Here is a 288,358-nt window from a genome sequence, read left to right on the forward strand (position 1 = left end):
CTTCTGGTATAGACATGCCTTTCTGAAGTCATTAAAAAACATCAATGATGAATGTGTCTTCCTTAGATTCAACAGAGTTATGAACGTTTCAGTGATTGGTTATGTCCTATGAAGTGAAGAAGTTAACCTTATGAATTTCCTCTTACTACAAAGACTACTGGGAAGATTAATGTTTTCTAATGCTCCGAGTGTTGGAGATTTAAGGCACTGTATTAGTTTTACTGCTCAGTCGACAGCTCAGGTGCAATATGTTCCGGTGAGTCACCAATCAACTGGCTTAAAAGGCTGTTTCATCTATAAAGTCACTATAATCATACATTGCATCACTAGCATAAAATTTAATTATTAGCTGTAAATCTCTGAGATCCTAAGATGATAGTTGCTTTGTAAATTCAGTGTTACACCACAATAGCACTAAAAGAGACTCCAAGATGCTCACCACAAATACACATTACCAAAATTTGTGAATTTACACTTGTGTAAACGTTTTATTTACAAAAGTATGACTTTAGATTTTAGGTTTTTCTCTTTGTGTCAGTCAGGATTAGGTTCAACTGAGTATAAGAGAAATCCAATGTAATGGTGGATTAAACAAGTTGAAGATTTATTTTTCTCTTAAGTAAGATAAGTCCAGAGGTAGGCAGTCATGAGTAGGCACTGCATCTTCCTGATGTTATCGGGGACATGGACTCCTTCCATTTTTCCTCTCCATCATCATGGCTTTGGCCATTAAGGCCACATCTTGGTCTTAGTTTGGTTGCTGCAATTCCCACCATCAAGTTTAGCAAGAAGGAGAAAGGGGCAAGGGAAAAAGAATCAATCAGCTTCCAGGCTAAGTCTGCTCCTTTTTTTTAGAGTTTTCCAGAAAGGTACTTTCCAAATCCCCATTTACATCTTACTGGCTATCCCTCTCCAAAATAAGGCTGATAAATTTAGTTGCACAGAAGGGTACTTTGCCACGCCTATGCTATGGGGAGGGCTTTGCTACCAAGGAGTAGGAAGATAGATAGCAGGTTGACAAGTGGTAGTCTCTGCCACACTTTTTTTTTAAAAAACTCTTTTTTATGTCTTTCTAAGATGTTATAATCATCGATTTTTTATTCACAATTAAAATTTGAGGCAATTTTCAGAGATCTATTACATGTCATTTTAAGTAACCGTTAAAGTATCATTCACTAATAACTATTTGTTGAATTTTCTTTGTGTCTGACACTTTGATAAGTGAAGAGATGCAAGAATGAACACATCTCACCCTAGAAGTCAGTATACATCGATTCAGTAAAAGGATAATGATTATTAATTTAAATGATGCCTATTTCAAATGGGTTATCCTTGATAATATTGTATTACTATTAGGTAATCAACTACATGTACTATATTAACATAAAAATATGCTTTCCCTTATCAGGTGAATAATTTCATAGTGTTGAGATGCCTGATATAGACTTAAAGACAAATTTTAGATATCAATATGCAAAGCTTTCTCCTTAGAGAAAAATTATAGATTTGGTCCAATAATAAAATTTCAAGTGAGTATATTAATATAGCCCTTGCTAATAGAATAATTAAAAATATAACCAAATCCATGTTTTCCAGGATGCTTGATTGGAAAGAGCAAAGAGATAGCACTAGAGGGAAAGCAGACAAATTAAACAATAAAGAAAAACTATAAATATTTATAGTTTTATAAATATATAAATATAGTTTATAGTTTATATGTAAATAAATAAATATAGTTTATAGTATTTTTCAGGTAAAAAAAATCAGCCAGAAAAATAAAAAATTTAAAAAAAAAATCAGCCAGGAGAATATCATCTTGCAGAAGACTGGAGCCTTGAACTTCTTGGCAATTCATTTTTTAAAAGTTTCTAGGTATGTTTTTAAGAAACTCTGAAGATTATAGTAACAGGTTGTTATCATGGTGGTATAAATGACAACTCTTATTTTATTGCCTTTAACACACTAGTGACCTGTATTTTATTTCAGGCATAGGATGAAGTTGAAACCAGCCAGCTCCAATTTCAACTGGCTGCAGATTTCTTCAACTGGCTCCAAATTTCCTTATCTTAAGTATTTGGAGTATTTAAGTATCACTGGTCTAAGTTAAGGAGACTTACATGAAAAAGGAAAAAAAGTCTATGGGAATAATTATTTCATTTAGCAAAAATAAAGCTAAAAATTTTTTCATTCCTTTAAAAATCAATTTGACTGGAGGTATCTTCTTTCTTGCTTGCTTGCTTTCTTGCTTTCTTTCTTTTTTTTAAAAGTAGGTGTTGGACATGGAGCCCAAATCAGGGCTTGGACCCATGACCCTTAATCAAGACCTGAGTGAGATCAAGAGTCAGCCATTTAACCAACTGGGCCACTCAGGTGACCCATTTTTAAATGACTATAAGCCATGGGAATATACAACATATACTTTTTCTCATGAGGTTGGTCCCTATCACCCTCTTCAAAGTAGTTCTCCTACCCAGTGGCTATTAGGGATGGAACCCAATTCTCTATTTTGAAAATTAGGATGAGAGTTTAGAAAAATGGATTTCAAGCTGAGGCACATAAGCTTCCTATCCCCATTCAAGATGTATCCTTTAATTTTACTTTTTCTGGTATCCCACATACCTAAGCAGTATCTACTACCTAACAGAGATAAATATGTATAAATGAATCAGTGAGTGAAAGGTTAAAGTTTAAAATGATTTTTGCCCATATCCTTCCACCATCTCCCTCTCAAGAACTTCCCTTGAAAGGAGGTTCTTTTACTTCCCGAGGACCATACAATGAAGAAAAGTGGTAAACAGGGTATGACTTAGAAATGTTTGATAAAATGGCACATGTCTTTTTTGTATTCTTAGAACTTAGTTGGCATTCTTAGGACTTTGCTAAGGTGTCTTGAAGGAGGAACTCAGGGATTATTTTTTCAGGACCAGTAGATATGTATGGACCACCTGTTGGGTGCTGGGCACTGAGGGTGGGAGCAAGGGATGCAGTGAAAACAGGACACATTAAGTTCCCTGCCCTAGGTTCAGTTTCTACATCATCAAGGGTATTCCCTGCAAGAATGAATCCTTTTAAGTTTGGTCTAGCCAGATGTTTCTGTACTCCCCATCCCTCCTTTTTTCCCCTTTCACCTACCATTTTTTATATTGAGATATAATCATGATATCAACAAACTATACATTTTTTAGTGTACAACTTGATAAATCTTATATATGCCTACAACCAGGATACAATCACCACAGTCAAGATAATGGACATGTCCATAACCCTCCCCCAAAGCTTCCTTAGTAACCCAACTATCCCCCCCTTGCCTAGTCCCCTGTACCCAGGCAATAACAATCTACAGTGCTGCTACTTAAGTTAGTTTGTATTATCTACAATTTTATATAAATGGAATCCTCTAGTATATCTGGATTCTTTCATGCAGCAGAATTATTTTGAGATTAACCCATGTTGCATAAATCAATAGTTTATCTTTTTAAATTGCAGGATAGTATTCTATCACATGGATATATAACAATTTTTTAAAAATTTATTCAGCTGTTGTGGAACATTTAGGTTGTTTCCCATTTTTGGCTATTACATATAAAGCTGCTGTCTTTTGGAAACTAGTTCCTCAAAAAGCTAAACATAATTACCATATAACCCAACATTCCACTCCTAGGTATTTGCCCAAGAGAGATATAAACCTGTGTCCACACAGACTCTTGTGCATGATTGTTCACAGAAGCATTATTCATAATAGCCAACAAAATGGGAACAACCTAAATATGCATCCCCTGATGAACGGATAAATAAAATGTGATATATTCATAACAATGAAATCCTATTAAGCAATAAAAAGGAATGAATGACTGATACACACTACAACTTTGAAAGCATTATGCTAAAAGAAGCCAGACACATTAGGCTATATATTGTAGGATTCCATTTATATGAAATGTCCAAAATAGACAAATTCACAGAGACAGAAAATAGAGTAGTAGTTGCCAAGGACAATTATTCCAGCACTGTTTGTTTAAAAGACTAAATTGCCTTTGCATCTTGGACAAAAGTCAGTTGACCATTGTGAGTCTGTTTATTCTTTTCCTTTCATCTGTTTGTCTGTCTAGATTACTATTACCATTCTGCCTTCCTACCAGCAATTTATTAGAATTCTAGTTGTTCCACATCCTTACAGCACTTGGTATTGTCAGTTTTTTCTTTTAATTAACTATTATAGTAAGTGTGTAGTGGTATCTCATGTTTTTAATTTGCAGTAAAATTGGGTGCAGTAAAATTCTTTTTCTTTTTTTTTTTAAGATTTTATTTATTTATTTGACAGAGAGAAATCACAAGTAGATGGAGAGGCAGGCAGAGAGAGAGAGAGGGAAGCAGGCTCTCTGCTGAACAGAGAGCCCGAAGTGGGACTCGATCCCAGGACTCTGAGATCATGACCTGAGCTGAAGGCAGCGGCTTAACCCACTGAGCCACCCAGGCGCCCTAAAATTCTTTTTCAAACTGATTCTCCCATCATTAAAAAAAAAAATTAATTTTCCCTTGTTTCCTAAAAAATAACTACCTCAGGTGTGTACCATAGCCTTCTTGTTGTGTTTTTGTGCATTTTTAAGTAAGAGGCAAGCTTGTAATTGCCATAAGTTTGCCTCAGAATATTAGAAGGCATTGGCTTGAGTTCAGGACAAAACTTTGGAGTCACCTTGACTTTCTCTTTCTCTCACACCCAACATCTGATGTCATTAAATCTTAACAGCTTTACCACTAAAACATCTAGAATTCAGTTTCTCACCACCACTCCACCGTCTTCTCTAATTCCATCTTTTCTAATAACTTCCTAACTGGTGTCACTCCTTTTACCCCAGCCCAACCTACCTCAAATTGCAATACACCTGCCAGAGTGATCCTTTGCACAGTAAAGTTTGATCTCCTCACTCTTCTGCTCAAAACATGTCAGAGCCTTGCCAATTCATTAAAAGTCACAGCCAAAATTCTTGTTATGGCCTAGGAGACCATGATCTGGCTGGCTACGGCTATTTTCATTTGTTCTTTCCTCTTCTCTTACTTATATCCAGCCGATAGGCCTGCTTGTCCCTACCTTGCTGTTCTTATGAATTAAATACTTTATTGGGGGTTTCTTACTTCATACTTTACCTATTTTCTTCAGTTCATAATATAAATTGAACAGTTTCCTTCCATCACTGTACCTAAAAAGGCATGAACACAAACTTATACACAAACCACCGTTTCTCTCATTTTCTTTTTTTCCTTTCTCCTCCCGGTTCTGCTTTTACCTTTTTCGTAGTGCTAGTTAACAGGTGACATACAGGAATTCTTTAGTAATAGCTAGTACATTCAGTGCTCACCGTGTTTTAAGCGTTGTATATATTTTACTTAATCCTCATAACGGCACCGAGGTAAGCATTTTATTATTCTTATTTTTCCAAGAAGCTGATACACGGGATGTTAAGAAGTTTCCCCAAATCACACTCCATCAAATGGTACAGCCGGGATTCCATCCCTAGGAGTTCTATTCTGGAGGCCAAGCTGTCAAACGCCATCCAGGACTGCCTTTCTTAATTACTTCGAGATGCTTGTGTCCTGCGCACCCGCTGGAACGTAAGCCGCAAGCGGGAGCTTCTTTTGCAAACTAAGTTATCCCCCGCGCAGAGAACACTGCCTGCCAGCAGGTCCCTCAATAAACGCTGAAAAGTGGGATAAATTTTTAACCCGAAAAAAATTGTCAGGCCCAGCAAATAACTTCGTACTGCCAAGTTCCAAGGCTCTGTGGCTGGGGTGAGCAACAACAGAGGTGCCGTGCGGTGCAGCCCGAGAGCAGGCTGGCAGAGGGGCTGTGGCTGCAAAAGAACAACTATTTGAGCACAGCTTTCGTTGGCCGAACTAGCTTAAGATATCATTAAGGAGGTGAAGTAAGGCGTGAACTCACGCGAAGGATAAATACACGACACCATGCTAAAGGCTAGAAGCAAATTGCGATACCAGGGCCGTCTCCCGGCTGAGCGCGTCCGAGAGACCCGCCCAAGTGCGCGCGCTCCCTGTCCAGTACGCGGTGGGATTGGCTCTCTGGCCCTGCCTATCTCGGTGTCCCCGCCCCGCAGGGTAACCCGGAAGCGGTTGTGAGGCCACCCCGCGGACTACAGCTCTCTTTCCGGTTGGCGTGGTTTTGTGAGCGGGGCGACTGCCGTACCCGGGCCTGCAACATGAGCGTCCCGGCGTTCATCGACATCAGTGAGGAAGATCAGGTGTGCTCCCAGGCAGCGAGTGCCTCCAGGACGGGGTTGGGGGATACTCAGGGGTATGAAGGGTTGAGCCAGGGCCAGACGGGCGGCACGCCGCCCCGCGGAGCCCGCTCCGGGGCTCAGAGCCGCCGCTCACTTCCCACACAAGACAGTAGGGAGGGAGGCCGGCCGTGAGACGAGGCGCGGCGCTAATTTCTGGCTTGGAGTTGGGGTAGCCCGCCGACCGTTGTTTCCGACGCGTGGACCGAGGTTTTAAGGCCAGCTTCCTGGTTGGCGTCGGGACTCTTCCAGTCTGTGTCACTTCTGACGACACTACTTTTTGACTGGGAATGGTGCCTGCTTCCGTCTCCCAGACGCAGCCACATCCGGAGTGGGAGGTGGCGAGTCTTTAGACGGCGTCGGCAGTCTAGGAAAAAATTATTTTATACTAGAGCTGGTTTTATTTTGTGATCACAGAGGCAAAGGTGACCCTATTTTAAACGGAGTCCATACTTCATATTTTTACTTGTACGAGAGTGAGAGTTCTGCAGTCTGAAAGTAGAACGTCAGTTTGTAGAACGTCAGTTTCACCCTCAGCTTTGAGGCATACGTGTGGTGAACCATCGTAATATTTTAAAATTTTTTATTTCGGGCTTGGTGTTTGGTATGCATGGCGGATACTTCTAATTTTTCCCATAACAAAAGTTTAAAAAGTTGATGGAAGTTAAACCCGAAATTATTTTCTCTAAGTTTATTTTGTACAACTGAAAACTATATTCTGTGAAGGTGTTTTATATTTTTTGCTACCCCACTAACATGGAAATTTGGTTTCTATAGAGTTGAAAACACCATTGCTATTCTAAGGTGACTCTTAGAATTACAGGTGTTGATTTTTACTCCCCATGGTAGAAGTGCAGATCCTCAGTCCTGAAGTACTAAGAAGGGGAAACGAAAGGAAGGCGATGGGGGGCCCTAGGGGAGAAGATAAGGCTAGGGAAGGAGTTGAGCACATTGGAAAGGAAAATGGGGGGGGGGGAGCATATATGATTATTAATGAAATCATGTTACTAACAAATTGACTATTGGATTACCCCAAAAAAGTATTTGATTTTAACATAGGAAAGAATTTGTAGATGGAGGTAGTTCTTGTTGATGGTCTTATTTTAGTTTTAAAGATAAGTTAGTTTCATTTCTAGTTAGGTTATGCTACTTCTGTAATTCATCAGTTTGATTTCAGCCATTCCTTCCAGGTAGATACGTGATTGCCTCAGAATTTCAACTTTGGTCAGATTCTGTGTTTGAGTAGACTAGGAAATGGGAGTTCAGAATTTTTTCTTTTCCTTTACTTGTCCTACTCTACAACTACTTGCAGCCAGTGAGGATGATAGATAAAAACAATAAAATGCTCTTTGATATGGTGATGGTGGTTTCACGAAATCTAGTTTATAATACCAACTCATAGGTGAAGTTACTGTGTTATCTGAAAGGATAGGGCCATCAGATATACAAATTTAACATATCTGTTGTGGGTAGCCAAACATGTTTGTGGGTCTAGAAAATGTGATACCTGTGCATTTACTAATGGTATCCTTTCATCTCCCCGCTTAAGTTTTCATTTTATTATCTTAAATACCATCTGCATTGATGTTTGGCTGCCATAAATACCAACCCCTCAAAAGGGTGCCTTCCTGAATATTATATACAGGTCCCAGGGTGCATTCTGATTCAGATTTGTAGTTTGCATTCTAAAAAAAATAGTTATAAAGTAGATCCAATTTGAAAAGTATTATATTCAACACAGTCAAAGGCATCATTTTTTATCTTTGCGTTTCCCAGAATGCTTGTCTCATATAGGTTCTCAAACATTTTATTAACAAATGATTACCTTCGTGAACGGCAAATGTCTCTAACTTTTTAAATTGGCTATATTATGTATAGTTGAGAATAATAAAATTTCATTTCTTTAAAACAGGTTGAATTTACCAGGTCAGATTAATTCTCCTCCACACGCAACCCCCTCATAAGCACTTTAGATATATATTAGAAGTTTTTGTGTGTACTGGAAGTTCAGCGGCAGTAGGTGGTAGGAGAGAAATTCTGAAGGTGATCCACGTGGGTCATACTGGGTTTGTGTAGCCACTTGGTTTTGTAGAGGAAAACCTGTGGCTCCTGTAGTATGTGAGGGGGACTGAGGAAGGAGAGAGGCACTTCAGCATAGTAATTTGAAGTCATTAAGTATAGTATTTACTTCTTATTTTTCCAAAAAAAAGAATGGTTTGGTATCTTGAATTTTGGCATTGTCAGTTTTAGAAGTGTATAGCAATCTTATTTGATTCAACAGGCTGCTGAGCTTCGAGCTTATCTGAAATCTAAAGGAGCTGAAATTTCAGAAGAGAACTCAGAAGGTGGACTTCATGTAGATTTAGCTCAAATTATTGAGGCCTGTGATGTGTGTCTGAAGGAAGATGATAAAGGTTTGTTTTTAATTTTTTTGTAATGTTTCTTATTAATCAGAAAGGATCTACTTTGAAATTTTCCTGTAAAGTATATTTGTCTTGGACTTGTTAAGCCCTGTTGTCTTTTAATCTTTGCACATACTTTCAGGTTATTCTAATCTGTTATACCTGTGAAGTAAGCCTATTTTGAGAAAACATCTTTTTTAAGAGCTAATGTTTTTTGAGTGTTAAGTGCATACACTCAATACTGGTAATTTCAGAATGAACTGAAGAAAAGTGAAGCTCTTCTTTCCTTTTCATGATTTACATTAATACCAAATGGGATATAATTTCCAGTAATCTAAAAGACAGTTAATTATTTGGCTGATGCCCTATTTATTGACATAAAATGGGAAATTTTGAAAATTGGGGGTCCTTAGTTAAGGTTTGAGATTAAATTTGGTTTGTAGTTAATAACTTACAGTCAGAAAGCAATGGCCCAGCCAGGAAGTTGAACACTTTCATTTCTTAGTAATTTCCTATTTATATATAAATGTTTTCTTCACTTGGGAAAGCATTTTAGCTTGACCGAAGGAGTAACTTCCAGACAACTGAATATCTTGCCAGTAAAAATTGTAACCATATATATAGACATGTATATCAGTCTTCTGTTTTACAGGTTGGAAACCAAATCTTAGATAATAATTTCCTTTTTCTTTAATAAAATGTACAGTGTTTTCTGGATGTTAGCTGTATAACAGAATTAGTTTCATTGAATTCATGTATAATATATTTTTAGCCTAATGCCTACCATTGAAGGAAAAGTTTCCTCTGGTGAAACTGTTTTGTAGTAGATAGATTACATCTTCCTAAAGTATCTTAACTTTAATGGTCTTTGATGTATTAAAGCACTGGAAATATATATTTAGTTAGACACATTAAGTATGATAGTATCACTCTTGTGTTATCCATACATGTGTAGATGTTGAAAGTGTGATGAACAGCGTGGTATCTCTCCTATTGATCCTGGAACCGGACAAGCAAGAAGCTCTGATTGAAAGCCTGTGTGAAAAGCTGGTCAAATTTCGGGAAGGTGAACGCCCATCTCTGAGACTGCAGTTGTAAGTTAAGAACTGAAAGAGGCTCGGTTTTTCAAGAAGCTCTTTTTATGTCGCTGTCACTTAATGGTTAAAAGCAAGAATTACAGAAGTTGACTGTCACCTGTGGCTCTGACTGGTTGTGTTACCTTGGATAGGTCATTTAACCTTTCTGCACTCCCATTTGCCTCCTTGTAATGTGAAGTTATTAATGGTGTCTCAGGTTTGTTGTGAGAGCAGATAATCTCAACTTAATCATCATAGTTACGCATCTGAAACACTTTTACTATTTTTTTTGTTAACCAGGCTAAGCAACCTTTTCCATGGGATGGATAAGAATACTCCTGTAAGATATACAGTATATTGCAGCCTCATTAAAGTGGCAGCATCTTGTGGGGCCATCCAGTATATTCCAACTGAGCTGGATCAAGTGAGTTACTGTGTGGAATACTTGTTCTGCTTATAAAAAGTGCAGAATGTATTATAATTAAAATAGCAAATATATATGTTCTAAATGTTACCTTTTAAATGATGAAACTATGTTCAGCTATGCCACTAAATTCCCTCCTTTTGTCAATCCTGTAGGTTAGAAAATGGATTTCTGATTGGAACCTCACCACTGAAAAAAAACACACCCTTTTAAGGCTCCTTTATGAGGCACTTGTGGATTGTAAGAAAAGGTATTCAGAATTAACGTACTAACTTAAAACTTCACAGGCAATATAAGTAGTTGAGGCTGTTTTTAAAAACAAGTGAGCTAAGTGATTTTGCTCTATTTTGTTCTTCACAGAGCTGCTGTAAATGTATTTCTGTAAATTTCACCTACTGAGTTAAACATTACTACAAAGTTTAAAATAGTTTTCCCCATCTTTAAATGTTTTTAAAAGCAAGATTTGCTTTTGTTCAAAAAATGGTACAACTGTTCATCTGAAAGCTCTATGTAACTTTAGATTAAGTTATTTAATGATGCTTTGATGTCTTAGTATGAGATAGTGCTACCACTTTTGTTTGGTGATAGTGAGGAACTATTAGTCAAAGTTTCCACAATCAGCCTTTTATATAAACAGTGCCCCCAAGATCAAATTTTGCAATAGACTTTACTAAATGAGTACCTATTGAGCTTCTGCAAGGTCTTGGGTTTCTAAGGTTTGTAATTCACCCTAGCAAACTTCTAGCAAACCTAAAATACTTACTCTGTATACCCAATTTTAGGATGCTTACCAAATGGTAGGTTTGGCTCAGTTTTCAGAACTTGTGTTAAATGATAATCTTACCTTTTTGACCTAGCTTTTCAATTTTTCTTTTCACATAATGGTTAAATACTTTTAAAAAAAGAAAAGGTAAACAGTCTTCCTTTAGTTTTATTGTTGCACAATTTTTATACTGGCTTATAGTACTGGGTATTTAATGTATTAGGGTCAACAAGGTTAATATGTTTCTAGTAAGTAATGTAAACTTTTTGCAACTATTTACATTTAACAATGTAAGAGAAAATTTTTGTTATTAAAATTGGAACGTTTTATCAGAAAAGAGAAGTAAGGGATATGCACTAATAGCCTATTTCATTCTGATCAGTGGCTACCACCTATTATAAATCAGCAGACTTATGACAGCATTCTAGCCAGTAGTCAGTAAAGTGTTAAGAGTAAATAGTTTATAACAAAGACCATTTCAAATGGAGAGAGCATTAAAAGCTGTTAGAGAAAGAATCCTTATTTTCATTCATACTTCAGAAGGGCAGGCTGTGCATCTAGACTACTGGATTTCAAGTCTTGGCTCTCTTGCTTTGTTGTATGATGAAATAACTTAACCATCTCTGTAACTGTTTTCAGTTTCAGAGTGGAAATAATAGTAATACTTCTCTCATAGGGCTGCTGAAAAGATAATAATGTTCATCTACTTTTTTTTTTTTTTTTTTTTTAAGATTTTATTTATTCACTTGACAGAGATCACAAGTAGGCAGAGAGGCAGGCAGAGAGAGGAGGAAGCAGGCTCTCCGCTGAGCAGAGAGCCCGATGCAGGGCTCGGTCCCAGGACCCTGGGATCATGACCTGAGCCGAAGGCATAGGCTTAACCCACTGAGCCACCCAGGCGCCCCTATTCATCTACTTTTTAACAGTGGTTTCATTATTGGGACAGCACTCAGTAAAAGATATTCTTACAATCCTTTTCATTTTTCAAGCTCACCTTTAAAAAATTAGTCTTTTTTCTGATAGAGCAATTTAAAATGATGAGTGTTATGGTTTCCGTCTGAATGTCTAGTGCTTATCAGAGATGAGGAGTACTTACTGGATGCTCTCTGTAATTGCTGTTTAGTGGTCTAGTATGTAGAAGGGAAGTGACTTATTCTAAGGAGTTCCAAATCTAATTTTCAGAGAAATTGAAATAGAATATCAGTACCCATTTAAGCTCTACTAGACATGTCCTAATGTTAACATACTAGAAAACACCTGAAGTATTTGGTACAGATGATCACTTTTTCCTTCTTGAAACACATTCTTCGGTTGGTTTTTGGGGCCTCCACCCCTCCCTGTCATTGAAGTGTAGTTGACATACAGTACATTAATTTCAGGTGTACAACATAGTGATTCTACATTTATCTACAAGGGGCTCCTCTCTCTCTCTCTCTCTCTCTAAAGGTTTATTTGAGAGAGCAAGAGCATGCATGAATCACAGTGGGGGGTGGGCAGAGGGAGCGAATCTTCAAGCAGACTCTGCTGAGTGCGGAGCCTCATGCCAGGCTCCATCTTAAGACTGGTGATCATGACCTGAGCTGAAATCAAGAATCAGACGCTTAACTGAGCACCACTCTGGTGCTCATCAGTTCTTCTCTTCATTCACAGCTTATTTGTGGGTTCCTTCTCTCAACATTAGGATAACTTATTCCTGGGATGACTTCTGCTCAGTTACATTTATTCCGTATGCACGTTGTTTGTATTTTTTTTTTTGCTATGATTTTGGGTGAGGCTGAGTACCAAATGCAAGATCGTTTTTTGTATCGCTAAGTTGTTAAAGTTCAGTACAAGATACTTCACATCCCTGTCCTCATCTACTAAAATGTCAGTGGTGCTTCCCAGTCATTCAAACAGCTGCAGCAGCTCCTATGCACTTAAAAATGCTCTGGAGGGCACCTGGTTGAGAGCCACTGCTGCCTGAGTGCTGTCATTCAGTCACATGCCTTTAAGTACTATTTACATGCTAGTGGTTTTCACGTGTTTATCTCCTGTATTTCTATTCTGAACTCTACAAATACCTAGCTATTCCTGTTGAACATCTCTGTTTACTCAGAAGACATTGCCTACAACAACTGCAAAAATGAACCTTTTTTCTTTCTAAATCTGGGCTTTTTTTTTTTTTTACTTTCTCCAACTCAGGAAATGCCATTTCTTTGCTTCTAGTTACTCAAAACCCAAAATTGGGGTTCCTTTGTGGTTCCTGTTTTTGTCTTACACTTCATATCTAATCCAATATCAAATCCTGTCAGCTCTGATAAATCTAAAGTCAGTCAAGTTTCTCACTACTTCGGATGCTACCTTGTGGTCTAAGCTACCATTATTTCTTATTTAGATTTTTGAAGTAGCCTCTTAAATGGTCCGTGTTTGGGACAGCCAGTTCTTTTTTTTTTTTTTTTTTTTTTTAAAGATTTTATTTATTTGACAGAGAGAAATCACAAGTACACTGAGAGGCAGGCAGAGAGAGAGAGAGAGAAGGAAGCAGGCTCCCTGCTGAGCAGAGAGCCCGATGCGGGACTCGATCCCAGGACCCTGAGATCATGACCTGAGCCGAAGGCAGCGGCTTAACCCACTGAGCCACCCAGGCGCCCCCAGGGACAGCCAGTTCTTAATATAGCTGCCAGAAAATTCTGTTTAACATGGAAGATCAGGCTATGTTTTTCTTCTATTCAGAACCCTCCAGTGGCTTCTTCGGGAGGCCAAACAAGCTTTAGAATCTTAGTACTGGCCCTTCTGCGTGGAACACACTTCTCCCAGGTAGCCATGTGGCACCCTTCAGCTTCTTCAGATCTATTCTCTTGTTATTTCATCAGAAAGTACTTCTCTGCCCAGCTGTGTATATAACAATATCTCCCCTACACCCTTGCATTGGTTTTGTTTCTCTCATCCCTATTTCATCATTTCCTCCTTGGACTTCTTACTAACAGACTTAATATATTTTAATGTTTATTATCTGTCCCCATTAGAATGTAAGTTCATGAGGGCAGGGACTTTATTACTCAAACAGTGTCTGAGTAGGCACTGTGGTAGGCACTCCATATTTGTTAAATGAATGACTGTTTATGAAATATGTTGCAAAAGCAGTGGCTACAAAAGCAGAGATGTACAAAAGCACATGAAGTGGTAGTTTATGGAACTAGAGTGATTAACTCTAGTTAATGATTAATCTCTAACTAGAGATTAAAAAATGTGAAAACACCTTGAAGGTATAAGATCCCTGGGTTTTTTTTTCCCCCATTTCTGATGTTACAGAATTAGTTTCCAGTATTCAAGTGTTGGTTCCTTCATTTCTAAGAATAGGTGCAATCCTGTGATCACTCCACAGTTCCTGTTTTCCTCCACCTCTTAGCACCGTGTGACTATAGAAACTTCTTTTGACTTATATGATACCTTTCCTTGTTTTTCTCCAACCTCTGTGGCAGTTCGTTCTCAGACAACCTTTGTAAATTATTCTCTGTGTTCCGTTAAATACTACTATTACTCAAGATTTTGTCCTAGGACCCTTTTTTCACTCTCCGCCTGGGGTCATCTCATCTATTCCCATGGCTTTTGTCATCTACTGAATGGACATCCATGTCTTTTTTTTTTTTTTTTTTTTTTTTAGTTTTATTTATTTGACACAGAACACACGCACACACACAAGCAGATAGAGCAACAGGCAGAGGGAGAAGCAGGCTCCCCACTGAGCAGAGAGCCTGATGCAGGGCTCCATCCCAGGACCCCGGGATCATGACCTAAGCCAAAGGCAGCCGAATAACTGAGCCACCCAGGCACCCTGACATCCATGTCTTGAACACAGGCTTCTCTTCTGTGCATTGGAGCTTTGTGTTCAGCCGCTTTCTACCTTTTTCTGCATGTTTCCACTCAGGTATGGCACATAGCTGCCTCAAACTCAGTGTGACCAAAATGAATTGGTCATTTTCTCTCTCTCAGTCTCTTTGTTCCTAAGTGAGACATCTTGAAGTGTAATCAATTTTTCTCCAGTCTGCAATCATAATGATTTTGTGAAATACAAGTTTCAGCAAATTTTTCTTGAGGATATAATGCAAAATTTATAGCATGTAAGACCTGACACAGACTCTCAGGTTACCTACTGAGGTAGCTTGGGCTTGGAGAATGTGATAATAATCATGCCATTTTTGTGTGATATGTTGACGGACTACAAAAACTGCTTTGTTTAATGGATAGTCCCTCCCTCTGTTTCCTCCCAGCACACAAACCTTTCCTCTTGGTTATCACACCCAGGATGTCGTGAACTTGTGTCCGCTGTAAGAGCACCCTGCTCTTTCCCAGTCTAGACCAGGGGCTGGCACCTTTTTGTATGGTCCTCGAGCTAAAAGTGGTTTTCACTGTTTTAAATGGTTAAGAAAGAAAATCAAAGGGAGCATGACATATGAACATTATATGAAATTCAAATTTCAGTGTCCATAAAATTTTATTGAAACAGTCATACTTAACTCTTTTATGTATTGTCTATGGCTACTTTTGCCAAGACTAGAGTAGTTGCAGCAGAGACCACTGTGGCCTACAAACCTAAAGTACTTCCTGGCTGACTCTTCACAGAAAGTTTGCCTGCCCTTGGTCTAGATGACCTACACTCAACTTCATTTCTCTGCCTAAAGCACTACTGTCATGGTGAGGTTAAATGCCTCTCTCCTACAGCGCCTTCTGCTTTTATCATGGCATAAAACAGCCTCAGAGGTTGGTGAGGTTGTACATTCAGTGAAGGCTAGGAACCTTAATCTGTCAACTGTTGTGCATGCCCAGGGTATTTGGTGCATTATGGGCCCTGGATGAATAAATGCTGCCCAACCTAAGAAAGGTAGAAGAGGATGGCTATTTTATTCAAATAAACAAGTTGCTGTCACGTTGCTGATTTAAATTTTAAGATTGGTTTTTGCCCAATACACGTAAAATGTAATTTTTTTTCCTGCTTCTGAATTACAATTCTGAGATGCACTTTGCCCTTTTAGTAAGAATGCTTGTATCTATGGGTCCCCTCCTTCATTATTTTACTTATGTTGGTGGTTAATGAGTGCAAATCATGTAACATTTTTTTTGAGCCTTGATTGTATGTCAAACACTGTGCACTTTAAATGAAATTTTTTATCTTGTATTTGTGAATTCAGGTCTCTAGCTTATAAGATACATTAGGTTGAAATATATTGTGGTTGCTAAAACTGGAAAATGAAATGCACCTGTGTTTGTAGAGGATCTCAAGATAATTAACAATGAGTAAAACAGGTTTTCATTAAAATTTCTTCAGATTCTTACAGTTCTGTCACTATATATAAGATGCTGGTTACCACTTAACCACTTCTGTATTTACATTTGTATTTTTTTTTAAAGATCTATTTTATTTTATTTTTAAAGCTTTTATTTATTTATTTGTCCGAGAGAGCACAAGCAGGGAGACCAGCAGGCAGAGCAGGCAGAGGGAGAAGCAGGTTTCCCGCTGAGCTGAGTGAGAGCCCAATGCGGGACTCGATGCCTGCACCCTGGGATCATGACCTGAGCCTGAAGGCAAACACTAAACAGACTGAGCCACCCAGGCATCCCAAGATTTATTTATTTTAGAGCAAAAGTAGGGGGAACAGGGAGAGAGAATCTCGGGCTGACTCCTCATTGAGCATGGAGCCTGTCATGGGTCTTGATTCTACGACCCCAAGATCACCACCTGAACTAAAACCAAGAGTCAGACACTGCGCCACTGAGGCACCCCTACATGTGTGTATTTTAATAAACCTTAGTTTGTAGAAGTTTTTAAAATACCATTTAATTTTTTAAAATAAATTATATAGCTCCTACTATAGCCAGTTCTTAATATAGCTGCCAGAAAGTTCTATTTAATGTGGAAGATCAGATTATGTTTTCCTTCTGTTTTGCCCAAGTTGAATTGAATATAATATAACTGTCCAATGATTCTTCAGTTTAAAGGAAGAAATAAAGGGTAAAGATAAACATTTTCTGAGACCTCAAATTGAATGAATACATTTTGTGCTTTTTACTACAACTGAAATTGATCATCTGCATAATTTTAAGGATAATTTAATTGGAAGAATATTTTTAGTAGAGTTACTTAAATACATGGCGTGGGCTCAACTTTGGCCATGCTATTCTAATAATTTCTAGAACACAAAACTTTTTTCCCACCTAAGTCCTCTGTACTTGGTCTTCCCTTTGCCCAGAAGTTACCCAGCCTTCACCTCCAACACTTTTTATGGCCAATTATTTTATTTTACATCCTTTAAATTTTCATCTTATATGTCATTCCTTTAAAGAGAGGCTTTCCCTGTGTACTCCCTATCTCTGCTTGTGTTACTCTTTTATATCACTATTTGTTTCTTTCATGGCATGCACTTATGGTGGGATTTTTTTTTATCACTTTATTTTTTCATCATAATAAGTACTCTAATCCCCATTCCCTGTTTCACCCATCCCAACCCCCCACCTCCCTCTGATAACCATCAGTTTATTCTTGGGTTGAGAGAATGTTTCTTGGTTTGTCTCCCCCCACCCCCCACCTTTGCTTTCTTTCTTAAATTCTGCATATGAGTGAGATCATATGGTATTTGTCTTTCTGTGACTGACTGACTTATTTAGTATTCTTTAGTTCTATCCATGTTGCAAATGCCAAGTGTTTTTTTTTTTTTATGGCTAAATAATATTCTCCTGTGTTTGTATATATATACACACACACGTATATTTATCTTTATCCATTCATTTATTCATGGACACTTGGGCTGCTTCCACAGTTTGGCTTTGTAAATAATGCTGCTGTAAACACAGGAGCACGTGCATCCCTTTGAATACAAACAGGCTGTGCCAGTTTGCATTCCCACCAGCAGTGCATAGGGCTTCGCCAACACTTGTTTCCTGTGTTTGATTAGCCATTCTGACAGGTGTGAGGTAACATCTCATTGCAATTTTGATTTTCATTTCTCTGATGATGAATAACATTGAGCATCTTTTCATGTGTCTGTTGGACATCACCCATTTTTTAATTGGATTATTTGTTCTTTGTGTGTTTGAGTTGTATTAGTTCTTCATATATTTTGGATCCTAACCCTTTATCAGATATATCATTTGCAAATATCTTCTCCCACTCTGTAGGTTGCCTTTAGTTTTGTTAATTTTTTCCTTTGCTCTGCAGAAACTTTTTATTTATGATGTAGTTCCAGTAGTTCATTTTTGCTTTTGTTTCCCTTGCTTTGGGAGACAGAGCTTAAAATACATTGCTACATCTGATGTCAGAGAAATTAATGCCTGTGGTCCCTTCTAGGATTTTTATGGTTTCAGGTCTTACATTTGGATCTTTAATCCATTTTGATTTTATTTTTGTGTAAAGTCCAGTTTCATTCTTTTACTTGTAGCTGTCCATTTTTTCTAGCACCATTTTTTTTTACCCATTGGATATTCTTTTCTCCTTTGTCAAAGATTAATCAACCATGTAATTGTGGGTTTATTTCTGGGTTTTCTCTTCTATTCCATTGATCTATGTGTCTGTTAAGTACCATACTATTTTAACCATCTCTTCATGTTGTAATATGAAATCTGGAATTGTGAAACTTCTGGCTTTTTCTTTTTCAAGATTGCTTTGGCTGTTTTGTGTGTGTGTGTGTGTGTGTAGTTCCATTCAAATTTTAGAATTGTTCTAGTTCTGTGAAAAATGCTGTTAGTATTTTGATAGGAATTGCATTAAATGTGTTTTAATAGGAATTGCATTAAATGTGTCAATTCTTCTGGGGTAGTGTAGACACTTTAACAGTGTTCTTCCAACCCATGAGCATGTAAATGTCTTTTCATTTCTTTGTGTTATCTTGAATTTCTTTTATCGGTATTTTATCATTTTCAGAGTAGAGGTCTTTCACCTCTTCGGGTAAATTTATTCCTAGTCATTTTGTCATTTTTTTGTGTGATTGTAAATGAGATTGTTTTCTTAATTTCTCTTTCTGTTGCATCACTCTTAGTATATAGGAATACAGCACATTTTTGTACATTAATTTTGTATCCTGTGAATTTACTAATTTCATTATCAGTTCTAGTAGTTTTTTGGTAGAGTCTTTTGGGTTTTCTGTATATAGTATCTTGTCATCTGCAAATAATGAAAGTTTTGCTTCTTTACCAGTTTGGATGCCTTTTATTTTTTTATGTTGTCTAATTGCTGTGTCTAGGAGTTCAGTATTGTGTTGAATAAAAGTGGTGAGAGTGGACATCCTTATCTTCTTCCTGGCCTCAGGGGAAAAGCTCTCAGTTTTTCGCCATTGAGTATTTTGTTGGCTGTGGGTTATTTGTATAAGGCCTTGTTTATGTTCAAGTATGTTCCCTCCAGATCTGCTTTGCAGAGGGTTTTATCACAAATGGATATTATAGGGGCACCTAGGTGGCTCAGTTGGTTAAGCGTCTGCCTTTGGCGCAGGTCATAATCCCAGGGTTCTGGGATCGAGACTCACATTGGTCCCCTTACTCAGCAGGGAGCCTGCATCTCCCTCTGCCTGCTGCTCTCTCTGCTTGTGCTCAAATTCTTTCTCTTTCTGACAAATAAATAAAATCTTAAAAAAGAAAAATTAATAGGAAATTAACTTTTAAAAAAATGGATGTTGTACTTTGCCATCTGCTTTTTCTTCATCTATTCAAATGATCGTATGGTCCTTATCCTTTCTGTTATTGGTGTGATATATCACACTGATTGCTTTGTGAATATTGAACCACTCTTGCATCTGTGGAATAAATTCCATTTGATCACGAAATATGATTTTCTTAATGTATTGTTGGATTTGGTTTGCTAATATTTTGTTGCAGATTTTTGCATCTATGTTCATGAGAGATATTGGCCTCATGACGTCTTTATGTGGTTTTGGTATCAGGCCTTACAGAATGAATTTGGAAGTTTTCCTTTTCTATTTTTTGGAGTAGCTTGACAAAAATTGGTATTAACTCTTCTTTAAATGTTCTGTAGAATTTGCCTGCAAAGCCATCTGATCTTGGACTTTGTTTTTTTGAGAGTTTCTAAATTACTGGTACAAGTTCATTGCTGGTAATTGGTCTGTTCAAACTACATATTTCTTCCTGCTTTAGTTTTGGTAGGTTATAGGTTTCTAGGAATTTACCTATTTCTTCTGACTTGTCCAGTTTGTCTGTATGTAGGTTTTCATAATACTCTGTTAAAATTGTTTATTTCTTTGGTGTTGGTTGTTACTTTTCTTCTTAGTGATTTTGAGACACCTCTCTTTTTTTCTTAATGTATTTTGCTAAAGATTTATCAATCTTATTGATCTTTTTCAGAGAATGAGCTCCTGGTTTCATTAATTTGTTCTGTTGGCTTTTTTTAGTTTTTATATTATTTATTTCAGTTCTGATCTTTATTATTTCCTTCCTTTTGCTGGATTTGGGTATTAAATTCTTTTTCCAGGTCCTTTAGGTATAAGGTTAGGTGGTTCATTTGCAATTTTCTTGCTTCTTGAGAGTTGGTCTGTATTGCTATAAACTTCCCTCTTATTGCACTTTTGCTGCATCCCATAGATTTTGGACCGTTGTGTTTTCATTTTCACTTGTTTCCATGTAATTTTTGATTTCCTCTTTGATTTCTTGGTTGACCGAGTCATTGCTTAGGAGCATGATATTTAACCTCCATGTACTAAGCTTTTCTTAGATTTCTTTTTCTTATTGTTGATTTCTGGTTTCATAGCATTGTGGTCAGAAAAAAAATGTATGGTATGACTTTGGGTTTTGTTTTTTGGTTTTTGTTTTTTTTTAATTTGTTGAGACCTGTTTTGTGGCCTAATATGTGATCTATTCTGGAGAATGTTTTTTGTGTACTTGAAAAGAATGTATTCTGTTTTAGGTTGGAATGTTCTGAATATAGCTGTTAAATCCTTGTGGTCCAGTGTGTCATTCAAAGCCACTGTTTCTTTATCAATTTTCTGTTTGATCTGTCCATTGATGTAAGTGGGGTGTTGAATTCCCCACTATTATTATACTACTATTGATTTTTTTTTATGTTATTAACTGTTTTATATTTGGGTACTCCCATATTGGGTGCATAAATATTTACAGTTGTTAAATCCTCTTGTTGGATTGTCCCATTTATGATTATATAGTATTCCTCTTTGTCTCTTGTTACAGTTTGTGTTTTTAGGTCTATTTTGTCCAATATACGTATTGCTACCTAAGCTTCTTTTGACATCCCTTTGCACATTAAGTGCATTTTCTGGTCTGAAATGAGTCTTTTGTAGGCAGCATATAGTTGGTTCTTGTTTTTTAATCCACTCAATCACCCTCTTTCTTTTGATTGTTTAGTCTTTTCAATAGTCAGAGTAATTATTTATGTATATTTATTGCCAATTTGTTACTTTGTGATTGTTTCTGTAGATTTTCTCTGATCCTTGCTTTCTTTCCCGGTTTGTTGGCTTCTAGTGATATACTTGGATTCCTTTCTCTTTCTTCTTTGCATATCTGTTACTGGTTTTTCATTTCTAGCTACCATCATGCCATTTATTTGTTAGCTGTTACTTTTCCTTAGTTGTTGGTCTTTCCTACTAGAAGGAAAATTTGTGTGATTTTTCCCATAGAGCAGGACCATGTCTCTTGGTAACCATTGTATGTATCATCAACATGTAATGATATTCTGAAATTTCTAAAGCAACATTTCTTTTTAGTGATGCTGCTTCAAAGGTCATGGTGGAATTGCTAGGAAGTTACACAGAGGACAATGCTTCCCAGGCTCGAGTTGATGCCCACAGGTAATATTGAACATGTTGTCTTTCTGATGGGGGCTACCTGCAGCTTGGAGGTTGAGCTCCAGCAGAACTTATGTTTGCATCTCCCAGCCCAGTGATCTCGAGCCATTTGATACTGTGTGCTCTCGGGTGATTCCAGTGTAGTTACTAAAATCCAGGGCTTGGTATTGGAATAACCATAGATTGTATGTGGAATAGCCACATCATACTTTCTATTTGAGGTATTGCTGGTTTGGGTGTGATGACCCCAGCCTGAGTAGTAGAACCTAATTTCGGGTTGATTTTATCTTAATGTTAAAGTGTGTAGATGAGGAAAGGTTGGTAGCATGCTAATAGTTAGCCCATTGCTAATGAGAATAAGGGCTTCAAACAATCCTAGGTCTATTTAGTAGCAATAATAATGGAATCAGTTTTTAAATCTGAGAAACAGAAATAACTTGTCTATAGGGTATGGCTTTACAGGGACCTAGGTGTTGCTAGAAAGTGTAGTTTGTGGGAAAGATATTTAACTCTGAGGTAAGACTGTTTGCATTCAAATACTCCACCACTTAATTAGTACTTTCTGGGCAAGTTCTTTTTGGCGCCTGTTTCATCACTGATAAGAGGCATGATAACTAGTATGTCAGGGTGTGTGAGGTTAAGTGAGGTAATGCACAGAAAGCACTCTGTCTTGCACCTGGGAGGGTGCTGCTGCTGTTTTACTATTTCACTATTTTGGTCATGCTTTCTCTCCGCCTATGTTTTTGCTTACAACCACTTTATTATTATATTTTGTTAAAATAGATATAGCTGTTTTTTTGGCCTGTTTTAATCTCAATTCTGTAGCTTTTTTTTTATGCTGTGTATATTAACTCTTAGATATTTTACTGAATTAAATATATTTTGCAATCTCTAAAAGTTGGTGAAAAGTTTCTGAATCTCAGGACTCTAAGCTTGTATTTTTGTTTTTTAATAAAGGTGTATTGTACGAGCATTGAAAGATCCAAATGCATTTCTTTTTGACCATCTTCTCACTTTAAAACCAGTCAAATTTTTGGAGGGCGAGCTTATTCATGATGTAAGTACTTTATCTTCAATGTGAAAAATGTTCTTTTTCCTTAATGTAACATATTGAAGCAGAACTCTTTGTATTAATGAACATGACTGTTAGATCTAGAAAGAGATCTAACATTTTGCTTGATTTTTTTTTAATATCAAGAACAGAATGAAATTTAGGACCAGCCTTTTTTTCCAGTCACTGAATGTACCTGTTCTTTTTCCCTTTGCTTCATCTCCATACTTGCCTGACTATTACGGACATAAATAATAGGAATTTTTTTTTATATGCAGTGTCAGGTAGCCCGTTAGAAGATAAATCTGTTATTTAAGAACACATGAACACACTTCTCAAGTATAAGTATAAATACATTTTGGATTAGTTTCCATCTGCATTGTGCTGTTCCCACCGTCTTTCAGGGTAGCTTACTTAGAGTTCACTGTATTTACTGATTCTTCATCTAAATGAGTCTTAATGAAAGCAAATGGTTTGGATGGTAATTTGATCAAACATTGCTATTTCTACACTAAAAGAAGCATTGAGAGTTCTATTGCTGAGAATTAATGTCTTAAAAATACGTTGAGTATAAATCTTGATTCTGTATTGAATAATTTATCTTTATTTTTCTATCTATAGCTTTTAACCATTTTTGTGAGTGCTAAACTGGCATCATATGTCAAGTTCTATCAGAATAATAAAGACTTCATTGATTCACTTGGTAAGTTTTGGAGTTTATTCTTTGTGGGGGTATAAAGAAAGATGGGAACATGTTCTTCAAGAACTCTCATGTACTATAAAATCCAGCAAATAGGACTTTGGCCTTTTGTTTAGATTATCCTAACCAGTGAAATATGATAAAACAAGAACAAACAGTGAACAGTTTAAAAGATTATTCAGAATGAATTGGAAATCAGAAACAAGAAGGAGGTAGCATTTGTAGCATTTGTGGTGGAAAGAGCATGAAACTAGGAGTTAGAAAACCTAAGCCTTTTTTTTTTTCTCTCTATAAGAAGGTTGTTGGACTTTGGGCCCTCCTATGAGGTCTACTAGACCATGTTTCTTTGAGGTCAAGTTCTAGCAAGAAGCAGGTGTTGGAGCAGATTCAGATAGAAGTAGTACCACTGATACATGTGTTTTTAAATTGTGGAATGGAGGATGGAGCAGAAAAGCAACTTAAAGGATCACCATTACCTTGATCACGGTGGTGACTTTTAGAAGTACTTACTTTAACAGCTGACAAAATTTGATGACTTACAGCTACTTTATTATTTAAAATAGAATTATTTGTTTATAAAAGACCCTTATTCTTTATATTTTTGGTAATGTTTAAAAAAGAAGCCATAGTTACATAATTGAAACAAGTGGGTTTTTTTCCCCTTTAACATATTTTATTCTTAGTACACACTTCCTCCTTGATATTAACAAATTCTAGAAGTATATGTATTGTTAAGCAAATCTAAGTGAAGCTGTGGGTAGAATTAGAAATCGAATTACATGATGGGAGAAACTTTCTTTACTACAGTTTGTTTCATCTTTGAATTTTTTTCTAGAGAATCAGAGCTCTGCATTTGCCAAACTGAATTTAATCTCATCCTCATTGAGCAAATTCCATATATATTCAGTATTTAATTTCCTTCAGCATGTTTTTAACATACTGAAATTACAAAAGAGAAAAATTAGAAAATCTGTAGTTGAACAGATTTAAATTGATCTAAAATCACCAGGTTTTTTTGGAGACTAAAGTCAACTATGAAACTGAGGTACTTTGTTTTTCTGCTAGGCAATAATCAAAACATCTTAGTGGTTTGTTATAATTTCCATGTTAATACTGAATTGTTAGTCTCATGGTTTGAGATATAGGTGAAGGAACTCATTTATAATCTATTTTGATTATACTTATTATCCTCAATTTGGCAATCATTAATTCCTATCATATGTATATTTTGTGCAGCCATTGGAATTGGGGAAGATTAAATTATTCTGAACATAATAAGGCATTTGAAATATACCAAGATAAAGTAGATGCAAGTGTGTTTGTGTAGAATGCTTTGCCAGGTGCACTAGACCCAGAAAACCACATTCTGTCCCAGTTAATTTGTTTTGTGGCATGAAGCTATGTGATGGAATGTTAATGTCAGCAACCTCTTTATTTACGCACCAAGGAAAAAGGAGTAGTAATTAACACTTTGACACTCCCCCATTGATGTGTAATTGACTGTTTCAAAGGAGCACTGGTTCATAAGCTATTGCATGCATTAAAATTACGTTTTCTATATTGCAGCATTTTAAGACGGGTCAGTGACAATGCAGAAATTGCTCAATGATGCACATTTTTTTATTACTGCATTAAGGTTTTGACATATTAGTAATGAATAAATGTTTCCATAAAATTAGATTTTTTTTATAACTTTAAAATTGAAATATGACACGGAACACTGTGACTTCCTCTTTGAAGGTAATGTTCTAGTTTCATGAAACAAAGCACAGCTTTCTACAAGTCTTGAACTCATACTTCACTGGCTTAATAGTATTGATTTTGAGAACAAGTTCTAACATGCAGGTTTCCACATGTAAGATAGATAATGGTTTTACATAATCACTCTAGAAATAATCTTCATTTCTCTGATAAATTCTTAAATTTATGGTAAGCTTATAACTACACAAAGAGTAGCAGTAAAATAGTATTTCAATTATATCTCAGAAACTTGAGGAGTGAGTATCATTTTATCGTACTAAAAGAGATGCCCAGAGAACTGGCAATGTTAGGGAATTTTCTTATATTTAAAAATATTGGGAAAAATCTTTAGTAGTTCTCTGTGATAGGAAAAACATAACGTTTCTAATTTATGGTGCCAACTGAGAGTCCAGTCCCTGTTTTGCCTTCTAGTTTTCTTGAACATGTATGCAAATAAGCTATCTTTTATTAGAAAATTGTAAAGATGCTTTTGGCAAAACATCTTATTAAATGTGTTTATATTTGATTTTACATGTATTGTTAACATTTATTACAATTGAAAGTCTGGTTACAAATGTCTAGATTCTACAGGTGGCATCACTTTATGAAAACACTTTGTTTTATTAACACTGACAACTTGGGCCAACAGTAAGCATTATCCTGTGTCAACTGAATTGCCCTAACATGTCTACATGTAATCTGGTGTTATACAGTTGCTACCTTCTTGCTTCAGAAAGTTAATCAGCATCTAATTTGCATTTGTTAATTAGGGTTAATGTGCACTAATTGATTTTTTGATGCTTGTAGATTTCCATTAAACCCAGTTAGCAATACTTACCTTAGATACCTCATTCATTTGAGTTATGATGATCATGTTTTTGTTGAATCTGTGCCAAATAGAAAGCCTGCATCATAATTACAGCTAATTAACAGATGATTATGCCCTGTATTAATGGGCTTCCCTTGTCTTCTGCTAATATGTGTTATAAATTTCAAGTTTATTTATGGAGTGCTTAGAACTTTTTGAACAATAGAAACTTGAGGCTCTTAATTATTAGAGGGTACATGATCAATCATTTGCTCAGTTTACATAATTTGAAATTTTAGAGAAAAGGAATATATAATTTTAGATTAATTTTAGAAACTTGTTTTTATAAGTTAGCATCAAGTCAAGTATATATGATACTGTGTTATAATTCAGTTTCCACTAGGAATTGGCAATAATTAGATATTTAGGATTTATAAATATTTGTGTGTATTACTAGTCATTTATAAGCAAATGTATTTTTTAGGCCTAGTACTGACACTTTGACTAATTAAGTCATTTAATCTCTTGGCTCTTCAGCTTTCTTATTTTTTAAAATGAAAGCATCAGGACTGGGTAATTTATTAGGTTTCCTTTTGGGTCTAATAGTTGTTTGTGATCTCAATAATTGTTAACAGCATGCTTCACTAGAAGTTATAAGGCAAAATTGGAATTATTTATGCAGTTTTATACTTCAGGTATCACTCTTTATGGTTCTATTTAATTTTATCTAGTAATCAGTGTAGCCTATAATTGCTAAGTGATAAACACACTTTTGACTTAACTGTTAAATCCAGAGTGACCTGGGAAATGGAATGTTTTCATAACTGAATGTATATAAAAATATTTTAAGGCTTCGTGTGTACTAGTAATACTAACAGAACAAAAAGATAAGGAATCCTGTGTTTAAATGGAGAGCAAATAGTAAAAATAAGCTTAAATAATTAAATAAGAAAATTTTTAAAAGATTTTATTTATTTATTTGACAGAGAGAGACAGCTAGAGAGGGAACACGAGCAGGGGGAGTGGGTGAGCGAGAAGCAGGCTACCTGCTGAGCAGGGAGCCCTACGCAGGGCTCCATCCCAGGGATCATGACCCAAGCTGAAGGCAGATGCTTCACGACTGAGCCACCGAGGCACCCCTAAAAATATTCTTATGAAATAAACTTTGTACATTTTATCTCCTATAATGTGTAACTATAAAAAATAAAATGTGCAGAAGTTCTAGGACTTAAGCAAAATACCATTTTATAGCCCATTCTTAACTTTAAACCTGTGACCTTTGGCATTATAGCTGTAAAGAAATGTAGATCTAGAAAAATAATTGTAATACTCCATAATTAACTGTAGAGTGAGTTTATGGTTTGTAAATATAAGCAGCTTTGTCAGAATTACTCTGTAAATGCTCAGTGACTTTTGACACAGGAGTTGTAATTGTGCAGATCTTTAACTAGTCTGGATGTTCATCAGACTTTACCACTGTGTTATTCAGGTCTATTACATGAACAAAATATGGCAAAAATGAGACTGCTTACTTTTATGGGAATGGCAGTGGAAAATAAAGAAATTTCTTTTGACACAATGCAGCAAGAACTTCAGATTGGAGCCGATGATGTTGAAGCATTTGTTATTGATGGTAAGACAATTAGACTGTTTTCATTTTTTTCCTAGAATTTCTCTCTCTTACACCTTGTGAAATATAAGATTTTATATCTTGGGATCCCTGGCTCACTCAGACCTTACGACTCCTGATCTCAGGGTCATGAGTTCAAGCCCCCATGTTCAGCATGGAGCCTGCTTAAGAAAACAAAAAAAGATTTTGTATTTTGAAGTTGAGTTGTATTCTGACAAAGCTGGGTTCTTTTGTAGCAGATATGTATGTATAGACTTGTAGAGTATATTTTTAGTAGAATGAAGATTCAGTGGAAATACAAATTGCTCTGTGGTTTTTTGGTATTCTGTCCCTTGAAATCATACAAAGTAAAAGCCTTTAGACTGTATACCATAGTGGTTAAGAGCCGAGATTTTAGTATTAGACCTGGGTTTGAGGGCCAGGTCTTCCTTTGTGAAACAGTAGTGTAGGGAGTTAATATGTAGTTGGGAGGATTAAATGAATTAATGCAAGTAAAGCACTTTATTTAGCCCAGTGCCTGGCACATAGTAAATGATCTGTAAATATTAATCATAATCCATTTTTTATCATTGGCTAGAAACAGGACCTTTACCAACAATTACATTATAAAACGATTTAATTGTTACTCAGATTTTTCTCCTGGGCTTCTAAGTTTGGAAAGTTGGGAGAATTATCCAGTCAAGATTAATGTACAGAACTACTGACATGGTTTCTTTTTAATGCTGTAAGTCTCAAACTGTCCTATAAAGGAAATTGTTTTCTCCCATATGGAATTGTAGGGGAGAACACTTAGAATACTTAATAAAAACTGTGATATTTAGTATAGATTCACCCAGCAAGCAGAGGACAAATGTGTGACCTTCCTCTTGGTTCCATCACACTGTTGTGTTTGTGACTAGATTCAGAGGGCTGTTTTATAAAATGATGTTTGAAAATTGTCAAGTTTATTGTGGTTTAATTTTATATCTCAGCTGTTTTTCTTGGGGATTTTCCATATAACATATCATGTAAAATATCTTTTTTCAGCAGTAAGAACTAAAATGGTCTACTGCAAAATTGATCAGACCCAGAGGAAAGTAGTTGTCAGGTAAGACACACTTTAAGACTTTGCAGCATTTTGTAGCACAGTTTAGTTTGTTCTGATTATTTCACTAAAATGTTTAGAGAACTAAGGTGGTGTTCTTAATCCATTGACTGTAGTTAAATAGTTGCTATTTATCATAATTTTATTAAAGTTCAGACTGAATGTGATTAGCTTATTTAATGAAAGAGTCCTATTTTCCAGCACATTTCATTTAATGGCTTAGCATTGGCTAGAATACTAATGACTTTTGTGTCTGGTTTATGTAGTTCAGGAAAGTAGAAGGTTTAGGATCAATTTGATAAAGATTTTTTTTAAATAATTTAGAATGATAAGAGAAGAATTAGAAGCTTAGGTCTTTCATGTGTATTTAACCTTGTTTTTAACTAGATACAAGTGTGTAGTATTGTAAAAGAATGCCAGAAGGATTAAAAAGTTGACGAATAACTTTGTTTTTAATTTTTCAATTTTTAGTCATAGTACACATCGGACATTTGGAAAACAGCAGTGGCAACAACTGTATGACACACTAAATGCCTGGAAACAAAACTTGAACAAAGTGAAAAACAGCCTTTTGAGTCTTTCTGATACATGAATTTTTATGCTATATATAAAATTTTGTTGTTTTTGGAAAAAATCTAAATCCTAGTAAAACAAACTGAAATTTGACTACAGTCTGGACATTTATGTCTTTTTAAGTTTAAAAGAAATGTAAAAAGTCACAAGTTTCAGAGGATACAAAGTAATCAGTTGCAAAGGGTCACTATCTATCTTGTATATGACTTAAGTTGTGCTCTGCAAGGAAGGGGGTTAAAGGTGCAAGAGTTTGATGAAAGGATATATGGAGGAAAACAAATTTAACTTAGGAGAATTGGATGCCGGCAGCCATCTTATCTATCTTAAATGAAACATTTGTAAAAACATAACTTCATCACATCAAAAAAAATTGGAAAACTGAGTATAAATGTAAAGCTTTAGGTGCAGCAATTTGTTCTAGTCAAAGCCATATTATTGATACTTCAGTTAAATAGTTCACCACTGAAAGCATTTATGAACATTCTTTTAATCTGTCATTTTTTCCAACATCTCTTCTGCTTTTCTTTTCTTAGGTTGGTTGTCACCTTCTAAGCTTAGGAAGTTTTCGATTTCGTTAATTTGATTTGTTACCAGGCTCTGCCAGTCATCTTCACCAGCAGATAGTGCTGCCGCATCAGTAAGATCTTTAATCTTGGTTGCCTGAAAATGGCTTTGGAGCAGAACTGATTTCAGGGGCTTAGTTTCCACCTAGGAAAGACCAGACTTGTTTTGCTTACCATTGAAATTACTCGTTTTTTTAAAGTCCTTAATAAGAGTTAAAAGAAAATCCTTAAAGCTCTACAATTATTAGTATGTGAAAAAGTCACCATTTTTCTTAACTAATTTTCAACAACTGCCTTAATTTGGCATGAAAAAAACAATAAAATGTGAATCTGGAGGCTTATGCCTATGTAGTAGCTCTCTAAGTTCCCTAATAAAGTCCAGGGATACCATGAACATTTTCTGAAAAGTCTTAAGCTTACGTTGAAAGAAAAGATATTTAAAACAATTGCAGATCAAAATCTGTTTTGATTTCTCTTCCCTTCCCAAATGTGTCTGTTTTGTGTCTTCTAATCAAAACCAGGAGAAAATTAAAAATGCTAATGGAGGAGGCACCTGGGTGGCTCAGCTGGTTAAGTGTCTGCCTTCTGCTCGGGTCATGATTCTGGGATCCTGGGATTGGACTCTCTGCTCAGCAGGGAATCTGACTGTCTCTCTCCCTCTTTTGTTCCCCCAGCTTGTGCTCTCTTATTGTCAAATAAATAGAATCTTAAAAAAAGAAATGCTAACAGGTAGACTGCCATGTAGAAACTGCCTTTTACTTTGATTCCTCTCCTCCTTCAGAGCACCATTGTTGGACAAAATGGAAAGAGCAGTGAGGTATTTGGAAGTTGGCATGTTTCCAAAGCACTGCATTGGGTAATATTTACTTTTTAACACAGTATTATAAAAGTTTATCATTTTAAGATTTTTTTTCTGATAGTAATTATACTTTTTCCCCTATTATCTAAACTTCCAATAAAGAAATGAAAATCACTAGTCATCTGTCCGGAGAGACCAGTCAACATTTTGGTACGGCTTGCTTCTAGTCTTTTTTTCTAAGCATATTTGATCATTCTATAGAATTTTGTATCTTGGTTTTTCCTTTTGTGGGCTGTTTCCTAGGTCTTAAAGACTTCTCATAAACCACTGTCAGTGACTGCACAAAATTTCTTGGAAAAAAAAAACGGTCAGTGGTCTTCTGATTCCAGACAAAATCTGGTGGTAAAAGTCTATTATGTATTTTAGAAATAAAGAACAGAGTAAGAATTACATTCAAATTACCTAAAATCTCAACTATCATTAAACATTTTGATGTAAATATTCTGGTCTCTTCTGTGTGTATATATATATATATACTTGCAAAATCTGGATCATAATTATATCATTTTCTGTTCTGTGTTTAAAACATTCAATAGCATTTTCCTCTTAAAAGTCTAAGAATATGGCTTCATTATATTCCATGTTCCATAATGTAGTATGTTGAAGTTGCTTGGAAATGCTTACTATTGTAAATTAGGCTATAATGAATATAATTTGTTTACAGATCTTTGAGTATTATCTTACTTTAGAATCTCCCCATTAGACTGGAAACAGGGCATATGCATAACGTTAAAAGTGAGATTATATAGTGATAATTTTTCAGTGAGCTTAGTTTACATTTAACCTCAGTTCCCTAAGGGTTGCTAGTTTTGGATGGATCTATTTGGCTCGTGAGAATTCTACAGTCAGCCACAGTCCCCTTGAATTCTTAGCCTCTGATCTTTGTGGTGATGCTGTGTTCATAGCTGACTGCCTGTGTCTTTATGAAATAACAGATGAAAAACCAAACTATCAGCACAGGACTTCACAGAGACCATGGACAAGTCGTTTAAGCTTTGTGGCCTCACTCTTAGCACTGTTTAGTGGCAAAATGCTATTGTAGTGTAGCTGATAATGGATATAAATGTGTATTTCTGATAATATCTGGCATGTAAGTACCCACCTTATGCATTTAGCTCACAGGGCCAGAATGAATGTAAGTCATCCATGCAGTATGGAGAATGGATCTAGAGAAATACATCAAATCTAAATTGAGGTTGCCGATTTTGATGTAAACTGACTGATGGTCTGTATGATTTAATGGGGGTCTCTCACAATGCTTGATGCATTTTGGTGCATTTGATATCAAGTTCAGATTACTAATTTTCCAGAATCCTTGACTTTTTATCTTGATGGAGAAAAAAAAGATATTAACACATACCTGCTCTCGTTTCTTTCCCCTTAACTGCCTACTCGTGGGAGGGGCAAGAGCAGGTATGACTGGAGAAACAAGATGTTGATGAAAGTTTACACTTAACAAAACTTGTCATATTGGGCTTAATTGAGGTTTTGCAGCCTACAACAGTAATTCTCGTTGCAGACATGTCGCCACATACCGCTTTGCTCCTTCCTTTCCATCACTTCCTTTTAAAAATCACTTCATTACCTCTGTACCTCCTCTTTCTGCCTTAAAAGATCTACTCTTGGCCTAAAATTTCTCCTAGTCAGATTATCCGTCTTCTTTGCATTTTAAAATTTAAATGAACTTAATTTTAAAAGGAAAATAAAATACACTGTTAAAAGCTGTTATTTGTTAAGGCTGTGCTATTGCTGTAATTTTTGTTTTATAGGTGCTAAGGGAAAGTTACTTAATGTGTACCTCTAAAATTGAAAAAAATATACAATGACTTCAAAATCAGCCACTGTGCAGTTGGTTTTTTTCTGTAAGTAATCTTTCCTAAACTTTTTAGGTATAACCTAAAAAGGTTTTTAGCAGTTAACACCTATAATTGCCTATTTTTAAGATTTTGAACAGTATAGCCTTTCTCATGCTCAAGTTTTGCACTCTAAGATAAAAAATAGCTTATAAATTTTGCCAAAAAACTGATCATCTGTGCTTAGTTGCTTTTCATATGACAAATGGACTTGTGGAGCCATGTAATCTCTACAAATACTTTGCTTAAAATATATATAAATCCATACTTACAATATCACATACATTAAGGGTATTTGATCCCTTTGCATACTATGTTCTAATGGAAATAATTTAAATTTTTCTTTGCAATAGTTTTACCAAAACGATGTAATTACTTAGCACGATAAAGAACAATGGAACTTAATTGACTGCATTATTTTGAGACATCGTTTATTAAGATAAAATTTTAAATGCTCAAATGCCCCTACTCCTAAATTTAGGTGACTAAAAAAAAAGAAGGACAGACATAATACACTACCTCACACTGTCCTTCCCCAAACAGGCTGGGTTATATCTATTTGATTTATACACTGTGACTTTTTCCTGCTGTTTTCCATCAACCTTAATTGTGAAAAATGGTGCCATGTTGCCCTCTTGATATTATTTTGGAGATCAGTTAGGTCTTAAAGCATCCAGATGCATACAGTTCTACACATATCTGTAGAATTAGCTCACTAAGGTCTGCTCGGCAATATTTTTAATTGACTTACGTGTTCTGTGGGAAAAGAAGAATCGTAAAAAGTCTTTGCAGTTGCATTCCTCTCTTCACTGGGCTCTCCCTTGGGATCTGGATGGATACTCGAGTTATTCAAAGTGTCAGCAACTCTGTTAATGCTGGTAGTATCTGGTTGACAAAGAGGAAATGGCAACAACTGAATTTTATTCTCCAGGCACTCATTTTAGGACTGAACTTGTTTTTCTCTGATCCTATCTATGCTTTTGTACTTAAAAAGCAACTGTTTTGTTTTTACTTTGAATATTCTATAGTTTTCACTGACTTTGCTCTTAATATACATTAGGCATTTCATTTCAGAAAACAAAATTTTATTGCTACTTTCTAAAACCTGCTGGTTTCACGCTAAAATGAGTGAAATGGTGTAAATATCTTCTAAGACAAAATAACCCCATAAAATGTTACCCTCATTCCCCTGGTTACTTGCATTGTCACAGATGTAAACATATTAAGATTGATGGAGAAAAGTCTGAATCAACGAAAAGTCAGATTTATAAAATATATTTAAAGAAACTGGCCACAGTAAGAAGCCCAACAAACAGGCTGATTAGTAGGGGTCACTGGAATTTAATAAGTAGATAAAAATGATTTAGAGAAACATGTCCGCTTTGAAGGTTAAAAGATACTTATATCTGGGTGCCTGGGTGGCTCAGTGGGTTAAGCTGCTGCCTTCGGCTCAGGTCATGATCTCAGGGTCCTGGGATCAAGTCCCGCATCAGGCTCTCTGCTCAGCAGGGAGCCTGCTTCCTCCTCTCTCTCTCTCTGCCTGCCTCTCTGCCTACTTGTGATGTTCCTCTGTCAAATAAATTAAAAAAAAAAAAAAAAAAAGATACTTATATCTTTTATGAGTGGATATTTTACAAGTTGAATTTCTACAGAATTTTCAATCTCCCCTTCCATTCTTATTTATATCATTGAGTTTTAACGTAGAAGAAAAGCCTTATGAGAAAACAGTCAACATGAGACCAGTGCCTTAACAGCACTTGCCTAACTGCAGCATTCAACAGATTCAAAATTAATGTAATCTGAAGTTAATACATTTTATTCTATTAGGAAAGTTACAGTGTGTAAGATGAAGTTTTATAGTATTTTGGTGGTTTCCGTTTTTCCCTGCATTACCTCTCTATGCTAGTAAACCTGATATGCTAATTTTAATTCCCAATTTTTCTCTTCAGAGTTCCTTAATTGCCTCTTTTTAAAAGTATCTGGTAGCTCTGAAAGCTTCCCTTGTAATCTGCATTTCTTTAATGGGTCTAAAATCATACTGTTCAATGGCCAAGTTCCCTTAAAAATCTAAGAATATCTTTAAATATCTTAACAATCAGTAACTCACTACGAGATTGCTATTAACAAAGTAAACTTTTTTCATGATAATCTTAAACTGCTGTTCGTTGTTAAAGTTAATCTGTATAGCATTTATACATGATATGTAGTATATTTCTATTTTTAAATATTTTTGGTAGGAAAAATTTCAAATACACAAAAGCAGAATATGAACTTAGACCATCACCCTGCGTGAACACCATCAGTGTTAAGTCCTATGTATTTCATCCATTTACCTCCCCCTATTTTTTATTCTAGAATATTTTTATAAAGCAAAACTTAGACACTTAATTTATGTGGTGGTTAGAATACACTATTCTCTGAAATGTTGAATATTTGAATGTTTTAATGTTGGTACATAACTAAGGGATTCTGTTTAAAGTGTTTGAGTTACAAATATCAGTGATACGAAATGTATTAATGTTACACCTCAACAGTGTTTGTAAAATGAAAGCTGGATTCTGGTGCTAGTGAAGGGAAGCTAGAAGTAGAAAAGTCAAGGAAAGAGGGAGAAAATTGGGAGAAGAAAATGAGGGAAGTTTTTTCAGTACAGAATGAAAAGGAATAAACATGCCCACTGGCAAGAGCCTTATCAACAACTGAGATTCTAACTAGATAGTTGTTACTAATTTAAAATTAATGACCTGGACCTGTGATTATTTCTGCTATTTCTAGTTCCTTGGTGAAAATTTTTTTTAATTTCCAGTATGCATTTGCACCTTAGTACATGTTAATATCAGTGGCTCAGATTTAGGTGAAAAAAAATCCACTCATATTTAAATAAAACCTTTCCTACTTTTACTTATATAACATGTATAGAGTATCTTAGGTTTAGGTAAAAAAAAAATATGTAAGTGGTTTCATTTTAAACATAAACAGCCCCTTTATCAGGAATAAGGAGTAGAAATTCAAATTTAAAGAAAACATAAACATTGTTTTCTTACCTGGTCCAGTATCCTTCCTGATTCCATCATCGTTTTTGCAAAGTGTCATTGAAACCGGATTTTTGTTTGCTGATGGGCCTATTGGTCTCTCCTTCAACAAAGGAATGCTAGAAGTTGGAGTGCTCAGTGTTTGACTTTCAGTTTGATTTACTTTTGACCAAGGACTGGGGTCTAAGAAATTCACATATACTGGAATTTTCTCAGTTTTTTTATCTGAAGTTGAAAGATCAAAGGCTGACCTTCCACTTCTGTTTACTAAATCTCCAGATGGCTTTATGTGAAATGAACATGATTCTTCCAGCTGTCCTTCACTGTAAATTTTTCCTGAAACGATGTCATTTAATGACTCTGTTTTCTCTGTATTATTTAACAATGAATGCTGTCTTTCATTGACATTCACAAAAAGGAAGAGGTCATTTTTTGTGGCGTTAGTTATCTGAGTCTCGTCAATCTGACTCTCTTTATTAGAAAACTGTATTTCTGTGGAAGTTTGCATAGGAACAGCAATTTTCATGTCTTCAGCTTGTGAAGTATGTATATTCTCATTTTTAGCCTGAAGATGGGAAGTGGTTGCACTGTTTTCTAAGTATCCCAGACAGTTCTTTAGCTGGCTAGTGTGCATCTCATTCAGATTTTCCTGCATAGTTCTTTCACCAGGGCTTGAGTTGGGTTTCACCAACATAGGCATAATATTAACATTTTTATCTGAATTCTTAAGTACTTTCAAATTCTCACTGAAAGCAGCCGATGAAATGGGCTTGTTAGTTGCTGTGTCAGAGGGAATAGTCGGTTCAGGTCTCTCTAAAGTATCATTACAGATCTGCTGGAAAACTGAAGTTTGTTTAAATGGCAATACACTGCACTCACTTTCCTTATTTAACAGTTGCATTTGGTTTATTTTACATTGTTGATCATCTAACATAACATTAGTTGATTCCTGTAAACTGTATTTCTGACACTGAACAGCATTCTTTTCTACATTGAGAGATGAATCCAGATATGCTTTGGTTTGGTCACTACTTGTAATTTCCTTCTCTGTGGCATTTTCTTGAATCCCTGGAAGCAATCTGAACCGTTCAAATGGTTCATTTTCAGGAACCTCTTTCTTTTGATTTGTATGCTGAGCCACCCCACTTAGGATATTGTTAGATGATCTGTTATTATCAACCTCCAGATGGGCATCTGCATTGTGAAGATCAAATCCTTCAGTTCCTTCTAGGAGTATCTTTTCTGTTTCTGTTGATCTGTCTGCCACTAAAAAAGAATTTTTTGGTGATTTAAATTCTGTACATCCATTGTCTTTTCCTGAACCCACTTTATCTTTTATTTCTGCGGTAACTGCTTTTCTAAAGTCAGTAATATTCAAGGTTTGTGCTTGACTAATTAGTTCTTTTTCTGTGCCGAGGTTTTTGCTTAGGGAGATTTCACTCTGATTTTCATCCTGAGATACAGTAGGATCAGTTTCATTCTTGGAGCTTTCTTCAAAAAGCTGTAAATCTGTCATGAAGAGAACACAGTAAATTTTTATATTATACCCTAAAACCTGCTTTTATAAGACATAATGTATTACCTATTTATATAAAAACATTTAGCCTTAAATATTTCATTGACTATTACACAAACATTACGATACCAATTTTACCAAATATTGAATTCCCTTGTTCATAATAACATTTAGCATGCTAAATATTTGGCTCTTCTCATATGAAATTTTGATTTCACAAAGTATTTTTGGTTTAAAAAGAGGGAAGTTCAGGGTATTAGGAAATGGTTTTGTTTTCTAGTTTCTTATACTTCCTTTTGAGCATACAGTACAATGCCGTGTAAACACATAGCCAAGTAAATAAAAATGAATTTATCCTAACAAGTTAGACTCTAATTTCTATTATTACTGTCAAAGAAATATTTAACCAAGGAACCTGAAGATCTAATTGACTTTATTAAATGATTCATTGAATCAGACAGCATCCTTTCTAGCAAAGAAAAAAGAGCCCCATTGAACTACAGAGAAAAAGGTTTTTAAAGGTAGAGAATTAATAGACAAAGGAAATTATTAGCAAAGAATACATTGTTTTAGGCAAGGCCGCCCTCCTATGGGGAAAGAAAGAGGTCTGTCAATGGATTTTTTACTGCTGACCAGAAGATTCCAGGTTGACTCCTTAAAGGTTACATTCCTGAGGATTGAAGCTGCAGTTTGGTTGGTATTAAGTTTTGGTTTGCTGACATGGGTTCTTAACATGAGTAACTCCATTTTGGGCCTGTGGTTTTCTTTTTACCATTCCTGAGGATCCAGAATTGCTAGCTGTTTCTTCAAGACTGACAATTACCACTTCTTATTCTTTACTTTCTAAGTATTTTAAAGTTTGGAGATACTTTTGTGCAAATGTATAGAATACCTAAGAAATATGTTTTATTCATCTAGGTTTTAACCATAGATTTCAAATTTTCCATATAGTTAACCTAGAATACGAAATTCAGGACTTGAAGGGCTTTAGTCCATTCATTTTCTCTACAACATCTCCACCAAGTGGTTGTTCAGCCTAGGTTTGAACACCTTCATAAAATAAGTCTGTGGTCTTTATAAGCAGTTCTTTTTCAAGATGGACAAGTTTAGTAAATTATTTCAGTGGTTACAGAAAGGCATTTGAACTAAGAAAAGTGCTCTAGGTCTGATACTCAGAAGGTTATTCATATCCCAGAGAACACTCCACAAAGCAGTGAATGCGGAAAACTGAACGCAAAAAGCTATGGAGTAAGTGATAAGGAAAGGCAGAAATAGAATTTTCCCCAAAAATACTGACTATAAAAAAGAGCTCAAAAGAAGCCATCTTAAGACCATACACAAATGAAAAAGAGTTTCTTCAACTACAATATGGGATCCTCAAAGCAAAGACTTTAATTGGTACTCCCCTGAATTCCACAGGTGGCCTTGCACAGCACTTTGACAGATCCTTTATTTGTGGGAGAAAGGGGGAGCTCAGTATTTAAAATTAGAAAGTAGCAGTATGCTGGTTACCTTCTACAATGACTTCTATAAACGGACCCTCTTTCTTCTCTTTTTCTCTGTAGTCTGTATCTGAACAAAAACTCAAAGTATCTTTCTTTCTTTCTTGCCCAGAATTGTATTTCTGTATGATGTTTTCTGATTTTTCCATTGACATTTCACTGTTTTTAGTATTTCCTTCTGGAATATTCTAATGGAAAATGAAAAAAAATACCTTTAAAAACATTGTTAAATAGTATAAGACTTCTGAACAAATTCTTCTGATAAAAGTACAATCTGTGTTTCAAGTCAGCCATTCAGTAATTTTGTAATAAGTTCTCTTAAACCTCATTTTGTATCATTTATCATATTTAAACAAAACTGAGACCCTTTGAAGTTTTCAGTATGCATTCTACATTATTATATAACCTCACACATTATTTATAATAAAATAACCACTCATTAAAAGCAGAGTAGTCATGGTTAGCAAACTGTTTTGAGTATTTGGTATTTTTATGTATCTTGAAAGTAGTGGATCAGTTCAACATCCTTTTATTCCCCCTATATTCAGCACATAGCCATTGAAACACTGCACTAAGCTTTCAGATGCAATAAAGAACAGCCTACAGACCCTAGTCTCAAGAAACAATCCAGGAGGAAGATAGGAAGAGAATAATCTAGATGAGGATAGGAGGCACTCCAGGGAAAGCAAAAGACATACACAGATGCTAAACACAAGCAAGATTATAGTCTTCATCAACTGCTCGGGATTTCTTTCAGCTAGAGCTTAGATTGCTGGGAGAATGGAGAGATGGGAGGCTTGAGGTAAGCTATGCCCAGGTCAATAAGGGCCAAATACAGCATGCTAAGGGTTTCCAGGAAGACCATGAGAAATCACTGAAGGGTTTTAGACAAGGTAATAAACACGATCCATTCTGGCTGCAGCATCAAGAATAGATTAATGCTTTTTAAACTTAATTGATTAAAAACTGCTATGAGAAGTAAAGGTTCTACAACACAGCACACCAAATACCTACTCAGTGAGATTATATTCTGTTTTCTGTGCTACTTTATTTCATTTTTTAAAGAACGCTGGTCACAGACCACTAAACTAATTTACATGAACCACTAATAGGCTGCACCTAGAAGTCTGAAAAATACTGAATTAAAGGGAGACAACATGAGGCAGAGAGAAGGATCAGAAGAGTGTCCTAGTGCCATAGTCCAGGGGATATCAGTAGAGATGAAGAACTGAATAGATACATGAATTATTTATGAGCTAATCAACAGGGCTTGATGAATGATGGGATATAAAACAGAGTCAAGATTGATTCACAGAGTTTAGGTATGTAGAGGTGACTGGTGGATGTTATTTACTCAACTAGAAAACAGGAGTAGTAGCAGGTGTGGATGAAAATGTCATGGGTTGTTTGAACCTGCTGAGTGTGAAAAGTTAGTAAGATAATAAGGTAGAGATGTCTAATGAACATCTAGATTTATGAATCTGGAGCTTATGAGAAAATTTACCTGGAAATGTAGATTTGAAAATCATTGGTAGAGAGATGGCCACTGAAGATGTACAAGTTGATGAGACTAAGTAATGAGAGTATATTTTGAAGGAAAAAAAGGGGTAAAGCATAAAATGCTAATGAAAACCACAAAAGAGGCAGAAGAAGAGAAGCTTGCAAAAGATAAATCTGTAAAGGAGAATGACAAAACAGTATGGTAGTTACCAGGAGCTTTGTAGTCTTGGATAAATATGGGTTCAAATCTGGTTTCAGTACTTACTAAGTATGAAATCTTAGAAGAATATAGTAGTTAACCATTGCTGTGTAACAAGTTACCCAAACTCAGAGGTTTAAACCAGCAAACATTTATTATGCCATAGTTTGAATGAATCAGGAAATCATGAATGATTTGGCTTTGTGACTCAGGGTCTCATGAGGTTCTACACAAGCTGTTGTTACTGGAAGACTTAACGGGCTGGAGGGCCTGCCCCTAAGAAGGCTCACTCAATGGCTGGCGGTTGGTGCTGGCTGTTCGGTGGGATGCCTAAGTTCTCTTCTATGGGGCCTTTCTTCCTCCAGGAACCTGACTCTACAAGGAGAGAGATGGACACAGGATCAAAAATGGTTTTTTGTGTACCTTATAAAATGAAAGAAACCTTAGCATGTTTAATTGTACATGGAAAAATATAAACTAGTAACTCACAAAAGAAATATAACTGACAAACATAAGAAAATATGTTTGGGGCACATGGTTGGCTCAGTTGGTAAGCATCTGCCTTTGGCTTGGGTCATGATCCCAGGGTTCTGGAATCGAGCCCTGCATGGGGCTCCCTGCTCAGTGGGGAGCCGGCTTCTCCCTCTGCCTGCTCTACCTGCTGCTCCCCTGCTTTGTTCCCATTCTTGTTTTATCTCTCTGTCCAAAAAAGTGAATAAAATCTTTTAAAAAATACATGTTTAATAAAAATGCAAATTAAAACTGATTAAGGTATGAATTCAGAGAGTTTGGATATGCAGGTGTTTTTATATGTGGTTGGTGGGAGTATAAACAATCTGGGAGTGCCTGGGTGGCTCAGTGGGTTAAAGCCTCTGCCTTTGGCTCAGGTCATGATCCCAGGGTCCTGGGATCAAGCTAGGCAGGGAGCCTGCTTCCCTTCCTCTCTCTCTGCCTGCCTCTCTGCCTACTTGTGATCTGTCTGTTAAATTAAAAAAAAAACACACCACAAAACTCTTTCTGGAAGGCAGTCTCACAATATGTGTCAAAATTATAAGAAGCAAGCTCTTTGATCCAGCAATACTATTTTTGGAAATTTATCCTAAAGAAATCATCACAAAAGTACACAAAGATATTTGTATAAGAATGTTCTACAGTAGAGGAGTAGAGAGATTAATTATGGCACATCTCATTCATACAATTGGAACTGTGATACATGTCAACTGCTACTGACTTAGAAAGCCACTATTTAAAGTTAAAAAGGCAGTTTCTTGAAAGGTTTAATATAGACTCAGCAAATCCACACTAGGTGTATACCTCCCCAAAAATGAAAACAGAGACTCACACAGATGGCTGAATGCCAGTATTCAGCAGCGTTATTCACAGTAGCCAAAAGGTGAAGACCCAAGTGTCATTAGCAAATAAATAGATAAACAAAAGCTGGTATTATCCATTCACTGGAATATTATTCTGCTGTAAAAAGGAATAAAGTTCTAATATAGGCTGTAACATGGGTAAACTCTGAAAACCTCATGCTAAATGAAATAAACCAGATAAAAAGGACAAATATTACACAATTCCACTATTATAAAATATATAGAATAGGCAAATTCATAGAGTCAGAAAGTAAATTAGAGGTTACCAGAAGCTGGGGAGAGGGGAGGTTGGGGAGTCACTGGTTAATAGTTAGACAGTTTCAATTTGGAATGATGACAAATTCTTGGAAATATTGGCAAAGACTACACAATACTGTACTTAATTAATTGTAATTAATGCAATTGAATTGTAATTTTAAATGTCAACAGAAAGGACAGAGAGATGATGGATTTAGCAAAAAAAAAAATTTAACTATTACAGATGTTCAAAGATTTAAAGAACAACATGAATATAATAAAAATATATCCCCCAAAAGAATCAAATGGAAATTCTAGAGATGATATATACACTATCTGAAATAAAAACTCACTGTATAGGCTTAACCAAGATTAAACATATTAGAACAAAAGATAATTGGACTTCAGGGCACAGAACAATAGAAAATCCCAATGGGAGAAGACAGAGAAAAAAGACTGAAAACAATGTGCAGCACCTGAACGTGGGGGACACGATCAAGCAGTTTAATGTATGTGTAGTTGAAGTCCCATAAGAGGAGAAGGGGACGGAAAAAAATCTTTGAAGAGGTAATGATCGGAAATTCACCAAATTTGATGAAAACTCATTCCACAGATTCACAAATTATTCAATAAATCCCAAGCAAAATATACACAAAGAAAACCAAAGCAAGGCAGGATATGATAAAGAGGGATGTGAACTTAACAACTGCAGACTTGCCAGAAGCAATGCAAGCAACAATGCAACAGCGTCTTCAAATGAATGAAAGAGAAAACTGTCCATCTAGAATTTTAGATCCACTGAAAATACCCTTTACAAATTAAGGAGAAATAAACACTTTTCCAGACAAATAAAAGCTGAGAGGATTCCTCACCACATGTGCACACACATGCACGCACTTACACAAACCCACAAATATTAAGGGAAGCTCTTCAAGCTGAAGTACTAGGATACCAGCTAGAAACCTGGATCTACACTAATGAATAAAGAGTGCCTGAAATGGTAAATATGATTGAAGGTAAAAGACTTATTTTCTCTAATTCTTCATTTTCTTAACCAGGTTTAAAAAAAGGTTAAAATTTTAAAGTAAATAACACTACATGGTGGAGTTGATAACATGTAAAAGTAAAGTGTATTATAAAAATAACACAAAAGGGGTGCCTGGGTGGCTCAGTGGGTTAAAGCCTCTGCCTTTGGCTCGGGTCATGATCCCAGGGTCCTGGGATCGAGTCCCATGTCGGGCTCTCTGCTCGGCAGGGAGCCTGCTTCCCCCCTCATTCTCTGCCTGCCTCTCTGCCTACTTGTGATTTCTGTCTGTCAAATAAATAAAGTCTTTAAAAAAAAAAAAACCAGAAAGGAGAAAATGAGAATATAGTATTGTGAGAATTTGGCATAATCTTATTTGAAAGCAGACAAAAATCAATTACTTCAGAAAAAACTTGGCAAACTATGGCCAGTGTGCCAAATATGGCCTACTGTTTTGGCAAATATACTTTTATTGGTACACAACCATACCCATTTATGAACTACACAGATCAGAATAGTTTAAGTAGTACATTTTATGTTATGTATATTTTACCAGAATAAAAAAACACAAGGAACAGTTCTTAAAGAGAAAAGACTTCCTCATGTTATTATTCAACATAAAGGAATTATGAATATTCCCTTTAGAAAAAGTCACAGGATTAAAAAGGATACATAATGCAAGCACTAATCATTAGTGCTTCTCCCACTAATTGGGAGAAGCACTACTCTTCTCCCACTAACAAGTACACACACACACACAAAAAAATCAGTAGGGATAGAAAAGACTTGAATAACATTATCAACCAGCCTGATCTAACTGACAGTTATAAAACATTCAACCAACCAATAACAATACACATTCTTTCAAGAGCACATGAAATATTCACCAAAAGAGAGGCACTTAGGTGGTTCAGTCCACTAAGCATTTGCCTTCAGCTCAGGTCATGATCTCAGGGTCCTGCGATCAAGTCCTGTGTCTCTCTTAGGCTCCCTGCTTAGCAGAGAGTCTGCTTCTCACTCTACCTCTGCCCCTCCCCCCGTTCTGTGTGCATGCTCTCTCTCAAATAAAATCTTTTAAAAAAGAAGAATGAAAAAAAAGAAATATTCACCAAGATAGATAATAGACTTGGCTAAAAAGCAAGTCTTTTTAAAGAAACTCTATTTTTTTTTCAAAGATTTTATTTATTTATTTGACAGACAGAGATCACAAGTAGGCAGAGAGGCAGGCAGAGAGAGAAGAGGAAACAGGCTCCCTGCCGAGCAGAGAGCCCGATGCGGGGCTCGATCCCAGGACCCTGGGATCATGACCCGAGCTGAAGGCAGAGGCTTTAACCCACTGAGCACCCAAGCACCCCTAAAGAAACTCTTAATCTCACAAACAAATTGAGGGGTGGTGGGCGGTATGGGTAGGGATAGGGTGGCTGGGTTATGGACATTGGGGAGGGTATGTGCTATGGTGAGTGCCATGTATTGTGTAAGTCTGATGATTCACAGACCTGTACCCCTGGAGCAAATAATACATCGTATGTTAATTTTTATAAAGGATATTTATATTTAAAAGGATATATGTAGATTTAAAAGGATAAAAGCCTTACAGAAAATGTTCTCTGACCACAACTAAATTATAGTTGAAATCACTAAAAGAAAGATATTTGGAAAATTTTCAAAAACTTGGAAATTAAACCACAGTTGTAAGTCCTACCCATGTGGTTTATGCCCATACCCATGGATCAAGGAAGACCTCACAAAAGGAATTTTTAAATATGAATAAGGGTGAAAACACTGCATGTCAGAATTTGTGGGATGAAGCTATAACAATTCTTAGAGGAAAACTTATAGCTTTATATGCTTATATTAGAAAAGAAGAAAGGCCAATAATCAATTGTCTAAGTTTCCATGTTAAGCAGCTAGAAAAAAAACGTATCAAAACCAAAGTAAGTAGGATGAAGGAAATAATAAAGTTAACAGCAAAAGCCAATGAAATAGAAAATGAACTAACATGAGAAGGAAATCAATGAAGTCAAAACCTGGTTCTCTGAGAAGACCAATAACGTTGAAAATCTAGCTAAATTGATGAGAGAGAGAAGGAAAAGGAGGAGGAGGAGGAGTGAGAAGAAGAGAGGCAGGATACCACAAATGAAAGAGAAGGCATTAATAAGGAGGAATGTAATAATAAAGGAATATCATGAGCAACTCTTTGACAACAAATTTGACAACTCAGATGAAAAGGACGAGTTCCCTGAGGGACAAAAATTACCAAACCACTGTGGTGTAAGTGTTCCAGACAGCCCCCTGGTTCCGTGATTTGCACTAACAGTTGTACTAATGACTAAGATCTCAAATCAGCACAGGAAAAAGGCATATCAGGGTAGAGTCTGGAGCAAAGCAGGTACAAACTTTCAGGAGCCCCATTCCAGTGAAATCATACAGGACATGCTTATCCTGCAACAGTGAACTGTGACAACAAATGTGAATTTTCATCCACGAGGTAAGCTCATTGGAGATTCTGTGCTCAAGGTTTTTTTGGTGCTTGTCATGCAGGCACCAGCTGCCTCGTGTGTGCCAGAACTCCGGACTCCCAATAAGAAAACACAAGTTCAGAGTAAAGCACAATGTTTAACTAACACTTTAGGCACAGTGAGCCACTCCTGGCAGTTAGGAAATGGTGAGGAACCTTCTCCAGAACCAAGTTTCCAGGTACCAGTCACGGGCCAACTTTGTATGCAGGCCTTTCTGAGGACAGCATTCACAGACCTCTCTGTTAACTATTTCTTCTGCACACAAACACGGGAAGAAATAGAGTGAACTGCCCTATCAATAATACTGAACTTGTTATTAAAAATCTTCCCACGAAGAAAAAGCAGATAGCTTTACAGCAAATTCTATCTAATATTTAATAAAGAAATACTAACAACTCTAAACAATACTCTTCTGGGAGCGGGGAACACACTCTAACTCATCTTATGAAGTCAGTATTACTCTGATATGAAAACCAGATCAAAAGAACACAAAGAAAAAACAAATGAAACCTACAGATCAGTATTCCTAATCAATGCAAAATCCTTAACATAGCATTAACAAATTACATCCAGCCATCTATTAAAAAGATAATATTTCAAGATGCAGTGTTGTTTTAAATTTGTAAATGAATTAATTAATTGGCTAATAACATATTAATGGAATAAAGAAAAAATGATTATTTCATCAAATACAGAAAAACCATTTCACAAAATTTAATAGCCATTCATGATTAAAAATTCAGCAAACTAGGAACAGAAGGAAACTTAATCTGATAAAAAACATATACAAACAACGTATAACTAACATCCTATGAAATGGTTAAAGACTAAAAATTCTCCCTCTGAGATGGAGGAACAAGACAAGCAAGTCTACCGTCAAACCTTTCATTCAACACTGTACTGGAGAGTCTTAGCTACTGTGATAAATTGAGAAAAAAGTAAAATTCATACAAAGCAAAAGGAAATAAAACTTCCTGAAATTCGCAGATGACATACACAAAAAACCCCAATAATTAGAAGGAAAAAAACCCTACCATTACAATAAATTTTAAAAGGAAATAGGATATAATGTCAATGTATAAAAATCAAATTTTACTCCATGTACTAGCAAGAAACAATTAGAAAAATTAACTTTTAAAATACTATTTATAATAAGATTCTAAAATATGAAATATTTAGGGATAAATTTCACAAAACACTTTAAAGACTTACACAATGAAAATAACAAAACATTTCTCAGAAAGACATTAAAGAATGTCTAAATAAATGTAAAGATATACCACATTCACAAATTGGAGGACTCAGTACTGTTGAGATGTCAGTTCTTCACAAATTAATCTAAAGATTCAACACAATCTGAAATCCCACAGTCTTAGGTGTTTTTTTTTTTTTTTTTTTTAAGAAACTGACAAACTGATTCTAAAAATTATCTGGAAATGCAAAGGACGTAGAATAGCCAAAACATCTTGAAAAAGAAAAAGAAAATCAAGGACTTGCACTACCACATTTTAAGACCTCTTACAAAGCTACAGTAATAAACAAGTGTTGTGTATTGACTTAATGATAAACATATAATCAATGGAACATAATAAAGAATTCAGAAATATATCCACACATATATTAGATCAACTAATTTTCAAAGAATGTACCAAAGTACAATGAGATAAAAAAAAGTCTTTTCAAGAAATGTGTGTATAAGGAACTGAAAATCCATGTCCAAAAAATGACCCTCAATCCTTCTATCATACTGTACACAAAAATAAACTGAAAATGTATCACAAACTACATACTTATACTCATTTTTTTTTTAAGTTGGGACCCTGAAAATAGAAAGCAGAGAGAAAATCATCAGTAATGGTCCTAATTTCTTTTAAGTTTCATACCCCCCAAACACTTGAATTTTACCTGAAGCTTCTTGTCTTCCTCAAACTTCTTCTGATCACATAATTCATTGTAACGTTCTTGTAACTTAGTATGAGTTTCTTTAAGTGATGATAACTCATTTTTTATTTCATTAATTTCTCCATTAAGTTCTTCAACCTAATACAAAATTTAACCAAAATGAATAGTTATATAAATGTGTATGGGGATGCCTCAGTGGCTCAGTCAGTTGAGCATCAGACTCTTGGTTTCAGCTCAGGTTGTGTCTCAGGGTCCTGAGATGGAGCCCTGGGGTAGGCTCTGCTCTCAGCAGGGAGTCCACTTGAGATTCTCTCCCTCTGTCCCCCTGACCACCCTGCTCGCAAACATTCTCATGAATGAATGAATGAATGAATAAATAAATAAATAAATAAATAAATCTGTTTTGTATGATGACATTTTATTAACACAAATTTTTGGAAATAGCAAAAAAATTAAAATGATCCCAAAGTAATTACTAATATTGAGAGCTACCATTCATTGAATTGTGCTGAGTACTTAAATACAATTTCATACTCATAAAAATCCCCAATTTACAGGTGAGAAATATGAGGCTCCCAGATGTTTAAGTAATTTGCCAAGATCAGGTGGATATAGTCAGGCAGGATCCAAATCCAAAGCTAAATATAGGGGTTGTATTCTTAATTACTACATTTAACAATCTCTTCTTACAAATGAAAAATTATTTTTTTTAAAATTCTCTAAAAGTTACACCTTCATTACTTTCTTCAAAGTTTTATTTTCTTGTTGCAAATCAGACATACAGATTTTATCTCAACTGAGTGACCAGTACTAAGCACTAAGTAGTGCAAAAATAACTGACACTTGAGCCTGATATTTACATCCAGACACAGGGCTTTCACTGGCTGTTTAAAATCTCTTTCATGGGAACCTCAAATATAAGACAAAGTAATTGCCACTAAGTCCCTGTGGAGGCTAGCAGACAAGAACTCCCCTATTACTTCCTGTCATCTCATCTATTCTTAACCTTTTGTTTTTTTAAAGATTTTATTTATTTATTTGACAGAGATCACAAGTAGGTAGAGAGGCAGGCTGAAAGATAGGGGGAAGCAGGCTCCCCGCTGAGCAGAGCCCGATGCAGGGCTCAATCCCAGGACCCTGGGATCATGACCTGAGCCGAAGGCAGAGGCTTTCACCCACTGAGCCACCCAGGCACCCCTATTCTTAACCTTTTAAAGATCTATCTGTGCAAGGTGCTTTTTTTTCCAAGGCTCAACTTTCCATGAGTTTTTTTTTATCCCATCCTTTCCTATTCCCCTCAAAGCTTAGTTCTGGCACTAATCTCTTCCCTGTTGCTTATTCACAATTCTTCCCACCATACCAGCATGTTCTCTTCCGCCTTACAAACAGAACTAGAACAAAACCAAGCCTTAACAAAAGGAACAAATATGCTCTTCTTACAGTCTTAACTCATTTCTCTCCTCGACCCAATTACTCTCAATCTCTCTTTTTAAGATATTTTATTTACTTGAGAGAAAGAAAGAATGAGAGAGTAAGCATGGGGGGGAAGTGTCAGAGGGAGAACAGACTCCCCTATGAGCAGGGAGCAGCCCATCATGGGACTTGATCCTGAGACTCCAGGATCATGACCTGAGCCAAAGGCAGTTGCTTAACCAAATGAGCCACCCAGATACCCGTCTCTCTCCCTTTAAAAGAAAAAAGATCTACTTCTTTTAGAGAGAGGAGAGAATGTGCATGGGTTGGGAGAGGGGCAGGAGGACAGAATCTTCAAGAAGAATCCCTGCTGAGTGTGTTGTATGATGTGGGGCCCGATCTCACGACTCTGAGATCATGAACTGAGAGGAAGCCAAGAGCTGGACACTTAATGAATTGAGCCACTTCTTTAATATAAAAGTCGACACTTGGCTACTTCCAAATTCTAACTTCCCAACCCTCCTTAACAACCTGACTCCGGCCCTCACTATTCTACAGATCTCCACCCCCCACACACAGATACCACCTGCAAATTAGCCAAAAAGGCTTTTTCCCAAGTTTCATACCAGTTAACAGCTCTGCAGCACGACTGTGTTGACTGCTTGTTCTTGGAACAGCCTCTTTTCTTTGTTTTCATGGCATTACTCTTCCTATATCCTCCTACCTTTCTCCCTGTTCTTACCAGGTTCCCTCCCACCCTGTCCCAACACACACACACCCTACTGTTTCTTCTTGAACCTTCTTCTCTAGTCCTCTACTCCTTCAGTAGATGATTATAATATACCTTGAAATTTTATCTTTATGCTAATAAACCTTAAATCTGTATCTCATCTCTCAACTTCCCTCCTAAGATAAGATTCACATTTCCAAATGCATGGTACGCATTTCAGGCTAGATGTCCTGCAGACACTATACACTTACCAGCTTCCAAATTAAAGTCATTCTTTTCATCTACCAAATCTGCTTCTCCTTTTACATTTCTTATGTGAATTAATGACATTATCATTCTACTTGTTACACTAATCTCAGAGTCATGTTTGACTACTTTCCCCTTCTAATATTTATTATATATAAAATACCACTATCCTGCCAATTCTACTTTTAAATGTTTTTTGCATCTATTCCTCTTCTCTGTTCTCACTACCGTTACCCTAATTCACACCCTCATGGAGTCAAGGTTGCATTCTTTACAGTATTCTTGCTGCTCCTTCTCCACAAAGCTGTCCTCCATACTGCTGCAAGAGTGATTTTTCTAGGGGCGCCTGGGTGGCTCAGTGGGTTAAAGCCTCTGACTTCAGCTCAGGTCATGATCTCGGGGTCCTGGGATCGAGCCCCACATCTGGCTCTCTGCTCAGTGGGGAGACTGCTTCCCCGCCCCCGCACCCCGCCTACCTCTGCCTACTTGTGATCTCTGTCTGTAAAATAAATAAATAAAGTTAAAGTCTTAAAAAAAAGAGAGAGAGAGTTATTTAGTTTTAACTCAGATCTGACTATGTCACTTCTCTGCTTTAATATTCTCAGTGACTTTCCATTACTTATAAAGTAAAATTCAAATTCCTTAATTAGGAGCCTCTTGGAAAATGATCTCAACCTGTTTTCCAATGTCACATTCCACATATCCTATGCTTTATTCAAATCAGACTGCCCATCACTCTTGAAAATACAGTTTCATGCCTCCAGGATTTTTCCTTTCTTTACCAAATGGAATGCCAACAAGATGGAAAGAGAAGTGTAGGAAATGGGCACACATTGTTGGTGAAACCTTATTTACATGTTCGAGGCCAAACTAGGACCATTTTTTCTCTAAAATTTTCTCCAACATAGCTAAATAGATATGATTTATTTTGTTCTTTCATGGTAATTTGTTAATACTATCAAAACTACTCCATGCTATTGTGGTCAATTTCATAGTTATCTGTCCATTTGAATGTGAGCTCTTTATTGAGCTTTGTATCTTGGGCATCTCTGAAAATCCAGTACCTAGAATAGTGCCTAATAAACAGTAGATGCTCAACAAATGATATAAATTGAGTTCCTTTTGTGACCTGTGCTTTCCTCTAAATAATTTCTGAATATCCTCATTTATTGTCTTTTTGTCTCTATATATCCATTAGCTATATTCCTAGTCAAATGAAAACAGATACACATTACACTGTTCTTTGTAATATTTCGATGAATTTTAACTATACTGTCTAAAGATATTCACAAAATTTTATTTGTATAATATCTCTTTCACTGTTTTCTGAGAAAATAGCAGTCTGTATGATTCCATCTTATTTTTATCTGTATCTTTTTAAGTTTTTAAAAACCCATCTTGATCCAATCTTAGTAGCAATACCTTCACTATTCTTCACTCAAGAATGGTGAAAAACTTACATAGCGATAGAAACACAATTAAAGAGCAGATCTAACCTCCCATTCAAGAAAACTCATAAATAGAAAAAAGAAAAGAAAAAATTATTTATTTGAGAGAAAGCATGTGCATGAGAGGGCGAGCATGAGCAGTGGGGGGAGGAAGGAGGGGAGAGCGAGAAGCAGACTCCCCTTTGAGCAGGAAGCCTGATGCGGGGCTCAATCCCAGTACCCCGGGATCATGACCTGAGCTGAAGGCAGACACTTGACTGACTGAGCCACCCAGGCGCCCTCAGCTTTTTCTTAACTATGTTCTGTTTAGTACTAAAGCATATAGAAGTGAAATGATTGTAGAAGCTCAAAAATCCTATTTCACACAAATTTATAGAAATTTGTATGATACAACTTTATAGACTGAGGCCTCACCAGTGAAACTGAAAGGTTATTTTTCTTAATTCAGTGCATTTTTCCTTGTGGGAGGGGCATGATTATGGTTTCAGGGAAAATGAATGTTTAATTTCTGAGTGCAACTAATCTCTCTTTTTTTGGCATGGTTCACATGTTTCAGTATATCCTCTTTTCATTTTACAGTTCTCCGTATCCTGACAGTACCATTTCCATGATTTTTAAACATCAGGAATGAGAAGGAAGTGTTAGGATGCAATGTGAATTTGCTGAAGTTAGAATGAATATTACTACGCTTGTTGCTTAATAGTGAACTATAGAGAGTAAGCATTTTTCAGTATTCTGATACAGCTAACTATGAAATGCTTTTTGAGATATGGATAAATCTTATTAAATTCATCAGTGAAGACTTGATCTGTCCAAAATACAAATTAAGGGAACATGTTAGCTTGGGAATGAAGTGAAAACTCAAGAGTTACTTGTGTAATAATTTACATCAAAATTATCTACAAGAAAATGCTTATCAAACTGGTATTTAGATACGTATTAGTATAAAATATATTATATTATTAAGTATTACAAAAATATAGCATAATTAGTATAAAGGTCCAGAATATAATCTTTCTATCCCAAAATACAGTTTTCATAAACTCATAGTGACCTTCTACTGTGTTCATTCTTTTTAAAGATTCAAAAAGAAATAAAAATACATATTAAAATAGAATAATCAGTTTTGGGGCCTACCAATTTTTAAAGTGAAACTTTATATTTTACAACTTTAATTTATACCATCCATTTCATACTTTTATTATCTACTTTACTAAAATGAAAATTTAGTGTAAAATAAATGGATGTGGTTTAAGGAAACAGCTATGTTTATAACATATCAGCTCTTCATGATAAAATGTTAATACTACAGAATTCCACTACCGTACACATGTTCTAAACATGGCTTTAATACATCTCAACAAAACTGCTGAGGAAAGCTAAACAGATCAGCTAATAGTACCTATATAATTATTTTAATCATTTTCTAAAGTACTATGCAGTTGTTTTATGAAAAGGCAAATTAATTTTTCTTTGTCACATATGGGAAGTCATTCAAATTATATATATCAATATTTATATTAATATAAATATACACACATATATATGTGTGATTTTTCATGCATGAAAGCATTATAGGCAATTTTATTAAATTTAGCTTTTCAACAGCATTTACTTTTTGGAAATACAATTGCAAGAAGAATGTGTGTCTGACTCTATTCCTTTATTATTTTTGCAATATTTTCTTAGCATTTAATAGTTATTTTAAATGTCTATAACTACTTAAAATATTTTAATATTTTACTATTTTATAAACCTACATGCTTTTTCCAAGTTCCCAGTGCTTTCTCGTGCTCATTTTGAAGATTAAGGAACTTTTCTTCATTTTCTTTTACCTTCTCCCTTTGCAGCTCATTATCTCTTTCAAGGGTCTGCAATAAAATTAATTATCCAAAAAATAATCAATACCACATTAATGAATTTTGATGTGTTTTATGTTGCTTGGACCTTTGCTTCTAACATGCTGAAAGTGCCATACAGATCAGTGATAATGTGCTATCTCAACAATAATTTTCATAAATTAACAGAAAGGTGCTTATAGTTTAGTTAACAGGAAATAGGGGGAGGTTATGAAAAAGAAATGGCTATAAAAGGGTATAAAAACATTGCCATTATTCAGTTTCACTGCATAAGTTTTAATGTACTGAAAAAGTAATATAAAGTACAGCACTGAAAAATATGAAATGTAGCATAATCCAGCCGAACTCTACTACAAAATTTTAACTACCACAAAACATTTTTTCTGTATCTATTTATTTTAGAAATTAACTGGCTAGAAAACCCTTAACTATAATTTTAATTTTTTAAATTTCAAATTAACACTTTTTTTAGTACAGGTTTAGTATTCACCATATTAAATTATTACTTCATAAATTAACATAATATAATCACAACTATACAACCCTCTCCCCCCAAAAAACCTTTAAGAGTAAAAATACTATTTTCTAAGACAAGGGTTTTAAAACTCTTAAATTACTGTCACCAATATTATTAGGTTTCTTCAGTGTCTGCTGATAATCCAAGTAAATTTCCATAAAAAGATAAATAGTTAAGAACTCTACCCACATGTCTAATACATCTGGAATTTTTAAAGTTCATTTGTTTATCATTATTAAAGTTATTTACATTCAGAGTATACATTTCAAGCCACACAAAGGACAGAGAAACCAAGGTAACAGTTCTCCTCCCCCAGAGGTAAGCACTCTAGCAGATTCTTGCATAGCCTTCCAGAAATTGTTTCTATCTTTTTTAATGCAGATGAGACCATACCATATATATCGTGTTCTTCTGCAATCTGTTTTTTCTTAAAAAAAAAAAAAAAAAAGTATTTCTTGCTTACTCTCCATACCATTAAGTACAGATCTATCTCATTTTAAAGGCCTCATAGTATTCCATCTATTTAAAGAGTTTTCTATTATATCTAGAATACCAATACACAATGACATAATTATGAAAAATTATGGAAAAATCTAATAAAAAGCATTTTACAGTTTTAACATTAAAATTCTCCTCCAGCACATAAAGAACATTATTGTGCTTTGATAGCCTTCAGTGAATACCTATTTTGACTGCCTTTACTTCAAGATAATGTAACTCTTTATAGAAGTCATGTGTTTTTAATTTATAGGCAAATAATAGAGCAGTTTCTAAATATTTACAATGTGTTTATTTAATAGTGGCTTACTATTTTAATATTCTAACTAATATAGTATCTATTTATACTGATAACACCATAATTTGGAAGAGACATAAATCAAAGTTTAGAGATGTGAGAAAATATACTACAGCACCTAGGTAGTAATAATAAATGACCAAGAGCTGTATATTCTTAAAACAGTGTATCAGATATCAGTTGTTTCCTATCCGGACCCATAGCCTCATCTAAAAGAAACTGCCTATATCAGGATACTCTGTTTCCACATTTTGGAGATTTTCCAACCTTCCATTACAATTTGGACCTATTGATCTTTCAGTCTGCTACACTGATGGAGTGACCTCTGAGGATTTCCTTCTCTCTTCTGGGGTTGGTTCTTGGTTCCTAGATCCTATTGTTTCCTCTTACCTGGTTTATTCCCTTGTCTTGGTAAAGTAAACCTTCCTTTACTTCTTGATAAAGGAGGCACGGGTGGCACATTTTGTGAGGTCCTGCATGCCTGAAAATACCTTTTTTCTACCAACACATAATGATTCATGTAGCCAAATACAGTACAATTCTGCTTTAGAAATCAATTTCTCAGGGGCGCCTGGGTGCCTTGGTCCGTTGAGCTTTCAAATCTTGGTTTCGGCTCAGGTCATGATGTCAGGGTCATGAGACTGAGCCCCACGTGAGGCTCCACACTCAGCAGGGAGTAACCTTGTGTCTCTCCCTCTCCCTCTGGTCCCCCCCCTTCTCTGTTTCTCAAATAAATAAACAAAATATTTTTTTTTTAAAATCAATTTCTCTCCAAGCACTGAAGGCATGGTTCTATTATCTTCTGTCTTCCAGCACTACCCGCGAGAAGCCGGAAGTCATCATGCTGCCATTCTTCTTCTTAATCCTTTGTGTGTGACCTAATTCTTTTGTCCACAGTTTTAGAATCTTCTCTTTTAGTATAAAATTTCATAATGATATACATTGGTGTTGAGCAAAACAAACTCAAATTCTTCAGTTCTAGGTTACATTCCCATTACTTCTTTGGTCATCTCCTCTCCATTTTCCCTGTTCTCTCTGAAATTCACCAGATGTCTTGGAGCAAATCCCTAATATTCATTCCCTTCTGTTTTCCATCTTCTTGTCTTTTGGTTCTACCTTCCAGAATATTATCTCAATATTACCCTCCAATTTTTCATTGTACTTTTTATGTCTGCTGAAATATTTATTTTAAAGGTTCTCTTTTATTCTTGAGTGTTTCTTTTTCTAAAGACTCCTAATTCTTGTTTTTGTGGATTAATAAATATATTTCTCTTAATGGAGTGTGTTCTCTTAGATTCTCTAATTTTTTTTTCATTATCCTGTTAGTTTTGTCTGATTTTCCTGGTAGAGACTTTGTTCAAGAGCCCAGTGATCCTTAACTACATGTTCATGTTAAAAATAAGTATTAAAAAGCTGGCTAAAAGTTTTGTCAAATGATGGGCTTTGCTGTAGGTTGATCTCGTTGAGCAGTTTCACTGGGTGCACTTAACTGGAACAGCCTGAGCAAGTCAGTTCCCGAAGAAAGGAATCTTCGTTCTCCTGTCTGGAAGCAGTAAGGCTGGCTGTCCTCTAAATCGGGAAACAGAGCGGGAGGTCTCAGATGTCAGTACTTAGACTTCCACCCTGTTTTCAATATAATTCTGTCAGTAACATATATTGGTAAACTGGCTCCAAACTTTCTTTTTATAGACTTTGCCAATTTGAAACATTCCAGCCACGGGCAATTTCAATCACAACCAGCTCACAGAATGACAACAGCTCTAACAAATAGCTCCCCTGGTATAAGCCGTCTCCATGACACTACTGAATTTCCCCACCTCAGCTGTCCCTCAACTCTCCAACATAAATCTCCAATCTCCTGCCAAGTAGAAGACAGGCAGTGCCGTGTACGCAAGATAGGGAAGAGACTTTGAGGGAAGCTAGCTTCTCGCTTCTTCCACAGGTCTTCTAGCTCCTGGCTTCAGTCGCACATTAGCTTCTGAGGCACACCGCGCTTGCAGTTCCTGAGCATTCCCGCACCTCTGGCCTGGGTTTCTACTTTCATTTGCTAAGTGAGCTGCTTATTTTCCATTTGGTTCCCACTTAAAACTTAATTTTTTTAAAAAAGATTTTATTTATTTATCAGAGTGAGCACAGGCAGACAGAGTGGCAGGCAAAGGCAGATGGAGAGGCAGGCTCCCGCTGAGCAAGGAGCCCGATATGGGACTCGATCCCAGGACGCTGGGATCATGACCTGAGCCGAAGACAGTGCCTTAATCAACTGAGCCACCCAGGAGTACCTAAAACTTAATTTTTATTATTTCTTCTCTTTACTTGTCCCTGTGGATTTATTAATGTCATTTTATTGCAATTTCAGAAGGAAACAGAAGATAAGGTGTGGGTTCAATTCAATATGTTTAACCAGAAGCCCAGATCTGGCAACATCTGAACTTTGGAAGAGTCTGAATGGATTCATTTTTAATCATTCATTAATTTAATAAAACATAATGAGCTCCGACTATGTGCCAGATACTCTTTTAGGCTCTTAATGCTACATGCATGAAACTATTAATATTCTCAAGGAATTTAGACTCTCATAGAAAATTATTTGTATCTGCATGAAGAAACCCAAAAACCATCCTGAAAAAGTGGATATTGCAGCAAGTCAAAATAAAATCCTCTATTAATGTTTTAATATACCAAAAACTAAGTAATTTACCCTGGTTAATACTATGACTATCGGAGCAAACTAAGTAAATTATTCTTGTTAACACTATGACTACAGCAGCAGAACTACATTTACATTTAGACTAAACTATAATTAAATCATAGTAGAAAATACTCTCTGTCTTGGGAATTCAGGTTTCTATTCTTCAAACTGTACTGTCAAAAAAATAAGACAGATGACAGCATGATTGCAGAGCACTGAAAAAAAGTAGGCCATTATGAAGAGTAATGATCCCTTTTAATATAGGTGGAATTAGAATGCTCCTCAAGAAAAACACTTGAGATATCTATTCGGCATAATCCTCAGCAACAGTTCAACATTAATATTTGTTATACTATATATCAGTGTTTCTCCAACACCAGTCTGTAAACCAGTACTGACTCATAACAAAATGTCATTAGTTAACGGCAAACAAAGTCTATACAAGTCACCAAAGGTCTTTTCTTGTAAAGGACTGTATCTATTCTGAGATTATATCCTTAACATGTGGGGTTAGAATATTCTTTTTTATAAAATAAAAATGATGACAGATGGTGTTGCTCATTTTTAATGTCCTTACTTACCAAAATAAAAAGCTGATAGTTCTATCCTGTTCTTGACATTACTTTGCCTAAAATTTCCATTCGAAATTTAGTTTCTCTATGTACTATCGAGGCTCAAATAATAATGGTGCTAGTTAAAGAGGCATCTGGATTATCTAAGATATTGGCACTTAGAGGTAAAAACTCTGGAACCATAGCTATATTCCCTGTTAACTCAAAGAACACATGACTGTGTCTACTGCACGCTCTGCAGAATTCAACAACACATAAACATGGCATTTAGAGCTCATGAAGGGTAATTTAAAAAGTGGTTTTCGAGTAAGTGATCTAACAAAAGTGGCAGGTCTCACAGATCTAGGAAGAATACATTAACAATGCAGTGTTGAAGAAACAGTGCTAGAGTATAATCAGCTCAAAAATTTAGTTTTGGGTTTGCCACTAATTAGGAAACCTTGAACTCTATCGCTTACACTTTTTGGATCTCTAGTTCACCATGAAATGAAATTATGGGATTGGCTGATCACTAATATTTTGTCCAGCCTAAAAAAATCTGTTTCAACTCCTTTAAATGGACAATATAACAATCCTGATAACTGCTGCTCATAAAGAATTTGGGTAAATTTTATTCTGTGTTTCTTGGGAGAAGATTCAAAATACTAAAAGTTCCAGTCATCTATCTATAGGGTGGGTAAAAAAAGATGGGGAGATACTTGCTTATAACTGTACTTTCAGAGAATTTTTTTTTACTAGTCTTACTGGAGGAACTGAAGAGTTTAAGAGGAAGGAAGAGTCTGACGCCAGCATACTTCTTCCCTCTCTTAGGTCTAAGTTTTACAGTACTGGGGGCAGGAAAGAGAAATGAAGAAGGCAAAGCTCTCTGTACATGATTAGTCAAAGAACATCAATGGTGAGGAGACAAATCTTGCATTGTTTAGGTTAAGTGTGGTTCCATTCAATGATGAAGTCAGTACAATTTGTGGGGCCCAACGCAAAATGAAAAAGGCAGTGAAAACACACTATATTAAAGGCACCAAAGTACAAAACCTCTTCCTTCCTTCAGGGTCTTTCTTTCTCTCCCTGTCAACTTATCATGGTACTTTTAATTTTCTATTTAACCTCATGGATCCCTGGACAGGGGGAAACTCACAGGGCAAATGCAGATCCTCACAGATGCTTAAGAACCTCACCACACAGCTTAGCTCAAGCAAAATCCACCAGCTACAGGGTTCTACCTCCTGCAGGCTACTAGACCCATACACTGTGCCCTAGCTGGAGGTGGGCAAGTCAATCCTTCTGTCCCATGATAAATGGGTAACCCCCAACCAACCGCAACTGCCAGGCAGGGATATACCTCAGTATCTGGACTGAGGGACTCACTCCCTGACAAGTCATCTACCTAATGTGCCAACACACTGCCAACCAGAGACACCAGATGCTGCAAGGCACATACAATGGACCCAGACCCTCACTGTTATATTTAGGCCTCCACCAAAGGTAAGGAACAACAGTAGAACACAGACCTTTCCCCACCAATGTGACCACAACAGTGGTGGGGCAGAAGCAGACAGGATGAGGACAGGCAGGGCCCAAGATAATAAAGCATGGAAGAGACAGCAGTCAAAAACTGGTCCAAAAGTCAGCAGGAAACAGGAGAAAGCTTAGGCTCCAAGCCCCTAATGCATGCTCCGTTTTCCCATCAGACGTAATTGAAAAACATAAATTCAAATATAAAAATTAATAAAAATTTTAAGAGAGTGAGCCTAGAAGGTTAAACCTGAAACACAAAACCCTTCTGAGTATGGGTCTCTATGCAGCTGCATCAATTACACACCCAGGAAGTTGGCCTTGGCCTCCGCTGACAGTGGTCTTTACATGGGAGGCCACTGTAGGTTTTTGTTTTGTTTTGTTTTTGTTTTTTTTTTATTTTTTCAGTGTTCCAAGATTCATTGTTTAGGCACCACACCCAGTGTTCCATGCAATATGTGCCCTCAGGCTCACACATCCTCCCATTCCCCTCCCCTCCAAAACCCTCAGTTTGTTTCTCAGAGTCCAGAGTCTCTCATGCTTTGTCTTCCCCTCCAACTTCCCCCAATTCACTTTTCCTTTCCTTCTCCTAATGTCCTCCATGCTATTCCTTATGCTTCACAAGTAAGTGAAACCGTAAGAAATGTTCAGCTTCACCTTCATTACCAAGAATCCCTTCAAAGGAGCACAAATATCTTCCACCAGTCACCCCAGTGAAGCACATTCCCAGCTCCTTCTCTTACATTGGACATCCCATCTTGGCCAGTGGCACACAGGACAATTTCTGTCCTTCCACTAAGTTCCATGTTCCTTCATGGGGAGCCACCAAAGTTCTCTCTACTACATCTTTCCTGGGCCATATAGTATCAGAACAAGCATACTACATTTCAAGCCCCATTGGTACATGTCACTCCAAAAACTTTTGTCCTTAAAATCTCTGGACCATATCTGTGCATTTGTCTATATGTTCTTGCTGGAATTCCAAACTTTAAGAAACATATGCCAAGTTCTTCCACATGAACTTATCAGATTTTACTCTAGCAACACTAGAATGGACCTACAGCATCTCAAGCATCCATCTACAAAAAAAGATGGCACTTTCCCCTTTTTGTACTCCAGTCTTTACATGATTTTCACGTAGACTCCTTCATGTAGTTTATGAAGGAAAATGTACTCCCAACATCCTTCCCAACCAGGGATGTAATAGAAAAGCCTCTCTTTTGAACTCTCACTCCCAAGACATCAGTGATGATAACGTCCTTCCTCCTTCAATCATTTTTTTGGGTCTGCCCTCAGTTACTGGAAGTTCACTAACTGCTCTCTTCTATTCTCAGTTTTGGTTTTGGGCACAATTCTAAGACAAAGTAAAAGAATCCCATCCAGAGATACGTTCGTTAGGTTACTCCTTTCTGCCTGTGGACGCCGCCGAGTAAGCATCGTTAAAGTCTCCCCTCCCACCGCCGTCATGTCTAAGTCAGAGTCTCCCAAAGAGCCTGAACAGCTGCGGAAGCTCTTCATCGGAGGTCTGAGCTTTGAAACAACCGATGAGAGTCTGAGGAGCCATTTTGAGCAATGGGGAACACTTACGGACTGTGTGGTAATGAGAGATCCGAACACCAAGCGCTCCAGAGGCTTTGGGTTTGTCACCTATGCCACTGTGGAGGAGGTGGATGCAGCCATGAATGCAAGGCCACACAAGGTGGATGGAAGAGTTGTGGAACCAAAGAGGGCTGTCTCAAGAGAAGATTCTCAAAGACCTGGTGCCCACTTAACTGTGAAAAAGATTTTTGTTGGTGGCATTAAAGAAGACACTGAAGAACATCATCTAAGAGATTATTTCGAACAGTATGGGAAAATCGAAGTGATTGAGATCATGACTGACCGAGGCAGTGGCAAAAAGAGGGGTTTTGCTTTTGTAACATTTGATGACCATGATTCTGTAGACAAGATTGTCATTCAAAAATACCATACTGTGAATGGCCACAACTGTGAAGTAAGGAAAGCGCTCTCTAAGCAAGAGATGGCTAGTGCTTCATCCAGCCAAAGAGGTCGAAGTGGTTCTGGAAACTTTGGTGGTGGTCGTGGAGGTGGTTTTGGTGGGAATGACAACTTTGGTCGCGGAGGAAACTTCAGTGGTCGAGGTGGCTTTGGTGGCAGTTGAGGTGGTGGTGGATATGGTGGCAGTGGGGATGGCTATAACGGATTTGGTAATGATGGAAGCAACTTTGGAGGTGGTGGAAGCTATAATGATTTTGGCAATTACAACAATCAATCCTCAAATTTTGGACCCATGAAAGGAGGCAATTTTGGAGGCAGAAGCTCTGGCCCTTATGGTGGTGGAGGCCAATACTTCGCCAAACCACGAAACCAAGGTGGCTATGGTGGTTCCAGCAGCAGCAGCAGCTATGGCAGTGGCAGAAGGTTTTAATTACTGCCAGGAAACAAAGCTTAGCAGGAGAGGAGAGCCAGAGAAGTGACAGGGAAGCTACAGGTTACAACAGATTTGTGATGGTGGTGGCAGGGCCTAGCTGCTACAAAGAAGACATGTTTTAGACAATACTCATGTGTATGGGCAAAAAAACTCGAGGACTGTATTTGTGACTAATTGTATAACAGGTTATTTTAGTTTCTGTTCTGTGGAAAGTGTAAAGCATTCCAACAAAGGGTTTTAATGTAGATTTTTTTTTTTTTTTTGCACCCATGCTGTTGATTGCTAAATGTAATAGTCTGATCATGACGCTGAATAAATGTGTCTTTTTAAAAAAAAAAAAAAAAAAAGAATCCCATCCAATCTGTTACATAATAAAGTCAGATACTTGATAAAAATTAAACATTTAAATAGTAACTTAAATGTTAAAAAAAAAAAAGTTCATTACTCAAGACATTGATACCAAGTTGATGATATATCTTACCCCTAAAATTCAAAATGATCTTGGATAAAGTTGGACAGATAAATTTAACTAGACAGGTAAAGCTCCTTAAATGGAAATATGTTTTCTATATCTCTATATACAACCTGATTCTTTTCTTTTAACATCTTCAAATTTGCTTCCAGTTCAGTACTAACTTGAGTTTTATGCTGAAGTAACTGTTGCATATGTTGGAAAGAAATGATGATATCCTTTAAAAAATTATAAATAAGGTATATCAGTTGGAAGAATTTTAAGACTGTATGTATGTTTCTAAATTCACTCTTAAACTACATTTTCTAATTTCTTAACTTACCTTTATAGTTTAATGTCAACAGCATAATAAATAAGAGTGAAAGAAACTAGTAGCACATTTTATTAAATATATAAAATTATACTAAATATATAAAATAATTACATTATATGATTGTTATATCCAAGAGTTTTTCAAATAACTAATAGTTTTTTGAAATGGATCATGAATTATGAGACACTACTGGAAAATGTGAAGCATTTAAAACCAAATCTTTTGTTGGCTTGTCTTAAAAACAGTAAATCTATCATTACTGAAACGTCGTATTGCTAATGAGCTAGGATGTCACAGTATATATTCAGAATAAAATGGAGGAAAAACAGAAAAACAGAGGGGACAAAAAAAGAAACAGGAGAACTTTTCTTTCACAGACGTTTTTTAAATAGAGGAATTATAAATATCAAATAGATTCAAAGAGTATAACATCCTATAAATGCATGCTCTAAGCATACATACATTTCAATAATTATCTGCTAGGGTACCAATGGTCTAAATTATCAAGGAAAAAACTGATTTATTACTCTTTTCATTTATCAAATATTTTCATATAATATTTTTCCAAATGTATTAAGACATAATTAACAGGGGTGCCTGGGTGACTCAATGGGTTAAGCCTCTGCTTTCGCCTCAGGTCATGTTCTCAGGGGCCTGGAATCAAGGGCTCTCTGCTCAACGGGGAGTCTGCTTCCCCCTCTCTCTGCCTACTTGAGATTTCTGTCAAATGGATAGAAAAAATATTAAAAAAAAAAAGACTTAACTGACAAATAACATTCTGTAAACTCAAGTTGTACAACATGATTTGATAGATACATATAGTGCTAAATGATTACCCTAATAAGATTAATTAACGTCTCTATCACTTCACATAATTACCTTTTTTGTGTGTGGTGAGAACATTTATGATCTACTTTCTCTTTTTTTTTAATGATCTACTCTCTTAACATTCAAATATATAACACAATTTTGTTAACTAAAACCATCATGCTGTACATTAAACCCCCAGAACTTATTCATCTCATACCTGAAGTTTGTACCCTTGGACAAACCTCTCCTCATTCCTTGGCTTTATATTTTAATGGAGCATATGTAAGACCTGGTTAAAAAGGTACATGTGCATCCATTAAATAGGCTCTGAGTGCTTACTATGTGCCAGGAAATTGACCTAAACATGATTCCATTTGTTATTTAACTTATTTCCCATATTATATCCGGTTTTAAAAAATATTTACTGACTCCCAAAATATCTTATGATTGCTTGCCTTTTTTGCTTCTTGAATATGTGTGATCTCTTCATTAATCTTCTTATTTAATTCCAACTCCTTTAAAAAATGAGTAATTTTCAAGTTATGATATAAAATTCAGCAAATTCTACATTTAATTCAGTGATCCATACGTTTAGGAGAGTCATGACCCCTTCTTACCCCAGAGTACCATTTGTTTGCTGGTGAAGTAGTGGGCTCCTAGTGAAATAAAGGGGGTAGGAGATGCCCAACATAGGCTGCTGTGTAAATTTATAAATATTCATGTAAAAAAAATTACAAAATTCTCATCTTCTAAAGCTTTTCTGGAGATGCCACTGTACCATAGATTACCTCACTTTATATGAGAGTGGAAATACAATGGTTTACAGACAAATTTTATTGTCTTAAATTCTTGTTTATAATGGCAAAAATTGCCTAATAATGAAAAATAATTCACAGTATCTTTTTTTTTTACTATGTATGTTAACTTTACCAAGAAGGAATATTTTAATATTATAAGCCTGAAATTCTCATTTTACAAAAACACTATACAAACATGAATATATCTGATTAAATACCATGTTGAATCTCTCCTGAAGTTCTTGAAATTTCTGTTCTTTAATTGTTAAGTGGATGTTTTCTTCTCCCATCTTATGTTGACATGTGACCTTGGACTTTATCAAGTCTGACGTAACTTTTTTTAGTTCCTTAACATAAGAAATATAAAAAGTTCAGTATAAACATTTTATCAAAATGAGATATTTTTTGACAATTTTAAAGTCCATTTAAAATGTATCATTATAATTTACTGTACTTCACATATCAAGATAATACTACTGATCCATAAAGTTCTATTTCCCCTAGTTACCTTACAAGATAATTAGCCAAGATGGGAATGCTATAAAGAGAGAATGCATGATTTTTTTTCCTAAAAAGAGCATTCTAACCAAAATAACTAACCTACCAGAAGTAGGGTATTTTTATTTATTATTTATTCAAAAAAAATCTACAGAGATAAAAAATAAAAGATTATCGATTTCCAAGTTCCCTAGCACCTAATAAGAAAAATTTATGTGAGAAATAATCATAATCTAATGTGATGAGGGCTATATTACAGAAATGTATAGAAGCATAAAAAGGAAAAAGATTGGGGTGCCTGGGTGGCTCAGTGGGTTGGGGCCTCTGCCTTGAGTCTTTAAGTCTTTAAATCTAATTGAGCCTTTAAAGATAAACTTGCAAAGAGGACAAAAAAGTAGCCATTCCAGACAAAAAGACTATGCATGCACAAACGTACAGAAACATGAAACAGTATGGCACTTTTCAGGGAAACAGAATAGGTTACGGCTGGAGCTAATATGTAATGGATGAGGGAGCGGAGTAGAGTACTTATGGTTATGGCTAGAAATCTGACAGGATTCAAGTATTTGAAAGGGCTTTATAGGCCAAGATAAAAAGAGCTTTAATTTTATCCTATAGGCAATAAGGAATAATTGAAGGATTTTGAGTAGGAGAAAGACATAAGATTTGTAATTCAGAAAAATAACTCTAGCATCATTACAGATTATTAGAATTGAAGAAGGTACAAAAGAAGTCTTCATTTGTGAAGTTACACGTCCATTGAGCTTAATAGCTATCATCCAAATACATTAAAATTCTGAAATACCAACTTCCGAATTGGTGTGTAATTTATTATTCTGCTGTTCTGTGGATACTGACTATATTAAATATTCAAGAACCCAATTTTCACATTTTTAACTACATAGTATCTGACCTCCCTTTAAATTTTGGAGGAATTCTACATTATGAGTCCACTGTCCACTAGACGAGCCAGAAATGCCAGATAGTAGATTTTTAAGCATGAGGCTAGATTCTGCTAATCAGATGTACCCATCCTGGATACTGGATCAGGAAGCAATATCACAAAGAACAAGAGCTGCTACAAATCCTTCTGCTATAGGCTTTAGGGACAATGGTAGTAACATCACATTTCCATGGACAACAATGGTACCACTAAAGCAGAAGCAGCATCCATGATAGTCAACAGTGACAGTACAACCTACAATGTATAATGGTCTGTGTGGAAGTTGGTTTATGGTGTGTGGTCTTGGATATTCCAAAGCTTCCCTTGTTTCTGACCATTTTCTAAGTCTGAGATGACCAACATCTAAATTCCTTGGCTGACAAAAATCATCTTAGAGTTAAGAATCCTGACGAATATACTTTAGTTTTTAAAAGACTATATATAAGAACTGAATAAATAATAACAATAAACAGCTCTTTTGTAGAAAAAAAGTTTAATTCATTAGGGTGGTGAGATTATAAGAAACTGTTATTGTCTTCATTGTACTGATTAGAATTTTCTCTTTTTTTTCTAAAGTAAACACATATTTCTTAAAGTATCAGTGTACAGGACATACATATATATAGTGTAGTATGTAACAGTATATAAAACAATGGAAATAAGGGCACTCACTCAGTTATTAGTTAGAAGAGAGATGATGGCAAATGACTGTGTCCTAAAGAACTCCAACATGCATGGATTCCAGAAGAAGCTACTATGGAAGGCTGAGAAGTACAGTCAACTGAGGTAGGTGGAAAATCAAGAGTGTAATGTTCAGGAAGCTGAAAAGCGAGCAGTGGAAAATAGGGCTGCCAATATGTCCAGAGTTGTACATGTTATAGCTTCAGATGCTACATGAAAACTCACCCATAACTCAATACCTAGTTCACAATCCAGGAGAAAGGATTAATGGTTTTAGTTCACATGTCCCTTTCAGGTATGTGCATTGCATAAACAACTGCTAAAGTAACCAGGCATGGGTCAGGAGAGAGGACTTGACTCTTAGAAAAGCAGGCAGACAAATTAGTGGCCAATACAAAGAGAACAATCAGCAAGTACTGAATAATGAAAGAAGTCTGAACAAAAGAGGTATGTGTTGAAGACGAAGTAGTATACCAGATATCCTCCATTTGTCTGTCCTGACTCACTCTCCACCCTTTCTTCACACTGCTTTGCCCCCTGTGTGTTGATATCTGTGGATAGAGCAAACAATTCTTGCCCTCTGACTCCTGGCTGGCTTCAATCTCTGGAAGGCACCAGCAAATCAGTATGCTGGGAAGACAGAGAGATTGAGGTATTTCCTTGTTTCCTCCCCACATGACCACAAAATGACAATAGCTCTCTACCTTTACCAAAGGTTACACCTCTTTCCAGATTCCCACTATCTGCTTCTGTCCCTTGCCCCCTCAGGTTTATGTGGTATAATCATTCCCCCATTGCTTCTATCCCTGTGGTGCTTCAGACCTCCTCCTGGTTTCCCTGAACTCTGCCCATAGCTTTGTAGACAGCTGCTTCATCAAATTTTTCATTTTTACCCGTTCCAAGGTGCCATCTATTTCCTGACTCAATCCTGTTCAATACAAATAAACTGAAAGAAGGGATTTTAAGTGTGGGGAGGGGCTATGGAGGAGAGCAAAGGCAAAAAGGAAGGAATAATGAAGAATTATGACAATTGCAACAAAAATTTTCCATTATATAGAACAGAAGATGTTTAAGAAGTAGTAGGAAATGATGTTGAAGATATAGAATGGGGCCAGACCACAGAAGTTATGAAAAGTCAATTAAAGAAGTATGGGACAGGGGCACCTGGGTGGCTCAGTGAGTGGGTTAAAGCTTCTGCCTTCAGCTCAGGTCATGGTGCCAGGTCCTGGGATCGAGCCCCGCATCAGGCTCTCTGATCAGTGGGGAGCCTGCTTCCCTCTCTCTCTGCCTTCCTCTGCCTACTTGTGATTTCTGTCTGTCAAACAAATAAACAAAATCTTTAAAAAAAAAAAAAAAAAGAACACTGGCTAAGGCACTATTTTATCAATCCAGGCATGAGATGATAAATGTCTATATTTTAAGAAATGAAAAATGGCAAATATGAGATATTCTAAAGGAAAATATAATTGAACAGACAAAGAGAATGAAGGAAGAAGATTATTCCAGAGTGCCTAAGTGAAGCTAAAAGAAATGAAAAGAAACACTATGAAATGTGAAAAAGAAAGCATGCAATGGAAAGGAAATCGGAAGTCTGCTTCACTGAAGAAATAGATGAAAATATATTAAGACAACAAGAAACAGTGATGAACAATGTTCTGCGACTTTTAAGAAAGCCAAAAAAGCACAAATCATTATGCCTGAGCTATAGGTTGTTATATTTTAAAAATATATTAAATTATATTAATTATATTAAATTACATATTTTTAAAAGTCCTTCATTCATATTTTTTCGAATTACAGAAGGTTACATGAGATGAATTCCCTCAAAGGAAGTTTCAGTGTTCCAACAATGGTTCATCTTCACAGTCAGCAAGAGGATTTCCTTTGAAAGGAGAGCTGCATGGATTTGGGGGGATGTGGAGGGAGAAAGGAGGGAGATGGAGAATGAAGAATCAATCCAGTATGTGGCCTGCTGACCCTGAAATTACAGTACGTCATAAAAGGAGATGACCTTCAGGCAGCTGAAAATATAGAACTGAGATAGAGGGAAATGTAAGGCTGCAAATATAAAGTCATCTGCATGAAGTGAATGACTGAATCGCAGATATGAGAGCTCACTGAAAGAGACCACAGGATAGAACTTTGGAGGAATGAAAGAATAAAGGTAATCAGGGAGCCGAAGGAATCTGTACCAAAAGACCCTTAAAAAGCAAGCTATCGTACAGATGTTCTAAAATGAACACATTTTGTACTTTAAACATCTTTTTTTTTTTTTTTTTTTTGTTTACAAAACACAATATTATTCTGTAACTAAAAACACCAAGTATCAGTAACAGGATGCTGCGATTACAAGTATCAGAGACCATACAAATAATGACATTTATTCTTCCACATAACAGGGAGTCCAAAGTTGGGTAGGTTCTCCACTTTTTTTTTTTAATTTTATTTATTTATTTGACAGACAGATCACAAGTAGGCAAAGAGGCGGTAGGGGTGGGGCAGGGAGCAGTCTCCCTGCCAAGCAGAGAGCCCAATGCAGGTTGTCTTAACCCAAGCCAAAGGTAGAGGCTTAACTCACTGAGCCACCCAGGTGTCCCTGGTTCTCCACTTTTATTCAACATAGTACTAGAAGACCTAGCTCCAGCAATCAGACTACAAAAAGAAATAAAATGCATCCAAATCGGTAAGGAAGAAATAAAACTTTTACTATTTGCAGATGACATAATACTATAGATAGAAACCTGAAAGACATTACCAAAAAACCACTAGAACTGATAAATAAATTCAGAAGGTCACAGGATACTAAATCAATTTAAGAAATCTGTTGCATTCCTATACACTAATAATGAAGCATCAGAAAGTGAACCTAAGAAAAGCAATCCCATTTATTGTTATGCCAAAAAAAAAAAAAAAATCCAGGAACAAACTTAAACAAAGAGGTGAAAGACCTGTACTCTGAAAACTATAAAACACTGATGAAAGTAACTGAAGAAGAAAAAAGAAATGGAAAAACATCCCATGCTCATGGATTGGGAGAAAAAATATTGTTAAATTGTCTATACTATCCAAAGCAATCTACACATTTAATGCAATCCCTTTCAATATGCCAGCAGCAGTTTTCACAGAACTAGAACCAACAATTCTAAAATCTGCATGGAACCACAAAAGACCCTGAATCTCTGAAGAGCCAAAGCAACTTGGAAAAAGAAAAGCAAATTGTTGGAGACATCACAATTCTGGACTTCAAGTTATATTACAAAGCTGTAATAATGAAAACAGTATGGTACTGGCACATAAATACACACAGATCAGTGGAGCAGAATGAAAAAAAAAAAAACAAACAAGAAATAAACCCACAACTATAAGGTCAATTAATCTTAACAAAGCAGGAGAGAATATCCAACTGTTGACAGTCTCTTCAACAAATGGTGTTGGGAAAACCGGACCACTTTCTTACACCATACACAAAAAGACTCAAAATGGATAAAAATCCTAGAAGACTAAACCACAGGCAATAATGTCTCTGACATGAGCTGTGGCAATACTTTTCTAGGTGTGTCCCCCAAGGCAAAGGAAATAAAAGCAAAAATAAACTATTGGGACTACATAAAAATAAAAAGCTTCTGCACAGCAAAGGAAACAATCAACAAAACTAAAAAGACAGCGTATGGAATAGAAGATGTTTGAAAATGACAAATCCAATAAAGGGTTAGTATCCAAAACATATAAAGAACTTATAAAACTCAACACCTCCAAAACAAATAATCCAATTAAAAAATGGACAGAAGACATGAAAGACATTTCTCCAAAGATGACATACAGATGGCCAACAGACACATGAAAAGATGCTCCACATGATTCATTATCAGGGAAAGGCCGATTAAAACTATACTGAGATATCACCTCACACCTGTTAGAATGGCTAAAATCAAAAACACAAGAAACAACAAATGTTGGGGAGGATGTGGACAAAAGAGAGCACTCGTGCTGTTGATGAGAATGCAAACTGTATGGTACAGCCACTGTGGAAAACGGTATGGAGTTTCCTCAAAAATTAAAAAGAAGTGTATGGGGGCGCCTGGGTGGCTCAGTGGGTTAAGCCGCTGCCTTCGGCTCAGGTCATGATCTCAGGGTCCTGGGATCGAGTCCCACATCGGGCTTTCTGCTCAGCAGGGAGCCTGCTTCCTTCTCTCTCTCTCTCTGCCTGCCTCTCAGTGTACTTGTAATTTCTCTCTGTCAAATAAATAAATAAAATCTTAAAAAAAAAAAATAAATAAATAAATAAATAAATAAAAAGAAGTGTATGATCCAGCAATCACACTATTGGGTATTTACCCCCAAAATAGAAAAACACGAATTCAAAGGGATATATGCCCCTTGTGTTTATAGCAGCAGTATTTACAATAGCTAAACTATGAAAGCAGCCCATGTTCATCAATAGATGGATAAAGAAGATGTGAGATATATATATAAATGCATATATATACACACATATACATATGTGTATGTATATAAAATCTCAAATATTCCACATACTATGGAATATTATTCAGCTATAAAAAATAATTAAATCTTGCCACTTGCAATGACATGGATGGAGCTAGAGAATACAATGCTAAGTAAAATGAGCCACAGAAAGACAAATACCACATGATCTCACTCCTATGTGGAATTTAAGAAACAAACAAGCAAAGACAAAAAAAAAAAAAAAGAGAGAGAGAGAGAGAGAGATAGCAAGGGAGATACAGAAAGAGAGACAAACCAAGGTACTGATGGTTACCAGAAGAGAGTTTGGTGAGGGGGATGGGTGAAATAGGTGAAAGAGATTAAGAGTACACTTATCATGATGAGCACTGAGTAATGTATAGAATTGTTGAATCACTACATTGTATACCTGAGACGAATATAAGACTGTATATTAACATACTGGAATTAAGAACTTAAAAAAATTAAAATAAAAAAAACTAAAAATTTGGGGAGGTTCTTGTTTTGGTTGATTCAGGCACTCAATTAGGATTCAGGAAATTTAATAAAGACTACATATTATCAAAGACTAGGGTATTTTAATTTGTCCACTTTCCATTCTTGGAACCGTCCTCTTTTTTCCAATGTTGGGACTACAACAAGGGGCCAATTTAGATACTACATAGCAATAGTTGCTTCCTGGGACTCCTTCTGAAGAGTAAGAAAATGTTTCTTTGAACCACTTTTTATTGGCCAGAACCAGATCACAGGCTCATTTCTGAACCAAACACTGGTATGAAAAATGGAGATTGTATTAACTGCCTTAGAGACAGAATGATCATATAAGGTGGACTGAATATTGGCAGAATTATCACAATGTCTACTGCAAGAAAAATTTCAGCTAACATTGTAAAATACACAGGTTGTTTAGAATATTACTGGTTATAAATATTATACAGTATAATAGAAGATAAATGAATATTTTTCACAAGATGATTGACATTGGGTAATTCACCTCCCTTCCTTTTTTTAAAAAAAAGATTTTATTAGTTAGTTAGTTAATTAATTTGAGAGCAAGCTAGCGAGGAGGAGCAGACAGAGAGAGAAAAAGAAGCTAAAGCAGACTCTGCACTGAGTGCAGAGCCCAACCCAGGGCTCGATCCTACGATTGAGAGATCAGACCTGAGCTGAAACCAAGAGTCACTTAAACAACTGAGCCACCCAGGCACCCCTCACCTACTCTCTTTAGGTTTCAGTTCCCTTTACAAAAACAGGAGAGGTTGGATCCAGTTAGTGGTTTTTAAATTGTGCTCTGAGAGTCCTGGATGGTCTGCGGACACCATTAATAGCTGCTAATAGAGGAGCAAGAGCCCTTAAGTATATATAGCTCCAGTGTTCCTCCAAGCTTCCTTTTAAGCAAAAGCAGCTCTACCTTATTTGTTTTAATATGGAGATTCCGCATCTTGAACTGAGGGTTCTGCAGCTCAAAGACAAAAACAAGATTAGATGATCCCTATGATTTTAAGAAATTTAAAGATGATCTGAAGAAGATAGTTTGGAGAGAACCGGATATTGTAGAAATAGAAAACAGTTCAAGCATGAAAGGAGAAAGGGCGATTGATGAGTCAGAAGGAGTTTCAGACTTTCCTATCTGATAAAGGAATTTAAAGGTAAATGAGTCTGTGTTTCAATTGTCTTAAAAGACTATACATATAAACTACTTACAGTCTGCGGTGCAGAAAAACTGAATCTAACAAAGCTGCCTTAATCCTAATCTTAACCTAATTTTACTTGCAAGTAACAATAATCCCTACGGCATGTTTGACTTTCTGAAGTGTTTTCCATGCATTTATTGTCTTATGTTTATTACACATATATAAAACAAGAAAGGTAGGGGTCATTCTACTCATATTAAAAACAAGAATACAAAAGGGGGGAAGGAGAAAAGCAATGCCTGTACAGGTCTGGGTCAAGCACCTCTTTGAGATGACTACAGTTGGAAGGTTTAGTTTGAAAGAGAAAGGTAAAGTGATGAATTAAGACAAATAGAATAAGTGAGAAATATTATTCAGGGAATTATATGTAGGCAGAAGAGACTAAAGGACTGCGTAGAGTAGTGGGGACTGAAAGACTAGAGGCAGAGAGAACAGATTTGAGAGCACCATGATACAGACAGAAAAGGATGTTCTGGCTGGAGAAAGAGGACAATGAAAGAGCCCAAAGGACATAGTGTTTAATGATAAAGTTTCAAGGCAGGGACACACTAGTTTATAGATCTTTAGAGTCAAAACATAGAAGGAGCTGCTATTTCAGGAGTATGAATAGTAAACAATTTCCCTTTTTAATAAATATATGGTTTCTAATGGGGAATAAGAGAAGAAATGTACATGGACAAATTGTTTATGCTGCTATCACTATTAGGAAGGTTAAAATTGTGGGTTCTGGAGTCAAAATATGTCTAGGCTCCAGTCCTGGCTTTATTTTCCTTGTTATGTAACTTTAGGTAACTTATTTAACTTCCTTGTGTCTCAAGTTCCTCATCTGTAAAGTAGAAATTTAATTTTTTAAAAACTAACAAATCTTGTGCTATGTAATACTCCATGCAACAAGTATTTGTTGAGTATCTACTACATGTCAGGCACTATTGCCTGTTATTACCTCTAAGTGAATCCAAGGGAGTTCTAGGATTATTTTTTCTACTTTCAAAATAAAGTCTTAATAATGGTATAGTTAAATATTCTTTTATTTATTTAAGGAATTAAGATTCACTTTTTCATATCTAAAAATAAGAATTTTCCTGTAGACTATGAGCTCCTCAAGGAAAGGTACCATGTTTTATACTCATCCCATAGCAGCCTAATACATTCAATGAATTTAAAAGGAACTGAACATTATAATGACTATAAGAAGAAAATTGATAAACATGATTATGAAAAAAACTGTGACTTTACCTAATATAAGATTTGATGAACACTAAGGTTGATTTATTCAGGATAAAAAAAAAAGGCAATAAAAATATTTGGTAAGAGCAGTTGATGTGAGCCAGACAGAGTATTATTAATGACACAACAGTTCATAGTCAGTTTGTAAGACTAAATAGAAAGTGGTATGTTTAAGTATAATGCTGAGGGTTTAATCACTGATTGAACCAGTTGGCTTCACTCCATTCAATGTAACAACCACAGCCCTACAGATCACCATGTATATAGACAGATGCTCATGGTTTAAATGTGAACAGACCAGTACAATAATGGAAAAATAAAGTTAGTAGATGGTGAGTCACTAGCATTATATTAACTTTAAAAGAACAGCATATTTTTTGGCTAGAAAATAACCGTGACTGTTGTAATAGATAGCCCTAAATTTGTGAATTTAAAATAGGTTAATTCTAGGGGTGCCTAGGTGGCTCAGTGGGTTAGCCTCTGCCTTCGGCTCGGGTCGTGATCTCAGGGTCCTGGGATCAAGCCCCACATCGGGCTCTCTGCTCGGCAGGGAGCCTGCTTCCCCCTCTCTCTCTCTCTCTCTGCCTACTTGTGATCTCTGTCTGTCAAATAAATAAATAAATAAATCTTTAAAATAGGTTAATTTTTCATTATAAGTACAGATCCAAGAATATGCTAGAAAACAACAAGTACAGAAATAAGACCGTATAATAAAACATTACACTAGACTAGAGGGTCTTTGACTTAACAAACTTATTGAACAAAAGAACATATTGACCTTGTTATTTTCACCCTGGATAAACATTTGAAAACATGAGATGGTAGTCAAATTGACTACGGACTCTGAAGGATATTAAAAAAAACAACTGGTAATTTCAGCAATTAATTTAATTTCTTAAAAATTTAAGAGGTTAATTCAAAGGAAAATTGTTTGTTATAGGACCTCAAAGTTTTAATCTCAACTCAGATTTATGGGATGTTTGGCTAATTTTTTATATTGCTACCCAGTATTTAGTCACAAATCATCCAAGTATTAAAAATGATCTTTTGTGCTCAACTGACTCTACTTTTTTAAAAAGCCACCAATAATATTGGACTTAATGTACATCTTTCTTTACACAATGGTGTTTCAAAAAACTTGCTTTCAAGTTGCTTTTTTTGTGTACTAAATTGGTAGTTTTAAAATTTGTAACTTTGAACTTTTATTTTTTTATATTAGGTTTTCCTAAAGCAAGATACACCTGTAAAAAATAAATAAACATTCAAACAACTTAGAAATTATTAGATGCCCTTTATACTAGTTTTATACTAGTAATCTATTCTAGATGCAATCCTAAAATACAAAGTTCTACAGATAAAAGTACAATTAAACAGAAGTATATGCTGCTAAAACATATTTCTATCAAGTGGCTTTTAATTCTCTGAATTAATAAAAGAGGATTCATTTTTCCTTTTTTTTTTTAGATTTTATTTTTTTATTTGACAGAGAGAGACACAGCAAGAGAGGGAACACAAGCAGGGGGAGTGGGAGAGGGAGAAGCAGGCTTCCTGTCGAGGAGAGATCCCAGTGATCATGACCTGAGCCAAAGGCAGATGCTTAATGGCTGAGCCACCCAGGCGTCCCGAGGATTCATTTTTCTAAAAGTTATTTTTTCTGTCAAGGTTACAAAGTTCAACAAACTTCAATGGCTTTCTATTCTTTTCAACAACTGAAAACATGGAGCTTTTTAATCAGCTAGGTTTTCTAGGAGATACTCTAAAAGGCATCAATTTCTATTACAAAAATTGTTATGAAACAATAAGGAAGTGGGAAAGGGGAGGATAAGCGTGAAAACTCAGTATATAGCTGACAAAAGTAAAAACTAATCATTTCTTATGTCTTTCTTTTTCTCTTATATATTAATTAATCTTAAGAGCATAATAAACTAAAATCAGAGACCTCCATGAAATGATTATCCACTGAAAATATGCTTTTGATTTTATAGCCCTTATTGCTTTTAAATATCCTGAACTTTTAGTACATTGTCTGTTTTCTAACCATTTTATTCAAAGCTGTTAGTGCAGCAAGTAAACAGCACATGCTTTGATCTCATTAAATTACAACTTATAGTTCCTAGAGTCATAAATATTATGCTCTTTTTTCCTTTACCCCTCCTTTTCTGGTACAGGGTAGTCTGTTAAATGTCACTATCTCCTTGAGTGCTCTGACGTTTACTCAGACAAACAGCAGAGGTTATGAATGCTGCTCACAGATAGTATCAGGAATTCTTCATGATTGCCATAATGGTGAACCCAACATTCAGAACTGTAATATCTAGTTTAATCTAACAACTAAGTTTGGTCTGTTTAACTTTGCACACACACACAAAAAATCCATCTTATCACAAGCCAATAGCTTAAGTGTTCTGATTAAAATCATAAAACAGAATAAGAGAAAAATAAAAATTATCTTTGGGAAAATTAAGGATTAAAAGTTTTAAATGAGTGATATAATCAATGTTACTAGAATTAATTAGCTTCTAAAAGTGACAATAAAGAATGAAAACGTTTTCTTAGAGCTGAAAATTAAGACTACATACAAAATACAATACACTTATACCTAGAATGTCTGAAATATTAAAAATAGCTGTTAAAATATATTTTTAAATTTTCACTCTTTTAGCCACTCAGACTTGGAAATTTCAAGGTAATAAAATTCTCTCACTTTAAAAAAAAAAAAAAAAATTCTCTCACTTTACCCTTTTATACACTCTCTCTTCTAAGAACTGTTTGGTAACATAGTCACTAACTGTAATGCTCTGGAGAGAGGCCACCACTGTATAACATAACAGTACATTTAGTTAGCCCTGGCAGGGAAAGGGGTAACTGTGCTCCTGAGCAACACTATTCTACTTGTGTAAAGAAAAAGACATTCTTTTTACTCCAAACTACTAATGGTGACTCTCCATGATTTACATGAGACTCATCTCCATCTACAGGTCAGTCTTAAACTAACATTAGAAATATGGTATTATAATGAAACATTTGCTTTTATTTAATGAAAAAAAAAACACATAACTTAGTACAGAAACTTAGAAGGTATAATCCTCTTATAATAATGCAAAAGCAAACTAAATAAAAGCATATGAAAATTTTAATATAACCACTAAATTAATAGGATTAATCCATTAAATCATGGATTAAAAAAATTCCAAAAAATGAAAAAATAAATGAATCAAAGAGACATCACTGAAAATGTGCTTAGTCACAACTCTTCAGTCTCAGTATTTAGTTATTAGTACTTGCATTTGAAGTTTAGTTTAATAAAAATGAATGGTCCTATTAACAACATTCTGATTTGAAACTATAAATTTTTAAATTACAGGTTTTCTTCTTATATTAAAAAAAACCATCTTTAATATTCCAGGATGTGACTGAAAATAATGTTTTCTACATAAAAACTATCTGGTTTGCTAGACAAAATTAAGACTTTTAAGGGATAGGAACATATGCTTATTACCCCCTTCTGTTATACTGAGCTACTCCTATTCTCTTCCTTTCTGACTGTCAAAAAAAACCAACTTATTTGTAGTTATAAGATCAAAGAACTAGATAGAATAGTGTTACAAATATTAATGGCCTTTGGACTCTGGTTTAACATTTAGAAGACACTTCAATCTTTATCCTAAGTAATCCTGCTTTCCTTGAAACAATGCTAAAACAGAGTGTAGTAAAATTTTCTGATTTCTTGAATTATACATAAAAGTATGTTATTTATCTCACAGCACAAAACACTTCTGTTCAAAACTTAAATCTGTTACTCTAGATTCTTAATAAAATTTTAATTTCATAAAATTATAGTTAAATATAAAAATAGGGGAATTTATTTCCAGTTAACAAGTAAGGAGCTTAAACTTTGTCTTGACAGCACTTTATCCTGACAACAAGTAAAAGCTGAACAAACTGAAAATCAACAACTCCTCTTAGATCTGTCAGAGCAATGAGGTCATAAGGCAAATAGCTACCTCAACAATTGGAGAGACAGACTGGCAAATTAACAGAGCAAAAACCCACAAACAGAAACATCTGCAGGAAATAGTGCCAGCGTAGGAAAGCCTGGAACTGTGACTGACTGACTGCCAGAGGCTCAGTATAGACAACTCTGACAGTTAAAAAAACACAAAAACAAAAACAAAAACAAAACAGAGGACTGAGACACAGTAGGAACCCCCTCCCTGACACATACACAGAGTTTTGTGAATTTCATTTCCAAGACCTCTCACAGTATCAGAAAAAACTTCCCTCCTACTTCCAGGGGAAAGAGAGGAAAAAGCAACCATTTTGAAATATGTCAGGGCATTCTGTTCTTCTTAACAAGGACTGACCTCAGAAGAAATTATTGGACCTGACCCTAAACTACCCCAGGAAAGGATAATATCCAAATCTAGCCCCCTCCAACTATGCTGTACTACCCAAGAGAAAGAAAAAACTGAGGAATACTGTGAAGTTCACAGTCCAGTTACACAGGCTCACCAAAAGAATGAGACCTAATCATAGGACACTTCACAACCACCCCCCCCCCCCGACAACAACCTTAACTTATCATTACATTACTAAAGGCTATTTATTGCAAATTCTTTCACATGTATATCATGTCCATCTTTCAAAAAAAAATTACAAAGCATACTAAAAGTCAAGAAACACAGTTTGAAAAGACTGAACAAGCATCAAAACCCATGTCAGATATGGCAGAAATATTAGAATTATCAAATGTGGAATTTAAAAAAATATGCTAAATGCTTTAATGTAAAAAGTAGACAAAACATAGGAGAACAAATGGATAATGTAAGTAGAGAGACAGAAATTCTAAATAGAAAAGCAAAAAGAAATGCTTTAGCTCAAAAACACTGCAATGAAAATGAAGAATGCCTCTGATGGACTCAATAGTAATATGGACAAGATTGAGGAATATCAATGAACTTAATATGATGGCAAAATTCAAAAACTCAAAACCGAGAAAGAAAACTAAGGAAATCAAAAGAGAATATCCACCAACTGTGGGACAGCTACAAAAAATTAACATATGCATAATGGAAATACCAGAAGGAAAAGGAAGAGAACAAGGAAAAGAAGCAATATTTGAAGCAGTAATGACTGAGAATGTTCCTAAAGTAATGTCAGACACCAAACCACAGATCCAGGAAGCTCAGAGAACACCAAGAAGAATAAGTCACCAAAAAATTTATACCTAGGCATATCATATTCAAAATTCAGAAAATCAATACTTAAAAAAAAAAAAATACTGAAGAAGCCAGAGGAGAAAAAACCACCTTACCTACAGAAGAACAAAGGATTACAATCTGACTTCTCATACACCATACAAGCAATGAGAGTTATGTAAAATATTTAAAGTGTTGAGAGAAAAAACCACTAACCTAAAATTCTGTATCCTCTGAAATTATCCTTCAAAAGTGAAGGAGAGGGTTGCCTGGGTGGCTCAGTGGGTTAAAGCCTCTGCCTTCGGCTTGGGTTATGGTCCCAGGGTCCTGGGATCGAGACCTGAATCGGGCTCTCTGCTCAGTGGGAAGCCTGCTTTCCCCTTTCTCTGTCTGCCTCTCTGCCTACTTGTGATCTCTGTCAAATAAATAAAATCTTTAAAAAAAAAAAAAAAAAGTGAAGGAGAGGGATGCCTGGATGGCTCAGTTAATTAAGCATCTGTTTTTGGCTCAGGTCATGATCCCAAGCCCTGGGATTGAGTCCCACATCAGGCTCCTTTCTCAGTGGGAAGCCTGCTTCTCCTTCTGCCTGCCACTCTCCCAGCTGTGCTCGCTCACTCGCTCTCTCTCTCTGACAAATAAAAAATAAATAAAATTTTTTTTAATCTTTTTTTTAAAAGTGAAGGAGAAATAAAAACTTTTTAAGACAAATATTGAGCAAATTTGTTGCCCATGGGCCTGCCTTATAAGAAATGTTAAAAAAAAATTTTTTTTCAGAGAAAAGGAAAACAATATAGGTCAGAAACTCTGATGTACCTAATAAAAGGAAGAGAATCGGAGAAGGAATAAGTGATAGTAAATAAAATATTTCTGATTCGAAATTGATAAAATAACCATTTGTTCAAAATAACAACAGCAACAATATTGTTGATTATGTATGCTTAGGCATTAGTAAAATGAATGACAGCAATGATATAAGTGACAAGAGAGGAGAATCTGGACTGTTTTGTTGTTATAAGGTACATGCACTACCCATGAAATGATATGTTATTTGAAAGCAAACTTGGGTTACTGAAGATACATTGTGAATTCCAGGACTAGCACTAAAAAAGTTTTTTTAAAAGTACATTTGAAATGCTAAGAAAGAAGAGAAAATGGAATCATAAAATGTACAATTAAGACCACAAATAGCAAAAAAAGAGTGGAAGACAAAAAAGAGGTACAAAGGCAACAAACAGAAAACAACAAAAAATTATGGTACATATTAATCCCAATTATATCAATAATCACCTCAAACATCAGGAGTTTAAAATACAACAACCAAAAGGCAGATTATCAGAGTGGATCCAAAAACAAGACCCAATTATATGTTGTCTACAAAAAGCTCACTTTAAATATAAAAACACATATTGATTAAAAGTAAAGGGATGGAAAAGAATATACTGTTCTAACACTAATCAAAATAAAGTAGGATCATTATATTTATTTTAACCAGAGTAGATTTCAGAGAAAGAAAAGCTAATGAGGACAAAGAGGGGCATACATAATGATAAAGAAGTGAATATTCCAAGAAGACATAACAATGTCTTAATGTGTACATGCCTAAAGAGTACCAAAATAGAAGAGGCAAAAACTAACAACTGCAAAAAGAAATAGAGAATTAACTATTACATTTGGAGACTTTAATATCCCTCCATCAGAAATGGACAGATCCAGCAGGCAGAAAACCAGAAGGATCAAAGTTGAACTTCGTATCACCAACTAAATTGATATAATTGAAGTGTATAGACTACTTAATCCAAAAACAGATTAGAAATTCTTCTCAAGCTCACATGGAACATTCAGCAAGATAGACCACATTCTGGACCATAAAACACAACTTAACAAATTTAAAAGAATAAAAATGACACAATTTCTGTTCTCAAACCATAATAAAATTAAAATAGAAATCAATAAAAGGTAGCCTGAAGAAACCAAAATACTCCAAGATTAAACAGCACACTTCTACATAACACATGCGTCAAATTAGAAATCTCAGGAACATTTTTTAAATATTTTGAGCTAAATGAAAATACACCTTTTCAAAATCTGTGGGATGCAGTAAAAGCAATGTTTACAGGGGAATGTGTAACATTGAATGCAGATATTAGAAAAGAAAAAAGGTCAAAATATAGAAACAACCCAAGAGTCATATGACAGCTGAATGGACAAGGACAATATGGTGTATATATATATACACAATAGAATATCAGTCAGGTCTCAATGGAGAAAAACTGAGAGCTCTTCTGCTACGATCAGGAACACACCAGGAACACACCAATGCTGTTCAACATAGTACTAGAAGTCCTAGCCTCAGCAATCACACAACAAAAAGAATTAAAGGCATCCGAATCAGGAAAGAAGAAGTCAAACTATCACTCTTTGCACATGATATGATACTTTGTGTGGAAAACCCAAAAGATTCCACTCTAAATCTGCTAGAACTTGTATAGGAATTCAGTAAAGTGTCAGGATATAAAATCAATGTACAGAAATCAGTTGCATTTCTTTACACCAACAACAGGACAGAAAGAGAAATTAAGGAGTCAATCCCACTTAAAATTGCACCCAAAACCATAAGATACCTACAAACAAACCTAACCAAAGAGGCAAAGAATCTATACTCAGAAAACTATAAAGTACTCATGAAGGAAATTGAGGAAGACACAAAGAATGGAAAAATGTTCCATGCTCATGGATTGGAAGAACAAATATTGTGAAAATGTCTATGCTACCTAAAGCAATCTACACTTTTAATGCTATCCCTATCAAAATACCATCCATTTTTTTCAAAGAAATGGAACAAATAATCCTAAAATTTATATGGAACCAGAAAAGACCTCGAATAGCCAGAGGAATATTGAAAAAACAAACAAACAAACAAACAAACAAAGTTGGTGGCATCACAATTCCAGACTACAAGCTCTATTACAAAGCTGTCATCATCAAGACAGTATGATACCGGCACAAAACAGACACATTGGTCAATGGAACAGAATAGAGAGCCCAGAAATAGACCCTCAACTCTATGGTCAACTAATCTTCAACAAATCAGGGAAGAATGTCCAATTGAAAAAAGACAGCCTCTTCAACAAATGGTGTTGGGAAAATTGGACAGCCACATGCACAAGAATGAAACTGGGCCATTTCTTTACACCACACACGAAAATAGACTCAAAATGGACAAAGGACCTCAATGTGAGAAAGGAATCCATCAAAATCCTTGAGAACACAGGCAGTAACCTCTTCGACCTCAGCCACAGCAACATCTTCCTAGGAACATCACCAAAGGCAAGGGAAGCAAGGGCAAAAATGAACTATTGGGACTTCATCAAGATCAAAAGCTTTTGCACAGCAAAGGAAACAGTTAAAAAACCAAAAGACAACTGACAGAATGGGAGAAGATATTTGCAAATGACATATCAGATAAAGGGCTAGGATCCAAAATCTATAAAGAACTTAGCAAACTCAACACCCAAAGAACAAATAATCCAATCAAGAAATGGGCAGAGGACATGAACAAACATTTCTGCAAAGAAGACATCCAAATGGCCAACAGACACATGAAAAAGTGCTCCACATCACTCATCAGCAGGGAAATACAAATCAAAACCACAATGAGATAGCACCTCACACCAGTCAGAATGGCTAAAATTAACAAGTCAGGAAATGACAGATGCTGGCAAGGATGCGGAGAAAGGGGAACCCTCCTACACTGTTGGTGGGAATGCAAGCTGGTGCAACCACTCTGGAAAACAGCATGGAGGTTCCTCAAAATGTTGAAAATAGAACTACCTTATGACCCAGCAATTGCACTACTCGGTATTTACCCAAAAAATACAAACATAGTGATCCGAAGGGGCACATGCACCTGAATGTTTATAGCAGCAATGCCTACAATAACCAAACTATGGAAAGAACCTAGATGTCCATCAACAGATGAATGGATAAAGATGTGGCATATATACATAATGGAATACTATGCAGCCATCAAAAGAAATGAAATCTTGCCATTTGCAACAACGTGGATGGAACTAGAGGATATCATGCTTAGCGAAGTAAGTCGATCAGAGAAAGACAACTATCATATGATCTCCCTGATATGAGGAAGTGGAGATGCAACATGGGGGGTTAAGGGGGTAGGAGAAGAATAAATGAAACAAGATGGGATTGGGAGGGAGACAAACTATAAGTAACTCTTAATCTCACAAAACAAACTGAGGGTTGCTGGGAGGAGGGGGATCGGGATGGGGGGGTAGGGTTTTGGACATTGGGGAGGGTATATGCTATGGTGAGTGCTGTGAAGTGTGTAAACTTGGCAATTCACAGACCTGTACCCCTGGGGATTAAAATGTATGTTTATAAAAAATAAAAAATTAAAAAAAAAACACCTAGACTCTTCAGGGGGAAAAAAAGTGATAAGTCTCTAGCCAGGCTAAGGGGGGGGGGAGAAGAAGGGACACAAATTACTAATATCAGAAATGAAAAAGTAGATATAACCATAGATCCTATGGACATTAAATAGAAAATTTCAAAAATGTTATGAAAAATTCTATGTCCACAAATTTGATAGCCTAGATAAAATGGACCAATTCCTTGACATAACATGCCAAATGCACACAAGAAGAAACAGACAATCTAAATAGACCTATATCCATTAAAGAAATTGAATCAATAACTAATAACCTAACAATCGAAAGCACCATACCCAAATGGGTTCACCGGTGAATTCTATGAAATATTAAAAGAAGAAATTATACAAATTCTGTATAAACTCCTAAAGAAGATGGATGCAGATGGAATACTTTGAGTTCATTCTATAAGACTAGCATTATCCTAATAACAAAACAAGACAAAAACATTACAAAAAAACTACAGGCCAGTATTTCTCATGAGTGTAGATACAAAAAACTTTAACAAAGTAAGAGCAAATTGAATCTAACAATGTACAAAAATAATTATACACCATGATCAAGTGGGATTTATCCCACTTATGCAAAGCCGTTCAACATTCAAAAATTAATTAATGTAATTCATTGTACCAAGGGGCAAAAGAAAAAAAATCACACAATCTTATCAAAAGATGCAGAAAAAGCATTTGACAAAATCCAACACCTATTTATGATAAAAATTCTTAGCAAACTAGAAAAAGGGGAATTTCCTCAACTTGAAAAAGAGCATCTAAAAAGAAAACCTTCAGCTAACATCAAACTTAACAGTGAAAAACTTAACACTTTTCCACTAAAATTAAGAACAAGCCAAGGATGTTCCCTCTCACCAAACTTTTTAACACCACACTGGAAGGCTCAGCTAATGCAACAAGACATATAGATTTGACGAGGAAGGAATAAAACTGTCTTTGTTAACAGATGACATGATTGACTATGCAGAAAATCTAAAAAAAAAAAAATCAACAAAGACCTCCTGGAACTAATAAGGGATTATAACAAGGTTGTAGAATATAACATTAATACACAAAAGTCAATCCCTTTCTATACTGGAAAAAACCTACAGTTCTTCCCCTTATATAAGGAAAAATCCAGCTCTTCCTCCTGTGTTTTTTTCCTCTATGTCTCCTTTACACAGAACACTTCTGACACTTATGGTCACCAAATATGTGGAGGTTTTCACCCACCAAGCAATTCTTTGCAACATCAGCTGTGTCCCCACAATTTAACTCACTCTGACACTATCTTCCTTGAAGGCAGGATCAAATCCCAAAGGTTAAGGGTTCAGTCCCATAAGACTGCTTCCATCCCACTTCAGATGCCAAATGCAAGTCCAGGTGTTTCTGACTGATCAGCTATAAATGGAGGTTCCCATGATCCCCCCTCTTGGGTTCCATTAATTCACTAGAATAGCTCACAGAACTCTGGGAAACACTTAAGTTTGCCAGTTTTTTTTAACAGATATGATAAAGGATATAGATCAACAGCCAGAGGAAGATATACAAAAGGCAATATCTGAGAGGGTCCTGAGCACAGGGAATTCTGTCCTGGTGGAGTTGAGTTGTATCACCCTCCCTCTGAAATGATACTACTGGGATTTTATGGAGACTTCCTCAAGTAGGCATGATCAATTCTTAACTCCATTTCCAGCCCCTTTCCCCTTTATGGACTAGAGGTAAGTAGGGGAGAAGCAGGGGTAAAATGTTAAGCTTCTAATCATGACTTGCTCTTTCTGATGACCAACCCCCAACCAGGTTATTCAGCATCCCACCCAGAGTCACATTATTAAAACAAAAGATACTCCTAGTGCTCTTACCATTTAGGAATTTATAAGGGTTTTAGGAGCCCAGTCACACAGGGTCAGGGTGAAAGACCAGATATTAGAACAAGAGATAGTCTTAGTTCTTTTATCACTTGGGAAATTACAAGTGATAGAAAATGGGGGCAGATATTTTCTATGATCTCCTGCTCTTAATTTGTTATAATTTTTAAGAAAAAATTAAATGCTTAGGTAAAAAAATCAAACAAACTATTTAAGACCTATATAATAATTATAAAACTCTAATGAAATATATTAAAGAACTAAACAAATGGAGAGATATTCAATGTTCATGAATTAGAAGAGCCAATATTTTCAACATGTCAGTTCTTGCCCAATTCAGTCTACAGATTCATTACAATCCCAATCAAAATCTCTGCAAGTTATTTTGTGGGTATCAGCAAACTAATTCTATGGAAAGGCAAAAGGCCCAGAATACCCAACTTAATACTGAAGGAGAAGAACAAAGTTGGAGGACTGACACTACCCAACTTTAGCACTTGCTATAAAAAAAAGGGTAATCAAGTCAATGTGGTACTGGCAAAAGAATGAATAATTAGATCAACAGAACAGAAATGAGAGCCAAGAAAGAGACCCACATAAATACAGTCAAATGATAGTTGACAAACTATCAGCAAAACTAACCTTTTCAACAAATGGTCATGGGACAATTGGACATTCACAGGCAAAATAAATAAATAAATAAAAGTGTGGGAGGGGATCTAGACTGAGATCTTAGACTCATCATAAAAATTAACTCAAATGGATCACAGACCTAAATGTAAAATATAAAATAATAAAACTCCTAGAAGATAATACAGGAAAAAATCTAGCTGACTCTATGTAAGGCAATGACTTTTTAAGTACAATGTGGAAGTTACAATCCACACACAAAAAAATCTGATAAGCTGCACTTCATTAAAATTAAAAACTTCTGCTCTGGGGCACCTGGGTGGCTCAGTGGATTGATTCCTCTGCCTTCGGCTCGGGTCGTGATCCCAGGGTCTTGGGATTGAGCCCTACATCGGGCTCTCTGCTCAGCAGGGAGCCTGCTTCCTCCTCTCTCTCTCTCTGCCTGCCTCTCTGCCTACTTGTGATCTCTCTCTGTCAAATAAATAAATAAAATCTTTTAAAAAAACCCAATTAAAAAATGGATAAGAGATCTGGACACCTCACCAAAGAAGATATACAGAGTGCAAGTAAACATATGAAAGGATGTTCAACATAATATGTCATTAAGAAATTACAAATCAAAACTGTTAAAAGAGAGATACCATACACACTACTGCGAATGTGTGAAATCCAAAACACTGACAAGCCCAAATGCTGGGGAGGATATTGAGCAACAAGAACTCTCATTCATAGCTGGTAGGAATGCCAAATGAAATAGCCACTTTGGAAGAGAGTTTAGCAGTTTCTACAAAATGAAACATACTCTTACTATATAATCCAAACAATCATGCTCTTTGGTATTTACCCAAAAAAGCTGAAAACTTATGTGCACACAAAAACTTGCATAATAGCTTTATTCACGACTGCCAAAACGTGCAAGCAATCATCCATTCTGTCCTTCGGTAGAATGGATAGTTTGTGGTACATCCAGGCAATGGAATATCACTCGGTACTTTAAAAAAAAAAAAAAAAAAAGCAAGCTACCAAGCCATGACAAGACATTAGATAAAACTTAATGCATAGTACTGAAAAAAGCCAATTTGAAAAGGCTATATTCTATATGATTCCAACTCTGTAACCTTTTGGAAAAGTCTCCAAAACTGTAGAAATAGTAGCAGAGTAGTGGTTTCCAAGGGTTGGGGGGAAAGGACAGATGAAAAGGCAGAGCACAGAGGATTTTGAGAGCAATAGAACTATTTTGTATGATACTATAATGGTGGATACATGTCACTAAACATTTGCCCAAACTCAGATAAAGTACATAACCAAGAGTGAATCCTAATGTAAACAATGGAATTTGAATGACTGATGTGTCAGAGTAGGTTCATCAATAGTAACAAATGCATCACTCTGGTATAGGATGTTGATAAAGTGGGAAAGACTTCTTCTTCCTCTCCTACCACTCTCAACTTGTATCAGTGAAGATATTTTTAGTTGCAAATTATGGAAAATTAAACTGGCCCAAACCAAACTAACACAGATAATAATGGGGATTTACTGACTCGCATACTGAAAAGTGTAGAGGTGGGGGAACGGTAGGGTTGGAGGATCCAGGGATTCAAAAATGTCATCAAAGAACAGGTTTCTTTACTTCACACCAATCTGGCATCCACATTGTCAGGTTTCTCCTGTTTGGTTTCTCATGTAGAGAAATGATTGACAACCAGAGGTGGGATGAAATTCTTCCTAGTTTATAACCACTAAGGCCATTAGTCTACTTCTGAGCCAATGACTGACATGAGAAATAAAATGTTTATGGCCTTCTGCCAATTTAGATCTCAATGTCCAATGTACTCCTTCACTCATGATGCTCTAGTCATACCAGACTTTCTCCAGTCCCCCACATATACCCAACTCTTCCCTATACTTAATCTTAGCCAGAAGTCTGAGAAGTGATTTCTAAAATTCTTTCCTGCCTCAAGACTTTTGTGCATGCTCTTCTCCTTGCCAGAGTATTACCTACTCTGTGTGATACCCCTTCTGGGTTCCAATAACTTACCTTCTTCTTGTTTTTTGGGTCCAGTATGGGGACACCTCTATAGCCTGAAACATTATTCTCTTCCCTCCCTATCCCTTTAACAGTAATAACCCAACGTAATAAATTCACCTATTATGATGTCATCACATTCTTTACTTTTTATTCATATGATTTTAACAGTTGTAAATTATTTGGTTTGTGGCATTATGTATTTTGTGCCTAATTCCTCCATTGGACTATAAACTTCAAAAAAGCAGGAAAATGTTTTATTTTCTTCAGACCTCTATCCTTAGGGCCACGAAGTACCTGGCATATACAGTCCATTCAAGTACTGAATGAATGAATGAATAAATGGTGTTGAGACTGACATACAGTAAAGATTAGCCATTCATGTCACCATAAGGCATACCACTGGTGACAAAGAGTATTTTGAATGAGTTAGGACAAATTCATTCATTGCATTTATTGGAATCATATAATTTATTGGAATCATAAACTCACAATCATTAATCTGTATTTAAAACATTTTTCTTTATACCAAAAAATATACCCAAGTTTTTCCAATACTATTTCATAAAACTAATTAGACTATAATTTTACCTAATACTATAAAACTGTATCAACCATACCTTCTTCAAACTGTCTATTTCAGATTCTTGTTTTTTATTTAAAGCTGAAAGTCTTTTGTTTTGCTGTATTGCTTCCTGTACTGCAACATGAAAAACATTTAGAAAAGTATTATATTCAACATCCATTTTTAAGAAAGTATCACCAAGATGGACAGGGAAAATAACCTTAGTGCACTGTATATAATTATTATTGAATTTAAAATATAAAATGTCACTGAGTATTACCAGTAGCTGGTAAGTTCAATTTATTTATTATAAATAAACCCATTACTTATTCCCTTTTAAATATACAAGTTTAAATAAGATAGTACCTACCATTTTGTTCTAACTTTTCATGATTCTCTTTCACCAATACAAATTGACCTGTTATGGTGCCATAATATTTCTCAATTTCATTCAGTTGCTTCTGATGATCTTCTTTAGCCAGAAGATGTAACTGGACTTTTTGTTCCTATTTTGAAGTTATTTAAAATGTTATAAATATATAACACATATAAAACATATACACACATATATATTTAAACATACATAAAAATTGTTTTTAATAACTTTTGTTACAAAATAGGGCATGAAAAAGTGCTGAGTACACCATAGGGAGGAAATTGTTGAGATATTTCTAAACCTATGTAAAACTAAAGCCTTTTTTGTATTACAACAAAGTAGTCATTTAAATTTATAATGCTCTTGTTTATCATTTCTTTTTCAAAAACCAACTACTTTCAGGGATGCTGGGTGGCATCAGTTAAGTCAGTTAAGCATCTGCCTTTGGCTCAGGTCAGGATGAGTCCGCGTGGTGGGGGGAGCCCACTTCTCCCTCTGCCTGCCTCTCCCCCTGCTTGTACACTCTCTCTCTTTACCTCTCTCTCTGGCAAGTAAATAAATAAAATCTTTTTTAAAAATCAACTAGTTTCATTTATAGAAGAGTTAATTAGTCCATGCCAGCACTAAGCAAAATTATGGGAATATTAAAGCAGTACTCTTAATAATTTAGGAAAGGAATTCTTTTCTCTAAATTTGGGGGCACAATTATGAATGCATTATTGAAACTCTAGTAATTTTTCTTTTTTTTTAAGATTTTTAAAAATTATTTGATGGAGAGAGAGACAACGAGAGGGAACACAAGCAGGGGCAGTGGGAGAGGGAGAAGCTGGCTTCCCGCTGAGCAAGGAGCTTGATGCAGGGTTCAATGAACATGACCTGAGCTAAAGGCAGATGCTTAACAACTGAGCCACCCAGGCACCCCAAAACTCAAGTAATTTTTCTGATTTTAATAAGCACAGCACCTTTTTGTTGCATTAAAAAATTGAATTATGAGAATAATACCTATCAGAGATTGAGAGGCAATACAGTATAGTAGAAAGTCTACTTAGGTTGAGAAACGTAATTGGTGAAAATTAGACCCAACATATATTTTAATATGGGCCTTCACTACTTTTGGCTAAAGCAGCTTGTTTTGTCATACTTAGAAATAGGACTTTAAATTTTAAAAAATATTGTTAATAAAATCAATTTTTTATTTTTTTATTTTTTCAAATTTTGTTAGTCACCATACAGTACATTGTTAGTTTCGGATGTAGTATTCCACGATTCACTGTTTGCATAACACCAAGTGCTCATGCAACAGATGCCCTACTTAATACCCATCACTAGGCTAACCCATTTCCCCATGCTTCACCTGCCATGCTCCTCCTCTTTAAAACCCTCAGTTTGTTTCTCAGAGTCCATAGTCTCTTCGTTTGTCCCCCTCTGATTCCCCCTTCATTTTTCCCTTCCTTCTCCTAATGTTCTCCATGCTATTCCTTATGTTCACAAATAAGTGAAACCATATGATAATTGTCTTTCTCTGCTTCACTTATTTCACTTAGCATAATCTCCTCCAGTCCCATTCATGTTGATGCAAAAGTTGGGTATTCATCCTTTCTGATGGCTGAGTAATATTCCATTGTATATATGGACCACATTTTCTTTATCCATTCATCTGTTGAAGGGCATCTCGGCTCTTTCCACAGTTTGGCTATTGTGGACATTGCTGTTATGAATACTGGGGTGCATATGGTCCTTCTTTTCACTACTTCTGTATTTTTGGGATAAATACCTAGTAGTGCAATTGCTGGGTCATAGGGTAGCTCTCTTTTTAATTTTTTGAGGAATTTCCACACTGTTTTCCAAAGTGGCTGTACTGACTTGCATTCCCACCAACAGTGTGAGAGGGTTTCCTTCACAACCTCTCCAACATTTGTTGTTTCTTGCCTTGTCAATTTTTGTCATTCTACTGATATAAGGTGTTATCTCAATGTGGTTTTGATATGAATCTCCCTGATGGCTAATGATGATGAACATTTTTTCATGTCTGTTAGCCATTTGTATGCCTTCTTTTGAGAAGTATCTGTTCATGCCTTCTGTCCATTTCTTCACTGGATTATTTGGTTTTTGGGTTTTGAGATTGAGAAGTTCTTACAGATCTTGGATACCAGCCCTTTTTCCATAGTGTCATTTGCGAATATCTTCTCCCATTCCATGGGTTGCCTCTTTGTTTTATTGACTATCTCCTTTGCTTTGTAGAAGCTTTTTATCTTAATGAAGTCCCAAAAGTTCACTTTCACTTTTGTTTCCCTTGCCTTTGGAAACATGTCTTGAAAGAAGTTTCTGTGGCCAATGTCAAAGAGGTTACTGCCTATGTTCTCCTCTAGGATTGTGATGGATTCCTGTCTCACACTGAGGTCTTTCATCCATATGGAGTTTATCTTTGTGTATGGTGTAAGAGAATGGTAGAGTTTCATTCTTCTGTATATATTTTCTGTCCAATTTTCCCAGCACCATTTTTGGAAGAGACTATCTTTCTTCCATTGAGTATTTTTTCCTGCTTTCTCAAAGATTACTTGACTATAAAGTTGATGATCCATATCTGGTCTCTCTCTTCTGTTCCATTGTGTTTTGGGGGTCAGTACTGTGCTATCTTGGTGATCACGGCTTTGTAATATAGCTTGGAATCAAACAACGTGATGCCCCCAGATCTGTTTTTCTTTTTCAATATTTCCTTGGTGATTTGGGGTCTTTTCTGGTTCCATACAAATTTCAGGATGGTTTGTTCTAGCACTTTGAAAAGCATTCCTCAATTTCATAAAATTCATCTATGAAAAACCCACAGCAGATAATTCTCAATGGGGAAAAGCTGAGAGGCTTTCCCTTATGATCAGGAATACAGCAAGGATGCCCACTCTCACCACTATTTTTCAGCATAGTACAAGAAGTCCTAGCAACACCAATCGGACAACAAAAAGAAATAAAAGGTATTCAAACAGACAAAGAAGTCGAACTTTCTTTCTTTGCAGATGACATGATACTTTATGTGGAAAACCCAAAAGCCCCACCCCCAAATTACTAGAACTCATACAGCAATTTAGTAATATGGCAGGATACAAAATCAATGCACAGAAACCAGTTGCTTTCTTAAACACTAACAATGTAACAGTACAAAGAGAAATTAGAGAATTGATTCCATTTACAATAGCACCAAAAATCATAAGATAGGGTCACCTGAGTGGCTCAGTCATTGGGCATCTGCCTTCAGCTCAAGTCGTGATCCCAGGATCCTGGGATTGAGCCCCTCATCGGGGCTCCCTGCTGAGCAGGGAGTCTTTTTCTCCCTCTCCCACTTCCCCTGCCTGTGTTCCCTCTCTTCCTGTGTCTCTCTTTGTCAAATAAATAAAATTTCTTTAAAGATTTTTATTTATTTATTTGATAGACAGAGATCACAAGTAGGCAGAAGGCAGGCAGAGAGAGAGGGGGGAAGCAGGCTCCCCACTGAGCAGAGAGCCCTATGTGGGGCTCGATCCCAGGATCCTGAGATCATGACCTGAGCCGAAGGCAGAGGCCTAAACCACTGAGCCACCCAGGCGCCCCAAATAAATAAATTTTTAAAAATCTTTTTTAAAAAATCATAAGGGCGCCTGGGTGGCTCAGTGGGTTAAGCCGCTGCCTTCGGCTCAGGTCATGATCTCACGGTCCTGGGATCGAGTCCTGCGTCGGGCTCTTTGCTCAGCGGGGAGCCTGCTTCCTCCTCTCTCTCTCTCTGCCTGCCTCTCTGCCTGCTTATGATTTCTCTCTGTCAAATAAATAAATAAAATCTTTAAAAAAAAATTAAAAAATCATAAGATTCTTTGGAATAAACCTAACTGAAGAGGTAAAGGACCTATACTCTAGGAACTACAGAACACTCATGAAAAGAAATTGAAGACACAAAAAGATGGAAGAACATTCTATACTCATGGATCGGAAAAGAAACATTGTTAAAATGTCTGCATTGCCCAGTGCAATCTATATTTTCAATGCTATCTGGATCAAAATACCAATGGCATTTTTTAATAACATTTTTTTAAAGGTTTTGATCTTGACATCACATTGGTAGAATCACTGATTGGTTTCAAAACCTTTCATTCATTTTTGCCACATGCTTCAGTACCAGTGATGAGCACTCAGTAATTGTTTCCTGAATGAACTGTTGTCCTGTGGAGTGGCAGCAGCGTAAATTTATTAGATTTACCTGGCCTGTATCTGTTTCCCTTATCCAATATTATCACAATTTCAAATATTTATTTGAAGTAGTTCTTCCTCATTACAATCTAGTAGAATTGAAATTCACACGCTTTATTCTCCCTTAGTCAAGTGAAGGGTGTATTACTCAAAATAAATCAACTGATTTCTACCTTTTTGGAATTTGAAACTTGAGCAAAATGACTATAAAACTAAATAAGTTCAGTAGTGGTCCTATCCAGAGTGATGAGACTTAAAAAAAAAAAAAAAAAAAAAAAAAGATTTGTTTATTTGACAGAGAAAGGGAACATAAGTAGGGGGAGTGGGAGAGGGAAAAGCAGGCTTCCTGTGGAGCAGGGAGCCTGACATAAGGCTCCATCCCAGGACACAGGATCATCACCTAAGCCAAAGGCAGACGCTTAATGACTGAGCCACTCAGGCACCCCGACATTCTTAACTTTTTCAAAGATACTTTTTAATGATTTTAAGCAAACTGAAAATATCGTTAGTAATGATCATAATGGATGAATTCAAAGTTTCTCATATACTTCTATGGGCTTTTCAAATTCACTACTTAGTCATTTGAATTAATCATGTAACAGTTATAAACACAAACAAGCTGACAAGTGTACTTACAATGAAGATCTTCTATCTGTCTGGGTAGTCACTATTTTCCATAACAATGAAAAATAAAGAACCATATTCCATTCCTCTAAAATGCCACTTAATTCTTTAATCTAGAGGATTATACCTAGAATTAGACCTAGATTATACCTAGAGGATTATACCTATACCCAGAAGTGTAGAAACCTAACACAATTTCACAAAAATTAGTCTAAAGGCATTACTTCAATCCAAGGATTTTTAAGTTTTTATTTTTATTCCAATTAGCTAACATACAGTCTAATATTAGTTTCAGATGTACAATAATATAGTGATTCAACAATTCCACACATCATCTGATGCTCATCATGACAAGTACACTCCTTAATCCTCATCACCTATCTCACTCATCCCCCCACCCATCTTCCCTCTGGTAACCAACACTTCTCCATATTTAAAAGTCTGTTCCTTGGTTTGTCTCTTTTTAAACTTTACTCATTTGTTTTCTTAAATTCCACATATGTGTGAGATGATACAGTATTTGTCTTTCTCTGGTTGACTTATCTTTGTTTAACATTATACCTTCTAGTTCCATCTATGTCATTGCAAATGACAAGGTTTCATTCTTTTTATGGCTGAATAATTTTCCATAGTATCTGGAATATCTGATATATATCTCACATCTTCTTTATCCATTCATCTATCAATGGACATGGGCTGCTTCCATTAATCCATTCTGAGTCTCTTTTTGTGTATGGTGTAAGAAAGTGGTCCAGTTTTCTCAATACCATTTGTTGAAGAGACTGTCAACAGTTGGATATTCTCTCCTGCTTTGTTGAAGATTAATTGACCATATAGTTGTGGGTTTATTTCTTGGTTTTTTATTCTTTTCCACTGATCTATGTGTCTATTTATGTGCCGGTACCATACTGTTTTCATTACTACAGCTTTGTAATATAACTTGAAGTCCAGAATTGTGTTGCCTCCAGCAATTTGCTTTTCCTTTTACAAAGTTGCTTTGGCTGTTCAGGGATTCAGGGTCTTTCGTGGTTCCATGCAGATTTTAGAATTGTTGGTTCTAGTTCTGTGAAAACTGCTGTTGGCATATGGATAGGGATTGCATTAAATGTGTAGATTGCTTGGGGTAGCACAAACATTTTAACAATATTTGTTCTTCCAATCCATGAGCAGGGGTATGTCTTTCTATTTCTTTGTGTCCCCTTCAATTTCATTCATCAGTGTTTCATAGTTTTCAGAGTATAAGTCTTTCACCTTTTTGGTTAGGTTTATTCCTAGGCATCTCATTACTTTTCATGCAACTGTAAATGGGATTGCTTTCTTAATTTCTCTTTCTGCTGCTTCATTATTGGTGCACAGAACTTCAACCAATTCTGTACATTCATTTTTGTATCTTGTAACTTTACTGAATTAGTTTATCAGTTCTAGTACTCCTTGGTTGAATCTTTCAGGTTTTCATTACATAGTATCATATCATCTACAAATAATTAAAATAAGAAGTAAAGGAAGAAGTAATTCTTCCTTACCACTTTGGATGCCTTTTATTTCATTTTGTTATCTAATTGCTGTGGCTAGTACTTCCAGTAATACTTTGAAGAAAAGTGGTGAGAGTGGATCTCCTAGTTACTGACATTAGGGGAAAAGCTCTGTTTTTCCCCATTGAGGATGATGTTAGCTGTGGGTTTTTCATAGAACTCCTTTACTGTATGTTGAGGTATGTTCCCTTTAAGCCTACTTTGTTAAGAGGCCTTTTTTTTTTTTTTTTTAAATCATGAGTGGTTATTGTACTTTGTCAAATGCTTTTTCTGCATCTACTGAAATGACCATATGGTCCTTACTCTTCTCTTATTGATGTGATGAATCATGTTGTTCATTGATTTGTAAATACTGAACCATCCTTGCATCCCTGGAATAAATCCCACTTGATCATACTGAATGATTTTTCTTTTTTTATTTTTAATGTATTGTTGATTTTGGTTCGCTAGTAACTTATTAAGGACATTTTGCATCTAGATTCATCAGGGATACTAGCTAGTCATTCTCTTTTTTAGTGGTGTCTTTATCCGGTTTTGGTATCAGGATAATCCTGGCCTCACAGAATGAATTTGAAAGTTTTCCTTCTTTTCTTCTTTCTTGTAATAGTGTGAGAAGAATAGGCGTTAACTCTTCTTTAAATGTTTCATAGAATTTGCCTGTGAAGCCAGTTGGTGCTGGACTTTAGCTTTGGGGGAGTTTTTTCATTACTTATTCAGTTTCTTTGCTGGTGATCAGTCTATTCAAATTTTCTATTTCTTCCTGCTTTAGTTTTAGTAGGTTATATGTTTCTAGGAATTTATCCATGTTTTCTATTTTGTACAATTTGTTGGCATATAGTTCTTCCTAATATTCTAATTGTATTTCTGTGGTATTGGTTTTATTTCTCTTCTGTCAATTGTGATTTTATTTGAGTCCTTTTGTCTTTTTTTTTTCTTGATAAGTCTAGATAGAGGTGTATCAACTTTATTGATTTTTTTTTCACAGAATCAGTTCCTGGTTTCATTGACCTATCCTATCATGTGGTTTTTGTTTTGTTTTGTTTTGTTTTTTTAGATTCTAGATCATTTATTTCTACTCTCATCTTTATTTTTTTCCTTCACTCTGCTGGTTTTAGGTTTTGTTGTTGTTCTTTTTCTAGCTCCTTTAGGTTTAAGGTCAGGTTGTTAGAGATTTTTCTTAATAGTCCTACATTGCTAAATACTTCCCTGTTAGAACTGCTTTTGCTGCACTCAAAGCTTTTAGACTGTTGTGTTTTCCTTTTCATTTGTCCCCACATACTTTATTTCTTCTTTTATTTCCTGGTTGGCCCATTCATTATTTAGTACCATGGTATTTAACATCCATATATTTGTGGTCTTCAGATTTTTTCTTGTGGTTGACTTCTAGTTTCATAGCATTGTGGTCAAGGAATTTTTCAATTTTTCAGCTTAAATCAATTTTTAATGTGACCTTTATGAGAATATTGTCCACTACACATTAATATAAGCTTCCTTAACCTTTCAGTTAAAAAATTGAAAAAATAATGATACTGTTATGCTGAAAATAAATAAATGAAAAAAAATTTAAGAATGATAAATATAATAGGCTGTCAATGCCTGTAAAGATGAATAATACTGATAACTAAAACCGCAGCAAAGATTAAAGTGATTTAATTGGTTTTCTCTACATACATAGAGCTCTATACAAATTAAAATATATTGTGATATACTCTATTTCAACATCCTTTGCTTAAAGTCAAAGTTAATTCAATTAAGTTGAAGTTATTTGTTTGCATGACATAATCTGATTTTCAAATACATAAACCTAGTCAATGGCCATGATATTATAAAGACTTTCAAATTACATAGGCACTCATAGCTCATTAGCCCATACAGGCTCATATGGGACTGTTTGTATATGAATCTACTTGGCTGCTCTGATTTAGTTCTCATAAAGAGATGAAGAGGCTAGTTGTCAAGTTTGCTGCTAATTGCATGTCAGCAAATAGCTTAAATTCTTTGGGAAGCAATGAGAAAAACAGATTGGTATCACTTGTCTGAGAAACCCAAGAACATTTTAAATAATAATATAAGTAACTTTATGGCATTGGGGGTTTTTTTTAAGATTTTATTTATTTATTTGACAGACAGAAATCACAAGTAGGCAGAGAGGCAGGCAGAGAGAGAGGAGAAAGCAGGCTCCCTGCTGAGCAGAGAGCCCAATGCGGGGCTCGATCCCAGTACCCTAGGATCATGACCTGAGCCGAAGGCAGAGGCTTTAACTCACTGAGCCACCCAGGCGCCCACTTTATGGCATTGTTATTAAAACTTTAACATTACATATTATATCATAGTAAAGATAATTTTATTAAGAAGACTAAAAAATAGCTAAGTACCTACTGTTTTTGTTCTTTTTACCTCTATGAATTGATTCAAGCTATTTTCTTTTTTTTCTTTTTTCTTTTTTTTTTAAGATTTTATTTATTTGACAGGGAGATTGATCACAGGCAGGCAGAGAGGCAGGTAGAGAGAGAAGCTCTCTGCCGAGCAGAGAGCCTGATGTGGGGCTCAATCTCAGGACCCTAAGATCATGACCTGAGCTGAAGGCAGAGGCTTGACCCACTGAGCCACCCAGGTGCCCTGCTATTTTCTTCTTTTACACATTTTACTATTACATGCAAAGACTCTGTCCACAGATAATATCAGGATTCACTGCTTTCCAAATGCAAACTTAAATTTTAACAAACATGGGCACCTGGTGGCTTAGTGGATTAAAGCCTCTGCCTTGGGCTCAGGTCATGATCCCAGGGTCCAGGGATTGAGCCCCACATCATGATCTCAGGGTCCTGGGATCAAGCCATGCATCAGGCTCTCTGCTCAGTAGGGAGCCTGCTTCCTCTTCTCTCTCTGCCTGCCTCTCTGCCTACTTGTGATCGCTGTCTGTCAAATAAATAAATAAAATCTTTAAAAAAAATTTTTTTTAACAATCTATGAAAAACAAGATTAGAGGAAAAGACAGTATAGAGGAAAAGACAGCATAATTAAGATTAAACTCTTCATGTATATTTGTCTGCATATGTGTGGTCTAAAAGATTATTTTAAAGCTTCGAAACATTTAAAATAGGAATAACTTAAAAATAATATTTACACACAACTTTTTACAACTACGTTTACTAATAAAAGGCACAGCTGCTCATTTCCCCCTTATTTCCTATGGATACCAATTTGAAAGCCTTCAGGAATAAAATGAATTTCCCTTAAAATAATTCATTAAATTTTAGTGAAAAAGATAAAAACTCAAAAAGAAATTTCATACATTCGTCAAATCTATTTTGCAAATTACCTTTAAATTTCTTCAATATAACCCCAAAATATATCAATGGGGCTATAAAACTCACTTTTTAAGAAACCTATGGCATCTTTCTTAGGGTATTTTCACCTTTTTTAGTCACAAAGATAAGGTACATAATACTTAAACTAACTTAAAGTTACACCAGTATTCTTGTGTGTACAGATACAAATTATATTTAATAATTATGAAGACTGTTCTCATACATGTCTTTATTCTAAAAAAATTCAATGAAAGAGAAAAATGTAATTTTAAATTATATGAAACCTTCAGTATTCCAACTTTAATTTAATAAAGAAAAATAAATCCCTCTTTTAAGTCTTTTCTTTAGAGGAAAGTGATATATAAAAAAAATAAAATACAACTAAGAGATGGTTGGATATGTTTTTACTTCATTTAGTCAGTCTTATCAGCTACTCATTACAAAACATAGTCACCTACTATGGTAACGATAAGAACACAACAGGAAAGATTTTCATCAATCACCAAATCACAATTAATAGTTAATTATTTGTGTTCAAAAGAAAGTTAGAGTACTCTCAGAGATAGGTGAATCTTTTAATTCATACTGTGTTAATTTACCTATGTACATATTACCAACTCTACACAAAAATCAGCTTACTGAATTCCCAAAAGAAAGAAATTTACTAGTATTTAAGGGTTCACCTATAGGAGATCATGAACTTCTTTACAATTTCTTAATACTGTTTTTGAAAAATTGGGGGGGGCGCTTAACTTTATCAGTTGCTTCCCAAAATCCTGCCTTGATGTAAGTAACCATTTTTTTTCCTATTTTGCCTATAGAGTTAAGTTACATAAAAGAAAAATGATTTGAATAAAATAACATTAAATTACTGAATACAGTACTTTGAATAAAGGTCATCTGAATTATATAAGAATAATGTAAAAAGAATAATGTAAGAATGTTTAGAAAAAAGATTACTTTTAAATCTTAATTATCTAAAATACATTTAATATTCTGTCAGAATGGGCATAAAATCTTAATTATACATATCAATATATAAAATTATTTAATGCAAAAGTTAATGCTCTGAATTGTTAGAGAAAAATATCGTCACTATAACCCAAATATCATTTTAGAAAGTTCTTAAGAGGTGGTCATTCACATTAACAAAATACTCAGAAGTGACTAAAAACTTTTTCCATTTTTTCTAAGACTATAAGTATCTGTTTCATGAAATTTTAAAGTAGAATAAAATAAAGCACATTTTATGTTGCCTTTGATCTTTAACTTGTAGCCTTATCTCCCAGGTCAGAGGGCACATTATTCAATTTCACTATATTTTGTGTAAAACCACTGTAGCGTTGAAGATGACTCTCAGTACAAATGTCACGGTACTTAAAGCTAAACCAGAATCTAGTTTTTCAGCTTCTTAATTAAAATCATAGTTTAAAATAGTCTGGCAATATTATCTTTATTCTTTCCAGTTGAATAGTGACAGAATTTTCACATCTTTTATTCAATCAAGCTTAGCGATCTTTTAAAGGCTCTTTTATTTTCTAAAACATCAAAAACAATTTCACGAAGCAAAACAGTTACTTTATTTTTCGGTATTTAATAAAAAGTGATCTCTCCTTTCTTACTTCCTATACCTACAATATATAAACTTCACTCAAAAATTACTTTTACTTCTCTTACAGTCTGCTCCAAAGAAGGAAGATTGAAATAGTCTAAGTCCACCCAAAAAGCCCTCAGAAGATTTAAGTGGATATGGGAGAATTTTGCTCAATCAAAAATACAGGGAAATAAATCCTTCTGAATCAAATAGGGACAGGAAGAGAGAAGATCAAAATAAATATTCCATAAAATACTATGCTGTAAAAATTTAAATATTAAATTTTAATATACCATAGAAGAGGAAGGCGCAAGAAACACTTGTTGAATGATAAAGAATGAGTACCCTATCCCAAGTGTCATATTCAAATGTCACTTCATTTTATTTTCATTTTTTAGGTAATCACTAATAACTGCATGCTTGCATAAATACCTAGAAAAGATAATAAAATAATAGGTTTTGTTGTTATTTCCTTATTCTTTGATATTAAAATAAGATATCAATAATCTGGGAACTAGGTTAAATTTATTTTATAATATGTAAAAACTATATAATCTAGGAATAAATTTGTGAAGTAAATTCATTTAAGCTATATTTAACATTTTAACATTGTAATTCAGTCCTTTAAAGGGAATATTAATACCCAGTTTCAATTTTTTTTTCAAGATTTTATTTATTTATTTGACAGAGGGAGATCATAAGTAGGCAGAGAGGCAGGCAGAGAGAGAGAGAGAAGCAGGTTCCCCGCTGAGCAGAGAGCCCGATGTGGGGCTCTATCCCAGGACCCTGATATCATGACCTGAGCAGAAAGCAGAGGCTTAACCAACTGAGCCACCCAGGCGTCCCTCAACTTTTTAAAATATAAATGCCACATTTATATTGACAAAGATACTACACACATTACATTATGTGCTAATCTGGAGAGTGAGTGTGTATTTTGTGATCACCTTACCATTTCACTGACTTTCTTCTGTAATGAATATTTAGAAACCTTGAAAAAAAGAAAGAGAGAGAGAAAATTCATTATAATTCTGCACTTATTTGTTACAAATTCCTCCTGATATTAAAATTATATGCTATACAATGTGGTATTTATTTCCTACACACTATTTTTTCCTTGGGACATTTTTTTCAGGATGTTATTTACCATAACTTTTTTCTATATAACAAAACAATATATTCATTAATTATTCAAGATATATTAATGGAGCACCTATTACTATGTACCAATCACTTTCCTTAGGACTCGGATACAGCACTGAACTAAGCAAATCCCTGCCCGCTAGTGGCTTTCTGTCTAGTGGAGGCAGTATAATTACTCATTTCAGCAGAATAAGTTCCAAGAAGTAGAATTCCTCTTAATTGTTCCTTTTCCTAGACTTTTAACAATTCTTACACAGTCCCTTAGAGTGGCTGACCAACTTAAACTCTACAAGCTGTGGATGAGTGTTCACTGTTTATGTTTGCTAAATTTTAAGCACGAATAGTTACTTTACATTTCCTATGCAATCAATCTAGCACACTGCCTTGAATAAACTGATAATTTTATTTCATTTTTGTGAAAGAGGTCTTTTGTGATTTATTTCTTCAACAAATAATGAATACATACTATAAGTAAAGCACTAACATACACATTGAGGGTATAGTACTGAGCCAAAAAAAAAAAAAAAAAAAAATCCTGTCCAGATTAAATTCTGGGGATTGTAGAAAACAAGCAACATAAATAAGTTAAGATAGATGAAATATTAAATATTAGTAAGTACTAAAGAAAAATAAATCAAGGAAGGAGATTACATAAGATGCCCAAGAAAATCCTTTCTGAGATGGCATCTTTTGAGTCAAAATTCTACAGGAGTGAGGAAAAGAATTTTAGCTACTGGAAAGGCCCCTAGGTAAGAGAACATCTGAATAACAAGAAAGAGTAACTGGAGCTTCTTGCAGACCTGTGCCTCCCTTTGTTCTGTGGGCTATCCTCACAGCATGACCCCCAAACACCAGTCTTTGATCCTGCCTCAAACAAAGAAACTGAGATTTCCTCCTGCCCCCAAGCCAGAGGAGACATCACCCCTCTCCACTTGCCAAAGGGAGACACAGAACAGCAAGAAGCTTCAAGAAGCACCTGAACATACTGAAGAAGTACAAGATGAAACAGATTTGCTGAACAAGCCAGTGAGGAAATTCTGAGTAGAACAGAAATATAAGAAACTCCAAGCATTTTTTCAAAGGCACTGAAATTGATTGCCAAAATGCCAAATTTGGGGGTAACAACATCTGTCAATGATCCACAAGTGTCTGTACTGCTTGGGGAGGAAGAGGCATTGCATTATTTGACAAGAGTTGAAGTGACATAATTCAAAGATATAAAATCAGGTTACAGAATAGATTTTTATTTTGATGAAAACCCTTACTTTGAAAATAAAATTCTCTCCAAAGACTTTCATCTACACGAGCATGGTGATCCATCTTCAAATTCCACTGAAATCCGGAAAGGATCTGATGAAATGTTCAAGTCAAACACAGAATAAAGCCAGCAGAAAGACACAGCATGAGGAACCAGAGAGCTTCTTCACCTGATCTACTGACCATTCTGAAGCAGGTGCACATGAATTTGGAGACATCATTAAAGATGATACTTGGCCAGATCCATTATAGTACTACTGGGTTCCTGATATGGATAATGAAGAAGGGGAAGGAGGAGAAAGAAGGATTGGAAGATATTGATGAAGAAAGTGAAAAAGATGAAGATGATGATGGGGGGAGGGAGAAGAAGAGGTTAAAGGAGAAGACTAATGAAACTATGATGGAGTCCAACCTTCTTTTCTGAATTTTCTCAGTCCCTGGGAGCAAACTATAGTATCCCCAACCCAGCTCCTTTGTGCTTATTTGCCCTGTTTTTTGAAGCCTCTTTCCTCTCCCTTTATAAAATGGTTCTCAGCTTATTGGGGGAAGGGGAGATATCTTGAGCAGAATACACTGGGAAAAGAATCTCTCCCCCTTTCTGTTCCAAATTCATTTTTATTCCTTCCTGTCACAACAAAAATTTTACGGAATCAACATCCCTTTGCTCTGTGGGAAAAAAGAAAAATCTTCTACTCGTTTAGGTCTGTTGGAACCTGGAGGGGGCTAGGCCCCTGTGTAGCAGTGCATAGAATTCTAGCTTTTTGTCCTCCTTTCTTTGTATATTGGACTCAGAGATTACATTGTGTCTGTACATGAACGTTAGCACTTATCAACATGTATCTGTCTATTTTGTTTAAAAAAGAAAAAAAAACTTTAAAAAATGGGGTAATGGAACATCAGCAAAAGGGAGGTTTGAGATGTTTAGGTAGGTTAAGAGGGCATTTTGTCAACATGTCTTCTCCTTTGGAATGTTTAATTGTGATGTTTAACGACATCCTGCAGTTTAAGTTGACACTTTGAAAATAAAATTGAAATAAGTCAAGCAGAGAAAGACAATTATCATATTTGTGGAACATAAGGAATAGCATGGAGGACAATAGAAGAAAGGGAAAAGTGAAGGGGAGAGTTAACAGAGGGAAAGATAATTATGAGAGACTATGGATTCTGAGAAACAAACTCAGGGTTTTAGAGGGGATGGGGTGAGGGAATGGGTTAGCCCAGTGATGAGTAGTAAGGAGGGCACATATTGCATGGAGCACAGGGTATAAATGAATTATGGAATACTATATCAAAAACTAATGATGTACTGTATGGGGACTAACATAATAAAAAAAATAGGCTAAAAGATAAGATAAAATTATCTCCTAATGATGACTTGAGTCCTACCACTTGATGGGAGAATCAGCAGAACCTGTAGGATTTTATTTGGGATTGACATTATCTACTATAATTTTGTTCCTGTTTATTTTTAAATTTCTTTTTGTTTCACTGGAAAGAAAAGATGAAGCTCAGTTTTAACTGTTAAAAGTGTACAAGTTGCTCTGTTACAATAAAATTAAATGTGTACACACACATAAAAGAACAACAGGAAAGCCAATGCGGCTGGAAGGGAACAAGCAAGGGGAAGAACAGCAATAGAGGAATTTAGAGAAAAGAGGAGGCAAGTGGGGCAAATCATTGTCGGTCTTATAATGCATGATGATACAGAGTTAGGTTTTTACACTCACTGAAACAGGAAGACTTTGAAAAGTTCCAAGTACAAGTATAACGTAGCCTGACGTGCCTTTTTTTTTTTTTTTAAGATTTTATTCATTTATTTGACGGAGAGAGATCACAAGTAGGCAGAGAGGCAGGCAGAGAGAGAGAGAGAGAGAAGCAGGTTCCCCGCTGAGCAGAGAGACCGATGTGGGACTCGATCCCAGGACCCTGAGATCATGACCTGAGCCGAAGGCTGTGGCCTAACCCACTGAGCCACCCAGGTGCCCCCTGACGTGCTTTTTTAAAAGGTCACTCTGTTAACACTAACAAAGAACACAGGTGGAAGCAGGAAAACCACTTAATAAGCTACTGTCCTAATCCAGATGAAAGAGGACGATGATTTTAATAATGAATGTAGTGAGATGTTGTCTGATTCTGGATATTGTTTGAGAAGAATGCTGAAAAAAAGTGCAAAATGAAAAAAGGAAGCCATAACTAATGAGGCAAGAATAAACAAAGAAGTTTTCAGGAGGCGGATATTTTTTAAAGCAAAAAAATCGTGTTCCTGGTTTTGAATATATCGAATTTCATGTAAATCCAGGCAGGATTTGGGGCTGGAGATACATATTTGCAAGTCCTTTGCACATAGATCCCATCTGAAAGACATGAGATGGTATGAGATCAGAGTATTTTTCAAAGCATACAGACAAAAGAAAAGTAAAAGAGCAGATGTCATCTAGAAAAATAAGAGGAAAACAAACTTCAGAACACTTTCACTCTAATCCTGAATTTATTATCTGCTCCTATAATATTTAATTTTATGTGGCAACTTGACTGGAACAAAAGATGCCCCGATTAAACATTATTTCTTGGTGTGTCTGCGAGAGTGTTTCTGGATGACATCAGCATTTGAGGCAGTGGAATGAGTAAAGTAGAATGTGCATTGGCTCTGTTTCACTGCAGAACCTTCACTAACATAGCTACCATTTGCCACAGGTAAAACTAATACATCTAAAGCAAATTTACCAAAATTCTCTCAAGTCACTGTTTGCTCTCCAAACATTAACACCTCTGCATTTAATTATTTCTGAATCATGATTCACAGCTACATTTTATCAGCATCTCTAGAACATTTCTCAACTTAAAAAGCTACCACGTAGTGACATTCCTATGAAACATAAGTAGAATTTCAAAGTAATACAACTAGACTGACATGAAATCTTTTTATGGAGGCTATTAAACATAATGATTTTTTTAATTCTAAAATTACACAGAAGTAGATTATAGTATAAAACATCTCTCTGACACAGGAAAAAAAAACTATACTGGCACTAATTAATTTATTAAGTATAGAAGACTATTTCAAAGAAAAAGTATAAATATCTTCCTATTATAGTATCCCTTACTTTGTGAAATATTTTTAAAAAACAGACTAAGAAATGCATTTCTTTACAGCAAGCCTTATTTTCCCATTAATTTTCTATTAACTGGTTTTATGTTATTTGGGAATAAAGTCCACCAAACTATGTTTAAAAATATTTAATCTTTTCCCCTTCCTGAACTATTTAGTCCTAACTCCACAGGCCAGAGTAGGCTAAGATAGGTGTCCATGGGGAAGGGTGGAAAGGGTCAGGGTGGCAGCATTCCAGAACAGGGTATCAGGCCTGAATGAGGAAAAGAGGATCCCAATGAGAAGGAGGGAAATCGACTGTGGGAGTGAGAAGCTGAGAAAGGTACTTTTGAAGATTAATATGGTATTAATATGGCATTAATATTATTTAATATATAATATATTATTTAATATAATATTAACAATATTCAATATTATATTAAATAATATTATTTAATATTAATTAATATGGTATTAAACCTGAGGGGCTAGAAAACTCTTGATCTCGGGGTCTTAAGTTTGAGCCCCATATTGGGAGTAAAGATTACTAAAGAAAAGAAAAAGAAAACCTAAAGGACTCCACCAAAAACCACTAAAACTGATAAATGGATTCAATAAAGTTGCAGGATACAAAATCAATGTGCAAAGATCTGTTGCATTCCTATACACCCATAATGAAGTAGCAGAAAGAGAAACTAGAAAACAAACCCACTTAAAATTGCACAAAAAATAAGACACCAAGGAACAAACCTAACCCAAAAAATGAAAGACTTATACTCTGAAAACTATAAAACACTGATGAGGGATGCCTGGGTGGCTCAGTCGGTTAAGCGTCTGCCTTCAGCTCAGGTCATGATCCTAGGGTCCTGGGATTGAGTTCCGTATCCGGCTCCTTTCTCAGCAGAGATCCTGCTTCTCTCTCTGCTTCTGACTGCCTTTCTGCCTACTTGTGATCTCTCTCTCTCTCTGACAAATAAATAAATAAATCTTAAAAACAAAAACAAAACAAAAAAAAACCTGATGAATGGAATTGAAGGTGACACAAAGAAATAGAAAGACCTGCCCTGCACACGGATTGGAAGAACAAATATTGTTAAAATGTTTGTGTTACCCCAAACAATCTACACATTTCATGTAATCCCTATCCATATGCCAACAGCAGTTTTCACAGAACTAGAACCAACAATTCTAAAATCTGCATGGAACCACGAAAGACCCTGAATCCCTGAACAGCCAAAACAACTTTGTAAAAGGAAAAGCAAATTGCTGGAGGCAACAGAATTCTGGACTTCAAGTTATATTACAAAGCTGTAGTAATGAAAACAGTATGGTACTGGCACATAAATAGACACATAGATCAGTGGAACAGAATAAAAAACCAAGAAATAAACCCACAACTATATGGTCAATTAATCTTCAACAAAGCAGGAGAGAATATCCAACTGTTGACAGTCTCTTCAACAAATGGTATTGAGAAAACTGGACCACTTTCTTACACCATACACAAAAAGAGACTCAGAATGGATTAAAGACATAATGTGAGACCTGAGATCATAAAAACCCTAGACTAGACCACAGGCAGTAATGTCTCTGACATGAGCTGTGGCAGTATTTTTCTGGATATGTCCCCCAAGGCAAGGGAAATAAAAGGAAAAATAAACTATTGAAACTACATCAAAATAAAAGTCTTCTGCACAGCAAAGGAAACAATCAACAAAACTTAAAGGCAGTTTATGGAATAGGAGAAGATATTTGCAAATGACATAGGCAATAAAGGGTTAGTATCCAAAACATATAAAGAACTTATAAAACTCAACACCCCCAAAATGAATAATCCAATTTTTAAAAAGGCAGAAGACATGAAAGACATTTCTCCAAAGATGACATATAGATGGCCAACAGATACATGAAAAGATGTTCCACATCACTCATTGTGGGGAAAAGGCCAGTCAAAACTACACTGAAGATATCACCTCACACTTGTTAGAATGTCTGAAATCAAAAACACAAGAAACAACAAATGTTGGGGAAGTTGTGGACAAAAGAGAGCACTCATGCACTGTTGATGAGAATGCAAACTGGTACAGCCACTGTGGAAAACAGTATGGAGTTTCCTCAAAAATTAAAAAGAACTGTATGATCCAGCAATCACACTACTGGGCATTTACCCCCAAAATACAAAAACACTAATTCAGAAGGATACATGCATCCCTATGTTTATAGCAGCATTATTTACAATAACCAAACTATGGAAGCAGCCCATGCCCATCAACAGATGAACGGATAAAGAAGATGTGAGATAGATAGATAGATCTATAGATAGACAAATAGATATACAGATCTCAAATATTCCACATACTATGGAATATTATTCTGCTATAAAAAAAAAAGAAATCTTGCCATTTGCAATGACACAGTTGGAACTAGAGTGTATAATGCTAAGCAAAATAAATCAGTCAGGGAAAGACAAATACTATATCATCTCACTTAATATGTGAAATTTAAGAAACAAAATAAATGAGCAAAATTTAAAAAGAGAAAGAGAGAGGTAGGCAAACCATGAAACAGACTCTTAACTATAGAGAATAAACATATGGTTACCAGATGGGAGGTGGATGGGGAGCTGGGTGAAGCAGGTGATAGTGATTATGGAGAGCATCTGTCATAAAGAGCACTGAGCGATGTATGGAATTGCTGAATCACACTGTACACCTGAAACTAATATAACACTGTTAACTATACTGTAATTAAAAAAAAAAAAATTAAAAAGAAGTGGAGTAAGGTGAGGAGGCAACCCTGAAAAAGGGCAACCAAATTCATGGTGTCAGAGTCCAAGCAGGGAAAAGAGGGCATCCATGTTAGGAAGGAAGTCATGGCAAATTGATAAACTGGTTGTATACAGGGTAGTTTATCATAGAAGTAAATATATTAAGGATAAAGAATGTCACATTTCTCACTGTAAAAGGAAAGAAATGTATAAACACAGAAAGGAAATAAACTAAAATTAATAGCCTCACGGTTTCATATTAAAATTGGAGGTAGGGGTGCATGGATGGCTCAGACACTGGGTGTCTGCCTTTGGCTTGGGTCATGATCCCAGGGTCCTGGGATTGAGCCCTGCATCAGGCTCCTGCTCCATTGTCAAATAAATAAACAGTCTTTAAAAAATAAAAATTGGAAGTAATGTGATTTCATGGTTTTTTATATACATTTCATGGTTTTTTATATATAGGTTGTTAGAAATAAACATTATAAATTATAAACATAAATCTAAATTATATTTCTGTGTATGTAAATACATACATAGATCTCTGTCCACCAAGAAAGTCTGAGAGCAGTGATGTATCAATAGCAATGAGTATAACAGTGCCCAGATCTTTGCTTCTATATACTATTTTCCACTAAAAGGAACCAGGGCAACATGGTGAAATGATTCATTCCAGTGCAAGGACAGGTAAATTACAAAATGATCCTGGAATATTTTGCTATCCTCTAAAAGCAGGAAAATGCTGAAAGAATGAAGACATATCCAAAGGACTCCGTAATCAGCTTTATGGACTCTCACTAGCCAAATCAAGGATAATTTGAGCACCAAAATAAGTGATAGTCACAGATTTTAATCCATTAAAAAAACTATGAATCTATACTGATAAAAACAAATAAATGAATATAGGAAAAGTTTGGTGAGAAACAGAATATTTACATAATTTCAAAGTATTTCCTTACAAAATACTCTGATTACAAGGGGAAAGAGTACCTTTTTAATGGAGAAATTTTTTTAAAGAACAACAACAACAAAAAAAATGTAGAGATGAAGAATGTGGTGAATGCACTGAAAAAATGGAAGAGAGAGCCTTAAGGCCACACTGAATTGAATAGAAGAACCAGTGAACTCAAAGACAGATCATTTGAAATTATTCAATCAGAGAAGAAAAACAAGTGAAAGAGGGTGAAGAAAGCCTAAAAAATTTATAAAACAGCATCAAAGGAATCAATATAAGCATCATGAGAGTCCCAAAGGAGAAAAATAAAAGAGACAGAAGAAAGCTTACTCAAAGAAATAATGGCTGAAAACTTCCCAAATCTTGGGAGGGAAATGGACATCCAGATTCATAAGACTCAGAGGACCACAAACAGAATGAACCAAAAGAAGAATACACCAAGACACATTATAATCAAGTTGTCAAATCAAGGGGGAAAAAAGAGACTTCTGACAGTAGCAAGAGAAATCCAATTCACCAAATTTAAAGAAACTCCAATAAGATTATCTGTGGACTTCTCAGCAGAAAGCTGCATGCCAGAAGAGAGTGGGACAATATATTCCAAGTATCAAAAGAAAAATCTGCCAATCAAGAATATCATACCTAACAAAATTATCATTTAAAAAATGAAAGAGAAAGTCTTTCCCAAACAAACAAAAACTAACAGAATCAGTTACCACTTGACTTTTCTTATAAAAAATAATTAAGGTTCAATTCTTCAAATTGAAACAAAAACATTCCAAACAGCAATGAAAAAAGCATATGAAAATAGAATACTCATTTATAAAGTATATACACAAATATACACAAAGAGAAATTCAAGACTGAATCGGTAGTATATAAATTCCTTTTAACCCTTATATAAAAACTAGGAAATAAAAATGTATTAATGAATATACAATATAAAAAGATGCAAACACTGTCCATAAGAACACAAAGTTGAGGGGGCAAACTATAGTGCTTTTGTATGCAATTAAAGCTGCTGTCAACTTTAAACTATTATAACTACAAGATATTTTATTCAAGACTTCAGATAACCGTAAAGATAAAAACCCATAATACATATACAAAAGCTAAAGAGAAAAAAATCAAGAAAATCACTACAAAAACATCAAATAACAAAGGCAGACAAGCGATGCACAAAATTACCACAGAACAGAAGACAATTTACAAAATGACAACAGTAATTCCACACCTACCAATAATTACTTTACGTATAAATGTATTTAACATTCCAACCAAAAGACATAGTGACAGGATTAAGAAAAAAAAAAATATGAAGTGATATACAGCTGTTCCTGGTTATCTGTGGTTTCACTTTCCATGGTTTCAATTACCCATGGTCAAATGCAATTCAGAAGCAAATGATTCTCCTTCTGATGTATCTAACACCACATCATTCACCTCACTTCATCTCATCACATACATTTTATCATCTCACACCATCACAAGAAGAAGGGTGAGTTTTATTTTTAAAAAAATATTTATTTGAGAGAGAAAGAGAACAGGGGGAGAGGGAGGGAGAGAATCTTTAAGCAGACTCCCTTCTGAATGCAGAGCCTCCATCTCAAGACCCTGAGATTATGACCTGAGCCAAAATCAAAAAGTCGGATGCTTAGCTGACTAAGCCACCCAGGTAACCTGAAGGTTGAGTTTAGTATAATAAAATATTTGAAGAAAGAGAGAAAAAAAAGAAAAAGATCACATTCATATAACATTTATTACAATATATTGTTTATAATTGTTTTATTTTATTATTAGTTATTATTGTTAATCTCTTACTGTACTCAAATTACTTTACCATAGGTACTTATGTATAGGGAAAAAACAGTGTATTTAGGGTTCAGTATGATCCATGGTTTCAGGCATCCACTGGGGATCTTGAAACATACTCCCCATTGATAAAGGGGGACTATTATATTATCTACAAGATACTCACTTTATATTTAAGGACACAAATAGGCTGAAAGTACAGAGATGAAAGAGATATACCAGATAGTAACTAAAAATAAAGCACAAGTGACTATACTTATATGAGACAAAATAGACTTCAGGTCAAAAATCTGCCTGTGGAGACCAAAAAAAAAAAAAAAAAAAAAAAGATCATGATATAATGCAAAGGAGTCAGTTCAACAGGAAGCTATAACAGCTGTATAAGCACCCAACATCAGAGCACCTAAATATATAAAGCAAATATCAAGAGATCTGAAGAGAGAAATTGGCAGAAATACAGTAACAGTAAGAGACATTAATGCCTCACTTAATAATAATGTACAAAACATCCAGACAGAAAATCTATCAAGCAACAGCTGACTTAAACCTCACTATGGATCAAATGGACCTAACAGATAAACACAGAACTCTTCACCCTACATCAGAAGAATACACATGAAACATTCTCCAGGATGGATAATGTTAGGTCACAAAATAAGTCTTAACAAATTTAAAAAGATCAAAATCATTCCAAGTATCTTTTCTGCCTACAGTGTAATAAACAAGGATCAATAACAATAAGAAAATAGGAAAATTCACAAGTATTTGGAAATTAAACACCACTCTTGAACAATCACTGTGTCCAAAAAGAGGGAATTTTTAAAGTATCTCTAGACACATAAAAACAATAACACAAGGTAACACAACTTCTGGGATTCAGCAAAAGCAGTATTGATGGGTAATTTTATAAGGATTAATGCCTACATTTTAAAAAGACATATTGCAAATAAACAATCTAATCTTACATCTCAAAGAAGTAGGAAAAAAGAGAAAAAGCTAACACAAAAATCAGCAAAAGGAAATAATAAAGATAGAACAGAAATAAATTAAATGATAAACAGAAAAACAATAGGAAAAAAAATCGATAAAACTAAGAGTTATGTTTTGAAAGAATAAATGAAATCTACTAACCCTTAACTAGACTACCAAAGAGAAAGAAGATTCCAATCAGTAATGTCAGAAATGGAAGGAGACATTACAGTGGATGCCTCAGAAATAAAAACTACACACCAAAAAATTGGTTAACCTGGTAGAAATGGATAAATTCTTAGAAACATATAACCTGCCAAATGGAAGAAAGATGAAATGATGGTGAACATCTTTTCATGTGTCTGTCTACTGGGTATTTACCCCAAAGATACAGATGTAGTGAAAAGAGGGGCCATCTGTACCCCAATGTTCATAGCAGCAGTGGCCACAGTCACCAAACTGTGGAAAGAGCCAAGATGCCCTTCAACAGATGAATGGATAAGGAAGATATGGTCCATATATACAATGAAGTATTATACCTCCATCAGAAAGGATGAATACCCAACTTTTGTGTCAACATGGACAGGGCTGGAGGAGATTATACTGAGTGAAATAAGTCAAGCAGAGAGAGTCAATTATCATATGGTTTCACATATTTGTGGCGCATAAGGCAGAACACAGGGGACATTGGGAGATGGAGAGGAGAAGTGAGTTGGGGGAAATCAGAGGGGGAGATAAACCACGAGAGACTGGACTCTGAGAAACAAACTGCGGGTTTTGGAGGGGACGGTGGTAGGGGGCTGGATGAGCCTGGTGGTGGGTATTAAGGAGGGCACATATTGCATAGAGCACTGAGGGTGGTTCATGAACAGTGAATCTTGGAACACTGAAAAAATAAAATAAAATAAAACTTAAATAAATGAATAAACAAACAAATAAAATAAAATAAGAGAAAAAATCCTAATTTGAAATTCAAGCCTTTCAGGAAAAAATTACAAAGTTACATGATATATGAATGCTTGTCAACTTTGTTTTGCTAACGTACATGTTTAGTGGACAGTTTTTACTAATACAATGCTAAAATGCCAAATTACTTTTTTAAGCAATACTAAGTTACTTTACCTGTAATGCTTTTAGTGTTTCCTTCAATCCTTCTATTTCTTTTTCTTTTATTTCTGTAGCAAGTTGGTATTTTCCCTTCAAGTAAAAAAAAACTATACTTCAGTACTTTCCAATGTAAATGATAGTATAATAGGGAAAATACAAAAGCTCAAAAACCAAAACCTCTACTTTAAAACTAACACTTCACAGCTTTAAACATGGATCTGCACAACTTACATTCCTGATGACTTCAAAATATAAACTTACGATAAGGCCTTTATAAGATGACACATACCATGAAATGAAAATTATAACAAATCATTTTATCACGATAATATTATAACAAAGATTTATGGAGGCTTCAGTGCATGATAGTATTTACAGAGGCTTTACTGCACAATAATCATTTTATCAACAGAGCATTCCTGAGAGTTTATGGACACTATATAATTATCTAATTACCTAATTCACATAGCTAGAATAAATATATTCTAATAAGTTACAAGTATATTTGTCTTATAAAGATATGAAAGAATTATTTAAAAGGGCTTTGTAAATAGTACATTCATTAATACAATAAAAACATGTATTAACTATTAAATAATTAGAGAAAATATTTACTACTAGGTGAATTTCTAGTTCAGAGTTGTATCTTCTTTCCAACTCGTCTGCATCCAGATGCAAATCATTCAATGTTTATTTAAACAGGTAGTTATACTAAAAAAGCACTAAAAATATACTCAATAGAAATTTTACAGTAGAATAGAAAAAACATTAATTTGGGGGCTGAAGAGATCTGGGATCTAGTCCCAAATTTGCCATTTTAGAATGAGAGCTTCAGCTTCAGCAAGTCATTTTTAATCTTGTTAGGTTTCAGTATTACCCACTGTAAAATGACAGGGGTAACATGATTTCCTTGGCTCTTTTTAATTTCTAAGATTTTAAGCAATTAACAGGCTCCATTAATCTAGTGCTAATCCTCCTTTTCATTGCGAACAATTGGTAATTAAATGCACTTAACTAATCTTTAGCTTATTAAAAAATTAATAAATACCTTTTCTTCTTCCAAGGCACACATCTTCATTTGCAACTAATAAACAATTTTAAAAATTAAAATACAGGTCAGTAAACTGTTAGCAGTGATTTACACTGGTCAGTGACCCTATAAAAATATTTTACATGTCTGTACTACTTGAACTTAATACAATGTGAATGTGCTACCTTTATATTGAGAAAATAAAATAACAAAAGGTATGAAAGGGGGCAAAAAAGCTAGTCACCAAAAGAAATGAATAATTTAATCACATGATTAGGGATACCAATCATGCTTAAAAATTTAGTCTTTCCTCCCACAAGTTTTTTTTCTTAAATGTTTCAATAGTTTGCCAACTACTCTTTAATAACACATAACATTTTCTGAAGGCACACTTTTATGCAATTAGTAGCATTTGTATTAGCATTGACAGTATTTTCTAAAATCTTTTTAAAAGATGCATGTAGCTGACTCATAAATAAACAGTGATATTTTAAGACAGTAACTAGGGTCAACATGCCCAAGAAACTAATAATATAGTCTAAGAAACACAAGGATACTGGGTAAAATTGTCAAGAAGTCAAATTTTTCTTTGGAACTTCTCACCACATCCCTAATTCACATTCAACAATCAGGAAAAGGAGAAGAGCTGGGAGAGGAGGGGAGGAAAGGAAACAAACCAAGGTGGGGGAGTAGAGAAGAGCCCAAGAGCACTTTCTCCATTACCCTTTAGATACCCAGATATTCTTGTTTTGCCCAAAGTCCCTTGTGAACAAGAGAGACATGGACTTGCCCTCTCCTAGACAATACTATGTGGTATATTTGGCTTCTGCTTCCTTAGTGTTCAATTAAAATTCCCATAATTTTGAGGTCTGAGGCTAATCTCATATTAAAAGGAAGAAAGTTTATCATCTGCTTAAGTAAATCCACACTATATTGTGAACTACAAATAACCTCAACCAACTAGTGATTTAACTTATAGAGGTGCATTTCTTTTTATGCATTTCTCTCTCTCCTTTTTTTTTTAAGATTTTACTTATCTATTTGACACAGAAAGAGAGATCACAAGTAGGCAGAGGGGCAAGCAGAGAGAGAGGGGAAGCAGGCTCTCCGCTGAGCAGAGTCCAATGCAGGACTCGATCCCAGGACCTGAGCCTAAGGCAGAGGCTTAACCCACTGAGCCACCCAGGGGCCCTATGCATTTCTCTTTCTTTTTTTTTTTTTTTTTTTTTATTTATTTATTTATTTTTTTTTTTAAGATTTTATTTATTTATTTGACAGAGAGAAATCACAAGTAGATGGAGAGGCAGGCAGAGAGAGAGAGAGGGAAGCAGGCTCTCCGCTGAGCAGAGAGCCCGATGCGGGACTCGATCCCAGGACTCTGAGATCATGACCTGAGCCGAAGGCAGCGGCTTAACCCACTGAGCCACCCAGGCGCCCCTGCATTTCTCTTTCTAAATATACACACTTGTATGGAGAAAAAGACAAAAAAGAGGGAAAGAAAAGAAAAAAAGAGGGTGATGCTGGAATGACTATAAGGAAAAAATTTCTTGAGAATATTTTTCATGAGCCAATTTCTTACACTTACAGTTTCTAATGAGGGACTGAAGAGAAATTTGAGGGACTAAAGAACTCAAAATAACTGAGAGAGTTGTTATTCATTTTTTAAATCCTATATACGTGTGTGTGTGCGTGTGTGTGTGTGTGTGTGTGCTTTCTCTGCTCTTAGCTGCTGACAGAATTCATGAAGGCCTCAGCACATGACAGTCACATTTCCTCATCCTTCACATCTCCCTCCTTTCATCTCCACTTTTCATCAGTGTTCTATTTCTGGCTTGGGTAAAGGAGGAAAGCAGAAAAGGCAGGATCCTAGGATACTCTAATCAAAGAGAGAAAGGGGAGAAGGAAGAGAAAGAACAAGAAGGCACACATCAATAACCTAATTTATTTAGAACAGATGGAAATACATCTTCAAGAAAACAGTTTTCCCAATTTCTCCCCTTAACTCACTCATTCTACTACATGTTATTTGTGATTCAAAATAACTTTATCTCCTGCTTCCATTAACACTCTTTTTGTCTTCAGTGAGTATGCCTAATATTCAAATGGGGGGGGGTGGATAAATATTTGAACCCGTGGTGTTTATCTATCTTTATAAAATTACCTGCTTTTTAAAAGCTGCCATTGCTTCTTTGTGTTGCTTTGCTAATGTTTCCTTTTGATTCTGAAGAGTTTCCTATTTTTAAAATTATGAAAATTTAATTAAAACAAATTTGAGCACCTTTCAGTTTTAACTTTTAATTAGGTTCATAATTTAAATAAAAGTCAAACATTTATTGCATGCATTATTGAATGCTCTTGAAATGCAACTTTAAACCAATTCTATGATTTTTTTTCCCCACCTATCATGGATCAGCATACAATAATTATTCTTTCAGTTTCTTCTTCATGATAAAACACATGTCTTTAAAATTTTAAACTCTAAACATGGTTCAGGGTGCCTAGGTGGCTCAGTCCTTTGTTCAACTATTTTTTTTTTAAGATTTATTAATTAATTTATTTGACAGAGAGAGAGAGAGAGACAGCAAGAGAGGGAGTACAAGCAGGGGGAGTGGGAATGGGAGAAGGAGGCTTCCCGTTGAGGAGGGAGCCTGATGTGGGGCTCGAAATCAGGACTCTGGAATCATGACCTGAGCCAAATGCAGATGCTTAACAACTGAACCACCCAGGCACCCTGTGTCCAACTCTTGATAGCGGGCTCAGGTCATGATCTCAGAGTCATGGGATCAAACCCCACTCAGGGCTCACCCATGCTAAGTCTGCTTGAAATTCTCTCTCTGCCTCTCCCCTCACCCTGCTTGCACACACTCTCACTCTCTCAAATAAATAAATTTTTAATCACACACACACATACACACACACACACTCTGACCGTGGCTGAGTCCAAAGCTTTCTTCAAGAAAATATTTCATCAAAAGTTATCAAAATTAATAGTCTTAGTATATAAGACGCCTACAGTCTTTTAGTTTCCAAAGAAACCCATTTTATTATCTAAGCACAAATGTTCAGAGGATACAATTCTTTAAATTCATCAAATTTTTTTATAAAATCAAAACCACCATAAGGCATTTTTTAAAATCCACATATATGATTCCATTTTTTTTTCTTCTCTTCTCCCCTTCTTTAATAGAAGCTGTGTGTTCTGTTCTTCAGATTCAAGATGACTTCAAACTTTTTTTTCCTATGTTTAGTGAATAATTTTCACAATTAAACAGAAATTAGATCTAAAAGTGGGAACCACTTTGAATGTTTGTTATTTGATTCCAGGTTTCTAAATATATGTTGATTTACCAACTTAAAAATTTTATCTGACTTCTATTATGATAGTTGGAGTTTGGCTTTCTTGTATAACCTAACATCTGCTCTCTCTATTCTTCCAAAAGAGTTACATAAAAACTGTGACTTAAAACAATCTTCAGTATTTATACTATCATGACTATGCAATGTTTATTCACTGCTCACCCATATAATATACTGTAATTACATTTCTACCTAACAGAGCTTCTTATTTTTCCTGAAGTTAGCAATTATTTTAAAATATTTTAATTCTTGGGGTGCCTGGCTGGCTCAGTCTGAACAGCATGGGATTCTTGGACTCCAGAGTGTGAGTTTAAGCCCTGTGCTGGGCATAAAGAATATTAAAAATACAAAATAAACTTTAAAAGAATTTTAATTCTTATAACTTATTTTATTTTATTTTTTTTTAAAGATTTTATTTATTTATTTGACAGACAGAGATCACAAGTAGGCAGAGAGGCAGGCAGAGAGAGAGAGAAAGGGAAGCAGGCTCCCTGTGGAGCAGAGAGCCCGATGTGGGGCTCGATCCCAGGACGCTGAGATCATGACCTGAGCCGAAGGCAGCGGCTTAACCCACTGAGCCACCCAGGCGCCCCTAATTCTTATAACTTATTTTAAAAAGTAGTAATACCAATTCCCAGATCTGAACCAATGGTTCATAATCTCAAATAAAAAAAAAATGAATAGAAAAAGCAAAGTGAAAAGATCCCAGGAATGACAGGAAATCGCAAAATGCACAGGAAGGCAGACAGGTTTAGAAAGGCTGTAGATGTTGGATAAAATCTTTCAGAACCTATTGTCCAGTTTTCTGTGAAAATAAATTAGACTCTAATCCATTCCTGTAAGCAAGGAAAGAATTTATTGAAGACCTCAGGGATAGGTTCTCTGAGGAGTACATTCTCAAGTAAATGTGACCTCTAGCTTCCTCCTTACTTTTTGTGACCAGCCTTAAACCTAGAAATAGGAGATTTAATATGCAACAAAAACTGGAATGGGAAATAGCCCCATTACGAGATCTCAAATCCAGATGTTCAAAAAGCCTTTGAACAAAAGCAGAATAAACTGGAGGCCTTACAGATAAAACAACTTAATGTAATGCTCCCACTCTAGTCATCAAGCACTAAAGTAGTGAGCCTCTTGGTAGAGACACTTGTAGATATTTATTATTTAAAAAGGGTGGGGGCACAGGGGAAACACTTTTCTGAACTAGATAAGAAAAATGAAGGGGAAAAAAATCAAGTGGGCAAATCAATGATACTGCTGAAGGCAAATCATGCCCCCAAGTTCTCATTTTATCCTCAAACTTGCAAAGAGAAATTTCTCTAAATATTAAAAGAAACTTTGCAAATACTTTACTTATACCATAAATCCTGCCATCATCACATAACCTTTTCCTCAGAGTCACTGAGCTACTCAGATAGTGAATATCTCTAATAATCCAGAGATACTCCCCACTGTTTCAGCCTCCAACTGTTATCCTTGGATCCTCAAGTGAGACATATTATTTTCCCCTTTTTGACACTGCACCCATTAGCATAAGAGAAAGGAATCTACTATGTAAACAGAACTGCAAAATTAAATTCTTCCCTGATTTTGTTTAGATCCCTGAGGATTTTTCTATTGTAATCAGATCACAGCTAATTTAGTTACTGACTTACTGGTACCTTTGCATATGACCAAATTAAGATCTCTTTGAAGTAGCATTCTTTGTTGGCAAAATGTCTTACTGATATTAGCAGCAAACCTCTACCTAACTTCATATAATATCTCTTAAAACCAGAAGTTAAGAACTAGAGCCAATAGTCTAAAAGCCTAATAGAGAAAGGCTCAATCACATTTTATACCAGTCTTCAAACACTGTTGTTTCCCAGTCAAGAAACCCAATGGGTAAAGATAAAGATCTGTTCAAGAAAAATAAATAAAATAACCATGGCCCCAATTCTTTGTAGTACTGTGCCCAAATACTGTTTCATCTTTATGTATTTTATCACTGTAAATATACGTTCTGTTTCCCATAATGTCCCTTTAGATCAAGAAGGTATGACCCGTTTTGTCCTGGGAAAGTCAACAATTTACTTGGATAGCTCTATGCCTCAGGGGTTTACTGAGGAACCTTAAGGAACTTGAATTTCTCTGTAACTGCACTCTTATAGAATACATGGGCAAGTTTTATTGTTCTAAAGATGAGGAGATTCACTGATTCCATTTAACTACTTACTCTGCTTTAGCTCAAAAGGACATAAAAATTCCCAAAAAAGTTTGGAATTTTGCCAAAATAAAAAAATGCCATCTTTATCATTCACTAATTTATATTGTGATTTGGATCTATTTCTAGACTCTATTGTGTAAGCTACACCAAGCTACCTTAATTACTACAGTTCATAAGAATATATTTCAAAACTAGCATAATGGGGCACCTGGGTGGCTCAGTGGGTTAAAGCCTCTGCCTTTGGCTCAAGTCATGATCCCAGGGTCCTGGGGTCAAGCCCCGCATTGGGCTCTCTGCTCAGCAGGAGCCTGCTTCTACCTCTCTCTCTGGCTGCCTCACTGCCTACTTGTGTTCTCTCTCTGTCAAATAAATAAATAAAATCATTAAATAAAAATTTAAAAAAAATAAAAACTAGCATAGCTATTTTGTTCTGTTCTTTTTCAAAAATTTCCCAGACACTCTTGTACATTTATTTCCACATAAACCTTAGAACAGCTTAGGTACAGCAAAACACATTCCTGGTATTGGATTGTATTAAACACACTGATTAATTTAAGGATATGGATAACTTTATACTGTTGACTTCATACTTTGAAATTTGCTTGGAGTTCCAGTTTGTACTTGGTGTTTATCTGCTTTTTCTTTCTGCAGAGAAGTTTGAGACCTGTGCCTCATAAAATCCAACTCTAGTTTACTCCTTTTGTACCTGTCTGGTCTCAAAATTCCCATCATTTCTAGTTTGAGCTATCCTCTGTCACTTGAATTCTGATTCTGATATGTCACCTCCAACATCCTATTTCAATACTACCAAATAGTTAAAAGAAGGGGTGCCATCATAACTAAGATTTCAATTTTTAGCTATTAAAATTATTTGGTAGAAAGACAGAAGCACATCAAAAACGCTTCTATATAAATAAGGCCAGAAAGAGAATCGGATCTGATGATACTCGTGGTTTTTTTTTGTTTGTTTGTTTTTAGCAGTCTCCACATGCAGCATGGGGCTTGAACCATGACTCCGGGACCAAGAGTCACAGGCTCTACTGACAAAGCCAACCAGGTGTCCCTCTGATACTGGGTTGTTGTTGTTGTCACTGTTTTTAAATATTTGGTTACAGTATGTAATAAGAGCCTGGGAAAATAAAGAGGTTTCACTTCTTGGAAAATATTTTGACTCCTTTATAATACACAATGTGTTTCCCAAACATTAAATAGATCATAGTCGTTTTCAGCATTATTATCAGAAATCTTGGGGAAAAATTTCATTCTTAGTGTTCTGGAGGCCCAAATGTTATTAAAACAATTTTAGTCAGAATTCTCTTGAGACTTTGTTTAAAATGATGCATAATCCCTAAACATGTTTAGGAAATTTTAAAATTCAAACTGCAATTAAGGATTAGAATACCTCTTTAAATAGATGTTAAAAAGACTAATCTGAAATAAAAATTAAAAATACTCGCTTTGGGGTTACCTGGGTGGTTCCATTCATTAAGCATCCAACTCTTGATTTAGGCGTAGGTCCTGATCTCAGGATGAGGAGACTGAGCCCCACATCAGCTCCACGCTCAGAGGAGTCTGCTTGAGTTTCTCTCCCCTCTACTCCTCCCCCACCACTCACGTGCACTCCAGTGTGTGCTCACTCTCTCTAGGGTAAATCTTAAAAAAAAAAACACTCACTTTTTGCCATTTAAGTTCTTGTGTCTCCATGATAATTTTCCCAATCTGCTCTTCATATTGAGTTTCTGCTTCCTAAATAAAAAAGAAAAATGCTAGAAAAATTAGGACTTTAAAACTTTACATTTCTTCTCTTTCTAGAGAGATAAAAAGAGCATCCTCTCATGCTTACAACAAGAAAAAATCTGGAAAAATTGCAAACTAAATAGACAAACCCATCAGAGAACTGAGGTCCCAGATCATTCAATTAATCCAAACTCTGGATAATTCTCTCCTGCAGGGAAAAGAGAAACTCAGCTGAAAGTTCTTAATAAATTGCTAAAGGCAGAACACGGACTAGAGTAAGAATGTGAATTCCCAGGAGCCCCAGAAACAAGGAGGTTTTATACTTTTTACCAGTTGTTTTCCTCCAGGAAGTCCACCAAGTGCTTACTGGGAATGACGGGAAGAATCCAACAACCTGAGAAGCTCTCCCCTGTAGTACTGGCTGGGGAAGAGGAGAGCACCACAACCTATTTTCCCTATTTTCCCTACAGACGAAGAATCTTCATCTGTAAGGGAAAGGGCAACAAAAATGATCCTTAAGAACACTAGCGGAAACTTTCCACAGCTGAGAAAGGGACCATGATACCTAGACAGAACAGTCTTCCTCATCTCCCTTAAGGAACAAGAACCTAATCTACAGGGGGAGGGGCAATAAAAACTACAGCATGAGAGCTCCTGTGGAAAGCCACTACAGCTGGAAGCAGGCTAGGAAAATAAAATAACAGCTCAATGGGGTCGGGGGTGGCACAGAACAACAGCAGGAATACAGTAGGCCCAGCATTAAAAACAAAAGAAGGAACAGAACTTTTGTGAGGACCTCAGCCTTAGACAGAGTTTCGCCTAAGAATTGAAGCTTAATAAAGTCAGAGAATACCCGAATTCCCCCACCCCACAGCCACGACCAGACAAACAAGCATCAAATAAAAAGAACAGGAAGATCACCTGCAAAGACTGCAAAGGCACAAAGGGAAGACCCAAAGTCAAGAAACAAGGCCCAAAGCCAAGCAGGAAGGAGTTATTTACAAAAATCCTTTGATTTTGTTTAAAATCATATAACACTCCTAAAAGAGCCGACACCATAAATACAAGGTATCACTAGAAAAATCTGAAACTTCTGTTAAAAAATTCAACAGACTAAGAAACAAACTGAGGGTTCTGGAGGGGAGGCGGGTTGGGGAGGTGGGGTGAGCCTGGCGCTGGGTATTAAGGAGATCATGTATGTATGGAGCACTGGGTGTGGTGCATAAACAGTGAATCCTGGAACACTGAAAAAATTAAATTAAATTAAAAAAAATTCAACAGGAAGACTTGAAAAGTACCTATATATAGTGTTGAAGGTATTCCCCAACAAACATAGAGAGAGTCCCTCTGTAAAACCTGGGAATTGCTTTTTTTTTCTTTTGGCTCCTGGTATTTAAGGAAATCTCTGCCAAACAAAGCCCTAGCTGATCATTAAATTAAGAGCACAATGACTTCGGTGGCCACACATGACAGAAACAGCAGACTTCACAAAATTTTTTCAGAAAAATTACTAAACAATGACAACAAACAACCCTGGGGAGGGAGAATATCTGATTTCCAGAGTTGCCACATATTCAAAATGTCCATATCCAGTTCTCAACAAAAAATACCAAGCATACAAAGAAACAAAGTGTGATCCATACACAGCACCCCCGCGCGCCCCCCGCCACCGGGCAAAAAAAAAAGTTAAAAAGAACTGGAGCAAGTGCAGACAAGGCACTTACTAGACAAAGACTTTACATGGACAATTTAAATACACTCTAAGAGCTAAAAGAAACAATGTACAAAGATACTGCAACCATTAAAAAGTTAATAAGGGAATGCTACAATTTTATCCTTATAAATTTGACAACTTACAAAAATGGACTAATTCTTCAAAACCCCAAACTACCAAACCTCATCCAAGGTGATACGGACAATCCAAATAGCCCTATTACCACTAGTTAAAAAGCTCCCCAAAAAATAAATGTCCAGGCCCCATGGTTTCACCTTTAGATAATTCTACCAAACATATAAAGAATTAACACCATTTTACACAGTCTTTTCCAGAAAGAGGAAGGAACACATCATAACTCATAAGGCCTGTGTACTATGACACCAAAACTAGACAAAGACAGTACCAAAAGAAAAAAAAAGAAAACTAAGACCAATACCTCTCACAAGTTTTGATGGAAAAATCTTCAACAACATATCAGCTAATGGAATCCAGCAATGTATAAAATGTTATACACCATCACCAAGTAGAATTTATTCTAGATATATAAGGCTGATTTAACAACAATATTAAGTTGATATATCTCACCATATGAATATGCTAAAGAAAAATCACATGACCATCATAATTAACAGGGAAAAGACAACTGACAAAACCCAACACTCCTTTATAATAAAAACTCTCAGCCAGTTTGGAGAGAGAATTACCTCAATTTCATAAAATGTCCTCATTTTATAGTGAAAAACACTATACTTAACATCATATTTAATGGTAAAAGACTGGATGGATGGAAAGGCAAAGAAAGGAAAAAAGGAACGAGAAGAGAAAGAGAGGAGAAAAAAAAAAAGGAGGAAGGAAACAAATCACACAGAAATAAACTGTCTCTATTTGTACAGGACATGGTTGTATACATGGAAAACCCCAAAGAATCTATAAAAAATCTACCAGAACTAATAACTGAGTTCAACAAAGTCTCAGGATACATCATCAACACCCAAACTATCCTGGTTCTATACAGTAACAATAAAAATGCAGAAAAAAAATTAAAAACACAATATAATTTATAATCACCCCAGAGAAAATGAAATATATAGATGTACACTTAATCTGTATGCTGACAGACACAACAAAATGGATGAATTTAAAACATCACGCTGAGTGAAAGAAGCCTTACCTAAAAGAGTACATATGTATGATTCCATTTATATGAAATGTCAGAAAAAACAATACTAATTGACCGTGGAAAAAAATCAAAAGAGGGTTGCCTCCTGGGGAGGAAGTAAGGGTAGAACTGGCCTAGGTAGACAGAAACACTTTATATCTTGATAAGGGTTATATTTCACAGATGTATGCATCTTATCAAATCCCAAAACGGCTGGATTGAAAATGTGCAAGATACTGCTTTCTTTACATGGGCCTGGTTAAACGAGTTCTGTGATCTTACTGTGATTTAGATATTCTAAGCACTTTTATGTATTAATTCAATCATAGGTATAATTTTTCAAGGTAAGTACTCTTATTATCATCATCTTATAAATGCTAGGTTAGCAAGAGAACAGGTAACTCACCAAAATGCACACAGCAGAGCAGAGCTAGTATTTGAATCTAGATGATCTGTCTCCAGAGCCTCTTAAACATGCCATTTTATCACCTTTAAGATTCTGGGTGCCATAGGACAGTATGGATTGTTATGATACACTCCTTTCCTTCAAGAACCTCAGAATTTAATCTTCATATCCCACAGAAGATAGACATTTAAAATCAAATTACCTAGTTTAAATATACAAATACATTCTGATATTCTGTAGAACATTTCAAAATAACAACTAGAAATATTTGTTGTATAGAAAAACAAAAGCATTAAGAATTGCTATGAATGTTCTTAGAATATTTTTCTATTTCAGAAATCTTTATAATAGACTAAGTTGAGTAATATGAAAACAGTAGCTTTAATACCAATTAGGAAAGAGGTTCTTTAAAATATGAACTTTTAGGCTATTCCATGCATATTAATGATATTTATCTTGAATACTTTGTAGCTAATCAAACTAAGAAATTATCTGAAAGAATGATTAGTATTTTATTAGACCACGTAAGAAACTGAATTGCGCAATTTCGTAGGAGGTAGATTATGAGTTTGAAAAGGAGAACAGAAGTATCCAGTTACAGTTTTGGCTGCTTGGACATGTGCCTGCTGTATGTACTATGTCCCTGAATCTGTTCAGGGTCAAGAATTGAAGAGGCCTGACCAATACACAGCACATCTTGTAAAACTACAGCCTGAAGCAAGTATTTTTTTAAAAAGCATGACACTTTCTAAAGGTTATAAAGAGTAAATAAACCATCAAATTACTCTTCTTTTATTGTTTTATAAAAACACTTAAATCCTTGTAGTCCTAAGGCAGATAATAAAAAATAAACACTTCTAAGATTCTATATTCTTAGATACTTTATTGAAGTTACAGATGGGATTTTCTTACCAAATTTAATAGATTTTTCTCATTGACAGTAAGGATTTTTATTAATAACTTTTAAAAGCTGCTTAAAGAACTAATGAAAGATAAAAATGAAAAGTTCCAATAAAAAGATAATAATGTAGGAAAATTAAAATCTTAATATAGTAAAAGTATATTATACTGTCACCTTTCAGCATTGTAGATCACACCCATTTTATCAGTTTTCCATGATATAGAGATATATATTCTATAAATCATTATAATTATAAAGGGGTATGATTCTACTCATAGCATAACCAATTTTATGGGGCACTGAAATGCTGCTTAATGCTATTTACCACATATTATACCATTAACTATACCCAGTTTTCCTTCACAATTTCCTTAGCAAATCATTGCTATTTTGGAATACCCAAATTTCCTCTGGCTTTAATTTATTGCTAATTTGAAATTCTAAGATTTCCTTCTGTTCATATATTTAATAAATCTAATGCATCCTTTCTCTGAACTCCCATACTACTTTCTCCATAATTCTATTATCACACATAATATATACTATATGAGAATATAGTAATTCATTTGCATGGTTAATTAAATTTCAAATTCTCAAAGGGCAAGATTGAGTAATGGTTTTTCAAAGATTACCAAATGAATGCATATTTTAAAAGTGAAAGTTCTATGGTAGAGCTCTTTTATCCCCATTGTATAGATGATTTGCCTGAGAAATATAGTTTGTTTAAAAACTTTCAACCTACTTTCTACTTTTACAATCTGACAGATTTCATATTAAAGTCTGGATTTCTCGTTTCTCTTCAGTAATTGGAAGAACTGATAATACAGAGCCCATTATTCTATATGGCAACACGTTCTTGGAGCTGAATGGCAAATACAAGTTTAACTGAAGACAAAGGCTCTCCAGTTCAACACAATTCCTAGCTTATCCATATCACATGCAAACTACCCGAATCCTGAAAGAAAATGAATTTGCGACCCCTCTTCCACTGGTTCATCTCCACTCATCCTAATACCCTAGTAGTTTAGATGAAAGGCCAAGGAGCTAACTCATCAGTTATTATGTAATCTGATAAGGAAATCAACAAAAATGTTGTCGCTAACATCTAAAAAACATACATTATTGATTCAATGTAAACTAATCTGTTGACTCAGATTATTTATGTAAAGATTGATTTAAAACATTCAAATTTTTTCTAAAATATCATCACCAATTTAGGTTGATATGGAAAAAAATTAGTAGCTTTGTTAATGACAGCATAGTTAGGTACTTAAATACAGTTTAGTGGAGTAAGAAAGTCTCGTTCTTTGACTTTTATTATCTTTTGTATTTCACTTCTTTAAAGAAACTTTACTATCTAACCCTTTACAGTCTGGCCCAATTTTATGTTGACTGCATTAGTCCAGTTAATTTATTAGATATATTAATGGAAGAGATTTAGACAAGGATTAGGAAGATCAGAGTACGAGTCTCTTAAAAGCTCTGGGTTTTGGGTTGGATTACAAATTATCTCAAGTCACTTCCACCTCTAAAATTCTATAATCTCATGATCCTGAAAAAAAGACTGATCACCACAAGATGCAACCAGAGAGGGAGACAAACCATAAATAAGACTCGTAATCTCAAGAAACAAACTGAAGGTCTGCATCCATTGAGAGGACCATGTGGTTCTTCTCTCTTCTGTTACTGATTTGTTCTATCACATTGATTGATTTGTGAATGTTGAACCATCCTTGTAACCCAGGGATGAATCCCACCTGGTCATGATGGATAATCTTTTTAATGTGCTGTTGGATCCTGTTTGCTAGGATTTTGTTGAGAATCTTAGCATCCATATTCAATAGGGATATTGGTCTGAAATTCTCCTTTTTGGTGGGGTCTTTGGTTTGGGGATCAGGGTAATGCTGGTTTCATAAAAAGAGTCTGGAAGTTTTCCTTCTGCTTCAATTTTTTGAAACAGCTTCAGGAGAATAGATGTTATTTCTTTTTTGAAAGTTTGGAAGAATTCCCCAAGGAATCTGTCAGGTCCTGGGCTCTTGTTTTTTGGGAGGTTTTTGATCACTGCTTCAATCTCGTTACTAGATATCAGTCTATTCAGGTTGTCAATTTCATCCTGGTTCAATTTTGGGAGTTTATAGTTTTCCAGGAATGCATCCATTTCATCTAGGTTGCTTAGCTTATTGGAATATAACTGTTGATAATAAATTCTGATGATTGTTTCTACTTCCTTGGTGTTAGTTGTGATCTTTCCCTTTTCATTCATAATTTTATTAACTTGAGCTTTCTCTCTTCTCTTTTGGATTAGTGTGGCCAATGGTTTATCGATCTTATTGATTCTTTCAAAAAACCAGCTTCTGGTTTCATTGATAAGTTCTACTGTATCTCTAGTTTCTACCTCATTGATCTCTGTTCTAATCTTGATTATTTCCCATCTTATGTGTGGAGTTGGTTTGATTTGTTGTTGATTCTCCAGTTCTTTAAGGTATAGAAACAGCTGGTGTATTCTGGATTTTTCAATTTTTTTGAGGGAGGCGTGGATGACCATGTATTTCCCCCTTAGGACCACCTTTGCTGTATCCCATCGGTTTTGGACCGAAGTGTCTTCATTCTCATTGGTTTCCATGAATTGTTTAAGTTCTTCTTTTATCTCCTGGTTGATCCAAGCATTCTTAAGCAAAGTGGTATTTAGCTTCCAGGTGTTTGAGTTCCTTCCAAACTTTTCCTTGTGATTGAGCTCCAGTTTCAAAGCACTGTGATCCAAGAATATGCAGGAAATAATCTCAGTCTTTTGGTATCAGTTGAGTCCTGATTTGTGACCCAGTCTGTGGTCTATTCTTGAGAAGGTTCCATGTGCACTTGAGAAGAATGAGTATTCTGTTGTTTCAGGGTGGAATGTTCTGTACAGATCTATGAGGTCCATCTGGTCCAATGTGTCATTCAATGCTCTTGTTTCTTTATTGATTTTCTGCTTCAATGATCTGTCTATTACTGAGAGAGGCATGTTAAGATCTCCTACTATTAATGTATTCATATCAATATGACTCTTTATCTTGATTAATAGTTTTCTTGTGTAATTGGCTGCTCCCATATTGGGGGTGTAGATATTTACAATTGTTAGATCATCTTGGTGGATAGTCCCTTTAAGAATAATGTAGTGTCCTTCTGTATCTCTGACTACAGTCTTTAGTTTAAAATCTAATTTATCTGATATGAGAATCACTACCCCGGCCTTCTTTTGAGGTACATTGGCATGAAAGATGCTTCTCCATCCCTTCACTTTCAGTCTTTGTGTATCCTTAGGTTCGAAATGGGTCTCTTGTAGACAACATATGGATGGGTCCTGTCGTTTTATCCAATCTGCAACCCTGTGTCATTTTATGGGTATATTTAGGCCATTCACATTGAGAGTGATTATTGATAGATACGTTCTTATTGACATCATGTTACCTTTGAAGTCTTTCTTTCTGTAGATTGTCTCTATATTTCTGTTCAATGCTATTCTTAGAGGATTTTTCCTCTTTTACAGAACCCCCCTTAATATTTCCTGCAGTGTCGGCTTGGTGGTCGCATACTCTTTTAAGCCTTGCCAGTCTTGGAAACTCTTTATCTCTCCATCTATTTTGAATATCAGTCTTGCTGGATAAAGTATTCTTGGCTGCATGTTCTTCTCATTTAGTACCCTGAATATATCTAGCCAGTCCTTTCTGGCTTGCCAGGTTTCTGTGGACAGGTCTGATGTTATTCTGATGGGCTTTCCTTTGTACGTAAGGAGCCTCTTTGTCCTAGCGGTTTTCAAGAGATTGTGTCTACAATTATGATTTCTCAATTTTACTGTCAGGTGCCTTGATTTTTTTTGGAATCTATAATCTTGGGGGGAGACCATTCTGCCTCTAGTACATGAACACTGATTCCATTCACAAGACTGCAAAAATTTTCATGAAGAACTTGTTCCACTATATATTCTAGACTTCTTTCTTTCTCCTCCCCTTCAGGGATTCCAATAATTCTGATGTTGGAATGTTTCATGGCATCATTTATTTCCCTGATTCTGTTTTCTTTCATGGCTTCTAAGCTGTTTGTTCCCGGCTTCCTCCTGATCCTTTCTCTCTATCTGTTTGTCGTCCAGATCACTAATTCTATCTTCTGTCTCAGTTACCCTAGCTTTTAGAGAATTTAGATTAGATTGGAACTCACTGAGAGCATTGTGAACATCATCCCTGGTAGCTTTCAGTTCTGCCCTAACATTGTGAACCTCATCCCTGGTGGCTTTCAGTTCTGCCCTAATCAATTCCATTTGGTCATCCATGGCTTTCTCCAGCCTAGCTATTGCCTGGGTAATTGTTAGCCTGAATTCTCTTTCCGACATATTGTCTATGTTGATATCCATTAGCTCTGTTGCAGAAGGCCCATCCTCTGTATTTTTCTTCTGTTGGGCATTCCTCCTCCTAGTCATTTTGGTGAGAGATGGCTGAACGGATGTAGATGGATGTATCTACCGTGGTGCAGTCAAGGTGCACCCTGGAACACTTCTAGCAATCAGGATTCCCCACCCAAATGAGAGAAAAAAGAAAAGAAAAAGAAAAAAAAAGAGAGAGACAGAAAAAAAAAAGGGAAGATAAAGAGAAGGTTCAGCCCAAATGGGCCCCAAGGTAAGATTTATGATGTATACAAACAAAAACAGACAAACTAAAAGGCTGATAAAAGTATATGACAAGAGAAAAAAAATTATATATATATATATATTATATATATATAAAAGCAAAAAAAATTATAAAAAATTATAAAAGCAAGAAAAAAGAACCTCGTCAAAAAGAACCCCAAGTATAAGATTTATATACTATCAGGACAAACACAAATACACAGAAACCATGGCAGAAGAAAAAGATGGGAGAGTGGTTATAAATTCTCAGTGTGGATGATGAAGGTTATTTTGATTCTTCCTGGATGTATCTTGATATCTTTGTTAAAGGACTCAACCTTCCTAAGATAAAGGGGTATTAAAAATTAGTTTACTGGGGCCCCTAAGTGGCTCAGTTGGTTAAGTGACTGCCTTCGGCTCACGTCATGATCCCAGGGTCATGGGAAAGGGGATCACCTTGAAGTTTAACTCTATATGAATATTAAAAAATAAAAATAAGGGGCGCCTGGGTGGCTCAGTGGGTTAAAGCCTCTGCCTTCGGCTCAGGTCATGATCCCAGAGTCCTGGGATCAAGGCCCGCATAGGGCTCTCTGCTCAGCGGGGAGCCTGCTTCCCCCCTCCCCCGCCTTCCTCTCTGCCTACTTGTGATCTCTGTCTGTCAAATAAATAAATAAAATTTTTTTTAAAATTTAAAAAATAATAAACTAAAAATTTTTTTAACTTAAAAATAGAAAAACAAAAGAAAAACATGGGTATATGTATCAAAAAGTTTAGGTTAAAAGGTTATTATGGAATTTGATATACTGTACATCTCACTGTGATGGTAAGTAGGTTAAAAAATTATCTATATAAAAAAAAAATGAACCAGAATAGTGGGAACGAATCAAAAACAAAAGTTGTATCTATGAAGTAGTAGTGGTGGTTGTTCTCCTGTCGTTCCCCCCCCCCTTTTTTTTTCCTGGTTTGTTCTCTGGGGAAGGGGCCTGCCCTGTGGGTTTTCAGACAATGTTCCCTGAGTTAAGTCCTCCCACCCTCCTCAAGGGGGTGGGCTCTGAGGAAACCGGTTTTTCAGGCTTTTGTTCTCCGGAGGTTTTTATGTTTGTTCCTTTCTTTTCTCTCGCCTTGACAGTTTTTGATGGTTTTTGGAGATTTAGAGAAAAGCAAACTGCACCCCGACCTCCCTCTCAGAGAGAAGCCTCAGTCTGTTCCCCTCTGGGTCTCTAGAGCACATTAAGTTCCCCCTCAGCCACTGGCCGAGCAGGTTCCGAGTCACGATCCCTGGGGATACAGGAACTCCAGACCGCCAGAGAGGTTCCAAGCAGCGATCGCAAGCAGAGATTGCACGCTGAGATTTTTCCCGAGGGCCCAGGCTGGGAGTGCCTGGTCTTTCCGGGTCTGAGAGCACCGGGCTGGCACCTGTGCGCACCTCTCACAGGGGAGGGTGTGGGCGCGCGTGTCTCAAGCTCTGATAGTATAGCGTGGTGTTCTGCCGGCTGGCGAGGGTCCCAGCCCCTCACGGGAGCCGGACGCTGGCGGCTCGGAGACCAAGACCTAGTTTCTCCACAGCACTCTCTCTGGCTCAGCGCCAGGGGTGGCTGTCCTGGGTCCAGGGACTAAAGCCACTGGCCCTAACCACCCCGATTCCCACAATTTCCCCCCACGATCCTCTGCTCTTTTTGAGTGCTTTCAACCAGACTCTAAGTTAATGCTGGTCCCCAGAAGCAGGGCACTCTCATATTACTTTCCAATGGGTCGCCTCTGGTGGCTCCCTCCCCCTTTGATCTTTCGATATCAGTCTGAGTTCCCACTCCACTTTACCTGCCCACTGGAGTCTTCTACCCCCGTAAAGATCCAGATGTGTATAATTCTGATCTCAGGCTGATTTCATGGGTGACTGGAGTTCTTTAGTAGGTAATCAGCTCACTTTAGGGTACAGGTTGAAACGGCGCCTCCTCCTACTTCCCTGCCATCTTGTCTCCCCTCCTACAACATACATTCTTAATAAAAATTTTCAACAAAGTGAGTTTAGAAGCAACACACCTCAACATAATAAAGGCCATATTTGAAAAACCCACAGATAACATCATATTCAATGGTGAAAAACTGAGAGCTTTTCCTCTAAGATGTCCACTCTCATCACTTTTATTCTACATAGTACTGGAAGTCTTAGCCACAGCAATCAGACATGAAAAAGGAAGAAAATTCATCAAAACTGGTAAGGAAGAAGTAAAACACTCATTATTTGCAGATAACAAGATACTATTTACAGAAAACCTGAAAGACTCCATCAAAAAACTACTAGAACTGTTACATGAATTCAGTAAAATTGAAAGATACAAAATCGATCTCTGTATACCAATAATGAAATAGCAGAAAGAGAAATTAAGAAAAAAATCCCATTTATAATTACATCAAAAATCATAAAATACCTTAAAATAAATTTAGCCAGAAAACTAGAAAACATTAATGAAAAAAACTGAAGACAACAAAAGCAAATGGAAAGATACTCAGTGCTCATGGATTGAAAGAATTAAAATTGTTAAAATGTCCATACTACTCAAAGGAATAACTAGAAAACATTCATAAAATAACTGAAGACAACAAAAACAAATGGAAAGATACTCAGTGCTCATGGATTGAAAGAATTAAAATTGTTAAACTGTCCATACTACTCAAAGGAATCTACAGATCCAGTGCAATCCCTATCAAAACACCAACAGCATTTTTCACAGAATGAGAACAAACAATACTAAAATTTGTATGAAACCACAATAGACCCTGAATAGCCAAAGCAATCTTGAGAAAAAACAAAGCTGGAGGTATAACAATCCCAGATTTCAAGATATACTACAATGCTGTATCAAAATATATAATATTTTATTGTTTATAATATTTATATATTATGTATAATATTTATATTTATATATTATTTATAATATTTTATTTTATATATAAAATATATAATCAAAATAGTATGGTACTGGCACAAAAACAGTTACATAGTCCAACAGAACCAAACAGAAGCCTAGGGCACCTGGATGACTCAGTCAGTTAAGTATCTGCCTTCAGCTCAGGTCATGATCCCAAGGTCCTGAGATTGAGTTGATACTGGGCTCCCTGCTCAGCGGGGAGTCTGCTTCTCCCTCTACCCTCCCCCCCACCCTGCACATTATCTCGCTCTCTCTCTCTCAAAAAAAAAAAAAAAAAAAAAAGAGTTCCTAGAAATAAACCCCATCAATATATGGTCAATTAATCTTCAGCAGGGTGGGGCAAGAATATACAATGAGGAAAAGATAGTCTCCTCAATAATGTTGGGAAGACTGGACAGCTACATGCAAAAGAATGAAACTGGACCACTTTCTAATACCATACATGAAAGTAAACTCAAAATGGATTAAAGACCTAACCCTGAGACTTGAAACCATAAAAGTCCTAGAAGAAAACATATGTAATTGGCCTTGGATTTTGGCCTTAGCAACGTTTTTCTAGACATGTCTCCTCAGGCAAGGGGAAAAAAGTAAACTATTGGGAGTACAATAGAATAAAAAGCTTCTATATAGGGAAGAAAACATCAACAATACTAAAAGGCAACCTACTGAATGAGAGTAGATATCTGCAAATGATATACCTGAAAAAGGGTTAATATCCAAAATATAAAGAACTTACACAGTATTATATGATGACAGATGGTAGCTACACTCATGGTGAGCACAACTTGTCAAATCACTATGTTGTATACCTGAAACTAATGAAACACTGTGTGCCAACTATGCTTCAATTAAAAAAAAAAAGAATACATACAACTCAATGCCAAAAAAATAATTAAATTGAAGATGGGCAGAAGACCTGAACATTTTTCCAAAGAAGACATGGAAATGACCAACAGACACATGAAAAGATGTTCAACATCATTAATCAACAGAGAAATGCAAACCAAAACCACAATGAGATATCACCTTACACTTGTCAGAACACCTAGAATCAAAAAGACAAGAAATGACAAGTGTTGGTGAGGATGTGGAGGAAAAGGAACTCTTGCTTTTGATGGGAATGTAAACTGGTGCAGCTGCTACAGAAAACAGTAAAGAGATACCTCAAAAAATTAAAAATTGTAGGGGCACCTGGGTGGCCCAGTGGGTTAAAGCCTCTGCCTTCAGCTCAGGTTGTGATCCCAGGGTCCTGGGATCCACAATGGGCTCTCTGCTCAGCAGGGAGCCTGCTTCTTCCTCTCTCTCTGCCTGCCTCTCTGTCTACTTGTGATCTTTGTCTGTCAAATAAATAAATAAATAAAATCTTTTAAAAAATTAAAAATTGTAATACTGTAAGATCCTGTAATTCCATTACTGGGTATTTACCTAAAGAAAACAAAAACACTAATTCAAAAAGACAGATACCCCATGATGTTTACTACAGCATTATTCACAATAGCCAAATCATAGAAGCAACCCAAGTTCCCACTAATAGGTGGATAATGAAAATGTGGTATGTGTTTACAATGGAATATTACACACCCATAATCAAGAATGAGATCTTGCCATTTGGGACAATGTGGATGGGCTTAAGGGTACTATGCTAAGTGAAATAATTCAGATACAGAAAGACAAGTGCCATAGAATTCCACTTACATGTGGGGTCTAAAAACAAAACAAATGAACAAAGAAACAAACAAACAGACTCTTCAATACAAGAACAAACTGGTATTTGCTAGAGGAGAAGCGGGTGGACAGATGGGTGAAATATATAAAGGAAATTAAGAAGTATTAAACTTCCAGTTATAAAATAAGTCACGCACATGAAAATTACAGCATGAGGAAGATAGTCAATAATATTGTAGTAACATAGTATGGTGACAAATGGGGACTACATTGATTTTGTGAGCACTGAGTAATATATAAGATTGTTGAATCAATATGTTGTATACTTGAAACTAATATAACACTGTATGTTAATTATACTTCAATTTTTTTTAATTTACAGTAACTTACCAAATAATTTGGGGAAGATACTACTATGCAACTATTTTGTTTCACATATGAGTTTCATCCACTAATATTAGCATTCATCAGTGGATCTTGCCTGTAGCAATTATTACTATAATGTTTTAAGGGCAATTTTCTATTTCTCACCTTCCTTCTACATTTATTAATTGGAATCTCCTATAAAGAAGATTTGTTCTGTCTCCCCCATTTATTCAATCATATATTTTTATCAGTAGAAACTAATGGATATTTACTCTACTCTTTGGGTAATTATCCAATACTATCATTACTTATTTTGTTGCTCAAATTGTTCCAGCTTTGTCCATGAGAAGCTCTTTCAGGTTGGCTTCTATATTCTTTTGAGGTGTTCCTTACTTTCCAGCACTACAAGATATCCAACCCTGGAATGAGCCATTTCTCCAAAAAGTCCTGGTTTCTTTTATTAGATAATGATATTTAGAACAAAGATCTGGGCCCTTTATATGGTTGCTGATACTGGGTTGTCACTATTTCTAGGCTTTTTCAGCAGAGCTAGAATATACTAATTCACATACATACATACATCTATATTTCTGTATCTTTTTATCTGCATACAATGAAATCGTGAATTCATGCTGGTATCTCAAACTCTAATCTAGCACCATAGAGCTTAGTCTAGCTTATCTGTAACTTCTTTCTTCAACAGAGAAAAAAATTCTACCTACTCCTCATCTACAATTTTTGCTTATTTGTTCAACCCTGGCATACCTGTAGTTTCAGTCTTACTCCCATGAGAAACAAATTAACCAACTAGAGAGAGGGTTTATGTAACTTTTCGGTGTTATCCTTGCAGTATCTCATCTGATACTGTTTTCCAAAATTACTTAAGTCAGGGTCTCTTCCCACCAATTTCTTTCACTAAAGTGATGTCATTTGGTTAGTGAAACAGTTACAGGTATTTTCACAGTCTGCATTCCATCTTGGAATGCTCCTGAATCCTGACTGAATTTTCACATAATGCATAGTTCAGTTTGTGGTGTAATTTTATGGGTTTTGACGTACAGAGTAATGCTTCTACTACTACTTTACCATACAGAACAGTCTATCACTCCCCAAAATTCTTTTAAGCATTCCATTTACAGTCAATGCCTATCAACACTTATCAATCACAGACTTGTTTTCCATCCCTATAGTTTTGTATCTTCCAGAAAGTCCTATAAATGCACTGGATATTGCACAGCCTCTTAGATCTGGCTTCTTTCACTTAGAAAGATTCACTCAAAATTTAATTAACTTGAGATTCACACTTTCATTTTTGAAGATATTTTAGGAGAAGAGATTTCTAGGTTGGTGGTTATTTTTTTAGTACTTTAAAGTGTCAATGCATTGTCTTTGGGGATGAATAATTATTACTGAGAAGTCCACTGCCAATTGTATTACTGTGCCTTTGAAAATAATGGGCTTTTTTCTATTTCTGGCTTCCTTTAAGATTTTCCAAGTGTGATTTTCTTTGCATTCATCACACTTGGGTCTTGCAGATTTGTAGGATTTTGATTTGTATGAATGTTTTATAAATAAGATATTTATCCTTTCTTCCATTCTGCATGAGGCAAATATTTCCTCTCGGCTGCTGGTTTTTAGACTTTGTTTATGGCAGCTTTATCCCATAGAAGCTAATAACTTGTATGTCACCATAACTAGCAATATTTTCTTTTAGATAGGGTAATCTCTGTTACTGAGACTATAAAAATTAAGTCTCATATTTTCTAATATATATACATCTTTTCCTTTGCATTTGATTTTTTCTAAAATTTATTTTTGTATATGAAGTATTGTGAATTTATTGACTATCTATCATTATTTTCCCCACTGGACTCATTTATTCTTTTACTGGTTTGCTTATTTCTACAACAGTGTTACATTTTTAATTATTATAAGATTAGGGCATGTTTTAATATCTGATAAAGCATGTAGCAATTCATTCTTGTCTTTTGAAAAGCTTCTCACTTTTTTTCCAATTTTGCTGAGATAAAACTGACACATATAATAATGTAGTATTATTATTATAATGTATTAGCTTAAGGTATATGAAATAATGATTTGATGTATGTATATATTCAAACATTTTCTTATAGATAAAACTTCAGAATCATCCTGCCAAATTCTGAAAAAATCCCCCCGAGTTTTGATTGACATTAAATTTTTAGATGCTGTTTTAACCTGTTCAGTGTTCTATAACAAAATACCACTCACCATGTGCTTATAAGCAACAGAAATTAATTTCTCACAGTTGTGGAGACTGGAAATCTAAGATTGGGATGCCACATGGCCAGATTCTCTTTCTGGTGACAGATGATCTCCAGTTCATAACCTTGCATTGTATATGGGGCTAGGGAGTCCTTAGAGTACTAATCCCATCTATCAGGGTTCTATCCCTCATACCTTAATCACCTCCCAAAGATCCTACTGCCTAATACTATCACACTGGACATTAGGCTGAATTTTGTAAGGACACAAATATCCAGACCATAGCAGATTCTTTGAAGGAACACAGAAATGAAAAACATAATCACTGAAATATAAAACTCTAAGCAAGTAAAAACATCTGAAGAGACAATTAGGAAACAACAAAACAAAACATGCAGAATGCAGTAGAGAGGTAAATACATGAAAAATATGAAAGAGTTAAGAATCATAAAAGATAAAATGACATGGTCCAACATATGATCTAATGAGAGTTCCAGAAGAAGGTAACAGAAGAAATAAGGAAGAGGCAATTCTCAAAAAGATCATGGCTGAAAATTTTCCTAAGATTAAGGAATCAAAATGAGTCCCAAGAAATGTAAATAAATTCTCACACGGATTCATAAAAACTGCAGATCATTAAAGATTTAAAAAAAAAAAAAAAAAGCTCCACAGAGCAAAAAGAAATGATGGATTACCTAGAGAGAGATAATTAAATGAACATCAATTTCTCAACTGCCACAAAAGAATTCAACAAAATCTTTTCAAAATACTAACAGAACATAAATGGCAATTTACAAATCTATGGCAAAATAAAGACATTTTCTAGCAAGGCCAGGGGAGGGGAGAAAGAAAGCCTTTAGTTTTCCATTAACAGACCTTACAGTATTAAAACTAATCAGAAAAAAAAAAAATGTAGATTAGCTGGGCCAGTTTCTGAAATATATAGAAGACAGCATCAGTATTTTTAACCAGAATAAAGCTTCAGAGACAGCTAAAACCTAAAATTACTCTTTCTTTACAGCTATTTCCAACATCAAACAAAGATAACTTTACCATGATTGCATGTTTTTCTCTCTACTACTTAGGAAGATACAAACCCTATTCATTTGCTGATTAATCTGAAATTTTTAATATGTCTTCATAACTAAATGAAGTCTATAGTTGGTCAATATCTTACCTCCTGAACAATATAAGGACCTAAGAATCAATTCCACTGGGATGCCTGGGTGGCTCCATGGGTTAAGCCTCTGCCTTCAGCTCAGGTCATGATCTCAGGGTCCTGCGATAAAGCCCCACATCGGGCTCATCCCCTCTCTCTCTCTGCCTGCCTCTCTGCCTACTTATCTTCTCTGTCTGTCAAATAAATAAATAAAATCTTTTTTTAAAAAAAGAAGAAGAATGAATTCCACCCAAATATATCAATAACTGCAGTTCAATATTTTAGTTCTACATTTTTTAGCTTTACAAATTAAACATAGTTATTACTTTTGATTGGATCTCATTCTTTTTTCTTTTTGTTTTTTTTTTAAGATTTTATTTATTTATTTGACAGACAGAGATCCCAAGCAGGCAGAGAAGCAGGCAGAGAGAGAGGAGGAAGCAGGCTCCCCGCTGAGCAGAAAGCCTGATGCGGGGCTCAAAGTATATAAAGTATATAAATATAATATGTTGGTGGACACCTGAGTGGTGTTCAGTTGGTGGCTCTTATGAATAAAGGTACCTGAATATTTTTGTACAAAATGTTGGGCAGGCATGTATGACACAGCTAAGCAAGAAAATACCTTATTTGAGTCCTATTTATGATGTGTCGTTTACCTCATATGCCCTTCCTGCTCCCCTGAATCTTCACTGAACAATTTTAATATTTCCCCTTGGTAGTCTGTGAAGAGATATTTTTATTTAGCATTTAAAAAAAAAAAAAACAGGGGTGCCTGGGCGGCTCAGTGGGTTAAGCCTCTGCCTTCAGCTCAGGTCATGATCTCAGGATTCTGGGATCGAACCCCACATCAGGCTCTCTGCTCAGTGAGGAGCCTGCTTCGCCCTCCCCCTCTGTCTGCCTCTCTACCTACTTGTGACTTCTCTCTCTCTGTCAAATAAATAAATAATTAAAAAAAAAAAACAGAATAGTAGTCAACTATAAAAAGGAAAAAAACTACTGATGTTCTATCTTTAATATCTTAATGAATCTCCATACTGTTTTCCAAAGTGGCTGCACCAACTTGCATTCCCACCAACAGTATTAAGAGGGTTCCCCTTTCTCCACATCCTCTCTAACACTTGTTTACTATCTTGTTGATTTTGGCCATTCTAACTGGGGTAAGGTGGTATCTCACTGTGGTTTTGACTTGAATCTCCCTGATGGCTAATTATGGTGAAAATCTTTTCATGTGTCTGTCTACTGGGTATTTACCCCAAAGATAGAGATGTAGTGAAAAGAAGGACCATCTGTACCCCAATGTCCATAACAGCAGTGGTCACAGTCGCCAAACTGTGGAAAGAGCCAAAATGGCATGCCCCTCAATTGGAGGAACGTTGTGAAAGATGTGGTCCATATATACAATGGAGTACTACTCAGCCATCAGAAAGGATGAATACCCAACTTTTCTATCAACATGGACTGGACTGAAGGAGATTATGCTGAGGGAAATAAGTCAAGCAGAGAGAGTCAACTGTCATATGGTTTCACTTACTTGTGGAACATAAGGCATTACACGGAGGACATTGGGAGATGGAGAGGAGAAGAGAGTTGGGGGAAATCGGAGGGGGAGATAAACCATGAGAGACTGTGGACACTGAGAAACAAATTGAGGATGGTGGGGGCTGGGTGAGCCTAGTGGTGGGTATTAAGGAGGACATGTATTGCATGGAGCACTGGGTGCTGGTATATAAACAATCAATCTTGGAACACTGAAAAATAAAAATTAAAAATAAAAAAATAAAAAATTTTAAAAAATAAAAAAAAATTTTTTTTTAGAAAAAAAAAACTACTGATGTTTAAAATAGCAAATTAATGTGCCATGGTGAGTGCTGTGAAGTGTGTAAACCTGGTGATTCACAGAACTATACCCCTGGGGCTAATAATATATGTTAATTTTTAATATTAAATTAAAAATAAATAAATAATTAAATAATAAAATATTAAAATTAAATAAAATAGCAAATTAATCTCAAAAATATCATGGTGAGTAAAATAAACTAATCCCTGATGGAAAAAAATGGAACAATGCTTTCTGGATAGGTAAGGATGAGAAATAAGTTAAAAATGACATGGAGGAACTCTCTGGGAAAATTAGTAATGATCTGTATCTTGACAAGGATTTGGATGACACAGTTATAAGCATTTGTTAAAACTCATGAAATGGTGCACTTAAGAACTATACATTTAATTGTACAGTTGACCTTTGAACAACTATTGTATTTTTGAAATTTTCCCTAATAAAATATGGGAGGAAAAATTAAATTCCACAATAGGAATAAAGTGCTAAAATATTGGTAAATTTGAAAGCCAGTACATCTCTTTTTCCAATAAAGGGGGAAAATTTTTCCCCTTCTTAAGAAGTTCTTCTTAAAGTTCTTCTTTCAGTGAAGAATATTAAAAGTAGCATATACTGGGGCGCACAGGTGGCTCAGTAGGTTAAAGCCTCTGCCTTCTGCTCAGGTCATGATCCCACAGTCCTAGGATTGAGCCTCAATCGGGCTCTCTGCTCAGCAGGGAGACTGCTTCCCTTCCCTCTCTCTGCCTGACTCTCTGCCTGCTTGTGATCTCTGTCTGTCAAATAAATAAATAAAATCTTTTAAAAAAATAAAAAAATAAAAGTAGCATATACTTCTTCACTTAGTTATTAAAAACTCAATTCCTGTTGCTATACTGAAACTCTCAAAAGACTTTTAAAACAAGCTTATTTTTTAAGTTAGAAATATAAACAGACTAAATATAATGCTTGAATCACAGTAAAACAGAATATGAAGTTCTTAATAGTTACCTAAAGTTGCTTTAACTTAGAAAAGATACCACTTTAAGTTATTCTTACAAAAATCATTTTTTACTGCTTAACCAACATATCCATTTTTAGCAGGATTTCTTTATTAAATAGGTTTTAATTGTACAGATAATAAGTATCTTTCTATAGGACAAACATTGTGGTAATTAAATTTTCTTATTATGATAACAAGTTTCAATATTTTAAAATCCTAGAACAAGAATCACATAATAAAAATGTTATTTCAGATTTTTTTTTCAGAGCTCATTTTCAGGAAAGCCCCAATTCTATTGATTCTCCTTCCTGTTTCTCCCTTTTTTTTTTTTAAGATTTTATTCATTTATTTGAGAGAGAGAGCACAAGCAGGCAGAGCAGCAGGCAGAGGGAGAGGGAGAAGCAGGTTCCTCACTGAGCAGAGAGCCTGAAAGGCCTTTAAATCCCAGGACCGTGGAATCTTGACCTGAACCCAAGGCAGACACTAAACCAACTGAGCCACCCAGGCACCCTCCTGTCTCTTCTGTCCTATTTTCAGAGTTATATATAAATCCTAATGACCCCATCCCTCATTCATTATTACAGTAGTTTTATAGTCTATTTTTTTCACTCCATAATCTTAACAACTCCTATCCCATCTTATAGAAAACTGACAACACACGCTTCAAATTTAGATCCACAGAGTCTCAGAAATGAAGGGCTTTTAAGGGGTTTTGAACAACAGAGATCTGCTGAATCAAACAACTTTTACAATTTTATATAGGGGCACCTGGGAGGCTCAGTTGGTTAAGCATCTTACTCTTGATTTCAGCTCAGATCATGATCTCAGGGTTGTGGGATGAAGCCCCATGTCTGGCTCCCAGCTTGGTCTTCTCTCTGCCCCTGTTCCTCCCTGCTCACTCACTCTCTCTCTCCTTCTTTTCTTTCTCTCTCTAATAAATAAATTCTAAAAAATCTTTAAAAACCCAATTTTATGTAGATATTTCCCTTCTAAACAAATACCTCGTGAGATACCACTTTAAAAAATAAGGACATTTTATTCTTTGAATCAGAATACTTACTACATACATTTATTTTGTCACTTAAAAAGGTATTGCCCTTGGGGCGCCTGGGTCGCTCAGTGGATTAAGCCGCTGCTTTCAGCTCAGGTCATGATCTCAGTGTCCTGAGATCAAGCCCCGCATCAGGCTCTTTGCTCAGTGGGGAGCCTGCATCTCTCTCTCTCTCTGCCTACTTGTGATCTCTCTCTCTCTGTCAAATAAATAAATAAAATCTTTGTTTTTTAAAAAATGTATTGCCCTGTTTCATTACTTAATCACTCATAGGCACCTATCTCATAGCCTTTAACAAAAATGTAATCTCCTGAAAAGCAACTCTTTTTTTTATCAGCCATAGTGTCTAACTATGTGCTACCTATGCACTCCAAGGCACTCCGTAAATACTAGCTGGTTTATTAAGTGTTTAACAACCTGAAAATCCTTTTTACTTTTTGCTTTGTAAATTATTTTTCCTTCTGTGATATCAACTAAATCGGTCTTTTTCTCTTTTACTTCATTATCCGGACTGTATTTCTTCTTTTAAAATAAGAACTTATTTTGTTAGGCCTTTTTTTCTCCTTAAACCAAATGGCTGGACAAAATTAAGTTCCCGGATTACAAAAAGCATTTTTGACCTTACCCTTCTCATCCGTAACTCTTCTAATGCTTCCAGTAAACTTGTTTTGAAATCTAATAGCTGAATTGAAAACATAGTCTCTGAAGAACTTGGAAGAGCAAAGGCAGATGATGACGAATCAGTCTTAAAATCATTCTCCATATTAACATTTATTTCCTGTAATATAAAAAGAGTTTAACTGAAAAAAAAATCATTTAAGTTTTTAAAGTACAAGCAGAGTTACCATAAAAACGTAACAACCAGTATCCCATAATCCTCTAGGTTTAACACTAAGTAACAGTTTTGTCATCACTGTTCTGATCTTGATACATAAAACACTGAGCAATGAAGATCCCCCCACAGTTCCTCTGTGGCTGAGGCTTTTTCTGTTACTTTAGTATCTGTAGGGACTAAATTTTCTGCATGCCCCTACACACCGCATCCTAAAAGCTAGATTCCTAAAGTTCAGTAATTGCTTTGTATGGAGGCTGCAAGACACTATGCTTCCTAACTTTGCCTTGATATACAGCATTCTATAAGGATGGTATGAATACTAATAGTAATGCAGTCTTTAAACCCTACAAAGTTGAAAGAGGAAGAATGGAATAACTATCTTTTATTAAAAACCAAGACACTTGACCCAGATAATGTATGGATCAGACTGCAAGAAACTTCTCAACTTTTCATAGTAACAATTATCAATTCATGGATAGTTGGAAAGAAATGTACAGGGAATCCTACACACCATTCACCCAGCCTCTCTCAATGTTAATATCATGCAGAATAATAGTCCACTATAAAAACTGTATATCTGACATTGATACAATCCACATAATTTATAATAATTCTACCAGTTATACATCCACTCATGTGTGTGTTTAATTTTTTGCAAGTTTATTATATCTATAGCTTCATGTAACTACTGCAGTCAAAATATAGAACTGTACCATCAACCATGGTTCCCTCATGCATCTTCTTAGTTTCTATACCCACTACTACACTAATACGTTCTCTATTTCTATAATCATTATTGCAACAATATTAAATAAATGGAAATATACACATGTAACCTATTAACTGGATTTTTTCATGGGCGTCTGGCTGGCTCAGTCAGTAGGACATGTAAGTCTTGATCTCAGGGTTGTGAATTTGAGCCCCACGCTAGGTACAGAGATCACTTAATTAATTAGCTAATCTCCCTAATAAAAGAAGATTGGATTTTTTTTCACTCATAATAATTACCTTGAATCTAAGCTGTTGTATCAACAGTTCATTCCTATCTATTGCTATTTCTATTTCTATGGTTTGTTTACTATGCACTTACTCACTGAGGGATATCTGAGCTCTTTTCAGTTCTGAGTTTTATGAAAAAGGCTGCCATGAATGAATATTCATATACAAGTTTCTACATGACATTAAGTTTTCATTTCTTAGAGATAAATGTCCAAAGGTACAATTCCTGGACTGAATGAAGAGAGCCCACTTTTGGTTGTGAAAGAAACTGCCAAACTGTTTTCCAGAATGGTAATACCATTTCCCATTCTCACTGGCAATGAATGAGTGATCAAGCTTCTCCAAATCCCTACAAGCATTCGATGTTAACAGTAATTTTTATTCTAGCCATTCTGATAGGTATTATTTCAGAAAGCATTACCAGCATTACTGAGAGAAACGGCCAATAGGATGTGTATGTATATAGAGAGATAAATTTATTTTAAGGAAATGGCTCGTGTGATTGGGAGTCTGGCAAACCTGAAATGTTCAGGGCAGGCCAGCAGGCTAAATACTCAGTGAAGAGCTGATACTGCAATTTGGCCAAAGGCAATCCAGAAGCAGAATTCCTTATTTCTTGGGGAACTTGAGTCTTTTCCTCTTAAGGCATTCAACTGTTTGGATGAAGACCACCCACATTATGGAGCATAATCTGCTTTATTTAAAGTCTACTGATTTAAATATTACTCTCATCTAAATATCACCTTCACAGCAGTATCTATATGGGTATTTGGCCAAATACATTTGGTCAATATATTTTTTAATATTTTTTAAAATGAGTTTACCTTTCATAGCCTAGCCAACTTGACCATAAAATTAACCATTACAGGTGTGTACACAAGAAACTTTCTTAAAGGAAAACTTCCACTCCTGAAATTAATGGGTTATGTTATCTGGAAGAACCCTCCAACTAAAAACAAATAATAATTTTGAATAAAATGTTTTTAAACTTTTTTAAAAGAATCAAAGACCTAACAAGATAATTTAAAAAATCATGAAGCCAAATTCTAAATTCCAAAAAGACCATAAACCAATAAATAAAATAAACACAAAAAGCCATCTTTACCCTGCATGCATTTGCCAAATTGAATAAAATTAAGTAACAGCATTGATGACCTCTGGTTTGAGAGATAGGGAATCCAAACCTAGGGCCTGTCAAAGTAGGAAGTCAAATAAGAAACCTATTATAGGGACGCCTGGGTGGCTCAGCTCGTTAAGCGGCTGCCTTCGGCTCAGGTCATGATCCTAGCGTCCTGGGATCGAGTCCCACATCGGGCTCCTTGCTCAGCCAGGAGCCTGCTTCTCCGTCTGCCTCTGCCTACCACTCTGTCTGCTTGTGCTCACTCTCGCTCCTCTCTCTGACAAATAAATAAATAAAAATCTTTAAAAAAAAAAAAAAAGAAACCTATTATATTAAGTAGAATTCAGAAGCATTAAACTCAGGATATGTTGAAGAAAAATAACTTACTTTCTATATGATAATTGCCTAGGTGTCAAGCAGATGAAACATAAAAAAGAAGAAAGGGAACAAGAGACAAGGAGGGAAAAAATTAAAAATGTCACATCCCAGAAAGTTGTAAACAACTTAATTTCAGAGGAGTTTGTTAGCAAAGATTCTTTCATAGGATGGTGAAAGAAACTTCAACTTATGAATAGGATTTCAAATGTTTCTAGACTGGCAGTTCCCATGAGAACCAGGCAGAACCAAATAAAAATTCTTTTCAGAGAAATATAACTGTATTGTAGGTACTCAAAAAATCTTCAAAAATATTTTTCAAGGACAATAAGAAAACATAATCAGACATACAACACAACAGTGCATTATGAGAGCAGAAAAAAATAGGTAATAGAAACAAGCACGCATCTACAGATTTTGCCATTATCACAAAAAAATTAAAGAGCTATCCTTACTATGTTTAAAAAAATAAAATCAAGGTTGAAACTATCCACAAAGGAGATTTTTTAAAGATCCCAGTATAATTTCTACATAGGAAGAGTATATAATCTACTGATAACTTAATATTTCTGACAAAGACTAGGCATAGCTGAAGGGAGATTTAGTTAACTGGAAACAGATTAGGTACAAAATATCAAGGATGCAGCAAGGAAATATAAAAATGGAAAGAACAGAAGACTGGTTAAGAAAACTGAATCTAAATTGAGAGGCTATACCAATTCCACAAAGAAGAAAGAAATAAAGAGACATAAACTATATTCTGAAGAAATAACAGCTGAGAATTTTCTAGAACTGAAGAAAACACCAAGATTCAGATTAAGAAGTCCAGTGAATCCAAAATTACTGCATTTGATTTAATTCTAACTGAAAAGAAAGAAGCATGCGAGTTGCATTGAGAAACTGAAGAGAAAGGAGTCAATTTTTTGTTTTGATTTCATGTTGAATTAATTGTATTTAGTTCATGGCTTACAAACATCTTTGGTCCATGTAGTCTATATCTTTTAATACTGTTTTATCCTTTTTAGTACTTGTTTTCAAGTTCCATTCCCAATCTTTACAGACTACCCCTAATAATTTTCATATACCTTCTTGAATCTGTAGTTATCCTCTTAACATACATAGTATTATGGGTATGGACATTTAATTTACAGAAATTCTATTATGCTATACAGAAAAAAAAAAAAAAAAAAGAATTGCAGGAGTGCCTGGGTGTTTCAGGTGGTTAAGTGCCCAACTCTTGGTTTCAGTTCAGTCATGATCTCAGGATTGTGAGCTAGAGCCCTGACTCAGGCTCTGCATTCAGTGGGGAGTCTGCTTGAGTTTCCCTCTCCCTCTGCCCCTTTCACATGCATGCACATGCTCTCTACCTCCCTCTAAAATAAATAAATAAAATAAAAAGAATCGCAGTGAATCCAAAATGGATTTTAAAAATCCATATCTATATATTTCTTTTTAATTTCTTTTTTCCCCCTTTCTTCTCCCCCCAGTTTTGGCTCTCTTCTGATTTGGTTAGCATACATTTCTCAGAGGTCTTTGCCACCCTTTCAGTATTTTATTCTCTCGTTTATTTATTCTTATCTGGATAAAATAACAAGGCGGAAAAACTCACCACAAAAAAAAAAAAAAAAAAGAATAAGAGACAGTACTGATGGCTAGGGACCTAATCAATATAGACATTAGTAATATGTCAGAACTAGAGATCAGAATGATAATTCTCAAGGTGCAGGCTGGGCTCAAAAAAGGCATGGAAGGGACACCTGGGTGGCTCAGTTGGTTAAGCAGCTGCCTTCGGCTCAGGTCATGATCCCAGCGTCCTGGGATCGCGAGTCCCATATCGGGCTCCTTGCTCAGCAGGGAACCTGCTTCTCCCTCTGTCTCTGCCTGCCTCTCTGCCTACTTGTGATCTCTCAATCTCTCTCTCTCTCCGACAAATAAATAAATAAAATCTTAAAAAAAAAAAAAGGCATGGAAGATAGTAGAGAAACACTTTCTGGAGAAATAAAAGAACTAAAATCTAACCAAGCTGAAATCAATAAAACTATTAATGAGGTGCAATCAAAAATGGAAGCTTTTACTGCTAGGATAAATGAGATAGAAGAGAGAATTAGTGATATAGAAGACCAAATGGTGGAGAATAAAGAAGCTGAGCAAAAGAGACAAAAAACTACTGGACCACAAGGGGAGAATGCGAGACATAAGTGATATCATAAGATGAAACAATATTAGAATAATTGGGATTCCAGAAGAAGAAGAGAGGGGCAAAAGGTAAACTTGAGTGAATTATAGTAGAGAATTTCCCTAATATGGCAAAGGGAACAAACATCAAAATCAATAAAAATAGGTCCACAACCTGTCATCTAATAGTAACACTTACAAGTCTTAGTGACAAAGAAAAAAATCTTGAAACAGCTCAGGACAAGAAGGCACAGGTATGGAGAAACATTTATTCAGAGCACTAAATGAGAGAAAACAGACAGCCAAGAATACTATATCCAGCTAGGATATCATTGAAAATAGAAGGAAAGATAAAAAGTTCCCAGAACAAACCAAAACTAAATGAATTTGCAAACGCCAAACCAGCCCTACATAAAATACTGAAAGGTGCCCTCTAAGCAAAGAGAGAGCCTAAAAGTAGTAGACCAAAAAGGAACAGAGACAATATACAATAACAGTCACCTTACAGACAATACAATGGCACTTAATTCATATCTCTCAATAGTTACCCTGAATGTAAATGGGCTAAATGCCCCACTCAAAAGACACAGGGTATCAGAATGGATAAAAAAACAAAACCCATCAATATGCTGTCTACAAGAAACTCATTTTAGACCCAAAGACACCTCCATATTTAATGTGAGGAGTTGGAAAACAACATACCATGCTAATGGACATCAAAAGAAAGCTGGGATGGATATTCTTTTATCAGATAAATTAGATTTTTGGCAAAGACTATAATAAGAGATGAGGAAGGACACTGTATCATACTTAAAGGGTTTGTCCAACAAGAAGATCTAATAATTTTAAATATCTATGCCCCTAACATGGGAGCAGCCAATTATATAAACCATTTAATAACAAAATCAAAGAGACACAGCAATAATAATACAATAATAGTAGGGGATTTTAACACCCCCTCACTGAAAGGGGCAGATTATCTAAGCAATCAACAAGGAAATAAAGCCCTTAAACAACACACTGGACCAGATGGGCATCACAGATATATTCGGAACATTCCATCCTGAAGCAACAGAATACACATTCTTCTCTAGTGCACATGGAACATTCTCCAAAGTAGATCACATCCTGGGTCACAAATCAGGTCTCAACCATACCAAAAGATTGGGATCATTCCCTGTATATTTTTAGACCACAATGCTCTAAGGCTAGAACTCAATCACAAGAGGAAAGTTGGAAAGAACTCAAATACATGGAGGCTAAAGAGCATCCTACTAAAGAATGAATGGGTCAACCAGGAAATTAAAGAAGAATTTTAAAAATTCACGGAAACAAATGAAAATGAATATATAACTGTTCAAAACCTGTGGGACACAGCAAAGGCAGTCCTGAGAGGAAAATATATAGTGATACAAGCCTTTCTCAAGAAAAAAGAAAGGTCTTAAGTACACAACCTAACCCTACACCTAAAGGAGATGGCAAAAGAACATCAAAGAAACCCTAAACCCAGCAGAAGATAAATAATAAAGATCAGAGCAGAAATCAATGAAATAGAAACCAAAAGAACAACAGAACAAATCAATGAAACTAGGAGCTGTTTCTTTGAAAGAATTAATAAGACTGATAAACCCCTGGCCAGAGTTATCAAAAAGAAAAGAGAAAGGACACAAATAAATAAAATGATAAGTGAAAAAGGAGAAATCACAATGCTGTGATCTCTCCTCCATAAACAAACAACTATAAGAGCATATTATGAGCAACTATATACCAGCAAATTTGACAATCTGGAAGAAATGGATGCGTTCCTAGAGATGTATGAACTACCCAAACTGAACCAGGAAGAAATAGAAAACCTGAACAGACCCATAACCAGTAAAGAGATTAAAGCAGTCATCAAAAATCTCCAAACATGGGGGTGCCTGGGTGGCTCAGTGGGTTAGGCACCTGCCTTCGGCTCAGGTCATGACCTCAGGTTCCTGGGATTGAGCCCCATATCAGGCTCTCTGCTCAGAGGGGAGCCTGCTTCCCCTTCTTGCTGTCTGCCTCTCTGCCTACTTGTGATCTCTCTCTGTCAAATAAATAAATAAAATCTTTAAAAAAAAAAAAATCTCCCAACAAACAAGAGCGCAGGGCCAGATGGCTTCCCAGGGGAATTCTACCAAACATTTAAAGAAGAATACCTATTTTCCTGAAACTGTTCCAAAAAATAGAAATGGAAGGAAAACTTTCAAACTCGCTTTATGAGGCCAGCATCACCTTGATCCCAAAACCAGAAAAAGACCCCATCAAAAAAGATAATTACAGACCAATATCCCTAATGAACATGGATGCAAAACTTCTCACCAAAATACTAGCCAATAGGATACAACAGTACATTAAAAAGATTATTCACCACGACCAAGCGGGATTTATTCCTGGCTGCAAATTGATCAATGTGATACAATACATTAATAAGAAAGAACAAGAACCACATTACACTCTCAATAGATGCTGAAAAAGCATTTGACGAAGTACAGCATCCTTTCTTGATCAAAACTCTTCAAAGCATAGGGATAGAGAGTACATACCTCAATACCATAAAAGCCATCTATGAAAAACTCAGAGTGAGTATTATTCTCAATGGGGAAAAACTGAAAGCTTTTCCCCTAAGGTCAGGAACATGGCAGGGCTACCCACTATCACCACTGCTATTCAACATAGTACTAGAAGTCCTAGCCTCATCAATCAGACAACAAAAAGAAATTAAAGGCATCTGAATCAGCAAAGAAGCCAAACTCTCACTCTTTGAAGATGATATGATATTCTGTGTGGAAAACCCAAAAGACTCCATTCCAAATCTGCTCAGAACTCATACAGGAATTCAGTAAAGTGTCAGGATATAAAATCAATGCACAGAAATCAGTTGTGTTTGATAAACCAACAGCAACACAGAAGAAACAGAAATTAAGGAATCAATTCCATTTACAATTACACCCAAAACCATAAGATACCTAGGAATAAACCTAACCAAAGAGGAAAAATATCTGTACTCAGAACACTATAAAGTACTCATGAAAGAAACTGAGGAAGACACAAAGAAATGGAAAAATGTTCCATGCTCATGGGTTGGAAGAACAAATACTATGAAAATGTCTATGCTACCCAAAACAATCTATGCATTTAATGAAATCCCCATCAAAATACCATCCATTTTTTTTCAAAGAAATGGAACAAACAATCCTAAAATTTATATGGAACAAATAAAGCCCTAGAATAGCTAGAGGAATGTTGAAAAAGAAAGTTGGCAGCATCACAACTCCAGACTTCAAGCTCTTTTATAAAGCTGTCATCATCAAGACAGTATGATACTGGCATAAAAATAGACACATAGATCAATAGAACAGAATAGAGAGCCCAGAAATGGACCCTCAAATCTATGGTCAAGTCATCTTTGACAAAGCAGGAAAGAATGTCCAATGGAAAAAAGACAGTCTCTTCAACAAATGTTTTGGGAAAATTGGACAGCCACATGCAGAAGAATGAAATTGGACCATTTCCTTACACCACACACAAAAATAGACTCCAAACGGATGAAAGACATCCATGTGAGAAAGGAATCCATCAAAATCCTTGAGGAGAACACAGGCAGCAACCTCTTCGACCTCAGCCACAGCAACCTCTTTCTAGAAACATCGCCAAAGGCAAGGGAAGCAAGGGCAAAAATGAACTATTGGGACTTCATCAAGATCAAAAGCTTTTGCACAGCAAAGGAAACAGTTAACAAAACCAAAAGACAACTGACAGAATGGGAAAAGATATTTTCAAATGACATATCAGATAGATCCAAAATCTATAAAGAACTTAGCAAACTCAACACCCAAAGAACAAATAATCCAATCAAGAAATGGACAGAGGACATAAGCATACATTTCTGCAAAGAAGACATCCAAATAGCCAATAGACACATGAAAAAGTGCTCCACATCACTCATCAGCAGGGAAATACAAACCAAAACCACAATGAGATACCACCACCTCACACCAGTCAGAATGGCTAAAATTAACAAGTCAGGCAATGACAGATGTTGGCAAGGATGTGGAGAAAGGGGAACCCTTCTACACTGTTGGTGGGAATGCAAGCTGGTGCAGCCACTCTGGAAAACAGTATGGAGGTCCCTCAAAAAGTTGAAAATAGCTACCTATGATCTGGCAATCACACAATTGGGTATTTATCTTATGGATACAAATGTAGCAATCCAAAGGGGCACATGCACCCGAATGTTTATAGCAGTGATGTCCACAATAGCCAAACTATGGAAAAAACCTAGATGTCCATCAACAGATGAATGGATAAAGATGTGGAATATATATATATACAATGGAATACTATGCAGCCATCAAAAAACTTAAAATCTTGCCATTTGCAACGATGTGGTTGGAACTAGACGGTATTGTGCTGAGCAAAATAAGTCAACAAGAGAAAGACAATTATCATATGATCTCTCTGATGTGAGGAATATGAGAGGCACAGCAGGGGGCCTCAGGGGTAGGGAGGGAAAAAAATGAAACAAGATGGGACTAGAGAGAGAGAGACAAACCATAAAATTAGACTCTTAATCTCAGGAAACAAACTGAGGGTTGCTTGCGAGGTTGGGGGGAGGGATAGGGTGGCTGGGTTATGGACATTGGGGAGGGTATGTGCTATGGTGAGTACTGTGAATTGTGTAAGACTGATGATTCACAGACCTGTACCCCTGAAGCAAATAATAAATTATATGTTAATTAAATAAAAGAAATACAGGTAGGAAAGCAATTGATTCTATCAACAGGACTTACAAGGAATGTTATAGAAAAGAAATCATCAGTTCTAGATCTTTAATATTAGTCTGGCAAAAACAATGGAGGGAAATAACAAGCAAAATAATAACTATATGTTTACACTATTTATCAATTACCAATAGAAATGTGTACCAGATATTGCAAACTAGATGATGCGCCACTCAATTGTTAGAGACAGTCTTGCTATTTTACTCATTTTTGTCTCCCAGAGCCGCACATTACATCTGACACACAACAGTACTAAATAAAACTTCATTTAGTTCAAAACATAGCAAATTTATTCCAGCTTTAATGCCTATGTTCTTGCTATTCCTTCTTCAAGCAATACTCTACCTCCACATTTACACAGAATTGCCTTCGTCTCATGTCAAATGTTACTTCTTCAAAGGTGCCAGAGTGGCTCAGACCTCTGAGTGGCTAACTGTTTCAGCTCAGGTCACGATCTCAGGTTTGTGAGATCAAATCTCACATTGGGCTCCACATTCAGTATGGAGTCTCCCTCCTTATGCACACTCCCTATCTCTCTAAAAATAGATCTTTAAAATATGTTAGCTCTTCAATATGCATCACACCCCATAACTCTTCAGTAATTATCTGTTAATAATCTAGTAACTTCATTCTATCTCCTCCTTTAAAAAGTAAGCTTTAAAGGGCACCTGGGTGGTTCAGTTGGTTGGGCATATGACTTTTGGTTTTGGCTCAGGCTATGATCTCAGAGTCATAACGTTGAGCCCTACAATGGGCTCCATGCTCCCTGGAGAGTCTGCTTGAGATTCTCTCCCTCCCCCTGCCACGCACATGCATATATACACACATACATGCACTGTCTCTCTCTCTCTCTCCCTTTCTCTCAAATAAATAAATAAAATCTTTAAAAAATAAGCTTTGTGAGAGTAAATTCTCATTTATACTGGCCATGCTAGGTCTTCAGCACCTAGGACAGGGCCCGATAATACAATGATATCCAAGATTACATAACTATTTGTTGAATATTGAATGAATTTACTTCATTTCCCTAGTCTTGCAAGGTACTGAGTTAGTAACTCTTGCTATAGGCACATAATCATTCAAAAAGCAACAGACTGAGAATCAGTTGATATTAACAAATCTATTAAACAGTAGTCACATTGATTGCAGACAAATTGCTTGACCCCTCTGGATCTACTTTCTTACTTTATCTCTAATTTTACTTCCAGCTAAAAGTTCTATCTAGTGACTACATGTGAACAATTCTCAATGCATCTTCAGTTGACTATCTCAGAAGTATTCTCATACTTTTTACCTCTAATTTAACAAATCAAAATTTGCACTTTTTTACCTTCAAAATTTTTAAACTCCAATTCTGTCAGTAGTATCAAATATTTTACTTAAATCTCCAAGATGAACACTCACAAAATCTTTGATCTTTGTCTTTCTCTTTTTCTTCCTCTTTTACTCCCCTTCATCTCCTAAAATCTAATATCTAAATATACTTGTTTGTTCTTCCTTCAAATAGCCCCCTTAGACTCACTCTGCATCACTCCTACTGCTATCAGTCAAGTCAGACCCTCATTACCTCAGACATGAGTTATGATCACTTTTTCCTATTATCCCTTTAATCTTCTCTCCTTTAACCTAATTTGCATATTTCTCCAAAATTATTTTTCAAAATACCACTTAAATCTCATCAACCTCCAAATTCAAAAGGGCTCTCCTTATCTACAAACCAAGTCCAAATGCATCTGCCTGACTTTTAAGGGTTCCCCACTTTCTGGTTTCATCCCCCTTTCCAATTTTCATCTTCTGTACACAGTAAAGTTCCCAATAAAGGACTAAGATGTCCTCTACTTTCCTTATTGTCTCCTACCTAATCCATGCTTATTCCCACCTCTATACTTAGAATAAATTTTCAATCCACCCTTATTTAAATTCTATCCATGCTTTATGCCCAGTTCAAGAACTCTTCAAGAATCCTTCCCTGGGCACTCTACCCCATTCTGATCCCTCCATTCTCTAAATTTGTTGTGTGCTTAAATTCAACACAAGATTTAATAATAAGTCCCCAGTTTTTCTATTTGTGTTCTATCTGTCTCTTATATGGGATTTTTTTAAGTACAAGAATTATTCTACACTTATTTCATTTATGATCCTGCATCATTTAATACAGCTCTAGGCACAAAGAGCTTGGTGAATTAAAAGGCAACTAAAAGAGCTTTTGTGGGGGACCTGGGTGGCTCATGGGCTAATGCCTCTGCCTCCAGCTCAGGTCATGATCCCAGGGTCCTGAGATGGGAGTCCCACCATCAGGTTCCCTGCTTAGGGGTAAGCCTGCTTCTCCCTCTCCCTCTGCCTGCTGCTCCTCCTGCTTGTGTGCTCACGTGCACGCATGTTCGCTCTCTCCCTCTCTCTCTCTCTGTCAAACAAATAAATAAATAAAATCTTTTTAAAAAATAAATAAATAAATGCACTCTAAGTACACTTTCTTAGTGACTCAGTATTTGTTTCTTGCTTCATATAACATTAGTTTTGGGTTTTTTTTAAGCAAGAGAAAGAGCAAGTGCACATGCAGGAGTGGGGGCAGGTTGGGGGAAAGGTAGAGGGAAAGGGATAGAGAGAACCCCAAGCAGCCTCCATGATCAGGGGGAGCCCCATGTGGGCCTCAATCCCACAACCCTGAGATCATGACCTGAGCTGAGACCAAGAGTCAGAAGCTTAGCCAACTGAACCACCTAGGCACCCCATAATGTTACTTATCTTAGATACTCAAAGTTCACAGACTGCCTGGGTGGCTCAGTTGTTAAGTGTCTGCCTTCAGCTCAAGTCATAGTCCCTCCTGGGCTCCCTGCCCAGCGGGAAACCTTTTCCTTCCTCTCCCACTCCCCCTGCTTGTATTTCCTCTCTCGTGGTCTCTTTCTTTCTGTCAGATAAATAAAATCATTTTTTTAAATAAATAAATACTCAAAGTTTGAAATCATAAATCAAATATTTACAAATTTGGGAATAATAATCTCTATGTCAAAGGCAGAAAATTATATTGCTTTTTTAATAATCAACAGTGCTAAACAAACAACAAGAGCAATGAAATAAATCCAGGTTTCTCAAAGTGTGGTTCCTGGATCAACAATATCAATAAGACCTAAAGGACTTTTAAAAATACAAATCTTTGCCTATGTTACCTTAATACTGGCTACCTTCCCAATAGGCTATCGTTTTTATGATGACAAAATGGCTGCAGGCAGTTACCGAAGCTACAAACTTCCTTGCTCCTTCTTCCCACAAGGAAAAGACAGCATCCTGATAAAAGTCCCAAGGTTCTATTTGGGGCTGCATCGGTTACTTTTCCAACCCTGAACCAACTACTGGGCTCAAAGTATAGCTGGTGGAAACCCAGCTCAACGAGATCAACCTTGGGATCCAGGTTAATCTCACCAACATCAGTATGCCTGAGAAAGTGCAGACTATTTAGGGAAATGTCAGGTACTGTTAGTAGGAAAAAGTTAGAATATATGGGGGTCATTAAAAACAACTCTCATAATAGCTTACCACAGAGCACTAAATGAGTTAAAATAAAAGAGTAAACTCACTGCTTTTTTCCTTTGGATTAAAGGCAAGTGGCACATTAGTAATAATAAAAAAAACTATATAAAATAACATTTTTACTAATCAAATTAGCAGGTTTTTTTTTTTAATTACTATCTTAGGGCACATGAGTGACTCAGTTAATTAAGCATCTGACTCTTGGTTTCAGCACAAGTCATGATCTCAGGGTTCTGGGATCAAGCCCCACAGCAGGCTCTGTGCTCAGCGGGGAATCTGCTTTAGATTCCATCCCTCCCTCTCCCTCTGCCCTGCCCTACCCTCTCATGTGCATGCTCTCCCTCTCTCCTTCCCTCTCCCTCTCTAAAAATAAATAAATCTTGGGCGCCTGGGTGGCTCAGTGGGTTAAGCCATTGCCTTCGGCTCAGGTCATGATCGAGTCCCGCATCGGGCTCTCTGCTCAGCAGGGAGTCTGCTTCCCTCTCTCTCTCTCTGCCTGCCTCTCTGCCTGCTTGTGATCTCTCTCTATCAAATGAATAAATAAAATCTTTAAAATAAATAAATAAATCTTTATTTTATTCATTTTTTAAAGATTTTTATTTATTTATTTGAGAGAGAGACACAGTGAAAGGGAACACAAGCAGAGGGAGTGGAAGAGGGAGAAGCAGGCTTCCTGCTGAGCAGGCAGCCCAATGCAGGGCTCGAACCCAGGACCCTGGGATCGTGACCTGAGCTGAAGGCAGATATTCAACGACTGAGCCACCCAGGCACCCCATAAATCTTTAAAAAAATACTATCTAGTACTAGTAAAGGGATGGGGAAACTGGCATTCAACCAATTCTGGTAGAAATATAAGCAGAAACAATCCTATGAAAAACAATTTAGAATGTCTCAAGAGTCATAAACTATACAGATGTATACTTACTTTACTTCTGAGAATCCACACAAAAGAAAAAATCCTAAATGTATAAAAATTTCCACATTAACAGATATTTACTACTATTCATAAAAACAAGAAAGAATAACTGGAAACAACCTAAATGTCCAGGAATAAGAAAATAATCAATTACATTATCACTACCTGGTGCAATATATGCAGCCACTTAAAACGAAAATAGCTAGTATTTGTTGAGCACTTAATGCATGCAAGACACTTTTAACACTATATTCAGTTCTCAAAAAATCTTTGAGATATTTACTATTAGTATTTCCATTTCAGAAATGAAAAAACTGCAACATAAAGAGATTAAGTAATTTTCCCAAGGTTACAGATAAGGGATGGAGCCAATATATAAACCCAATAATCTAGATCCAGACTTGTATTCTTAACCACCACATTATATTACTTCTCCATATTGTGTTTGTATAGTTTATAACAACAAAATGTTTATGTATGTTTTCTAAAAAGCAAATAGTCAACAACAAAAACAGAACTTAGAGTCTTCCAGTTAAAGTTAGTGGGTTGGAGGGACACCTGGGTGGCTCAGTCAGTTAAGCATCTTTCTTCAGCCCAGGTCATGACTCCAGGGTCATTGGTTTAAACCCTATGTCAAGCTCCCCACTCAGCAGGGAGCCTGTATCTCCTCCCCCCAACCACTCCCACATGCTCTCTCTCAAATAAATCAACAAAAAAATTTTTTAAAAAAGACAGTAGGTTGAACACAAGTACTTAGTTCAGCCCCACTAAAATAATAGCAGGCAATTTAAGGGATAAACCTTGGGCAAACCAAATGGGAAATGTGACAGAAACAAAAAATATGTTTTTTGGCCAGCAGATAGTGGAGGAGTATTTACAAGACCTGAGAAAGCAAAGCCAGTAATACAGAAAAGTGGGAAGCAATCTGACTTACATCACTCACCTCGTTTCCCTACACCCCTCCCCTGATCCCTCCACCTCATCCCTGCAAGGGTCTAGTGATACCAGAACCCTTAAAGGTGAAGGCAAATGTGTCTAAAAACAGGACAATTGCTTGGATGTCTTTTTAAAAAGACGTTAGACCCCAGATTCCCTTTCTCTTTCTGGTTAGCCAGATGACTCCCTTCCCTCATCTGGACAGATTAGAAGTTGTTCTAAAGGTGATAAAAGCAGAGAGTCTCTACAATAAAGGATAACAGCTCAGGGTTGGGGGACCTACTATCCCAATAAGTGTACATACCAAATGCTGAAACAGCCCTACCTAACCAGCCTTCTTCCTCTACAGGGCTCCCACAGTGGCTAACAGCCAGAGAGCTCTTGAAGCAGGAGACTGGAAGTATGTTTTCAAGGAAATTTGGGCCAAGAGAAAAAACATAAATAATATCATACTGGGAGCTTCCACACAAAATGTTTTAGTTGGATTACCTTAAAGACCACAGTCCATAGACGTACCCACATGTTTAGAGCTTCTAATCCACTTTTCTGGTGCCTCATTCTTAAACAACAGCAGAGACCAAAAGACTTTCAAGGGTAAGTGTCTAATTTCAAACACAGAGACCAAAACAAATGAAAAAATTTTAAATGCAATTTAGAGGAAGCAAAGATTAAGCAGAAGGAACACTTTCAAAAGAAACATCTTTAATATTCTCATTAAAAGGTAAGACCACACATTTCATTTATGAAAAAAGGAAGATGGTATGCTAAAAGGAAGATTCTCAAAAATATTTTTATTTAGTAGAAAGAAAGACAAAATTGAAGAAATCTTATAAAAACAAGTGCAAAAAGCCAAAGCAATACAGGATTGAAGAAAAAAATACTAGAGGATTAATTCAGAAGTTCCAGTAACTACACCTTAGAAGTTCCAAAAAACATATAGAGAAATTAGAGAATAAATCATGACAAACTGTTGGACACCTGGTCAGTCAGTTAAGCATCTGACTTCAGCTCAGGTCGTGATCCCAGGCTCCTGGGATCAAGTCCCACATTGGGCTCCCTGGTCTGCGAGGAGCCTGCTTCTCACTCTGCCTCTCTCTCTGTCCCTCATGAATAAATGAATAAAATCTTAAAAAAACTAAAATCATGACAAATGGTCAAGATTGATTTTCTCAGAACTAAAAAATAGGAGTTTACAAAAAGCTCATCAAGTGCCGGCACCAAGACAAATCATGGTAAAATAATAGAACAGCAGAGAAATGGAGAGGTCCCACAAGCTTTCAAAAAGAAAAAAAAAATTCCACACAAAGGATGAAGAGTTAGAGTTTTCAATATCTACAATAAAATCTAGAATAAAGAAGCTAAGTCTTCAAAGTTATTCCTAAACCAGAATTTTATTGCCATGCCAAGTGTGGAGGTGAAAGATATTTTTAGATACGCAGTTTCCAAAACAATTTACCCTCCATGCATTCTTTCTCAGGAAGCTACTTAAGGATTTCTGCAAGGAAGAGGAAGATATGGAACCCAGGAAACAAGGGACTCTAAGTGAGAGAGAGAGGCAACAAAGCCCTGTGATGGTGAAGGGGCTGGTACAGCTAGCAGTCCAGATTGGTGTGCTTTAGTAGGTTCTGATAGAAAGTTCAATAGGATGAAATGAACAGATTACAACTGTTTTTAAATCACTAATAAGAGTTTAACATAAATGAGAAAAATCTGGGGTTGAATTAGTAATGAACACATCAAAAAGGAACAATGGAGGAAACAAGACAATGGTTGGAGGATGTTGTACAAGAAAGGAAAATAATCATAGCATACTATAATGGTTCAGTTATAAATAGCATTTATTCACTCATAATAATATATATACAGTCAAGATTACAATATAACTATCATAAGATGGATGGTAGGATAGTATGGGAAGGAAGAGAGGTTAGGCACAAGATGAAAGAAAGTTAAATCTCCACCTCCAATCATAGAGTCTTTAGATAATGCCTAAAACTGGAAAATCATGAAGTAGCAAATGATAAGTATATTATTTAGACATGTGGAAGTAAATGGCTAAAGAATAAGCTAAAAGAGTTTAAAGTAATTGCTCTGGAGAAGAGAAAACGGCAGGGTAAACTACTGTTTTATCCTGAACAAACCTTGTAAAAAATTTTTAGTTATTTACACTATGTACACATGTAACTGATGAAGTACATACTAAATTTTTTAAGATTCAAGGGGTACCTAGGTGGCTCTGTCAGTTAAGGGTCTGAATCTTGATGTCAGCTCAGGTCTCGATCTCAGGGTTGTGAATTCAAGCCCCATGTTGGGCTTCACACCCAGCATGGAGCCTACTTAAAAAACTGGGATTCAAAATTATATAAGCATCATGATTAAAACCATACCCATATAAGTGTCATCAAAAAATACTGAAAGAGAATACATCATTATGATAACTGTAGTTATCTTTCAGTGATCAAAGCACAAGTGGTATTTTCTCCATTCTGCTTTCTATAAAGTGTATATATAATGGAGGAAAAATTCTGTTGTGTTTTAAAGCTGTTACAGAATTACTTCAGTTGAAAACCCTCAGAGAGATATATGAAATCAGTTTAGTTGCAAGCAGCATTTTTATGAAAAAGGAGAGAAAAGAACAGGATAGATTAGGCTTTTTTTTTTATATAATTTATTTATTTTGGGGAGGGGCAGAGAGAGAGAGATTCCTCAAGCAGACTCCCTGCTGAGCAGAGTCAGATGACCCCTGAGATCATGACCTAAGCCAAAACCAAGACCAACTGAGTCACCCAAGTGCCCCTAGATTAGATTTACCTGCAATTTCCACATATAGTAAGTTTCATTAAACTTTCATATTAATTATATACAATGTACTGAATCACAATGTGAAATGTATTTCTTACTGTGGGCCGGAGTCGAAAAATAGTTTTGTTTCCTAAAGATTTATTTATCTTAGAAAGAGTATGAGTGGGAAGGCAAAAAGAATGAAAGAATCGCAAACAGACTCTGTATTGAAACTGGAATCTGATACAGGGATTGACACAGGGATTGATCTCACAACCCTGAAATCATAACCTGAGCCGAAACCAAGAGTTGGATGCTTAGCCAACTGTGCCGCCTAGGTGTCCCCAAAACAGTTTTTACAATACTATTTTAGATAGCTTGATAAAGTGAGAAACAAGAGTTTTGAAATTTGTGGACACCTGGGTGGCTCAATGTGTTAAGCCTCTGCCTTTGGCTCAGGTCATGATCTCAGGGTCCTGGGATCAAGTCCCTCCTCATTGGGCTCTCTGCTCAGGAGGGAGCCTGCTTCTTCCTTTCTCTCTCTCTGCCTGCCTCTCTGCCTACTTGTGATCTCTGTCTGTCAAATAAATAAAATCTTTTTTTAAAAAGTTGTGAAATTTTGTGCTATATAGATTTTTATAGTATGCTTTTGAAAATGACATAGGCATTTTTGTTGATTCCTGTAAGAATCCACATCAAATGTGGATTCAAATTCTGCCTTCTCTTACTAGTTGTGACCTCTCTGCATTTCAGTTTCCTTTTATACAACAGTGATAATGACACTCACTTTACAGGGTGTGAGGATTAAAGGAGGTAATGTATTAAAGTCCTGGCATATACAGGCCAACAGATAGTCAACAAGAAATGAGGATGCTAGTATGGACAAAACATGACCTTTTGGTCATTTAAAGGAGACATGAAATATTTAATTTGAGGTTTCATTTACTTTTCACTCTATAGGTCAAAATACTCTCACATTTCAATAATGATTTTATTACAATAATCTCTAAAAATGCATATGCTTTTCCCTATTTTGAAACACAATTTGAATAAACTCAAATAAAGATTCCATATAGGAAAGAAGTCATTCAAAGATGCTGAACTATACCTTTTTAACATTTTTAACATTTGACTCCAAAATGTTAATAACAAACTCAAAATAGTTCATTTATTTAAGTACTTTATAATAAGTTTATTACTTATATTTGTAAATATATGCTTATAATAAATATATGTTTATTATAAATATATGTTTCATATGAAATATATGTTTCATTATTTAAAAGTCTTAAAAAATAAAGCCAGTATTATAAAATGTTTGAAACATTACCTCAACAGTCACCACATTACTGATTTTATATTTGCAAGTACTGCCATTTTTTAGAAAAGAGCTTTTTTCAAAACTACATAATAAAAATCTATATTTTACCACAACTTAGGAGTTCTAACAGCTTTTATGTCTTTGAAAGTATTTATTAAAAATTACATCTTAAATACTCTACAGGGGATAGGAATTTAGCCTATAATCCTGATAGGGGTCAGGGTAATAACACAAAATGGACAAATTACACTGTCATTCTACTTAAATTATTTAAGTTATTTAATTTGACCTGTAGATAGTCTCTTGTCTTCTCATCATGCCTGACTTTTAAGTGGGAGGTCTTCATTCATGATGATCCTTTAATAGAAGCAAAGCTTTCTCCATTTAACCCATGCTGTTATCAATCATGTACAGGGATAAATGAGCCTGTAAGATTTTGCCAGTATCACAAATGACACTGTGACCTGAGGCCAACATCTTTATTTGCTTCTCCAGTGATTCACTTCAGCAGATATTAACCAATTTTATAATCCATGAAAGGCAAAATTAAAGGACACCATCCATAAAACAGAATAATTCCTATCAGCAACAAAGTGATGTGTGTATTATCTTATAAATTATATGGCCATACAGTGTGGTAATGTAATGAAGTAAAGATGGTAATAATCAAATGCCTAGGGCAAACGCTAATATGCATTTAATCACACAGCATGAAGCCATTTGTCACTACAGTTGAATGCATGTGTACATAAAATACATGAGTCACGTCCTTATTGTTATACTATAACAGCATCAATTTCACACTATCATTTCACATAATAACAATTGGTAGGATTTGACATTAGCTAAAACATTCAAAGAGTATAAGCAAAATCATCAATAGCTTTACAAATATAAAAAACAATGTGGTTTCTCAATGACTAAAACAAAGCATCTCCCCCCTACAAATTCTTTGTTAAAGAAACAGAACTTCCAAGTTTCCTTTTCTTCTTTAAATAACACTTAAATTGGTTTCATCATATTGCCTTTTACTCTTAGGAACACTCTTAGAACTTGAACTGAATGCTAAAGCAATCTCATAAGGCTATCTCCTTCATAAGTAATTATTACTATTTAAAATATAAAATATGGATGACGTTTGTCACAAAAAGTGCATGCTTGCGTGAAAAACTGTATTCATTAATTACACACAGGCTGGTGTGTGTGTCAATTCGAAAAGATTCAGAAAAAAATGCCATGACATGATCTAAAAATATATAAACATTATTTAATTATCTGATCTTGGATTGGGAATACTCAATGGGAAATCACCTTAACTTCTTAACTTGCATAAATATTATATAATAGTATTATAAGTATTGCATTTCCTCAAGCTTATTCCCTCTAAAAGTGAAGGACCAAAGGGTCTTTTATGTATAGGACAGTGCCAAATAGGAACTGAGTACATTTGCAGTCATATTCTATCTTGTATTAGCAATGGTTATGTTAGCCATTATATTTTAAGTTCCTTGACTAGTGACCAAGTCTCTCTCATTCCTGTGCCTTCACATTGCCTAATACAATAATTTACAAAAGTCAAGCACTCGAGATTTTTTTCATAGCACATGGCAAAGAATTGACTAGATAACTCCTACCTTTTGGAAAAGGTGAGGAGGATATTTGGAAACCATGAGTCAAATAAGGTAGGATGTACAAGCTGTATGCCCTGTAACCATGATAAACTTTAAAAGAAATATATCACAATCTTAGAAAAAACTATGGAAGAAAATTCTGTAACGGGGGAAAATGGAAGAGTGTCCACAGTTGGATTTTTTTTTTAATTAAACTTATAAAGACAACCAAGACTGATAGGACTTAACACATCTGTTTAAGAAACTGCAAATGATACAAATTTGAATGAATGGTCTTTTCCTTCAAAGTCTAGAAAGGTAGAGAACGCATTCATTCAAATAAATGTAAGCCTAGATATGATACTAGGCATGATATAAGACATGACAGAAAAAAAAAAAAAGGTGCTCTAAGTGTTGAAGGAATTCAAAGCACATAGTGCCCAACCCTCAATTATTCACCTATAAAATATACGAAACTAAGTTTAAATTTTTATTCGTTAATTTATATATATCATATCTCATTACCAAATAGTTATAAGTACAATAGCAAATTGGAGTAATGATGTCTAGCAATACTTCTAGCAGTAAAAATCTGTTTTAATTCATCTTGGAGAAGAGATTTCAGGCTATTGAAAAACTCAAGAGATAGTTCTCAAAAAAGGATTTTGAGACAGACCCTGAGCAAAGGAAAATCAAATCTGGTTGAAGGATAAGAGGGTAGTTCTCTTACTGACACACACTGATTTAGAACGTAGAAGTCTTTGAACAGGTTTCACAAACTGAGGAGGAAAGAAGATAGAAGATAGTTTAAAGTCATAAGTAATCAAGGAAAGGGAAGGGAAAGAGAGAAATTGAAACATTTTACATTTTACAGAAAGAAGTCAGTAAAGATCAAGGAATTAAGTGAGGAGGGGATAACCTAAGAAGTGACATCTAGGAGTTGAGTACTGAGTAACAGATATATGAAAATAATTATAATACAGTAAGGTCCTGTGCAATGGTAGAGGTCCCTAGCACTATAACAGCAGAAAGTAGGGGCTTCTAATCCAGCAAGGGAAAAATCAAGGAAGAATTGAAAAGTCTGAGACTTCCTGGGGGCGGTGACCTCCATGCTGGGGCTTAAAAATCTTAAAAGTTAAGAAATTAGCAAAGTGAAAAATGAGGTAAAAGTGCTTTAGAGGGGAAAAATAGCATAAGCAAAGGCACAGATGGACACAACATGATTTCAAATGAGGAACTAAAAACAGCTTAAGGTTAGAGTTTACCATGTAAGCCTGGAAGAAGAGATGAGGCATGAGAAGCACACAGTTCTTTGGTCTTTAGGTCCATGTTCAGGAGCTTGAACTAATTAAAACCTTCACACATTCTGCTCTCTTATAGAGAATATTTTCCTCTATCTTTCCTGTTTAAATGCAATATAAAAATCAGATTGAATTTATCTCCTCTGTGATCCTTTTCTTATGAATCCAGTTTACACCATTTCTCCTTTCCTGAACTGTACTTGTTACCCATATCACACGATTATTGTATTTATTGCTCCATTCTTATTGTCTGTTCCCATTATTTTGCACTTTATTATGTCAATTTATAATGCTGCCATAAATGTTATTTGTCATTAAGGAATTGATGTTTGTAGAAGGTTTAATAAGCTCCAGAGGGAAGTGCACTTGGGAGACCCTGATAAGTAATTTCTTAAACTACTATAAATCATGTATAATTATTAAAATACTGACTTTCTTGAAAGAAAATATTTTACACTAAAATATTCTCAATTCTCAATAAAATCTTTGCAAATTTCTCCTTGTTTTAAGAAAAGGAGTAGGGATTTCATATATAAATTTTAGAAATTTAATACTTAAATTCTAAAAAGGAATGGTCTGACATGTATAAAGGAAATGAGAGAATTGGAAATTCTCTCCATAAGGATCATTATATGAAACCAAACATGAAATACTCTACTAAAAGTACCATAAATTTGGGGCACCTGGGTTGCTCAGTCGGTTAAGCATCTGCCTTCACAGCTGAGGTTATGATCCCAGGGTCCTGGGATTGAGCTCAGCGGGGAGCCTTCTTCTCCCTCCCCCCACTCCACTTGTGTTCTCATAAATAAATAAAATCTTTTAAAAAAAATTAGAGTACTATAAATTCAACTAAGCAATATAACAGAGATCTTTGTATCAAATACATAAACACTCATTTTGGTCACCTTATACATAAAATGTAAGAAAATCTTTTAAGTATTTCTTAACCACTTAAAATTTAATTATACTAAATTCCGAATTTTTCCAAATAGGAAAAAAACAAGAGTAAATTTTCAAAATATCCTAATAAGAGGGATTCTAACACAGCTAGAAATTTATTGCTTACTGAATTTAAACTGAAAATAAAAGCTTTAGTTTATATTGATCAGTGCCCGAGATTTTCAAAGGCTTTTCTTATTAACAGAAAGATTCCATAGGTCATAAGAAAACTAAGAAGGCTGAACAGCTTCCTGACATCCTTCTGTCATGTCCATATTAGCAAATAGAATAAATATAAATTGTGAAAATTACATTAAAAACTTATAGTAAAAATTCTCACACAATGTCCATACAGCAAAAACATTTTTCCTTAATTATCTACATGACCATTTTCCAAAGTCTAGAGGGCATGAGGTCCAAAAATACATCTCTAAAAATGGGTTCCACTGTCAAATAAATCTGGGAAATGCTGCATACTAACTCCTCATCTTAGAGATTACCATTAGGATACCATTAGCATAGTTAAAACACATTTAAGTTTAACCTCAATTTCACAAGTTTATCTTAATCATGAAACCCTTTTTTTTTTTTTTTATAATTCAAAATGCAAAATAATATTCTGGGGAATATGTGTCCCAAAGAATGTGTTTTGGGAAATTCTAACAATTCTCACATGAAATTGTTCCATGTTCTTACTTTATTCTTGGCTTGAATTGATTATAAAGGATAATTTCCCAACAAGAAATATGTTATCAGGAGTGATAGAAGCATGTTATCTTCAACAAAGATACTTATCATTTAAAAATAGACTAGAAAAAGGAAAATAGATTTGAAAAAAAAAAGTAAATTGTTCATACTAAAGGTAAGTAAATGTTTCATCTGTCTTATTCAGTATTTCAGGTGTATACATCCATTTATACTGGACTGCATGTAAAATGTATTTCTTAATGTAGGCTCTAATCTGAAAGTTTAAGAATGCAAGGAGTTCCAAAAATGCTATGAGCTGGGTTAAACAGGTTCCTTTACTGTGGGACTTCTGAAAACCTTTAATAAATCCCTAAGAGTGTCTCTAACTGGGGAGCCTGCATAGCTTAGTGGGTTAAGCCTCTGTCTTTGGCTCAGGTCATGATCTCAGGGTCCTGGGATAGAGCCCTGCATTGAGCCCCCTCTGCTCAGCAGGGAGCCTGCTTCTCTCTCTCTCTCGGCCTACTTGTGATTTCTCTTTCTCTCTGTCAAATAAATAAAATCTTCAAAAAAAAAAAAAAAGTATCTCTGGCCATAGGAAACGTTTTGCTGAAGCATCTCACATGACTAGTGTTCCTTAGAACACAATTTAGGAAATACTTCTTGTTGGAAATCAAGCACCCCCAACTGTCTTGAGGTACATTATACGAAACTGATATTCAGTTCTTACCTCTTTCATAATATCCACAGCTTTCTCATCCTAACTGCAAGTTCTTCACTGTTTGGTCAGACTTAACAGTAACCTTAATTTGATTTACATGAAGGAGTAGTGAAGCACCTGTGCGTCAATTCTGGCCCTAGCACTTACCGACTGTGTAGTTATCAGCCTTGTATTATTATTTAACCTCTTTTCCACAGCTTCCTCAATATGGCCTAGGAGACTAATGAAAACACTTAGGTCACCAAGTATGGTATTGGTTTCTTTGTTGTTATGTTTTTGTTTTTAGTTTTAAATAAAATAATGCTCATAAAGCATTTAGTGCAGTGCCTGGCATGTAATATGAAAGATGTCTGTTACTATCAGAAAAACACTGTTATAACACCTGTAGTTATGAAATCCATAGCCAACGCTAAGAAACTAAAAACGCTATGCTGCCACCCAGTGGGCATTAAGATATAAAAACTGATAAACAGGTTCCTTCCTGATACTACGGTATGAAACAGTATAAAAATTAAAATACTCTCTCAACTTACATTAGCACACTTGATAAACCATCGAGTGGGGAATAGAATTCTTAAGAATTCAAGAACTAGTGGGGCACCTGGTGGCTCAGTCGGTTGAGTACCCAATTCTTGATTTCAGCTCAGGTCATGATCTCAGGGTCCTGGGATTAAGCCCTGGTAGGCCTCTGCCTCAGCACGGAGTCAGCCTGAGATTCTCTCCCTCTGCTCCTCCCCCATTTCGCATTCATTCTCTCTCTCTCTCTCTCAAATACATAAATAATTCCTTAGAAAAAATTAAATAGATTTTAAAAAGGAACTCAAGAATTACTTCAAGTTCTCCCTGAAAGCAGGGAGGGTTTGAACACAAAAACTGGCTGAAGACATGACTGGAAAAGACGATTGTGAAGGACTGTAAAATAAAACCCCGCCCCCCGGGGAATGTTTGCTGATTTTCAGGTTGGAATAACTCGTAAGGGTTTTTCCTTCAAGATACAAAACAAAGAGCCATAGGCATTTATCACCATTAAAGCAAAATAGCAAAATAACAAAAATTAGAAGAATCTCATTAGTCTAAGTGGAAGGTTCTTTTCTTTTTTTAAGATTTTATCCATTTATTTGACAGAGATCACAAATAGGCAGAGCGGCAGGCAGAGAGAGAGAAAGAGAGAGGAGGAAGCAGGCTCCCTGACAGGCAGAGAGCCCGACGCGGGGCTCGATTCCAGGACCCTGAGATCATGACCTGAGCTGAAGCAGAGACTTTAACGCACTGAGCCACCCAGGTGCCCCTAAGCGGAAGATTCTTAGTGGAACAATCACATTTTCTAAGTAAGTGTACTGATTACAAAGATTCCCATAAATACCTTGAGAGTTGTTACTGATAATTTCCAAAAACAAAGGTAAATGGAAGATAAAACAATGACGTGAATAAAGCAAATCTGTAATTCAACATTATGGGGATTGGCAAACCAGTCATTTTACTCCCAGAGAAATTCCATTTCAGTTTGTGCAATGCCCTGCAGAAGGAATACCATTACTATAAGAATAAAGAAAACTTGCGAAATTTTCCTCCGGGATTTACACACTTGGGCAACTCCCAGATTTACACACTTCGGCAACCATGCTTCAAACACTCTGCAAAGTGACATCCACCAAAGAAAGCCGAGATTCACTTCTAATGGTTCAAAATGGTGCAAACCTTAAGCACCAGTCGTGCCTGAAAATCTTCACAAGAATGCCCGACATGATTACATTTATTCTTAATGCAAACATGAGGTCGAAAAACAAACCAAACAAAACCTAAAACACACATACAGGATGCTCCCACGCGTCTCTATAATGAACAGACAAGACACTTTACCAACCGGAAGCCTTGATACCGCTTCAGGAAAGGCCGCGAGAAGCCCAAGCAAAGACTATGAGGTCCAGAAAAGCCGCGAGAAGCCCAAGCAAAGACTATGAGGTCCAGGGGTGAAGGCCTCTCCCTGGTCGGTGGGTGGGAGATTCTAGACGCCACCAACGCAAGTCAGGAGACTTCCGGGGAAGTCAACCACTGGGCTGCCCCGCAGAGAAGGACAGGTCAGGCAGCTAGAAATGCTGGTGAAAGCCTTAAATGGGTGCTGGTTGTAAAGATTAGAAAGGTTTCTGAGGAGCCCACCTGCAAACTAGAAACGGCTCTGAGTTACCTCAGCGGTCTGCCCTCTCACTCCCACAGCTTCCGGTTCACCTTTCCCACCCAGAAGAACTTCCGGTTTCCAGGCCAGAAGCTGGTCGTAAATACACCCGGGGCAAAATGTAATTTTGGGTTACAATATCAATTTTTTAAAAAAACAGAAACAACATTCTGCAAAGTTTCTCTGATTGCTCAAGGTTTTTCTTTGTTTAAGGAAAATACCTATTGGCTTATCTATCTGTATTTAAAAAAAAAAAAAAGAAAAACTTTGCAAGAAGAAAGAAAGATCTGATGTGTTACCTGTTGGGAACAATGGGAACTGTGTGGATAGGCACAGGAAAGACTAGAAGACGTCACTGAACGCCTTTTTATACTTTTTATGTTGAATCATGTGACAGAAAATTAAATGTTGATTTTTTTACGTGAATTAAGAGAAAAACTATAGCTATAAATATACTGATGATCAAAATGAATAAGCAAACAAACATACTGATGATTACACCTACTCCAGCACCTGATATTTCAGGCCTCCTGCATAGTTTTTGCTGTCCTGTCAAAATTTGAAAGAAATCATCCCTGTCTTCAAAAATTTAATCATATATCCAATACAAATCTATCTGGAACTCTTTTCCCTGACTCCCTTCTTTCAGGTCTTCCTCCAGGTGTGACCATATTAGGAGAACTTCCCCAAACACTCCCTATAAAGAAGTAACACCCATAAAACATACTCAACCCCTGCCTTCTTTTTTCTCTAGAGAGAGAACCGTCTCTATAGAGATGGTTTATTGTCTATATTCTAGAAAAGAGTATCCATGAGCTATGTCTATTATCTGCTTATTGCCTATATTCTAGAACATAAGCTCCATGAAAATAGAAACTACTTTGTTCAGCTTTGTATGCAAAATTCTTCAGAATGCCTGGCATATAAATGTCAATAAATATAGCCTTTCAATTTGGTGTATGCTAACTATAACATCTATACTCTAACAATGACTAATATTTACTGATAATTTACTATGTGTCAGATAATGAGTTAAGTGTTTTACATATATCATCTCCTTTTACTATCCACAGCAACCCTTTTATCATATTATCATATTATATATTATATTATTATACTTTTTGTGCATTAGGAAAAAAGAGGTTATAAATTTATGAAGAGGTTAAGAAGTTCAACTTAATGACCTCTGATCCCCTTCTAATTCTATGCAAGTTTTCCAATGACTGGTAAGTATAAAATATAACCTGTTCCTAAGGAGAGGTTTAAAATGATTTTCAAAATTTTTTTGTTATCTCTTTTACTAAAATATTCACTACAGATATGTCTAGTTTGATGGAAAATACCATGGTTTCAACTGAAGTGCCTATTTTAAAATAAGAGTTTAGTTAATCACTTTCAAAATAACCTCATCATTACGTTAACAAGAATAATAATACTAAGTGTATCTTTTGACCTAGTAATCCCACTTTGGAGATAACATTCCAAGGAGAATAATCAACTAGAGACAGGAGAAGGAAGAATAACAATTTTTACAAAGGTGTTTATAGCCGAGCTCTTTACAGCAGTGAAAATTTTGAATTAATAATCCTGAAATTGTTGGATATTTATTTTTTTTTAAGATTTTATTTATTTATTTGACAGACAGAGATCACAAATAGGCAGAGAGGCAGGCGGGCATGGCAAGCAGGCTCCCCGATGAGCAGAGAGCCAGATGCAGGGCTCAATCCCAGGAGCCTGGGATCATGACCTGAGCCAGAGGCAGAGGCTTTAACCCACTGAGCCACAGGTGCCCCTGTTTGATATTTTTTAAAACTACATGGTATATCAGTACATTCAAAATCTTCAAAACTTATTAAAAAAATAGACTTCAATGTACAAAAATGTAAAAGAATTCAAGTATAAAATACAGAACCCAGCAATGGGTATAATGATTAAGGCTATAAATATAGCTGTGAATTCTGAGAATGATCAAAGAAAACTTTGGCACAATGTAACTCATCATTTATATTCATGGAATTATTTTTTCAATTGTTAAAGTACTTAACAGAACTTGATAAATTCTAAAGCCTTACTATTTTCAAGTTACAACTATGTAGACTTGCTTTAAGCTGTAGTAGAAATTTTCTTTTACACACAGTAAAAGAAGCCATGAAATGACCACCCTCGTGGTTCCTCAAAGAATTCCACATACTTCTGCCACTTGCCTGGCATATCCTTATAGTCGCCCTCCTGGCTCTCACCTCCCCCCAACTATCTCACCCCATTCTGAAGTTCTCTTAGTGTTTGCACTTGCTTCTCCCTCTACTTTTCAATCACCCCGCCTACCTAAAAACACATTATTCTTTAAACCTAGCTCACAAGTCTCCTCTTTGAAATTTCATCAACCCTTCACTCCCCTCCAAGCAAAATTAATCATCCCCTCCTTGGTACAATCACTGCATTCTATATATCTTTATTGTAGTATTTACCACACTGCACTACAATTATTTGCACTTTCTTTCTCATATCAGACTGTGAACTCCTTGAGGACAGGGACTCTGATCATATTTACTTTTAAATCTCTTAAAGACTAGCACAGTGAACAGCACATACATAGTCATTAAGAGCAAATGGCTTGATACAAATCCTGACTCGGCCATTTACTACTCATGACCTTGGGCAAGGCCCTCGATCTCTCCACATCAATAAAATGGGGCTAAGGATAATACCTATGGAGGCACCTCAGTGGCCCAGTTGGTTAAGTGCCTGGCTCCTGGTTTCAGCTCAGGTCATGATCTCAGGATCATAAGATTGAGGCCCAAGTCGGCCTCTGCACTTAGCGTGGAGTCTGCTTAAGATTCTTTTTCCCTCTTTCTGCTCCTCCTGCTCCTGTGCTCTCTCTCTCTCTCTCTCTAAAATAAAAAATTTTTTAAGATAATACCTATCCCTAAGGTGTAAATATGATAGATAAATTGCATAAAGTGCGTGATACCGTTTCTGGCGGGTTGTAAGCATTCAGTAGGTGTTGACTGTTATCATTATTATTACCACTACTATTGTTATCATGACTATTGTTTCTAAGAACTCAGTATTGATTGGATAAACTAATGAATGAGTGAGCTGTATTTATTTGGCTATCAGGCATCTGAATCCAAACCCAGTTGGTGGTAAGATCTTCCTCTTTTTTCTGTATTCTTCCATTTTTGCCTTTTATTTTTTTTTCCTCTGAGAGAGAGCATGTGAGCAGGGAGGGGGTATGAGGGAGAGGGGCAGAAGGAGAGGGAGAGAGAGAATCCTAAGCAGGCTCCACACACAACACAGAGCCCAGTGCAGAACCCTACACAGAGCTCCATCTCACGACCCTGAGATCATGACCTGAGCCAAAATCAAGTCAGTCACTTAACTGACCAAGCCACCCAGGCACCCCCTCCTTTTTGCCTTTTAGCTCTTGGTCCTCATTTCTTCCTCTCATTCAATCTGATATAACTTTACATATATCAGATTGATACGAAAAGTAAAAGCTTTCCTCACTACAAAATCTGTGTTCTTTTTTATGAATAAAATGTGAATCTTTATTATAATGTAGAATAATTTTTACACTTGACATAGATTAAGGCCTCTAATCCAACCCTAACCATAATTGTCAGAGAGCGAACGTATGTCATTTTTACTTGATGTAGCAAAGGGAGTGAGCGTATTTACATGTCTCCCAAACGAGATTCTCCATAATCAGAGCTTTCATATCTTATATTAATAGGCCTGGAGCTACTTAGAATTTGTCATGAATAAGCACAATGACTCCCTGGGAGAATAACAGGAGATAATATCTGCATCAAAGAATAATGTTATATGCGCAGAGTAAATGAACAGGTTTCTACAGCCTATGGTAGGAAACGGCTATAGTGAAAACAAGTGCTTATAACTTGTTACAGCTCCAGTACTTATCACATTTCATGATAGTTCATTATTTCCATGCTTGTGGGAAGGGATTGTATCTATTCATCTTTGTATCTGCAACCTCAGCACAGTGCTTGGCCCATGATATACATTGTAATAAATGTTTGTGGATATATACTAAAATTTAAAGTCTAAGTTGCATATAGCTCAAAGAATTTCATGTAATAGTTGGTAACATCACAGATAGTGATAGAAATCTCTCTCTAAAAGAAAAAAAAATCTCTCTAAAATTTGCTGGATATATGGGCTTTCACTCTGACTTTTCACTTTGGCAATATATAAGAAGGTAACATAATACATTATTTGTTGAATTTTAGTTGTCAATGTCAGGATGATAGATTAATCAAACACAAGATGTCATGCATGTATTACATATGTGGTGAGAGAAGTGTATTGTGACCTTATGATTTTTTTGGCTTTATTTTATATATATACGCTACATAGAAGGAAAAAATTATGATATTTATATTAGAAAATTTGCATTTTCTAATTAAACATATTAATATACTAATATACTAATATACTAATATACTGGGTTTTTCTTTTAACTTCTAATTCAAATCTTAATGAAAAGCAATGAGACAAACCCAGCAAGTTTACGAAATATATCTTTTCTGGCCCCTCAACCAGATCCTCTTCCTGACCGTTTATTTATATCACACTGTTATTATTACACCAGTCTCCCAGGAAATCAGGAGAGAAACTTCAGAGTAATAGTATTCTACTCTTTCCCTCTCTATTCCTCTTCTCCACGTTGCAGGACTTACGATGGATTTGGCTGAAGTAGGTGAAGGGAAGTAAAATAATGAATCGCAGTTTCCACTTAACCTATTAGGTAGATCATGTGACCCTTTAATGAAATGGAGAATAAAGGAGGTTAACATTTTTAGGGGGGAAAATTGTTAACAGGATAACTTTGGCAACAAATAATTAAGAAATTGGGTTGCTGGAGTGGCTCAGTTAGTCAAGTGTCTGCCTTCAGCTCAGGTCATGATCCCAGGATTCTATGATCAAGCCCTCAGTAGGGAGCCTGCTTCTTCCTTGCCCTCTGTCATTCCTCCTGCTTCTCTCTGTCAAATAAATAAATAAAACCTTAATAATAATAATGATAATGAAAATGATAATAATATACTTCAACTCCAATTGAGCCAATCAACAGATAGCAGGAAGTTAATCTCAGATAACAAGAAGTCAAGAGAAGGAGCCCTCCAGATTTGATTCATTAAGTCTTCTGCTCTACCTTTTAGTGGTTGTCTTTGTTTTGCCTTCCTCCGGTGTTGGCTCCATTCTCACAGTGGTAGCAAGATAGCTTTCAGTTCTGAGCATCATATCCAGGGACAATTATATAAGAAGGAAGAAAAAGGGCATATTGTCTAGTAACTACTTGGAATGGAGAAAAATCCTGCCAGCAGACATCACTCATCGACTCAAACTCACATGCTTATTACCTTAAACCTATCACTGATGTGAAAAAAGAGATAATCATGATTAGCTTAGATCAATTAAGATCTACTAGAACTGGGAACAGGGTCTTCCCCTGAGCCAGAAGGTGAGGAGGGGTATAGAAGACCCAACAAAATCAAGACTCTGACAATAAGAAAAAAAAAAGAGGAAAGAGAGTTGAAAAGGCAACCAATAGTGTCAGCTACAAGAAATGATTCTATTTTTGAAAAAATTAAGTTTATTATCTGTGAGACAGACACATGAAAAATCGAGAAGGCAACAGTATAAAGTATTTAGTCCCAGGGAATAGCTTAGATCACCCAGAGTATGAGAAGAGGGCCTCAGTTTGGTCATCTTTAAAGCGTAGATGATAATATTACCTAAACTTTTGGATGACTTGAGAGTCAATTGAGATAATAAGCTTAAAGTACTAGATGCATAGCAAATACCTAGTATCTCTAATCACGTATGTTAACCAACATCTCTGATGACTTATTTGAACTATGGTAATACACAATAGAAAGATACTTTCCATTACGCAGGCCTCCCAAATATCACAGTTCATGGATGATTGCCTACTCTACCAACATTATTGCTCTCTCTTTCTCTGGTATGATTGCTATATGGAATATCTACCCGTTTCAATATTCTGCTTACAAAGAGTAACTAATATCATAAATGCACAGTAAAATGTGCTTAATATCAGGATAAATCAACCATAATTTAATCTTGTATAATGACTCAAAATGTTTGTCATCCTCTTGATATCTCTTAGAGTCTTCATTAATATAACCTTTAATATTATTGGTATAACCGTGATGATATTGGTTAGTGTGACATGACATCATTATCACTACAAAGAAGTGATAGAAGATTCAGGAAGAAGTTTTATACCAAAATATATAAGCAAGAGACAAACATCACTAAGTACTTAACAGACTTACACATATACAGAATTCTTCCTAACAGAAACTCACTCTACTTTAAAAAGTTTTTCTAACAAACCATTCCTAGTGATTAGTATGCTAAAGTTTGTGAACCACCCTGTTAATAATTACTGCTGTAATAACTACTTTTGTGCCTATCCCAGCTTCAGATCATCCCTTTTTTCTGAAACTTTATTTACCATAACAACTTTTTATTCTACTTTGTCTTCACCATTTGCCTAATACAACAAACCACATGAAACTTTTATTGAATATTAATGATTACTTATTAATTTGATTCATATGATTCAATTCTTTAGTCAAATCAATTTCATGAGAGAACAGATAAAACAATTTTTACACCATTAACTTAACAACTAGACATTGAACTTTGTATGTTATCATTAGATGACAGCTATTCTGTGTTGCCTTGACCCAAATAGTGTCCATTAATTGATTCTACTAGTTATTATGATGTGACATAATGCTATAGATTTATCTTTATATTTGTAGATTAGCTTCTAGTTATGACTGACTCTCTTTAATGCAAGTAAGACCTGAAAGTCCATTATGTAAGCATTTTTTAGGTAATTCACTAGATATGGTATTCTTTTCAAATTGAAGATGTCATTTCTAGTATCTCCTCTCTTCATGGTCATAAATTCACTAACTAGAGCTGCTTAAACCACCAGAGAGAACAAGGGACTTGAATCAGCTTCATGTTCACATTGACAGTCAATTGTCCCAGAATGGAGTTACCTTTTGCCTAAGGCTTCAATACTAAACTATTCCTCTCTTCCGTAAGCCAAGTATTTTCCCAGAAATGGTGTATATGAGTTTCTCTGAAACTTCCACACTTTTCCTCCCTCTTCTTTCATACTGTGGTTAAAGATTTAATCCATAACTCCGAAGCAAAGATTTACTTAAGCACTATCTCTGTTGAATTTCTTTGATGAATGAAGTAGGGATATTCTTCAATGAGTTTTTACATTGAGATAAAAAAAAAAAAAATCTCCCCACTTTTGCTAAATAATGCTGGGGAGTGTTAATCTCTGCCCACCCCCCCCCTTCTTCCTCCAGAACTTATTGCAGAATATAGATAAGAGATCTACCTGTTTTTCCCTGACTCAAACTGTGAGATAATGAAGTAGATGCAGAAACAAACTATCTTAAAGGTCAGAAAAAAAATTCTAATCAGGAACAAGTAGCTCTGTTTTTGCAACCCTGGATATACCAACTCAAACGTAAAGAAACTTTTTTCTGTAAGAAGGCATTTCCATCACCCAACCTGAATAGCAAGCTTCTCCTAATACTCTGTCCCAAACTTAAAGTGAAACAATGAATGAGGTGGTTACCCAGATAATTAATCCAATTTTCCCTCCAATTTTCTTCGGTTGCTAATGTAGACATATTTTCAACATCTTACTTTATTCTGTTCATGTTAATGCTGTTTAAAATTTTATACGATGTTCATCATAGGTTAATACCATTTATATACCCATAGACTGCTTATAGACTTTTCAAGGACACAGACTTCCTTCATTTCAATCACAGTAAAACTTCATGACATTAATAGGAATTCCACGTAAGTAGGAAAAGAGTAGAAGAGTTCTTAAAACACACACTTCTATAAAATATACTCAAATTCTTGTTTCTGTCCTTTATTCATAGAGTTCAGTAAATCAAATCAAGTGTATGAAACTGTACCCAAAACTTGGATCTGAGTTAAATAAAAAAATAAAGCACAAGGCCAACTTGAAGGAATTTTCTGAAAAAAGTTATTTGCATAAAATTTATCTAACATAGAAATTCGTGTTCTGGCCAAATGTGGTTTGAAATATCCTTCTTAAGTCAGGTAGGAAAAATTTCACAAAACCTAGCAAGAGAGACCTGAACCAGTCCTGGCGGAAAAAAATTGTACTATTTTTTTTTAAAAGATTTTATTTATTTATTTATTTGACAGAGAGAAATCACAAGTAGACAGAGAGGCAGGCAGAGAGAGAGAGAGAGGGAAGCAGGCTCCCTGCTGAGCAGAGAGCCCAATGCGGGACTCAATCCCAGGACCCCGAGATCATGACCTGAGCCGAAGGCAGCGGCTTAACCCACTGAGCCACCCAGGCACCCCTGTACTATTTTTCACTTAATTTCTACATCTTTATGTCTTTACCCCTCTACCTCCCAACCCTCCCACCCCACTCATGAGTAGCCCCCTGAGCCAGGGCAGGTTGCTCTGTGGAGACTCATGGAACTGACCACTATTACAGTCTCTAAGACTGCTCAAGAGTACCATGAAAGAATTTTGGGGCCAGAAGGAAAGAAAATCCCCAATTTCAGCTATGATTCTTTCTTTGTAAAGATTTTATTTGTTTATTTGACAGAGAGAGATACAGCAAGAGGGAACACAAGCAGGGGAGTAGGAGAGGGAGAAGCAGGCTTCCTGTTGAGCAGGGAGCCCAATGCAGGGCTTGAACCCAGGACACTGGGAATCTGGGACCTGAGCAGAAAGCATAACTGAGCCTTTAACAACTGAGCCACCCAGGCACCCCTTCAACTCTAATTCTGATGGTAAGGCCAGAAAATTCAAATACTTTTCCCAAAGCCACATAAGCTATTACTAATTCCAAATCTGTGGTTCATTCTGTGGCCTACTCAGGGTCTAAGACTCATTTTTGGAAAGTCTTCTTTTCTTGCTATGAAATAGTAAACTAATTTGACCCAAGATAATAATAATGTTTAACTCATATTGCCCTATACGAACTTCCCATTATGTATATAGTTGATGTTGTGAACAGAAAACCATGTAAGGGGCGCCTGGGTGGCTCAGTGCGTTAAAGCCTCTGCCTTCGGCTCAGGTCATAGTCTCAGGGTCCTGGGATTGAGCCCCGCATCAGGCTCTCTGCTCAGCGGGGAGCCTGCTTCCTCCTCTCTCTCTCTCTCTCTCTCTCTCTCTCTGCCTGCCTCTCTGACTACTTCTGATCTGTCAAATAAAGAAAAATCTTAAAAAAAAAATTTAAAAGTCAAAAATTCAAGTTTATTTCATTTACTAATTGTAGCTATTTACGTCAAGCCAAAAGAGCTTCAGATAACATCTTAATTCTTATCGGTTTATATTAACATAGAGGAGAAATCAGCAAAAGCGTGGAGAAAAAAAGCTAATCTTTAAAGTAGACTTTTTTTGGATAGAAGACATCACCCACCCCCAGTCCCCAGGTTCAAATCACAGAAGTGGGCATACAGGCCGAATGGTCAGCTCATCTTTAGGACAGTATGAACTATACAGGCCGAATGGTCCACATATCTTTAGGACAGTATGAACTGTAGAGCCAGAGCAGCATGAGGAAGAAAGAAGGCACAACAGAGAACTCTGATTTGATTTGGTAGGTCTAATGTGGGGCTGAAAGCTGGTGAAATTTGAAAAGCTCCCACCCCTCCCCACCACTTGATTCTGGGAATAAACCTTTGTTCATAATACTTATGGATAGGCAAATAAAGAAAAATCTTCGGACCTATGAAAATATTCTGAAATTCAGAAGTAAGAAACCACCTAGAAAAGGGGGCCAATTTCTTCCGTAAAGGACCAAATAATAAATATCTTGGGTTTTTCAAGCCATTTAGTCTGTGGCAACAAGACAGTATTACAGTGTTACAGGAAAGCAACTACTATGACCTACATACTCCAAAAGCCCCCAGAGATGCTATGTAAATGAAAGAGTGTGGCTGTGTTACAGTAACATTTTATTTACAAATACAGGCCCCTGAGAGCCTAGTTTACCCACCCTTGACCTCGAGTAGTCAGAAAAATGGCTCCCTCTAAACTAAATTCGCATCAAAAACAGGAGAAAAGATTAGCAATTTTCTGATCCTTATTCCCGGTAAGGTCCAAGAATAAATTGCATTTATGATATCAAAATAGGCATTCTTAAAAGTGAAAGAATTTGAGAATAGAGAAGATCACATTTAAAACATGATCACCACGTTTAAAATTGCACTGAAATGGGCGCCTGGGTGGCTCAGTGGGTTAAGCCGCTGCCTTCGGCTCAGGTCATGATCTCAGGGTCCTGGGATCGAGCCCCGCATCGGGCTCTCTGCTCAGCAGGGAGCCTGCTTCCTCCTCTCTCTCTGCCTGCCTCTCTGCCTACTTGTGATCTCTCTCTGTCAAATAAATAAATAAAATCTTTAAAAAAAAAATTGCACTGAAAGCAGGACACAACAGAAGTTGGAAGTAGAATTTGTAAAGTAGGAAGAAAACTCAGAAATTTAACCAAAATAAAGAGATAAAGGATAAAGGAAAGAAAAATACGAGAATAAGGAATACATACATACATGGAAGAAAGGGATATTGAATAAAAATTCCTAAAAGGAAAGGCAACATATGGCAGAGGAGGAATAATCAATGGAAAAAACATCTTTCTAACACATATCAGGTGAAACCAGATATGGGCTGATAAATTGTTGAAGCTGAGTAATGACTTTATTTCCTTCTTTTTCTTTTTGTTTTCTTAAAGATGGGTAGGGGGTGTGGGGCTGAACAGGGAGCCTAATGTGGGGTAGTCCCAGGACCCTGAGATCATGACCGCAGCCAAGACAGACACCCGACCGACAGAGTCACCCAGCAGCTCAGACTATTGTTCTTTCTGTTTGTAAGATAAGAACCATTTTTTCCATCTTTGTAAATTTTGTAAATGTCCACAAGAAACAGAATTTTAAATTATTATGAGCTTTTCATAATTATGATAAATACATGTTGATTTTTTTAATTGTCAGAATAAAACACAAAGAAGAAATCTCACCATAATCCCACAACCCAGATGTTACCCTATTAATATTTTCATTGTCTATCCTTTTAGTGCTTTTTCCTACCCAGATATATGTTTATAAAATTAAAATTATTTTATACATATGCTTTGTATCTTGCCTTTCCTTGCTTGCTAAAATGGAAATATATTCAACCTATGATTCCATTTTAATATTATTGATTAGGTCCAGTAAAAATTAAATATGAGTTTGGCATTATTCTTAAGGCCCTACACACAGAACTCTTATAATTTTGCAGCTAGGCTACAACTAATACGGCAGAAAAAAATTTAAACTTAATGCAAAACTTAAACTTAAGTATATAGGACCACTCAGTGATTAAAATACAATGTCTTGGGCGCCTGGGTGGCTCAGTTGGTTAAGCAACTGCAGTCACCTCAGGTCATGATCCTGGAGTCCCAGGATCGAGTCCTGCCTCAGACTCCCAGCTCCGTGGGGAGTCTCGGTCTCCCTTTGACCTTCTCCTCGCTCATGCTGTCTCTCAATGTCTCTCTCTCAAACAAATAAATAAAATCTTTTAAAGAAATAATAAAATACAATGTCTTGGGGGTGCGTGGGTGGCTCAGTGGGTTAAGCCTCTGCCTTCTGCTCGGGTCATGATCTCAGGGTCCTGGGATTAAGCCCCGCCTCAGGCTCTCTGCTTCTCCCTCCCTCCCTCTCTCTCTGCCTCCTCCTCTGCCTACTTGTGATCTCTCTCTCTGTCAAACAAGTAAATAAAATCTTTTTAAAAAAATAAAATTAATTTAATTTAATAAAAAATAAAATATGATGTCTTGAATAGAAGGAAGATTAAAGAAACCTATGTTCTTATGTGCAAGCAATTGATATCAACTTTGGCTAACATAAGCAGAAAAAGAATTTGTTGGAAGGGAATTGAGCAGCTCACAAAATCATAAGAAGCCTAAAGGAGTTTCAAAAAAGGGGCAGACGCCAAGGAAGCCCAAACAGCAGGAGCCACAACCCAGACAAAACCAGAGGAGCAGGTTACTTAGGACAGATGCTGAGAAGAGTCACACCACAGACACAACTGACATCAGACGCTTGACACCATTGCACTCTTGCTGTCTTTGCTATTACAAGTAATTCCTTAATTGTTTCTGCATCTGTGTGTTACTCACTCAGGATACAAACCCCTGAGCTGGAGTGCCAAATTCTGGATCCTAAATAAAGTTTCCTATGCTGGCTGCCCCAAGCTCAGGAAAGAGAAGATCATGCCTCTTTTTGGTTTTAGTAGTGGAAGACAGGCCCTTGCATCCCATTAGGGTTAAACACAATAAGGAATTGCCCCTCGGTAGGAAGTGTGTAGGGAGGAATATATAGGAGGAAGAGAGTATAATATACATGCATAAATATGAAATATTGTATATATATGTGTGTATATATATAGAGAGAGAGATCTAGCCTTAAAATTCATGACAAACAGTGGCTATATGGTCATAACATACTCTTTGACTTTTAATATTCTCCTCTAAATTATTAAATTAATATTTGTTCCTACTAGCTTCATTAATATGTTGTAAAGATAAATGATTTAATATCTGCTAACTACCCTGAACACCTTAGGAAAGAATGCATTATAGATACAAGTGATTTTAATTAGCAAAACTATAATTAGTAGAGTTCATAATATCTGCCGCACCTCAGACATAGGTAACACTCAATAAATGGTACAAAGTCAAAGACACTGGAAACTGTAGGCATTTTCCTCTAACTACACTATTATACATAAACTAAGTTTTAAAACTGCACTAATTTTTAGTTAACTTTTTAAACTTTGTTTATATAAAATACAGTTCTAGGGCTTGGAATTGGAAAAGGGAAGAAAGATGCATAGACTGTTCAGTTGGTTGGATCTGTTACATTAATTTCACAATCTGTGAAGGAGTGGATTGTCCCTTGAATGGTAATGGAAAATTAGTTTCTTTATTTCTTCATTAAGACTGTGGGAGGAAAATTAATACTCACTTCGGCTTTTTCAAATTAATAGAATATATCTTTATTAAAATGATGAATGTACATGCCCACTTTCTCTTTGGTTGAGAGGCTCTCTAACTCATGGAATGACTCAACTTAAAGCTAAGCCTTAGAAATCATCTTGTTAAGGAAATAGAGATCCCAGTAAGACTAAATTAGTAACCCAAGGTCACACAAGTAATTGAGGACAGAGCAAAACTAGAAACTGGGGTCCCTGACTCTTAATCCAGTGCTCTTCCAAATTCTTCAACCCACTTAATGCAGAAAAAAAGAAAATTTCTTCATTATGCTTTTTCACATTGTTAGTGTATGTAATGTTTTCAGTTTCTATGCCCCAAGAGGTAGTAATCTCCTGTGCAAAATAACAAAAGAAAGTGTGTACCTTTTCCAATTTTCTTTTTGTGAGGTTCAGGTGTAAGAAATACAACCCGTATCTTGGAAAAAAGCCAACCTTGAACAAAACTCTGAAGTGGGCTTTCTTTAATCCCTCTCTTCCCCATTTGATACCCTTCCACACACCAGGTTCCCAATTAACTCTTTCCCATCCCCACTGTCTTTCTTCATGAAAACTGCTCCTAGATTTTATTTCACCATTTCATACACAAACAGTGTGTTTGATACACACACATGCATCCAGCTGGGTGCACCCACTACTTCTTTTAGGAAATAAAACATACCATTGATATATCACCTCTTCTTTATCCTTCCTTAAAATTCATCTTCTCACCCATGCACAGAAGTAACCAACCAGTCTCCCATCATTTCTTCCTTTTCTATCATTTCTTTGATTTTCTTTACAGTTTTCCTACATGTGAAGGTACCCCTATTCAATACATTGTCTAGTTTGTGCATGCTTTTAAATTTTATGCAATTTGCATAAACATAAATATGTTCCTAAATTCCATAAATATGGTTTTTTTTTCATTCAACATTTCATTTGTTAAACATTGTTTTATGTTGGGGTGCCTGGGTGGCTCAGTTGGTTGAGCAACTGCCTTCAGCTCAGGTCATGATCCTGGAGTCCCAGGATCAGCTCCCTGCTCGGCGGGGAGTCTGCTTCTCCTGCTGACCTCTCTACTCTCATGCTCTCTCTCTCTCAAATAAATAAATAAAATCTTAAAAAAAAAATTGTTTTATGTTACCTTAATGGACTGTTGACCTTTGAAAAATATGAGTTTGAACTGTGTAGGTCCTCTTATATGCAGATTTTTTCAATAAATACAGTACAGTACTATAAATGTATTTTCTTTTATAATTTTTCTAAATAACATTTTTCCTTTCTCTAGCTTACCATAGGTATGTAATAATACAATATACAAAATATGTATTAACTATTTATGTATTGGTAAGGCTTCTGGTCAACAGTAGGCTATTAAGTTTTGGAGAGTCCATAGTTACATGCAGATTTTCAACTACAGGGGAGGGAGGTGTCACCCCAACTTTTGTGTGTTCAAGGGTCAGCTGTATTTGTTTTCAGTGCTATACTCTATGGCATTAGATGAACATACCAAAATGAATTTATCCATTCTTCTATTGATGACCAACTCAATTTTTTTTTACTATTAAAAAAAAAAAACTGCCAAGAATATTCTTGTACCTCTATCGTGTTGCACGGGGACAAAAGTGCTCCAGTAGTGGAACCACTGAGTGGTAAGGTTATAGGCATCTTCAAATTTGAGATAATGCCAAATTGTCTTCTGGAGTTATTTTTACCAATTTTACTCTTCCTAACAGTAATCATAAGTTCCCATAGATCTTGCATGGAACTGGGAAGTGTGAGATTTTTTTCATGTCTTTTAATCAGATGGTAGTTTTATTTTATATTTCTCTGATTAAAAATGATAGTTGAGCATGTTGTCATATATTTATTGGCCATCCTGACCTCCTCTGAACATTTTTAGTGAGTTGTCTGTCTCTGTCTTATTAATTTGAAAAAATTATTAAAGGGGCACCTGGGTGGCTCAGTGGGTTAAAGCCTCTGCCTTCTGCTCAGGTCATGATCCCAGGGTCCTGTGCAGGGAGCCTGCTTTCTCCTCTCTCTCTGCCTGCTTCTCTGCCTACTTGTGATCTCTGTCTGTCAAATAAATAAATAAATCTTTTAAAAATATTATTAGAATACCAATTGTTTGTCAATTATCTATTTTGAAAATACCTCTTATGGGTTGTCTTTTCAAATTTTTTCATTATGTCTTTTGCTGAAAACATTTTATTTCATTTACCAATATTCTTCTTGAGGATGTGTCTTGCTTAAAAAATCCTTCCCTTCCTTGATGTGGTGATGATGGTGATGATGATGTTCTTTGACATTCTTCTACATGTATTTCTCAATGTTTTAAACTTTGGTTTTTATGTGTAAATCTTCAGCCTAAAATTTATATTTATGTATCATATGAGAACTGGATTTTTTCCTCATATGGATAACAAATTGTCCAAGTACCATTTATTGAAGAGTACTTTTTATCCTTATAATTTGCAATGATGTATTTATTCATATATTAAGTCATAAATTTCCCATGTTTCTGTTGCTGCCTTCTGGATTCTGTTCCATTGATCTATTATTTTAATATCACACCACCTTAATCACTATAGCTTTATGAGTCATGTAGTAATCTGGTAGGGCAACTTTCCTTCTACCATACTCTCCTTGAGATGTGTCTTGGTTATTCTTGGGTCTCTGCTTTTCCAAATCAATTTTAGAATTATTTTGTCAAGTATCCACAAATAATACTGTTGGAATTCTTATTGTATTATACTGAATTAGATTCTATTAGGGAGAATTGAACCTTTCTAACCTTGAATATATTATTTCTTTTCATATATTTAGGCCCTTCTTTGATTTCTCTCAATAAGACCTTATAATTGTCCCCATAAAGTTTATGTACCTCTTTGGTTAGATTTATTTCTAAATCTACTTCTATATGGAATACATTATATTTTGCTCCAAAAGTCAGCATTCAAAATTAAGTTATGCCAAATGGTTTTAACCAGGAACTGCAAATTCAATTATCTATGGAGCCAGGTTAAAAAAAAAAAAAAAATCAATGTGGAAACCAGACCAAAGTGTAAGTCTTTAGAAGATGATGAAAATTATAGGGTCCCTACTCCACAATGGCTAATTGTTGTCCAATATTACCAGAACTTCCAAATATTCCAGGCTTGCTAGAAATTTCCTGATTTTTAAAACATTGTGTGGACTACCCATTTCAATCATCTTCAGATGACTTAAAATAAAGAATGATGAGTCAAATATCAGATTTCAGCCAACAAGTGAGAGCAGAAAGGAAAACAAGCCATGATAGTGGCTATAATTAAAAATGACAGATAATAACAAGTATTAGCAAAAATGTGGAAAAATTGGAATTCATTGCTAGTAGGAATGCAAAGTGATGTAGCCACTTTGGAATACACTTCTGTAGTTCCACAAAAAGTTAAACATAAAGGAAGAACAATAATATTGCATTGCAATTATCAAATTTGATGAGACACCAGATCTTGGTTATTCCTACCTCAGAAAAGAAGTAACAACTATGTAATGTGGTGGAGGGACTATTACTCCAATGATAATCATATTACAATAAATAAATGCATCAAATCAAAATGTTGTACACCTTAAATTTACATAACGTTGTATGTCAAACATAATTCAATATGAAAGGAAAGCTGGGGGAAAAAGTTAAACACAAGAGTTACCATATCACCCAGGCAAGTCCACTTCCAGATATATACCTTGAAAAAGTGGAAATACAGTCCACACAAAAACTCGTAGACAAATGTTTATTGCAACACTAGTCACTAAAGTCAAAAAGTGAAGATGATCTAAATGCCCAGCAACTGATGAATGAATAGATAAAATTGTCATATCCATACAGAGGAATATTATTTAGCCATATAAGGAAATGAAGTAGATACTGATATATCCTACAATATAGATGAATCTTGACATTATTCTAAATGAAAGAAGTCACTCACAGAGGGCTACATATTGTATGATTTTATTTACATGAAACATCCAAAATAGGTAAGTTCATAGAGACAGAAAGTAGATTAATAATTTCCAGGGGCTGGAGAAAGGGAAATTGAGGTGTAACTATTAATGGTAGAGGATTTGTTTGAGGGTGGCAAAAATGGTCCAGAATGAAATAGTTGTGATGGTTTTGCAACATTGTGAAAATACTAAAAACATTGAACGGAGCATGTTAAAAGGGTGAATTTTGTGGTTTATAATTTATATCTTAATTTCAAATGTTTTAATTCACCAAAAAAAAAAAAAAAAAAGAAGAAGAAGAAGAAAAGGAGGGTGCCTGGCTAGCTCAGTTGCTTAAGCATCCAACTCTTGATCTCAGCTCAGGTCTTGCCACAGGGTTGAAATTTCAAGTCCTGTATTGGGCTTCACACTCAGATGGAGTCTACTTGAGAGAGAGAGAGAGAGAGGAATGTAAGTATATACTGGGCCTTCCTCCAAAGTTACAATCTGCCAACATGAAGCTGGTTCTGACTTGGAGATTAAATAAATTCATCCGTGGGATGCCTGGGTGGCTCAGTTGATTAAGCAGCTGCCTTCGGCTCAGGTCATGATCCCAGTGTCCTGGGATCAAGTCCCACATCGGGCTCCTTGCTCAGCAGGGAGCCTGCTTCTCCCTCTGCCTCTGCCTGCCATTCTGTCTGCCTGTGCTCGCTCTCTCCCCCTCTCTCTCTCTGATAAATAAATAAAATCTTAAAAAAATAAATAAATAAAATAAATTCATCCATAACTAAATGTGAACATTTGTGTTTCTATTATTTCCCCTTTTCTAATCACTGTTTTTAATAGCAACACTTTTGATATTGTACCTTTAGCCAGACCTAGTCTTCCAAATGGGATGGAAACGTTTTATAACATCTCCTTATTTATTAAAAGTCTGTGACTTGTGCTGTTACCCTGTGTTGGTATGATTCTTTTTATCTTTACTAGTATTTCTAAAAAGAGATGGCCTGGGGCACCTGAGTGGCTCCCTTGGTTAAAGGGTTAAGCGTCTGCCTTAGACTCAGGTTATGAATTCCGGATCCTGGGACTGAGTCCTATATCCGGCTCCCTTCTCAGCTGGGAGCCTGCTTGACGCTCTTCCTCTGCCACTCCTGCTTGTACTCACTCTCTCAAATAAATAAAATCTTTTACATTAATTAATTAATTAATTTTTAAAAAGAGATGGTCTTTGTGTTTCCCTCAGGTTCCTGATTAGGCTCCTAACAGAGCTTACGACTTTTGTTCTGAACTCCATCATCTCCCACTTCCCCAACACCTCATCTTCTTAGAACACATGGACCTACACATCCCCCACCACATCTGTAGTTTCCCTGGACAATCCAGCTCTCTGAGGTCTCTACTTTTATACATCAGGTGCTCTCTGTGTGGTAACCCTTCCAGAGTGGAGGTAGCAATGGATATGAAAAGGGATTGATGACCACATCTTGAAGGCAGTTCTAAACAGACTTGTTAATGAATTTGATAAGAGATAGCAAAGAAGAAAAGAATCAAGGATACCTACTGTCTGATTTTAATAAGTTATCAGCTAGCACTATCATTTTTCAAGTGTGGGAAGACCAGGGTGGGGGAAAACCAAATTTAACATGGTAAACCTGAGCTATGCATGAGACATCAAGTGGAGATATCAAGTCTAGATATTAGTCTGGAATGAGATAATATGTATCTGGAGCACAAAGGAAAGATTTGTGTCAGACGTATAAATCTGAGGGTTGTCAGCACATAAACAATATTTAAAATCATGGAAATGAACACAATCACCTAGGGAGGAACTATTTCCAAAATAATAAGTATTAGCAACAGGTTGTACTGTAATTTGTTTAACAAATCCCCTTTCTTTTTTTTTTTAAACATGTGTCCCCAATGTTTTGTGTAACTCGTGAGTAATTTTTATATCCTCTGCAAATATTTACAACAATTTTTTTCTAATAGAAGCCAGCTTTCCAAAAAAGAGCCTAACTCAGAATAGGCTTTGAGACCCAAAGTCAAACCAGAAGGAATAAGTATGAACAATAAAAGAAAGAAGTGGGGGTCAAGGCTAAGTGCTGTGTGGACAAGAGTTGGAGAGATGAGAATTCTTCCCCAGCATTGCAGAGAAAGTAGAAATGTCTAAAAGTAACCTACCAAGTTCACTGAGCACTTTTCAATTAAAAAAAAAAACACAAAACACTCTCTTCCATCTTGCCTACATAATCTTCAGTAAATTCATCATTTTGCTAACTGTAATGCGGTGAGTTCTGTACAATGAATTAAATGCCGAGTCCTGATGCAGGTGGGATGGTTTCAAGAGGAGAAATTGTACAGACAGTACAATGTATCTGGGATACATTTTTTTTTTAATGGCATTGCAATGAACCCCTTTAGAACCACATCTTTGACATGGTGAGTGCTGTGAAATGTGTAAGCCTGATGATTCACAGACCCGTAACCCTGGGGGAAATAATATATTATATGTTAATAAAAATAATAAATTTAAATTAAAATTAAAAAAGAACTACATCTTCGCATACACTCGGGATTATTTTTTGGCATAAATTTCTAGATACTGGATTAAAAAGAATGGACCATTTTAAGGCTTTTTTTTTTTAGATTTTTATTTATTTATTTATTTATATGACAGACAGAGACCACAAGTAGAGAGGCAGGCAGAGAGAGAGAAGGAAGCAGGCTCCCCGCTGAGTAGAGAGCCCACTGCGGGGCTCTATCCCAGGACCCTGAGATCATCACCTGAGCTAAAAGCAGAGGCTTTAACCCACTGAGCCACTCAGGGCCCCGCTTTTTTAAGGCTTTTTTATACATGTTTCCTGACTATCCTCCAGAAAAGTCGAACTAATGTATCACCAACATCTTAGAGTGTTCATTTCCTCTCATCTATTTTAATCTTTCTCAAATTAATCAGAAAACATGGTAGCTCATACGGGTTTTTTTCATACATTATTTTTTCCACATCAGTACATTCTCTATGTATTCTCTATGTATCAGCTCATACATTATTTTTTTCCACATCAGTTCATTCTCTATGTCACTGCCAGTTTATTCTTCTCCTAGGGTTCCTATGACACTAGTCCCTGTTCAAAAATCTTCAACGACTCCTTACTATCTACTGAAGTAAACACAAACTCTTCAGTCTGTCATTTAAGACACCCTGCAATATGGCCTCATCACATATTTCCAATCTTATTTTATCCTCCATTCTCCTGCACATACCCTACAAATCCAGTTAAAATCATGTAGTAGTCATTGTTCTCCAGAACATGACCCATAATTTCTCATCTCCATGTCATAATAGTCCAGTGATGAAAACTCAATCATGAGTGCTTCAAATCTCCCCTCCCCTGCCTTTAGCAGATCCTGCTAATTAATCATCATACTCTTTCCCACTGAGCAGGGACACAACATCTCAATACAGTGCTGCAGATAACCAGATTGGCATGTGAGGTACAGCTAAACTGCCATCTCTCTAATGGTCCTTTCACTCAGTTGGCCTTCACCACAGGTCTTCTTGAATTCATTGCCATATATTAAAGTTCACTTCAAACGTTTCCTTTCCTACAAAGCCCTTCTTGATTCTACTCTCCTCCTCCAATTCTCTAGGCACATTACATAGCTCTTGTATGTCTTACCTCATTTCACCTTGTTTTGTTACTCATGTGCTGTTTTCTACCTATTTTGAACCACCTGCGTCTTAAGACAAAAAGTAAAGAATTCAGGTTCTGGAGTCAGACTGTCTTGGTTCAAATCCTGGGTCTGTCCCAACAAGCTGAACACTTGAGCAAGTTGTTTCACATCGTCAAGTTGCAGTGCCCTCATCTGAAAAATGGACATAATATTTGGACCTACTGAAGAAAGCTGTGAGAATTCAAGGAAACAGTGTAAGTCACATGCTTAGCTGAGTGGCACACCATATGGAGATTTCAGAAATGTTACATACTTCTCTAAAAGTTAAACATAGAATTACCATATGACTCAGTAATTCTACTCCTAGGTGTAGACCCAAGAGAATTGAAAACATGTGTTCACACATGAACACAGGTACATGAATGTTCATAGCAGTTATTCTTTGCAGTCAAAAAATGGAAGGCACCCAAATATCCATCAACTGATGAAAAAAATTGTGGTATATCCACATAATGGAATATTACTCAGCCATAAGTAGGAGTGAAGTGCGGATACATGAAAACACAATGCTAAGTGAAAAGTCAGTCACAAAAGACCATATATTGGGGCATCTGACTGTTGGTTTCAGGTCAGGTTGTGATCTTGGGTCATTAGATGGAGCCCCAAGTTGGACTTCGCACTCAGCATGGAGTCTGCTTGAGATTCTCTCTCCCTCCCCCACTGCCTCGGCCCTGTCTCCAGCTCACATGCAAGTACGCACTCTCTCCCTCTCTCTCTCAAATAAATAATTTTTTTAAAAAACCATATATTGGGGCGCCTGGGTGGCTCAGTGGGTTAAGCTGCTGCCTTCGGCTCGGGTCATGATCTCAGGGTCCTGGGATCGAGCCCCGCATCGGGCTCTCTGCTCAGCGGGGAGCCTGCTTCCTCTTCTCTCTCTGCCTGCCTCTCTGCCTACTTGTGATCTCTCTCTGTCAAATAAATAAATAAAATCTTTTAAATAAATAAATAAATAACCATATATTGTATGGTTCCATTTATATAAAAGTCCAGAAGAAACAAATCTATAAAGAAAGACGTAGATTAGCGGTTGCCATGGTGAGGGAAGGGGAAATAGGAAATAACATCTAGTGGGCCTACTTTTTGGAATGATGAAAACAGTCTACAATCAGATAATGGTGATGGTTTGTTTGCACAATATTGTAAATATACTAAAACTCTTTGAATTATAAATGTGTAAAATAATTCATTTTGTATAATTTTTTAAATTTTACATGTTATATAAATTTTCACATTAAAAACTCTTATTTATATTACTACTCAACTTTGTATCCCATAGAGTGCCTAAGAAGATATCATTATGAAAATGATTTTCTTTAAAAAAAAAAAAGAATATCATTTTTTTTTAAAAGAAAAGATATTTAATATGGCCTTAAATGCAAAGGTGAAATTATACAAGTAGTTTCTATGAATTATAGTGACTATAATTTGTATGCAGAACAAACTGTAGGTAAATGGTGTTTATTGCTCTGTAGAAATTCCAGTAGACTATGTCAAACTAAAGTAAAACAGTTCTAACAATCTCGGGATTACACTTGGCTAAAACACAATCTAGGAATACAATATTAATAGGGAACTCAAAAAAAGAAGAACTGTAAAAAACCAGTGAGTATGTTAAAAAAAAAAAAGTTAATTAAAACAAGAGGCTATTTTAAACCATTTTTAAAATGTTAATATCCACTATTCACAATGGGAAATTATGACTTGGCTTGTCATTTCCCATTATATGTGGATGAACATATACATTTATAACCCTTTCTACAAGTTAATTTGACAGCATGTATAATACAGACGTATATTTACAGCTAGTGAAAGGCCTGGAATGATGTATTCCAAGTACTACACTTGGAAGTAAAATTAGGGATTTTTTTTTCCCCTTGCCCTTATCCCCTACATTCTTTTACAAGAAACATTAAGTATTGCTTTTGTAATAGAAAACAACAAAAGTATTTCTTAGCCGGTTTATTTTTTTGAAGTCAGCTTTTTTTAAAACTTTCCTGAATAAACTAGAACTTTAATAAACTTGTTAGTGATATATCTAGAAAATTGTAAATAAGTAAAATATGGAAATCACTGAGGAGACATTAGATCTGCAATTAGAGAATGATTCATGGGTTATTATCTCTACAAATCAGCAACACAAAAGTGCAAGAGTTTAGTCGATGAAAATGGATGAGTCAATAGCCTCTTGTGATGTTTAAGGACAGAATCTCTACGTGTATTGAAATGAATTGCTAAATTGCCTTCTAAAACGGTTATTCCACTAGTGAGCAGAGAATGCCCTGCTTACCACACCCTTCTCTGTACTGATACAACCAGCAAAAGAAATGAGTCTCATTTTACTTCTTATCTCTTTATTAGTGAAACTGAATGTTTTCTATGGCCCATTTATTGGCTTTTCATATTTTTTCTTTGGAGTATTGTCTGTTCATGCGCTGCATGTTTTTTAAGTAATCTTTTCCCTTGTTGATTTGTTACAATATTTTAAAAACTAAAGATCTTAACTCTTTATCTGACATATATGTTTTAAGTAGTTTTCCCAGTTTGTCATTTCTTTCCAACTTTAATGTCTCATAATGTGTAAAAATATTTGATTTTATGAGGTCAGCTATATTATTATTTTTTCTTTCTTATTTTTGCTTTGCTTTTATTGTTACAGAGTCCTTCTCAGGGGTGTCTGGGTGGCTCAGCTGGTTAAGAGTCTGGCTTCACCTCAGGTCGTGATCTCAGTGTCCTGGGATTGAGTTCCAAATCAGGGCTCCCAGCTCAGTGGGGAGTCTGCACCTCCCTCTCTTTCTGTCCCTTCCCCCCAACTCATACTCGTTCTCTCCCTCAAATAAGTAAATAAAATCTTTTAAAAAGAGAGAGTCCTTCTCAACTCTAGAAGTAGATGTTATCCACCTACATGTTCTTCTATTCTTTTATGGGACAATTTTTTCCATTTTAGTCTTAAAGCCATCTGGAGTTTATTTCAGAGTAAGTCAGAAACCCTTAAACACATATTTTTAATACAACAAAATTTCCTGTGACATAGGCATTTAAACAGTTTTTCAGAGTTTATTTAGAAAGGACTGGGTTCTGTGGAAACTTATTTTTTTTTTAAGATTTTATTTATTTATTTGAGAGAGAAAGTACGGAGAGAGAGGGAGAGAGAGAAGCAGATTCTCTGCTAAGCAGGGAGCCAGATGCTGGCTGAGATCAGGGCCTGAGCAAAAGGCAGACACTCAACCAACTGAGCCACCCAGGCGCCCCTATGGAAACTTATTTTAACAGTGTCCTTTTGGAAAAGGTCTTTTTACTAATTAACTTCTATTTTACTTGGATGTCTTACAAAGGGCATATATTGCTTTACTGTTAAATATATGGAAATTTATTTTTTAAAAAAAGAAACAAAAAGTATGCTCTTCATTGCATGAGAGGCTGATGTCATATGTCAGAGTCAGATCTTGAAATTCACCTTTTTGTGACTAAAAGAACAAAAGAAACTCCTCATGATTCATAGGGCGTGAATCATAAGTGTGAGATGATTAAGTGAAATTCTAATACCAGTGGGGTGAAGTGGAAATCCTACTGGGTAGAAACCAGAAATCCTAGTTTCAATGCTCTGCCAGATTCACTTACTAAATTCCTTTAGACAAATTTCTTAAAATTTCTGTACCTGTTTGTCAGCTTATTAAACAAAGATCTTCGTTGTTGGGAAAGACAAGCTTACAAGTTAACATAGTAAAGTACTAAAGGCAACTTGAAGTAAAAATCTTCATGGACTGTGTTAACAATTCTAGTCATCCAGGAACTCAGGAAGCCTAAAATGTTTCCTCAGTTAATAAGTCTCCTCTCAAGGGTTCAGCGATTATTTCAAAGGCCCTATGAAGGGGATGGATTATCAGAGCTGAGCATTTTGGGAATAACAGACATTTCATGTTACTGATGATGAGATTGAAATAATATTGTATTTTAAGAAACCTAACCTTCCTTTTAATTTCTGCTACTGCTCTGCTCTTTTAACATATTTCAACTTTTTGAGACGCTGATTTTATATATATATATATACATATATGTATATATATATATATGCTCATAAACAGAGGCATACTCCAAAAATTTATATTTACTAACATTCATGCAAATTTGTGTATAATAATAGGGACATAGGTAACCACATGCTTGCTCACAAGCATATCTTCAAGTTTATCTTCCGCATGTTCATTAAAAGAACTAATAAAATCAGGAGATAAGCAAATCTGGTAAGATGATTAAAGACCTCGGAGTGCACAATTCATAAAGAGATTTCTGTCTAATGTTATCTAGACCCCCAGAGAAACTGATGAAAAGGAGGATTTATTTATTACTTCATCCAACAAATATTAATTGAGCATCTGCCAGGCACTGTACTAGGCACTGAGGAAAACTACCAGGTCAAACACATGAAATTGCTGATATTCAGGCATATTTTTTATTCACAACAATGGCAATTTCATATAGTTCAACCTAAGAAAGTTACAGAAATTCCTTAGAGAGGGGAAAAAATCAGAAAGAAAGTTGAAAATGAAAAAAACAATTTTTTCCACAATAACAGCTTAGAAGAAATAAGAGACAATAAAAGGGAAAACACCACTGGGGAATAGGAAAGAGAACATACAGACAAAAATAGAAGAGAATGGTAAAAACATACAACAAAAACTAACATAAATTCTGTTTTTTTTTTTTACTGAGGTATAACTGACATACAACATGATATTAGTTTCAGACTACACATAATGATTCAGTATTTGTATACATTGTAAAATAACTACCATAATAAGTCTAGTTAACATCCATCATGATACATAGTTACAAAAAAATTCTTTGTCTTCTGATGAGGACTCCTAAAACCAACTCTCTTAGCAAGTGTCAAATATGCAATACAGTATTCACTGTAGTCGCTGTCCTGTACAGAACATCCCCATGATATAATGGGGATGTTTGTACTTTTTGACTCCCTTTACCCATTCAACCCACCTCTCACCCCTTGCCTCTAGCCACCACCAATCTCCTCTATGAGCCTGGGGAGGGGGGGTTGTTTGTTTGAAAAATGAGTACATTCTTAATAATTAATTTAATTCATCCAGTATGTATTGAGCATCCAACACTATATAGCTAATTTCATGAAAGGCACAGTATGTGCCAAAAGAGAGAGAGAGAGAGAGAGAGAAAGAAAGAAAGAAAGAAAGAAAGAAAGAAAGAAATATATATTTATATGGCTCTCCTTTAAAAGGAATTATAGAGGGTGACTGGGTGGCTCAGTGGGTTAAGCCTCTGCCTTCAGCTCAGATCATGATCTCATGATCTCATGATCTCAGGGTCCTGGGATCAAGTCCCGCATCAGACTCTCTCCTTAGCAAGGAACCTGCTTCCTCCATCCAAACCCCCTCTCCCCCGCCTACCTCTCTGCCTACTTGTGATCTCTCTCTGTCAAATAAATAAATAAAAATCTTTAAAAAAAAAAAAAAAAAAAAAGGAAAGATAGACCAAAGTGTCCCATGTTTTTTAAATCCTAAATTCTGAGAAGGAAAAAAATGAAAAAAATATTGAGGTGGTAAGAGAGCTCTAAGAGTGGAAACCATAGTAGAAATATAAACCCATATACAAATTCAGTACAAATCGGAGAAAAAGATCGTAAAGTTGGAAAGAAATAAAACAGGAGTTCTGATAAAAGAAAAAAGACTCAGCAGCAATGTCACCTGATAACACAAAATAAAAAGTATAAATCAAGTTATCAGAGCAGAGAGGCCAATAAAAGCAAATCTAAAAATGGGGTAGTATCTCTTTTGCTACATAGAAAATCATGTTAATTTCCCACTTTGTAAAATTATGGGTGAACAAATTATAAAAGACATAATTTGGGTATACAGCCAAATTCTAAAATTTATAGATTAACATGATTACTTTCCTTTTAAGTATCATAGATTATATAAAAGCAAGTCATGCATGACTATTTAGAATGGGAAAGAATCATTAGAAAATTAAATAAAGGCGCATAGCTGACTCGGTCAGGGGAGCATGCCACTCTTGGTCTCAGGATTATGGATTTGAGCCCCATGTTGGGTGTAGAGATTACTTAAAAATAAAATCTTTTTAAAAAATTGCCTAAAGCCCCCTTTACCCTTCTATTGTTAAAGATGTTCAAAGAACCATAGAAGTTCAGCATAGGAAGAAATCTTAAGAGTTCACTCAGCACAAACCTTCAATGTCTCAGAAGAGGCAGAGAGAGTTTCAGAGAAGTGATTTGTCCAGAGTGATCTAGCAAGAGAAGAACGAACTTATTCATTCTTTCATTCACTTAGCAGTCAAGAAAGCCTGCTTTGTGTCAGGTGAGATACAGAGATCAGTGAATTTTGTTCCTGGCTCTAAAGGACCTGTCAGAGTGGCAGTGGTCAGGGTGGATAAAGGAAAGCCATACGCCTTACGAAAGCCATTAGTGTACATCAGTAAATGAAATAATACTTTAAAATCCACATTTTGTATGTCAAAACTCGGTTATTGAGAAATCTCATTTGAAAGCTTCAAGCCAGGGTGGTACAGAAAATAACAAAGGAGAATCCTTCACCAAAGAAGAATAAGCGGGATCCTGGTTTCTAGATTTCCTAACAGCTCCTCCATATGATGCGAGTCTTTCATCTATACCAGCAACATCAACACTGTGTTACTATCCTTCTTTGGGACAGACTAAATGAAAGATACTTAAACATCATCAGCTGTATAGCTAACAATGTATGATTTGTTTGAACTCCCTTTGCACATATGTGCATAGGAAGTGTGATTCTCCCACTGATGTCACATAATCTTGTGTGAGGAACAATTTGTGTTTAGTGAGAACATCATGATTATCTGAACAGGGGTTTACAAAAAAGGATACAGAAAAAAAAATTGTCTCTCAGTCAGAAAGCAAGATTAGGATGATGAACTGAGTCTGATGAAGGAAAAAATTATTATAATTATAAAAATGCTGAAGTCTGAACAAAGAGTGAGAGTTTTGTGACCAACTGTGACCCAGGTCCCTGTCACAGGCCCCTGAGGGCAGCTGGGAGCACGCCGATTCAAGTTTGGATGTGTCCTGTTGGGACTGTAAGGATTACCAGTTCTTTAAAGCATGACATATAGCTCTTATTACGACCCACAGCATGATGCAGAGCCAGGTGTCCATGAAATTGGATTACCTTTCACACTGCTCTTGGTTTTTATTTGGTTTTGCTATTAATCATTGTTCTTAAATGATAGAGTTAAATATGAGCTGTAGTCAAAAGTTCTTTTAGAGGGTTTTAAGCAAATGTTTAAAAATTAAATCTTGAGTCCCTTTGCCTATTTGTTGAATCTGAACATACCTGCACTTGGACCTATAATCAACTTTGAACAAGAGGAGTCTTTCATTTTTCCACCTACTGGAACGAATTAAAACAGCCAACAACTGCTGTTGAAATGTCAAGACTAAAATGTCAGAGAAACATCAAGTTCAGTAAGTTGCAGCTCCTGCTCCGAGTAGGCTAATGACACAGTCATCAGTGTGCCTTTAAGGATGTGGAGGTAACGTTACATTGCAAAACTTCATGGCCCCAACCTTCACATTTCCTGTCACAGTCCTTGAGTCAATCCTCTTGCCCACACAGTAAAGTGAGTTTCCATTTCATTCTTGAGTTCACACAGGTAAATGGGTGGGTATAGGCTTAAATTCAGAGATCCATTATCACATTAATCCAAGTCCACTGGGTGTTATACTTAACTAATGAATCACTGAGCACTGCATTAATTATGTACTATAGAGTGGTTAACTGAACATAATATAAATAAATAAATAAATCCAAGTCCATTCATCTCATTGCTCTTTTTTTCTCATTTCTTTTGAAATCATAAAGTGCTTTACCTACTTGTCTTCCACTGTTTGTTAATACCTCAGAAAAAGCACTGGGAAGAGTGAAGAGCCAGGCTACTATTTGGCCAATGACTGTTCAAGACCCTTTACTTCTTCATGCTTCAGTATCCCTCTTTGCAAAATGAAAATGATAATATCTGGCCCAACTCCACAGATGGCCAGAACAAAAGCACTTAAAATTCTTTGGAACAAAAGCATAGGAATATGGTGACTCTAAAAAGTAAATGGTACAAAATAAGAAAACAAACACAGCAAGTAAATAACAGAAGAAATTGTCAGTGCAGACCATGTTGTTACTGGTATTCTCTTTTCTTTCTTTGTCATCTAATCTCAAAATATCTTGTAATTCTATAATGGCTGAAGTTTGTATGCATACTGCCAAATACTATAATATTGTTTAGGACCCAATAGTACAGGGAAACATTGAGGGATGTAATTCACCACTGAGAAACACTTTCATTTCTGTATCTGACTCCCCTCGCAGACTATAAACTCTGATATTTGATGAGAGCACAAAGCCTCATTTGTTTTGGTCCAAATATCCAGATATGTGGGTGGATGCATTCTACCAAGGAATGTCACCAAAGTTCACATCTGCTTATTCCACAGCATGAGGCATCTGACCATTTGCTTCTCTCAATATAGTGTGAAGCGCTTTTCCTCCACAAAAATTAATTGCTCCCATCCAGAAAAAGAAAAAAAATATTGAGCATGAACAACATAAAAGGTGCTCTGCTGGGTACCATGGAGGCTGTAAAGATGAATAAGTCAGTTCTTGCCCTTATGAGAACTTTATAGGCCCACATCCTTAGATATAGATTTAGATTAAATTCTCCTCCAAAACAGAGACCATGGTGTTTATCTTTGTATCCAGAGGGCTTAGTGATGTAGTTTGGCTAAATGAATGAAAATAAGCAGGAGAATGAGTGCTCTGATCAAGCTGCTTCCTGTTCTAAAATGTCAAACACAAATCATTTCTGGTCTCTTCTTCTGATGCCATTGCTTTAAAACAACAAAAGGATTAAAGAGGAGAAGAAGGATCTATCATAGAAACAAGGTAGAAGGGCACCTGGGTGGCTCATTGGTTAAGCGTCTGCCTTTGGTTCAGGTCATGATCCAAGGGTCCTGGGATTGAGCCCCTCTTTGTGCTCCCTGCTCAGTGGGGGAGACATCTTCTCCCTCTCCCTCTGTTCCCTGTCTTGTGCACTCTCTATCTCAAATAAATAAATAAGCTCTCAAAAAAAAAAAAAAAAAAAAGAAAGAAAGAAAGAAAAAGAAAGAAAGAAAACAGGTTAGAGACAAGGTGAACACATGGAAACCAAGGATGAAGAAATTGGGAGAAGGAAAAAGAAAGAGCACTGTCTTGAAGGAATCAATGAAGACAAAATTTCTGCAGAAAACCTAGGAAGAATTAATTCAATTCTAAATAATTAGGATAAAATAGGAAATAGTCTTTATGGGGAGAAAAAAGAATTGGGTGGAAACTGAATTAAAAACTAGAATGGGGGGGTACCTCGGTGGCTCAGTTGTTAATCAGCTGCCTTCGGCTCAGGTCATGATCCCAGGATCCTGGATTCAAGCCCCCCATGGGGCTCCTTGCTCAGGAGGGAGAAGCCTGCTTCTCCCTCTCCCATTCCCCCTGTTAGTGTTCCCTCTCTCGCTGTATCTCTGTCAAATAAATAAATAATAGCTTAAAAAAAAAAAACCTAGAAAGGGGGAAAAATGTTCCCTCTGATTTCCGGTAAGTTCCAAGCCACTTTGATCAAAGCATGAAATCTCAAAGAATGTTTCAAAGAATGTTAACATGTCATTTGGACAAGGAAGGATATAAATGTTACCTGGCACAAGTCCTCTGTCCACCTGCTGCCTTCATTACTTGAGGCAGCAATTCCCAAACTCTTACCTTGTGACCTCCTTATACTCTTAAAGGCTATCAAGGGGGGCACCTGGGTGTCTCAGTGGGCTAGGGCCTCTGCCTTCGGCTCAGGTCATGATCCCAGGGTCCTGGGATGGAGCCCTGCATCGTGCTCTCTGCTCCGCAGGAAGCCTGCTTCCTCCTCTCTCTGCCTGTCTCTCTGCCTACTTGTGATCTGTCTGTCAAATAAATAAATAAAATCTTCAAAAAAAAAAAAAAAGGGCTATCAAGGGCCCTAAAGACCCTTTACTTATTTGAATTCTACCTAATGATATTTATCATGTCACATATTGATACTAAGATATTTTCAAAATATTATCTCAAATCAAGACAAACGGTGTACTTTTTTGTTATGTTTCCTCATAAACTCGAAGAAAAGTTCAAGATGTCAAGATAACCATTGATTTGAAAATACTGAGGTTATCACTATCCTGACAGGTGTGACCAAAGAGCTAATTACAGAATTACTGAGAACATAAAAATTTTATTAATCTCTATAAAAAGGTACATAATGATACTTAAGCCTACAGCCATAGAACATACTAGAAAACACAGAATACCCATTCTATTAGCAAAGTGATGACATCATTCATGTCAAATGGCCTCTGGAAATTTCCACTGTACAGTCATGACACAAGGAAAGCGAAAAAGGCAAATCTTGTCTTATTACCATCATGGAATTAGTTTTGACCTAGGAGACCTCTTCACAGGATCTTGGTGCACAGTGAAAAACCCAAAGCGAAATGCCCGCGGGATGAGGGGCGGGGGGCGCTCTGCTTAGCACAGAGAACTGAAAATGCCCCCTGAATTCTCCAGCAGCGCGGGGTGGAGAGACCAGTCCGAAACCCGCCACCCGCGCACAGGGCGGGGCCCGAACTGGCTGCAGGCGGCCGGACTCGCTCGAGGCTCCCGGCAGAAGCCGCGGCGGCTCTGGAAGCACCTGCCGACTGCCCGCCCGCCGCAGGTAGACCGGCCCCCGGGGGAGGAGCGCGGCCAGGTGCTCCCCAGGTAACCGCCTCCACCCTCTCCCACAGCTGAGCGCCCCGCATCCCGGGAGCCCCGCAGGAACTTACGGCCGCGTCCTCGCGTGGACCCGGCGCCCCTCCGCGGACCCCAGGCGCCTCCTCCGCCCCAACGCGGGAGGCCAGGACTGTCCCTGAGATTTGGGGGGCGCGGAGACGGAGGGTCTGGCGGCCGCAGGGACTAGCCAAGGACGGGGCTCCGGCCCGGGAGCTGCTGGAACATGCGCCCGGAGCCGCAGGTGCGGGGCCCGGCGGCTTGGCTCGGGCGGGGGAATGGGTCTCTCGGAGGGGCCACCTCGGCGCGCCCGGCCCGATTGGAAGGGAAGGCCGAGGGCCGCCCGCGGCCACAGGTGTCCGCTCAGCCGTCGGCAGAGTCCCGGGGCGCGGCATTTGTCCCTTAGGCACTCTCGGACTTTCCCGGGCGCGGGTCGGGCCGGGCGACCGAAACCCGCGGGCCGGGCGCAGTCGCGCGGTTGTTTGGAGCGCGGCAAGTCGGTGACTCAACCCCCCAGGAACTCGAAAGTGCTGAGCCAGGGACTTTTTAAATTTTCTCGTTATTTTGTTTGTTTCAGTTTGTTTGACAGTTACCAGACTATGTTTACACTTCTGGCTCTACTCAGCCAGCTGCCCGCAGTTACCCTCGCGTTTCCTCATTGCACAAGGAGTCCGAAGGAGTCCGGGCATGCTGGAGAAGAAGGTAAGCACGGCTCGCGTCTCCGAGCAACCCCCTGGAATGTCGAGACAGGTATTAGAGATCTCAAAGGAGAAAGTGTAGTCTTTGAAATGACATGCCCACATCAATCACAGAATCCTTAAAATCTCCTCTAGTTTAATTTGTGGTCTGTTTGGCAATGTTGTGGTTATGTTAGGTACAATTTATACAAATTTATTTCTATGAGTTACTTTTGATAAATATATATTTAAGACCTGGTTTGTGGTTCGTTGAATGGAAACTTCTGAAAAGCAGTGAGTGCCTTTTTTCTAGATGAGGCTGTGTGGTAATTATAAAGAGTCTAATTACCTGTGTTTCCTGGAAAGATGGACAGGGAATCCAGGATCTAGTCTGGACTTGTTATTAGACACCGGGGCAAGTTACTTAACCCCTTTGTGCTTGAATTTCTTCCTTTGTAAAATGATGGAGGTGAGGAGTGGAATGATCACTGAGGTCCTTTTTGACATCAACTTGTCTGGTTATCGGGGTGAAGTCAGATGCTTGTGGAAGATTAGGTTTGGGTCTTGCTAACCTAGAATTTCATACCTTGTGGATTTCAAGTCATAAACAGACTGGTTCCTGTCCACATTTTAAAAGTCTAACCTAGAAACCAGAACCAAAAAAGGAAAAAAATGGCTTTGGCTTTAGCATCCTTCCCTTGCCTGGTCATTGTGCTTCCCTAACCCCGCACATTCCTGTCCCTTAATCCTTTTCATAAGATCTACTCTCAGCTCATTTCCATTTGGAGAGGATCTGTTACACTAATACTCCTGGATAACTCATTAATGACTAATACAGCTTGGTGTATTAAACCTTCCAGGAGGGTGTGTGTGTGTGCATATGTGTGTATTTTAAGATAGGACATCTTAACCCAAAGGAACCAAACGCTGATGGCAGAATTCTAGGGAATTGGATAAGCTAGCTAATGAAACAAGGGAGAGATTTTGGAAGGAGATCCTTCTTGTTACCTCCCAAGTTCTACCACATATGTAAGTTCACTCATATATAAGACTGACGGTCCTTACTCAATGGGAGCAGATGCTGATCCCCAGTATGCTGGTCAGTATATTCACCGATACACATAATGCAGACATAAAAGACATTCTCCAGGACATCAAAAACTATGGAAGGAATTCAGAGATCATATTTGACAGCAGATGGCTGGAAAGATCTATGAGAAATGTAAATGAGGAATCCTATCTATTTTTAAAGTTGATTGTTCAGTTAGTAATGACTTTATTAACACATACTATGAGCTAGGCCCTAATCTAAGTACTGGAGATAGAGCAATGAAAAGACTATAATCCCTGCCCTGGAGAACCTCTTCATCTGATAAGGGGGCAAGAGGTAAAGAGATCATCTCTGTAAGCTCTGTGACAGATGTAGGAACAGAGAGCTTAAGAGCAAAGAGTAAGTAGCAGTCACTCTGTCTCCAGAAAGCTGTATGGCACAGAAGCCAATAGTAAGTGGTGATATGAAAAGTAACCAGGAAAATAAGGGACTCCAGCTGAACTCTGATAAAGCCCAAGGGTGGAGTTCAAATGACTTAAAAGGAATTTATTTAGAAAACATGGAGGGTCAGGAGAGAGGAAGAGAATGGAATATCTGGGTTGGTGGGCTTGAAAGAGTAGAATGCACAGAAGCATCTTAGGATGGCCTAAAATGGCAGAAATAGAAATGGGAAGAGAAGGGGCACCTGGGTGGCTCAGTGGGTTAAGACTCTGCCTTCAGCTCAGGTCGTGATCTCAGGGTCCTGGGATCAAGCCCCGCATCAGGCTCTCTGTTCAGCAGAGAGCCCCCTTCTCTCTCTGCCTGCCTCTCTGCCTACTTGTGATCTCTGTCTGTCAAATAAATAAATAAAATCTTAAAAAAAAAAAAAAAAAGAAAGAAAGAAAAAGAAAAGAAATGGGAAGAGAACCTGAGGAGGCAAATACAAAAGGTTTGAGGTCTGTGTATCCTCCAGCAGGAGCCAAAGGGAAAATAGGACTTCTCACTGGAAATTCTGGGTGCTTCTTTGGAAAACAAACAAATTCAAAGTTCCTTGGGATCCCAGTAACAAAGAAAGGACAATAGTCCTCCTACAATCAAAAGAGAGACAGGGGAAAATTTAATAAAGCACTGAAGGTCTAAAGTTAATCCCTGACTGAATCAGAACTTTCACAGTCAGGGAAGTGACACACAACAGCCCCTGGAGGGCACATTTAATTCAGGGGTGAAGACTTTTAACTAGCGTAAGTATCATTTCAGGAACAATAAAAATGTTTATGATTCTCTTTCTTACTTACTTACTCTCTCTTTCTTACTTACTCTTTCTTACTTTATGGTTGAAAATAGTTCTATTGAGTCCCATCTGAAGGGCACAGAGTATTTTTAGAATTCAGATAACCTACTTGAAGGGAAGACGGATCTTGAAAAATTTGGCACTACTTTCTCCGCCAATAAATTGTAAAGTTCTGGCCATATCTGAGATATAGCTTTACAGAAGCAACTTTCTAATTCTCCATTCTGAAATTAGATTCCATGTAGTAAGGACAGCTAACTTAGGCAGGCCATGAGTTACTTCCATCACTGGTTTAGTACTTTAAGCCTACTACAAGCTGAATAGTCCCAGACTATACCTATGAATTGCTTTCACTGGTAGAATTTAGGTCTGAGAATTTCTTCCTAATGTAGAAAAGTTGAGTTCATTCATTCATTTAGTGAATCATTTTTTGAGTACCTCATATGTGTCAGGTACCACATGTGTGCATACTTTAGTGGAATTTTTCTTCTAGTGAGGGGAACAGTGGTAACAAGCGAGTGGTAACACGCAGAACACACCAGAGGCTGGTGCATGCTGTGGAGAGAAGTGGAGTGTAATAGGGACACGGAGCGCCAGAGGTGGGTGGGTGCGGATGAGGTTTCAAGGTAACATTGAACAAAAATCCAGAAGGAGGTAGAAGAAGAAAGTTCTCTTCAGGGGAAACAACCGGTACAAAACAAAAGCAGGAGAGAACCAGGCGCATTGGAAGCCAGTATAGCTACAGCACAATGTTAGAAACAGACTGGAGGGGAGTAAGGTGACCCCTTAGAGGGCCATGATGAGACCCCCAAGGAGAGGTGATGGTGACTTGGAAAATTCTTCATTTTGTCTTCATTTGGTGGTAGCATCCAATCTATAAGAAGACAAGGGAGAAGAAAGAATAGAAAGAGTTTACCACACTGGTTAATCACACTGTTCTTAAAACAGCTATCACCAGTGATCGCATTCTAGCTTCGCCTTTGGCTCAAATAGCTCATATATGTTATTTATAACTCAGAAATGTATATGATGGAATAGTGCAGGCCAATAGAAATATAATGTAAACCCCATAATGAGTTTAAAACTTTCTAATAGCCACATTAAAAATGTAAAAAGAAGGATCCCTGGGTGGTGCAGTTCATTAAGCATCGGACTCTTGGTTTCAGCTCAGGTCCTGATCTCAGGGTCATGGGATCAAGCCCCACACCAGGCTTGTGCTTGGCAGAGTTTGCTTGAGACTACCTTTCCATCTCCCTCTGCTCTCCACCCTGTGCGCGTACACTCTCTTTCTCCCTCTCTCAAAAAAAAAAAAAATAAATCCTTTTAAAAAGGTAAAAAGAATTGGTAATATTATATATATATATATATATATATATATATATATATATATATTTGATCTAACACATTATATCTAAAATACCCTTTCCAAATATAAGCAATATGAAACATTGTGATATTTTACTTTTTAATTAAGTCTTCCAAATCCAGTGTATATCTTATATAAGTATAATTCATACATATGTATGAATTCATACTAGAGACATATGTCTCAATTCATAATAGCCATAGTTCAAGTGCTCAATAACCATATGTGCTTAGTAGCTACTATATTGAACAAAACAGCTCTATAAGATTCAGATCTGTTTGGAAAAATGATTGACTAATGGAAAAAAAAATATCTCGGACAAGGTGTGACTGTTCTCGCGGGGCTAAGAATAAATGGCGAAGCAGAGGTCATTCACAAATCAAAATTAGTCTTTCAGCCCCTGCTCCATCATCAGTCCTGAGCTGTCTCTCGGTTGCCCACTTTAATATATTCTTCTTCCATAGTAATGGTTAGCAGGGCGAAACACCAAGTTCTTTTAAGCACTTGATGCAGTTTGCAGCGAGTTTCTGAATTCCAGTCTTGGTAATGTGATCTGGAGCAAGATTTCTTAAGCGTTCTTTGTGTGATACCAGAATGAGTTTAAAGATTGTGGGTTTTGAAAATGCTGCCATGGCGGGATATTTTGGTTTTGTGTTACCCTGTGCTTAATGCTGTCATGTTTACCATTTACCTTCCCAGAAAAGGTAGAGGGAATCTTATGAAACACTGTAGGCCCATCTTTGGCGGATGGGGAGAAAGAGCCAGCTACTTGTTTAGGAATGTCTGAATGTCTGCTAATTAACCTTATAATTGCCTTATAATTCTATTAACTTAGAAGTTTAAAATTTTGCAAGCTTTTAGTACAATACTCTGCCCGTCTTTTTCTCAGTCAAGATAATGGAGAGCCATCCCTTTAGAAGTAGAAGAGTCTGACCTGTCATTTCTTTTTTTTTTTTTTTTAAAGATTTTATTTATTTGTCAGAGAGAGCCAGCGAGAGCGAGCACAGGCAGACAGAGTGGAAGGCAGAGTCAGACGGAGAAGCAGGCTCCCTGCGGAGCAAGGAGCCCGATATGGGACTCGATCCCAGGACGCTGGGATCATGACCCGAGCCGAAGGCAGCTGCTTAACCAACTGAGCCACCCAGGCGTCCCTGACCTGTCATTTCTTGAAAATGTAATTGTCTAGAGGGAAGAGTGATATTTAAATAATTTTCATTTATGCAAATAATTTTGGACATAACCAACTCAAGTGTTTTCTGGGCTTATGTTAATATTTGTATTTCATATTTAACATTATTTTTACTGCTGCCATTTCTTTTTGTCAGAATTTAAAATCATACAGGGACACCTGGGTGGCTCAGTCCATTAAGCAGCTGCCTTCAGCTCAAGTCATGATCTCAGGGGTCTTGGGCTGAGCCCTGTAGCCTGCTCCCCGCTCAGCCAGGAGACAGCTTCTCCCTCTGCTTGTGCTGCCCCAACTTGTGCTCTGTCTCTCTCTCTCTCTCTCAAGTAAACAAATAAAATTAAAAAAAAAAAAACATTTTTAAACCATACCGAAAAAGTTTGGTATAATTTTACATCATAAGAATTATTCAGTTTTTCCACAGTTGAAACAGGAATGTTCTGTCCTATTTATATCAACTTTGAAATCTTTCTATTTCTTTATTAGTCTTCACAGCAAAAAAAGAAGCAAATCTTTTCATACATAGACACCTGCTGTATAATAGATTTGATTTGGAGCTCTTTACTCCCGGTGACCTAGAAAGAGAATGCATAGAAGAACTTTGTAATTATGAAGAAGCCAGAGAAATTTTTGTGGATGAAGATAAAACGGTAACTTGGCTGACAATGTTAATTGGCTGGAAATTTATTAAATCACACTTAAGAAAATGGCACTTTCAGTCATCAGAGATTTTATGCTTTAAATAAAATTGAGATTTTATACCTGTTATCCCTTTCTACCTCCTTAAGATGCTAATTAACCTATTTAGACTTGGCTTTACACTTAATTAAATTGAACTTACAGCAATCGGCAAATTATCAGTTGTGTTGTGATTTTGTGTGTGTAGATGTTTATTATATCTACAAACAATCATGAAGTGGAGTGAATTACATTTTAGGATATTATTTGATTTAGTTCTGTGACTCAGGCTTCAATCATTCTAGACTCAGAGCAATTTTTCCTACCAGTGACCTTATCATTTCTGATTACTGTATTTATTAACAATTTAGTATGTGCCAAGTGCTCTGCCAGAGACTGAGGATATAAATTATATATATAGTCTCTGCATTCAGGAGTTTATTGTTTGGTCTAGCTGTGTAATTTAAGGGAGAAGCTTTTAGAAGTTCTCCTTTGAAATATAATTAATCTGTCCATTAATCTTGGAACAGTATAAAACAAACAAACAGCATGGTCCCTGTTATAATCTGGCATATTCTTAAAGAATGTTAAGTGACTCAGATTCTTTACTTTTATAAATTAAATAAGCACAGCACCTTTTCCCCTTCCTCAAGAATTCCACTGTACTCTTTGGTCAATAAGAACAAGGAACCCTAGGTATTCTTCAAATGCAGACATTAATGGAACTTAGTTCTTTTTTCTCCCAATATTGTACCCAGGCCCTCAATCTCTGCTAATATCTGCCACATCTTCTGGAGAGGGAAAACAAAGTCTATACTGTGTTGTTGTGCCAGTTGAAATTTTATTCTTTTTTTTTTAAACTCATTTTATGATTTTTATTATGGTTCCTTAAAATCTGCCTCGTTCTCTCAGATGACACTGAAAGAATCTAGGGATGTCTTTCCCCAAATCAACCCCTTTCAATAAAATCTCCTGGCAAACCCAGGGCACACTGAGCACAGAGAAATTCAGACTCCTTTCCAAACTTGGTAATGGGTCCACTCCTTCAGCCCCCCCCTTTGGTGCTGCCATCGACTAATGTGATAGTTTTGGGGGATGCCAGTGGGGACTTTGAACAGGGACTCTGAGCAGGTGAAGGGAGAGGGGCAGGGGACAGTAGTAGAGAGCTAGCATGGGCAGTCATCCCCTGACCAATTCCAGAGTCAGAAGAAACAGCGGTAGGTGGCAATGCTTTAATTAGAGTAAGTAATGCCCTCCAGCTTGAATAAACTAATATCCTATCTGTGGCACATGCCAAGAATTTACCACCCCAGTCCAGGTCATTGGGATCCCATGAAATGATAATAGAACAATGAAATAAACTTGGAAAATATACCTTTCTCTTAGATGGCATTCTGGAAAGAATATTCGGTCAAAGGACCAACCACGAAATCAGGTAAGGCAAGAATTGATGAAATTTGATGTTCTTCCCACCCTTTCTCTATTATAATACATTTTAGTTTCATTGTTTGAGTTTGGCTATTGCTCAACATACATGCCTTGTAAATCCTGGGATGATTTCTCAATTATACATTGGGCTATCTAAGATGGAGGAAGCCACATTCATCTTTACACACTGAAAATCAAGTTTGGTGAGATACTAGGGAAATGAGATAATAGGCTTAAAGGTGTTTTAAACAACTCAGCTAAGTCAAGACTTGCACAGAATAAAAGTAGGACTCCATTAGTTGCAAGTAGTAAGCTTAATTTTTTTTTTCCTTTTTACCATTACAAGTAAATGGAATACTTCTGCTACTGGATAAATTAAGAGTGCTAGAATTAAATAAGTTCTATAGAGGGAAGATCTTTATTTTATCTGTATTATCATCTCTAGCTGCTTTTTAGTCTGGTCTTTTTTTGCCAGATCTTCCTTCATTCTCCTCAGGTGGAGCCCCAGCTATGAGGAGGACTTTATTACATTGCTCTGCTAGTGTTGCTTAGTATAGTTATCTCTGTATTTAATACCAAAATGTGCCTAGTTGAAAAAGAATATGTTGAGTCTTTTTTTTTTTAAGTTTATTTATTTTTTTAGTATCTTTACACCCATCATGGGGCTCAAACTCATGACCCTGAGATCAAGAGTTGCATGCCCTTCTGACTAAGCCAACCAGGGACCCCAGAATATGTTTGGTCTTGAATGCTATCCATTTAATATGACCTCTTTAAAGTAAATGAAACTTGGGGGCAACTGGGTGGCTCAGTTGGTTAAACACCTTTGGCTCAGGTCATGATCCCAGGGTTCTGGGATTGAGCCCCATATGGCGCTTCCTGCTCAGCAGGAGACCCTGTTTCTTCCTCCTCTCCCCTGCCTACAACCCCCCCACTCATGCTCTCTCTCTCGCTCTCTCAAATAAATAAATAAAATCTTAAAAAATAAAATAAGTGAAACTATAACTAGGGCTTTTAGGAAGAGGTATTTACAAATTTTTATTGCTAACACAAAGACTTTTTAAAGAAAGCAGTATTAATAGATTCTTAATAGTATGCTTGGATCCAGTGTTATAGTTATTGAAATCATAGGCAGTGCTTTTCAGTTGTTATACCTACATTATTTTATTGATTTCTCTTAAGATGCTAACAGAGAGAAAGTTGATGTCATGGGCCTTCTGACTGGATTAATTGCTGCTGGAGTGTTTTTGGTTATTTTTGGTTTACTTGGTTACTATCTTTGTATCACCAAGTGTAACAGACAACAATATCCCAGGTAAGTACCAAATAAAAATATTGAGCTCACTATTATACATTCTATATTGTTATTTTAGAATGGATAAAAATGGCTGCCTATATTTTTTTGAAGATTTTATTAATTTATTTATTTGGCACAGAGATCACAAATAGGCAGAGAGGCAGGCGGGGGCAGAGGGAGGCAGGCTCCCTGCTGAGCAGAGAGCCTGCTGCGGTGCTTGATCCCATGATGCTCAGATCATGACCTGAGCCAAAGGCAAAGGCTTTCACTCACTGAGCAACCCAGGCACCCCTATGGCTGCCTATTTTTTAAATAAACATTTTACTCTGGAATAATTTTAGGTATACAGGAAGGTTGTAAAGATCACACAGAGCGTTCCCATCCTCCCATCCTTCACCTAGTTTCCCTCATCGTGAACATCTCATATTCCCACAGTGCATTTGTAAAACAAACCAGGCAACACTGGTACATTATTATTAACTAAACTCCAGACTTTGGAGCGTCTGGGTGGCTCAGTGGATTAAAGCCTCTGCCTTAGGTTCAGGTCATGATCCCAGGGTCCTGGGATTGAGTCCCACATCGGGCTCTCTGCTCAGCAGGGAGCCTGCCTGCCTCTTTGCCTGCTTGTGATCTCTGTCTGTCAAATAAATAAATAAAATCTTTAAAAATAAATAAATAAACTCCAGACCTTATTCAGACTTCACCAGTTTTGCCATTCCTGTCGTCCTTCTGCTCTAGGACCCGGTTAAGATACCGTACTGCATTTAGTTGTCATTGTCTCTCCAGTCCCCTCTGGTCTGTGACCGTCGTTTGGTTGCCTAATTTAACATTTACCTATACAACAAGATGATGCTATTCCTAAGATCCTTAAAAAGAATACAAGAGGATTCACAAGCGTCAGGTTGATTTTTTAATATTTCCTTCTCAAGGAGGAAGTAGGTATGTGTCCCCATGTTGTTTCCAGAGGTAGGAAGTCCCATCATTTACTCTAAGTAGCAGGGTTAGCAGATCTAGCCATGTGGCAATCCAAATAGAAACAGTGTAACTAGCTTTTAAATTCCAACTATTTTTATTGAGACTTTAAATTAAATAAAAAAGAATAAAATAAAATGGTTACCACATGAAGATAATAGCCCATTAATAAAGCTTGATAAAAATTCATAAAAGCCTTAATTGTTTGGACAATAGAACTGAACATCCTCATTAAAATAAAAAGTTATTCTCTATCATCTCTATTATCTTCTCAGTAAGTAGATGAGTAAGTGTAAAAATAACCTTATTCAAAAAAAAAAAAAGTGCCTGGTGCTAAACAGCCTACTTGAAGTTGATGCCTACATATCCCTAGTTATACTTTCAAATTCTGAGAAAAGCTCGTGATTGTGACCAGGTGATAAAAGGGTTATAGAGACCGAGGTGATGCCGGCACCACATTGTGAATTTAATTAATATTACTGAGTCACACACTTAAAAATGGTTAAAATGTTATATGCACTTTACCACTATAAAATTTTTTTTCTTTATGGTAAGGTAAGACTTTGGGGCAGTGGACATGGAATTAAGATTCATCTATTAGGGGATAAAACTAAAACCATGTGGCACCTGGCTGGCTCATCAGTAGATTATGTGACTCTTGCTCTCAGGGTTGTGAGTTCAAACCCCACACTGTGTGTAAAGATTACTTTAAAAACAAAAACAAAAATGGAAGCCATGAGAATAAGCAAGTTCTCTGAGTGTGATGAAAGAAAAGATGGAAAAGGACAGAGCCTTAAGGGGTACCCATAGCAAAAGCACAGAAAGAAGACATGCCAGAAAGAAGACAGAGGACGGGGCAACATAATTGTAATTCTCGTCCCAAACTGAAATTCCTGAACAGTTCCATGAGGCATTAATATGACCTGTAGGCATGGACAAAGGAGTTCATCAGAGACCTCTGTAAATCCTATAAAAATGTGAGAAATGAGAGAAAGTAAATATGAACTTGTTTAATTGTTCCTAAGCCATCATCTTTTAAGCTGAGAGACTTTTATTAACTTCTCTTATTTAACACGTAGGAAATGAATAAGGCTTTTCCATTTTCTAGGACCTTTGAAATTTTATTCAGTGTGGCTTTCTCTACAAGTGGAGGAGGTTTCCAGGACTTCCTGGAAACCCTCAGACTCATGAAGATCAGGCAAAATTTGTCTTCAAAACTCTTCTTGCCTTTTATATTTCTTTTCCTCCCCATTCATAAGTCTCACCAAAAATTTCACGTATAGCCTCATGCTTAATAACTGGGCTCAAGGTCTGTGATAGCACAGCCATCATTCAGGGTCCTCATGCATGGTATTTTCTTCTCTCTTCTCTGTGCTTTGCTTCTTTTTTCTACTTTTCTGCACCACTACATCTTCTTACCATAGGCCTTTTTTCTCTGAAATGTAGCTTCTTTCCTGCTGTAGGTTAGAAGCAGAATTCAAAGGTACAGGGAGCAAAGCAGTGACACTATTATGTATGTTTTCTGTGTAATTGTAAAATTTAAAAACCCTGAATATCTCTTATTTTGTTTTGAGACTTTATTTATTTATTTTAGGGGGAGGGTAAAAGGAGAGGGAGAGAGAGAGAATCTTAACCAGACTCCATGCTGAGTGCAGAGCCTGATGCAGGGGTTGATCTCATGACCCTGAGATCATGACCTGAGTCCAAACCAAGAGTGGGACACTTAACTGACTGAGCCACCCAGGTACCCCTAAATATCTCTTATTTTAAAAGCAAGATTAGTTATACTTAATGTTGGTACAGCATAATGCTATACAAATCAGAGATCATTTTTACATCTATTGTCTCAATGTGATCCTCAGAGCAATCTTTGATTTTAGGAGATGTTAAACACTAGGTTTATAAGACATTCTCTTATTTTGGGATTAACTTTTAACACCAACTAATACTTCATCTATTATCCCAAGTTCTTCCAGCAGAGTTTTTTGTTCTCTTTTTGTATTTTGCAAGTCTGGAGGTGGGGGAAGGGTGAGGAAATATTTGAGAAGAAAAGAGTAAAAAATAAGATCAATGTCAGAAAAGTTTGTCTCATTCCTCTGTCAAAACATGCCAAGAAATGGAAAACAAGATCTTCTCATTTCTTTGTTCCTATATGTTATGGAGGGAAATAGGCATACTATGATGTTTGTTTATCTGAGTTGTTATTAGTGCATACTTTCTGATATCAATCATTTAAGATGTGTGTAAGAAATCACCATGGAGATTATTTAACAACTTCGATGTAATTATGGTATTGTTTCTATATCATACATTTGGAAGTGGACATGGAAAAGTTTATTGGTTCAACTACAACATTTGTCTCTCCTGTTCCATACAAGCAAATAAATAGAACTTTTTGTCATAAGTAAATGAATGTGGCAAGTGACTAGAAGTGACTAGACTACCAGGGATCTGTTCCAGATTCTGACAGAGGAGGAATTGTGTTGACCCCTCTAAGTAAACTTTTGAGGGATGCTCTCAGTCACCCCCCAACTATTGACGGGCTGACAATTCAGTTCCTAGATTTACACAGATCTTCTTCATTTCTCTCTCTCTGCAGTCACCCTCTCTTCCTTTATTCGAGTTTTATACCTCATGATTACCTCCGAGAGAGAGGTGCAAATGGGCCTTAGGTGTTCTAAGGTGCAAATGGACTGCCTTAGTTTGGGAAGTTTACAGTATTTTGAGTCTGCTTAACTGTCTCTTGCCAGGAAGAATATTGTAAATATTAATGAGAAGTTGGGGATTACCTATGAATTTTCATTATCTTAATTAGCCATAGTTCTAGGAACTTAATCGATGTGTAAGTACTTCACAGACAGCCAACTTTACAGTCTAAACAGATTGATTTACTAATGTATAAGTTATGATTCATAATTCAATAGTGAGAAGGGAAAACACGGGCTCAAAACACCAGACCCCTTATTGCATTTCAATTTTCATTGGCTAATGTAGCTGACAGAGTTTTGTGAAAACGGTGGGACTTGAACTAGGCCATATATTTTTTTTTTAATTATTGGCCTTGGATCAGTGGAGTGGGGAAAAGACAATAATCTGAGAAAGAAAGGACAGAGAATTCATTGCATATATAAAGGAGGGTAAAGAGGGAACCTTGCAAGAGCAGAGAGCTGTAAAAAATAAGGTGAGACTAGAATGAGGGAGATTTTAAAAAGGAGGCATGGGAGTTGAACTTGACTCAGTGGAAAGTAGGCTGCAGTTTAGGCTTTTGTAGAGAAGAGCGACACGAGAGAAATACTGTTTAGGAGGGATGGACCAGGCATCAGGACTGCAGAGGAGAGAGAGAGGCATCCCCTGTCGTGATTATATCTGTGACATCAGTCTCCTTGGCTTGGAGTAATGCTGCCTTTCAACAAAAAAGGATTCAGTTTCACACCATTATTTTGAGAAAGTTCTCATTTAGGAGTGGGAGAAAAAGGGAATTTAGCATGTTTTGAGTCCTTGTTCAAGTGTTCCAGGCACTGCTTAGATGCTTTTCGTACGACATTTTTCTGAATCCACACAAAACAACCCTGTTGAGGTAGCTATCATTGTCCCCATTTTACTTCAAGGGAGACAGATAACTTGCCTTTGGTCATGAAACGATGAAATGAAATACACTTTCATATCCATGTCTGACTCCAAAGCTCTCAATCTTTCCTCTATACCAAGACTCTTTCAGAGGTAATGGGTAAAATAAAACTGTTGTTATATTAATAAATTGGGTTCAGGGGCACCTGGGTGGCTCAGTTCATTAAGCGTCTGCCTTCGGCTCAGGTCAAAATCCCAGGGTTCTACGATGGAGCCCCGAGTCGAGCTCCCTGCTCTGCTGGGAGTCTGCTTCTCCCTCTCCCTCTGCCCTGCTGGTTCTCTCTCTTTCTCTCTCTCTCTCTCAAATAAATAAAAACTTTTAAAAAAATAAGTAAATAAAACAAATAAATTGGTTCAGCTTTTATCAAAATAGTTGGGTTTTCTAAAATGGCCATTTTAACTTAAAAATGCTGCCTTTCTGGACCTAAATGCTGTCTCTCTGTTTAGTTCTTCAGCCGCCTACATAAGAACGGGCAGGCACACTCCCTCCATCATTTTCAGAAGACCCGAGGAGGCTGCCTTGACTCTGTCACCCCCTACAATGGAGGACACAGGATTACCTTCTTATGAACAGGCAGTGGCACTGACCAGAAAACACAATGTTTCCCCACCACCACCATATCCTGGTCCAACAAGAGGGTTTCGAGTGTTTAAAAAGTCTATGTCGCTCCCATCTCACTAAGCTTACCATGGTTGTGTAGGAAATTCCTGTTATTTGAATGGTTCGTTTTCCCTGGACCAAAGAGACATGAAGAGACTTCAGCCCTTAATGACAAACTGCAAGGAGCAAAGGAAGAATAAAACACCTGTGTAGGACGCCACAGCAGTTCTGTTGTCATCTCGGACCTGAACTTGGTCATTATCAGCTTGATAAGAATCTTATCATTACCAGTTTGATAAGAAACTTGGACTCCATCTCCTTGCAGTAAAGAAGAGAGCACTTTTTTTTGTTTATTTTCATGATTCAGAAAGTCTGTGTTATGGATGTCATCGCTAGAACTTGTGAACTATCTTTTGTACAGATAAAGGTTGTAGATTTCTTGTGTTGACTATAAAAAAAAAAGAATTTCTGATCATTAGATTATCTGAAGCCAGAATATTGGATCCACTCTTTATTAGGATTTCTTGTTGGTTGGAAATACATCATAAAACCAGACACTTCGATACAAACTGGTGACCTCCGTATAATCACTTGGTTTTGCATTTTAAATTATTGCATAGCATTCACCATTTTGTGTAGGTTTCAGTTGTTAACAGTTGCTGCCAGTCATGTTTTTTTATGGGAGTGGATTAAAAAGTCACTTGCTTGGGAGTTAGTTCTTCAGAGGGTACAGTTACAATGACAAGGATTTGCAAAGGTTGTTATACTATCAAATCTATAGGCTTCAAATCTAGGAGTCACTAGAACTTGATAAAACTGCCCATGCTACTGAAGTGTATGCACATCCATTTTCATGGCTAAATTATCTGCATATAACTACATATAATTATTTATCTTGAAAATGTGTTGGAGTTAATAAATAATAGTTCAAGAACCTAGAAAAATTAATTTACTCATCTGCTATTAAAATAATACTGACTAAAGTTTCCAGCAACCCCTTGTACCTCTTAATGTCTGGACCTAAAACCCCGCAAGTAATCATTTCAACTTAAACTATCTCTTCTAATTGTATATATGACCAATCTTCCTTAAGAATGTAGTAGAATATAAGCTATAAACTTCTGTAGTGAGTGTGTTTGCACACATTTATGTGAGTGGGTGTGGATGTAGATGTGAATTGTTTTCTCTTTGCAGGAACTCAAATATATACTTTACTCTTGAGAATAAAATTGAATATTCTGTTCTTGTTGTTTTGCTAGACATTGCATTTTCCTATTATTTAAGACCATTTTTAAAATTGTATTTGTTTTATAATTTTTACAGAAGTGAGATTAAAACCCACATGTATTTGGTAATTCCTTCCAATTAAATGTTTAGAAAGTATAAATTGCTACAATGTATATATGAGTGTTCATGTCTTTCTTTTAAGACATCATGATCTTAAGGCAGATATAAGCAAGACCTCAATCCTTACAGACTGCCAAACACTTTATCCTTCTAGATTTTGGGGTCTCTTCAGTTGCTTATCACAAAGAAATCATCTAGCAACATTTAGATATAATTAGGAAAAGTGGTCTTTTTATTTTTTTCAAGCTATTTAAACATGGAGCTTGAATTCAAAACCTTGAGATCATGAGTCACATGTTCCACTGGCTGAGCCAGCCAGGTGCCCCAGGAAAAGGAATATTTTTAAAGCCACCTACGTAACCTATAAAAATTTTAACACTGTGGGACACCTGGCTGGCTCTGTTGATGGAGCATACAGCTCTTGATCTTGAGGTCATAGTTCAAGCCCTACTTTGGTTTCTTTTTTTTTTTTTTACCATTAGTTATACCTTGAATTTCCTAAGGACTATTTTCTCATGTAACTTTGCACTCTGCCCTTATTTTAATTCTCTTTAAAAGGTCAGAGGCAGGGGCGCCTGGGTGGCTCAGTGGGTTAAAGCCTCTGCCTTCGGCTCAGGTCATGATCTTAGGGTCCTGGGATCGAGCCCCGCATAGGGCTCTCTGCTCAGCAGGGAGCTTGCTTCCTTCTCTCTCTCTGCCTGCCTCTCTACCTACTTGTGATCTCTCTCTGCCAAATAAATAAATAAAATATTTAAAAAATAAAATAAAATAAAAGGTCAGAGGCAGGGGTGCTTGGGTGGCTCAGGTGGTTAAGCATCTATGTTTGGCTCAGGTCATGATCCCAAGTCCTGGGATGAAGCTCCACTTCAGGATCCCTGCTCAGTGGAGATCCTGATACTTCCTCTCCCTTCCCAAACCCGCCCTGACTCGTGCTCTCTCTCCAGCTCTGTTTTCTCTTTCAAGTAAATAAATAAAATCTTAAAAAAAAAAAAAAATTGGTCAGAGACGAACTCTACTTTTCTCACTTTGTAGCAATCAGACTGAGGCATAGAAGGATAACTTGTCCTAAATCTAACATGTTGGTGAGAGCTAGGTTTTGAAGGAGCAAGAACACTTTTCCAAGGCCCATCTCAGAATTATGCTATCTCAAATGATGAAGAACAGGGATCTTGTTACTTAATTCTAGGTGTGTATGAGATATTTATGACTGTCATACATATGTAAATGTATTGAGGTTCATCATGTATGTATATGTATTCTCATACACATGTATTTCTTAGGATGAAGAGAAAAATAGACAAGGGCACCTGACTGGCTCAGTTGGAGGAGTATGTGGCTCTTGAACTCATGGTCGTAAGTTCAAGCCCCACATTGGATGTACAGGTTACTTAAGTAAATAAACTTAAAAAAAGACAAAAAAAAGACAGGCTGTGTCGGGACATCTGAGTGGCTCAGTCGGTTAAAAATTTTTCTCTTAATAACCATTATGATGGGGAAGAACTATGTAGAGTGTTAAAACTGTTCCCTCGGGGGGCCTGGGTGGCTCAGTCCATGGGGTCTGCCTTTAGCTCAGGTCATGGTCTCAGGGTCCTGGGACTGAGCCCCGCATCAAGTTCCCTGCTCAGCCGGGAGCCTGCTTTTCCCTCTACCCCTACTGCTCCTTCTGCATGTGATCTCTTGCTCTTTCAAATAAATAAATGAAATCTTTTTTTAAAAAAAAAAAAGACAGGATGTATCTTATTGAATCATAATTTGAAATATTCCTTGTACTTGTTTACTACCACGGACTCATAAGAGCCTAATTGTAAAGCTAACTTTAGAACCTATGACAACCCCTTTCTCCCAGCAGTAGCCTCGATTTGTTATAGGCTATCGCTAGGTGCAGAACTGTTGCTCTAACTTGAATTAATCCAGAATTCATCATTAAGACTGTGAAGTCACTGGCATTTATAGAACATCCAACGTTGAGCTCATAATACTTTATACAAAGGAAAATATGATATGGGACTACACCAAAAAACTGCTGCACAGCAAAGGAAACCATCAACAAAACAAAGGAGCAACCTACCAAATGGGAGGTGTTTGCAAATGATATCTTCAATATGGAGTTGATATCCAAAATATAGAGAGATTATACAACTCAACACTGAACAATAGAATTTAAAACCGGGCAGAGGAGTTGAATAGGCATTTTTCCCAAGGACATACAGAGGGCCAGCAGACACATGAAAAGAAGCTCGGCATCATTAATCATCAGGGAAATGCAAATCTAAACTGCAACAAGATATCACCTTATACTTGTCTTAATGGCCAGTCTCAAAAGGACAAGAAATAACAGGTATTAGCAAGGCTGTGGAGTAAAAGGGACCTCATGCACTGTTGGTGGGAGTATAAATTAGTGTAGTCATTGTGGAAAAGAGTATATAGGTTCTCAAAAAATGAAAAATAGAAATACTAAATGATCTAGTAATTCCACTACTGGGTATTTACCCAGGAAAATGAAAACACTAGATACAGTTGAAAAGATATATGCACCTCTGTGTTTATTACAGCATTGTTTATAAAAGCCAAGACATAAGTGGAACACAGGTGTCAACAGATGGTTACAGAAGATGTGGTATATATATAGTGGAATATTACTCAGCCATAAAAAAAGAATGATATCTTACCATTTATGACAACATGGATGGACCTAGTGTATATTATGCTTAATGAAATAAGTCAGACAGAGAAAAACAAATATCATATTATTTCACTTCCAGGCAGAATCTAAGAAACAGACTCTTAAATGCAGAGAACAAATTGATGGTTGCCGGAGGGGACAAGGGTGTAGGGGATGAGTGAGATAGGTAAAAAGGATTAAAAGGGATAAACTTCTAGTTATAAAATAAGTCATAAGGATGAAAAGTACAGCATAGGAAATATAATCAGTAATATTTAATAACATTGTGACAGATGGTGACTACACTTATCAGTGAGCAGTGAGTAATGTATAGCATTGTTGAACCAACATGTTATACATCTGAAACTAATATAACTTGGTTAGTTCCATGACTGGTAAATGCTTATAATGATTGAAAGAAAACTACCCGAATATAAAATTATTAGCATGTATTTATTTCTGTCTCATTCACCATTTTGCATTCCTGTTGTAACTTTGGTAGTGGTTTTTTTTTTTATTTGTTTTGTTTGCACTTCTTCCCCCAAGCAAGTGATTAGTGTTAACCATTAGATTTATTTTGATATAAACTTTGTATTTAATTAGATCATTATGACCCCTCCATTATAATCAGGAGATAATGGAATATGGGTATGAAAAGGGAATTGAAATGGAAAAAAAAAGACAAATACACATTTATAAGGTTATACTTTCAGTAAAGCATATAATTCTATACAGAATATTCTTTTTCCTAAGCAAAATAAATAAATAAATAAATAAATAAAAGAAAACACAAACTGTGTCAAAGTTTTGTGTCTGTTCAAAGGCAGTCCTGAGAGGGAAATATATAGCAGTACAAGCCTTTCTCAAGAAACAAGAAAGGTCTCAAATACACAACCTAACCCTACACCTAAAGGAGCTAGAGAAAGAACAAGAAAGAAAGCCTAAACCCAGCAAGAGAAGAGAAATAATAAAGATCAGAGCAGATATCAATGAAATAGAAACCAAAAAAAAAAAAAAAAAAATAGAACAAATCAACAAAACTAGGAGCTAGTTCTTTGAAAGAATTAATAAGATTGATAAACCCCTGGCCAGACTTATCAAAAAGAAAAGAGAAAGAACCTGAATAAATAAAATCATGAATGAAAAAGGAGAGATCACAACCAACACCAAAGAAATACAAACAATTATAAGAACATATTATGAACAACTCTATGCCAACAAATTTGACAATCTGTAAGAAATGGATGCATTCCTCAAGACGTATAAACTACCACAACTGAACCAGGAAGAAATAGAAAACCGGAACAGACCGATAACCAGTAAGGAGATTGAAACAGTCATCAAAAATGTCCAAACAAAGAAAAGCCCAGGGCCAGACGGCTTCCCAGGGGAACATTTTAAGAAGAATTAATTCCTATTCTCCTGAAACTGTTTCAAAAAATAGAAATGGAAGGAAAACTTCCAAACTCAATTTATGAGGCCAGCATCACCTTGATCCCAAAACCAGACAAGGATCCTATCAAAAAAGAGAATTACAGACCAATATCCTTGATGAACACAGATGTGAAAATTCTCACCAAAATACTAGGCAATAGGATCCAACAGTATATTAAAAGGATTATTCACCACGACCAAGTGGGATTTATTCCAGAGCTGCAAGTTTGGTTCTACATCTGCAAATCAATCAATGTGATACAATACATTAATAAAAGAAAGAACAAGAACCATATGATACTCTCAGTAGATGCTGAAAAAGCATTTGACAAAGTACAGCATCCCTTCCTGATCAAAACTCTTCAAAGTGTAGGGATAGAAGGTACATACCTCAATATTATCAAAGCCACCTATGAAAAACCCACCACAAATATCATTCTCAATGGAGAAAAACTGAAAGCTTTTCTGCTAAAGTCAGGAACACGGCAGGGATGTCCATTATCACCACTGTTATTCAACATAGTACTAGAAGTCCTAGCCTCAGCAATCAGACAACAAAAGGAAATTAAAGGCATCCAAATCAGCAAAGAAGAAGTCAAACTATCACTCTTTGCAGATGATATGATACTCTATGTGGAAAACCCAAAAGACTCCACTCCAAAACTGCTAGAACTTGTACAGGAATTCAGTAAACTGTCAGGATATAAAATCAATGCACAGCGGGACACCTGGGTGGCTCAGTCGGTTAAGCATCTGCCTTCGGCTCAGGTCATGATCCCAGGACCCTGGGATCGAGCCCCACATTGGGCTCTCCACTCAGCGGGTAGTCTGCTTCTCCTTCTCCCTATGTTCTTCTACCTGCTTGTGCTTGCTCTCATTCGTTCTCTCTCTCTCTCTTTCAAATAAATAAATAATATTTAAAATCAATGCACAGAAATCAGTTGTGTTTGATACACCAACAACAAGACAAAAGAAAGAGAAATTAAGGAGTCAATCCCATTTACAATTGCACCCAAAACCATAAGATACCGACAAATAAACCTAACCAAAGAGGCAAAGAATCTATACTCAGAAAATTATAAAGTACTCATGAAATAAATTGAGGAAAACACAAAGAAATAGAAAAATGTTCCATGCTCATGGATTGGAAGAACAAATATTGTGAAAATGTCTATGCTACCTAAAGCAATCTACACATTTAATGAAATTCCTATCAAAATACCATCCATTTTTTTCAAAGAAATGGAACAAATAATCCTAAAATTTATATGGAACCAGAAAAGACCTTTAATAGCCAAAGGAATATTGAAAAAGAAAGCCAAAGTTGGTGGCATCACAATTCCAGACTTCAAGCTCTATTACAAAGCTGTCATCATCAAGAAAACATGGTACTGGCACAAAAACGGACACATAAATCAATAGAACAGAACAGAGAGCCCAGAAATAGACCCTCAACTAATCTTTGACAAAGCAGGAAAGAATGCCCAATGGAAAAAAGAGCCTCTTCAATAAATGGTATTGGGAAAATTGGACAGCCACATGCACAAGAAGGAAATTGGGCCATTTCCTTATACCACACACAAAAATAGACTCAAAATGGATGATGAACCTCAAGGTGAGAAAGGAATCCATCAAAATCCTTGAGGAGAACACAGGCAGCAACCCCTTCGACCTCAGCCACAGCAACTTCTTCCTAGGAACATCACCAAAGGCAAGGAAAGCAAGGGCAAAAATGAACTATTGGGACTTCATCAAGATCAAAAGCTTTTGCACAACAAAGGAAACAGTTAAAAAACCAAAAGACAACTGACAGAATGGGAGAAGATATTTGCAAATGACATATCAGATAAAGCGCTAGGATCCAAAATCTATAAAGAGCTTAGCAAACCCAACACCCAAAAAACAAAGAATCCAATCAAGAAGTGGGCAGAGGACATGAACAGAATTTCTGCAAAGAAGACATCCAGATGGTCAACAAACACATGAAAAAGTGCTCCACATCACTCGTCATCAGGGAAATACAAATCAAAACCACAATGAGATACCACCTCACACCAGTCAGAACGGCTAAAATTGATAAGTCGGAAATGGCAGATGCTGGTGAGGATGCGGAGAAAGGGGAACCCTCTTATACTGTTGGTGGGAATGCAAGCTGGTGCAACCACTCTGGAAAACAGCATGGAGGTTCCTCAAAAAGTTGAAAATAGAGCTACCTTATGACCCAGCAATTGCACTACTGGGTATTTACCCTAAAGATACAAACATATTGATCCGAAGGGGCACGTGCACCTAAATGTTTATAGCAGCAATGTCTACAATAGCCAAACTATGGAAAGAACCTAGATGTCCATCAACAGATGAATGGATAAAGAAGATGAGATATATATATATATAATAGAATACTATGCAGCCATTAAAAAACCTGAAATCTTGCCATTTGCAATGGCATGGATGGAACTAGATGATATTGTGCTTAGCGAAATAAGTCAATCGGAGAAAGACAATTATCATATGATGTCCCTGATATGAGAAAGTGGAGATGCAACATGGGGGTTTGGGGGGTAGGAAGGAAGGGAGACAAACCATAAGAGACTCTTAATCTCATGAAACAAACTAAAGGTTGCCAGGGGGAGGGTGGGTAGGGAGAGGGTGGTAGGATTATGTATATTGCAGAGGGTATGTGCTATGGTGAGTGCTGTGAAGTGTGTAAACCTGGCGATTCACAGACCTGTACCCCTGGGGCTAGTAATACATTATATGTTTATTAAAAAAAAAAAAAAAGTTTTGCATCTGTTAATAATGTGTTTTCTGAGTGAATACAGGGTGGGGTAAAAACTCTTGGAACCATTAAAACTCTTGGAGCAACAGTGTTCTCTGTTATCTTCGGTTTCCCATTGACCTGTCAAATTCTAACCAATTTTTTCTATTTCTCAGATAATTTATGTGTGTACATATTTTTCCTCTATGTACAAGAGAATTTCTTGATAAGAAAAGTTTTATTAGTGTTGCTCAAAAGTTCAATTTTATATTATTCACATTGTTTTTGTTCTAATTGAATGTAAATTACATTTTCATTACTTATTACCTTGCTTTGAAATATTATGTATGGCACTTACACTATTAGAGGAGTGTCCAGAATTTCTGTAATTTTTAAAAACTAGAGTCTTTTGTAGATCGTGCCTATGTGGAATTTAGGATCATGTATGACATATATTGATGCCTTCAATCTTCTGTACCATGTGTTTCCACCATCAGTTTTTTTGTTGTTTAAAAATGTTTACCGGGGTGCCTGGGTGGCTCAGTGGATTAAAGCCTCTGCCTTTGGCTCAGGTCATGATCTCAGAGTCCTGGAATCAAGCCCCGCATTGAGCTCTCTGCTCAGTGGGGAGCCTGCTTCCCTTCCTCTCTCTCTGCCTGCTTCTCTGACTACTTGTGATCTGTCTGTCAAATAAATAAATAAATAAAATCTAAAATATAAATAAATATGTTTATCTAACAGTTTAAGAGTGTAAGGCAATCCAATACAAATATATCAGTATTTTCATTATCTGGGAAAAGCAACCCATTTTTTTGAATGCACATTTTCCTACAGCCTTGATTATATTTTGGTTTTAATGGATTTCTTATTACAGATACTTTTATACATGTAAATAAAGTTTATACTAAATAACTATCTGTTGCTTGTTTCTTTTTTTTTCTTAAAGATGTTATTTATTTATTTATTTATTTGAGAGCAAGAGTTCCAACGGGGGGAAAGGTAGAAAGAGGGGGAGAAGCAGGCTCCCCATCGAGCAGGGAGCCTGATGTAGGGCTCAATCCAGGATGCTGGGATCACGACCTGAGCTAAAGGTAGACTCTTAGCTCACTGAGCCACCCAGGGGCCCCTCTCTTGCTTGTTTCAGTTAAACATTCTTCTTACATACATACAAGGTCCTGAGATCAAGTCCCCTTATTGGGCTCTTTGCTCAGCAGGGAGCCTACTTCTCTGCCCATTGCACCCCCCTGCTTGCACTCACTCACTCACTCACTCTCTTTCGCTCTCTCTCTCTCTGACAAATAAATGAATAAAACCTTTTTAAAAAATAAAATAAAATCTTTTTAAAAAGTATTCCTAAGTATCATACACATAAATAAACTCTGGTTATTATTAAATATTATTAATATTGTATATTAATATATTTCTATATAATGTTAATGTAATAATATATTATTATATAATATAATAATAAATATTATTAAATATTACTTCATGTTAAACATTTAAACCACCTTATGTTGTTTTGGATCGCATTGAGTTATACATAAGTGTTAATATTTATACTCCTTAAAATTACTTAAATCAGGGGAATGAGAAAACAAGTTAGGAGAAAATATTTGCAAAAGATACATCTGATAAAGGCTGTTGTCCAGGGGCCCTCTGGCTGGCTCAGTCAGTTAAATGTGTGACTCTTGATTTTGGCTCAAGACATGATCTCAGAGTCATGGGATCCAGCCCTGGGTCAGGCTCCTCACTCAATGTGGCAGGCGAGAATTCTACCACTGAACCACCAATGCTCCTCGCTCAATGTGGAGTCTGCTTGTCTGCCTCCCTCTGCTCCTTGCCCCACTCCCGTTCTCCCTCTCTATCTCTCCCTCAAATAAATAAAACCTTAAAAAAAATAGACTTGTCCAAATTATACAAAGAACCCTTAAAACTCAACAATAAGGAGACTTAACAATCAGATTTTTTAAATGGGCAAAAGACTCAAAGAGATACCTTACCAAAGAAGATGTATAGAGGACACATAAGGAGATCAAAATCATATGTCATTAGAGAACTGGAAATTAAGTCAATAGCGAGTTACCCCTACACATCTGCTGGAATGGTCAAAATCTATAGCACGAATACTAAATGTTGGTGTGGATGTGGAGCAGCAGAAACTTTCATTCATTGCTGGTTGAAATACAAGATGGTACACTTTCAAAGACAGTTGGCAGGTTTTTTTTTTCTTAAGATTTTATTTATTTATTTGACAGACAGAGATGACAAGTAGGCAGAGAGGCAGGCAGAGGGTGGGAGTGGTGGAGAGAAGCAGGCTCCCTGCTGAGCAGAGAGCCCGATGGGGCACTCGATCCCAGGACCCTGAGATCATGACCCGAGGGGAAGGCAGAGGCTTAACCCACTGAACCATCCAGGCACCCCAACCATTGGCAGTTTCTTACAAAACTAAATATGCTTACCATTTGATCCATCCATTCTGCTCCCAAATGAGCTGAAAACTTATATCCACACAAAAACCTGCACATAGATGTTTACGACAGCTTTACTTATAACTTTCAAAACTTGGAAGCAACAAAGATGTACTTCAGTAGGCGAATAAACCATGGCACATTAAGATAATGGAATATTATTCAATGCTAAAAAAAGCAATGAACTATCAAGCCATGAAAAGACATAATGGAACCTTCAATGCATGTTACTAAGGGAAAGAAGCCAATCTGAAAAGTCTACATGCTGTCTGATTCCAATTATATGACATTCTGGAAAGGCAAGACTACAGGAATAGTAAAAAGATCAGGGGTTGTCAGGGATGGGGGTGAATATTTGGAGCAGAGGGCATTTTTAGGACAGTGAAACTACTCTGTATGATACTCTAATGGATACATTTCATTGCATGTTTGTCCACATCCATAAATTGGACACCAAGAGTGAACTGTAAGGTAAACTATGGACTTTGGGTGATAATGATGTGTCAGTGTAGGTTCATCTATTAAAACAAATGTACCACTGTGGTGTGGGATGTTGATAGCGGGGGATGTCGTTCAGGGGAGAGGGACACAGGATATTAGGAACTCTCTCTATTTTCCAACTGATTTTGCTCTGAACCTAAAACAGCTCTAAAAAGTAAAGTTTATTGGGGCATCTGGGTGGCTCAGTGGGTTAAAGCCTCTGCCTTGGGCTCAGGTCATGATCTCAGGGTCCTGGGATCGAGCCCCATATCAGGCTCTCTGCTCCGTGGGGAGCCTGCTTCTTCCTCTCTCTCTGCCTACCTCTCTGCCTGCTTGTGATCTCTGTCTGTCAAATAAATAAATAGAATAATTTTTTAAAAAAAAAGTAAAGTTTATTAATAGAAAAAACATAATTTTAAGGCAACAAGTTTCCCTAGGACCAATTGAAAGTTTTTTGAATACTTCTTTATATGCTCTTGAAAAATGAATGATTGGGGGGGGTGAATTGGTTTAGTAATTATTTTTGTGTAATATTTTACTAGGCAAAGCCCATAAGTGAAATTTCAAGGGGTTTGAAAAAATATCCTAGATTTTGATTACTGTGAAAAGATTGTAAAAGAAAAAAGATTGTAAAAAAGATTGTAAAAGATACAAATTTTTAAAACCACTTGGAACAGCCACATCATCCAAAGGAAGAACCTGTCCTAACAGTTCAGTGAATATGTTTGCAACAGACACTAATTTGGAGAAGTTTGAGGACTAGAACCATAAAGATTTAGGAAGTGGGGTTGATTAGAGACACGCTTACAAAATTAGTGCTGTATTATTTACCATACATTGCTGACTCTATGTATATTTTTCTCACTCAGGGGTTGGAAGAAGTGATGTAGGGGTCATGTTAAATTGTTTAGGAGGAAAGTGTAAAAGATAGAAGCCTGGGGCGCCTGGGTGGCTTAGCTCGTTAAGTGTCTGACTTTGGCTCAGGTCATGATCCAGGGTCCTAGAATTGAGCCCTGTCGGGCTCTCTGCTCTGCAGGAAGTCTGCTTATTCCTCTCCGTCTGTCTCTGCCTCTACTCCACTCATACTCGTTTGCTCTCTCTCTCTCTCTCTCCCACAAATAAATAAAATCTTTAAAAGATAGAAGCCTGAACTCTAGTTGAAAGTCACAAAAATTGGGGGCACCTGGCTGACTTGACTTACTAGCATATAATCTCTTGATCTTGAGGTTGTGGGTTTCAGCCCCACGCTGGGCATTGAGTTACTTAAAAAAAGAAAAAAGAAAGTCACAAAAACTTGATTCAAATTGGCCTATAGAACTGGGAAGTCTGGGGTGGTAGGAACAGTCCTCAGGGAATTGATACTTCAAGTTCTTCTAAACGAAGCTTGTCTGTGTTAACACTTTGCTACTGCACATAGACTTTCTCCATATCAAGGGAAGGGGAAAGCCACAGGCTTACATCATACCTGCTCTGTGACTGCAGAGAAGAGATCCTCTGTCACCCAAAGCCCACGTATTAAAACCCAGATTCTGGGGTGCCTGGGTGGCTCAGTAAGTTACAGCCTCTGCCTTCGACTCAGGTCGTGATCCCAGAGTCCTGGGATTGAGCCCTGCATCGGGCTCTCTGCTTAATGAGAAGCCTGCTTCCTCCTCTCTCTCTCTGCCTGCCTCTCTGCCTACTTGTGATCTCGGTCTGTCAAATAAATAAATAAAATCTTAAAAAAAAAAAAAACCTGATTCTAACTGGCCTAGTGTAGGTCATAAGACCTCTCCTGGTCCAATTCATGAGCAGGCCTGGTTCATGTGCCCATCTAGGATCCAGCGTGCAGCATATTCAGACTGGAAGTAAAGGAGAGGCAGTTCCCCAAAAGACACTGATGCTCTTACTATACCTGGGCAATAGATGTTGAGCAAGAAAATCAGCAGATCTCTACATCACAATGAAAATCATTCTAAGACAAGAGGCAAGACCAATCAGAACTTCTTTTACCAAACCAGAGGAGGTGGGGCAGGGGCTAAAAAGTTCAGAACCAAGAAGACAGTCAGAAAGAAGGCTATTAGACAGTAGCCCTAACCTCATTTACGTTTCAAGCCCATTAACACTTGTTGAACACTATTGTAGCTTTCTTTTGCTATATAACGAATTGCCATGAATTTAGTGCTTTCAAGCTACACACATTTATTATTGCACAGTAACTCTGAGTCAAGAGTGTAGGCACAGTTTACCAAGGTCCTCTTCTCTGGGTCTGACAAGATGGCAGTCAGGGCATTGAGCAGGCTGTGTTCTCATCTGCATGCTTCAGTGTGGAAGAATCCACTTTCAGGCTCACTCAAGTTGTTGGCAGACTTCATTTCCCTACTTCTGTAGGACCGAAGGCCCTTATAAGCTAGAAGCAAAAGGCCAACCTCAGCTCCAGAGGCTACCTGCAGTTTCTAGAAGCTGCCTGCAGCTCCCTGCACATAGGATTCATCAACAGGGCCACTTCATCAAGCCAGCAAAGACATCTCTGATGTGCACCTGCTAGCAAAACGGAGCCTTACGTCATGCAACACAATCCCAACAGTGATATCCCATTTCCTGTGCTACTTTCTATTGGTTAGAACAAAGTCACAATTTCCACCAGCACACAGGGGAGGAGAGTTACAAAAGTGTGAGTACCAGAAGTGAGGGAGCATTGGAGATCACCTTAGGATCTGTATACCATTAACATCTATCATGCGCCAGTTCCTAGGTCAAATACTTTCGCTATGATCTTTCAGTTCATATGAGCATGTTAAAAAGCCTTTCAACTATAAAGTGTTACATAAATGCGCTTAACACCTAATAGTAATATTGTTATTGTTTCTTGAAAACTTTGTAATGTCTCATTATTTACCATTTTCTTTCATCTTGTTCATTTTCCTATAATTCCTGACATTAATTAGTCTTGAACAGGTTAAAATGGTTATATCAAAAATAATAACATTGAGAATAATTTCAGGAAATTGGTCCTATTCCTCAGGTACCAAGGCATACACAAAGGTAAAGGAACTTCAAAAGAGTAGGTCAAACCCTAGTCCTTGCATGCCTCTGACTGTCTTCTTTCCTTTCACATTTGATTTACAATTTGGTTGTGTGTTGTGTTCTAGGTTAAAAATCATTTTCCTTGGCAGATTGCAGATTTTGCTCTAATATCTTCCAGCATCTGATTGCCATTAAGAATTCTAACAGCAGGGGCGCCTGGGTGGCTCAGTGGGTTAAGCCTCTACCTTCAGCTCAGGTCATGATCCCAGGGTCCTGGGATCGAGCCCCGCATCAGGCTTTCTGCTCTGCAGGGAGCCTGCTTCCTCCTCTCTCTGCCTGCCTCTCTGCCTACTTGTGATCTCTGTCTGTCAAATAAATAAATAAAATCTTTAAAAAAAAAGAAAAAAGAATTCTAACAGCATTCTTGGCCTGGCTGGCTGGCTCAGTCCATGGAGCATGGAACTCTTGATCTCGGGGTTATGAGTTTGAGTCCCACATTGGGTGTAGAGAAAACTTAAAAATAAAATCTAAAAAAAAAAAGAAAAAAGAATTCTAATAGCATTCTGATTCAATTCTTTTGCAAATGACCTTTTATTTCCAATTGAACCTTCTTTTTCCCCTTAAACAATGAAAATTTGTTTGCCTACAATTCTGGAGGATAGAAGCCTTGAGAACAAGATCAGCAAGTTGATTTCTTCTGAGGCCTCCCTCTCTACTTGTAGATGGCCCTCTTCTCTCCACATTTTTGTATGGCCTTCCCTTAATATATATCTGGGTCCTAATCTCCTCCTCTTAGAAGAACACCAGTCATATTGGATTAGGCCCACCCTGCCCTCATGTTTCCTTAACTACCTCTTTACGACCATATCTTCAAATCTAGTCATATTCTTAGGTAGTGAGGGTTAGGGCTTCCACATCTAATTTTGGGGAGGGTACAATCCAGCCCATAACACTGGTGTCCCTGCTTTTGTTCTTATCTCCTAAAGTCTAGTTTCCATCCTCTGGAGCCTTTTCAACCTTTTTTACCCCTGGTGATCTCCAATTCACAATTCTGAGGCTTGATGTAAGTTTTTATTTATTGTTCACGGCATCTAATGCCTCCTTTCAACATAGAGATCTGTATCCCACCCCTACTCCCTAAATCCAGAAAATCTCCATGTATAATTTTTGGTGACTTTCTTCTACTTGTTCCTTCTACTTTTTATGTGATTCCTAATGGTTGAATATTGGACTTCCTGAATTGATTCACTTTTTCCCATTTATTTCTCCATTTATTCTACATTCTGCATATATTCCTATACTTTAAATTTTAACTCTTAAATTTTAAATTTTTAAAGTTTTTTTTTAAAAACATATTTATTTATTTGAGAAAGAATGAGTGGGGCAGGGCGGACAGAGGGAAAAGGAAAGAGAATCTCATACAGACTCCAGCTGAGTGTGGAACCCCACAAGGGGTTCAATCCCACAACCCTGAGATCAGGACCTTGGCTGAAATCAAGAGTTGGACACTTAACCGACTGCACCACCCAAATGCACTTAACTTTTTTTAAGATTTTATTTTTCTATGTAACCTCTATTCCCAATGTGGGTCTCAAACCCATGACCCCAAGATCAAGTCACATGTTCTACTTACTGAGCCAGCCAGACACCCCAAATTCCAATTTTTTTGATCATCATGTTTTTAGTTTCTAAGAGTGTCCTTTTATTCCCTGATTTTTTTTACATTTATAACAATTTTACTGGTATATAATTTACATGAAGTCATCTTCAGTGACCTGTTCCACAAATTTTAACAAATGTGGACACCAACACAACGATCATCCCAACTGCAGAAATTTCCCATCTGTCCCTTTACCGACTCTCTAGCCACAGGCTACCTCTGATCTCCTTTCTGTTACTAAAGATTAGTTTCACCTATACTAGAATTTTACATAAATCAAATCAAATGACATGTGTTCTCTAGGGTCCGATTTCTTTCATCCAGCAGAATATCGTTGCATGTATTAGCAGTTTGTTTCTATTTATTACTGGATAGTATTTCATTGCATTGTATTTATTTATTCACTTGCTGATAAGCCTTTGTGAATAAAACTACTATGAACATGCATATATGAGTCTTGGTGCAGCCTTAAACTTTCAATTCTTTCAGGTAAATAGCTAGGAGTAGAATTGCTGGTAATAGGCAGGTGGGTGTTCAACTTTATGAGAAACTGCCAATTGTTTATCAAAGTGGTGGAACTATTTTACACTCCCTGTAGGAGTGTAAACCAATGGAATGGTTCCAATGGCTCCACGTCCTTTTTAACGCTTGCTATTACCAGTCCTTTAATTTTACGCACTCTGTTGGGTGTGTAGTGGTATTTCATTGTAGTTTTAATTTGCTTTTCCCTGATGACTGATATTGAGTATCTTGTTATATGCTTATTAGTCATTCGTGTAACTTCTTTTATTACGTATTTGTTCATATCTGTGGCCATTTTTTAAATTGGCTTGTTTATCTTCTTACTTTTGAGTTAAAGGGTTTGTTATATATACCAGATGTAAGTCCTTTATCAGGTATGTGCTTAACAAATATTTTCCTCTAGGTCATTGCTTGCCTTTTCATTTTTCTTAACAGTGACTTTCAAAAAGCAGAAGAGTCCAATTATAGCTTTTCTTTTAATGTTCGTTGTGCGTGTGTGTATCTTGCTGAGAAATTGTTATCTGCCCCACCATTGTAAAGATTTCCTGCTGTGTTTTTTATAGACATTTTATAGTTTCAGCTTTTACATGTAAGTCTAATTTTTGTGTGTACATGAAATTAGGATCAAGATTCCTTTTCTCTCTGCATTGAATTATGCAGTTATTTTAGCAGGATTTATTTAAAAGGTTATCTTTCTTTTTCCCCACCAAATAATCTAAATTATCTTGGAGACTTTGTTGAAAATCAATTGATGATGCATTTGGGGTTCTCTGTTCTGTTCCTTTGGTCTCTGTCTATCATAATGCCAATACCATTCTGTTTTGTTCAATGTAGCTTTGTAGCAAGTCTTGAAAATAAGTAGTATAAGTCCTCCAACTTTATTCTTTCCCTGAATAATCTGGACTAATCAAGGCACTTTACATTTCCATATATATTAGAATCAGCTTGTCAACTTCTAAATCAAAATACTTCTAGGAATTTTATGGGATTTTATGTAATTTGTAGAAAAGTTTAAAGAGAATCGACCTCTTAACAATGGTGAGTCCTCCAGTCCATGATATATTTTTCAAGATACTGAAGCCTTTTAAATTTCTCTTAGCAATGTTCATAGGTCCCAGTGTATAAGTGTTGCATATATTTTGTTAAATTCATCTTTAAGTACTTCATGTATTTTTATACTATTCTGAGTGTTATTTTAAAAATTTAATTTCCAATTCCTTGGTATATACACAAGAGAATTAAAAATATATGCTCACACAAAAATTGTGTACAAATATTCATAGCAGCATTGTTCATAATAATCAAAAAGTAGAAACATCCAAATGTCCATCAACCTATGAGTGAATACACAAATTTGGTGTGTCCATGCATGGAATATTATTCAGTGGCAAACAGCACAAAATATGGATATATGCTGCAACATTGATGAACCTTGAGAACACTATGGTAAGTAGAAGAAGTTAGACACAAAAAGGCCACACATAGCAGGTGCAGCCACTCTTGAAACAGTATGGAGCTTCCTCAAAAAATCAAATATAGAACTATTCTATGACCCAGCAATTGCACTACCAGGAACTTATCCAAAGGATACAAAAATACTGGTTCTCGAAGTGGCACATGCACCCCAATGTTTATAGCAGCATTATTAACAATAACCAAATTATGGAATGAGTCCAAATGTCCATTGACTGATGAATGGATAAAGAAGATGTGGTATAGGTACACAATGGAATATTACTCAGCCATCAAAAAGAATGAAGTCTTGCGGGGGCACCTGGGTGGCTCAGTGGCCTCTGCCTTCAGCTCAGGTCATGATCCCAGGGTCCTGGGATCGAGCCCCACATCGGGCTGTCTGCTCAGCAGGGAGCCTGCTTCCTCCTCTCTCTCTGCCTGCCTCTCTGCCTACTTGTGATCTCTGTCTGTCAAATAAATAAATAAAATCTTTAAAAAAAAAAAAAGAATGAAATCTTGCCATTTGCAATGACGTGGATGGAGCTACAGTGCAATATGCTAAGTGAAATAAGTCATTCAGAGAAAGACGAATACTGTATGATTTCACTCATGTGTGGAATTTAAGAAACAAAATAGATAAACATAGGGGAAGGGGAAAAAGAGAGGGAATCAAACCATGAGGTTCTCTTAACTCTAGAGAACAAACTGAGAGTCGATGGAAGGAGGTGGGTGGAGGATGGGCTAATGGGTGATAGGCACTAAGGAGGACACTTGTTGTGATGAACACTGGTGTTATTTAGTGATGAATCACTAAATCTTCCTCCTGAAACCAATATTACCCTATATGTTAACTAACTAGAATTTGCATAAAAACTTGAAACAGAGAAACAGAAAATCCACACATAGTATATGATTCCATTTATGTGAAATGTCCAGAATAGGCAAATCCATAGAAACAGGGAGTAGATTACTGGCTCTCAGGGATTAGAGGAAAGAGGAACTGGGGAGTGTGTGCTGATGGATGTGAGGGATTTGGGGGGAGGGTTGTAAATGTTCTAGAATGAGATAGTGGTGATGGTTGCACAATCTTATGAATATACTCAAGCCCACTTTTGTATACTTTAAAATGGTGAATTCTATGGTTGTGAATTATGTTTTAATTTTTTAAAATCTCATTTTCTAATTGTTTATTGTTACTATATAGATATATAATTTTTAAATTTGTTGGCCTTGTATCTTGTGATCTTGCCAAATTCAACTGTCTATTTTTTTACAGAAAATTCCATAAGATTTTCTATGATGTAATCATGACATTCCCTAAAAAAGATAATCTTACTATTTTATATTTTCCTCACCTTATTGTACCAGCTAAACCTCTAGTGCAAGCTTAGATAAAATGGTGTGCAGGAGAAAGAGAGACTGAAAGAAAATGTGGCAAATGTCAACATTTATGAAATGTTAATGCGTGATATAAAGGTATTCTTCATACTACTCTTTGACCAGTCTTAAAAAAGCTTTTTAAAAGGTTTTATTTATTTATTTGACAGACATAGATCACAAGTAGGCAGAGAGGCAGGCAGAGAGAGAAGGGGGCAAGCAGGCTCCCTGCTGAGCAGAGAGCCTGATGCGGGCCTTGATCCCAGGACCTTGAGATCATGACCTGAGCTGAAGGCAGAGGCTTTAATCCACTGAGCCACCCAGGTGCCCCTTCTTTGACCTTCTTTATGTAAAAAAAAAAAAAAAGTTTAAAGAAAACCCCAAAACTATGTGCCTAGCACTGTTCTAAGCATATATGAAATTATTTATTTTCTCAACACTTCTGTGAAGCAGCTATTATTACCTAGTTTTATAAAGAGGGAACTGAGAACGAGAAAGGTTAAGTAGCTTATCCAAGGTCACCCAGTAAGCAGCAGAAGCAATATTGGAATCAAAGAAGCCTAGCTCTTAACCTCTATGCTGTTCTGTCTCTCCAAAGAGTACCTCTTTAGTTTTTGTTTTGTTTACAAGGACATTCATAGGTACTCTCATAATGTCAGCCCTTCTCACTTATTTCATTTCTATTAGGTTAAGTTTCTTAACCACAGTTGCTCTTAATCTCAGATTTTTGTTTTGTATATTCATTGTAAGTTGGGACAGCTGGAGAAGACCCATTGAACTTTATTGACTTTGATAGATAAGTGTCTGAAAAAATTGGCAGGCAATATTTGGTAATTGGTAGGCATCTCCAATCAAGATGGCAGAGAAGGTGAGGATGCCCAGGTCACAAAGATGCCTCAGATAGAGCTTGGGGCAAAAAGACTTAGGTCTAAAACTAACTGTAAAAAGAAAAGGGCCCAGTTGTAATTCGAAGCTCCTCAATACTATAAACCAATTCACACGAGTGTGGCTGCTGTGACCATATTTTCACAAGGCGAGTCCATGCATTCATGCTGATGTAGATACACACAACATAATGTTCTCATAGACTGTGGGTGGAAGACAAATTGATACACTTTTTCTGGAAAATAATTTGACAATATTCATGAAGGACATGAAAGAGCATTGAGGAGCATTTGTGTTCCATAACAAAGAAAGTCCACTTCTAGGAATGTCCCTTAAAGCATCAAAGAGATTACATATTTTTAGAAAGTTGCTCATTGTAGTGTTAAAACTGAAAAATTAGAAATGAATGTCCAACAACAGACGAAGACTTGGTTGAATTATGGCATTTCAATATAGTAGACTATGATGTAGTATTGGAATTTGAACAAAATGAGAAAACTATTATAGATAAAATTTTAGCGCCAAGAGTTAACCAACCACCTTCCCATTTCTGCAATAGCAGCAACTCTTATTTTGGGGTCCTTTTTTTGCTTTCTCCCTGTACTTGTCTCCAAGTAGCTCCAGCTACTTGTCTAGCCCCAGAGTTTTGAAACCATCTTCCTAGAGGCCTACAAGCTTCATAAGATGTGTTGGTAGTTGGGCATGGGGAACAAGGTAGAGGGCCAGCAAGACTCAGGATTCCACTTTTATCAGTAATATATATGAAGGGGGCATAGAAGCTTTTGTCTGGAAGAACTATAGTGTTTTTTAAAAAGGACCTAAGCTCACTTGTTTCAAACTTTATATTGATAACCTCTTTGGGATTATTTGTCCCAGTTCTGACCTAAAGATGCTTTTAGAATGTAGCTTTTAGCACTTTTTGCAACACTCCTTCACTCCGCCTTGTCCCCAAGCCTGACAGGAGAAGATTTAATAACTACTTTGACTTGGGGACAGATACTTATGAAAAGACATACATCAAAATTGAAAGCACTAACATTAAGTAGTTATATCAAATAGTAGTATAAGACATGTTTCGCCAAAAGCAGAACCTGAGACAATGATTTGAATGCAGGTAGTTAATTGGAAGGCAGGAAAAACGACAGAGCAGAGAGAGAGAGACTGGACTGAAGGACAAGCCAAAGGGCCTTATCATCAAAGTTGCTGTTACTAGTTAACAAGAGCTTCCCTTCCATGAGGACCACTGAGAAGGGCACAAAATGCCTCCCTGGAGCCCACCTGGAAGCCAGGAGGTTGACTTATCCATTGGCTTCTGTTCTTCATTGAGTAAGGGTTTCTCCTAAGGGGGAGGTGCAAACTTCTCTACACTCCGGAGAGCTCCAGTGGTGTCATACAAAGCAGAATACAGAAAGACACATGACGTGATCTTGGGATAGGATGCTATGATCATTAGGTAGGTCAGAATTGTCTCAGAGGTGAGCCAGGACATGCACCAAAGGGATCTCCTACAACATGTCATAAGCAATGCTTCCTCTGAGTTTTTAAAGTTGTAAGCAAGCAGCCATATTACGTGAGCAGTGGAAAAATGAGTACATACACATAAATAACAGAAATGTAAAATTGATATCATGAATAATCCAGTGCTTACTTTCTTTCATAAATGTTCCCATGAGTGGATTTGTGTGTGTGTACATACGTGCTAGTGTAACTATGAAGAGACTTTTTCAGTTTTTACCTTGAACAGAGCAGTCAGTCAATGGAAGCAGAAGAAACTTGACATGTTGAGCAAGAGATTGTAAGTTTCCTCAGAATTCGCAGAAATTTGGGAGAGGCTTTGGACTTCCACAAGATATTCGAGCCTACCATATCTGAATTTTAAGTAACTGAAAAATTTCATATGACAAAATTAAACCTCATACCAAGTAATGACCGGCTAGTGATTAGTATCTATATACTAACATTAACAGGCATGATGATTTGGTGACGTTTAAACCACTCCCAATAATCTTCCTTTACCACCACTATATCTAGGGCTTTGGGACAAAGGGAACAGAGTAGTAACAAGAGAAGGGAGAGTGTATAAAGCAATTTTGCAGGTGGTTTTCTGCTCAGGCAGAGTGTGTTTTAGTGTTTCATGCTTAGGCTCTAGCTGAAGAATCTGGAGACTTGAGAATACATGTTCTACCACTGTTGGTTGAAATTCAGTTCTTCAGCAGCAAAATCCCTGGAAAGTAGGTGCCTCAAGTTGTATTTGCAAACAACTAGGACAATAGGAGGGTAGTGGGACTGTCCTAAGTAGTGACATGTTTTTTTCTTTTCTTGTTGTTGTTGTTGTTGGTGGTGGTGGTAGCGGGTGTGTGTTTGCATGTAAATCTGTGAAGGGACTGTGCTTCTTATGTTGTGATGGAACCAGTGTTCCATCTAGCCTGAAGATGTAGACCAGAGTGGGACATTAGGAAGGGAAAGGGAGTGTTTTCCATGGTTTTGATCATGTCATTCCCAGCTTAAAATGTTCTCATGGGTCCTTAATGTGAGGAAGTATACTAAAGTAATTAAATGTTTGGGTATTACGTCAAGTATGTGATTATTTCACTATAAAAATAAATATGGTAATAGATTCTAATCATGTGTTCAAGGACCCCCAAGGCCACCTTCATATGAAAAATAAATAAGTATGGAAAGAGATTATAAATCCTGTGTTTTAAATAAACATGGTAACATCTTAATCTCACACACAAAAAAACTGAGGGTTGTGGGGGATAGAGGGATAGGGACAGGGTGCTTGGGTTATGGACACTGGGAAAGGTTTGTGCTATGGCGAGAGCTGTGAGGTATGTAAACCTGACGATCCACAGACCTGTACCCCTGGGGCTAATAATACATTATATGTTAATTAAAAAAATAATAAAATTTTAAAAAGACACTGAAACACTTTAAAAAATAATAAATAAATAAATAAATAAATAAATAAATAAATATGGTAACAGGTTATAACTTCACCAAGAACACCCTCATGTTCAATGATTTATTACAAAGAACTCAAAGTTAGGGAAGTTGTTATACTGATGGTTAGAGTTTATTATAGTGAAAGGATACAGATTAAAATCAGCAATGGTAAAAGGCACCTAGTGCAGGGTATAAGGGAGACCAGGTACAAGTTTGCAGTGTCCTGCCCAGTGGAGTCCTGTGCGCATTAATCAGTAAAGTACTGTCAACCAGGGAAGCTCATCTGAGCCTTGGTATACAGGGTTTTTATTGAGAGCAGGTCACATAAGCATGGCTAACTGCCCTGGTGGCTGACCTTAATTTTCCAGTCCCTCCAGAGGTCAAACTAATACTGCGTGGTCTTAAGACTCAACTGTAAGACACATCATTAGCATATCTTATACAGCCCAAGGCCTCAGGTAAATGAAGATACTTTTTTTTTTTTAAGATTTTATTTGTCAGAGAGAGAAAGAGAAAGCACAAGCAGAGACAGCAGAGGAAGAAGCAGGCTCCCCATGGAGCAAGAAGCCCACTGCGTGACTCGATCCCAGAACCCTGAGATCATGACCTGAGCCGAAGGCAGCCACTTAACTCAACTGAGCCATCTACACATCCCTAAACAAAGATACTCTTAGGAGGATTTTCCAAATGCTTAAAAGTTATTGCTCTGGAGCCTGGCAAGGGCCAAATCTTTCTTTGCTCTGTACAGTGTTTGGACAGCATGGACCTGCTTTGTTAATCCTTTACTGCACAAATCCATTGACTAAAGTAAGAAATCATGAGTCTGTACTGAGATAGATAGATAGATAGATAGATAGATAGATAGATAAAGGGAAAATTCCTTCCAGTAGAAGAATAGAAACTAATGATTAAGGAATGAATTATGGAGGGGTGCCTCGGTGGCTCAGTGGGTTAAAGCCTCGCTTTCAGCTCAGGTCATGATCTCAGGGTTCTGGGATCAAGCCCCACGTCGGGCTCTCTGCTCATCGGACAGCATGCTCCCACCTCTCTCTCTCTGCCTGCCTCTCTGCCTACTTGTGATCTCTGTCAAATAATTAAATAAAAACTTTAAAAAAAAGAAGAAGAAATCATGGAGTTAGGAAAATTATTATTTGGTAACCATAATAACAGTTGTTTCAAACAAGAATAATTAGGGGATGCCTCAGTGAGTTGATTGGTGGCCCCTCAAAAATGTGTCCACGTCCTAATCCTCAGAACATGTGAATGTGACCTTATTTGATAAAAGCATCTTTATAGATATAATTAAGGATCTTGAGATGACATCATCCTGGATTACCCAACAGGGCCACCAATCCAACGACAGATGCTTTTATAAAAGACATAAGAGAAATGGTGCCTGGCTGGCTCGATCAGAAGAGCATGAGGCTCTTGCTCTCCAGGGCACACTTCGAGCCCCACACTGGATGTAGAGATTACTAAAAAAAAAAAAAAAAGCCAAAAAACAAAACCCAAAAACCTAAAAGAAGACAGATGTACAGAGAAGGCCTTATAAAGACTGAGGCAGAGATTGGAGAGCTGTGACCACAAACCAAGGAAAAGGGCCGGAAGCTGGAGGAAGGGTTCTCTCCTAGAGCCTTCCCAGGGAGCACACAGCCCTGTAGACATCTTGATTTCTGATTTCAAATTGTGAGGCAATGAATTTCTATTGTTTGAAGCCACTTAGTTTGTGATAATTTGTTGCAGCAGCCACAGGAAACTAATACAGATGCTAAAATCAGTGGTGAAAAAATGAGGCCTCAGGAATTTACATGGTCTTAAAGTACCCACAAAATATGCATTAATTATAAAGGAAAATAGAGTTAACTCTTCAGTGGAGAAACCTGGCAGGAGCTCTTTACCAACCTTATTAAGTTTTGGAGTCAAACATATTGGCCTTCCCTTGCACCATCATCAATTTTTAGGGGCTTGCATGCTTTGGGGACTTAATTAACTTCACTACACCTCAATTTCCTATAAAATGGAAATAATAAAAGCCAATACCGCATGTTAAGGATATTTTGAGGATTAAATGAGATAATCCATGGAAAGCCCAAAGCACAGAACGTAGGACACATATATTCGATATTTATTGGTTATTCTTTTTTCTAAAGATTTAAAAAAAAATTTTTAAGATTCTATTTAATTTATTTGAGAGAGGGAGAGAGAGAGAACAAGCAGGGTGGGGGGCGGCAGAAGGAGAGGGAAAAGCTGACTCCTGGATGATCAGGAAGCCAGATGACGTGGGGCTCAATCCTAAGACCCTGAGATCATGACCTGAGCTAAAGCTACCTTTAGCTTAACCAACTGAGCCACCCAGGCACCTCATAGATTTTATTTTTAACTAATCTCTACACCCAACGTGGGGCTCAAGCTCACAACCCTGAAATCAAGAGTCGCATGCTCTACCGACTCAGCCAGGCAGGTGTCCCTATTATTGGTTATTCTGCTGAGAAAGCTATCATCTGCAGAAGGAGGTTTAAATTTCCCGTAATCTATGCAAGGAGATAAAAGATACACTCAATGAAAGACTTCGTAATGAGGCTGCACCACTATCTTTCTTCATCTCCAGAACTCCTGGTCTCCAATCATTCAACCTTCATTCTTCCAGACTCCTGATCAGCTAAGTCATTCACCAGAACCTGAGTCCATCCACATCCACAGCTCAGACCACTTTCTACACATACAAAATTTGATGATCGAATATGCTTCTTGAAGTTCTGCTCACCGGGAGGAATGTGCCTCATCACCGTCTTTCAGTGACACCTGAGTGAGGCTGTGGCTTCCAAAGAAGCAGGCTCTTCTGACTCCATAGCTGTTTCCCTGGGTGGAATGACAGACAATGGGGATTGGTAAAAGATGACTGTGATAGGGTCAAGCCCCTGAGAGAGAGAAAAATCATAGTGGGACTTAACTGCATTTCTGATGTTTTAATTTCTGATGCTGACTTACGGGACTGAAATCACGGCTGCCCTGGCAAAGACGGGGCTTATAGTTCTCAACACCGGAAGAGAAAGGAAACATGGAAAACTAACTAAGCCCCCTCCCCTCCTCAACCCACTTCCCACAAACATACTCCTGATATTCTCAGTAAAACCACAAACTTGGGGTCACCTGGGTGGCTCAGTCGTGTAGGTGTCTGGCTTAAGCTCAGGTCATGATCCCAGGGTCCTGGGATTGAGTCCTGTGTCAATCTTAGCAGGGAGTCTGCTTCCTCTCTCTCTGCCTCTACCCCATGTGCTTGCAAGCTCTCTCTCTCTCTCTCAAATAAATAAATAAAAATTAAAAAAACAACAACAACAACGCCCCCCATAATTTGGCCTTCTTGAATCTTTCCAATTAGTAGCTGGTCTCTTGGTAACACTGGAGTATATGAACTTATTGACTACATTTCCAGCCAGGCAAGCCCAAATTCTGCCATTCCCAACAAACAAATAAGGTTGCCTCAGTGGAGATGGGGTTCCACTGATCCTTCCTCCAACTGATAGCCTCTGTCACCTTAAAGCAAGTTGCTGAACACTGGGCTTCCATTTCCTCAACAAAATAAGGGTGATGAACTACTCATCTAACTCCAAGCTTCCTACCAGTTGAAATACTTGGTGATTTTCTAGTGGGATAGGAGGAAAGCCGGGTAATGTGCGGAGACGGTTCATGGATATATTCTGAGGCATTACTAACTCCTGGGTAATAAACTCAGAAGGAAGTGAAGACGGAGGTGAGGACAAGAAGACTCCTTCTTAAAGTGTAAGATTTCAATTCATCTTGCAATCAAACTGCCTTTGATGCCATTGATTTTCGAAACTTGTCCCCAATTTGAGAACTGAGATAGAAATAGCGGGCAAAGGAACATGGCACATGGTGACAGAGTAATATTATTTTTTAAATACTCACCCCAAATTTCCCTTAATATCTTTTCTCTGATTTATGTGACATAAATACACTACATTATGGTGTGAGGGACTATAAAGGCTTTATTGCCACTTGTTTGGTATTGCCTGCATAACTTACTCTGAGTACCAGTTGTAGGTAACTCCAAGGAAGGGCCATAAAACATTTATAGCCTGACACTCCATTTTCTATACTTTCTGTAAAGACTAAACTTTAGTGCTCACAAAAATAGGTACAAGTGTAATAGTTAGTAGTGAAAACGTCTTTCTTTTATTTAGATTACAGATTTCCAGTCTGCAGTAAGAAAAATAAAGTTTGCAAGGGAGATTTACGCTTACTTCTCCCGGCAGGATCTCAAATTATCTGGCAAATTCCTTCCCCAAGGAAAACTACTTTTCAAAGATATCCAGGGTAAATGCATACTGAAATTAGCATAAAATTGGCAAGATCACTTGGCTCTACACGTTTGAATTCATTTGTAAATAACGACTACTTACTTCCTCGCTTCCCCACCCAGGGACCAGACTCTTAAGCATCACAGGTGCCGAAAGACTTACAAAAAGAAAGGAATAGGAACAAAAGGATGTTGGCGCCAGGAGGAAAACAGAATCTCCCAGAACAAAAATAATCTCGTACGGAAGAGCAGATTCAGTATCAGGTATTACCGAAATTTAAACTGGCTTTTAAAATGGTGATCAGGGATAATGTATCAAATTTATTAGGTCTTCTACTATGCCTGTCTGGTTTGTTTAAACGTTTTTAAGCTTATCTTGAGGGGCAGATTTCTGTGCTAAGCACATAATAGCTGTTAAACCAGTATTGATTTTTTTAAGGGGAATGGTCAATAAATATAAACTTTCCTGTTTAACTTTTACTTTATACCTTACGGACCAAACGATGATTTCCATGAACCCTAGGTTTCACTACTCATGATTATAGAAGAAACGCAGCTCTGATATACAACAGAAGATCCTCAAAATAATCACTAAATTAACCCCCGCTAAAATGCGTGGAGGTCACACGGGAAATGTTTGGGTAAAGTCCTGCTTAAGTCCCAAGTCTCAGACGAAAATCTCCAACACAAAGTGTGCATAGTGAGTTTGAATGTCTTGTAATTAAAGTCATCCAGATGGTAGTTGGATTAATCAATGAAGAGGCAGTATTTACCTTCGGATAGAAGATTCTGAAATCCAGAATGAGAAAATTCCCAAGGTGGGGGTGGGGACACTTAATAAGAGCCCCTGGGAAAGGTCCTTTCAACGAGGATTGGAAAATAATACGTTTGAATTTGAATCTCTTTGAATATAAATCTCCCCTCACAACAGGAAAAGGGTCCTCTAGCGCAGCAAGCTTTGTGCAGGAAGGGAGTAAACCGAACTGTGAAACAGCCCGCTCAGCTGTTTCTGGTTTGGGACCGGGCTCAGAGAAAGAAATCGCGATGTGGGAACGGAGTATTTGAGACACTCAAAATAACTCGAAGGGTCAAATAACGAACTCCAGGCAAAGCGTTGACAAGCCTCCCCCTTCGCAGCACCTAGGCTGGGTTTCCGCTCCATTTCCCCTCCCGCGCGCGGGGCGGACTGCGGGCGCGGCCCCTTCCCACGCGGGGCGCGGCGAGCGTGGACAGCTCCCCGCGGAGCAGCCGAGGGCGGGAAGTCCGCCGCCCGTTGGCTGCCGCCGGCGGGCCCCGCTCAGGACTCCCGGAGCCGGCCGGGCGGGCAGGCCTCGAGCCTTCTCCGCCCCGCTGGCCTGGGAGAGGCGGCCGGCGGCGGCGGAGGAGGAGGCCTCGCGGGCCGCCCGCCTGGCCCGCGAGCCGCGAGCGCGGGGCGCCGAGGGGAGGCGGGGCGAGGCCGCGGGGCGGAGGGGGGCGGGAGGTGCATCCTGGGAAATCCACCAACATGGGGCGAAGCGGCCGCCGCCGCCGCCGCCGTGAGTCCCGGCCGCGGATGCCGCCGCTTCCCTGACCGCCCGGCTGGGGCCTCGCCGCGCGCCGCGGCCCGGGTTCCCCCGGCAGAGACCGGCCAGCGCGCCCTCCGCCCGTCCGCCCGCCGGGGCCATGTGAGGGGGCAGCTCCCTCCGCCGCCGCCTCCTCCTCCTCTTCCTCCCCCCGCCCCCTCCCTCCCCTCCCGCCCCCCATACACTGGGCCCTAGAGGAGCCCCCACTGCAGCCCGCCCTCCCTACGCAACCCCCACGATGGACAGGAACTACGCGACCTCCGGCTTCGCCGACCCGCCGCCGCCGCCCGCGCCCCCCGCCGCCCCCGCCACCGCCAGCGCCGCCGCACCACCCCCCGCCCCCGCCTGGGCCTACGAACCCCGAGCCGCGGCGGCCACCGCCGCCGCCAGCAGCAGCTGCAGCAGCGGCAGCAGCCCCAGCCTCAAGGCCAGGTAGGGAGGGTGGGCGGCGGGGTCGTCGTGGGCCAGGAAAGGCCGGGGATGCGTTTGGGGCCTTCGCCCCTGTGCAGCGCCGCCCAGGGGTCCGGGCCGGGCGGGGAGCCCTCCGCTCTTCTCGCCCTTGCCCGCGCTGGGAGAGGCGGATGATGACTCGTATGAGGTGGTCTTGGGGTGGGTGGGGGCGCCCCGTGCGGGATTCGCGCTTAGGGCTGGTAGGGGACGGTGAGTCAAAGGGAGGGCTAGGCGGGAGTCGTGGGTCTCCGTCCCCTCGCGGGTCTCGGGCTCTCTCACATGGTGAAGTTTGGGTTCGTGCCTGAACTGGGCGACCAGGGAGACCGGGGACTGGCTTCGGGGGGCTGAGGGGGGCCCCTGAGGAGTTCCGGGCAGTGACATTCCATTGTACTAGAACGGACAATGTGGTCTTGGGGACCCCAGCAGTGTGAGGGTGGGGGAGGCGCGAGAGGAAGAGGCGCCGAGCCGCGTCCCTGGCATTGGGGGGGACCCGGGAGGGCTGGGCTGCGGGAGAACCCCTGGGGCGTGGGGCCCGGGAGGGGGGCCTGGAGGGGCGCGAAAGCTGCGACGGAGCTGGGTGACATATGTTTGCAGTGGTGGCCAAGATTAAGCGATTTCTCTTCCACGCGTTCAAAGTTACTCTTGGGTTTCCTCCCCTTTTAACAACAGCAGGAAGTAAGGAATCTTTTTTTTGCCTTCTATGTCTTGGGGTGACTAAGAATTGGGAAGATATTGGAGGGGGGCTGGTCAGTGAAGGCCGTAAAGGTTGAAGAACAGAAGCATGCTTCTCCATCTCGGCTTCTGAAACCCGGCTTCATTATGTAGCGCGGGGTTCAAGAGTTCATCTTTGCTCCATCATGACCAAGGGAATCTAAAATGTTGACTCTTACAAGATATGTAAGCTCGCGGGAAATGTGTAGTAGTGCCACACTGTGAAATGGTCCATTTGAATGGTAACTGGAAGGCGTGGTCTGCTTTGGACGATTCGGGAGCGGGGTGTTTTAAAGCCACCTCTGCCGAACAATGCAGAATCTGGTAGGTGCAGCTTCTGATTACAAGGACCAGGGAATCCTGGGTTGCTAATGACTTCATCCTCAGCTACCAACAGGAAGCTTCGTGGCTTTATGATCTCATCAGATTTCTTCACTATTGTCACGACAGAAGTGAACTTTTTTTTTTTACTTTATACATTACAGTTCTAGGTTATCTTCTTTGTTTTTGTGAAAGTTCCACCTTCATGATTTGGAAAATAATGTGTGAAAAGTAGTTGGTCTTTGTCTTAATACCTTGGGATGATTAAGAGAGAATGAGAAAAATTTGATTCAAGAAAAGGGAAATAAGCTTTCTCAGAAAATTTTAGATCCTTTGTTTAAAAGAGCTGTGATTAAAAAAAAGAAGAAGAATGCGATGTGCCAATTTGGAGCTAAATAATTGCTGAAACTTTTCAGAAATAGCCATAACTTTGTATTATATGCTCTTAAGACATTTTAAGGAGTTTTATGAAAGATGTTTGGCACTTTTCCCATTATTAATTTTTTTTTTTTTTTGGTGCTGATTTGTTTTTCAAGTAGCTTTTGCATTGAGTGCGATAATTTACAAATTAAAATTGCTTTCTCTTTAGTGAACGATAATGATAGGTATTTGTGCAGCACTTTCAATGTTTTAAATAAAAAGTATTTTATTAGGTAAATGGAACAAATTCTACTTAGTTATTTCTGTTATTTCTTTTAGCAGAATACTTCTGAGGCAAGAAACTAAAATCTGCTTGTCATATTTTCCAAATGTTATTTATCAAAGTAACAAAGAATGACTTCCCAAACACATTTGAAAACAGTAAGTAGATTCATTTGGAACACGTAATCTAAAAGAGGTTTATTTTCTGTTTTTTGGAAGTTATTGATTCTTAAATGCTAAGCCCCCCCCTTTAAAAATATGTATTTTGGGGGTGGAGTTAACTAAATTTTAGCATCGAAAATGCAGGCTTTCCCCCTCCCCCACCAACTTGCTTTGTTAACATCTTGTGTTAGGATCAGGCCATCTGTACAGGGCTACACACACTTCTTAACTGTACCTCATTTTATTCTTCAAATTGTGAAATGTCCTCTTTCATTTCAGTTGTATAGAAAATACTGAATCTGAAATATGGCCTGTAAATCTTTAAGTATTCTGCATTTTTAGAAGCCCATTCATATTTTTATAACATTTTAGAAAGCTTTTTCATAATTCATATATCAGTTGAATGTTTTTGTTCCCCTTTGTGGCAGTTTCTTCTTGAAGGTGCAAATGAGTACTAGTTGTGATGATGTGATATGGATACTTATCCATAAAGAATTAGCCTGTCTGTCACCTTGTTTCCAGTAACCTATTCAGAAGCTAACAGATGGTAATGACATTCTGTTGTTACTGACATGTCCCTACTTTGTGTCTTTGCTTGGTCCTGAAATGGAGTATTTTCATTAGTTGATGGGGAAAGAACATGACAAACAATTTCTCATTACTTTGAAATTAATACTTTTTTGGTATTTTAGCTCCATCAGGTATTAGGTATTTCTGTTGTATTAACAATTAAAAAATTAAGAGCTAAGGGGAAACTCCCAGCATCTTACCATAGGGTGTACAGAGTTTTCTGGAAATTTCTGAAATAGTACTTGTTAAATCAACAGGAAATTCAGGGATAAAAATTGGTCTTATGAATCTCCATTTATTTGTGCTTTTCTCAGTTAATTTTAGGTACTGAATGGGCATATCTTTGCCTATCACCATGCAGCTGGAGATACTTTTGATGGGGCTGTCTGAGATACTATTAATACCTTTGCATACTTTTGGAAATAAGATGATCGTCAGGAAGCTGCAGATCTTCCTTTTCTCTACCTGTTATTTATATCTTGCACAGAGCATCGAGAGGCTGTTTCATCATAGTGATGATAGATGTGTTTGTATTTGACTATGCACCAAAAAGTGACTAAATAATTCTTTATTTGAAGTAGATTTTTATCTGTTTTTGTAACTTTGTCACTTGAAATAGTCCATTTTTTCCATGCCAGTTTTTCAAATTTCCTAATAGATAAGTTCTTTCTGATCATGGTATGAATGTGTAATGAGTGAGATAGGTACCCCTCCAAAAAACAACAAAAAAATTAGTAGCTTCTCTAAAACTGGTCAACTACTGGGGCGCCTGGGTGACTCAGTCGGTTAAGCCTCCAACTCCTGATTTCAGCTCAGGTCATGAACTCAGAATCATGAGATGGAGCCCTGAGTCAAACTGGGCAAGTAGCCTGTTTAAGATTCTCTCCCTCTGCCCATCGCCCCCAACCCAGGTGCATTCTCTCTCTTAAAAGAAAAACAAAAACAAACTGGTCAGCTACTACATTAAGGCTTTTTTTAGTGAGTTTTAAGTCTAGTTTCCCTCAAGGCTTTTGGAAAAAGACCTTGTAAGATCACAATTTCTGCGGAATAGAGACAGTCTCAAATTAGTGAAAGGTTATTTCAAACAAACTTCTTTTGTTCAGAAAATATTTTCCCATAGAAGCAGTGTTGTGAGTAATAAAAGCTATCATTTACTGAACTAATTTGTGCTAGCCACTATTTTAATTGATGAGTATATGCACACGCACACACACTTAATGTTAACGATTCTTTGAGGTAGGTATTATTTTTGCTTTCTTTTTATGAATGAGGAAACTAAGGCACAGAGACATTAAGTATATACTAATTACAAGTATAATCAAGTATAGTATAGTTAGAGCCATTTAGCTAGTAAGTAGTGGAACCAGGGTTTAAACCTGGATGTTGTAGATCTGGAGCCTGCACATTTAATTACTGCACTGCACTATTTCATAGTAAAATAGTCTGAAAATACAATCTATGTTCTAGGTTAAATGAGATTTCATGGCTGACCAGGTGTCATCAGTACCCTTATTTCAATATTCTTGTCATTTTGACTATTTTTTCCCAATGAATATGTGCTTTCTTTCACTTCCATAGCAGTGTACTTTGCTGGTTTTCCTTGTACCTTCCTGACTCACTGCTTTTCCCTGTTCTTCAATAGTTCTTACTCTTCTGATCTCCACATATTTTCATTTTTTCCAGTGATTTGAATTGATAGAATTTCTTGTGCTTTCTCCTAAGGAAAATTACATCCATGCCTATGATTTTAAATGTCATCTCTGGAGATGCCTATGTATATGTCTAAGGCCTAAACATGTTCTGACCACCTAATTACATACCTCTCTTGAGATTTTACTTGGGAATATAACGGCCATTTAGTGATGAGCTCATGCTCTCCACACCTGCTCCACCTCTGCCTGTCTAGGGAAGCCTGCCTCAGTAAGTCACTCTTCTGCCCACCTAGTTGCTCAGGTCAGAACTTGGGAGTTGTGTGTGCTCGCTCAGTCACCAGGCCTTACTGCTTTTTTATCTAAGTATATCTTGAAATTGTCTACTTCTTTGTTTCTACTGTTCCACCCTGACCCAAGCCACCATGGTTTTTCACTGCAGTAGGCTCCAAACTAAATAATCTTGAACCTTTTCTTTCCTTTCCTCAATTAATTCTTCCCATAGTTGGGCTGTTCTGAGTCCCTTCCTACCTTAAAACTTTCGTTCATGCTGTTAACCTCCACCTAGGTAACTCACCCTTTCCCCACCTCTTACCCTGACTTCTTAAGGTGTCTCATGTCAGAACCCCACTGCCTTCCACCCTCTGCCCCGTATTGTTTTATGCAGTGGTATGGACATTAGAAATGTGAAGATGGGTCTCCTGTGTGGCTCAGTTGGTTAAGGGTCTGCTTTTGGCTCAGGTCATAATCCTAGGATCCTGGGATCAAGCCCCACATTGGGTTCTCTGCTCAGCGTGAAGCCTGCTTCTCCGAACTCTTCCACTCCCTCTGCTTGTGCTCTCTGGCTTGCTCACTGTCTCTCAAATAAACAAAATGTTTAGAAAAAAAAAAAAAGTTTGAAGACTTAAGCTGCTGCTTGCTTTCTACCTTTCCTTGCTGTGCTCTCTGGAACAATGAATACAAAAATGTATCCAGCAAAACCTGTCCACGTTTTTTTCCCCCCCATTTATTAAACAAATATTTGAGGGCCCATAATATGTGAGACACGGTTCCCCTTATCCTCAAGTATTATATTTCTGTAGTGAAAGCTTGAGAAACCAAATGACATGTCGTTGTTCATTAGAACTTAATGAGCATCTTTGAGTTTCTGTTACTGAGCTAAATTCTGTAGAGTACCAAAAGAATGAAAAAGACACCGTTCTGTCATTCAAAGAACTTGTGATCCAGAGGAGTAACAGGATAAAGGCTGACTGCCTCTCTGCTTCTAAATGTGGGAGTGCCCGGGGCTTGGAGTTCTTTGGTTTTTCCTTCTCTCCTCACTCACCCTAGCTGAAGTTGCCAATTATATCAAACAACTTTCAAATTGATCTCTTTACATTTATATCTGCCTAGCTGCCTCCTTCTCCTCTCCAGTTGGATATTGGATAGATATTTAGAACATATTATATGATTATCACCTTAATCCACCTGGTCCACCTTTAACCTTCTCTGACCTCAGTAAATAATACCACCATTTGCTTAGTAGGGCAGTCCCAAAGATTGGCGCCATCAGTGATCGTTTCTTTTGTCCAGTATTCATCCCCTCAGTAAATCCTGCAGGTTTGAGCTCCATATCCATAATTTCCCACGTGGACTATTGCAGTTGACTCCTGTTGCTTTCCTTGCTTCTATTTTAGCCCTTCTAGAGTTTATTAAATATGCAACAGCCAGTCAACATTGCAAAATATAAATCAGGTAATGTCGTTACCCTGCTTAAAACCTTCCAGTGTTGCTCAGAGGAAAATCCAAAATCTTTATCATGGCCTACAAGGCCTTACATGATCTGAGCCTCGACTTATTCTCCAACCTCATCATTCCCCTCCTTCTCCTGTCCCTCAGCCGCACACACATAAAGTGTGTTCCTAAAACATGCTAAGTTTGAGATTATGTGTGTCCTAGGACTTTTGCACTGGCTCTTCTTTTTATTTGGTATTGTCTTCACAGGCCTTTTGCTTTGCCTCTTCTTGTGGACCTCCAGGTCTTATCCCAGATATTACTGGGAAACCTTACAAAAACCTTCTCTGACAGCCCTATCTAGAGTAACTTCTCATCGGTGCATCATACCATAAAGCATTATTTTCTTGCTAGCATTATCACTTTCTGAAGTAATTTTGTAGATTTATGTGTATTCTTTATCACTACTCTTTCCTCTTCCCACTGCCATGATAGAATGCATGTTCCATGAGAACTGGGATCCTGTCTGTCTTGTTCACATCTGTAGAAGGCAATGTAGAGTAGGGGTTGATAGTGTAAACTCTGAAGTCAGAATTTGGGGGATTATATTTCTATTCCACTTGCAGTATGATTGTAAATAAGTTTCTTATTCTCTCTGTGCCTGAGGTTCCTTGTATTAAATGAGGATACTTTTTAGAATTCTTGAGAATTAAATGAGAGAATTCAGAAAAGTGTTTAGAATGGTATCCATGTTCTGTAGTATAGAGACTAGCATATAGAATATTAGCTTTGTTGTCAGCACTTAGAACAATGTCTGGCACATTGTAAGAGCCTGTTAAACATTCAGCAAATGAATTAAATGTACTACTATGTTTCTTTTTAAGAGTTACAAAAATGCTTGGAAACTTAGAAGAAAAAATTATACAAAGTTCAAGGAGTTCATGGAAGCATTTGCCAGGTATACTGCACACAACTGATCTGAATTACTGTCCGTGCTGCAGGAGTGGAATAAGGGAATAGCATGAAGAGGGAGCTTCTACGAGCAAGTGTTACAAAGAGGGAGGAAATGGAATCTGCTAGACCAGTTAAGGGCTGATCTTTGAACTAGCTTAGCCTCACTTTTGCCACAGTCTACTGGTCAGAGTAGTCCTGGTCCCGGTGCAGAGTTATCAGGGAGAGACTGCACAAAGGTGTGTTTCACTGGGGAGGTCATCAGGGTAACACTCTACTACGGTGTGTTAATGCTAGATTTTAGAGGGCTTTGATGATATGCCATGGAGTGTAGCCTCTGCATCTCAATAGGAAGCTTTGAAAGGTTTTTGGGAAGGATAATGATGGTTATATGAGCAAAAAAAAAAAGTGTTGTATTAAGATTATTTTAACAGTTAAGTACATAATGCATTAGAATTGGCAGAGGGAGAGAATAGGACACCAAATGAGAGGCAATTCATCAGGTGAGACAGGAGGGAGGTTCTCCAGAGAAATACATGATTTTTTTATGGGGATGGATGGAGATATATATATATATATATCATATAGATATATATATATATATATATATCTATATGATAACTATGATATCTATCTATCTATCTATCTATCTATTTATCTATGATTTATTATGAGGAATTGGCTCACACAGTTATGGAGGCTGAGAAGTTCCATGCTCTGCTCTTTGCAGTCTGGAGACCAGGAAAGCCTGTTCTGTAATTCAATCTGAGTCCTAAAGCTTGAGAACAAGGGAAGCCCATGATGTAAATTAGAGGGCAGGAGAAAATGAGATGTCCCAGCTCAGTGAGGCAGGGAACGGGGTGGATTCCTTTTGGGGAAAAGGAGGCGAAAACAGTGCTTAATTTGGGTATCCTGAGGCCAGTGAAGGTGACAATACAATGAATCATCAGACATCCATCCCTTATCAACTTTACACCTATAGACATCTTTTTTTTTTTTTTTAAGATTTATTTACTTTAGGAAGAAGGCAGAGGGAGAGAGACTCTTAAGCAGACTCTGCTGAGCATGGAACCCCACATGGGGCTTGTTCTCAACAACCCTAATGCCATGACCTGAGCTGAAACCAAGTGTCGGATGCTCAACTGACTGCACTACCCAGGTTCCCCTATACCTATAGGCATCTCTTTAAACTGTACTTAATCTCCAAAGGAAGATAACAAGATCATAATTTCTTCTAACCTGATACAACTCTCTGTGTACAATTGAGAACATGTCAATCCTTTCCCCAGGAGAGGGGATTAAGTCCTGTTATGTCTACTCTTCTCATTGATACTCCATAACTTAAATATTAGGATGTAAAATTAGCAATACTTTAAGTACTGTGTTAGAAAATCGGTACCTCTTATGTTACATAATAAGGAAATAAGAGAAAATAAAACAAATATATATCTGTATATATACAGATGTCTGCATAAAACAGATATGCAAAAAAAATAAGCAAAATAAGGAGGAATTACTCAAGACCATTACAGTCCTTGTTCCTTTAACTGGTTTCATGTTTATAGCTGGTATTATAACTGCCTCTTCCACTACCCATTCTGTGGGCCTTCAGCAAGTATCACAGCTGGTTGTGGTTCTTTACCTGGTAGCGTGACCCAAACTTCACTTCTAAAGGGTCTGTGCCATTATTAGTCCTGCTTGGATTTAATTGTGGTTTTCCATTGCTTTAATAACAGGGCGTGGTAACACTTGAGAGTCACCTTAAGGGATGCCCTGTATTCCAGACATACCCACCCTCATTTCCATTGTGGAGTATTTCAGTTTCCCCCTGATAGTTAGGATCATTCATCCAATCCAGCACTGTAACATCCTTCTTTGCCTGTTGGTTCAGTGGCATGAGGAGCTCAAAGTAGCCAGATGGCAGTCTAACTTAAGAGTCCAGTAGAATCATTATTGGTCTCCTAATGAAGCAGTCCTCCTGTTGGACCTTAGATCTCTAGGCCAGCAGACCATAAAGTCACTGGAACAGGAAGAAATTTGGCTAGTGGTTCATAAGGGATATTAATGAGTAGTGACAGTCCCAATCTACCCCTTGATTCCCAGGCCCATGAAGCTTAGGTATAAGAGAAACAGTCCCAGGCAACCAGATGCTGATTCAGAGCATATACAACCTTCTGGAGAACCTTGTCCTAGCCCTCAAGGTATTGCCACCTACCTGGTACTTAAAGTCTTCAAAAGGCCATCCCACCATTCTGTCAAGCCGCTGCTTCAGGTTGATGGGGAACATGGTAAGATGAGTGAATTCCATAAAAATGGGCCTGCTATTACACTTCTGTTGCTGTGGAGTGAATTCCTTGATCAAAAGCAGTGCTGTTTTGGAATACCATAATGGTGGATCAGGTGTTGGCCCACAGATGATAAAGTTTTGGCCGAATCACTGAAAACAGGGAAGTCCATATCCAGACTATCCCAAGTAGGAACAAAGTTGTTGCTCCTTCCATAAGGGAAGCTGTTCAGTGTAGCCAGCCTATCACCAGGTAGCTATCTGATCACCCTGGGAAATGGTGCCTAATCAGGGGCTTAGTGTTGGTATCTGGCTGGCAGATTGGGTACTCAGCAGTGGCCATAAGCAAGTCAGCCTTAGGATGGGGTAGTGCATGTTGCAGAGCCCCTGCATGACATCCATTTTTGCCACCATGGCCACTTCGTTCATTAGCCCAGGGGCAGCTGAGGAAGGAGGCTCTCTGTTGTCCACAGACCAGGTCATTCTATCCGTCCTCTGCTGAGGTCACACTTTGGTAAGAGTAAGCATTCACATGGAAAACAAATATCTTTAGGTTTTTTTGCCCATTCAGACATGTATCCACATACCTTTCTTTGTCACCAATTTTCCAGTTATGTTCCAACCAGACCCCCAGCCATCCAGCCAAATCATGGGCTGTGGCACATGAATCAGTATATAATTGCTCTTCTGGCCATTTCTCTTTTCAAGCAAAATGGACATCCAGGTACATTGCTTGATGTCCTGTTCACTGGGAGGGTTTCCCTTTACCACTCTCCTTTGAAGATATCCCAGGAAGGGGCTTTGGGGCTACAGCTATCTACATTAGGTGGTCTTTACGGATCTCATGGGACTACTTGTAAACCAGGCCCCAGTCTTTTCTTCCTCTGTCAACTGGTTGTAAGGGTACTTTTAAGGGTACAGATTGGGAGAAAAAAGTGAAGCATGAATGGGGACCATAGGCATTTGGGCCACCTTTTTTTTAGATTTTAGTTTTAAGTGATCTCAGCACACAACGTGGGGCTTGAGTCTACAAATCTGAGATAAAGAGTAGCATGCTGGGGCGCCTGGGTGGCTCAGTGGTTAAGCCGCTGCCTTCGGCTCAGGTCATGATCTCAGGGTCCTGGAATCGAGCCCCGCATCAGGTTCTCTGCTCAGCAGGGAGCCTGCTTCCTCCTCTTTCTCTGCCTGCCTCTCTGCCTGCTTGTGATCTCTCTCCGTCAAATAAATAAATAAAATCTTAAAAAAAAAAAAAAAAAAGAGTAGCATGCTGTCTGGACTGAGCTAGCCAGGTGCCCCTGGGCCATATCTTAATGTAACTTGTGCCTTCAGGGCCAGGTTGGGCCCAATCATGTATATGCCACTCCCATTTGATGATGGAGTATTACTGTGCATGCCCATCTTTGTAGCTTGTTGGATCAGATAACACCCAGTTGATGATGGGTATTTTGAGTCCTGTGATAAATTGGGGGCCCGTGGTTAAACATTCAGTTTCTATTGAGGCCCAGGGTGGGTTTTTCAAAAAAAGAGTAGTTAAACATCATCCGTGTCTATCATTGACACTTCAAGGACTGGTGGATCTTTTAACGTTATGGCCCCAGTGGCAGAAGAGCTGGCACAGCAGCCAGGACCTATTATACAGCCTTTGTTGTCACCCAGAACTAACAGTTTTTCGGGTTACTTGGTATATAGGCCAGAGTAACACACCCAAGTGGGGAATATGTTGCCTCCAAACCCCAAAAAGTCCCGCTAGGTACATCTCATGTGTCTTTCTTGGTTGTACAAAGGCCAGAGACAACTTATCTATCCTTCCCCTTAGTAAGGATAGCTCAACATATCCTGTACCACTGAATTTCACTGAAGTAGAAAGCCCCTGAATTTTAGTCTGATTTATTTCCCACTCTGTGATATGCAAATGTCCTACCAATAAGTCTAGAGTAGTTGCTAGTTCTTGCTCATTATGTCTAATCAGCATTAATATTTATCAATGTAATAGGCCTGTGTGATATCTTGTGGAAGGGAAGGGTGATCAAGATCTTTGTGAACTAAATTGTGAATTAGGCGTGGAGAGTCAACATGACCCTGAGGTAAGACAGTAAAGGTGTATTGGTGGCTTTGCCAGCTGAAAGCAAACTGCTTATGGGTGGGTATGGAGAGAAAGGAATTTTCCAGATCCATAGCTGCATACCAGGTACTAGGGAATGTGTTATAATTTGTTCAAGCAATGAAACCATATCTGGTTACAGAAGCTAAAATCGGATTCACTACTCAGTTAAATATACGGTAATCTGCTGTCATTTTCCGAGACCCACCCCTCTCCTGCATAGGCCAAATAGAGATGAATGAGGCTATGGTGGAAAGCACCATCCTTGCATCCTTCAAGTCCCTGATGGTGGCACCAATCTCTGCAGTCATAATCAAGGGTCATAATCCCAGGGTCCTGGGATCGAGTCCCGCATTGGTCCCCTTGCTCAGCAGGGAGCCTGCTTCTCCCTCTGCTTCTGCCTGCCACTCTGCCTGCCTGCGCGCTCTCTCTCTCTCTGACAAGTAAATAAATAAAAACTTAAAAAAAGAAAAAAAGACAAAGTCTGTTCTTGTACAGCTTCCATTCTTGGGGTAGGATAGGAGATCAGGCAAGCAAATAAATTTTCTGCTTATGAAATTAGCATTTCCGTAAGATCTGAGTAAAGAGCACGTACAAATGTCCTAAGGCAGAAACAGGTCTGGTAATTCCCTTCCCGGACATGATCATACCCTAGATCAGTGTTGTCCAATTTAAGAGTCCTTCAGATCACCTGTAAGGCTTGTTGAAACATAGGTTGCTGGGCCTACACCCAGAATTTCTGAATTAGTAGGTTTGGGGTAAAGGCCTATAATTTTCATTTCTATATGATGCTAATGGTGTTGTCATCCTTGCCTTCTTGACATTCTTATCTCTGCTTAAAAATAAAGTATTTATCCTCATTTGATGAGACCAGAAAGGTGAATATGGGAGTCTGAATAGACATTTGTATAGAAGACAGTAGTAGAATCTCAGAGATTAAGGTTTCTGAGGAGGAAGAGTAGGTAACTAACAGTACCTATTCAACTAACTGAAGTTAGCTGTTGGTGATGACTAGCATTTATTGAATACATACCGTGTGCTAGGCACTGTTCTGATACTTAGGTTACCTCGTTTAATTCTCAAGTCTGTGAGATACGTACTGTTGTTAGCCCATTTTACGGAAACTAAAGCAAAGAGCAGTTAACTTGTTCAAGTTCACACAGCTAGTCAGTGGCAGAGGCAGGATTTAAACCATGAAGTATGACTTCAGAGATGTTGCTCTTAATCACGAGGTATTCTGGGTCTCAGGGAAAACTTTTGAGAAGGGTGGGAGTTTAAAATTGAGTAGAGTTGACAAATGAAAAGAAATTAGAGCCATTAGTGATGGGAGACTTTTAAGAAGAATGTTGAGTCTCTTGGTTGGGAGCTAACATGTGTGTTAGGTTATACTTTCTCATTACTTCAAAAATTAGAATTATTTTCCTACAACATTCTTTCATAAAGATTTTGAAGAAGTTTGATTATATGAGTTTATATCAGATTGAATGGTTGCAGTAAGGTAAGGGAATTTTCAAGATGTTTACCAAGCATCTCTCATATATTTAATACTCGGGAGTTTTGGATACATCCGTGAATAAAACCAAAATCCCTGTCCCGTAATTTCACTGGGGTATGTGGAATGAGACAGATGATAAGTAGTAAATAAAACTATAAATTATCTAGTATATTTGGAGGTGATGGGGAAAAAGAAAACAGGGTAAGGAGGAATTGAAGGTGGGTTGAGGGGGCAGACTAATTGAACTAGTGATATGTGAACAAGGACTTGAAGGTGGTAATCTTCTGAAAAGAGAAGAAATATTTTACAGTGAGAAGCAGGGTACTTCAATAAGGGTGTTTTTGTTTTGCTTTTGGGCCACCAATTCAAATGAGACTACAAGTTTTGTTTTTAAAAAATTGCCTACCCCTTTGCTAAACTTGCTTAGCAAAAAAATCTTAATTCTTTGTTACATATTTATCCTTTGTTGCTGCTACTGCTGTTTTCAATTTTAGCAGTGTGCTAGATGACTTCATGTGACTGGCTGCTGCGATCAGCTTCCTAACTTTTACTCAGGCACATCTAGGTAGGCCTTGCCAGTCTAGGCCTTTGCAATTGCAGTCAGTACTCTTTTCGCTTGGTCAGTAGTAAGTGTTTGTTCACCAGCGTGCTAGCCGTATGCTAATATGTGTGGACATATTGCATAATATGAAGAGGTAAATGAGAGGACATGGGCTTGTTTTTCTTTCATTTTTTGTAGAACATGACCACAGATTCCCCCTTGCCCTGAGTTTTTTATCTCTGAATGAAACACACATTTTTCATTGTTCCTTAGACAGCTACAGTAGGAACGCTCTTATCTTGGGGTCTTTGGGCTGTTTCCTCAGCTAGGAGCTGATAATCCCTCTGATAATCTGCATGGCTTTCTCTTGTCATTTCATTCAGTTCAAAATGTCACACTGTTAGAAAGGTCTGTCCTTAAGGGGCGCCTGGGTGGCTCAGTGGTTTAAGCCTCTGCCTTTGGCTCATGTCATGATCTCAGGGTCCTGGGATGGAGCCCACCATCGGGCTCTCTGCTCAGCAGGGAGCGTGCTTCCCTCTCTCTCTCTCTCTCTCTCTCTGCCTGCTTGTCTGTCAAATAAATAAATAAAATCTTTTAAAAAAAATAAGGTCTGTTCTTAGTACCCTCAACGGAAAGGGTATATACCCTCCCCCATCACTGTAGCCTCATATCCTGCTTGAAGTTTCTTCATAGCATTCATCAATCCTTGATACTAAATATTTCTCTGTGCTTGTGTATTGTGAGTCCATCTTCACTAACTTGGGTGTCTCTTGACAGTCTACCTTGAGTAATTGGGTTTTTCTTCCATGTATCCCTCATATAATAACTAACATAAATAATGATTTACTAAAGACTATTTAATTCTGGGGCACCTGGGTGCCTCAGACAGTTAAATACCCAACTCTTGGAAGTTGGTAATCTTTTGAAAGGAGAAGAAATATTTTCTAGTGAGAAGCAGGGTACTTCATGAATTCTCGGCTCAGGTCATGATCTCATGGGTAGTGAGATCTGGTGCTGCTTTGAGCTTTGCGCTCAGCAGAGAGTCTGCTTGAGATTCTCTCCCTCTGTCCCTCCTCCAGCTTGTGTGCATGCACAGTTTCCCTCTCTCTAAAATAACTTAATCTTTTTTAAAAAATTTTATTTATTTATTTGACAGAGAGAGATCACAAGTAGATGGAGAGGCAGACAGAGAGAGAGAGAGAAGCAGGCACCCCGCTGAGCAGAGAGCCCTACGCAGGACTCGATCCCAGGACCCCGAGATCCTGACCTGAGCCGAAGGCAGCGACTTAACCCACTGAGCCACCCAGGCGCCCCTAACTTAATCTTTTTTCAAAAGAATATATTTAATGCTGGCATATATCCTGTTTTGACTTGTCTCATGTTCAGAGTTTAATAAATTTGGCCTCCTTAAGTTTAAATGTTCCTTGGGGGTTCTGACCATGTAGCTTGTCCTATGTTGATAGGCCTGTAGGCTTGTATGGGGTATAACTAAGCATAAAATAATGAAATTTTCATATGACTTCATCATTCTCCTTACTGTGTGATCACTGATCCTATTTAAATAACTTGAGACCAGATTTGTCCGACCCAGTGAAGCATGACAAACACAAAAATGTGGATAAGCTAAAATACTTTTGCTTGGATCTGCTTAAATTAGATGGCTTAACATTTTAAAACATTTCTCATATTGAGCAAACTGGAAAATAACTATTACTCTGATAAAGCAACTAATAGGATTCTCACATAAATAGACATTAGACTGAGTCAAAGTTTGATTTGCCCAAAGCCACAAAGGGTCTAGTAGAATAATGCCAAAAACAAAAGTGTGAATAATTTGGAAGGATAGGGTCTAAGTAGAACTGTGGCTATAAAAAAAACAAAACCAGAGATGGTGTTTTTCGTCATTGGTTAATATCTCTGTATTCCTTTTTTTTTTTTTTTTTTAAACAAGAGCAAGTTTGGGCTCAGTCTGACCCTTTATAACATGCTAATGATGAATTGCTTCTAAGACTTATAAATTGTGTTCTAATATAACATAGGAGATGATGGTTTGAAATGTGCTATTAAAGGCTAATCTGGTATATCAGCTAATTAACCTTGATATGTTGTGCACCTGCTGGTCATCTTAACATTATCCTCATAAAGTGTGTTTTGGGGTGAGTATGAATATTATTCACACTTAATAGACATGTTTATAAAAATTTTTAAGATAATAAGTTTGGGGGTACCTGGGTGGCCTGGGATCCAGCCCTACATCAGCCTCCCTGCTCAGCAGGAAGCCTGCTTCTCCCTCTCCCACTCTTCTGCTTATGTTCCTTTCTCTCTTTTCTCTGTCAAATAAGTAAATAAATAAAATCTTTTTTTTTTTTTTAAGATTTTTATTTATTTGAGAGAAAGAGAGAGCATGAGAGGGGAGAGGTCAGTCCAGAGCCTGATGTGGGATTCAATCCAGGACTCCAGGATCATGACCTGAACCAAAGGCCATTGTTTAACCAACTGAACCACCCAGGCACCCAAAAAATAAAATCTTAAAAAAAAAAGATAGTAAGCTTGTAAATTATAAAATTGTTTTTACCTGTTGTTTTAAAATATGGTATATGCCTTTCCTTAAATGTTTATTATAAATAATTTCTTCCTTTGCATTATCATTTTTGTGAACCAGAAATCCGGAGGGTGAATTAGCCACTTGGAAATTTATTTTCTCTACTACAGACAATAACATTTTTATTAAGGAAAATTTCCAACCAAGCACATTCCAGCCAAACACAATGATCCCTACATATTCATTAGCCAACTTTAAAAACTTCAACACATGGTCAGTCTTGTTTCATATATACCCCTACCTACCTTCTCTTTTACTTTATATTTATTTTGTGGTATTTCAAAGCAAATTTCACACTATGTGTCTCTTTCAACCATAGAACGTCTCTGAAAGATATAGATATATATATATATATATATATATATATATATATATACTTAAAATTTTTTTAATTTAACTATAATATATGGGATATTTTAAGGCAGGCTAAGCATTCTACCTTCTTTGGTATCTTAAGTCAGTCTTATGATAATATAAATAATATAATGCAATTACAATGATATAAAATAGTAGTGGTTTTATAAGTCTTTGATTAGTTGGCTTACAAATTTCTGGAAATAATCCTTAAGAAAACAGAAATAACAGACCTTTTGAGCTTACAGAAAATTTCCGTTTAATTTTTATGAAAATTTGTAGAGAAAGAAAAAACCGTATATTGTGTATCAAAGTGAATATTATAACTTTGGATTTAGACTCAACTGAAAATCTTTTTCTCTACTCTATAAAATGTTATTAGGTTTTTATATTAAATCAAAGGTATATAAATTTTTGCGTAGCAACCTAGTGCATAAATGTGAATTGTTGGGCAACCCCTTCGGGTCCCTTCCCTCCCTGGGAGCTTTGTACTATCACTTTGCTATCACACAATAAACCTTACTTTAGTGCCCATTAAAAAAAAAATGTGAATTGTTATGATAAATGGGTATCTTTCAACAAACTTGACTTACCTAATGCCAGAAATCCTAGACCATGTTAATAGTGAACAAAATTGTGATACAGTAAAAAATTCAGCTGTACTAGTTTCTCATAAAAGGAAGAAATATAATTTGGTCAGGGAACTAGGCCACAAAAATAAGATATAATGAAGAAGCTAAAATAAAAACATTTCATGGGGGCGCCTGGGTGGCTCAGTGGTTTAGGCTGCTGCCTTCGGCTCAGGTCATGATCTCAGGGTCCTGGGATCGAGTCCCGCATGGGGCTCTCTGCTCAGCAGGGAGCCTGCTTCCCTCTCTCTCTCTCTGCCTGCCTCTCCATCTACTTGTGATTTCTCTCTGTCAAATAAATGAATAAAATCTTTAAAAAAAAAAAAACATTTCATGGTACCTATATATTCAAATCCTAGAAATTTGAACTATGCTGTGTGTTGTGAGAAATAACCGGCTGTCTTCTTGTTCATTTCTAATAATTTCTTCAGAACCTGAAATGAGATATAATCATTTAGGGCCCAACATGACCATTTTTGTCTACCTCTTAAATGAATATGTTAATGTCTGAACATTAGAGATAATTAATACGTTGCAACAATTTGAATCACAAAATAATTTGCTTTGACAGATGTATTTGGGGTTTTTTCCACCTGGTTTTCTTTTTAAAATTTTTAAAATTCCAGTGTAGTTGACATACAGTATTATATGTGTTTCAGGTGCACAACATAGTGACTAGACATTTATGTACCTTGTGAAATGTTTACCATGACAAGTGTAGTTACCATCTGTCCCTATACAAAGTTATTGCGGTATTATTGACTATATTCCCTATGCTGTTCCGGACAACCCTGAGACTTAGTTATTTGTTTTATGTATTTTATTTTTTGAGAGAGAAAGAGAATGCTTGGGAGTGGGAAAGAGAATCCCAAGCAAGCTCCACACCCAGCGCAAGCTCATTCCAGGGCTCAATCCCAGGACCCTGAGACCATGACCTGAGCCCACATCAAGAGTCGGATGTCTCACCAACTGAGCCACCCAGGTGCCTGTGGAAGTTTTTGCTCCTTCAACAGCTACCAGTCCTCTATGGCCTATTTCTGTTTTTTGATTGGTTTGTTTTTAGATGTCACATATAAGTAAAATATGGTATTTGTCTTTCTCTTATTTCACTTAGCATAATATCCTCTTGGTCCACCCATGTTGTTGCGAATGGGAAGATATCATTTTTATAACTGAATATTTTGTGTAAATATACATACCACATCTTTTTCCATTTATCTGTGGATGGACATTTAGGTTACTTCCATATCTTGACTTTTGTAAATAATGCTGCAATAAACACAGGGGTGCATATCTCTTTTAGAATTAGTGTTTTGGTTTTCTTTGGGTAAATACCCAGAAGTAGGATTACTATATTGTATGATATTTCTTGTCATAGATAGCCATTACGAGATTAGACTAGAAACTGTCATTACTAGATTGTATAATATTTTTAATTTCTTGAGGAACCTCCATACCATTTTCCACAGTGGCTATACTATGCATGAGGGTTCCCTTTTTTCCACGTCCTTGCCAACATTGGTTATTTCTTATCTTTTTAATCCTAGCCATCTTGACGGTGTGAGGTGACAATCTCATTGTGATTTTGGTATGCATTTCCCTGATGATTAGTGATGTGGAGCATCTTTTCATATGTCTGTTGGCCATTAATATGTCTTTTTTGGGAAAGTGTCTATTCAGGTTCTCTGTTCATTGATTTTTTTTTTTTTTTTTTTGGTGTTAAGTTTATGAGTTCTTTATATATTTTGGGTATTAACCCCTTATAAGATATGTCATTTGCAGATATCTTATAAGTCGGTAAGTTGCCTTTTTGTTTTGTTGATCATTTCCTTTGCTGTGCAAAAGCTTACTACTTTGATACAGTCCCAGTTGTTTATTTTTGCTTTTGTTTCCATTGCCTAAGGAGACAGATTCAGAAAAATATTGCTAAGGCTGATGTCCAGAAGTTTACTGCCTTTGTTTTCTTTCAGGAGTTTTATGGTTTTGTGTCTTAATATTTAGATCGTTAATATATTTGAGTTTATTTTTATGTATGACCTAAAAAAGTGGTCTAGTTTCATTCTTTTGCATGTAGCTATACAGATGTATTTCTTCTAAAAGAAAAATGTTTCAGGAAAATACTGGAGATGGGAAAGGTTGGATCTGAAAATTTTGTCTTTGTTCAAAGGAAAGGTCAGTAATGCAGGTGATGACAGAAATAAAAAAGGAAAATGATGAAATGGAATTTTGGAATTGTGTCCAACCCAGGCCTTGGTGTCTCTTGTTATGAACATAGCCAAGCATATGCCACATCACCATCACATTTCATTTATTTCCTGACAGAACAACAGACGGAAACTCTTCATAGCCTTGACTTTGGCATCGTTTTTCTTGGGCATCTGTTACAAATGCCAAAGTCTGTCTCTTTTTGTGTGAATAATGCTTGGAACTGATAGACTGATTTTGAATATGCTCTACCACACCACTACCAGGAAATACCATACTAGTCTTCATTTCTTCTTCTTGGTGTAAAGAAAAACACCTGTTTAACCAACTTTAGTGTATCATTTGTATAAATTAGGATTGTTTTGGTAAAGATCATTAAAGCTATATGGAACAGTAAAAACAAATTTACTTATCTCAAGAAATCATACTTCTTTTAACAATAGCTTGTTGGTACAAAGTACCAATTGTACTTCCTTTACACTAATTGTAAGTTAAGGGCTCTGCTCGAAACATACTTTCGTTCCTTTGGTTCACTTGATTCATTTTAATGAGGGGCTTGGTTTTATAGCTGGGGGCGGGGTTAAGGGAACCAAAAAAGGATAATGAGACTTCAAATGAGTCGTAGCTGTGTGAAGCCACATCCAGGCCCAAGAAGGGGTGGGGTTTACAAGTTATTGGAACCCAGAAGAAGCTATGGTTGTAGAGGGATGAGGCTTGGCTGGAATCATGGTTGTGATGGAGGGATTGGACAAATAATACTTGAGCTCTTCTGCCTTCTGATGTTCTGCAGAACCCACTTCTAGTGGACCTAAAGAGCCCATGTGACACAGGGAATAGCAGTTACCTGTGCTCATTTACAGATGAGCAAATGAAGTTTCAGAGAAGCTATGCGTTGCCCAAGGTTTCCTTAGAGATAAGCCCTTTGATTCTTCCAGCTCTTTTTTTTTAATTAAGTGCTTTATTGAGATTTAATTTACACACCATAAAATTCTCCTGTATTGTGTACAGTGATTTTTTAGTACATTTACATCACCACAGTATCCTCACCATCTAATCTTCAAACCTTGTTACCTCAGAAAGAAACCTTGTGCCCATTTATAATCACTCCTCATTCTCACCCTTAGTCCTGGGCATTCATCTGTTTTCTGTCTCTTTAGAGTTGCTTTTTCTGGGCATTTCCTATAAGTGGAATAATAGAATGCCTGTTCTTTTGTGTTTGGATTTTGTGACTAAGCATGATGTTTCAGAGAATCATCCATGTTGTAGCGTGTATCAGTGCTGTAAATGCTTGTAGCCGAGTAATACTCCTCTGCACAGATGGACTCATTTTGTTTATCCATTCACTAGTTGGTATATATTTGGTTGTTTTCACTTTTTGGCTTTTGCAGATAATGCTGCTGTGAACGTTTGCATAAAAGTATTTGAACATATGTTTCATTTTCCTTGGGCAGATACCTAGTAGTGGAATTGTTGAGTCTTTATGGTAATTCTGTGTTTAACATTTTGAAGAACTGCTAAATTGTTTTCCAAAGTGGCTGCACCATTTTACATTCCCACCAGCAACATCTGAGGGTTCTAGTTTCTCCACATCCTTGTCCACCCCCTCTGCATGCATGTGCATGCTCTCTCTCTCTCCCAAAGAAAAGACAAGACCAGAGCTGAGATCAAGAGTCAGACTCCTAACCGACTGAGCCACTCAGGGGCTGATTATTCTTGTACTTAATGATTTTGTTCTGAATTCTCAGACTATGATTAGCTAAAATAAAGTATTTATAAAATACTTGACATTAGATCTGAGTGGGACAGGCGTGCTAGAGTTCCACAGACAACGTTAATTATATGAACTCCAGGTGATTTATCTCTGTACTCAATTTTGAAAACAGATTTTATGTTGAAGAATACTGTATGATAGATGAGGTAAAAATATTTAGCTTGACTCAGAATATAAACTAATACAAAGAACATTACGCTTCATAAATAGGAAAATGCAGGCTCTGCAAGATTATATGTTTTACTGAAAGTCTTCTAATGTTGATTGCAGAATCAGAACTGAAATTGGGGCCTCCTAACTTCCAGTCCAGGGTTTTTTTGTTTCACATCTATGAAAAGTTTAAAACCATATTTTTAAAACTTAAAGAGAATTTTGTTTTTATTATACCAGCATATCTCTATCTTCAGTGGCCACATTGTTTTAACACAGATAAGAGAGTAATAAGACTACTTAAGGTGGCGCCTGGGTGGCTCAGTGGGTTGGGGCCTCTGCCTTCGGCTCGGGTCGTGATCTCAGGGTCCTGGGATCAAGGCCCACATCGGGCTCTCTGCTCAGCAGGGAGCCCGCTTCCTCCTCTCTCTCTGCCTGCCTCTCTGCCTGCTTGTGATCTGCCTGTCAAATAAATAAATAAAATCTTTAAAAAAAAAAAAAAAAAGACTACTTAAGGTGGGGGTGCCTGGTAGTACAGTCCATTGAGCATCTGACTCTTGGTTTGGCTCAGCTCCTGATCTCAGGGTCCTGGGATCAAGTCCTGTGTTGGGCTCCCTGCCCAGTGCAGACCCTCCACCTCTTCCTCTGCCCCTCCCCACCATATTCTCTCTCTAAAGTAAATAAATAAATCTTTAAAAAATAAATAGGACTACATAAGGCAAAACCATTCATTCATTGCTTAAGTAACTTATTACTTGTATGCAAGTACTGGCTTGTCTCCCTGGGATTTAACATATTTCATGGAACTTTTGCTAATTGATTTTAAAACTTGGAATGTGTTTCTTAACTACCATGGACATAGAGTATGCTACCCAAGGAGTAGATTTGTATGTTATGACTATCAGGATGTAAACCATAAGATAGCTTATTCTCAGTAATATATTCAAAAACATTTTTTTTCTTATGATTGTATACCATCACTGCACAAACTAATTTTGGTGAGATTTTTTTGTCTCCGGTTTCTCATTTGCCTTAAAAACTTATTCTTTGCTAAACATATTAGATTAAAATTAAGAAGGGTAGGGGCACATGGTGGCTTAGTCAGTTAAGCATCTGACTCCTGATTTTGGCTTGGGTCATGGTCTCAGGGTCACGAGATGGAGGCCTGCATGTGACTGGACTGGGTGTTGGGAGTGGAGCCTACTTGAGATTCTCTCTCCCTCTACTTCTTCCCCCCTCCTCTCTCTGTCTCTCTCCCCCTCTCAAAAAAATAAACAAAAATTAAAAATTAAATTAAGAAGCTTAGGGAGAAAATGTTCAGACTTAAGGTAGAGGGTAGTAACTGAATAATCTTTTGGTTCGTTTTAATTTTTAGGAAAATATCCGTTTTTTAATTTGGCATTTAAGTGACAGCAACTGAAGGAAGATGATACTACCCCCTGCAAAATCCTGATCCTTTTTATCTTCAGTACAGAATCTACGCTACTTTGAGTGTGTGGAGAGGGGATAGAGGATTACAGTTTTATGCCAGGCTGGGAATACGGAGATTAAAACAATTATGACTCTTATCTCTTGGCTCCTTCCTCTTCTCTAGGCCGTTAGCTCCTGTAATTTTTGGAGTATGTTATGGGGGTAGTATAAGTTCTCTGTCCTTCTCCCTACCACCCATCCAGGCCTTTGGGGGCTAGGATAGATTATAGCAGGGTAGGTCCTATATTAAATAAATGAACATTTATTCAAAGGTAGATCTTACATTGGCCCAAATATGGAAATTTGTTGACCATGTTTTGATTTTTTTTTTTTTTTTTTTTCCAGGATGATTTTTCTTTTCTTTCTTTTTAAAGTTGGCTTTTGTGGGGCTCTGGCTGGTTGAGTCAACAGAGCATGTGACTCTTGATCTTGAAGTTGGAGTTGTGAATTCAAGCCCCACATTAGGCATAGAGATTACTTTAAAAATCTCAAAAATAATTTTTTTAGACTTAAAAAATCTGGGGTGTCTAGGTGGCTCAGTTGTTGGGCATCTGCCTTTGGCTCAGGTCATGGTCCTGGCTTCCTGGGATCGAGCCCCGCGTCAGGCTCCCTGCTCAGCGAGAGGCCTGCTTCTCCCTCTCCCACTCCCCCTGATTGTGTTCCTTTTCTCCCTGTCTGTCTCTCTCTCTATGTCAAATAAATAAATAAATAAGATCTTTTTTTAAAAAATAAACTTTAAAAATTTGGCTTTTGTTTAAAAAAATAATGTCATGGCACCTGGCTGGCTCACTTGGAAGAGTGTGTGGATTTGTTTTTTGGGGTTTTTTTTTTGTTTTGTTTTTTGTTTGTTTGTTTGTTTTGTTTTTTGTTTTTTAAGATTACTCATTTTTTAGAGAGAGAGTGTGAACATGGATAGGGGAGGAGCAAAGGGAGAGACTCCACAAGCAGACTCCCTGCCAAGGCACAGAGTACACCACTGGGCTCAATCCTGGACCCTGAGGCCATGACTTGAGCCAAAATCAGGACTTGTACACTCAACCAACTGAGCCACTCAGGCACCCAAGCAACTGACTCTTAATCTTGGGGTTGTGAGTTCTAGGCCCCACATTGGGTATAGAGATTTGTATTTAAAAAACAAATAAACGGGACGCCTGGGTGGCTCAGTTGGTTGAGCAGCTGCCTTCGGCTCAGGTCATGATCCCAGCGTCCTGGGATCGAGTCCCACATCGGGCTCCTTGCTTGGCAGGGAGCCTGCTTCTCCCTCTGCCTCTGCCTGCCACTCTGTCTGGCTCTCGCTTCTCTCTCTATGACAAATAAATAAAATAAAAAAATCTTTAAAAAATAAAAAATAAAAAATAAAAAAAAAATAAATAAAAAACAAATAAACAAACAAAACCCCCCAAAACCATAAAGTAAACTTAAAAAAAAAATTTTTTTTAATAATGTCAACAAACCAGTGACTCAGATTTTTATAAGGGTTAAAATTTTCCAGCTTTGGCCATTAGGAACCCTTCCAGTTGGCTTCTCTGTCCCCTTGACATGCCATTGTTGTTTTTATTTATTTATATTTTACTCCTTAACATGCCCTTGTAAATGTAGGGGTTTTCCCCCATCTGTCTGTCTCCCTCCCACCCCCCGCCCCCAGCACTTCTTATTTCCTGGTACTATAGGATGCTCCAGATTCATTTCTTCTATATTTCCTGCTCCAGTACTAGAATGACCCGTTTTTTCAAGGAGCACTGCTTCCTTTTTCTTGAAGTATGGTGTTAGGAATCCTTATCTGGGAAAGAAGTATGCTCTTGGCATCTGGGGAGTCTTCATTTCAAGGTCTGTTAGCTGACAGAACAGGGAAATATATGTGTGGATTGTTTTACTTTTTATTTTTTATTTTTTAATTTGACAGAGAGAGATCACAAGTAGACAGAGAGGCAGGCAGAGAGAGAGAGGGAAGCAGGCTCCCTGCTGAGCAGAGAGCCCGATGCAGGACTCGATCCCAGGACCCTGAGATCATGACCTGAGCCGAAGGCAGCGGCTTAACCCACTGAGCCACCCAGGCACCCTGCTTTTTAAATTTTTAAGAAGATTTTATTTGTTTGAGAGAAAGAGCACACAAACAGGGAGGGGCAGAGGGAGAGGGAGAGGCAAACTACCTACTGAGCCCAAAGCCCAACACAGGGCTCTATCCCCTGGATCACAACCTGAGCCAAACAAAGGCAGATGCTTACCCCACCTGAGCCACACAGGCACCCCTAAAATGTTTTAATATAAAGCATGATGGCTATGATTATTTGAAAAGTAGATAAAATGGTAGGAATATATATATATTTTTTTCAAGATTTTATTTATTTATTTGACAGATGGAGATCACAAGTAGGCAGAGAGGCAGGCAGAGAGAGAGGAGGAAGCAGGCTTCCTGCTGGGCAGAGAGCCCAATAGGAATATTTAAAAAAAATTTTTTTAAAGCAACATCTGGATATTTGTTTTTTTATTGAAGAATTTCAAATTATATTCAAAATGAGTAGCAAAATAATAAAATTAGACTCCTGTACAACACTATGTACAACAATTAATTCAAAATGGGATTGTCTGGGCGGCTTAGTCAGTTCAGGTGTCCCAACTGTTTATTTCGCTCAGGTCATGATCTCGGGGTCATGGTAGTGAGCCCTCCATTGGGCTTCCTATTTGGCAGGGGTCTGCTTGAGGATTTTCTCCTCCTGTTCCTTGCATGTTCTCTCTCTCAATTAAATAATTTTTTTTTTAAGATTGTATTTATTTGACAGAGAGTATACAAGCAGGGAGTGGCAGGCAGAGGGAGTGGAGAAGCAGGCTCCCCGCTGAGCAGGAAGGCTGATGGGGGACTCGATAGCAGGACCTTGGGATCCTGATCTGAGCCAAAGATAGATTCTCAACCAACTAAACAACCCAGGCACCCCCTCAAACAAATAAATATTTAAGAAAAAAAAAAAGATGTTCAACATCATTAGGTAAATGCAAATCAAAGCCAAAATGAGGTACCATTTCTTACTTACTAGGATGGCTATTTATAATGAAAACACAGGCTGTAAGAAGTATGAAAGCCTTAACCATTGCTTGTGGGAATGTAAAATGGTACAGTCATTTTATTGACCATTCTTCAAAATATTGAACAAGTTTGAGTTGTCGTATGATAAAGAATTACACTCCTAGGTATCTACCGAAGATAAAACATACATCCACAGAAAAACTTGTTCACTTATGTTCTAGCGACATAATTCGTAATAGCCGAACAGTGGAAGCAACCCAAATGTCCATCAACTTGTAAGTGGCTAAACAAAATGTATGTATATCTATACAGTGGGATATGGTGCAGCCATAAGATGGAATGAAGTACTGTTATATCCATTTTGTAACATGGATGAACCTTGCAAATGTTAAACTAAGTGAACAAAGTCACAAAAGACCCACATAATATGATTGTATTTTTGTGAAATGTTTTGAGTCAGCGAATACAGAGACAGAAAGTAGATTAGTGATTGCCTGGGGTTGGATGGAGGGGGCTATGCAGAGTGATATTAATGGGTACAGGTTTATTTTTGAGGCAGTGAGAATGTTCTAAAATTAAGTTATGGTTCTGGTTGCATAACTCTGACTATTCTAAAAATGCACTGATCTGTACACTTTAAAAGGATGACCTTTAAGGTATGTGAATTATATATCGATAAAGCTGTAATTAAAAAAAAACATTTAGAACAAAATAAGAAAAATGAGAAACTTAGGGATAAATTTAACAAAATACTAGCAAGAATAATGCACTAAACTTTACAAAAGACTGCTGAGAGAAATTAAAGACCTAAATAAATAAACATACTCATGGATTAGAACACTCAGTACTTTAAAAGTGGTAGTTTTCCCTAAATTGATGTATAGATTCAGTGCAGTGTTTTTTGTAGAAATTGACAAGCTGTCTGTAAAATTTGTATGAGAATACCTGGCATAGCCAAAATAATTTTGAAGAACAAAATTGAAAGTTTTGTACAACCTGAATGAGTCATTTATCAGGCTGTGTGTTACTGGCCTAAGAACAGACATATTAATGTAGCAAAGTAGTTTAGAGAACCACAAATATATGGCTAGTTGATTTTTTTTAAAAGATGCCACAGCAATTTTATAGGTAAAAAAATGTTTTTTTCAAAATATAGTACTGGGACAATTGCATACCCAAATTTTTAAAAATGAATCCCAAGCCTTACCAGCCACCATATACAAAAAATTAATTCCAAATGAATCAAAGACCTAAATGGAAAAAGTAATACTCTAAAACTTCCAGAAAGAATCGGAAGAGAAAAATCTTTGAGCTATTAGAGTAGGCAAAGATCTCTCACCAACAACAGCAAAAATACAATTCATAGGGATGCCTGGCTGGCTCAGTCAGTCGAGCATGCGACTTTTGACCTTGGGGTTGGAGTAAGTTGGAGTAAGTTGGAGTCCCAGGTTAAGTGTAGAGGTTACTTAAAAATAAAATCTTTTAAAAAAATGGTTCTGTTCTTCTAACTACATTTTTTAAAAAGATTTTATTTATTTATTTAACAGACAGAGATCACATGTAGGCAGAGAGAGAAGAAGGGAAGCAGACTCCCCACTGAGCAGAGAGCCCAATGCAGGGCTCAATCCCAGGACCCTGAGGTCATGACCTGAGCCAAAGGCAGAGGCTTTAACCCACTGAGCCACCCAGGTGCCCCTAACCACATTGTTATAAGGATAAAAGCCACAGAGTGGGAGAAAATATTTGCAAAACATACATTTCACACAGATTTGATTCTAGAATATATAGGCAAAACCTAAAACTCAATAATAAGGAAACTAATAACCCCCTCTCCCCCAATAGGCAAAAGATTTGAGTATTTCACCAAAGAAGATTTCTGCATGGTAGATAAGCAAATGATGCTCGGCATTGTTATTATGGAAATCCAGATTAAAACCACAGTGAAGGAGGCACCTGGGGGGCACAGTCAGTTGAGCAGCTGACTCTTGGTTTTGGCTCAGGTCATGATCTCAGGATTGTGAGATTGAGCCATGGAGCCCTGCATTCAGCATGGAATCTGCCTAGGATTCTCTCTCTCTCTCTGCCCCTACCCCCCTCAAATAAATGTTGGAAAAAAACAGAACGAGATACCACTGCACACTAATTAGAGTGGTTAAAATTTTTAAAAAGGAAAGAAAGAACTTAAAAATTGGGAATACTTAGTGCCAGTGAGGATGCAGTCACTAGACCACATATGCATTACTGGGTGAGTGCAAAAGGGATAGCCACTTTGGAAAATAGGCAGTTTCTTTAAAGTTCAACATTACCAAGTAACTCAGCTACCCCCCCCCCAATATATTTAGTCAAATGAAATGAAACCTTGTGTTCACACAGAAACTTACGCACAAGTTTATGGCACCTTTATTCATAATTGCTAAAAAACAGGAAAGAACCCAAAGATCCTTAAACTGTTAATGGATTTAAAACAAGCACTAACCTCTGATGCGTCCATATAACAGAATGCTGCTCAGCTATAAAATGTAATAAATTACTGATATAAATAAAAAATGGATGAATCTCAGAAGGTAAGCTAACTGAAAGTAGCCAGACACAAAAGGCTACATATTAAATGATTATATTCATTTGACATTTTGGAAAAGGCAAAACTGTAAGGACAGAGAATAGATCCTTGGGAGATGGTAGGAAGAGTTCACTACCGAGGGGCATGGGTGGAATCTTTTATAATGATGGGACTGTTCTCTCCCTTAGTTTTTGCATTGTTTATGTACTTGGCCAAACTAGAGACAGTGAATTTTATTGTATACAAATTATGCCTTAATTTTTGAAATTTAAAAAATGAATCTTGGGGTGCCTACGTGGCTCAGTGGGTTAAATCCTCTGCCTTCAGCTCAGGTCATGATCCCAGGGTCCTGGGATCGAGCCCCACATCAGGCTCTTTGCTCAGCTGGGAGCCTGCTTCCTTCTCTCTCTGCCTGCCTCTCTGCCTACTTGTGATGTCTGTCAAATAAATAAAATCTTTTTAAAAAATAAAGTACTGACTTTATAGGAAAAATATAATCAGGTTGATCAAAAATTAAAACCTTGTTAGTCAAACTCAGAAGCAGAGAATGGAATGGTGGTCCAGAGGCTAGGGGAAGGGGGAGATGGGGAGTTGCTCAAAGGATACAAAGTTTCAGTTATTTAACATGAATAAGCTCTAGAGATCAGCTGTAGGACATCTTGCCTGTGACACAGTAATGTATCCCATGCTTTGTTAAGTGGGGAGATCTCATCTTAAATGCTCTTACCACAATAAAAACTTTTTTTTTTTAAAGATTTTATTTATTTATTTGACAGAGAGATCACAAGTAGGCAGAGAGTCAGGCAGAGAGAGGGGGGAAAGCAGGCTCTCTGCTCAGCAGGGATGCTGAGGCAGTTGCGGGGCTTGATTCCAGGACCCCAAGACCACGACCTGAGACGAAGGTAGTGGCTCAGTCCACTGAGCCACCCAGGCGCCCCCAAAGCTTTTTATTTTTGATGATGAAAGCTTTTTGTTTAAAGACACTAAAAAACAAAAAAGCAACCCACTAGATTGGAAAGAAACATTCACAGTACATATATCTGACAAAAAATATGGATCCAAAATATAAGAAAAACTCTTACAATCCAATAGAAGAGCTAACTAAACCTGCTTTTTTTAAAGGCCAAAAATTGGCAAACTTCACCAGAGGAACTGAAAGAACACCCTGTTGGCAGATAAAAACATGCAAATTAAACCACAATGAGATACCACTATATCTACCTAGAATCACTAAAATTAAAGACTGTTGGGGCACCTGGATGGCGCAGTTGGTTAAGTGGCTGACTGTTGGTGTTGGCTCACATCGTGATCTCAGGGTCGTGGGATTGAACCCTGTGTCAGGCTCCACACTGAGCGCAGAGTCAGCTTGAGATTCTACCCCCTCTGCCCTCCTACTCAGTATCTCTTTCTCTCTCTTTCAAATAAATGAATAAATCTTTTTTAAAAAGGAAGACTGAAAACATGTCACAAGAAGGATGTAAAGCAAAAATGAAACGTTGATTCATTATTGATGGTAATGTAAAATGATACATGCACCTATTTTATGACCCTGTAATTCCACTCCTAGATATTTAACTTAAGAGAAATGAAAACATACGTCCATGGAAGACTTGGATATAAATGTTCCTAGCAGGGAATATAGTCAATAATACTGTAATAACATTGTATGGTGACAGAAAGTAACTACATGTGTCATGGTAGGCATTTCATAATGTGTATAATTGTTGAAACATTGTGTTGTATACTTGAAACTAATATTGTATGTCAACTCTATATCAGTTTTCAAGTCTACAGTGGTATAATTATGAAGTGTAAGATCTATGCATTTTTTGAAAAATATGAAAATTTTAAGTGTATGTATCATGTATATGAGAGGGAGAAAAGGGAGAAAGCTCATTCTTATTTTATAGAAGAAGAATACCTTTTAAATATTAAAAGAATGATGTAATTAGAAAGCTACCATTTCCAGTCTCCAGTGTGATAATTAGTAGATGATGTCTGAAACCTTTGGCTGTTGGGCACAAGATATTTACAGTCTTAAATTATACCTCACAATTGCATTTCAAAGGATAAAGAATAACAACATGGAGCGATCTGACAGATGTGCCTTATCCCCTTCAAGTTTATCATCACCAGTCATGACACAGACAGACAGATGTGTGCATCCTCACATGGTGCAGTGAGAAGTATAAAATCTCACTCGTGTACTTCTAATGAGGAATCAGTCAGACAGACCCAGAATTTGGTATAGTCTACATCCAGCTAACTTGGATTCCTCAATAACAACAACTCTGTGCCATGAAATCAAGACAAAAGGGACCTGGGAATAGAGGCACTGTTCTCAATTTAGAGGCATAACCAAGTGCAGTTCTTGAATTTTTATTGGATTCCGCATAGAAGGAGCTTCAAAATCCCACACATTTTGGCAACAATTGGGAAATTGGAATATGACCTCATGTCTATTAATGATTATTGGCTATATAGAAGAATGCTTAATTCCTAGGAGATATAGCTGAAGTATTTATGGATGCAATGTCATGTCTGCAAGTTATTTTCAAGCGTTTAATAAAAAAGAAGTGTGTGTTTATATCTGTTTATAAAGAAAAATAAAACACAGGTAACAATGTTAATTAAGATTATTGAGTCTTAAGTAATGGACGTAAGACTATTTCAGTTTTTCTCTGGGTTTAAAATATTCAAAGTAAATATCAAGGGCAGAAAAAATACCTTGTTTTAAATTACTCTCAAAATGTCCAACTTTGAATTTTCTAGGTGAGTTATTTTAATTATCAATTAATTCAAGTTATCTGATACTCCATAGAATGTTAGAATTAGAGGGACTTAGAGATTATCTTGTCTAGTCCTTCATTCACACAGATAAGAAATTTAGTCTGTCATTAATTAAATCTCTTACTAAAATCACACCGGAAGCTCGTGGTAGAGCTCCGATGATGAACTCAGCTATCCTGTTTTCCACGATAACTGCTCTTCACACTATACCCTGTCACTGCTCTCCCAGTTAAAGGAAGTAAAGTTGAATTGAGGAAAATACTAGCATCATTTATCTTCCTAGTATATGTCAATGTATTTTCCTCATTTTGACAGCGTTGTCAGACTCTATTTGCTCTATTGATGTGTAGGTCAGGTATTTAGTCAAAGTCTTCCGCTACCTTTGATAATTGCTCTCCTAGAGATATTTTGATACTGTTGTTCAAGCTCTGTGTTTTCAGTCACATTTTTTGTTATCCTTTAGTTTAAGCTATGAAGAAGGACATCCCTCACACTCTGAAGCAGATCTCCTTCAGAGACAGACTTTTGCGGCCCCTCACCAGCTTCCTGGATATGCTACCACACCTCAGCCAACTGGTAAAAATGCTCTCATAAAATGAATCTGGCTACATTTAGTGATTAAGAAGAAAAATCAGTTTTCACACAGTGGGTTAGGAATGTGAGCAGGACATAACGGAGCCATAAGAAAAGTGAAAATGAAAATGAAATCAAAAGCTTTGTCTTTGAGGCACCGGGGTGGCTCAGTGGGTGAAAGCCTCTGCCTTCGGCTCCGGTCATGATCCCAGGGTCCTGAGATCGAGCCCCACATCGGGCTCTCTGCTCGGCAGGGAGCCTGCTTCCCCCTCTCTCTGCCTGCCTCTCTGCCTACTTGTGATCTCTATCTATCAAATAAATTAATAAAATCTTAAAAAAAAAAAAGCTTTGTCTTTTACTGATAGAGAGTATCTATATAATTGGTGGGGAGATCTTTTTTTATAGATCTCTGTGGATTTTAAATTATGACTGTACTTGGTCAAACTAGTATCTGTTTGCTATTTCAAAACAGTTTAGGGTTAAGGAGCTTTTGGCCTCAGATTTCTGCGATTCTTTTTAAAATAAGAAATAATCATTTGATATTAATATATATTTTTACTTGATGATATATTTTATCTTCAAATGTAGGTCTTTCTGGAATATTTGATACTAGTGTGAACAGCGCCAGCACTAACACTAAAGAATCTTCAGTGATGAATTTTCTCTCTGCTGTTGAGTCCCGAACTGCTCAGGCTGCTTCTTCAGGAACTACTCTTTTACCACAATTCAGGGCTCCATCCTGGCAGACAGGTAATTCTTTGTTTTCAGAATTTTTAAATCCAGAAGAAATACTGATAAAAATACACTTCTTATGACCTTGTCACTGTATAGTAACTGAGAAGTGAACTTTAAAACCTAGAATTTATCACAGTTTTACATTGGACAGAATTCCAGTTTATCACTCTGATGAAAACTAAAAAGTTGAAGAAGGTAATAATTAAATATAAACCCTAGATATGAAGTTCTTATCTGGTCATTTAAGTGGTTACTTGACTACTTAATAGAAGCAAGCACTCAGTTTCTTTCATTTTTCCATTTCAGCTCTATTGAGGTCTAATTGACAGAAAATTGTAAGATGTTTAAAGTGTGCATTGTGGTGATTTGCTATGCATTACATTGTCAAAGAAATCTGCATCCATCTGGTGAATTAACACAACAATCACCTCACATATTCATCTTTTTTGGTTTTTTGGTGAACAAATTCATTTATCTTTGTGACTTCAGGCTGAGTAGGAAAAATAGTAAAAAACAATCTTGGGAATGATTTCATCATTAGAGTTACATAAAGTTATCCAGAATTGAATGGATAATGTCACTATTTAGTAAAGGCCATTATAGGCTGATATTATTGTATTTTCCCTATTTATATATACATTCCATTTTTCAACTATTTTTCCGCCAAAATTATTTGTTTTTTCTTTTTTTTTTTACTTTTTTCAAAGAATGAGAAATATCATAGCATATTTGAGGAGCTGTTTTAAAGTTTTAGTAATAGGTGCTCGCTTCGGCAGCACATATACTAAAGTTTTAGTGAAAGGAAATAATACTTTATCATTGTTATAAATTCCATTAATAGAGCTTTTCGGTATGCTTTAGCAATGTTTTTTCCTGCTTCCAAGGAGATCATTAATGTTTTAGTGTGACATAAAAGAGAATATTATAAAACAAAGTAGTTTCATTTTTTGCTTCCTGGAATAATTGCACATTTATATATTTAGTTAGATTTTCTACTCCAATTTCTATGATAAAATTATTTTATTTTATTTCATTTCATTTCATTTCATTTTAAAGATTTTATTTATTTGACAGACCGAGATCACAAGCAGGCAGAGAGGCAGGCAGAGAGAAGAGGAAGCAGGCTCCCCGCTGAGCAGAGATCCCATTGCAGGGCTTGATCCCAGGATCCTGAGAGCACAACCTGAGCTGAAGGCAGAGGCTTTAACCCACTGAGCCACCCAGGCGCCCTGATAATATCATTTTAAACATATATTTTAAATGTTATTCATTCTTTGAGGCTTAACTCTATTATTTTCTGTCTTCATAGTACTAATACTTTTTTGACATTTAATGGGAAGAAGTGAGAGAAGAAGGTTTTTGAAAGGGCCAGAGAATCTTTTTTTCCCTATTTTTCTAAATAAAAAGATTTTAATGACAGTTCACTAAAAAAACATGTAAACAATAAAAAGGCCTACGAAAGGGAAGGTGATAGTTCCTTATAATCGTTCCACTTTTGTAGAGAAGAGTTAGCAGTTGGTATTTACTCTTCTTTGGTATCTTTATGTATTAAAATGTACATATCCACTTAATCAGTATTTGTAGCAATAGTATTAATCAGTTATACCATAATTATTTGATCATTCTTGTGCTGATGGACATATGGGTTTCTTTTTTTTTTTTTTTTTAAGATTTTATTTATTTATTTGACAGAGAGAGATCACAAGTAGGCAGAGAGGCAGTCAGAGAGAGAGAGGAGGAAGCAGGCTCCCTGCCGAGCAGAGAGCCCGATGTGGGACTCGATCCCAGGACCCTGAGATCATGACCTGAGCTGAAGGCAGCGGCTTAACCCACTGAGCCACCCAGGCGCCCGATATATGGGTTTCTACATATTAGCACACACAATAACTATAAAGAGTATTTGTGTGTACAAATACCTTTGTGTCCACTTATTTCCACAGAATAAATTTCTAGAGGTAGAACTTTTAGATTGTAAGGGTAAATGTTAACTTTTGCTACATGTGGCTAAAATGCTTTCCTGAAATGTTACTAAATCTCTTCTTGACAAAACTAATTTCTCATCAGCCTTTTATGATAAGCGTACAAATTCCTAGGAATTTGTTCCTAGGAAGTCAAAACTTGAAATCCAAGATATTTTTAAGTGTGTGTGTGTGTGTGTATGTATGTGTGTGTGTATTTAAGAGTTTTATTTATTAGAGAGAGAGTGCATGGAGTGAGGGGGTAGGCAGAGAAAGCAGGCAAGAGAGAATATCCAGCAGACTTACTTCTGATCAAGGAGCCTGTCGCAAGGCTCAGTTCCACGACCCTGAGATCACAACCTGAGCCAAAATCAAGTTGGACGCCTAACCAACTGAGCCACCTGGGGCCCCCAAAATGTATATATTTTGATAAAAGAAACTTCACAGTGTTCACCTCACTTAATTTTTAGATTTATTTATCATGTTAAATGTAAGCAGTTTGGGTTTGTTTGATGTTGTTTTTTTTTTAAGATTTTATTTATTTGGGGTGCCTGGGTGGCTCAGCCCTTTAACGGCTTTAACGCCTCTGCCTTCAGCTCAGGTCATGATCCCAGGGTCCTGGGATCGAGCCCCGCATTGGGCTCTCTGCTCAGCAGGGAGCCTGCTTCCTCCTCTCCTTCTCTGCCTGCCCCTTTGCCTACTTGTGATCTCTGTCAATAAAAATAAATAAAATCTTTAAAATAAAAAAAGATTTTTTTTTATTTATTTGACAGAGAGAGAGATCACATGTAGGGAGGGGGAAGCAGGCTTCCCGCTGAGCAGGGAGTGCGATGCAGGGCTCAATCTCAGGACCGTGAGATCATGACCTGAGCCAAAGGCAGAGGCTTAGCCCACTGAGTCACCCAGGCGCCCCAAGCAGTTTGGGTTTTAATTTTAATATTATGGACATTTCACCTTGTCTATTGCTATTGCATTGAGATTTTAAGGTAAATTAATCACTAGAGATTATGTACATTTTTATTGTTTTCTTAATTTTCAGATGACCTTATCTACATATAAACTCATTTATAGAACAACTATAGATAGGAATTGCTAATACCTTTGTAATTTTGTTTTTGCTTTAAGAAAGCTACCTGTTGGGGCGCCTGGGTGGCTCAGTGGGTTGAAGCCTCTGCCTTCGGCTCGGGTCATGATCCCAGGGTCCTGGGATCGAGCCCCATGTCGGGCTCTCTGCTCCGCGGGGAGCCTGCTTCCTCCCCTCTCCCTCTCTGCCTGCCTCTCTGCCTACTTGTGATTTCTCTCTCTCTGTGAAATAAATAAAATCTTTAAAAAAAAAAAAAAAGAAAAGAAAGAAAGCTACCTGTTTTGAGCAAGTGGGTGGCTCAGTCAGTTAAGCAACCAACTCGTGGTTTCTGCTCAGGTTGTGATTTCAGGGTCATGAGATTGAGTCCCACGTTGTATTCCATGCTTATGACAGAGTCTGCTTGGGGCACGCTCTCTCCCTCTGGCCCTCCCCGCTGCACTTGCACGGTTTCTATCTCTCAAATAAATCCTTTTTTTTTTTTTTTTTTTTTTTTAAGATTTTATTTATTTATTTATTTGACAGAGAGAGAGAGAGAGCAAGAGAGGGAACTCCAGCAGGAGGAGTGGGAGAGGGAGAAACAGGGAGCCGGAAGCAGGGCTTGTTCCTGGGACCCTGGGACCATGACCTGAGCTGAAGGCAGATGCTTAATGACTGAGCCACCCAGGCGCCTCTAAAATAAATAAATCTTTAAAAAAAAGAGAGATTCTCTCCCTCTGCACCCCTCGCGCGCACGCAGAAGCGCGCACACACACACTCTCTCTCTCTCAAAAATAAAAATAAAAAAAGAAAACTAGCTGTTTTTGAAATAAAATTTTTGAAATATAAATGCAGAACTAAATTGTCAGGCTTTTCAGTCTTAGAGATTTTTTTTTTAAGATTTTATTTATTTATTTGACAGATAGTCTTAGAGATTTTAATGTGTTAAAATCTCTCATCTTTAATGGATTATGTAAGTCTCTACTATGGAGACTGTGTGTGTGTGTGTGTGTGTGTATTTGTGTTATAATTGCATAAAGTTTTTTGTGTCTTGTCTTCCTAGGTATGCATTCCTCAGCAGCAACTGAGCTGTTTGTTACTGGATCTTTGCCAACCACTGGAACACTTCCACCCTCTGCCCTCTCTGCTTATCAGCATCCCACCACCTTCAGCAATAGGAACTTTGCTACCACCTCACCTTTGGTGCTTCAGGATTCATCTTTTAACACTACATCAAATGGAATTTTAAATCCTCATGACCCTTTGCTACAAATCAAGACTTCCCAGGGAACTGTTCCGACTGCTTTGGCATTTGAGCGCCTGGGCAGTTCTGCATTAAGTAACAGCATACCACCTCAGTCTTCAACATATCGCTCAGCTCAAGAGTCTGCACCCCATCTTTTACAACCTCAATTTAGTTTGTTGCCTTCAGCACTTGGGGGAGCCCAGCAAACTCCTCAAGCCTACAGCTCAGCTCTCTTTACTAGTTCTACTGCTGCCATTGAAAGAGCTCTTCTTCGAGAATGTAGTGTTATTAAACACCATCAGCGGCCTTCAGGTACCCAGTCTATTCAGGCACAACTGACTGGTTCACAGCATTCCTTACATAGCTATCTATCAAATGCAAGTGTCGTTAATTTTCAGGAAACTAGCAGGCAGTCATCCTTATCCTGTAGCCCAATTGGAGATTCTACTCAGGTGAGCAATGGAGGACTACAGCAGAAGACCTCCCAGGTGTCAGTGGAACTTGCTCAGTCTTACTCATCTGCAATTCCATCATCAGGGTTTCCTCCTTCTACAAAAGGAAAAAGTTGTTCTACAAAACAACCACTAACATCGACTAAGACCCCCAAACCTCAAAGTATAATTCCCCCTGTGCAAACATTAAGCTATTCCAAACCTTTACATAATCAGAGTTCAGTAATATCGGGCCAAGCACAGATTTATTCTACAGCGCAGCTACCAAGCCTTTTATCAGTCAGTCAGTCCCAGAATTATGGTTTAGGACAGCCACACAATGTGCCATCTATTGTTCATTCACAGGTTTATAGGTCCAACAAAGTGGAGAAATTGCCATCCTTATATAAAACATTGACTTTTTCTGGATCATCTCAGACTATAACTTCTGAAAACCAGACCCTTAACTATTCTTCTAATCAACAGGAAGTATTATCTTCAGTTACAAGTGAGAACTACCCTGCTCAAACGAGAGATCTATCTTCAGTTAGTCAGTCTCAAAGTTATTCATCTAGTCATTCTCAGGGTTTGTCACCAGTCAGCCAGACACAGGTTAGTTATTCATCTCAGTCACAAGTGTTGTCAGTTGTTAGCCCCTCAGAAAGCTATGCTTCAGGGCAGTCCCTAACATTAACAGCCCCTTCTCTTTCTTATTCTTCCACCTCTCGGGCTCAAAATTTGTCAGATACTAGCCCAACCCAGAATTATATTTCTATGCACTCTTCCCAAAATGCTCAGACTCAAGGGTCATCCTCTCCCCAGTCCCAAAAGTTTTTGCCTGCTGTCCAGTCATCATCTTTTGCGTCCTCCACTCACTGTCAGACATTACAGAACAACATACCTTCCCCTGATCCAAAGTCTTATGCCGAAAGAAAACTTGACTCAAATGTGTATACATCTTCAAAGCAAGAAGAGGATTTTCCAATGCAGGAGTTACAGGTATTACAGCCACAAGTATCTCTTGAGTCATCGACCCAAAGGCTATCTGATGGAGAAATTAATGTTCAAGAACCAGCTTACAAGGTGTCAAAGGCAGAGGACAGATATTCTCAGAGTGTAATCAGAAGTAATTCTCGTCTTGAGGATCAGGTTGTTGGGATTGCCCTACAAGGGTCAAAAAAAGAAGAAAGCATGGTTGGTTCAGTGACACAGCTTACCCAACAAATTGGCCAGGTCAGTGCAGCAGCCCTTGATATTAAGAAGGCAACTAATTTAATGCAAAGTTCACAAATAAGATTGAATGCTAAAGACCTCAACCAGCAGCATCCTCTTATACACAAGGTACATGAAGCCAAGGTTCAGGAGCAACATGATCAAATAATTAATGCTTCATCTCAGATTCAAATTCCAAATCACTCTTTAGGGCATGGCCATCAGGCATCTCTTCCCAATACACAGGTTCTTTTAGATTCTACCTGTGATCTACAGATTCTTCAGCAGTCAATACTGCAGGCAGGTTTAGGGCAAGTAAAGGCATCTTTACAAGTACAGCGTGTTCAGAGTCCTCAACAGATAGTACATCCTTTCCTTCAGATGGATGGTCATATTATTCAGAGCAATGGTGATCATTCTCAGCAGCAACTCCATCCTCAAACTTCTGAAATCATGAAAATGGACCTCTCTGAGTCTTCAAAACCATTACAACAGCATCTAACAACAAAGGGCCATTTTAGTGAAACAAATCAACATGATTCAAAGAATCATTTTGTTTCTCTTGGATCAATATGTTTCCCAGAGGCAATGCTTCTCAGTGATGAGAGAAATATTTTATCAAATGTAGATGATATCTTAGCAGCTACAGCAGCAGCTTGCGGGGTTACTCCCTCTGATTTTTCCAAGTCAACTTCAAATGAAACCATTCCAGCAGTTGAAGATGGTGATTCTAAATCTCATTTTCAGCAGTCATTAGATGTTGGGCATGTGACTTCAGATTTTAACTCTGTAACAGCTACGGTAGGAAAGCCACAGAATATCAGTGATATTTCCTTAAATGGAAATCAGGTCGCCGTAAACCTTTCACCGGTACCCACCCTCCAATCAAAAATGACTCTCGATCAACAGCATATTGAGACTGTTCAAAATAAAGCATCTAAAGTAATTTCACCAGTGGTCGGACCAAGTCATGAAGCCCAGGAGCAAAGTTCTGGCTCATTCAAGAAACAGTCTGCTACCAATCATGAATCGGAAGAGGATAGCGAAGTTCCTATCGATAATACGTTAACTAATAACAGAAGCCAAGAGTTTGTTTCTAGTAGGAGTATGAGTGGAGAGAGTGCTGCGTCAGAGAATGAGCTCACCGTAGCAGGTGATGACAGCGCTGGGTCGGTGAACCCAGCCAGAAGTGCCCTTGCACTGTTGGCCGTAGCCCCACCTGGGGAGGCCATCGGTGTCAAGATTGAAGAAGAAAACCAAGACTTAATGCATTTTCACCTGCAGAAGAAAAAACCCGGAAAGGGGCAAATGAAAGAAGAAGACAACAGTAATCAGAAACAGCCAAAAAGAACTGCCCAGGGCAAACGCCAAAATTCAAGGGGAACAGATGTGTATTTGCCCTACACCCCTCCTTCCTCAGAAAGCTGTCACGATGGTTATCAGCACCAAGAAAAAATGAGACAGAAGATCAAAGAAGTAGAGGAAAGACAGCCAGAAGTCAAAACAGGATTCATTGCCTCTTTCTTAGATTTTCTGAAATCCGGGCCCAAGCAGCAGTTTTCCACTCTTGCCGTCCGAATGCCCAACAGGACTAGGCGACCAGGGACCCAGACTGTTCGCACACTGTGTCCCCCGCCACCTCCGAAGACTTCTTCTACGACACCCACACCTTTGGTGTCTGAAACTGGGGGTAACAGTCCATCGGAAAAAGTTGATAATGAACATAAAAACTTGGACCATTTATCTTCATTTTCTTCTGATGAAGAAGATCCTGGAGCATGCAGTCATGATATTTATAAAAACGCCTCTACTACCTTAGCTACGGATGCTGCTTCTGACAAAAAGAAGAAAACAGGTAAAGTTTTAAATTTTAGGTTCATAATTAGGGATTTCCACTGTTTTTATGCTAATAGACTGGGTTTGAAGCCTTCTTACCTTGAAGCAGGTCTATAAGATTTTCGGACAAAATGCATAGGTGGGTGTTTCAGGTACTTATTTTTTTTTAAATGCTCTTTCCCTATAGGAAAGCTTTGGGTGTTAGGTTGAAAACTTCTGTTTTGTTTTGTTTTGTTTACTTTCTACCACATGATACATAAATTACATAGTTCATACCTAGACTTCTTTAATCTGAGGCTTCTCGTGGTGGTTTATGGATGTGAGGCATTGTATTGGGGACCCTGGCTTATTTTCTTGGTATGTCAGTTTTACCTGAAGATTAGCATTTTACTTATAAACATGGTTATCTTATGCATAGCATGCACATGAGTATAATTAAGATAAAATTTTTAAGTTTTGTGTAGGCTCCCGACTGTGTCTCCAAATCTTTGGGTGCGTGTTTCACTTTACTCTGTAGTTAAGGGAACACTTGGAGGAACTGTTTAAAGAAGCACTGCCTCAGGTCAGCTCTTTTAAGGAACGTTCTAAACGAAAAGATTTATGACAGTAAAATAGCCATGACCTCTGTGCGAGGACCCAGTAGCAATGCACTGTTATCTCCAGTACATAGATGGGAAAGTCGAGAGGACGGGAACTGTGCAGGTCCACACAGCTAGTAAGTGACAGAGCTGGAGTCCGCACTCGGGTTTGTGTGGTTGTAGAGCCTGTATTCCTGTATTCCTGCCTCGCTCTTTTTTGTGTAAGTCAAGTGGGTCTTTAAAAGTTAAACCTCGTTTTGTAATGTACTTCTAGCTTCTCTCTGGACTCAAGACCACCCTTAACTGAGGTGATCGGAAACAACTGCTATTCCAAATAATCTATTAGCATAAACATCTGCTATTACATTTCTAAAGAATTCTCGTTTTGTTATACAGGGAAATTAGTATAATGGAAAGTCAGTGTTAGAGTCAAAGACTCTATGGATGTGGCTGATCCTGGTAAGGTTTTATACTCCTCTTTCCCCAATGCCGGGCGCTTTGCAAACCCTATTCCACTCTTCCATTTGTAGAACAAAGCTTTTGTAATTTCTGTTTTAAAATATGAATCTAAGACTGTTTTCTTCCCAACAAGTGTTACTGCTTCATCTGTAGTTAAAATCATTACTGTCAACCCCATTCATACTCTTAGGTCTTCGAAGTTCTCTCGCTGCCATCCCCGCTGCTGCCTTCGGTGGAAGAACTCCTCTCTTGCTTCTCGTTAGAATCCTTTGCACCACACTCAGTGCTTCTGGGGGGAAACGTTAAAATGATATGTTAAACTTCTCCCTTTCCATATTTTATTTTCTGGTTCCACTCTTTTCCACTTTTCCTCTTCTGTAACAACTGAATTTCTCATTGTTTCTGGGACCTGTAAGCCTGATTTCACACTTCTCTTTAGGCAGGTTTTCTAGCTAGAGTGCCCTCTCAATTTTCTTCAGCCCAACAGACCCTGTTACCTATGAAGACCATCTTCAAAGTCACTTTGTGGAAGTTACCCCAGGCAGAATTAGTGCTCATATCCTCTAAACACAGCCCTCAAATATCTCTGAAAGACAAATTTAAATTTTAATTGCCACAAGGTCTAATTTATCCATTTTTCCTTTTTTGATTTGTGCTTGTGTCCTGAGAAATCTTTGCCTAACCCGTGGTTACAAAAATGTTCCGTTGTTTTCTAGAAGTTTTTAACTTTTTCATTTTACATTTAGGTCTATGATCTCCACCACCACCCCCTTTTTAAAGTACGCTCTGCACCCCACATGGGGCTCAAACGCACAACCCTGAGATCAAGAGTCCCATGCTCTTGATCCCTTTTGATTTTATTTTTGTGTAAGGTGAGGTATGGGTTGAAGTTAATTTTTTGGCATGAAGAAGTCTAGCTTTTCCAGCACCATTTGTTGAAAAGAGTCCTTTCTCCTTTTATTATCTTTGCATCTTTGTTAAAAATCAGTTGGCCATATTTGTATGAATTTGTTTCTGGATTCTCAGACTTGGACTTTGTGTTTATGCTTTCAGAAATACCACACTATTTTAATTGCTGTAGCTTTACAGTATGTCTTGCGACAGGGTAGTTGTGAGTCCTCCAAGTCTGTTCTTTTTCAGAATTGTCTTGTCTATTCTAATTCCTTTCCTTTTCCATATAAATTTTCAAATCAGCTATCAGTATTTACCAAAATAGAAAAAAAAAAAAATCCCGCTGGAATTATTACTTTGATTTCCTTGAATCTGTAGCAATTTGAGGAAAACTGAACTGTTCACAATGTACTGAGTTTTAATAATTCATGAACATATTTGATTTCTTTTATAGTTTGGGACAAATAGATCCTACATATGGTCTATAGTTAGTTAAATATTTTTGGTGCTATTTATTGTGAATTATACTCTTAAAAGTTTTCAAATTCCAGTGACTTATTGGTAGATTATAAAAACACAGGGGTTTTTTTTTGTTTTTTTGGTGTGTTGATCTTGCAAATCTGTACTATTCATTTATTCTAGGGGGCTTTTTAGATTCCTAAGAATTTTTTAATGTAGGAAATTGTATCATCTGCAAATAAGGACACTTTTATTCTTTTCCAATCTTACATCTTTTTCACTCCTATCTTAAAACACAGGAATTAACATTCCTATATAGTTGTTTATGAAAGTGTTGAGTGCTGACTTCCTGAATATGTTCTTGATCTTTGGAGGAAAGAAATCACCCTTTTGCCATTGAGTATGATCTTAACTGTAGGTTTTTTGTAGATTTCTTATCACACTAAAGAAATTCTTTACATTTCCTAGTTTGCTTACAGTTTTTATAATGAACAGAGGTTGAATTTTGCCAAATGCTTTTTCTTCATCTGTTGAAATGATTATGTAGTTTTCATATTTAGTCTTTCAATATGGTGAATTACATTGACTAATTTTCAAATGTATTCATGGCCTTGCATTCCCAGGATCAACCCCAACAGCTGTGATATCTTGTCTTTTTTTTTTAATACATTGATGAATTCAGTTTTCTAATTTTTTTGCATCCATCTTTGCAGTGGATATTGGTCTGTAGCTTTCCTTTTTTAATGCCTTTGTCAGATTTTGGTGTCTGGTTATTGCTGACCTCATAAATAAATTGGGGACTGTCCCCTTCTTTTCTCTTTCCTGAAAGAGATTATGTAGTACGATTTCTTCCCAGAGATGCTTGATTGAATTTGTTGGTGAAACCATCTGGACCTGGAGTTTTCTTTTTTTTTTTTTTTTTTTTTTTAAAGATTTTATTTATATATTTGACAGAGAGAGATGACAAGTAGACAGAGAGGCAGGCAGAGAGAGAGAGGGAAACAGGCTCCCTGCTGAGCTGAGAGCCCGACGTGGGACTCTATCCCAGGACCCTGAGATCATGACCTGAGCCGAAGGCAGTGGCTCAACCCACTGAGCCACCCAGGCGCCCCTGGACCTGGAGTTTTCTTTGTCAGAAAGTTTTTTGCTATGGATTCAGTTTCTTTGATGATGGAACCATTCATCTTGTCTGTTTCTTCTTGACTGTGTTTTGGTAGTTTGTATCTTTGAAGAAATTGGTCTGTTTTATCTGAGTTGTTTATTTTATGGGTATAGAGTTGTTGGTAGCATTTCCTCATGTTGATAATTTATGTCTTCTCTGTTGTGGTCAGTCTGGATAGACATTAATTGATTTTATTAATTCTTTTTCTCCTTTGTTGGCTATTTCATTGATTTTGCTGTTCTCATTATTTCCTTTTTCCTGCTTGATTTAGGTTTGTTACACTCTATTTTTCTAGTTTCTTGTGGTAGAAGCCTAACTTGTTAATTTGAGAACCTCTTCTGCTATAAGCATTTAATGT

General features: G+C 37.0%; 4 protein-coding genes, 1 long non-coding RNA gene and 2 pseudogenes across 17 annotated transcripts in view; 5 read left to right on the forward strand and 2 right to left on the reverse strand.

The window, feature by feature from the left end:
* The first annotated feature begins 6,114 nt into the window (after window positions 1-6,114).
* Window positions 6,115-29,412, forward strand: EIF3M (eukaryotic translation initiation factor 3 subunit M). The gene is made up of 11 exons (XM_082748928.1): window positions 6,115-6,254; window positions 8,572-8,704; window positions 9,648-9,786; window positions 10,069-10,192; window positions 10,348-10,442; window positions 21,653-21,736; window positions 22,691-22,790; window positions 23,406-23,487; window positions 27,522-27,665; window positions 28,689-28,749; window positions 29,218-29,412. The coding sequence occupies exons 1-11, from the start codon at window positions 6,213-6,215 to the stop codon at window positions 29,336-29,338; spliced, it is 1,125 nt and encodes a 374-aa protein (XP_082605054.1). The 5' UTR covers window positions 6,115-6,212; the 3' UTR covers window positions 29,339-29,412.
* A 153-nt stretch (window positions 29,413-29,565) lies between these two features.
* On the reverse strand, window positions 29,566-169,651 carry CCDC73 (coiled-coil domain containing 73). Of its 6 annotated transcripts, XM_082748906.1 has the most exons (19): window positions 169,587-169,651; window positions 143,009-143,161; window positions 121,268-121,339; window positions 116,192-116,263; window positions 114,049-114,084; window positions 113,016-113,090; window positions 100,855-100,893; window positions 88,624-88,759; window positions 88,309-88,388; window positions 64,219-64,347; window positions 63,659-63,718; window positions 62,194-62,298; window positions 52,993-53,103; window positions 47,399-47,533; window positions 38,652-38,829; window positions 35,636-37,132; window positions 33,346-33,479; window positions 31,844-31,907; window positions 29,939-30,027 (listed from the first exon to the last, which is right to left on the reverse strand). In XM_082748906.1, exons 2-18 carry the CDS (start codon window positions 143,144-143,146, stop codon window positions 31,845-31,847), a joined length of 3,060 nt encoding a protein of 1,019 aa, XP_082605032.1. In that variant the 5' UTR covers window positions 143,147-143,161; window positions 169,587-169,651; the 3' UTR covers window positions 29,939-30,027; window position 31,844. The 6 variants fall into 6 exon arrangements, with proteins under 6 accessions (XP_082605029.1, XP_082605027.1, XP_082605031.1 ...); XM_082748903.1 differs by lacking the exon at window positions 31,844-31,907 and having other exon boundaries at window positions 29,566-30,027; window positions 62,245-62,298; XM_082748901.1 differs by lacking the exon at window positions 31,844-31,907 and having other exon boundaries at window positions 29,566-30,027.
* Window positions 60,566-61,669, forward strand: LOC309840879 (heterogeneous nuclear ribonucleoprotein A1 pseudogene; annotated as a pseudogene). Its single transcript has one exon. The product of its transcript is annotated as a heterogeneous nuclear ribonucleoprotein A1 pseudogene (transcript).
* LOC309841273 (protein SET pseudogene) lies at window positions 101,883-102,726 on the forward strand (annotated as a pseudogene). The gene has a single exon. The product of its transcript is annotated as a protein SET pseudogene (transcript).
* Window positions 169,652-200,856: 31,205 nt separating the features above from the next.
* On the forward strand, window positions 200,857-216,780 carry PRRG4 (proline rich and Gla domain 4). 4 transcript variants are annotated; one of them, XM_082748935.1, is made up of 7 exons: window positions 201,060-201,177; window positions 201,248-201,474; window positions 201,808-201,932; window positions 207,264-207,427; window positions 208,842-208,890; window positions 210,066-210,198; window positions 215,227-216,780. In XM_082748935.1, exons 3-7 carry the CDS (start codon window positions 201,830-201,832, stop codon window positions 215,459-215,461), a joined length of 684 nt encoding a protein of 227 aa, XP_082605061.1. In that variant the 5' UTR covers window positions 201,060-201,177; window positions 201,248-201,474; window positions 201,808-201,829; the 3' UTR covers window positions 215,462-216,780. The 4 variants fall into 4 exon arrangements, with proteins under 4 accessions (XP_082605059.1, XP_082605061.1, XP_082605062.1 ...); XM_082748933.1 differs by lacking the exon at window positions 201,248-201,474 and having other exon boundaries at window positions 200,857-201,221; XM_082748936.1 differs by lacking the exon at window positions 201,248-201,474 and having other exon boundaries at window positions 201,095-201,177.
* On the reverse strand, window positions 204,034-244,698 carry LOC309873393. Of its 3 annotated transcripts, none has more exons than XR_014316334.1 (3): window positions 244,617-244,698; window positions 241,142-241,236; window positions 204,034-205,102 (listed from the first exon to the last, which is right to left on the reverse strand). It is a non-coding gene; the product is annotated as an uncharacterized lncRNA (long non-coding RNA). The 3 variants fall into 3 exon arrangements; XR_014316335.1 differs by lacking the exon at window positions 244,617-244,698 and adding an exon at window positions 243,469-243,827; XR_014316336.1 differs by lacking the exon at window positions 244,617-244,698 and adding an exon at window positions 241,329-241,416.
* Window positions 244,157-288,358, forward strand: part of QSER1 (glutamine and serine rich 1) — a 77,400-nt gene continuing 33,198 nt past the window's right edge. Inside the window, exons 1-4 of the mRNA XM_082748885.1 lie at window positions 244,157-244,689; window positions 275,864-275,976; window positions 276,562-276,723; window positions 280,790-284,470. Coding sequence (XP_082605011.1) covers window positions 244,496-244,689; window positions 275,864-275,976; window positions 276,562-276,723; window positions 280,790-284,470 — 4,150 coding nt within the window. The 5' untranslated portion in view covers window positions 244,157-244,495. The remainder of the gene's footprint in view (window positions 244,690-275,863; window positions 275,977-276,561; window positions 276,724-280,789; window positions 284,471-288,358) is intronic.

The sequence above is a fragment of the Mustela nivalis genome (assembly GCF_964662115.1).
Source record: "Mustela nivalis genome assembly, chromosome: 9".
Taxonomy (NCBI): Eukaryota; Metazoa; Chordata; class Mammalia; order Carnivora; family Mustelidae; genus Mustela; species Mustela nivalis.

Excerpts from the sequence above, each read along its gene's own strand:
- EIF3M (XM_082748928.1), top strand. The coding sequence starts at position 6,213 with ATGAGCGTCCCGGCGTTCATCGACATCAGTGAGGAAGATCAG. Across the intron at positions 23,488-27,521 it reads AGACTTCATTGATTCACTTG|GTCTATTACATGAACAAAAT; the intron begins GTAAGTTTTGGA and ends TGTGTTATTCAG. Across the intron at positions 28,750-29,217 it reads CAGAGGAAAGTAGTTGTCAG|TCATAGTACACATCGGACAT; the intron begins GTAAGACACACT and ends TTCAATTTTTAG.
- CCDC73 (XM_082748901.1), bottom strand. The coding sequence starts at position 143,146 with ATGGAGAATGATTTTAAGACTGATTCGTCATCATCTGCCTTTGCTCTT. Across the intron at positions 113,091-114,048 it reads GTGCCTTGGAAGAAGAAAAG|GGAAAATACCAACTTGCTAC; the intron begins GTATTTATTAAT and ends TTTTACTTGAAG. Across the intron at positions 62,299-63,658 it reads ATATTCAAGAAGCAAAAAAG|GATATCATCATTTCTTTCCA; the intron begins GCAAGCAATCAT and ends AATTTTTTAAAG.
- PRRG4 (XM_082748933.1), top strand. The coding sequence starts at position 201,010 with ATGCCCCCTGAATTCTCCAGCAGCGCGGGGTGGAGAGACCAGTCCGAA. Across the intron at positions 201,222-201,807 it reads CGCGGCCAGGTGCTCCCCAG|TTTGTTTGACAGTTACCAGA; the intron begins GTAACCGCCTCC and ends TGTTTGTTTCAG. Across the intron at positions 201,933-207,263 it reads CGGGCATGCTGGAGAAGAAG|TCTTCACAGCAAAAAAAGAA; the intron begins GTAAGCACGGCT and ends TTTCTTTATTAG.